The sequence below is a fragment of the Diceros bicornis genome, chromosome 2, assembly GCF_020826845.1.
Source record: "Diceros bicornis minor isolate mBicDic1 chromosome 2, mDicBic1.mat.cur, whole genome shotgun sequence".
In the NCBI taxonomy this organism is placed as follows: domain Eukaryota; kingdom Metazoa; phylum Chordata; class Mammalia; order Perissodactyla; family Rhinocerotidae; genus Diceros; species Diceros bicornis.
Genome location: NC_080741.1, coordinates 46950786 through 47214415, shown reverse-complemented (window position 1 = coordinate 47214415; position 263630 = coordinate 46950786). Strand labels below are relative to the sequence as shown.

Below are 263630 nucleotides of genomic sequence, written 5' to 3'. Positions count from 1 at the left end.
ACCAGTGCTCCCTCCAGAGACTATCACTATCGTGTTACCAAAGGACACAGGCACGTATATTTCTTTTTTTTTTCTTTTAACACAGAAAGTAAAACTACACTGCCCCTTGCTTTCTGCACTTAACAATAATCTTTTCACATCATTTCACACGCAGTTGCCTCGTTCTTTTGGAGGGCTAAAATTTCTCTCTCGGGGTGAGCCATGTATTTTTTAACCAGCCCCTAACCACAGACCTCTAGGCTGCTTCCATGCTTTTGCTGTTACCTATGCCGTAGCAACGGGCGACTTATAAACCATCTCACACCTGTGCAAGCGTATCCGGGGCATAAACACCCAGGAGCTAGGCATATTCTCGAGAACTCCTCCACGCTGCCGAGATGACTTGATCGCCTGGATTTCTTCATAGACACCAAGGAGGTCTGCTTTGCTTTCCCGTGGTTACCATCTTGCTGAGGTCAGTGTCACAACCGCTGATGAGTCATAACAAGACAATGGTCACTGACACGTCATAGCACCTACTCTGTGCCCAGCACCACTGCCTACACTCTACTGTAACTCTGTGTTATAGTGTTTAGTCCTCCCAACAACGCATGAGATAGGTTCTGTTATCCACTCCCTTAGAGAGGTGAAGAAACTGAGGCACAGGGCAGGTAAGGAACCTGCTTAAAGTTCTGAGGAGGCAGTGGATCTGGGATTGGAACCCAGGCAGCCCGACTCCATGCCATGCCACCTCTCATAACAAAATCATCTGAGTGATTGCTGGGCTGCTGCAGACCCCTGAAGCTGCTTCCGGTGTGTGTGTATCAGCGGATGCTTGTCTGCAAAGCCTGAATGGGAACCATGTCTTCTGTTTCCAACACCAGTGTGTGCCTGGAGGGAGGTTGGATTAGACTGTAAGCTCTGTGAGGGCAGGGACCAAGTCGGCCTCTTTCACCCTGGTAACTTGCACAGTGCTCAGTTCATTACTGTTGAATGAATGAATGAACATTGTACTGGATACTAACAATGCTAATAATAGCTGACATTTGTGGAGCACCGACTGAGTTTGCCATAAATTATCTCATTTAATCCTCACAACAGCTCTCTGAGATAAATCCCATATTTCTTCCATTTTACTGATGGAGAAACAGAGGCTCACAGAGTTAAGTAAATTGCTGGAGGGCACACAGCTGGTAAGTAGAGGCGTTGGGATTTTGTCTCTGGATGTCTGCTCTCTGCCTTGAGTGATTTCTGAGTGATGTCTGAGGTCCTGTCTGCACCTAAGTTTACAAATCCACGAATTTGCCACCTAGAAATTGACCTCCACTGGGTGCAGGCTGAAGATAATAGCCTCATGTCCTTTTTTTTTTAATTATTAAACTTTATTTTTTAGAGCAGTTTTTTTTTTTTTTTGGTGAGGAAGACCAGCCCTGAGCTAACATCTATTGCCAATCCTCCTCTTTTTTTTTCCCTTTTTCTCCCCAAGGCCCCAGTAGATAGTTGTATGTCATAGTTGCACTTCCTTCCACTTGCTGTATGTGGGACGCTGCCTCAGCACGGCCTGACAAGCAGCACGTCAGTGCGCGCCCAGGATCCGAACCTGGGCCACCAGTAGCGGAGCACTTGCACTTAACCACTAAGCCACGGGGCCGGCCCCTAGAGCAGTTTTAAATTGAGTGGAAAGTACATTTTTGTGTACTCAAAAGTACAATTTTGAGTTTCACAGCAAAAGTGAGTGGAAAGTATAGAGATTTCCCATATACTTCCTCCCTCCCCAGCCTCCTCCACCATCAATATCTCACACCAGAGTGATACATTTGTTACAATCAATGAACCTACCTTGACACATCATTATCACCCAAAGTCCATGGTTTACATGAGGGTTCACTCTTGGTGTTGTACATTCTATGATTTTTGACAAATGTTTGATGACATGTATCCACTCTTATAGAATCATACAGAATAGTTTCGCTGCCCTAAAAATCCTCTGTGCTCAACCTATTCATCCCTCCCCAAACCCTTGACAACCACTGACCCTTTTACTGTCGCCATAGTTTTGCCTTTTACAGAACGTCATATAGTAGAAATCATACAGTATGTAGCCTTGTCAGATTGGCTTCTTTCACTTAGTCATATGCATTTAAGGTTCCTCCATGTCTTTGCATGGCTTGATAGCTCATTTCTTTTTGGCACCGAATAACATTCCATTGTCTGGATGTACCACAGTTTGTTTATCCATTCACCTACGAAGGACATCTTGGTTGCTTCCAAGTTTTGGCAATTATGAATAAAGCTGCTATAAACATCCATGTGCAAGTTTTTGGGTAAATATAAGTTTTCAACTCATTTTGCTAAATCCCAAGGAGCGAGACTGCTGGATTATATGGTAAGAATATGTTTAGTTTTGTAAGAAACTGCCAAACTATCTTCCAAAGTAGCTGCACCATTTTTTGGTGAGGAAGATCAGCCCTGAGCTAACGTCCATTGCCAATCCTCCTCTTTTTGCTGAGGAAGACTGGCCCTGGGCTAACATCCGTGCCCATCTTCCTCCACTTTATATGGGATGCCGCCACAGCACGGCCTGACAAGCGGTGCAAAGCTGGGCCGCCAACACAGAGTGCGTGAACTTAACCGCTATGCCACCAGGTCAGCCCCAAAAGCAGCTGCGCCATGTTGCACTCCCACCAGCAGTGAAGGAGAGCTCCTGCTGCTCCACATCCTTGCCAGCATTTGGTGGTGTCAGTGTTCTGGATTTTGGCCACTCTAATAGGTGTGTAGTGGTATCTCACTGTTGTTTTAATTTGCATTTACCCGATAACATATGATGTTGAGCATCTTTTCATAAGCTTACTTGCCATCTGTGTATCTTCTTTATTGGGGTATATGTTCAAGTCTGTTGCCCATTTTAAATCAGGTTGTTCCTTTTCCTATTGTTGAGTTTTAAGACTCTTTGTATATTTTGGATAACAATCCTTTATCAGATGTGTCTTTTGCAAATATCTTCCCCCAGTCTGTGGCTTGTCTTCTCATTGTGTTCACATTGTCTTTTGCAGAGCAGAAGTTTTTAATTTTAAAGAAGTCTAGTTTATCAATTATTTCTTTCATGGATCATGCCTGCAGCGTTGTATCTAAAAAGCCATCGCCATACCCAGTGTCATCTAGATTTTCTCCTGTGTTATCTTCTAGGAGTTTTATAGTTTTGCATTTTACATTTAGGTCTATGATTCATTTCAAGTTAATTTTTGTGAAGAGTGTAAGGTCTGCATCTAGATTCATTTTTTTGCATGTGGATGTTCAGTTGTTCCAGCACCACTTGTTGAAAAGACTATCTTTGTGCCCGTACTTTTATTAAAAACTTTTGATAGAAGTAGGACATATAGAGAGGGTACAACATGATGAGTTTTCATGAACTGAACATCTGTGTGTAACCTGGATCCAGATCAAGAAATAACACATGACCCAGCACCCTAGAAGTCCTCTTGTGTTCTCACCCAAGGGTAACCACTATCCTGACTTCCAAAAGCATAGATTAGTTTTGCATATTTCTGTTTTTCATGTATTAATTGGAATCACACAGTGTGATGGTTAATTCTATGTGTCAGCTCAACTGGCCACAGGCTGACTAGAGTAAACATTCTTTCTGGGTGTGTCTGTGAGAGTATTTCTGGATGAAATTAGCATTTCAATCAGTGGACTCAGTAGATTGTCCTTCCCAGTATGGTGTGCAGCAACCAATCTATTGAGGGCCATGTACACAGGGACCCAACCCAGGAAAGCCTTTGCTAACCCAGCCTTGCCACTGGTACTTACATGTGCCCCAGATCAACCATGTCACTGAATCAGACCAAGCCATACAGCTTTCCTCTCTGACAGTAAAACTATAAAGGACTTTGCTATATAAGATTCTTTCTGCTCAACTGATCTTTTCTTTGTTTGAGCAGTTGTTTTGATCCATCACAAATAAAACAAAACAAAAAACAAAGATATCTGAAGCTACCATAATTCAGATGTGCTGAGATGAGCATGGAGGGGCAAAAATATGGTGGTTCTAGAATCTAGAGACGAAATTACCCGCGAGAGGTGAAATTACCTGTGAGAAGATAGAACGGAAGCACAGCCACCCCACTGTGCTCGGCACGTCACAGGTTCCTCAGTGGGTTGTTGACAGCCCCGCACATTAGGGGCTGTCCCCATTTTACAGCAACTGAGGTTCAGAGACGTCATGTTGCTTGTCTAAGGCAGTACAGCTATTTGTGGGGGAGCTGGAAGTCAGACACAGCTCCTCTCAATACCAAAGACCCTGCTATCACCCTCAGCCCCCTAACAACTCCCAGAAAGCGGCCACAGGAGCCGACTCACCCTGGAATTAAACCTGGCGCTGCTTTCAGGACTGGCGTGTAGCAAGAGAAGGCTGCTCACTGGACACCCCACCAAAGGGGCACTGATCACAAAGCCCGATGACACCAAGTGCTGTCGAGGATGTGGAGCAGGGAAGGCGCTCCTCCGCTGCTGGGGCCGTGCACCCGGGACCACTAGGGAAACAGTCATCTTGTGGAGCACGCACGTAGACTCGACCCCATTCCCAGAGAGACCCACGCCCTAGGACACAGCTACTGAGATTTCACAGCAGTATGGTCAGTACTAGCAGAATCCAGGAAACAGTCCCAAAGTCCACCGATGGTAGAGTGGGTGCAAATACCTATATTCCACTCACACATTTTATGAAACACAGCTCGATGCATTATTATGGATGCATCCTAATGTCCCAGAAGACTATGTACAGCAAGAAACTATTTTTATAAAGTCCAGAAACAAGCAAAAGTATAAGGAAATGCAAAGGAATGATAAGAAAATAATAAACTTCAGATGCTGATTACCTCCCTGTGTTACTGGGGAGGGGAACACATGAGCTGCAACAATGTAGGGAATATTCCAGTTCTTAAATGGGATGGTGGTTTTTTTTTTTTTGTGAGGAAGATCAGCCCTGAGCTAATATCCATACCAATCCTCCTCTTTTTTTGCTGAGGAAGACTGGCCCTGGGCTAACATCTGTGCCCATCTTCCTCTACTTTATATGGGACGCCGCCTCAGCATGGCCCGACAAACGGTGCATTGGTGTGCACCTGGGATACAAACCTTCGAACCCTGGGCTGCCAAAGCCGAGCGTGCGCACTTAACCTCTGTGCCACCAGGCCAGCCCTGATGGTGGGTTTTTATAGATATGATTTTTAGTATTATGCTTCACAACTTACATATATGATGTATTTATATGTATCAACTATATCCTTATTAAAATCTTTATTGAGGTATAATTGACATATAACATTATGTTAGTTTCAGGTGTACAATGCAATGATTCGATCTTTGTATATACTGCAAAATTATCACCACAATAAGTCTAGTTAACATTTATCACCATACATAGCTATAAAATTTTTTTCTTGTGGTGAGAACTTTTAAGATTTACTCTCAGCAACTTTCAAATATGCAATACAGTATTATTAACTATAGTCACCATCCTGTACATTACATCCCCAGGACTTACTCATTTTATAACTGGAAGTTTGTACCTTTTCACCCCCTTCACCCATTTTGCCCACTCCCCACCTCTTGCCTCTGGTAACCACAAATCAGTTTACTGTATCTATGAGCTTTTTTTTTTTCTTTTTTTGGATTTCACATATAAGTGATATCATACAGTATTTGTCTTCCTCTCTCTGACTTATTTCACTTAACATACTGCCCTCAAGGTCCATCCATGTTGTCACAAATGGCAAGATTTCCTTCTTTTTTGGCTGAATGGCTGAATAATATTCCACTGTGTGTGTGTGTGTATGTATATATATATACACACACACATACCTATATCACAACTTCTTTATCCATTCGTCCATCAATGGACACTTAGGTTGTTTCTATAGCTTGGCTATTGTAAATAATGCTGCAAGAACATGGGGGTGCATGTATCTTTTTGAGTTAGTGTTTTTGTTTTCTTCACATAGATACCCAGAAGTGGAATTGCTGGATCATATGTTAGTTCTCTTTTTAATTTTTTGAGGAACTTCCATACTGTTTTCCACAGTGGCTGCACCAATTTACGTTCCCACCAACAGTGCACAAGTGTTCCTTTTTTCTCCACATCCTCGCCAACACTTGTTATCTCTTGCTAATTAAATTTTTAAAATAATTTTTAAAGTAAGATATTGAAAGAACCTACACCATCTGTTAAGAGTGGTTATCCTGAAGGCAGGGGGGAGGATTATGGGGAACTTTTATTTTCTGTTTTATACACTTCGAATCATTTAAATCCTTTAGAGTAAATAGGTTACAGTTTGTATTTGGGGCAGGGAGGAAGCCAATAAAATTTAAAGATAGAAAAAAAGAAAGAAAGCTAAAAATTAAACCCCTGACCAAGTGACCCATTTGGAAAAAACCAAGGCTTAACAGAAGCAAAGAATGGTCTGTCTACCCTGGGTCCTGACAGGGCTGTCAGCCCTTCACGCAGGGCCCAGGTTTACACTCTAATCCCTGTCTTCAAGTGAAGGTAACAGAGAAAAGCACCAACAAGATTGAAACAAGAAGCCTTCTATCATACAGCTCCATGCCTCTGTCCCATTACCAGCCACATTGCCCATAATGTGTACAAGGAATTAATATTAAAAAAAAATCCTGTAACCGTGCTGTGAGTGTGGAAGTTTTGTGTGAATTTCAGTGCATTAAACAAACTATTTTCTTAAATATAGATATTTAAAATACACCACAAACTTTGAACTCTATTTTGATGCTATTTGTTTTCAAATATACTGGGAGCCTCGAGAAATCAAAGCAAGGCCGGCCCCGTGGCCTAGTGGTTAAGTTTGGCACGCTCCACTTCAGCAGCCCGGGTGCTGTTCCCGGGTGTGGACTTATACCACTCGTCAGCCATGCTGTGGCAGCAACCCCACATACAAAATAGAGGAAGATTGGCACAGATGTTAGCTCAGTGTGAATCTTCCTCAGCAAAAAAAAAATTAAAAAAAAATTAAAATATATATTATAAAAAAAGAAATCAAAGCACCCAGAACCTCTCTTGATCCTTGAGAGGCCCAGTCTGCCTGGGATCTGGGAAAAAGGGAGCCAAAAAGAATGTGTGTCCTGTTGCCCAGCCCTATCCCTGCAGAGAGAATCTAGGATGCTGGAACAGGCTGACAAGGATTTGGGGCATGAGCACGGGGCCCTGGTGAGGACAGAGAGCATGCACCCAACCCGCCCCGGCTGGCGCTCTGTTCCGTGCACTCCGGGAAGCTTCGTTGCTGCTGCTGCTAAGAATCCTCTGTCTTCTTTGTGAGATGGGAGATCAGCTGTTATAGGTAGACTAGACACCCAATTTTTGTTAAGCGAATGAATTTCCTGATCCATGGGGCTTTAAATTTGCAGAGCTCACTTGAATATAAAGATATCATCTTTATATATATATTTATGTTTTAGGTAAAAGAAAGCATGTTTTCTAATGAAACCAGTGCTCTACCATTTGGTGGTTTCCAATTCTTGTTATGATGAACATTGATATTCATAAATCTTAGCATAATATAATTATTCCCTTGGATAAATTCCTGCACGAGCAATACTCAGTCAAAAGGTATGTGCCTCATCTTTCAGGCCTTTGATACAATTGCCAAATACATCTGATGCCTGGGAATGGGGAGCTTTGGTCAGAGGACAAGAAAATCCTGGCTGCCATAACATTCTTATCCCTTTTATCTTCTCCAGAGCCCTGGTGGGCATTATTATCCCCATTTTACTGATGAGCTCACTGAATCTCAGAGAGGTTAAGTGACAAGCCCAGGGTCACACTGGGTCAAGCTGGGATTCAAACTCAGATTTGTCTGGTTCCAAAGAGGCTAGACTAGAAGGGATTTTTTTCATAAAGAGCCCCTTTATTTAACCATCAATAGGCTGAATCTTCAAATACTTCCCTTCTGGATTATTTATGATTCTTTTGCTTGCAAGTGACAGGGCCCCATCTCAACCTAGGAATCTGTGGATGGACTCCAGAGAACTGGGAGGTGGAGCAGACAGAGATTGTGGATGGAGGTGTGGGAAATGAGGAAAGGGGGACAATCAAGTAGAATTCCCAAGTTTTCTGTTTGAGCAGCTGGGAGGGTTGGCAACAGGTAATGAGTCAGTTATTGAAATAGAGCAGACTTGGAGAGAAACAGGGTTGGAGGGAAAATCAAGAGGAGAGGCAAAGAAGCTGGCTGAATGGCCAGAAGAGAGGTCTGGCTGGACATTAGATTTGGAGTCATTGGTGTTTGAAGCCGTGGGCCTGAGGGAGCTCACCTGGGCAGGGGGTGTAGACAAAGAAGAAGAGAGGGCCCAGGACCAAGTCCTGAAGAGTTCAAAGAGAGGGAAGAGCCATAAAATGAGGTTGAAGTGAGTGACCAGGGAGGTAGGAGGGGAAGACAGGAAAGAGTGTGTCTGTGACATTCAGAGGGGGATGGAAACAAGTCCTTGGGCTTTGCAACATGGAGGTTGTTGGCAGGGCCAGTGTCAGTGGGGAGGGGGCACGACTTCACCCAGGTTCATGGGATTGGGGGCTGGATCTAGTTTATTTCGGTCATAAAGAAGTGAGTAACTCCAGAAGGCCAGAGCACTTGGGGACATTTGTGCTACATTTGTAAAGCACCACCAAAAAGAAAAAAGTGCCCGTGACATTTTCATTAATCAACATGGTTGGAGTGTGAGCTATGAAGGAGGGACCTCACAGCTTGAGGGCAGTCTGAGGAAAACCCTAGAAGCTGCCAAAGAAACTGTGAACTGACGATCTGGGTATGAAGCAATTCCCCATCTGCTACCTGGGAAGAGAAGTGACCCCCCACTTGGAGTCCCACAGACGGGAAGGAGGACTGTCCTGTTTATTTTCATCTGCCTGATTTCACATCTGCTGATGTCTTCACACTCACTCCACCCCTTCTTTAAGCCTCAACCATTTAGGAGATAAAAATATAGCCCTAAGGGCAAAGCTACATGTCATGATCTGTCAATTTGGCACAACCAATCTATGAGGAACTCACAACGGGAAATACTGGGAAGTACGAAATGCTCACAATCCTCTAAGCCTGTAAAAAAAAACAACCCAAAACCATGAAAAAGATTTGCTCCACACCCTCTGGGAGCTGTGGAGGGACCATAAGACATAGCAGGCGCCCAAGGGTGCCCACCGCATCTGAGGGCTGGCTGGAGCCACTACATTTTTTTCTTGTCAAAATAAATGGGCCTTTTGTGTTGAAAATGATTTCATGGTTTGGTTTCCTCTGAGGACATCCAGCCCTCATGGATGTCGGAGAGTCTCCCTGAGACTCCCGCTGCCGTGGGCTGGCTTCCCAGGTGACCTTCACCCCAGGTGAGCGGGGGGCCCTGGGTGAGGAGGGCACCTCCCTCCTCAGCCTCCACCCACTTGGGAACTGACCTAGCTGGATCCCCAGACCCCAGGTTCTCACCCTGCATAGGGGCCTGGCAAGGCTGGGAGAGGACTGGGCTGCGGCCCTCTTGACCCATTGGCAGGCCCTCTGATCTCCTACTGTGGGGATCATGATTGCCTGATGCCCCAGATGCCGCCCTCTGAACCCGGGTGTGCTGAGGCTACACCTCCTGTGGGCTGCTCCCAGCCCATGGCTGAGAGTGGCAGGGATACAAAGGCAGGCCCACTCCTGCGAGATGTGGGGCTCCTCCAACAGGCAACTTTGACCCTAGGACTCCTGTGGACAGCAGTCTAAGACCTTTCTTCCTTCTCCCTTCCCCCTCTCCTTCACAGGGCTCAACCCGCATCTCTGTGCGAGGGTTCTCCCAACCTCCTCCATCTCCCTCCCCATCCTCCGGCTCAGGCATTTTCTCCAATAGATCTCTTGCATGTCTAATCTCATCTTGGTCTTTGCTTCTCAGAGGACCCAAATTAACACACCTGGAGCTTCCAAAAATTGATGAAAGTGCAGCAAGCAGCCCCAGTGTTTGTTGCCTGGAGGGCAAGGTCACTCTTATGCATGGTTTTATGCCAATGCCTGTCCATAATTGGGGTCATCCCTCTGTCCCTTTCTGCAGAGACAAATTCCCTCATGAGAGGCGCACATTGCATCACCCTGCCTTTGTGGTGCCTGCTGCAGAGTGCTGGCACTGAGCCCCAGCCTGTCTTACTCTACGCCCGCCAACCCGAGTAACTGCATGTCCCCAGTATGGGCGCCTCAATGAGCTGGTGATTCCCACGTTCGAGTGCGAGGTGATGTGACTTCACACTGAAAACCACAAAGGGCGTTGGGGCGCGGTTGGCAGCTCCTCCTCTTGTTTGTTGGGGGTTGTGACGTTGTTGACCTTAACCAGAGATTCTGGGTGTCATGAGATTAGAGAACGGGGAAGGGGTGGGGAGGGAGAGTCGGGGAGCAGGGGCATTTTCCCATTCACCGAGAAATTGGTATTTCACTTTCCTAAATGGGTTGTAAAGTCCTGTTGCCACTTACATCTCAGCAAGGACAGTTTATCAGACCCCTTCTCAAGGAGCGGTGTGGGGGCCGGAGTGAGTGGAACATTGGCAGGAAGTGACAGAAATCAGACAGAAAAGAGCAGCTGGGGACCTGTAATGTCCCCCGAAAGTTCACGTCCTTCCTGAACCTCAGAATGTGACCTTATTTGGAAATAGGGGTGTTGCAGATGTAATTAGTTAAGATGAGGTCATACTGGAGTAGGATGGGCCCTAACTCCAATAAGACTGGTGTCCTTCTAAGAAGAGAAGAGACACCGAGACACAGGAGAAGAACGGCCTCTGAGACAGAGGCAGAGGACGAAGTGATGCAGCCGCAAGCAAAGGGATGTCCAAGATTGCTGGCGACCGTCAGAAGCTGGCAAGAAGCAAGAAGCACTCACCCCAAGAGCCTTCGGATGGAGCACAGCCCTGCCGACACCTTGATTGTGGACTTCTGGTCTCCAGAACTGTGAGGGAATCAATTTCTGTTGTTTAAACTATCAGTTTGTGGCACTTTGTCCCGGCAGCCCAAGGACACTAATACCAGACCCCTGCTCAGCTGCAAAAGTGGCCCGTGGCAGTTCTTCAGCTCCCCTTCAACCAGCCCCTTTGTGAATATTCAGAATCTCCAATCCCCCAGAGGCAGATTGGAAAAAAGCATTATGATAACATTTCACTCATCTCTTCAACAAATATTTATTTAGCACCTACTCAGTGCCAGGCCCTGTGCTAAGTGCTGGCTGTGCTGTGGGAGATAAAGTGGATGTGCTCGCTGACCCACGGAGCCTCCAGGCTAGCGGGAGACAGATGCCCACAGAACAGCCACACAAGTGGATGGAGAATGACAAGTTGTATAAAGTGCTGGGAAAGCAAAGAACACAGTCCTGTGAGGGCAATAGGGCAGGAGGGACAAGGCTTGGGGGTGGAGTGGGGTGGCCAGCGAGAACTCTGTGAACAGGTGACATTTAAACCAGGAGTGTATTGGATACAAAAAGGGGAAGAACCAGGGGAAAAGTGGCTGTGCATGGGGACAGGCGATAGCAGGGCCTGCGGGGCAGGCGAGGAAGTGCTCACCCACCGGGAACTGAAAGAGGGTGTGGCGGAGCTCAGCTGGGGAGGGGAGCGCAGGTGGGAGGGAGGTGGCCTCCCAGGGCTTGTAGGGGGTTCTGGATTTATCCTAAATTCAGTGAGACACACTCCTGGCTAACTCTTCACCCTAGGTGGTCATTCTCCCGAATGAATTTAAAATGGGGAGGGGGGCCCAGATGAAAGGCCATGATGAAACATGGTCATCTCCTGAGGAACAGTGGGTCACCCTGGCTGAAGATGCGCCCTTCCGCCTCTCCTTCAAGGGGGCACGTACAGACCTCACACTAAGTCTATACCGAAAAACAGGCCCACATCTGGATTCCAAATTGAGAGGAAAATGAAGGAACACGGAGGCTGGAGGGGCAGCCCTCTACCCTTTACAGTAGGCATCCGCCAACCTGTGAGGTCGGCTCTCTGTGAGCGTGGATGCCCACAGATCCAGAACAGCCTGACTTAGGCGCAGTTCTTAGAGAAGAACATTTTAAGGGTCTCCTCTCTCTCTCAAGGCTGCCCTTGATCTCAATGTGCCAGTCTCTGCCTTATTCCACCATCCAGTGGTCTTCAGTTCTGGCCCAGAGGGGGTCATTCTGATCCACAGCCAGGGTTCAGACCACCAACATAGCCAACAGGTTCTCTTTGGTCTAAACACATGGCTGTCCCCACTCCTCTCCCCTTCCTGGCTCCCTTGGGCTCTGGCCCCAGCATTACGGTAAATAGAAAACTGGTTCTTTTTCATTCCTCTTCAGGGGAACTATCCAAGGAAAGGCCAGGGACTGCTGGGCCCCTTACTGCATCTCACTGTGCTCCTCAGCTTTCCTTCCCACGCACCCACCCTGTCTTAAAATAAACCCATAGTGCTTACTCCAGCAGCTCCTCACTCCCTCTCACGGCTGTGAGAGCCGTGCTTGAAGCTCCCTCCCCAGTGGGCTTCCAGCCTTGGGGGCAGCTCAGCTCTTGACAATCAAGACTTTAAAACACACAGGAACTGTATTTGCAACAGGCGGTTGTGCTCCAACAATGGTCATGACTATCCCTCAACAATGGTTCCGTGGCAGCCCAGGCAAGGGGGCCAGACCTGAAGCCTTAACTGAAAGGCGGAGCAGGAAGCCATCCAATTGTCATGCCTTTGTTCTCCTGGCGGAGAAATTCCCAGGTCATTTAGGGCTGCTTAGCAGTTTTCAGTTTACAAAATATCCCCAGACTCTTTTCAGCAGTTTTCCCTCCCAGGACACCCATCTCGCCCACCAGCTGGCATCACTGGGTGAATTTTGTAACTAAGGAAATAAAAATCCCGGCTGTGTTTAACATCTTCCTCAAGGTCACAGAGCCCACTTAGGGCCAGAATCAGAATTCAAAGTCGTCCTGTACCGCCAAGCTTCAGCCCAAAGTCTGTAACTACTTCTCGACCCTAGAATCACTTTGAGACTTTGGACCAATGTGGAAGGTCAATCTTTTAGCCCATCCTGACCTGCTACTTAGGACTCCTAGGTGAAAGAATCCACGGGGAAGATTTTGCTTAAGGGATGAGGAGCAAACCCACGTATCATCTCTACAGCACGTTTGTACAAATGAGAAAAGCTGCGTGCTCTGGGCAGTCATAGTCCCATGGGCACATGGATGGGCCAGCAGGGCTGGCACAGATATTGGCCCCACTATTCTCCTTGACTGGACTCCTTTGTGCAGTGTACAACTACACAACCATGCCTGTAGCCTTGCTGAAGAGGCAGCCTAGGAATTTCAAACTCTTTCCACCCTCCCACACACTAAAAATGAGCAGGCACCTTTGTGGCTGGTCTATAGGAGCACACCACTACCCAAACCACTACCCAAACCCTTGTCAGGCCATTACCAAGCAGCCCTACTGTGTACTGTGGTAGGTTCTGGAGACTCAAAGGTCACCAAGGTGCCTCTCAGTCCCAAGGAAGTGGGCTACAGGGGAAAACAGACACCAAAATGATTTCAATACAATGGGGCCAATGCCGTCTTAAGAGCTTAACTCAAGGTATTAAGTAGACTTAAATGGCACAACTGTGCACATTTCATCAAATTTTAAGACATCATTGATTTTAAGGTGCCCATTATTTTAAGGACCACCCACAAAAAACAAGAAAAAATGCTGCCATTAAACTATGGCATGATTTTCTTTACTTAGATTTTTAATTTTGTGCTTATTGAATTATATCTTTCCAACCTATTTAGATAAAGTTTATCACATCACTTGGGCACATAACTAAAAAGAAAAATGTAGGGGCTGGCCCAATGGCCTAGTGGTTAAGTTTGGCGTACTCTACTTCAGTGGTTTGGATCCCAGGCGCAAACCTACACCACTGGTCAAGCCATGCTGTGGCGGTGACCCACATACAAAAATAGAGGAAGCCATTGGCATGGATGTTAGCTCAGGGCGAATCTTCCTCAGCAAAAAAAAAAAAAAAAGGGAAATATAAGTAAAATAAATTGGTTAAGATATTGCTAAGACTTGTTTACACTCAGAAGCCGACTTTTCTGAATCACTTGTCACGTAGAGTTGTGACGTCCGTGTCTTCCACACTACCCTCCAGGCCAGCACTGGGAAGGTGGCATGTCACGGCATGGTGCTCCACTATTGTCTCTGGGATTTTCTTCCCAGTTGCTGATGTCCACTGTGCAGGATTTGCAGGGACAATATCACAACTGTCGCCTTTAAGAACGCATCTTGCCTTCAGAGATTTTAAGCTGTGGAGAATCGTGCACCTGAGAATGTGAAATCAGTTATCCAGCTGTGGGGAGTGCAGGGCAGGCTCCGCGGCAACACGCGCTCCCAACAATGAAGTGGCCAGCTATAGAGAACTAACCTCTCTGTGTGTGATAACTACTGCAACAAGATGCTGCAAAACTTGACCCAAACGCCTCCAGAAAGGTGCTTTGTCTTTCTTGAGGTGGGTGGCTCCCTGAGGGAGGGGCCGGGGAGGAGATTGAGCATCCCTGGGCTAAAGACCTCCAAGGGCTCTGCAGCCCGAGAGTCCCACGGTCCCTGCAATGGACAGATGAGGAGATGTAGAGCGGGGACCTTCCCCCCACGTGCCTCCTCACAGTCCCCCCATCCCCATCTCAGCAGGGAGGTTGTCCTCAGGGAAGCAAACAAGCACTTGCCCCACAGAGGCCTCTCCATGGGCCATGCAGGGTGAGACACACTCCGGCTGACCCACTCCAGCAATCACACCCCAAGGGTGGGCGGCCCTGGGACATGCCCCCTTGGAATGGACATGTTCACAGTCCACCCTATCCTGAGATCCTGAGGGTCTCATCTCCTCCAGAGGATACAAAGCATGTTCAGGTGTGGTGGCTCAAGGGTACACAGTAACCCTTCCAGCCCAGGTCCCTCAGCCTGTAGGCTCTGGGCCTCCTGAATGAACCTGCCCTCCTGGCTCTCTCCTCAAGGCAGCACCCTCTACCCTAGTGATGTGCCGGACATCGTAGTCCTTCTCATTTCCTCCCCTGGGACATGTCATCATGGTCTGCCCCTCCTATCTCATTCTGTGGCCCTGGCCTGGCCCAGAGCTCCAGCCGTTCCCGAGGTCTGCTCTGTGGCAGGCCCTGGGCAAGCTCTTCACCAGCTTCCACCGGGCATTGGCCAAAGCCTCCTGGTCCGTCTCCGTGCCACCACTTCACTGGGCACATTGCTGCCAACAAGATCTTTCTCAAAATGTGGCCCTGACAGGCCACTTTATGGCCTACGTCCCTTCAGTGATTGCTCCAGGCATCCAAGGAGTCGGCCAGGGAGGGTGGGAAAGGTGTTCCGGGGAGAGACAAGCCCCCGGGAAGGTCAGGAGGGGAGATGGAGGTCTGTATCCTGAGGACCTGCATGTGCTTCTAGGTGGCTGGAGCGGGGGATGTGTGTGGTGGTCCACAAGAGTCCCTGTCCTCATGATGCTGACATTCTGGAGGGGGAGACAAATGATAAGACAAGATAAATATGCAAAAAACATTGTTATTTCCTAGTGGGGTAGGGAATGCTGGGAATGGGGTGGTATTTTATGTAGGATGGTCAGGAAAGACCTCATGAGAGCAGAGAACAGAAGGAGGTGAGAGACTGAACCTTCTCAGTAGAGGGACAGCAAGTGTGAGGTCTTGAGGCAGGAGCGTGCCTGGTGCGTCTGAGGAACAGCAGAAGCCAGTGTTTCTGGACGGACTGAGCAGGAGGAGTGTGGAGAGAGGTGGGGCTAGATGACAGACCATGTGAGATTGCCTTATTCATTCATTTCCAGGTGCACTTTGCTTAGCACAGCACAGAGCACGAGCACAGGCTCGTGGTAGCTTGTGGGACTGCGGATGCAGATGAGCTCACCCCTGTGGGTGACCTGGTGTTCTTTATCCTCACCTGGAATCCATCCTTGAGCTTCTGCTCAGGCCTGGGAGGAAGGGCACAGGTCCAGGTGCGCAGGGAGCAGCAGCAACTCACATTTCCTGCTCCCTTGGGTCTCAAGGAAAGATCAGCACCTGGACAAGAACAAGGTGGCATCTGGGAAGAGAAGATCCTCTCCCTTACCACCAAGAGCGGGTCATCTGGCAGGCCCATGTTTGTCACTGCCCCAGGCAGGCCCCAGCCTGGACCTCAGCTGGCCTGACCCCTGCTACAGCCCCCAGGACTGTGCCTCAGCTCGCCTTGGGAACACCTGCCCACCTGCGGCCACCGGAAAACGAAAGGCTGCAGGATGAAATTCCGTGGAAATCAAGGTCAGGTCTCTGATCCCTCCTCTCCCTCTCTGGGTGGCCCCTCCCTCCCGCAGGGCCCTGTCTCAGGAGTGGCCTTTTCCTGGGCAGGCTGGGAGGCCAGGAGAGTGGGGAGAAGGGAAGAGGAAGGGAACTATCGTGTGCTAAGCACTTACTGTGTACTGGGGCACAACTCATTGCCTCGCCCATCCTGTGGTTGCCTGTGGAATGGGTGTAATTATGAGGAGATGGAGCCTCTGAGCCTGGGAGACTGGCCCAAGGCCATGCTGCGTGGGTACAATGGCTTTTTTTGTTTGGTGTTATAGACTTTTTTTAACTAAACATTTGAGGAAACACAGATTCAGAAAAGGCATATGTACTAACTGTACAGCTCAATTAATTCTCATATACTCTACAATCAGCACCCAGATCATGGAAAAGAACCCAACAGCACCCACCTCTAGTCATTTGCCAGCTGGCGACCTCAGGCAGGTTCCCCAACTCTCTAAGCCTCAGTTTGCTCATCTGTAAAGTGGGGCCTCTGCTTGTTAACCTCACCAGCCACACTGTGAGGATTAAATGGGATAAAGGATATAATCATAAGAACACTGGCAAAGTTCTAAGCCTTTTTATATACATTAACTCATGGAATCCTCACAACAACGCCAGGTTGGAACTGTTACCCCTGTTTCCACAGGTGAGGGAAGGGAGCTCAGGGAGGGTAAGTCACCCGCCAAGCCCTCAGGGTCAGTAAATGGTAGAGCTGGGACTCCAACCAAGCTGAGCTCCAGTCCTCCATCTCACCGGCTAGGCCATTTGTTGAGCTCAACCTCTGGCACCGAGTTAATGCTCCCTATACAGCAGCCCCCGCGAGTGGTGGTCTGATTATTATTACTGTGCTTTTGTTAACAGTACAAAGGACTCTCACCATAGGTGGGTGCTGTCAGAGGAGGGGAGCCACCTCAGGCGATGGCGTCCCACCGGAGCACATGTGAGGATGGGGGCCTTCCTGTGTAACTGCTCACCTTGGCCCCAGCCTCGGGCTCTTCCTTCATGGCTGTGAATCTGATTAATTCTCAAGACTAAATTGCCCTCCCCACAACTCCCCCAGTCACGTGACTGTGAGGCTTGACTTGTGTCAGGCAAAAATAAATTACCAGGTACTTTCGCCCAAAGGCTGTGGGGTGCATGTGTGTTATGTGTTTCTTTGTGTGGTGTATATATGTGTGTGTTGTGTGTGTTGTGTGTGGTATGGTGTGTATGTGTGTGTGATGTGTTTTTTTGTGTGATGTATATATGTGTGTGTGGTGTGTGTTGTGTGTGTGGTATGGTGTGTACGTGTGTGTTGTGTGTGTGGTATGTGTATTGTAAGTAATACGTACGTGTATGTGCGCGCACGTGTGTGTCGAGGCAGCGTGGGGGTAAGGTGTAAGTCTCTAGGACTAAAACATAGAGAAGCATTTAGGGATGTGTCACATTTCCAGCATGAACGAACAGCCACGACCCTTCAGAAGCAGGAATCTGAAGATTTTCCCAGGTTTCCTGCCGGGCATCTGGGAAACCTGCCTTTCTGTACCTTTCAAAATGTCCCACCCACTCCAGACGGTCTCCACAAACCAGTGTGTGAGTCTCACGGAGGAAGGAGAGTGGGGAGAACTGGGGACCAATAAACAAACCTTTGGAGTAAAAATTGGTCATTTATAAAATGGCACAAAGCAGGTCTGTGATTTCACACATCTCTCTGGGGGCGAGGCCCAGAGTCTAGGGCAGAGGGCAGGGGGGGATCAGCAGGGGAGGTGATAAACGAGTCTGTGATCACAAGCTATTTTAGACCCTCAATTAGGAGCTTTCACAGATTTAGAAGGTAGACAGTTGTCACTCAGGAGATGTCTATAAACCGGGTGTTAGCAGACAACTGAGCTATTTAGAAGATAACTTAGATATTCACTGACAACCAAGAGCTTGGAAATGAAGATTGTTGAGGTGGCAGAGGCAGCTAGCTGCCCACAGAAGATTTGGGTTCCCTTTCCCTTGTGCAGAGTTGTTGCTGATAAGTGGCTGCCCAACCCAGACCACATTTCCCAGTGCCACCCTTGAGGCCAGGCACTGAATTCTGGCCAAGAGAAAGAGGGCAGAAGTGATATATGCCACTTCCAGAACTGGCCCATAAAAACGTCCTCATGAAATTCCGTCTCTCTCTCCCCTTATCTGAGGGCTAGACATCAATGTCCAGGGCAACCTTGAAAGCCAAGGGTGGAAGATGGTGGAGCCTCTCCCAGCCTGGCTTCCTCCATCAGGCTGGAACAGAATGGACTTCCTCCCCTGCTCCCTTCTCCAAAGGATTAGACTTATGCGAATGAGAAAGTTTGCTGTGTGAGACCACTGAGGTTTAGGAGTTTATGTTATAGTTGCATTACCAGTTAGCTGATAATTAAAAATTTTTTATTGCTAAAGATGATTAGTAGACAATCAAGATATCAGCAGACCACTAGGGTATTATAGTGCACGATCGAGGTGTTGCAGGTAATGATGAAGTAACTGATAAGTAAGAGGTCCACTCTGTTCACCAAGAGGGGAACCAACACCTAAGATGTTTGCTGATAACTTGGATTGTTTGCTGACCACTACGATGTTAATAGTTGTCTTACTTCGGCTGCTGAAACAAAGTAGCATAGACTGGGTGGCTTATAAACAACAGAAATTTACTCCTCACAGTTCTGGAGGCTGAAGTCTGAGATCAGGTGGCAGCGCGGTTGAGTTCTGGTGAGGGCCCTCTTCCGGGCTGCAGACTGCTGGCCTCTCATCGTGTCCTCACACGGCAGGGAGGGAGAGAGGCAGCAAGCTCTCTCATGACTCTTGTAAGGGCACTAATCCCATTCCTGGGGGAGGAACCCTCGTGACCTCACCTAATTCAATCACTTCCCAAAGGCCCCACCTCCTAATACCATTACTCTGAGGGGTAGGGTTTCAAAATACGGATTTTGGGGGGATATAAACATTCAGTCCATAATAGTAGTCAATTAAAATAGTAATAGAAAACTAAGATATTGCCTGAAAACTAAGATGTTAACTGATAATTAATAACGGAGACATTCAGTGACACTCGGCCTAGGTTCTCTCTTCTAAGCTACTTCCTTCTTTTTTCTTTTTTTTTTTTTTGTGAGGAAGATAAGCCCTGAGCTAACATCTGATGCCAATCCTCCTCTTTTTGCTGGGGAAGATCCATGCCCATCTTCCTCTACTTTATATGGGACGCCGCCAAAGCGGTGCATTGGTCCGCGCCCAGGATCCGAACCTGTGAACCCTGGGCTGCCACAGCGGAGCGCGAGAACTTAACCACTATGCCACCAGGCCGGCCCCTAAGCTATTTCTCTCAGCCTATCTCTGTGCAGCAGCTGCCCTTGTGTCCTGCCACTGACAGTGAGCCCTCTCTGGAGCCCACCTGACAAAGCCCCTCTGGCCCACCTTGGCCCTGTTTCTAGTGGCAGGGGGAACTTGCCTTTTCCCTGATGAATGACATGCCAGACCCAGTGGATGACATCACCTTTTGGGTGGCCCTTCCTCCCCTATTGACCCCACAGTGTCCATTACACCCTCTCCACACTCCCCCTCACCCAACAGTATCTGAGGAAGGGCATCCCTTCTTGGGACCAGTTCTCCTGCTGGTTCTGAGGGCAGCCCATGAGGGTGCAGCTGCAGCAGGCATGGGGGGTGAGTTCTCCTTTGGATAGGGCTGGGGCGGGCCACCCCTCAGTAATCCCAGACGAGGTTCTTCTATTGTGTGTGGAAAGGATGATCCGGGGAAGACACTGGCCTGGGCTGCTGTGAGGTCAAGCAGCTCTCACTGTGACCGCAGGCCCAGCCTCCCCTTCCATGGGATTTTCCTAACAGTATGTGGGGTTGAGCCAAGTTGACTCCCTGACTTCTAGGTCCTAATCATGGGGCCCAAAGGAGGCTCTGTCTGTCTGCCAGAGGTGAGGGCTCCTTGGCAGTGGTCAGTCCCAGGCAGAGAGAGGGCCCAGACCTCTCTCCAGGCACACACTGGATTGGGGACCTCAGAACACCAGGGATGTGCTCACCTAGTGTACACCCACAGTGAGCCAACCTTCCCAGCCACAGATCAGGAAGTGTGGGCTCAGCAGGTTCTAGGATACTTTGGGGACAACTGAGGAGAAAGCTAGAAATCAGGACTGTCCAAAAGTCCAGGAGGTTCGAGGGCTGGGTTGCATAAAGTCCTTCGGGAAGCAATACGGTGGAGCAGGGTCAGAATCATGGCTCTGCCATCTTCTTGTGTGTGGTCTTGAGCAAGACCCCTTCTGTGGTAAAGCACTTAGAACAGGGCCTGGCACTTAATTAGTCCTCAAGAAATGGTAAATATTATTATTGTTGCTGATATGGGGGAATCACAGACCATGGCTCCTACTCACTGGGTGTCTGGCAAAGGTGCACTCTTCCAGAGACCGAACAGGAACTGGAATTCAAGTTCAGGGCTTGAGGCACGGGGAGGTGAGTCATAACTGTTGGGTTCCAGGACCAAGACTCCAGCAGCCTGGCCACCACCTACCCTCAGGGCCTCATTATCCCTGCGCCCTGTCCCTCATGTGGGCAGGCCTAGAGATGTGAGGGAGGCCCGGAGTGAGGTCAACACTTCTGGACAAATGTTGGCTCCACCCTTGGATCTGAGGCCTCTGCCGACAAGACTGGCCTTTCCCTCGCTGCTCCAGGCTCTCCCCTCCCCACCAGCACAGTCACCAACCACCCACTCAACCTGGGGGGATTCCTTTCTTGCTCATGTTGGTCACGCCAGATTCCAATCTCCAAACTCATCAGCTTGGATGAGAGCCTTCAGCCGCCCACCCTGTGAGCGTCAGACAGGGACCCAGCCCATGAAACAGATGTTTTCTGCTTGCTCTTCTCACAGGAAGAAAGGAGAGAGCGAACTCTTGACGTTTTGTCTACCCCTAAGCCTTTCCTTGACCTAAAGCCTGGGGTGCGGCTCATCCATTATGAAAAAATTTACCTTCTGGGCTAAATTCTGCCTGGTGGTAGCACCGGACTTTTCCTACAAAGTAGGAGGAGGGGCACTCTGGGTGGAATGAGCACAGATTGGGGATCAACAGACTTCATCACTTACTCTTGTGGTCTCAAGCAAGTCACAGCCTGTTTGAGCCACAGTTTTGTCATTTGCAAAAGGGGGATGATAACGCCTTCTGGTTTGGTCTTGTCTATTGCTTTGAATCCAGTGGCACTGCCCAAGCCACAGCCAATTGGCATAAGGTGGGCCAGAGGCAGTTCTGCTTGTCCAGACTCCATCCTGCACTCCACTTCTCTTGTGACTTTGGCTTCTGTTTAGAGCCTTTCCTTACCCACAGACCTGCTGCTTCTCAGGCTTGGACTCTTGCCTTCTTTCCTTGTCCTGGTCGCCTTGGGTGCTCCACTCAGATCCTCTTCACAGGTTGATGTGCCTGTCCCCAGCTGCTCTGCACCCTGGTTGCTGATGGCTCAGCTGTGTCCTTTTCTGGAAAACTTTCCCTGAGCCAAGGGGCATCCCTTCACCCCAAGCTTCCCAGGAAGTTATTAGCCCCCCACCCCCAGAAGTGACTCACAGCCAATGACAGATAGATTCAGGGTACAAAAGCCTAGACCCCCTTCAGGGTCCAAAAGCCAAGTCTGCGGGGCCACATACATGCCATCGCTCCAGTTCAGAATTTCCTGGCAAGAACAAGAACAAGCTATATTTCCTCCCAAGACACCCTACTTCTTCCCTCCCAGGAAGGCAGGTTGGTGCTGTGGAGAAAGCAAGAGCTGTTAACAGACAGGCAGACCTGGGACTGAATCCTGGCTCTAGCGATTAATAGTGGTATGACTTAGGTAATTCACTATAAATTTTCTAGGCTTCAGTTTCCTTACTTATAGGATGTGGGTCATAATCCCCACTTTCTAACTATTGACGTGAGGGTTCAAGAGCAGGCCTTGAATAGTGCCTGGTGCACAGAATGCCCCGATAACCTTGGCTGTCCCTTGCTTTCTCTCCTCTTGGGGCAGCCTGCTGAGCGGGGCAGCTGGTGGCGGCCAGGCCAGCTGGAACCATGCCCTCTTTGGCCTGTGGTCCCTAATGGCCAACTCTGGCCCAGTGGGAAGTGTTGTCGCCCAGTTGCATGCTGCAATATGTCCATGTGCACTAGTGGCCTCATAACCCTTGCTCTGTGGCTCAGTTCAGGAACCAAACCACCTGTAAAGTAAAACTTCTGATTCTCAGTTTTGGGTTTGGAGGCCATCTTCTCTGAGCATTGGCCTGCCAAGGGGCCCCTGGGCTACATAAATGGCCTGCAAGGGTCTCTGGTAGACTTCTCCACTTAGCCCCAAACCTCCTCCAGCTCACACCACTGGGCCATCTGCTCCCAGTAGCCTCAGGCCATCAATTAGTAAACCCCAAGCCAAGGCAGCAGAGGCAACAAGAATGATGGCTGCTCCACGCAGCCAAGAGGCCCCCCTAGAAATCTCCAAACTCCCCTTCCATTAACTGCTGTTGAGGGAAGGATGCAGAGGCCACTGGAGAAACCTACTCTGGGCACCACAGGCAGGCCACCCAAGCCAGACTTGATCTGAGGGCTTAGGCTGGACTCACGCCTACGGTTCCCAGCTCTTGGCTTTTCATCCTTTGCTTCCCATGTCACAATTCCACGTGTCCTGGGGCAAAGGTGGATGGCCATAGCAGGGCTCGAAGAAGGTTTGAGAGCTTCCAGGACCCGTGTCAGGCCTTTCATGGCCTGGGCCACCACTTAGGGAAAAAAGCATCTCCAGCACCAAAGAGAAATCACTGTCACACGGATGAAACTCCCAGAAAGTAACCAGGAGGCATGGAATCAGAAGCTGGGGAGTAGAGAATACTTAGGTTTCAGGGCATGAGGTGAAAATACCATATAATAAGACTGGTTCTGCCAACGGGATCAAAATTCCTCCAAGTTTACTCATTAAATCTTTTTCCTCCACAAGCCTGGGATGGCCAGGATTGATATTTGCACTTGGGATGCATCTTTTTCTAAACTTTCCCTTCTTTTGACCAAATATAATCCCATTCTAGACCATTAGCCTATTCTTACTCAGGCAAGATCAATCATACTAAGCAGTTCTCATTTATTGAGAACTGGTTAGGTGCCATGTGCTTTACACACATTGTCTCGCTTTATCCTCACACCCCAAGGCATTATTATTTTTACTCCTGTTTTACAGTTGAGGAAACAACAGTTCAGAGAGGTTCCATGGCTTGCCTAGCTCACTGAGATTTTAAGCGACATCATCACAGAACCTAGGTCTGGCTGACTCCAGAGCTCACACTCTTGACTGCCACATTGCTTTGTCTACCAAGAACAGGAGAGTTTCATGAAGGGACTGTTACCTTCTGTTCTTCTGTCCTCCGGTTGCAAGATCCTAAGGCTGAGAGATGAGAGGGAGCTTCCCACACCTCCCCATGCAGAGCGACTGTACAGACAGCTTCATGGAGGCTGCTTTTTGCTGCTTTGGACTCCACACAACAAAAGGAGCAGGTTTTCCTAACTGGGGCACGCCCCCATAGGCAGCTGGATTCCTTGACTGGGAGGAAAAAAATTCCAGGGGGACAGGTCCTGAGCTCATCCGGATCTTCACAAAATTGAACGTTTTGATGTTTTTCCCCCAATATTGAAATGTTACGTGGCCAATAAGAATTAGAAAATGCAAAAAAGTAAACGGAAGGAAAAAATAACTTGTAGGACTGTCAACCAATGATCTGTGGGCAAATTTCCTTCTCTCTTTGTAAGGGTTAGAATTAAAAAAAAATATGGTCGGGATCACATTGTATACTGCTTTATTCATGAGAAAATTTCCATATTACATGTGTTCTAAAAGCCATTTTTTCCGTGGCTGCCTCATCTTCCATTGACTGGTTGCACCCTACTTTTCTTAAGCAGTTCCCTGAAGGTGTGTCTTTTGGTTGGGATGAAGCATGCCTATGCTGTTTCCCAGCTCACTTACTGTTTTAGGGTCTTAGAGATCAAGTTCATTTTCCTTGGCAGACAGTTGCCACAGTTCCCTACAGTGGTGGCATTTGCCGTGGGACTTCCCAGGCACCACTTTCCTGGGGCACAAACTCTCTTCACTCATTTCCCTGACAGAAACAACCCTGACATTGCCCGTGAGCCTGGGTCTTCCACTGCTTTGGTAACAACCTTCATCCCCAGCCCTATGGAACCAACACTGCGCTCTTGGCCTCTCAGCCACCACTGGTCCCTGTACATAGGGGTCTACTGTCATTTCCTGGCTTTGCAGATGTGAGCACTTCACAGGAGGGGAGCCCTGGCCAGACTCTGTTCAAGATGCTGGCTTTTGGCCAACATCTCAATTTTCCTGACTGTTGCACTTCAAGCAAGATGGGCAATTAGGCGAAGGGACTGGAAGACACAGCCAGGTGGCATAAGGGGATTTGGAGGCCAGAAGACGTGGGCTTGGATCTTAGCTCTTCCACTTTTCTGCTTTGGAAACTGAGCAAATTATTGACTCACAGAGCCTGGGTTTCTTCATATTTGTTAGAAAATAATTCCTTCCCTCTAGGGTTTTTGTGGGAACTAAATGACATAATGCAAGTGAACTTGTTGAGTCCAGTTTCTGACCTAATCAAGGCAGTTAATAAAGGACTGAGATCATCCCCCACCCCACCTCCCTACCCCCAGGGATCAGAGTTTTCCATCGCATTGTTCCATTATACTGACTATCTCCTAGTACCAACCAGCCCTTGTTTTCAAAAGTTTTATCCTCTGGAAGAACAAGTTCTCCAAAGCCATGCTGGTCAGTCCAGTAGCCTTGAGACTTTATTGGCCCATTGCTCTGGCCAGATTATGTGTAGCTAAAGGGCTCCCTACCTTCATCTTGTTGACGGGTTCTAGACCACTCAGATTACCTTAGGGATAAACGAGACAATCAAGCAAAAACACTCCTCCCTCCTTGTACCAAATACCCTCATCTGTCTCCTTATATTTAATCCACATTTGCCGGTACATGGAATGGGACTGTAGACACTCAGGTCAGCTCTGGGAACGTCAACTCCTACTCGAGAGATCTGGGTTCTGCCTTCCCTTCTGGCCCTAGTCTTCCCAGCTCCACTTCATTATGTTTTAGTCCAGGACCAAACTCATCCTAATGAAGCTGAAGACCAGGAGAGAAAGGACTAGTTAGACATTATGGTTCAAATGCATCAATTAATCCAGTGGTTCTCCAACTTCGCTGCCCATCAGAATCACCTGTGGAGTTTTCAAGATTCCCTGATGCCCAAGCGCACTTCAGATCAATTAAATCAGGATTTCTGGGCATGGAGACCAGGCAGGATATTAAGTTTGAGGCAAGTTTGAGAACCAGTGACTTAACTGCTATTGCTAATGTGCCTGATTCAGTGTTGTGTCCCACGTTTCGTAAGTTCTGCATGCATCTCACTTTATAACATTCCATGTGCAGTTAGGCACACAGCTTCTGATGATGATGGAATACCTCAGTCTGTTCCTGATTAACTCCTACAATTGGAATATGGTGGCTATTCCAAGAGCACACATATGTCCCAAAGTCATACATGACAAACATTTTATTACATTAAAAAAAGCCATCTGTTAACCGCTGAACCGTAGCTACATCTGAGGCTACTTTAACAAATGGCATCAGAGAACAAATATAGATTTTCGACATCACAAAATGGCTCGATTCTCCACTTCCCCCATTAAATACTAATCAGTGGCTTAGGCCAGTTCTGGTAAAGAGCACCTACTTGCTGATGTCACATAAAACCAGGAAAGGTTACCCTAACATCTAAACGACATGGGTCCATTCCTGGCATCTCCCTAGCAGCCAGATGGCTGTGGCTTGAACACAGGAGGCAATGCCAGGGTGGCATCAGCACCCTCCACTGCGGTGAACTCACTCTCCCTAATGATGGCTCTGGGGGCCGCATCAGCATCTGGGGCCCACATGAGCAGACTCCCTGTTGGGCTAGGGTGGGCTCTGAGATGGGTTCCATCTGAGATTGGAATCAGCTTGGTTCCGCTTCACTACGCAGCAAATTTTACACCCTGAGGGAGTGGTTAGGAAGCGCTGCTCATTACTCATGGTAGAAAGCAGTGCTTCGCCCCAGAGCAGAGCAGGCCCAGCAGGCGCATCCAGCTGGGCTGGGGAGGAAGCAGCCTGCTAGGTAGAGCTGAGAAGCAGGGGGGACGCTGGCAAAGGGACTAGCACCGCTTGCCTTTTGGTTCAGAGCAGCTTCTGAAGACTCCAATGTCCATTCTAGACACTGGATATTTGGACATCACCCAAATGGCTTCTCCATCTAGCCTGGAGGTGAGGGGACCATCCACCATGATGCTGAGGCTATTACCCGTTCAACAGTGACAGTCCACGCGGCTCCTGAGCTGCGTGCAGTTCCTCAGTTTACCCTCACGTTCCTGGGGTGTGCCTGAGGCAGCGCAATTTCTGGGATCCAGAAGCTCCCAGGCTGCTCAAGAGGCATCATGTTCATTCTCACTTGCTTCTCTTTTCTCTTTCCTGCTCCCACCTGGCAGTACCTCTGGTGGCTTCACAGGTGGTCAGACGGTTTCCTCCACCCTGCAATGTCGGTGGGGGGTTTGGGGGGAGGAAGAGGCTGCCCCCCTCCCCCTTCACCCATATTTCTCCTCTGCCCACACCCACCCTCACCCCTGCACCAGGCCCCATCACAGAGGCACACCATTGATGCCACTCTGTCAGAGTGCAATGTAAACAGTCAAGACATTGGTCTTTTCCCTTCCCCTGGGCCAGCAGGCTTCCCTTCATGCCAGGCCTGAAGGAGGCTCCTCAGAGGCCCTTCCCGCAGTCACTCTTGCACCAGGAAGTTGATGAGGGCAGTTCTGGGGGAGAGGAAAGCCTTCTTGATGCTTCGTCCCTGCAAGAACCTGACACCCAGCTCGCTTTGGAGAACAAGCTCGTGGACTTTCTCCTGGTCCTGGGCAACTTGTTGGGGCACAGGGATTTTGCCGCAGGCTTTGTTGTTGATCTGAGAAGGAGAAAAGCATAGACAAACAATGAGGAAAGTCCTGTGAGGCGCAGGCCACCGGATACCAGTAGCCAGCTTCTCAAGAGGACAAAGTGCAATTAGATGGATAGGATTAATGTCTGAAACTACAGAGAGAGACCCCAGCACTGAGCGTGCACGTGAGCACCTACACCTGGAGGGAGCCCCGCCTGCTGTGTCCTGAGTGTTGCCCCCATCACAGCTATGGTGGAAATTATGTCAAAAATCCTCAGCATGAGATGGCTTAGGCTGTTTCCACAGAGAGAGGGATTCCCATGTCACTAGGAATCAAGTGTGAGTTCAGATGCGGCTACAGGGGGTGTCATGGAGGATTTTACCAAGGTCTCAAGTGGACTGATTTCTGGGAACGCAGTCATCTCCCTTTTTTTTTTTTTTTTAAATTTTATTTATTTATTTTTCCCCCAAAGCCCCAGTAGATAGTTGTTTGTCATAGCTGCACATCCTTCTAATTGCTGTATGTGGGACGTGGCCTCAGCATGGCCGGAGAAGTGGTGCGTCGGGTGCGCGCCCGGGATCCGAACCCGGGCCACCAGCAGTGGAACGCACACTTAACCGCGAAGCCACGGGGCGGCCCAAGTCATCTCCCTTTCTGATGACTGGCTCCGGAAGGGGGCGCTCAAGTGTGATGACTTGGGAATTGGACCCACATTAGATTAACAATTCTTCTTGCTTAAAACGGACCCGTACAGTTCCGGACGCCAGTGAGTATTCACTGAATATCAGTTCAACAAGGACAAACTTCACATCAAATGTGAACTGATACTGCCACCGAGGAAAGCGACCACGCAGCTTCTGCACAGCCGTGCTTCAAATCCGCGATCCCACTGCCTGTAAGAACGCTGACATTTCTTTCCCTAATGCTCCTGTCTTGTACTTGGAAAATATAGTCACTATATTACGAAAAGTTACTAGGAATAATTTCTCAAGTTTCAACCAAAGCACACTATCAGTGTCCCTAATCACCCACTCCATTTTTTCAGATTTACGTAGAACTTAGTGGCATTTTATTGGTTGTGTTAGCCTAGATCACTGCGTGGGAGCTCAACGAGACGAAACAGCATGTCCTGAAACATTCTGAAATATTGTTGTTTTAAAAAAGTGAGAGGCTTCATGATGCAGGGTTTTAGTGTTCTGACCTGTAGAACTCGGATGTGCTGTTTGAAGGACTGTGGTCTCTCCGCCTTTGCATTTCTTTTTCTTTTTTTGTGAGGAAGATCAGCCCTGTGCTAACATCTGCCAATCCTCCTCTTTCCCTGTGCTAACATCTGCCAATCCTCCTCTTTTTTTTTTTTTTGCTGAGGAAGACTGGCCCTGGGCTAACATCCATGCCCATCTTCCTCCACTTTATATGGGACGCCGCCACAGCATGGCTTGCCAAGCAGTGCGTCGGTGCACGCCCGGGATCTGAACTGGCAAACCCCGGGCCGCCACAGCGGAGCGCACGCACTTAACCGCTTGCGCCACTGGGCCAGACCCTGCCTTCGCATTTCTAAGCCATTAGAAGCAGCCTTCTTTCAAGGCCACAAGCTTATTATTTTTTTTTTAATTGCGGTAACACTGGTTTATAAGATTGTATAAATTTCAGGTGTACATCATTATACTTCTATTTCTGCATAGATTACATCATGCTCACCACCCAAATACTAATTATAATCCATCACTGTACACATGTGCCTAATCATCCCTTTTGCCCTCCTCCCTCTCCCCTACAAGCTTGGTTTGACCGAGACCTCAGAAGAGACCTCCCACCCCCTCACACAAAAGCCACCCCCTGTGAAGTCTTGGGACCCCCAAACACGGAATTCTCAGAACTTGTTAATGAGTCACAGTACCAGCCCTTCCGTCTCTGTTCTTACGCTCTTTTTCTAGGGAAGAGGCCCAGGGTGAAGTCTCTTCTGGCCACCACTCAGGATGTGGGGTGCTGGGGGGAAAGAGCATCTTCTCTTACAAGGGACAGACTTAGGTTTGATTCTCAGGCCTGGACTCACAAACTGTGGGACCTTAGGCCTCGGTTTTCTCTTCTTTAAGGACAGAATCCTCCTTTAAGGATTGGGGAGTGAAGGAAGTGAGACAACCTGTGTAAAGTGACCAGCTCACTAAACCTTACTCCCTCTCCTTTGTCAAGAATCCTGGCCCAAGGCCCCGTGGCCTAGTGGTTAAGTTGGGCACGTCCACTTCGGCGGCCAGGGTTGGGTTCCCTACACTACTCATAGGCAGCCATGCTGTGCTGGCAGGCCACATACAAAACAGAGGAAAACTGGCACAGATGTTAGCTCAGGGTGAATCTTCCTCAGCAAAAAAAAAAAAAGATTCCTGGCCAGGGTGGAAGGAGTGAGCTGTGGGACATCCTCTTCAATACATGGCCTCAGCACAACATCAACCCCAACTCCTAGGCCCAGTGAGCCTCTGGTGCTTCCCTGGAGCCCAGGGGCTGGTCCTAAGCTATCACTGGCCAGGCCTGTCCAAGGGAGCCAAGTCATTTTCGTCTGCGCTGGGGCCTAGGAGTAGGGCACATCCTCCTCTGGATGTGCCATGGTGCCCGGGGGCTTCCCTGCGCTGCCTTGGGGTCCCTCTCATGGTTTCTGGCTCCCTGGGACTCCCCTGAGTTGCCTTATCTGGGGCAGTCCTTTCAGGGTGAGTGAGTCTCGATCATGTTCGGTCCTGGGCATGAGGCACCGATTAAATGGACAATAGAAGTCTAGTTGGGACTCAACATGTGGCTTGGCCTTCAGGGGCCCAAAGGGGAAGAAGTGGCTTCAAATCACCTCAAACAGCGGCTGTTTGACTTGAGAAGAGTCTCCCAGCCCCATGTGACGGCCTTGCAAGCTTCTGCTCCTCCCTCTCTGCCATCTCCACTTCATCACTCAGCCGTGGTCCAGGGCCTCAGCCTTGTTCTCTTGGACTTTTCCAACAGCTGCCTGGCGGGCCCCTGGCCATGAGTGCTGCTCCCTCCGCCACACCCATCACTACTCACTGACAGAAGGGGAGCCCCGCCCTGGCTAACAGTAAAGCCCCGGCTGAGCTCTCACTCTGTGCCAGGTGAGCACAACTGTGCTACACAATTCCCTTGAGTGAGCCTGTTCATCCTCACCACAACCCTGTGAGGCAGATGCACAACCTTCCATGCCCGATTTACAGATGGCGACACTGAGGCACACAAGGTGAAGCCACTTGCTCAAGGCCTCCCCCATCCCAGTGAGTGGTGGAGATGGGATGACCTCCTGGGTCCTCTCTCTCCTCTGCTCACCCCAATCCTCTCAGGGATGGAGTCGGCCTTCTCCCTAGTGCTGCCCTGCCTGTGCCTCTTCGCCAGCCCCTCCATGGCTCACAGACCCAGTGTCCCTGAGGGCTTTCCCCTGCCTTTGCCCCTTTTCTCCACCAGGGAAATGCTGCTCCTCCTTCAAAGCCAGGTTTCACGGCCTCTCCCTCAGATGCCTCTTCCAATCCCCCACTGCCAGAGCGGCGGTGCTGATGCCAGCAGTGGTTACCATCTACCGAGAGAGTTATTAAGCCCTGTGCTGCCACCATCTCCTTACCTGTAAGATGGGGTTAGTCTCATATTGGCCTTGTCTGTGAAACGGGGATAACAGGGCCTGCCTCACAGGGCTGTTGTGTGGGGTAAATGAGTTAGTATCTGGAAAGTTCTTAGGGCAGTGCCTGGCCCTTAGTTGGTGCTCACTGTGTGTTAGCGGGTTTTGTCATTAGTGTGTCCAGAAGCAGGCTAAGCACCTCCTGGCATTATCCCACCTAATTCTTTCAACAACCGGGTAAGGTAGGCAACTGTTTGCCTCCATTTTCTAACTGGGGAAACTGAGGCTTAGAGAAATTAAGTATTTTGCAAAACTGAGACTTACATCCTGGATGGTCCGACTCCCAAGCTCTCACATCTTAACCTTGAGGCTACATAAACTCTCTGTGTGTGTGACAACTTGTGTGCCCCCCAGACTGTCCCTCCTGGGTGCTAAGCTCCATGAAGATAAGGTGGTGCCTCTGGGCTCCGTGTCCTTAGAATTTGGCACAGCCCGGCACACCATGGGCACAGAGAACATGGGCATGGCTGAACCGAATTACACTGTAGCGTGCTGCAGCTTCTATTTCTGGCCATGGCACCGAGATCACACGGAGACAGAACACAGGCCTCTACAGAAGCTCTGCCACATGGCATGGTGCCCTGACCCGAAGGTTCTCAAGTCGGGTGGACTTACAGGGAGTCCCACAGACAGTTCAAATTTGGGGTTTTCATTTCAATGATAATCTAAAATTATTTTACCAATTATCAAAACTAATTCTTTTCTGCAGTGATAATTTAAAATGAAAAGACATTTTCACTGACTAAAATTCACTGTCTCAAGTTGGCATTTCTCAATTGTGCTGAGCAAGAGTACTCAGGGGTACAAAAATACTTATTTTTATAAACATTACTCAAGTTTAAGAAATTGCCTCTCTGTGCCATAAGCCTGTTTTTGGTTTTGAGGATTTTGGAAGCAGCCTACCAGGGCAGCCCCACCCCTCTCCTCCGTGGGGGAGGCAAAGTGGGGGCAGCGGGGAACTAAGAGCCAGGGGAGGTGGTGTGGGGACGAGCAGCTGTGAAGGAGCCAGTCTCCTGGGTGACAGTCTTTCCAAACATCCACCTGCCTGCTGGGCCCAGGGTCTGCACAGACGCAGAAGGGTGGGGGCCTCTGTGAGGCTGGGCTCTCCCTCAGCCTATAGGGGCATTGTTCATGGCACTTTTGTCCACAGTTCACAATAATTTTATTTAGTTTTCTCTTTCCTTTTTATTTTCCCCTCTCTCTCCCACTAGGCTTTAAGCGCCACGAGGGTAGGGACCCTGTCTGTCGTGTTTGGTTTGGTATCCCCAGATCCTAGCTAGCACTGTGCCTGAAGGAGACTAGGTAATGCAATTATTACTGATGAGGAAATGAGTAAATCTGGGCGAGGTGACTAACTCGTTCGAGACTGTTTCCTCAACTGAAAAACACGGGAATGGTAATGCCTACCTTACAGGGTGGTAAGAGTTAAATTTTGGATATAAATTACCTGGCCCCATGTGTGGTTCAGAGACATGCTAAAAGGTCCACCCCAGCCCTCTTTCCCTCTTCAGCCACATCAGCATATTTAAGAGACATTCCTTATAATATGTCTCACATTAACAACTTAAATATGTAAAAATTACACAAAGGATAAACTGTAAGAGTTATTTGCTCTATAAGAGGTTTAAACAATAAACTACTTTTATGTATCTAAAACAACCCAATTTACCAAAAAAAAGACATTTTATGTAGCCTTTCTACAACATATTTTGCGACTGAGGTGTTCTGCTTTGCCAACATCCTCACCCTCCCCGCCCCGCCCCCCACACCCCTAAGAGAACCAAGAGCAGCTGAATGCAACTTAGACTGAAACTCAGTTGGGAAGGAAGACAACTAGAACCTGTAAAGCAAGGCAGGTTTATTTTTCCCACCTTCCAATCCCTTGAGGGCCACGAGAGTTTTATGCTCACAAGTTTTGGTATGTGATGACTTCAAAACTGAAGGGCCAGAAGGTCGGGCTGAGGGCTGGCCGGGCTAGAAAGGCCTGTAGAGAAACCTCCAAACCCAGCCAACGCTTGTGGGCAGCAGGCAGGACAGTGACCTGCCCCACAGGTCCGCCCCTGGCTCTGGGGCTGTGGGGGACACTCACCAGAACCGCCATCTGCACGACGTCGGGCCGCTGGAGGAACTGTGGGTCCACGGCTGGCCAGGCCTGCAGCAGCACGCCGGCGTCCCAGGCATAGTGGGTGCAGAGCTTCCTTGGCACCAGCGCCAGGCCTGCAACGCCAAGGCAGAGTGTCACTGAGCGCACGCACGGCTCGTGGGAGCAGCATAAAAAGCTTTCACCTCAACACAGCCTGGCTTGGAGCTGTCTGAGGAGGCTCCCAGAGCCCACACCACTGCCTACCAGATGCTCCCCACTTACTTCGGCCTGGTTTATAATCCCAGGTTTATAGGTAGCTTCCCCCCACCCCCTCAAACAGTACCCAGAGCTATAAAGATGGATGGACATGCTGTTCTACAGTGTGCATTTGGAAAAACAAGGCTGCTGACTTGGCTTGGTCTCTGCAGTTCTGCTGGTGAAAGAATGACTTTGTGCTCCTGAGAGCAGATCCCAAAGCCAGGAGCTGCATTCGCTTCCTTTCCTGCCCATGATTACTTGTGGTCTGAGAGGGCCTCCCACCCAGTCCTTTTACTCATAATCACTGGAGCCAACATGCTGAGAACAGTAGGGCGCTCCGTCACAACCTTCTCAGAGGGATCTCATCCTTCCCACTAAACTTCCTCTCAGGAGAGGCTCCCGCCAATTACCAAACTGGAAAGAGCTGTCGTTGGCTCAGGGTGGATCAAACATGGGGAAGCAGCGAGGAACGAAACCCTCTCAAATCGTTTCCCAGAATGCTATGCACTGCAGCCCCCAAAGCAGAGGTGGCCATGCCCAGGACGCTCCCTGCTCAGTACCCACAGGGTTGCACAGGGCCAACTGTCAGGGCTTCAGGACATCAACCAGGGGCTTCCTAGGAGGGAAAGTTTTGGTTTCCAAGCCTCTGCCGATCTCATGAGTACAAGAGATGCCCCCAAATGTGCAGGAAATACACACATCAGAAAAACAGATCCTTGGGCACTACTAGCATGGTACTAACTCCACTACCCCCCATCATAGCAGAGGCAGGCCTGGGCAGGGGTGGGCAAGTGAATGTGACCAGTATGCCCATACTGGGGTGATGCCATGGCATCTGCAGAGCCCTCATGCTGGGAATGGCTTTTCTGGAAGTGGTGGAGGTGGGGTGCATACTGCCCCCTTATTATTAACCTTGAGACCAGGAGATGCATTTGAGGGATGGGCCCATGGCTCATGGGATGGCTTGAGCCCGAGTCTGGGACAGAGGAAATGAATCCCACCAATCCCAGTCCCAAGAACACTGGGCTGTGAATGACGTTTTGCTTTATTTTCGTTGATGACGAAAGTAATGCATGCTCCTTGCAAAAAATTTGTAAAGGGTCAAAATATAAAGAAGAAAATCATGTTCACATAGGTAGCATTTTTTTAACTTTTTATTTAGAAAGATACTAATGTAAGGTATTTAATGAATATTTATATGTATAAACTAATCCCACAAAACCAAACCAAACCAAATCACCACCAGGATCAGGCTGTATATACAGTTTTGTATTATTTTTTCCCACATTTTAAAATAATAATTAATTTCATGGAAAAAGACACACAATAGTATATATAATATGGCCTTAGTTTTATTAAATATTTATACGAACAGATAAAAAGGTTGGAAGAAATAACTCAGAACAGCAGCAGTGATTATCCTGGGGAGGCAGAAGTATGGGTGACTTTTTTTTTAAAAAAAAAAAAACATTTTATAGATTTTCTACAAGGAACATTTATCACTTTTGTAATTTGAAAAGATATTTAAAAATAAAGTTTTTTCCACACGGTGAGATCAGTTCAAGATTTTTCTTCTGGTTTCTTTTTAAGGTTTCATTTTCTTCCCCACTTAATTTTAGAATCTATCTGTAATTTATTTTGTGTATAATGTTAAAACACATTATTTAAAAAAAGACATGGTCAATTTCCCAAACCCAATTTGTTGAATAAACCTTCTCTTCCCTCTTGGTTTGTGATTTTTCTTTTCAATATATTATATCAGGGATGGTTTCAAGACTATTCACTACAAAGCTACTCAAAGTGCCTATCTGCGATGAACACGCCAGAAGGTGAATCAACACAATGCTTCCTTCATTGAGAAAGTCTGGCTACCAAAAAATGGCCAGTCTCACTCAAATGTGACACAGCTGACGGATGTGCTAAGCACAGCTCCTTATCTTGTCACAGACTGTATTAGACTGGAACGTTCCCAGACCAGCCGCGGGCCCACGGACCACTCTGAGCAGCACTGGTCCATTTTATTCTGTTGACTTGTCTTGATTCTTGTGCAGTATCACAGATTTATTTGTTGTAGCTCTGTATTTTTTACTATCAGGTACTCTTGTCGTAACTGTGTGCTTCCAGTCAGCCTGAGGGAGGCGAAGGCCCACTAGGGTCTGAGAATCAAATGGTGTAAAAGATGTATTCCTGGGGCCCACTGGCCCCTGTGCCCTGGGTTCCAGCGCTTACTAAGGAACCTACTCCATTTCTAACAGATGTGCCTTTTGGCAGAAGCAGAAGGAGCTTCCTGCTTGTTCCTCAGAAGGGATTCTATTAAGACTCATATCTAAACATAAGACAGAGGTCACAGAGGGAGATAATCGCTCCTTTCTTTGAGCAGGCTGGCCCAGTATGGCCTGTCCTGTGATCAGCCGCAGTGGGACGACTCCCAAAACCTCCATATGGCCGTTGTACAGGATGCCTGGGAGATGAAAGGACCTTGGACACAAATGTTCTGGGCAGAAGCTGTTACAAATTCCATTTTAAAAAATGAGGAAGCCTGGCCTTCCTGGAGCAATCAGGATGCTTATTTATAGGCCTGGGCCCCACCAGCATTTCCATATAGATGGGAGTGGGGCCATCCTGCTCAGCAGGGAGGAACAGAAACTGAGGACCCTCCGCATAGTGTTTTTGCCTCCCCGCTCTTTTTAGGGAAGTAAAAATACCTAACATTTGCATGGCAAATACAGTGGTTTCTTTATGTGACACACGTCAGGTCGAGAGCTGGCCTTCGGGAAGCACATGGTCAGAGTCTGAACACAGGCTGGAAAGTGGCAAGGCCCTGGCACACAAGGCCACCTCGCAGGGTCGGCTGCTGCCCACGGCCCATCCCCTTCCTTCCCCTCCTCTGGGAGGGCTGTTGTCGTTGACCTTCCTGGGAAATAACCAAATCAAGCCTCTTTTCCTACTGAGAGCTGGTGAGGTCGCCACGCTGCCACAGCACCCTGGAATGAGTGCTGGGTGGCCGTGGCGTCTGCAGACAGCAGGCCTCTCCTGGCATCCACTTTCAGGCCTGCCTCTGCCCCCACCCCCTGCCCTCACACACACACACACAGGGAAGACTTGGGGACTCCACAGCGTCTGACCCCACCGTGCCTCGTCCAGCCCTAGCAATTCTAAGGAAATGGACAGGAAGTGACACCACTTCACTTTAGCCTTTTCCCACAGAAAGGGTTCCGTTGACATTATTTTGAAATAACCACACTGACATAGCACACACATTCACGTATAAAATACCACTGGAACATCAGCAGATATCTTATTCTCTTATGATTATCACACACACACACGCATCATGATTGGGATGTTTGTAGTTTTGTTGAAATTCATGAATATAGCAAAAATGTACACAAAACACTATAGCTACAATATTTTACAGCCATTTTTATTTTATGAATAAAAATGGATTCATGGCAGTAGACGATCTGATCCTTCTAGATTATGAGTTAGTTCAGAATGCCTGAGGGAGGTAAAGGGACACCTTGCTGTGACCTTCACAATTAAAGTGCTGATGGAAGATGTGGGGATCACACGAGGTAGAGGCCCGAGGCAGAAATCAAGACAGAACAGTCACCATACAACTATAAAAATGGACAGAGAAACAGAAACGAAGATCTTACCACCACATTTTAAATAACTCGTATTCTGGACAAGAGGCTAATTTCAAAGCAGCACAAAAAACAGCACAAAAAGGGAAATCACCCAAATGCCTACCAGTGGCTGTCAGTGTAATAACTCATGGAACAGTCACGGCGGGGACACCACATAGCTGCTGAAAAAGAACGAGGTGGGTCTATAAGTCCTGATGCAGAACTGCGACTCTCAAGGACGGTGAGAGGAAAACGTGTGTATGGAATGCTAGCGTTTGTATAAAAAAGACACATTTCACACACGTGCATCGAGGTCTTCTGTCAAACTAACATCAAACTGGTGGCGGAGGTTCTTGGGGACAGCACCGGAGCCGAGGGAGGGGTGGGAACTTAGGACACGCCCTTTGTCACAGCTGAATGTTTACAACATGTGCATAGATGTACTTTCCAATGACAAATCTAGGTTAGCTTTGCTTTAGAAGCCCAGAGAGGTACAGTGGGAGGTGGCGCTGCTTTCTGCAGCTGGCTCAGGCACTTCTCCTCAGAAGCTGAGCTTGTGCAAAAGGAGCCCACTCTCAAGGAGCAGTGCTCCTTGGGCACTTAGGCAGGCCCGCCCTGTCCCTCACTGTGGGCTCCTGCGGGCCTTCACGCTGCTCTGCTGAGTGATGTAGGAGATACAGTGCCTCAAACACTAGTGGGATGAGGGTTGCATCTGGTCAGTTGCCTGTGTGTGTCCGTGTGGAGTAAGTGTCTATTAAAACCTTCTTCAACCGGAAATAAATTCCTTCTTCCCTTCCTTCTTCTCTCACAGTCTAATATGCCCAGAACTCAACACTCAGGACTTGTGGGCTTAGAGAGGCAATTTAAAACACACCCCCCCAATTTTGAAATAATTATAGATTCATAGGAGGTTGCAAAGCAATGTACAGGAGGGCCTGTGCCCCCTCCTCCAGCCTTCCCCAATATAACATCTGGCATAATTATAGCATAATACCAAAACCAGGAAATTGACATTGGTACAATCCACAGAGCTTATTCGGATTTCATCATTTTTAAAGGCACTAATGTGAGAGAGAGCGTGTGTGTGTGTGTGTGTGTGTGTGTGTGTGTGTGTGTGCGTGTGTGTGTAGCTTCATGTAACCACTACCAGAGTCAAGACACAGGACTGCTCCATCACCACAAGGCTCCCTCGTTGCTCCTCTGTTTTGGCCACTGCCCCATCTGCTCAGCCTAAGCCTTGGCAACTGCTAATGTGTTTTCCATCTCTATAATTTTGTTATTTGAAGAATGTTACATAAATGGAATCACAGAGTATAAACCTTTTGAAATTGGCTGTTTTCACTCAGCATAATCCCCCTGAGATCCATCCAAGCTATTGCCTGTTAGAGAGGTCATTCTTGATGATGATGAAATTATATCTTACCAGAGTACCACCAAGGAGCTGAGCTCCTTGGTTGGTGATTTTCTGCTCCTTTACTGCCCACCAACAAAGGAAACCTTGTGTCCTTTGTCTGGAAACAGTATCAGTGACTCCAAATACAAAATTTCCCTAAGCAAGCAGCTAACACCCTCACGGATAGGACAATATTCTATTATGGTAAACAAAAGATAACTTTGTAACTTCAGATGTGGTGTCTTGAGCTTCTCAGATCTGAAGTTTTAGGAAGGAAAAAAAGATTTCCTCATCCTGTTCAAGTTTGCAAACTCCCAAGACATTGGTTCTATTTCTTACTGAAGGTCCCCATTGACCCTTTAAGAATTTGGTAGAGGACTGTTAGGTTCCAAACACTTTGGCCTTCTCTGAAATCTTTCCCTTTTATCTAGGGCAATGATGGCCATTTTTCCCACAGGACTCCAAACGTCCCCTAGAAGACTGGTCTCAATTCTGCTGCTTTTCGGGGAGAATCTCTCCTATGAAAATCTGCTTCTCTGGGGAACTCTGGGCAATGTTAATTTCTGAACATTCCACCCTCACTAACATATTCCCATTATAGCCATTCTGAGGTTATATTTTGGAGATGTAGGAATGAAACCAGAAGTTATATGAAAGCTAAGTTTTCTAGAATAAATGAAATATGTATGAAAACTTTCCCAAAACCTTGGAATGAGAATGACTGACAGTGTGGGATGACAATAATGACACCCCCTCACAATATAGTGCTTCTGTTTGCAAAGGACCTTTGACACCTTGTGACACTGGCCCTCATCAGCTGCTGGGAGAGGCAAGAAGGGGTCATGTCCCCATTCTCTCTTGAGGGCACTTGACCAACACCTGTGAGCTAATGATCTGTGTGATATGCTTGGTGTGTGGGACTCCTCACTTGACTGTCCTACACTATGGCCCCAAGTGCTCATTCAGACGGGTGACACACATACACGTGTCGAGAGCCAGGAGACAAAGGCTTCCCATTGCTTCTCTGAATTAAAAAAAAATTAGTTGCTATGGATTTGTAAAGCTTTAAGGAAGACCTTCTCAAGTGAAATGAACACAGACTCTAATGCCCGCTGCTCCGACTGCCCTCAGAAATCAATCACGCTAGGGCCAGCCCTGTGGCTTAGCGGTTAAGTGCGCACGCTCCGCTACTGGCGGCCCAGGTTCGGATCCTGGGCGCGCACCGACGCATCGCTTCTCTGGCCATGCTGAGGCCGCGTCCCACATACAGCAACTAGAAGGATGTGCAACTATGACATACAACTATCTACTGGGGCTTCGGCGAAAAAAAATGGAGGAGAATTGGCAATAGATGTTAGCTCAGAGTTGGTCTTCCTCAGCAAAAAGAGGAGGATTAGCATGGATGTTAGCTCAGGGCTGATCTTCCTCACAAAAAAAAGAAATCAATCATGCTGGATGCTAGGAATGGGCGTGGGATTGACTAGTGGTGTGAGGAATCTTTTCACGGTAAGAGAAATGTTTTGAAACTGGATTATGGTGATGGTTGCACAAGAGTATAAATTTACTTAAATCATCAAATGCATACTTAAAATGGGTGAATTTTATGGTACATAAATTCTACCTTAATAAAGAGACATGATGACTAAAACAAAACAATAAACACCTAGATACATACATAAGTGGATATAACCATTGATCTGCACTACGATGTCAACAATGGTTGTTTATTTCTAGGGGGTAAGGTTTCAGCGGAGCTTCCAGACCAAGAGACGAGGCCACCCACTTCCAAAAAAATGGGCCATGAAAGCCCTATGAACAGAGCACAGCATTGTCTGATATAGCACTGGAAGGTGAGAGGATGGCACAAAAAGACCAGGCAGGGTTCCACTCTGCTGTACACAGGGTCACTAGGAGTCAGAATTGACTCAACGGCACTAAGGACAAAGGGTAAGGGGATTTAAATTTTCTCCCAAATGTGAGAGAATGAAAAAAAAAAAGTAGCCCCTTCTATCCGGGAACTGGTCTGACAGTTACAGCTAGGCTTCAGTCAGAGACTTGCTCACAGCTAGGCTACCCATTATTCTCTTATTGGACATAAATGATTTCACAGAACACCAACATCAGATGAGGTCACACTGAAACCACGGTAAAGTGAGACAAAACAAGACTGAGTTATAATTCTGTCTACGCACAGATCAAGACAAGGTCATTGTTTTGTGACCCACAAAATACTAAACATCTCCCTCTCTCAGCAAATATGAGTGACTGCTACTTTTTTACCAATTACAACTTTATTCTTGCTCCAGTCTGCCCTCCCTAGAAGATTTCTTGAGATACCCAGTCATAGAACTGTCCCCACTTTCTGACAGCACCCGATCTAGAGCAAATCCCCATTTCCTTAGACCCTTCCCCAAATTACCCAACCAAAGCCCCAATCCTATAACAGGTTGTTCCCAACACCCTCTTACTGAGATGTCCCACGGTTCCCCCTGGCAATAAGCCCAACTTGTTAAAACAAGTGTGTTCCTGGTGGTCTCTGGCTGGAGGACGCCGACAGAACCGCAGGTTCACTGAATTTTCGCTGAGACCCTCACTGCCTTGGACCGACACTCCTGACTCAGAAAAAGTGTGCACACCTGAGACCCTGCATCTCTACCTGCCTGACGCGCCACCCACCCTTGGCCGGGGACTAAGCACACGCTGAACTGAGCTCTAGGACTCTGTTGAAGCCTTTCAGTGTTGCGTTTGTTTTCTTAGGAATAGGTCCATCTTTGAGATTTTGGTTTTCTAACCAGAATTGTATTGTTCTTTGGCAAAACTGTTTTCTAGCATCTCACACCTGCTTGTCTGACATCTTGTCTATCTGCTTGTGTAGTATCTTGGATGCTGTTTGTCTCTAAGAGGAAGAGTCTACTGGGAGAGGACTGGCATGGGTCCCCTAAGACCATCCTTGAGCTGGCCCTGGGGGCTGAGCTGCTCAGTAGGTTTCTTCTCAGACCCCTGTCCTGTGGACAAACTTTGCCCCAAGTCACTATTTCAAAAACCTTATGAGGCCTTCTTCTTCAGTCTTGTTCTTGTGTTCCTGAGAACTGCTTTTATTTCAGTTTTGTCTGCCTGGAACCAGGAGATTTTGTCTAGCCCCTGATTACAATGACCGGGCTTTGACAAGCTCCAAGACACGAAGTTACGTAAGCACCAACCTACGGACGCATTACAGTTCTCGTCTTATTAACCTAAAACTGTGCCTCCTCTAGGCCGAGTGCTTCTTTTCTTTACGTTTTCTCACTGTATCACTCACTCCTGTGCATGTCTTTTTAACTGGCACAAATTTCACCAGAGACAATTTGGAATTACAGTGGCCACTTTGGGAAACTTTTGATATGAACAAAATTGTTTATTTGAGAGGTGCCTTAGGACAAAAAAGAGAAATTTCTGACTTTCCCATGGTGTGCTTTAATTGGCATGAAGAAGCTTCTAAACACAATTCAAACTTGAAAATTGCCTCCATGAAAGATTCTTTAGCTAAAACTAACACAAATGTGAGAAACTTAAAAAGCTGTCTTCCTTGCAAATCCACTGAAAATCTGTTCCAGTTTTTCTTATCTTTCCTTACCTCCCTTGCCTTCTCCCTTAGAACCTTGTTCAACCCTCATGAAGTCCTTATAATCACTCCCTCTTCTTCTAAATCACTACCTCATTGTCACTTACATTGCAAACCCTCCTAAGGGGGACCCTGTCACTGCCTGGCATGTAGATTTCAATCCCTCGTCGTGTTCAGATCTCCATGCTGTTCTTAGGGACTTCTCAAATCCCAGAATGGGAAAAGACAAATTCATTAAAGAATTTAGAGTTGTCTTAGACACACCTAGCCCAGGCTCTCCGACCTCTACCAACGAATCCACCTGTTCCAGGGGCCAGGAGATGCAAAATCTTGTTTAGAAAAGGCTAATTGGAAAGCCCTAGAAAGTGACTTAAAACATAATGAAATACATTTTTACTCAATCAGAATACCTTAAAGCAAGATCTTTGGGACCTATACCACAGATTTTTCCTGTTAAAGCAAACTGGACTTTGATTCAATCTTTCAAGCAGCAAAGAATGAATCCATGAGAGACTTCAGAGACAGACCTATCAGTGTCTTTAGACAGTTTTCAGGATTCGCTCCTGATGTGGACATTGTGGACATTTCCAATGCCCTTTCCATTTTTTGGGTGGATATTTAAAGCCAAAAATCGTAGATATGGTACGTAAAAATTTGGCTGGTAAATCACTGCACTGCATGAACTTCAGCATTTGGCTAAACATTTTAAAGAGGCGTTAGATACCAAAAAGGCTAAAATCCAAATTAAGCTCACGGCTTTACAATGACAGCAAGTAAACAGGTCCTCCTTTTCCTTTTCTTTTTTTCTGTGGAAGATCAGCCCTGAGCTAACATCTGCCAATCCTCCTCTTTTTGCTGAGGAAGACTGGCCCTGGGCTAACATCCATGCCCATCTTCCTCCACTTTATATGGGACGCCGCCACAGCATGGCTTGACAAGCGGTGCGTCGGTGCGCGCCTGGGATCCGAACCCCGGGCCGCCGCAGTGGAGCACGGACACTTAAGCACTACGCCACCAGACTGCCCCCTCCTTTTCCTTAAGGGATGAAAAACACTTCCCTTTTGACGGAGGCAACTTGCTGATATTGTAAAAAAGGAGACACTGGAAAATAACTGTCTCATCTTAGCTAGAAAATAAAAGGAAATAATGCTCCCCCCTCTTCCTGAGGAATTATGAAGCAACTCTGAGAGAGGCTGTAGTGCCCAATTTCCAACAACTCCCTTAAAACAGAGAACTACCTTTTAAAATAGAAGGACATAAACCTTTCTGATGGATATGGGCACTACTCTGCCAACTAAAAATCCTACCACAATTTCCAGTCATAAGACTACTTCGGTTGCAGAAATTTCAAACAATCTTTAAATTCCTCTCATCACCCAACCTTACACTGTGACTCTTGGTTCCCTCACCGATTAGCCCACATTTCTTTTCTGTGACACCACATCAGTAAGTTTAGTTAGGAGAGATCTTTTATATAAGTGGAACTGCCAAGTCAAATGCATTTCAGATGGACTACTTCTAGAAATGTCTGAAGACTCGCTCATGCATGACCCCTTAGGAGCCCAATCACATCACTTGTCTATTCCTCTATGTTTGACCCAATCCCAACTTGAGAACAATGTGAGGTCCCCGACTCTCTCTGGGCCGCAGTTCTCCTCATGTGGGGAGAATTCTAGGGGCTGGACCCACTGAAGTAGAAATGGACTTTTCTAAACCCTTACCTAAACTTGCTCAACACCCTTAAAGCCCAAATCTAAGGGAGGATTGAGGTCTATTGTGGAAGATTTTATAAAAAGGAGACTCATCATTCCTTTATTATTTTCTATAATTAACATGTATCACTTCTGAAATAATTGAAAAATCCAAAGCAAAAAATGACTTATTATTAAGACAGCTCTAAATGTTTGAGTTTACAAAGGCAATAAGGCCTCTAGGTTTAAAAGAATCAAGTAGGGCCGGCCAGGTGGCGCAAGTGGTTAAGTGCGTGCGCTCAGCTGCGGTGGCCTGGGGTTCGCCGGTTTGGATCCCGGGTGCGCACCGACGCACTGTTTGGCAAGCCATGCTGTGGCAGCGTCCCATACAAAGTGGAGGAAGATGGGCACGGATGTTAGCCCAGGGCCAGTCTTCCTCAGCAAAAAAAAAGGAGGATTGGCAGATGTTAGACAGGGCTGATCTTCCTCACAGGAAAAAAAAAAAAGAATCAAGTAACCAGATTGATATAGACACTAGCAATGAATAGAATCATTTTTGAAAAGAGGGTCCTTTTCAGTGTGTATCCAGCCTCTTATTGAGTGCCAGTACTGTGGTAGGCCTGGGGGGTACAATGGAGGCGAAAGAGATGTGGGTTAGCTGTCATGAGGCTCAAAAATTCATCAAAGAACCACACATCCAACAAGGGCTTTCTCCTTATTTTGAGCCAGTAAAGACACCCCTTCTCTCCTCTTACTTGGAAGCACAAATGTCATCACTTCCTTCTTGCAGTTCCTTGTCTTTTCACCTTGCTTTAATCTTTGAAAGACTTTAACAGTGAGCTTCTATTCAATGACTTTTTTTTATAGAGTCAGTGGTGAACAGTACTTATTTGATGAATTGATGCTATCCATATAACATCTCATGGCTTTTGGTTGAGATGTTCGGGAAGGGTTGCTGTGAGGTTTGCTACTTCTCAGAGGCCCCCAGATAAAAGCATTATGTAAATGCAGGGTTCTAGGCTGCCTGTCTCTTGCAAGCTCCTCTAACACGACCACAGAAGTCACGGGAGACCACTGGATACTAGGTTTGGAGAACCAGGCCCAGTACAGCCATCATCAAGTCCTCCTGCACAGCATCTTCTCACTTCATTCTATTTCCACACTGGGCCAACTGCTGGGGACACGGGAAAGCGATCACCCTTCTGTACCTGCCAGGATCTAGAACCCACGGCGCTGCAGTGAAACACTCCAACACCGCACTAGCTTTCTTAACAGGACTGAGAATAATTTGGGCAAAATGATTTAATGGCAAATGAATTCTATTCTTTTTCTTCTAACAAAGGAAGAGACTATAAACCTCATACCATTTAAAAAAGTAGTTCCGTAGTAAAACATAGTAAAACAAAAAGTAGAGATGAGAAAAAGGAAAAGAAAGAATTAACAGTTAAAGCCAATAGTTTAATGTAAAGAATGTTTAAATTATTTCTCAAAAGGAAGGACATAGGTATTTCTAGCGATGGCTTTTTAGAATCACCAACGAGCCCTGTAAAATGTTTTCAAGAGGCTGCCCTAAGAGAGGAAGCACAGTGAAGTCCCGTTGTAGGCTGTCATCTGAGAGCCAGGTCTCACAGTTGAGGGCCACAGTCCCCCACTTGCCTGTGCATCAGAACCACCCAGGAGCTGGCTAAAACAAAGATTCTCTGGCCACCTCCCAGAGCCCCAGAATTAAGATCGCCAAGGATGGGGTGGGGCAGAGGCCACATTTAACCCGAGTGAGTCAGACCTGCTCAGTGCCTACTTTAGGATAATGGTTTGGTGGAGAGGACTGAATCACAGTCTAAATGAGTCAATTTTAGATCTGCAATGTTATTCCAGGTGCCCTTTTCTCCATCTGTCAAGTGGGACTAAACATGAGTTTCCACCTTAAAAAGATAATATGGGGTCATGCTATGTGGATACCAGGAGGCTGAACTACGAGAAATGTTCTGTAGTGACATCAATATTCACATTAGTCCGGGCACACTGTTCCAAAGTGGGGAAGTGTCTCCTTTCAACAGAGGTGACCACGTTGAAAAAGTGCCACCATTCAGAGTATCAGACAGAGAGGTCCCGAGTGTAGATGCCAAACCTGGACCCCACGGCTGAGGACATCTATGTCCTGAATAATGTTCAACGAGAGGCTCGAGCACATCCTGGTTAGAGAAACTGGGCAAACAAGGGCTCCCCACCTACCTGCCCAGAGCTCCGAGGTTACGTGAGGGGCCATCGGGGCAGCCATCACAATCAGGGCACACAGAGCGTCTTCAAACTCGGGGCTGTGGAGAACAACTCTCTGAGGAGCTTGCTGAAGCAGAGAGAAGAACAACAGTGTAAGAATACCGAGGCGGGCAAAACAAGCAGAGGTGAGAAAGGGCACCAACATGGCTGTGGCCCAGAGACACAAGCAGGGAGGAAGAGACCCTTGTTACCATCCATGTTGCTCTGGACAAAGAACTTTCCCCATTGACTCCGAGTATTAAAAATAGCTGCAGCAGCAGCAACAAACATCTTACTATGAACTGAGCATTTACTATGCCCTCAGTCTCATGCTAACTCAGTTCTCACAACTACCCTTTGAGGGTGATATTTTTATCCCATTTGGCAGATGAAGCAGCTAAGGATCAGGGAAGGAGGGGAATCTGCCCCTGGGTACACGGTTAACCAATCGACAGAGCCCCGATGAGAATCCAGCTGCTCTTCATTCCGAGTTACACTCTTAACCACGCTGCCAGGTTTCCTGTGTGCTGCAGGACCAAATGTAGAGACTTGCTCAAAGGTTTTGCAATGTGGAACCCCCACAGCAGGGGTCCTCCTGCCCAACTCAGGGATCTCAGGGGTCCCCATTCTCTTAAACAGTGTTGCCAGTTACTGCAAAAACTCAGTTTCTCCCTGAGGTATAGCCAGTTAACCCAGCCACACCCATTCAATTTACGGGGTACCTACTACACGCCAGGCTTTAGGGATAAAACGTCCAGAAGGGCACAGTCTCTGTCCTCAAGGAGCTTATAGACAGTTGGAGAAGAAATGGACAAATGAATCAAGGATGCCACAGGGGCTGGTGGGGAGGGAGGGTGGTCAGCGCAGCTGGGTGTGAGTCAAAGAATGGCCAGGAAGGAAAAATGTTGCTCAAGGATCTCATGGAGGCCGGCAGTTCTCAAGGCACCCCGAGGAAGTTACGATAAAAACTTCACGGGTAAGGGTACAAAGAAAGTTGACCGGAAGGGCTGTGGACGGAACTAGCTGCCAAGGAGCAGAAACTTTATTTTTTAATTTAATTTTTCTATAATATTTGCCTCTTTTTCATGATTAAAAAAATTACACACACTCAGCACAGAAAATTTGGGAAATATAAAACCACTCATAATTGTACCACCCAGAAAAAAACAAGTGTATTTTATCCCAGTCTCCAAAAATGCAAAAATATGTGAATATACACACTCAAACGCAAAACATTTTCATGATTGGAGTTTTTACCATATGGACACTTTTATGTTCTGTTTTTACTTAACGTTATGTCATGAACAGTTTCTGACATTAAGTTTTCTTGGAAGACATGATATTAATGGTGGTGGCACATTTCCTTCTTATTGATATGACATAAATCATTTCACCATTTCCCCATTGGAGGACATTTGGGCTTCCAAGTCTCTGTGATTATAAATCATCTGCCAGTGAACACCCCTGCCAATGGTCAGAGGATATAAACAATCCCAGGGCTACCTACCGACCTCAGCTGGGGTGCTTCCTGGTGAGGTTACACCAAACACGCCCATCACTGGTGCCTGAGGACCTGTCTCACTGCCCTTGCAAGAGCATGGAGAAGAGTTATACTAAAAACTCTCTGCAATTTTAACGAGTAAAAAAATAGCATCTCATTTTTAATTTGCATTTCATGATACTTAGTGAGTGAGGCAGGTTTTTTTCCTCCACAAGTTTATTGGCTATTTCTATCTTATCCTCTGTGAATTATCCTTTTATATCCTTTGACCATTTCTAGGTTAAGTATTTTTATATTAATACCTAATAGCTCTTTATATATTAGAGATTTAAGCCTTTTGTCTGACGAATTTATTATAAATGTTTTCCTTAGTTTGGATCTATCTTTTAATATGGCATGTTTTAGTATACTGAAAATGGTAAGTTTTATGTAAATTTCTTCCATTGTTAAAGTTTGGAGAGGGTTTCATTACAAAAAGCATTTGTTAATAGTTTGAACACACATTTTTGTTTTTTGTGTCCAAACAGATAACCACTTGCCCAAGCTCATTTGTTGACAGATCCTTCCCCTGGCAAGAAGAACAACAGTCACCTGCACCAAGAAGATGAGTCTCTACTGGAAGGCTGGCTTTTGTTTTCAGCGAGAACAAATCTGATCCCTCTAGGTTAAATGAATGTACGATGTTAAAGACGCCAAGGCAGCATCACAGATCATGTGATGATCTGTGAGAGATGAAGAGCAGAGCTAGAAGACAGGGGGGCTCGAGTCTGCTCCTGAATTCATCACTTATCAACCAGACACATCATCTAACCTCCCTGGGCCTCAGTGTCTTCATCTGCAAAATATGGGGGTAGAGCGGGAGGGGGTTCAGGCCAGACAATCTTCAAGAAACTTCCAGCTATACAACTAGGTTGTGACTATTGAAAAAATGCTTCTTTAAGATAACAGAGCCACACCGAGGAGGCGATGCTGTGGTGCTGCTTGCTGTCCCTGACCTGGGATCCTGCAGGCCACCTCACCACGTGGCTGGAAGCCACCCTCCCTCCTCTGCTACCAGCCAATTAGGACAGACAGGCCACTTACCAAGAGGGCACTGCTGAGTCCCATCAGAAGAGAAATTGCAGAATTCAGTGAGAAGTCTTCTGTGAAGTGGGCAGTCACCTATTAGTAAAAGTTGAATTATTCATTTTCTTCAAAATTCCTTTAAGCTTTCCACAAAAAAACCGAATTATCCAAAAAATGTGAAACTGAATGCAATCATAGGAATTTATAAATGTATTCACTATCTCAAATACAGATCTTCCTTGACTCATGATGCGGTTATGTCCTGATAAACCCACTGTAAGTTGAAAATATCATAAGTCAAAAATGCATTTAATATACCTAACCTACAGAACACCATAGCTTAGCCTAGCCTACCTTAAACTTGCTCAGAACACTTACATTAGTCTACAGTTGGGCAAAATCATCTAACACAAAGCCTATTTTATACTAAAGTATTGAATATCTCATGTAATTTATTGAATACTGTGCTGAAAGTGAAAAACAGAATGGCTGTATGGGTACAGATGTATGGGTACAGAACGGCTGTCAGTGTATCAGTGTTTTCCCTCATGATCGTGTGATCACGTGGCTGACTGGGAGCTGCGGCTCACTGCCCTGCCCAGCATCACGGGGGTGTATCATACTGCATATCGCTAGCCCAGGAGAAGATCAAAATTCAAAATTCTAAGTACAGTTTCTACTGAATGTGTATCACTTTTGCACCATTGTAAAGTCGAAAAATCATAAGTCGAATCATCGTAAATCAGGGACTGTCTGTAATAACTACAATGTTTCACCAGCACAAAGATTTTTAAAATCAAGGTCAGTATTGTTTCCACTATTTGAGACTGTCCCTCTTCCCCTATATCTGGGACAGTGTTGGTTCCCAGAGCAGGTGCTCAAGAAAACACTGCAGGAGGCAGGAGCCACTGATGAGCAAACATCAAACAACAGTACCCAGGAGACGGGGTGAAGGCCGTCTCTTCTGGTGGTTCTGTGACTTGAATCCACAAGGGGGATTATTAGCATATGGGATAAGGTTAGCTTTACATTTTCAAAGACGGAGTCCACATGAGAACACTAATATGATTTGTCAGCTTTCTCCTGTGTGTGCGCTTTTCAATTTTGACCGGCGCAAGAATACAGAAAAATAACACATCTTTAAGACGTAAAGAGTTCCCAACTTGTTGCAATAACTCAATTCTATTATGTGACAGAAGAGACGAATTTGCCAAATCCAGAGAGGAAATATGTGGTATGAAAACAATCCTTCAGGCACCGCTCAGTTCACCGACTTCAATTCCGTGAGCTCTATTTCTCCACATCAGAGTACAGAGGACAGAAATAAAGCTGAAGAAGTGTCACCAGATGAGACCATGCTGAACCCAGGGCCACTTCAGGTTGTACCAACCAGAGAGGAAAGACCCTGCTCCTTCAATGTCATCAGTTAGAGTCCAGATAAGTGACCTTGGCTGACTTTACAAGTTTGAATCAGCACATCTTTAAAAAAAAAAAAAATTTCAGCCTAAGGAGCACTTGGGATATCTGGTACCCATCAAAAAATGGCTTCAGATTTTCTAAACGCCTTCCTTCAAAGACATATGACATTTTTTTTCCACAAAGTTCTTCTTCTTCTTTTTTTTTTTGGTGAGGAAGATTAGCCCTGAGCTAACATCTGCCAATCCTCCTCTTTTTTTGCTGAGGAAGACTGGCCCTGGGCTAACATCCATGCCCATCTCCCTCCACTTTATATGGGACGCCGCCACAGCATGGCCTGACATGCAGTGCGTCGGTGTGCGCCCAGGATCCGAACCAGCAAACCCCGGGCCGCCGCAGCGGAGTGCGCGCACTTAACTGCTTGCGCCACCGGGCCGGCCCCCTCACAAAGTTCTTAAAAAGGCAAATGTCACTGTATTATAGTGGACTTCTAGAAAAAAATTTAAAGGGATTTGTTATCAGTGAAGAATCTTTTAAAAGGATTTAGATAATAATATACTATTTTCTAAGAAAGTAACACGAACAAATCATTTATTTGCAAAAATTAACCCACAATAACTCACACGGGTATTGTGTAAGAAAGTAACCGAGCGGGGAAAGTCCCTGCCATGCTGAGCATCAGGAAACCTGGATTCTAGTCTCTGCTCAGTTCCTCACTAGCTGTGTGACTTTCTGCAAGACATTTAACCTTTCTGTGCCTCATCTCTGTACCCATCTGTAAAAAGAGGAGGCTAAAGAAGAGAGTCTCTTCATGCCACTTTCAACGCTAAGATTCTGTTTCTGTTAATATAAAGAATGTAGTGTGTCATCAGTCTGATCCTGAATTTGGTTCTCTGTCCATGTTTCCAAGTATGGAAACATGGAAGGTGGATGGCTTCCTGAGATCTGGGACGGACAAATGGGAGACATTACTAGAGGGAGTCATGTCCTGCGAGCATCTCTTTCCATTAGAACGTTTGTACTGTCGCTCTACCTTGGTGAAATACCCAAAGCAGTCAGATCAATTAATCAAGGCAAGTGGGGCCACCCAAATAAGGAAGGAAGAAGACCCCCAGTGGCCACCCCAAGGCAAGGTGGGACACACAGACCACGGGCGCTCAGTTACAGAATCAACCAGTGGCCCCTGGAAAGTGTCTGACCTGAGAGATGACCGAGTTCTTGTACTCCCAGAGCTTCCTGGCCTCGGCTTTCTCCTCGTTACTCAGCAGCTGAGGCCTGGGAGCCTTCCCAGAAGCCCTGGCCTCAACGAATCGGGTTGCCAAGCACCACAGACGCTGCTGCCATCTCAGCACCCCGGGGAGAGCGTCGGCTGAGTTGAGTGTCGGTGAATGAGAGAGAGACAGAGAGAGAGACGTGAGGATGACTGACTGGGTTATCCCTAAGCAAGAGAAGCACCTGTGAATTGAAGAGACCCTTCATTGTGCCCTGATGGATTTCCCCAAGGACAGGTTGAAGGCTCCTCCTTGGCTTCCAGTGTCTGGGCACTCAGACCAGGACTGAGTCACCATATCCTAGAGCCCCAGATATTCAGAGCACTGGATGGCAGGGCTACGCAAAGTGCTGCCCACCAGCTGCCACTGGCCCATGATAAGCTTAGAAGTTTGGGCCAGGATGTGCATCAGTGCGCTGCCTCCTTGGTCAAGAAAGCTTGCTGTGACGAAAATGTCCATGGAACTAACAGTGTGCTTGGAAACGCAGTTGACTTACACTGGTGCAAGTTCCTCATCTCATGCAGTAGCACGCGTGTAACATGCAGCAGCACGCGTGTAACACGCAGCAGCAGCGGTCTGCAGACCACATTTGGAGCTGCGCTGCTGTAAAGCATGAGGTGCTTTAACACAATCCCTGCCCTCACTAGATGGGTGTGTATTAACGTATTTCTAACACATTCATCAAATCTAGTTGCTAATCTGATCTTCTGCAGAAGGTGAATGGCTTCATCTCGTGACCCCGGGTCACATGGCTAGCCAAATTAGGGCCAGGCCAGGTCTTTTACTCTTTGGTCTCTGGACTAGGCATTCTCAAGCCTGGATGCACAGCTCGGCCTTCTGGAAGGCTTGTTAGAAACACATTCCTGGAGTCCGTCCCTCAGAGAGGGTGGGGAACCAGAAACTGTGCCTGAACGTCCGTGCTTTCTAAGCCCCGCAACTCTAACGCAGCTGGTTCTAGGCCTGGCGTCTGTGACCACAACTCTCTTTAGACATGGTACATCAAAATAAATGGTGATTCCAGGCATCTGATTTCTTCTTCCCATAATACGACTTGGGGCAGACCACATGAAGGAAAAGTGAATGACTGTTGGACAGGTTATTCTAGGATATCCAGGTACCCAAGATGATTTTACCTCACACCATTTTAGATCTAAACAACCTTGGAGAGACGAATATCCCCTTAGGGGGCTCTGGAGGCTGCTGTGGGTGACTGAAGAGGTCACAGGTAATATCAGGACCAGGCCCCAGGAGGGGTTTTCTGGATTGGTAAGGGGTGATGACACTGTTCTAGAAAAAACCTTCCTGGGTAGATCAAGAGAGGAGCACAGTGGGCCTAGGAGTAGCACGGAAGCTGGTCTATCTCCATGGAAATGTTCTCAAGGTGGGGTCCTCGTAGAACCTGCATCAGAACACCACAGACTCGTTAAAGGCCGGCTCCTGGGCCCCATGCTGGGGGCCGTGTCAGCAGGTCAGGGATGAGGACTGGGAATCTGCAAGCACAATGAGGTCCCCAAAGGATTCTGAGGCTCCCTGACATCTGAGAACACCGGTCTAAGAATGGTACAGGAGGTTGGACAAACTACTACTTGCTTTATGGAACCGATTCCTGGAATCCTCTACCAGTGTCTTCAGCAAAGACGTTTCCTTCCCCGAATTCCTCCAGCATCCGAGGCAGATCACAAAGGAGGCAGGCCAGGACGAGGAAGGTGACTTACTCTTCACATCCCACAAGATATCCTTCTCAGGAGGGGCAGCGAAAAGGATGTAGAGCCGGATGGTGTCGATGCCGTACTGCTTGACCACCTCCTCGGGGTCCACCCCGTTGTGTTTGGACTTGCTCATCTTCTCCCATGTGACCTCTAGCTTCTCTTTTGTTTTTGCATGAACAGGAACAGAACCTAGATAGCAAAATAATATACACAGGTATGGTATGTGTGATTCTGAATAGGTTCTATAAAAATATATTCAACAAGAAAATACTGGGTGAGCAAGTTCAAGTGTCCATTTGGAGAATCTCACTAATTCACCTAACATGCCTCTTTCTCTCCTTCTATGTTATATCACAAAAAATGCTTTTGTTTTCAAAGAAATGAGGCCCACGTCCCACCACAAATCTTCCTTTCATGAATATACAGTACAGTTATAATGGTCTGTGCCAGCTTTTTCTCAACCACAAAATAAGACGAAGAAATTTCCTCCTTTTATAAAAGTAAATTACTTATATACAAAAAGAGGAAGGGAAAAAAGGATAAGAAAGGCTCGCACATATTGCTATTTTCTTTATGGATTCAGGGTCTCCTCTGGAAGCTGGCAGCTGACCCATCAGGGTCTCAGAGCAACAAAACACCCAAGAGGTCTCTTCACTTCGAGGCCTGGTCCCCTGTCCATGTCGTAGTCACCAAAAAATGGTCTTGCACCATCAGGGTCCATGGAGTTAACTCACTGGGATCACATGAAATGTGCGTCCCCTTGTGGTGCCGGCTTGCTACACCGCGTTCTTTGGAAGTGTCTCCTCTTCACCCACACACCATTGGTCCAGATGGTGCTGAAGGCGGAGGCCTTAAATGGCCATGTTTGGATGAAGTGACCTTGTTGCCAAGCTCCAGAGACAAGGACCAGGAAGGACATCTGACCAGGTTTAGTCTCTTTCTCAGGAAATGGAACTAGAGACAGAAACTCTGTTTTGATGATGTTGGGCACTGGAACTGTAAGGTCATAGAGAGATGGGGCAAGACTTGGCACTGTGGCTCCCCAAGGTCACTCTGTAAACTGAATTAGGGGAGAGCAGAATCCAAGCCTGGCAGAGGAAGAACAGGGCAGAAGAACAGAGAGAAGCAAGAAGAGGAACTAGAGGCTTGAGAAAGAGGAGAAAGGCGTGGCCTGGTGACTCCCTCCACGCCACGAGGCCTGTGAACATCTCCCAAAGCTGGGTTTGGGTGACATCCCTAATCCTTGTGCTAAATCTGCCTTTGGGTGGATTTCCACTCCTTCCAGCTAAATAATCTCTGACTCCAACAGCAACCAAACTCCCAAGGGACGGCATATATACCTAAAAGCCAAGTCCAGAGTTCATGAGAGGCTCACTCACTAAGTAGATGGAGGCCTGCCTGTGCCGATCCAAGTATTCTTGCCCAGGGTGCGAGTCTGTGTGGGAAGGGAAAGGATGTCTACAACACTGCCTGGCCCCATGACATCAGAGCAAAGGGAGACTGAAGTCCTGGAAGATGTTTTATCCCGGCTGTGGTGGGGCTCAGGGAACTACTGCCCCCTCTACGCTACACACCCTCTCCAGGCTGCAGCTAGCCTCTATAGCACTGTTGTGCAAATTAGGAAAAAGGCATCTTTCTGCACAGAGAAATTGAGAAGTTAGAAGAAGGTGCCCTCTCCTGGTAGATGTGGCCCTGAGGTGTCGAGTTTGGCAAGTGGCTGGATTTAGGGCCCTGCTTACCCCTTGGCTGGGTGTCTTTGTGCAGTGCACAAACTGCACAGCTATATGTGGCAGCCTTGCCCATGACACAGAGAGCACTTCACTACCAGGTGAAATGTACATGCCCCCGGGATTTAGCTCCTTTCCCCTCTGGTCTGTGTTGGAGAAACAATGCCAATTTCCGCTTCTCCAGCTTCTTTTTCTCCCAGGGACCAGAGTGGCTATTCCAAAGTCTGATATATTACTGCATTAATTAGGTAATTCCATTGACTGCTTCCACCTAACCTTCTCTCTAGTGTTTGGCTTGGGAAGCTGCCTACCATTTAAGGGGCTGTTGGGTTTACCTCATCTCACCCATTGTGTACTGGTTTTTCTAAATGTAATGGCCAAAGTGCTGGGGGTTTCTCACAGCTGCCTCCATGGACACGCCTCTCCCCATTTTCTAACATGTTATTTGTATGCCAGGTGCACATGACCCATCCTCATCATGCCCCCTAAAGATCCAGCAGGAGGAACTAGTACCTTTGAGGATGAGTGAAAACAGAGTGGAAGGAAAAGGCCTGGGAAAGCTGGGAGAAGGGGACGTCCAGGGAATCAGGGAGAGGTCTTCCACCAGGGCAGCGCCAGACAGGGCTGCTCCGGGAGTACAGTGGTGGCCCCCGAGGTTCTGAAATGCGCCTCTAGACCACTGGGGAGAAAGGCTGGAAGCACCCCAGTCTTGGAAGAATGTCTCTTAGGTCTGGGGTCTCTGTCCCTGCCATGGGCTGTCAAACATGGGCTAGGACAGGAGGTGATACCTGAGTTAACTCCATGTTACATACAAATGAAAACCCTGCCAGAAGCTGAACAAACACTTAAGCTGGATAGAGATGGGGCTAAGGAGCAGACAGCCAGCCCCAGCCCTGGCCCCAGCCCCAACCTTCAGAGGGTGCCGGCCCAGAACAAGCTGAGGCTTTCAGACCAAGAGGCCAGCGGGTCCCTCTCCTGGATTCTCCACCCAGCCAAGGCCTTGTGGTGTACGCCTGCTTGCTCAAAGGCTCTTGGGCCTGGCCTCGGTTCTCTGCCAGTACCTGGATGGGCCCAGATGGGCCATTCTTACCTGTGAGATCTACTTCCTCTCTCTGTAGATACTGTCCAGATGGTAGGCGGAATGTCTGCCCCTTGATAAGGCCTTGGGCCAGCAGCTTATGAAAAGGCTCTCTAGGAAAAGATAACAGGAAAACACAATTGGTGGGGTTGGGATTCGAAGCATCCAGAAAACAGCAATACAAACCTTACCAGCTGATGGATACAGATAACTGCCCTTCACGAAAACAGGTAGGCTGACCAATGCCATTTGTAAACCCAGCTTGAACAAACGGCTCCTTATAAATAAGCGATAAGAAAATTAAGTCAAATCAGCAGATATTAACCACTTTCCACTGCAGCGGAGTGGAAAAAGCACCAGGCTTCACATGTGGAAGGCCTGGGTTTCAATCTCAGTTCTGCTTCTCAGTGAATTCTATGACCCAAGGCAAGTCACTTACTTGTTCTTAGCACCAGTTTGCTCATCTGTAAAACGGAGGTAATAAAGATCTGCCTTAAAGACAAACAGGATGCTGATATTTTTAGCCAAGGGTTCAACTGAGTCAGTTCCTGTATTGTATAGAAGGTCCAAAGGGCAAGGAGACCCAAGGAGAGAGCTGTGAGATTTAGCCAAGTCAGAGAGCATGCAGCAAATATGAAATCCCTCAACTGCAAATGGGGGATGATAATGGCCATATCGTAAGACTTTTATTGGTAGGAAGATTATACAGCTACATAATCACATCCCTTTATAATGCTGTAATATCCTGATATCTATAAGCTTATAAAGACATTCAAATATACGCGATATTGGTGTGTGTAAAAAAAAAAAAAAAAATCTGCCTTAAAGGGCTATTGGGAAGATTAAATGAAATGACTGTATGGGGGCTGGCCTGGTGGCTCAAGTGGTTAAGTGGGCGCGCTCCGCTGCGGTGGCCCAGGGTTCGCAGGTTCGGATCCCGGGCGCGCACCAGTGCACTGCTTGGCAAGCCATGCTGTGGCGGTGTCCCATATACAGTGGAAGAAGATGGGCACGGATGTTAGCCCAGGGCCAGTCTTCCCCAGCCAAAAAAAAAAAAAAGAAAAAAAAAAAACGAGGATTGGCAGATGTTAGCACAGGGCTGATCTCCTAAAAAAAAGAAAGAAATGACTGCATGAAAATACTTGTAAATTTTCAAGAACCGCACGAATGTCAGCTACATGCTGAGTCCAGCGTATGGAAGGGCTCAAGAGGACACAGAGGTTGAAGTCAGAGCTCTGTTCAAGAAGGTTACTTTTTTCCTTAACCTTATTTATATACAGCGCTTGCTTACATTTCTTTTAAATTTTTTAAGTCATACAAATTATACATGAATATACCCTTTCTGTTCAAATTCAAACATTACCCCGCTCTTTCTAGGCCTCCTCCTCTCTGGGGAGACAGTTATTATTAACAGTTTGGTGAATGGCTGGAAAAGTCTGGAGACTTTTTTCAATGCTTTTTTCATACAACCATGTATATATAGGTATATGGTTTTACAGATTTTTTTTTTTTTTTGGATTTAAACAAATGTGATCATAATATACAAATTACTTTGTGGTATTTCCTTTAACGATATGAACGGATTTTTCCACAACAGTCGACATAGATCTATCTTGTTTTTAAAGTTATTTAGTGTTCTACAGTGTGGAGGGATTATAATTTATTTATAGCGCCTGTTTTTAAAAATGTAGTTTTAATCACACCCTTACTGGCTAAATAGTGAAATATAAACTTTTTCTCTTAAGAGGACAAGTAGAAGTTGACCCTCATACTGAAATTACTTTATTTCAGATTTAAAATGGTTTATTCTGAAGAATCCACCTGCTTCACTTTTGAAGCATGTGAGCAAGAGCTATTCCAGACTCAAAGAATGATTTGTGGAGACACCTGCTGACAATATGTGTACGTATTTCATATTTATAAAGGCAGCAGGCAGGAACGTTTGCATATGGGCGACTGAGTGATGCTCCCCATGAACGTCACCAGCAGCATGACACACCTTTCAATATAAAAACCCTTTGGTGCTTCAAGTTCACTTACACAGGGTGGCTTTTTTTTTTAAATTTTTTTTAATTTTATTTTTTCCCCCCAAAGCCCCAGTAGATAGTTGTATGTCATAGCTGCACATCCTTCTAGTTGCTGTATGTGGGACGCGGCCTCAGCATGGCCAGAGAAGCGGCGCGTCGGTGCGTGCCCGGGATCCGAACCCGGGCCGCCAGCAGCGAAGCGTGCGCCCTTAACTGCTAAGCCACAGGGCCGGCCCAAGGCTGTCTCATTTAGATGACCTCTGATACCGAGTAAGGCCTCCGGACAGGCCCCTGATTTGTATACCATGTGGCTCCTGTCAAAACGGCTGTGTGGACAGAGGTGATTTAAAGGAAACTTCTTAGTGGATTCTGGGGAGTGGAGGGGAACAAAAGAGATGGATTGGGAAAGAGATGACATGATGGTCAGCAGAAAAAAAGGATTCCTGGCCTTTCTACTTTAAAGTCTTGTTATGAGTGTGCATGTGAACATGTGTGCACGTGCGTTTGGTGGTGGTGGTGGGCGTGGGGGGTATTTTCCAAGGTGGAAAAGACCCAATGTTTTAACATTCAAATGAAAATGTAACACATATTTTTGAGACCTCATTCGAATTATTCAGTGTCATTATCCGATGTCACAGGGTACATCCAGCACGCTATTATGTTAATTTGGAAGAAATTCCACATGTGCGTGTGAACAAAAATAAGTGATCACACCATTGTTCATGCTCTAAAATTTATCCTAATAATAAACTCTTTTGAGTCATAAAACTGCCTTCCTCCCACCTCCCCTAAGACATTCTACAGGCAAAGGCACAGGTGGCAGAATGATGTACTTTTGTGCCATAGTTCACATCTCAGCAAGAAAATGACAGTCTTCTACATAGAAAGATATGAAAAATGATTTAAAAATCAAATGTGCTTGGAACTTATGCTGCATTTTAATACAAAAGCACCTTGAAGGATGAGCAACGGTGTCTGTGGTTCCCTGTTTTTCAGGAACACTGGCACAGACCCCATGAGGAGCCTTGTGTCGGCAGGCCACACAGGCCCTATCCAGGGCAGGTAGGAGTTTTGATGCCCAAGGACCCAGGTCTGCATTTTCCTCAGGAAGCTCAGAGAACTGTAGCCCACAGACTGAGCATGCAATTTTCTTTACCATCAGCCGCCATCTACCTTCCCAGTGTCTTCTCACTTAAATGCACTTCCTCCTCACAGAGGTCACAGGGACACTTGGTCGTTCCCAGAATGTGCCGTGCTCCCCGGGACTGGGTGCCCTCTGGCAGGAATGCCCATCTCAGCCTGGGTTCTTGGGGAAACCTGGACTCACCCTTCACCACTGAGCTCAGGCATTCCCTTTGCTGGGTGGCCGTCCCCTGAACACAGTCCCCTTCACGCAGCTCCAGGCCCTCCTTTGTGTCCTGCAGGGTCTGGCACACCCCGCCATGAAGAGCACGACCAGGCTGCGCTGTGATTATGTCACAAATACTGGTCCCTGCCCTACACCCATCCTGGCAAGGACTATTCTCTCATTCTTCCCTCTATCCCCAGCAGTTAGCACTGCCCAGTGGACGGCAGGCTCTTTAAAAATGTTCAAAACATGGATGAATGCATGAACAAATTCGAATGAACAGACAGATGGATGGCGGGATGGAAGGAAGAAGACACTGGGTGTTTCCCGTTCCTGGCTCCTGGAGCCATTCTGCTTTCCATCCAATTTGAGGTGGCACCTGGATTTTACCTCATTACACAAACAAGACAACAACAGTTTTAAAACAAAAGAAGAAAACTGTATGGCTACTTTTTATTGGGCAAGAGACTGGATATATATACATTTAACTGCACAAAGCAAACAGAGCTAGTGTCCACAGGAAGGGAGGCCTCCCTCACCCCCAGTGGTGCATCACTGAGCATCAGTGGGCTCCATGGGGCCGATTTGTGCACACACTCGGGATGCATGTTCTTGAGTATTAGTTCACCTTTTAGACTGGAATCTTCCTCAAATAATTTTACATGCTGCTGCCTGACATGAAAGAAATAGACTGTAATCTTTCCCCGCTGTGCTTGGTGCCAGGAGGATGGATTTGCTGTTACTGTCCTAGGCTCCAGGGTCCCTGCACGTGGGTTTGAGGTTTTTTTTCCTCTCGGCTGTCACTGTGAGTACACAGCTTTGGTTACTCTTAAGAGAAATAAAAAAAAAAAGAAGTCTTTGGGATGGAAGAAAGGAGGGAATAACCTGGATCCCAAAGATAAAGAAAAACAGGATGATCAAAATCAGTAGCATTAAGCCTCCAGAAGGGGCAGGGGAGGAAATGGATCCTGTTCTCTGTTCTTGCAGTGTCAAGTGAAACAACGCTGCCACCTCCGGGCACGGGCAGAATTGCACCCTGCCAGCATGGGGGCTCGAGCTCCGGCCAGTCTGCCTAAGGCTGTACTCCTCAGGTCTCATCTTTTACAACTTTTTTTTTTTTTCCAGAGTAAAATTTTAATGAAGTACAGCACACATATTGAAAAGTATATAAATCCTAGGGGTGAAATTTGATGAATTTTCACACCATAAACACACCTGTGTAACCAGCACTCAGGTCAATGACCAGGACGTGACCAACCTCCTGAAAACCCCTCTGGCCCCCTTCCAGGCACCATCTCCACACCATGGGCACCATCAGCCCAGCGCTAACACCACAGATTAGTTCTGCCTGTTTCAAAACAACTTCTAACCCTTTCAGAATGAGGGGTCTCCAGGGAGTGTCCACATGGGAGGCGATCCCTCTCAGACAGCAGTGCACAAAAAACAGGGCCTGCTAGTGGAGTGAGCGAGTCTTGATTTCTGAAAGTTGGCAACCACACAACTTGATAGCTGAAGCTCACCTGGGCCATCTTCCCCAGGGTTGCGGTACTGCAGCGACCATCTCGGAAGGACCCTCTAGAGGAGGGATGGCGAGACTTGGCACGACGGCCCCGGTGCCCTGGTCCACCACCACTCAGATGCCACCGGTCCATGGCACACTCCTGCTTGACTCAGACTGAGCCTCAGAATACTTCTTAGTACTGCATTCTCAGAAAGCAGAGTTACCATGTGAAATTTATCATTGATTTCTTCAGCAGGTATTTACTAAGTGCCTACTACGTGTCTGGTGCTGAGCCAGGACACTGGGGATATCACAGTGGGAGCCAGTCTATTTGCTGTCACTGAACGAAACCAACGCCTGACCACTCTCTCAGCTGTGAGGGAGGAAAAGAGAGTCTAGTCATATCTGAAGATCAAGTCCAAATTCCTCAGTTTCGCCGTCAAGGACTCCTCTCCTTCCCTTTGCACTTCCTCTGTTCTTTCCACATGTCGCCCATATGTGTTTCCATGTCCTCACTCACACTGTTCCCCGAAGTGCTATCAAAACTTCCCATCTGTCAAAATTCTACTCTTCCTTTCAGGCTTGACTCAAATGCCACCTCCACTGGGAAGGTGGTCACAGGCCCTCCTGGTCAGAATTACCTGCTCTTTCCTTGCTGGTGTATCCAGTGTGGTACCTATAAGTAGATTTGGCAGATACTAAATTTTATTGTATATTCAGGTGAGTTGCTTCCCTGTCTGCTTTCCTCCTGTGAGGAGGAGGAGGAGGAAAATCCTTAAAGACCCCTCCCAGTACCTAGTTCATAGTAGATGCTCAATAAATGTCAGCTGGTTTGAACTAAATGAAGTCTTTCCATGAATGAAGAAATAACCTGCCAGCAGCAGAGCTGGGGACAAGAGAAGAAGGAAGCGGCAGATGAAGGGCAGGCACCAGATGCTACGGCTTCCGGTTGGGGCCGTGACCTTTTCGCAAGGAGAAGTTTACTGAAAGATTTCAAACTCTGTCCACTTCTAGGAAGGTCCCAGGAGTGAGGGAATGAGAGTGGCCTTTCACAGTGGGAAGGGGCGCCTCATTCCCAGTGGGTCCCCCTCCACTCTTCCAGGGCATAGGGATTGCTCCAAAGGGCTTTGGGCATCTGGCTCTCACCCCCTTGGCTGAAGCCAGCCACATCCACCCTCATGTGTAGTTTAGCTCTGAATGATGAGTCACACTTGTTAATTCATTCAACACGCAGTTGAGCAACAATTAGGTACAGAGCCCTCTGCAATTAGTCAGAGAGCTTACAGTAAAATGGGCGGCCCAAACATGCCATAAATAACCATCAACACCACAAGGAGGAGGCACTAAGTGTGATATGGAGGTGCACGGTGCATGGGGATGAGGGTCAAGGGGACGTCAAGGACCCTGCTGGACTTGGAACCCAGTCCTGCTGCAGCAGAGATCACACCACACTGTCAAGTTCATTATTAAGATTCACGACCGGTGTAATATATCTCCCATTTGTTCATTCACTCATTCACTCGACAAGTGGCACTTGGGAACAAACTTGCATAAGCAACTGAGTTATTCATTCATTGTAGGACTGTGTACAGCAAGAGCTTTATAAGAAAGGGAAAGGCTACAACTTTAACCCACCAACGAACCCTTCTGAGCCGGGGACCATCAAAGGTGGGCGTGTTGTGCAGGGCCTCTGTCTTGAGGAAACCTCTACCTAGATGGTTTCATTTTTATGAATACAAATTTGTGCTCTTTTTTTCTGAGTCAGCTTTCCTCTTACTCCTTCAGAACTCCTCTAGAGGTGGATTACGTTTGCTTGCACTGTGGCACAGCTATATGCAAGCAGAATGATGAACAGTGATGGAATCTTCGGTGGTTCCTCGACAGTCTGGACTGCACTAAGTCAGAAATTACAACACTTGATACCTGCTGGTCATTCAAGGCCACCTTTGTCCCACCAAGAAGGAAGGAGGAAAGGGAGGAAGAAAATGAGAGGGAGGGTGGGTGAGGAGGGTTGCTAATTATTAGGATAAACAAGGAATTTCAGAACATAGATTGATTGGCTATGTTAAGCGCCCTTATAAAAATCACTGCATACAAGGAATGTACTAAGCAAGCTGAGGCTACAAGAATCCCAGGACTCATCAGAGCCCTAACTGGTCACTGTGGATGACATTTGCCTACTTATGCAGCCCTAGACAGCCTGCTGCCCACTCTCCTGACCTGCTCAGGTGGCTACTGTGCAGATCTGGAAAGGAGAAAACAGAAAGCTGCGGATCTCTGAAAACAGTCTCTAACTTGGACTTTTCAGACTAGGTTCACCTTCCTCTTCTTCCTTGCCCTGTGCCTAGAACCTCATGTTCACGTAAGTAGCCAGTTTCTAAGTATTAAGCCATAGTACATTCTTAAAATATCATCATTTCCATTTCCTAGCAGCCAGTCAGTAGCACAGAAGGAGCCTTATTATGACAGCAAGACCCAGGTAAAGCTGCTCTTCTCCTCTCTTCCTTTCCCTTTTCCCAGCAGCCGTTTCTGGTGTGATCAGAGAAACAGGAAAAAGCTCCATGGACCGGTGCCTGCTGAGCTCTCACCGGTCGGCAGGAGGCTGCTAACACAGGAACAGCAGCTTCTGACGGCCACCACTCTTTGTTGACTGCAAACCACAGGGAGAATTTCAATTCAGGGAATTTAGCGTCTCTCTGAGTTGTATTCAAGAGCAATGACAAAAACTGACAAGGTTCCCACGTTACAGCGTCTCTCACAAAGGGAGAGAAAAGGCTTCCTTATCTCAGTCCAGTGGAGACACGCTCCACACCACAGCATGTAGCTTCCACCCCAGTGCTGACATTCAGCCAAAGCTGATGCCTACCCCACACCCGTGAATCAAAATGGGGCTCAGCGCACCTCCCTGCTTCAGAATATTTACTGTAAATGACTTTGTTTTTTTGTTATAAAGTTACATAATCATTGTAAAAAATCTGGAAAAAAATCAGAAGTACATTAAAAAAATAATAAAATCATCAGTGAGCTCACCGTCCAGAGAAAACTCGTGTTAACATGCTGGCATGATTTGTTCTAGTCTCTTCTCTTGCTGTCTGTATGTGTCTGGATGTGCATGTACACACACAGATATCCAGACTTTACCTATAATTTTGTTACCTTGCTTTTTTCACTTCTTATTACTTCAGATGCATTTCTCCATGTTATTAACCATTCCTTGCAATTTAATTTTAAAGAGCTGCACAAGAGTCCTCCATATAGATGGATTACACTTTACCCTTTCTTAGCATTTTGGGGCCTTTAGGCTGTATCCAGGTTTTTAGCTAGTTGAAATAACACTTACATGAACACTTTGGTGCATAAGTTTGCATTTCTGACTATTTCCTTAGGATAAATTTCTGAAAGTGCAATTAGCATGCCCAAAAATGTGAATTTATTTTATTTTATTTTTTTGGTGAGGAAGATTAGCTCTGAGCTAACATCTGTTGCCAATCCTCCTCTTCTTGCTGAGGAAGATTGGCCCTGGGCTATCATCCATGCCCATCTTCCCCTACTTTATATGTGGCACGCCTGCCATAGCATGGCTTGATAAACAGTGTGTAGGTCTGCGCCTGGGATCTGAACCTGCAAACCCTGGGCCGCCAAAGTGGAACACGCGAACCTAACCACTAAGCCACGGGGCTGGCCCCTAAAAGTGTGAATATTTTTAAGGCTCTCACTATAAATTGCCAAAATGCTTTTCAGAAAGGGTGTTCCAAACCGCCCTCCCACAGTATGAGAGAGGGGCTCAAATCCCAGCCTCTTTTGCTATATGGAAAAGAGCACGTCACTGATGTTTAATTTGTATTTCTTTGACTATGAGTGAGGGAAAAATTTTATAGTATGTTTCTTGATTATCTGTATATCTTCTTTTGGAAATTTCCTGCTGACATTAATTTTGGCTTAATCCTAACCAGTGTTTCAGACACACGACTTAGGCACCCGCTGTCTTGTGTGGTGGCACACCGAACCTGAGGGCCAGCTTCTTCTTTTTTTTTTTTAAAGATTTTATTTATTTATTTTTTTCCCCTTAAAGCCCCAGTAGATAGTTGTATGTCATAGCTGCACATCCTTCTAGTTGCTGCATGTGGGACGCGGCCTCAGTATGGTTGGAGAAGCGGTGCGTCGGTGCGCGCCCGGGATCCGAACCCAGGGCGCCAGCAGCGGAGCTGCTAAGCCGCTAAGCCACGGGGCCGGCCCGAGGGTCAGCTTCTTATAAATGGTAAAGAGACCTTCTGAAAGCTCAAACAGCAAACCTAAATGTGCAAGTGATGAAAGAAAGGGCAGGACTCTTAGAAAACAGGAAAGATTATTAGATCCACATCAACCTTTGCTGTTTATATTTGAAGAAATTGAACCAGAATCATAAAATGAAAAGTGTGCTCAGAGGTGACTGAATTCCTAACATGTGAGGCCGTTGAGAACTAAAGGGGTTAGATCTCTTGTCCACACTGCTAATCACTGGCCCAATGAGCACGGGATAAAGGTCTTGGGACTCTCAGTCCAGATCTACTACTTGAGACAGTGGCCAAGGGGCCGAGAAAAGAAAACAAAAATGGAATAGCTGTAGTCTCAAATCCCTTCTGAAATGACAATGCTAATCAAAAGGAATAAAGCAATAGACATAAAATTCTGATGCACATTTCAGAAAAAATAGCTAATAAATAAAGAGAAATACACATGTGGCTGAGAGATCTCAATTTTTCCTCCTAAGCCAGCTTACTAAAGTTTGGAGGCATTCAAAAATTCTAATTGGAGAATTCTGAATTATTCATCATAGAAAATGGGTGATTTTCATTGCATTTGTGGCAGACTGGTTTACTAAAACACCTCTGATACAGAGGTAAGGCTCAGAGCGAGTTTTCAGAGGCTGTTGTTGCCCTGATGAGATTTAATGGGAGTAATCCTGACAACTGAGCTGAGAAACAGAGATCAGATGCCTTTCTGCACCATCTTCAAAAAGCTCAGACTTTTGAGCGCTTAAAGTAAATCTCTCTCTTTCTAGGGGGTGGGAGGGCATGGAACAGAACCTTACTGTCTTGTAAAGCATTAAAAAAAATACTGCACAGATATATTTCAATTTATACTTAAAGTTGATGGTGAAGCAAATTCCAGGTGTACCTGAAAGCTTTGCAAACTAGAAATTCACTTGAATAGAAACAAGTCATACCCAAAACTGTATTTTAAAATTATATCAGGATGCTGTAAACCTTTTTTCTCCCCAAATACAGTTTTAAACCACTGGAAAAAAGTCACAAAAGCAGCGAGGCCCTGTCCTATACCTTAAAATAGCCGTTGAATCATTTATTGATTCATTCCTTATTTCTACAAATAATTGTTCAGAAGCTGAGAAGTGTGCCCTCCTGTTAAGGAGCCAGAAATCATTATGGTCTTTGCTTCTAGACCTGCATGAGAAGGAAATATTTCTCATGTTGTATTTGGTCTTTGAACTTAACCACTACCCAATTCTCCCTATCCCAAGGATAACATTTCCATTGAAGGACACAAACTTTTATCTGTTTATATCAAGGGATTGAACTCAATTTTTTTTTTTTAAGATTTTATTTATTTATTTTCCCCCCAAAGCCCCAGTAGATAGTTGTATGTCATAGCTGCACATCCTTCTAGTTGCTGTATGCGGCACGCGGCCTCAGCATGGCCGGAGAAGCGGTGCATCGGTGCAAGCCCGGGATCCGAACCCGGGCCGCCAGCAGCAGAGCGCGCGCACATAACCGCTAAGCCACGGGCCGGCCCATGTACCGTAGGCTTTTAATCCGTGTGTGCACGCATGAGGAAGGAGGTCTGAGCACGGGGTGAAGGGAAGGGAGCTTTCAATGTGCTTCATTTTAGTGAAACTGGATTTTAGTCTGCATTGCAGAGCTTTTAAAAGTAATCACTTTTTATCTATCAAAAATTAAAAAAGACATATTCTTTGACCCAGCACTCCCCAGTGTCAGAACTTGAACCTACAGATACGATCCCAAGTACTTGCCAAGAATATAGATAAAGAGAGTCACTGGACTTTTTTTCGTAACAGCAATTGAAAAAATGGATGACTGCTTAAATAAATTATGGCATAGGACAGAATACTATGCATAAATTAAAAAGAATGGAGATTTGTACACTCTGATGTGGAAAGCTCACCAAGATATATTATTAAATCAAAAAAGTAAAAGACATATATGTAATATATATAAAATTTAAAAATGAGTGCATCAATAGGAACATGGAAAGATGCAAATATTTTCTGGAAGAAATCAAAGAAACTGTCAAGTTGAGGAGAATGGTGGAGGGTGGGTGCAGGGAGGGAGATTTCAAGGTTCACTTTGTGCAGTTAAAAAATTTTAATCTTAGATGTATTATTTTTTTATTATTTATTTATTTTTTTTACTGTTAACATGTATTATCTGGACAAAGAGATAATTAGATATTTTCCCCCTTTTCTTCTCTGCAATTAAAAAATATTCTAAAAGATGTTCTATTAAAAAAACAAAACACAATAACAACTGAAAAAAAATGACAGGAACTATGCTCCTGGCAGTAGGGCAGACAAGAGAGCCTGAATTATTGTCTTGATGAAAAACAAGTGAAAAAGCCAGATAAGATATAAAAAAAAATCTTTGTTTTAAATGTGTCATTGAGCTGGCAGACTCTAAGAAATGAGGTAGAAACAAATGTATTTTTAGACAAATAACTAACAGATGGACCTTCACTAAAGAACATAAGAGATATTCTAAAGTATATATTTCAGATAAAAGGGAAATGATTTTAGATGTTAAGGTCAGAGATGCAAGAAGAAAGAGTGAGAAAAGATATTAGTAAGTATGTAGATTCAATGTAATTCCAATTAAACTCCCAATAGATACCTTTGTGGAATTTGATAACTGAATCTGAAATTTATATGGAAGAACAAAGGTCCAATTATAGCCAAGATACTCCCAAAGAAAAAGAACAAAGTAGGAGGACTTCCCTTACTGGATATTAAGAGTTGTAAAATTAAAATAACAAAGCCAGTAAACAATTAACACAGCAAGAGGCAAACAGATCAATGGATGGAATAAAGATCCTATAAAAAGGCCCTTGCATATATATGAAAACTTGATTTATGATGGAGAAGGCACTCCAGATCAGTGGGGAAATGGATGGACTGTTCCATTAATGTACACGTTGGTACTGAGACACTAAAAGCAATAGTCGTAAAGGAAAAGATCATTAAAATTTACTACATTAAATTAAGAGTTTCTGTTCATCAAAAGATACCATAAAAATAAGACAAGCTAAGAGCTTGGAAAAAATACTTGCAATACATATAGCTGAAAAAGGATTAGCATCCAGAACATTTACAGAATTCCTACAATCAACAAAAGACAATCCAGAAGAAATAAGGGCAAAGGACACAAACAGGGACTTAATAGAAGAGGAAACACAGGGGTTGATGAACATATTAAAAACATGCTAAACTTTGGTAAGTAAGCAGTGTCTTTAAATTCAAATTTAAGTCACAAAGTGATCCAGTATATAATCCCCAGTTTGGCAAAATTTAACAAGTTGGATAATCCTAACTGTTGTAATGATGAAGAGGTAGCGCAGCAGGAACCCTCATCTCTGTTGGTGTGAGTGTAGGTTTATACAGCTGATTTGGAAAACAGTTTGGTGTTCCTTAGTAAAGTTGAACATGTGCATACCCTACGATTCAGCAATTCTGCCCTGAGGTACACACCCTAGAGAAACGCTGACACATGTCTGCCAGGAAACGTGTACAAGAATGCTCATAGCAGTTTTGTTCATAATCGCACAAGAGTCCAATGACCACCAATGGTGGTACAGACACATAAACTGAGGTCTTTATCAGAAAGTCCATTCCATATCATGGAATACCACATAGTGGTGAAATAGGAATGAAACAGAGCTCCACGCAGCAACATGGAGGAATCCCAAAAAATGCTGAGTGAGGAAAGCAAGAGAGAATACATGAAATGTGATTCTACTCACATAAAGTTCAAACACAGGAAAACTAAACAATACATATTGTTTAAGAATATATACAAAGGTGATAAATTTATAAGGAAAAGCAGGAAAATGAATAATTCAAGATTCAGGATAGGGGTTAGCTGGGGGAGGGGTGGTGGTGTAGGAAGAGGGAGGATATGACAGAGAGGGGCACCCTGGGTATTCTAAGGGACTGTAAGAGTCTATTTCTGAAACTGAGGAGGGGGTGCATGGACGTCATTTTACTCTTTAAATTACATAATACATTAAATACATCTTTTATATACATGATGTATTTCATGGGAAAAAAGCACACACACATTTTTCTGAACATAATGGGCAACAGATTATAAGCCAAGAGGAAAAGAATTTATCAATGGATTTACAATGTGATTCCCTAGCTTTTAATCCATTACATACTTTTATCAGAGTGATTTATCAAGGCAGGATTCAGTCAAGCTTAGAAATAGGGCTTACAAGGGCTGGCCCCATGGCTTAGCGGTTAAGTGCGCGCACTCCGCTACTGGCAGCCTGGGTTCGGATCCCGGCGCGCACCGACACACTGCTTCTCTGGCCATGCTGAGGCCGCGTCCCACATACAGCAACTAGAAGGATGTGCAGCTATGACATACAACTATCTACTGGGGCTTTGGGGAAAAAAAAAGGAGGAAGATTGGCAGTAGATGTTAGCTCAGAGCCGGTCTTTCTCGGCAAAAAGAGGAGGATTAGCATGGATGTTAGCTCAGGGCTGATCTTTCTCACACACACACACACAAAAATAAATAAACAACAGAAAAAAAAAAAAGAAATAGAGCTTACACAGAGGGACCAGATGATAAACATGACCTCACACGAGAAGCTATAAAAAGCAGTATAACATTATGAACCAGTCACTCTTCTCTGCCTCACAAGTAGAATCTTAATTACTTAACTCAGTTAAACAGAGAAGAGCGGAAGGCAAGATTCTGCGTGAGCATGCACCACCACAGACTAGAACTGCTTAAGCAAGAGAAACGCACTTCAAGTGGTTAAGGCCAACAACGACCTCTAAAGTGCACTTGAAAAATAGAATTCTTCTGCTACATATATTTACCTTGCTTTGGAAGAACTGACACTTGCTTTAAGTTGCTGTTCATGGAAGTGAATTCTTTTGCAAAGCAGTATAAATGCTCACCTGTGTTTGACCATTTTTTGATCGTGGCAAAAATGACTAAAGAATCTCGCATAGAACAAGTGCATGACGGCATGTTCTTTCCCTCCAATGTACAAATCTACAGGCATCCAGTAATCTGCCAACGCTGTGCTAAAAGGGCTAGGAGAAAGAGAAATGGTCATTTTAAGAAAACCTGCTTTGTCACAATTGCATAAATTAGACAGACTGATTATAATTTGCATATGCCCTGAAATAAATTGTCAGAGAAAAATAGTGATTTTCTTTTTAAAATGTAATAAGAGAAAAGCTTATATAATGAAGGAGAAAAAAGTCAGATCGGTGTTGATTTATGATATTTAAAAAAACTGTTTCAGAAGCCATTACTGACATATTTTAACAAATGCTATTTTCATATAAAATGAAGAGGAAATCACAACAGCAAAAAAAGGTATTTCTGCAAAATGTGTATCTGAATATCTAGATTTATTTTAATTTTCATTATGATTAGACAACTGAGATTTTTGAGTTCTTACCAATAGAGGGCAATGTGGCATTTACAATGGAGATTAACATGCAGACACTAAATGTTCATTTTAAAATAGAAATTCAATTTTATCTTTAAAAGCAGCCTTAAAATACAGATAGTCAGCAAGAGCCTGTATATGGCTTCCTGAATGCAATGAGCATATTTAGCGTGATTGTCATAAAATAGCTCAACGACTCTCTCACCTAATAGATACTTTTTGGTCGACAGAAATCCTAAAAGAAAGGGCTTCTCGGGCCGGTCCTGTGGCTTAGCGGTTAAGTGCGTGCGCTCCGCCACTGGCGGCCCCGGTTCGGATCCCGGGCATGCACCAACGCACCGCTTCTCCGGCCATGCTGAGGCCGCGTCCCACATACAGCAACTAGAAGGATGTGCAACTATGACATACAACTATCTACTGGGGCTTTGGGGGAAAAAAAAAAAAAGAAAGGGCTTCTCATATTTCCTGGTCCTAATGGATGCTGGGGAGGAAAGGAAATGCCACTTCCCTCTATTTTCTGGCTGGGACTCTTGAGGGGGAGTGTCTGTGAGTGTGCAGAGGTGTGTGTGTGTGTGTGTGTATTTGTGTGTGCGCGTGCACGTATTGGTTGTGGGGGGAAACAGTACTGGCTGAGGACAGACTTCTTCAATCTCAAGGTACTACCCTCACTTGAGGTCAGCCAATGAAGTAAACCTTTGCCTTTGGAGGATCTGTACTCCATGGTTTCAAATATTTGTGAATTCTATTCCCCAACCTCAAGGCACCTTTTTCCCCAGCATGGACCTCCCTGGCTCCAGCTCAGGCTGGGAGTAACAGCCCAGGGCTTGGCAGGTAGGCCTGGCCAACCACCATGTGTTCGCATCTTAATGCGGCTTGGTTTTCTCTCCTCCAGGCACCGTGCCAGAATTCTGGTAAAATTTTAAAAAATGTTTTTTCTTTGTGAAAAATGCTTCCCTCGAGAAATCCAACTGCTCATCCAGGTGACAGAGGAAAAGGGAAGTCAAGGATAGTACTTGGCCCAAAAAGAAGTTTGGGATAAATTAAGGAGTGAGATATTGAAAGAAGCTATCGCTCGGATCTGTGATCTACCCCGGGGAACCACGTTAGTGAGAAGTCCAGCCAGTGTGGAAACTGACAGCAGCACTTTCTGAGGGAAATGACGTGCTGCGTGGTATTCCCAAAGTGGGGCTGTGCGGATCTCAAGGTGTCTCTCTCCAGTCAAGGGTCCCATCATTGTAACTTAGAGTCTCTATCATCTGGAAGAAGGCTCTCCTTTGAAGTATTCTGCAAGGTAGAGAGCCTGATTCCCCTTGCAATCAAAGCCAGCGGTTACTAAATGGAACACACCAAAAGCCCCTTCTAGAAGGAAGACCCAGAAGAGGGTCCCCTCTGTGGGTTAGCCGGGCCACCCTAGTGGTTCCCAGCCACAGCAGTCAGCCTACTTCCTTCCTGCCTTTGCTGGCTACTGTTTACTCAGGACCCCACTCATTTCTGGATGGCCTGAACCCAAATTACAGAACTACAACAATGCAGGGCGGGATTCGGGCGGGGGACGGCAGGAGCACCTGACTGACTGGAATGTATTATTTTACAACCAAGGAAGAAAAAGGGGGCACCTCTCTAGGTGGACTACAGGGTTTCTGGATGACAGTTCTCCCACAGAGAACGGCAAGGTCTCTGAAGCACGGGGCTTGTGGCTTCCCCTGGGCTCTACCATAGCTTTCTCCTTTGCTCTCATTCCCTCTCCTTACCCTTTTACCTACTGCTCTCTTTCCCTTATTCATCGATTTACTCTGGTCAAAGAAACACATGCACATAGCTGAAAAATCAAATAGAACTGTTTATAATTTAAAACAGTGGTCTCCAGCCCCATTCCTCCCCCCAGGCCTATCCCTTAGCTACTTTTATAATTCTTTTAGCTGTTTCTTCCGGCAATTATTAAAAAATATGTTTATACTCTTTGTTGATTTGTCAATTTAAAAATTATCTATTGACTGTATGGGATAAGAGGTAATGCTTCTTAGCTATCTCACACTCCCTATCACCTACCCTCCCTGTATAGTTACAGCAGTATTTTCAGTTACGTAAATAATATTACATCTCCACAATCATATAAACGCAGTTCACTGCAGGGCCAAGGAAGGTATTACAATAGCAATTTCTTCCTTTTTCTGTTTTTTATTTTTCTTGTACTTGAGATTTACTTGGCTGTGAAGAATCTAATGTAATAACCTAACACGCTCCCTTTACGAGAGCGAGCCTGTTTCAAGAAGCACTGTTGACCAACAGCTTCCAGCTGATGCATCTTCGGATCTACTAGGTGTTCATGCCAGCCCATGCTCTCCCGGAGGTAGGGGACCAGAGCAGAGGCATTTCCGCCTGACTTGGGACTCTCTAAAGGACAAGCTTTGCTCGGGGCTTCCCGTTGGCCTGGTTGAGCCTTTCTTAGAGCTGCGCCATAATCTGAGGCTCTTCCTACCCAATCCTTTTTCTTTCCCCCTCTCCTTTCACAGGTGTCAGACTGGCATCATGGTCTGAGGGCTCCCCCTGCCTACTCCTGCTCCCTCACCCCTTTATTCTTCGTATGCATATCCCTCAATAAATCTCGTGCACATCTAATTCCTTTGTGGTGTTTGCTTCTTGGAGGACCCAGGCTGACACATGCTCAGTGAATTCAGCAGGGCTTTACCTGTGAGTATTCCGCGGGTCGGTGTATCTGAAGTAGTACCAAGCAGAATCAACAAAGGTATCCATGGTGTCTGTCTCTCTCTTGGCTGCTCCCTTGCACCTAAGAAATAAATGAAGTTCATCAGTTCTTTGCTTTTTAAATTTTAATGCAGTTTTCCAACAGCTTTTGAGAAAGCTATGACAATCAGTATGAATTTAAAATGTCATAAAAACAATGCCACATCAAGAAAATTCAGAGAAAGCTCCCTTTTTGTATTGTACGGTACATGATATTTTAAAGAAATTTACAAAATAAAAATTTCAATCTTCAACAATTAAAAGCCTTATTTATCCACTTCTTTACCCTGGTAGAAAATCTAACAACCTAAAGGGAGAAGACAGGAGTAAGTGTCTCTTTTGCACATTAACTTCTATTTCAGGCATGTCAAGATTGCCTTCAGCCAATGCCTACTTTATGATGTTTATGAGGCAAATCAGTTTATGAAGAGAAGTTGAAAATCAATGTATCAAGCTGCTGTGCTGAAAAACGAACTTGGGGTTTTTTCTCTCTCTGCTCCAGGGTGAGGGGTGCAGAAATCCACTGGGGAGACCTTGAGAAGATAAATCACCCTTGAGGCCCAAAGGCAGTGGTGTGCTGGACCCAACTCATACCATCTTGTGAGAATCAACCGTTAGCACCTCTTCCTACCTCTGTGACAAGTGACGTTAAGTTGGTATCCTGAAATTAGCCCTGGTGGGAGTATTATACCACAGAAATCAACAAACACTACAAATCAGAAACGTCCCTCCAGAGAACTATTTAATATACATTTACCAACACACCACTGCCTCAAGATAGGTTCCTTACAGAAGGGTGACGAGAGCCCTACTGTTCAAAAAATTGAATAACGTGAGATCCTCAGTGTGTGAATGGCTGAAAAGAAAAAAGCAATTCTCATCCCAGGATGGAGATGCCTGGGGAGGACCAAGGTTCCAAAAGGGCCCACCTGCTGAGCCAGTTGAAGCATGTTCCTAGGGTGACGGGCCTGTGGGACGGAAAGAACCGGGTGCCAAAAGCCACAACTTCTAGAAACCCAAGAAAGAGTGCCCTTAGTCAAGCCTAGCTGAAGAGGGGGCTCAGCCCCTCGAAGACCCCTCAAAGCCTGGATGAACAATGGAGGGGTTGTGTCAACTATTGACAGGGACCCTTTGTGGCAGGGAGAATGCAGCAGGAGAACACAGCTCAGACTCCAGGCTCTCCCTTCTGAGGCATGGAAGCGGGACCAAATGCGACCACTTCAGCAGAGTAAGTCTTGGGAGGGCTCCTGGAGAATTTAAGGAGGGGCATGAGGAGCCCCAAGAAGAAGTGATGAATCTTCTGCTAATTTAGCATGCAAGGACTTGAGTCTGTTTTTAACATTTAAATAAAAGAAGAGTTGCATTTATATCTTGCATCTGTGAAGCAGTTCATACTGGCTTTATAAATCTTACCGAAGGAAACAGCCATTTCCCACCTCCCACTTATTAAATGGAAGTGGCTGAGCAGAGAGATAGGAGCCCCAGATCTGGCAGGTCTCTGGGACTCCCAGGGGCCTCCTGCATTTTAGTTAGGGGGCCTCTCACTGGGAACAGGGGTGGGTCCCTGGGGTAGGAGCTTATCGGAGAGAGCCCCGAGGGAATTCTGCATCCTACCACCCAGGGCTGCTATAAGACACTGATCTCAACAGCGCATCTCTACATTAAAGCCAGGTCTTTTTATTTGGAGAGCAATCAACCAGAATACAGATACTATTTTAGGAAATAATTAGAAGATAAAGGTTACTTCTTCTCCTCACTATTAGTGAACCCGTACAAGTTAGGAAGAAAATGCAGGACTCAGTTGATAAAAGGAACAACATCTGGCTAAAACTTGCCATGCCGATTTTCTTTTCAATGGTCGCGGTGGACTTGAAGACAACCAACATGTTTTATTATTGACACTAAAAGCTGGATGATATGAAGAGGTTACTTGGTAAGTGGGAGGGATAAATGATGGTGACGGTGACATTATCATCATCATTAGCTCCAATAGTAATAGTGCTAACACTGGGTGGCAGGCACTGAGCCAAATGCTTCACAGGCATTTTCTCATTTAATCCCCAGTAACCCCGGGGATTACGAGGTAGATTATGTCCCCAATTTGCAGATGAGTAATGAGGGATAAGAGAGGTTAAGAAATCACCCAAGGTCTTGGAGCTCCAGAGTAAGGAACCCACATCTGCTGGACTCTGGCGCCTGCGGTTCTTACCACTGTGTGGTCCGCCTGGGCACGCTGGCTCCGTGGCTCTCAGTCCTGGATGCTCATTAGAATCATCCAGAGAGCCTTGACCAATACCAAGGTGTGGCTCTGCCCTTCAGGAACCTGCAGCCAGGGTAGGAAATCTCATCCCCCACCACGGCCCCAGGCTGCTGCAACTGGCGCTCTGCAGGCCACCAACGTCTCCGGCAGGGAAGTTCTTCGTCACTGCTACTCAACAAACACGGTGTGCTATTTTCTCCCGGAGCCCACATTTCTTGGCCCAGAGCTTCCTATGTTCCTTCCCATAAGCCCCATCTCAAATCTCAAAACCACCTGAGTGAGAACTTGGGAGGATTGTTCCAAGTCCCTGGCAGGATGGCGGTAACACTTCCATTTACTGAATGTTTGCTAGGGGCCACTGTGGAGGGATACATGTGTTAATTCTAGTCTTTTGAACAGCCCTTCACGGGGGTTATTTTTGTTCCTGATAAGGGAATTGAAGCTCAGAGAAGTTAAGTGACTTTCCCAAGGCCGCACAGTTAATTAAGGGGCCAGGCCAGGACTTGAGTTCATTATGGTCTGACTGCCCAGCCTGAGCCTTGCCATTGCACTAAGTGGTTACCTAACTACCAACCTCGTAACTCAGCTCTGTACTGGCAGAGGACTAAATTATTTTTAAAACATTCTCATCGTGATCTATAAGGCAGAGAAAAATGGCTTTTCCATAGAAGGAAGAAGGAAGATACTAGAGTTTGGTATCTGTTATTTGTTTAATCAGCTGGTATGGCATCATAAAAATCACACTTGAGACATGCCAGTGAATTGACAGAAAAACGTAACCCCACTCCAAGATGAGAAGAAAGGAAACAGCGTGTCTTTCAGTATATTAAAGAATGAAGCCCCTGAGCACACTCGCCGTAGTAGCTACTGCTCTGCTACTTATGATAAAGTCTCCAGTGTTGCCACGGTCACGATGTGCGAAAACCATAAGGCGGAGAGGAGAAAATATTTTTCTCATCTCCAAGGAGCTCTTTGGAATATAAAATGGAAGAAAGTGGTCTTCTACAAAGCTGTGATGAAAATGTGTAGCCTTTCCATCAGCTGGATCAGATCTTTCTGGGAGAGACGTGAATTGACACTGCTGCCTCCACCAGCTCAGAGGAGAGGAGAGGGTGCCCATCACAGTGGCTAGGCCACAGATTCAAGCCCCTTCTCTCAAAGGTCCCGAAAGACCTAGGGTATTCTTTTCAGTCTGGTAAGAAGTCCTGGAAAAAGGGAGCAGAGGTAGCCCCATGAGGGAGGAGGGAGTCTGAAACTCCAGCAGGGTGCTGGGGCCACAGACATAGTCATGGCTGGGAGCCGTGGTTCCTTACCTTGGGCAGGAGCAGTTCACCCACTCTGAAGCCATGGCCAGGGGGGAGCCTCCCTTGCCGGTGAAAGACGTGATGCTGGGCAAGGTCACGGGCAAGTCCTCCAGAGGCACAGGCACGGGGCCACAGGCTGGGCAGTGGACCATGGGGATTGGTGTGCCCCAGTACCGCTGCCTGGAGATCAGCCAGTCCTTTAGTTTATCACTTGTCACGTCTCCACCCACTCTCTTCCTCCGGGCTTTCTGAGTCAGGGCTAGAAATGCATCCTGCCGGTTCATACCTGTGAACTGAAGACAGGAAGGAGAAAGATCCCGTTCTTCCCTCCTCAAGAACAAGTTACCACCCCCATGCTGCCCCCCGGACTGCTATTTTTATGTGTGGCCTCTGCAGGGCCACATTATGACTTTTGTGAGGCCTTAGGTGCCTTTGTAGGCCCTTCCTTCTTAAGATAATATTAAAAATTATATTTTATGACTGTGTTGAATAAAGATGAATATAATTTTTGACCCTAAAAGTTCACTTTTTTCTTCTGATTTTAAAAGAAATTAAACCTGTTTGGGGGTCCCTGAAAGTATTGTGGGCCCCAGGCCCCGTGTCCACTGTGTCTAATAGGTAGAGTGGCCCTGGTTCTGTGGCTCTCCTTACCACCTGAGCCCTGCCACACCTACAGAGACAATCAAAGATCAGCATTTAGCTGCCAGTAAAGAGCCGCATGATATGTATTTCTAATGACTACTCCCACGTTGGGGGGAAAATATCTAGAAAAGAAAAATTCAATATTATCCTAAAGCAGAAGGAATTCAGGCCAGCAGGGGAACGAATTGGGCCCTCAGCCTGAAGGACCAGAACCACTCCTTCTTTATTTGAATGCTCCCATTTTATAGACAGCAGGCCAGAACACAATAGTAGAAAAGAGAAAGTCTCTTTTCACCTGATGCTTTTCCGAGAACCAAACAAATGATAAGAATTGAGCCAGCGTGGCTGGATCGTGGGTACCCTGGCATTGGTTCAGTGAAGATGTACTGTACATCTGTGTGCCAGGCCTGTGTTAGGCATTGGGGGCACAAAAATAAATCCGATCTGCCCCCTGCCCTCAAGGAGCTTACAGTCCTGAGGCATAAAGAGTAAGAAAGTACAGCTATGTTTATCAAAAGCAGCTCTTTTCATTAAGGGTCTCAAGCATCTTCTAAAGTACAGAGCTCTCTACCAAGGAACCACTTCCATTCTGGAGGGCATTTTCTATGTCCTGCACTCCCACTATCATATAATTATGGTACCAGTGATACAAGCTCTCCTGAAAGGCTATCTTCTCCATGCATCACTGTCTTTACATTCCAGAAGCTCATGGATGAAACAAGCCTTTCACTATCCTTTCTCCTTCCATCCATTGAAAGAATTCCTTTATCCTAGATATTCAGTTTAGAGCCAGGAGAGGATTCAACAGACCACCTGAGGCTATTTGAAAGAAGCCAGGGAGAATAATTAATGCTCAGTCCTATAACAAGGAGGGGGCATTTCTCTGGGAACTTCAGAAGCCTAATTTTGGCCCTGAGTGTCCCCTTTCTTGCCCTGCAGAGGGTTATCTGGGGCTCCCTCACAGAAACCTTGGCATGGCTCCACATCCAGGGCGCCTGCTCAAACACGGTCTAAAAACAGGTTTAAGGTTCAATATCTGAAAGCATGAGTCATGTCTGGAGATACAATTTATGAAGTGAAGGCACAAACATGAGGTCAGAAAATGCTGTCACTCCTTATAAAGGAAAAAACCTGCCCATATCCTTATTCTTTTTTTTTTTTTGGTGAGGAAGATTGGCTCTGAGCGAACATCTGTTGCCAATCCTCCTCTTTTTGCTGAGAAAGATTAGCCCTGAGCTAACATCTGTGCCCATCTTCCTCCACTTTGTATATGGGATGCCACCACAGCATGGCTTGATGAGCGGTGTGGTGCATAGGTCCGTGCCTGGGATCCGAACCTGCGAACCCCGGGCCACCAAAGTGGAGCGTGAGAACTCAACCATTACGTAACTGGGCCGGCCCCATATACCCTTATTCTTTACGTATATATAATATGCTATAGCCAGGTAGTCCCAAACCTGAAAAACCTGGATCTTCAGGTCTAACTGAATCAGGATCACCCAGGGTGGGGCCCACAAGCACCTCCTAGGTGATGCAGAGACACAGCCAGGTAGGCAATCACTATGTTAAGCCAGTAGTTCCCGGACTGCTGCACACTAGAATCACCTGGGGAGCTCTGAACACTCTTAATGTTTGATCCAGACCCCCGACCCCATTACCATTAATATAAGAATAAGAATATCTGGGGTGGGGCTTAAACATCAGTATTTTAAAAAACTTTCTAGGTCCTTCCAAAGTGCAGCCAGGTTTAAGAAAGAGGGCTCTAAACCCATACTCTCAAATTTTAACGTGCATATGAACCACATGGAAATCTTATTAGACTAGGGCAGGGTCTGAGAGTCTACATTTCTAACAAGTGATGCCAATGCTGCTGGTCCAGGGACACGACTTTGGGTAGCAAGGTTCTAAGCCAGTGATTTTCAGAATGTGGTCCCTGGACCAGCAGCAGTAGCACCTGGAAATTCTTGGGTTCCATCCAGGACTACTGAATCAGAATCTCTGGGTGGGGGCCAGGCAGTCTGTGTTTAACAAGGCCACTAGGTGATTCTGGTGTGTGCTCAAGTTAGAGACTACTGCTCTAAGCCATTTCCCACTTCTCCCTCCCACACCCCACCCTACCTCTTCCATCATACTTTCTGGCCTAGTTCAACATAGAGACTGGGCTCAAATCTTGGTAGACTTACCACCTAGCAAGAGATAACCTTGACCAAATTAAACATGTCTCAGAACCTCTCTGTTCATTTCTATGAATGAGTTAAACTTTAGGTGGAAATAAGTCCGTAATCTGAGGAGAACAGAGACCTCTAGGAAGAACAGCCAATTTCATTCACCTCTCCCAAGGAATCAGTTTCCCTGGAAGAAGTCATTTTTTCAAGCAGAAGATTCCCCGCAAAAAGTTTAGTTACTTCAATGACCATACTATTCTAGGATTGGGTATGACTTAGAGTTGATAAACTTCTAGATCTTGAAAAAGAATATTTTGTTTTCATAGATTAAGAAACGAGGCTGGGTGACTGTTAGGTGTGGGGATGAGTGAAATGGCAGGTCTTAATTTGTACCCGAAGGAAAACTGTCTTGTCAAACTCATGTCAAGGTCATGATTTTAGAAGTAGGTTCGTCAGCCCATGCCACAGGGCACTAACCTCCGCAGAGCCACTCAGTCTCTCTGTGCCATCTGGCAAAGTTTCAATGACTTCAGAGTAGGGCAGGCCCAAGGTTTGGGCTAAGACGGTGTCCTCCGAGCTGGTGCTGGGAATTCCTATTAAGAGGAGAAGAAATACAAAACATCTCTGCAAATACCCAAATCACAAAATAACTGACAGCACTGACACTCAGCTTTAGCTTCTTAAAGGAAACTCTCTATCTTTTTTAATTACAGAAGTCGTAAAATCACATCACGTTCACTGGGAAAATGGAGAACCGTTTTGGAGAAACCCACCACCCTAACACAACCAGTTTACCATATTGGTATTATTTCCTTTAAGTCATTTTCCTTTGCTTAATTTCTTTTTAAAAACAGTTATAATTCTGAAATATACAATGTTGGGTGCTTCTTCACAAGCATCTGGGGAAGCATCTTTGAATTCCCTCAGTGACAGAGGAGAGTAGCGTTCTCCTGAGAAGCGGACTGACCCCTCCAGCATTCCCTAGCACCCTAGAAAAATCCACTCAGTCAGGAAGTCAAAAGCTGGCAACTATGTGTCTTCATACTGTGCTTTCTTACCAGAGGCAATAGTACATTCTGAATAGACATTTATTCTTCAACCCATATATGCCCTTGAGGAGATGGAGCTGAGCATAAGTAAATCACTCATCCAGAGGGCCAAGGCCTGCGGGTTTGGCTTCAGCTATTCATAAAAACAGGTTTCTTGGTTGTTGGCTCTGCAGGGCAGGGTTTCTCAACCTTGGCACTACTGACATTCTGGACTTCCTTGTGGGCGCTGTTCTGTGCATTGTAGGATGCTGAGCAGCATCCCTGGTGTCTACCAGTAGCACTCCTCCAGTTGGGACAAACGAAAATGTCTCTAAAATTGCCCAATGTCCCCTGGTGGCAAATCGCCCCTGGTTGAGAACTCCTGCTGCGGCCATCTTGCAAAATTGCTGACATCCTGTGGACACAATATATCACGTGGCAAACAGAGATAAAACTAAGGGTGATACACAAAATGCTTAAGTCAGATTTCCGAGAACAACCTCTCCGGAACACTGCCCTAAAAGGGTGATTTAATGTTTGGGAGACAGGTTCTAAAGCTCCTTATTCAGATGGAAAGCTCTGTGGTATAATGGAAAGTTCTACAGTGTTCCAGCTGAGATTATTGACAAAAAGCAACTAATGAAGCAAATCAATGTTCAGAGTGGACTTGAAAGATACTGAAGAGTAAGAACAAACAGCAAGCAATTAAATATTACTGAAAAGTGCTCATGGGCAAGAAGGGACAAAAGCCATTTACTACATTCCAAAAGGGTATGGTCTGGACTGAGTAAAATCTGAACAGAGACATTATGACCACATTTATTTGACCACATAAAGAATGCTCTGGGCCATGGTGTTGGTCATGTGGGGCTCAGTAGAGTGTGAACTATTTGCAACATGCAGGTGGGATGGCCAAGATACTGCTTGATGTCTTGTTTCTTCCTGTTTCTGTTCTTCTTGGAGGGCAAGAAGCAATTAGAAAATGTTAATTACATAACTGTGGGAAATCAAGACAACAGGAAAAATTATTTTCTATGCACACCTAAAAAAATCAGATGTTTTTTTCCTTCAGAACTCTCAATATTCTGTCAGTAGTTTGACTCAAAATACAAAAAAAAAAAAAAAAAAAAAAAAAGGCACGTGAACAAGAGCTTCCTTTATTGTTTATCTTGGCTGGTTGTATTAATTAGTAAAATTATAAAATACATAAAAATAATAGAAGAAATTATTTCCTTTAAGCAACACACTTGCTAGGTTTAAATTGTCAGAAGAGAATGACTCGAACGGCTTAATATCTGTTTTCTGTTTTGATGTTTCTTCAAATCACTTTGTCAAAAACAGATCTAAAAATTGTGAGGAAAAACACGATTTTGATAAGAACTGGTCTTTCTTCTGTGTGCTAGGAAGTAGAGAGGGTGGAAATAAGTTTCTCTGCAGGGTTGTGGCACTTTGGAGACTGGCTGGAACCTCCAGTAGGAACGTTGGTGAAGAGTCGTTCAGGTCCACACCAGGGGCAGAGCCAGGATGTGGCTGTCACTAGCTTCTCATCCCTTGGTTCGTTTCCAGACTTCCTCTTAGGTAATGATAGTTTAGAACTCGCAGGAATGAGTAAGGCTGCCAAGGATATCCAATTTACAGTTCTAAATATGCCTTCAATTTTACTGCTGTTTCACAATCCTTTTCTTGAATAGCTCAAGTTCTCCCTCTCCACAAAGCCTTCACTAAAACCCCCAGCCCACATCGATCATTTGTTCTTTGAACCCCCATCCCAGACACTGCCGTTGGTTCTCTGAGTTTTGAAATTGGATTTTCATCTGAGGTGTATTGTTCCCCACACCATATATACGAGTCTCACCAACTAGCTCTACTGGCAAGATCCATGGGCTGGACATTCTGTATTATTCTCAGAAGCAACTAGCAGGGTGTGATATACTTGGTATGTTTTCAAAATGTAGTTCTTAAGTAAGGATGATTAAATGAAGGGGCATGCATTTTTATAAAGAAGCAAAACAGATCACGGAATCAACAGTCACCTCTTCCACTGGACAGCAACAAGCTAGTATTTGGATCTTAAGCCTGCTAAATATATTATTCTGATTACATTTTAATAGCTACATACCTATTTTTGAATCCAGAGAGCCCTGAAAGTCAGCTCTGGCCAAGATGATGACAGGGACCTCCTGCTGGGTGAGCATGTTCACAGCCGTCACGGGTGTCAGGCAATCTGAAAATGAGAGCAAATGACTGTGGACGGCAGTCAGCTGGGACACTGACACCATCTGAATCTCAGAGGAGACAAGTGAGAAAATAAGCATTAGAACTTCTGTGTTTTGTGCTAATTGTTAAAGACTTTGTTCTTTGAATGTATTAATAGCTAATTCACACCAGTGGAAAAATCAAAAGATTCAACAAATATACGAAAATATTCATCTGTGCTCATAATCAAAGAAGTGAAAATGGCATTTTTACTTTCCAGATGGTGGAATAAAGACGTTCCCACCATCCCCTTTTCCTTTTGAAAAATACCTCAAATATACAGAAGAATGAGAAACACAAAAATCTATCTACGGTGAAACCAGGAGATATCTGAAATTTCAAACCGTAACACGTGAAGATGGAAGTGGATAGGAGAGTAGAAAATGACTGAGCAGAAAAGAGATTTCCAGACATACAAAGACAAAACAGCTCCTTCCCACGTATCCCTTCTAAGGAGAGACTGGAGAATGTGTTCCAGCAAAATGAAGAGGTAAATCAAGAAAGAGATGGACACGGGGTCAGGAAACAGATGATCCAATAAAGGAAAGAGGGTGAGGATATTTGCAGAACAATGCCAGAGGGAAGTCCTAGGATGACAGCAGAGGGCTGAAGAGTGACCAGGTCAGATATGAGCAGGACAGAGGGCCCCAGGAAGCATCTTCAGGAAAAAAATGGAATCGACAGATCATCTGGCAGGTTGGAATATACAGAAAACTGTACTGAGAGGAGTTTTAAAGAGCTTCTGGGAGAGAGTGGAAAGATTTAGTCAGAAATTCAAAGAACACAAAGCAAATGAAAAAAATGAGGACATCATGAACCACAGGAAAAATAGAAAGTTATATAAAAAGGAAAATGTAATCAGAGTATACTTGCCTCAGTTGTGAACACTATTTATGTGGTCATAATAAAACACTTAATTTGGAATTATCCAAACAGTGAGTCATCTTAAACAAAGCTTGTTACAACTACTGCAGCAGGGAGACAAGCCATACATCCATGAGTCTTCACTGAATATATGTAGGATTGGAAGCATTAAGACCCAAATAAAGTCCCAAAGGAAGAAGGGATGAGAGGTGGTAAACAATTGGTGAGTTCACTTGAGCTTACTGCAACACAAGCAATTAACAACAGTTATAATTTATGAACTCTTACTATTTACACTTGCCATGTTTTAAGACTTCAAATAATTATCGAAAATATGTTTCACAAACCCCAAAGTTAAAATAAGCCTAGGAATTAGGATTTGTTTTGCAAAGAGGTAAAGATAGGCTCTGTAGGCATCTAAGCCAGCTCTTGCCTTCTTTCACCCTGGGTGTCAGGAGACACAGAGTGAAACGCAACCCAAACAGGTCTCCATGGTTGAGGCTCAGCCAGCATCCACGGTACCACAGCTGAGAGGCACCTGCTGCCCAAGCCACCCAAGCACTGACACTTCTCAAAGTAGAGACCCAAATTTCTGATTCCGAATTGTCCCTTCTCAAAGAAGAGGCATATATTTGCAAATTCTGCACGTTATTAGGGGGCTGGAAGGTGAGGGGTCGTGGAGTAAGAGTCACTAGGTGACGTCCAGAACTGGTGAATCGAGGACAGCAGCATAGGCCTACTATACAGACAAGGGCAGTCTGTACCAGAGGAACAGCTTGTGGCACAGACTACCAGCTAACCCCACATCTGACCCTCCTTCTGGTTCAGCAATAGCATGTTTAGTGGGCAACATGCTATACAGCTAACGGCAACGCTGTTCAGCCTCCCTTGCACTAGGTGTGGCCATGGGGTATGAGCAGAAGCAACTCCTAGGTCATGCTCTCAAAGGGAAGGAGCGTGCCCTTCTTTCCCTTCTTCCTCACTGCAATGCAGTTGAAGTGTAGAATGGCTCAGAACACAAAGATAAGGGCAAGATTCTAGAAGGGCAGAGCAGGAAGACAGAAAAGAGCCTTGACCCTGACTGCCTCACAAAGCAGACTTGTCATACTCAGAGTTTCATGTGGGCAAGAAATAAACTTCTATCTTTTTAAGTCACTGGTTTTCTAGGACTCTGTCACAGCCACCAAAATTATTCTGAGTAACACATACCCAAACAATTAAAAGCAGTTCGGTAAGGAGGCTATTGTGACTCTTGTTGTTAGTAGTCTTTGACTTTTCATATAATATACATGTATCACTTGGATTTTACAAAACACAAATTAATTTTTAAAAGAGATATGGAAATAAATCTTGAAATATTATTATTTTTCACCTGATAAGTTAGCAAAAACTTTTAGAAGGGTAACATCAATGTTTGTGAAGCTGTGTATATCATTGGATACAGCACTATAAACTGACACAGCCCTTTCAGGAATGAATAAAAGCAACATGTAACAAGAACTAGAGAAATGTTCATAACCTTTGACCAAAAAAATCCCACTCTTCGGAATGTCTCCTAAGGAAGCAATTTGACAGGGGCAAAGAGCTAAGTGGACATAAATGTTTATAGCAGCTATCTCCATAATGGCCCCAAACATGAAAAAGGCCAAATGTTCAACATGATAGGGAAGATTTAGGATATTATGGTACATTGAGTTGAGAGAATATTATGTACACATTAAAAAGCAATTGTGAAGCCTGAATAAAAACAAAGAAACATTTCCTGATATCATATTAAGTGAAGACAGAAGCAGTCTGATTTTTAAGATATGTGTGTGTGGGAACATGAATTAAAAAAAATAATATGACCACACTCAAAAGAACGAAGTTGAACTCTTATCTTTGCCATATATAAAAATTAACTAAAAAACAGATTAAAGACCTAAATTTAAGATCTAAAACTATAAAACTCTTAGAAGAAAACATAGGTGTATGTCTTTGTGATCTTTGATTAGGCCATGGTTTCTTATATATAACACCAAAAGCAAAAGCATCAAAAGGAAAAATAGATAAATTGGACTTCATCAAAATTAAAAGCTTTTGTGCTTCAAAGAACACCATCAAGAAAGTGAAAAGACAACTCAGAACTGGGGAACATTTTTGTAAATTATGTATCTGATACGAGAATTATCTCTAGTATAAAAACTATTAAAATTCAATAATAAAAAGACAACTCAAAAAATGGGAAGATGATCTGAACAGATATTTCTCCAAAGAAGATACACAAATGGCTAATAAGCACATGAAAAGATGCTCAGCATCATTAGCCATCAGGCAAATGCAAATCAAAACCACAATGAGATACCACTTCACACCCACTGGCATGACCATAATTGAAAAGACAGACAGTCTAACAAGTGTCAGTGAGAGGTGGAGAAGCTGGAACCCTCATACGCTGCCGGTGGAAATGTGAAATAGTGCAGCTGCTTTAACAACAGTCTGATATTTCCTCAACCAGCTAAAAACAGAGTTACCTATGATCCAGCAACTCCACTCCTATTGCACATACACAAGGAAATGAAAACTTATGTCCACACAAAAACCTCTATGAATGTTCACAGCAGCATTATTCATAATAGCTACAAAGTGGAAACAACCAAAATGTCCATCAACTGATGCATGGATAAATAAAATACGGTCTATCCATACAATGGAATATTATTGTGAAATAAAAAGGAATGAGGTACTGATACAGGCTGTAACATGTATGAACCTTAAAAACATTATGCTAAGTGAAAGAAGCCAGTTAAAAAATATCGTATGATTCCATTTACATGAAATGTCCAGAACAGGCAAATCTATACAGACAGAACTTAGATTTGTGGTTGCCTAGGGCTGGGGGAAATAGGAAGAATAAGGGTGACTGCTAGAGGATATGGGATTTCTTTGGGGGATGATGAAAGTGTTCTAAAATTGACCGTGGTGATAGGTGCTCGACTCTGGATATACCAAAAACCACTGAATTGTACACTTTAAATGGATGAATTTTATGGTATGTGAATTATATCTCAATAAAGTTATTATAAGAAAAACATGAAAAAAAGTAGAGTATGCAATAAAGGGCTGGATTTTTTTCATTGTTCCACATGAAAGTTATATTATAACAGTTTTTCAATTAGGAAAAAAATTGGTCTTTGAATTTAAATATTAGCAGTTTTGTAACGAACGCATGGTAGCAACTTGCAGGCTGTACCCGGTCAAATCTATTTCTTAGAAAGAACAAAACTAAAATCTGAAGTTCTTGACCAGGTCCAGTGTTCTCCCTATGTGCTGGCGATGTGAAGCAGGAATCCAAGGAGGCCATGGAGAAATCTGAAGGGACTGAAGCAGTTCATACAAGGGTTAGATAACAGTTAAACATTTCAGTAATTACAAAGGAAACATTCTGGGCAAAAAGGTGCCCTCTGCTCTCAGGGCCCCCACTGCAAAGCAGGCAGGTCTTCATGCCCTCTGGAAAAAGAGACAAATGGCTTTTGTTCAGTATTTAGCAAAGCAGTACTCCCTGCAACTACTTCTCAGAAATACTCTGTGGAAACAGGCTTCTGTGGTCAAGTAAGTGTGAACAGTGCTGCACGGCTGCCTCTCTCAGTCGCAGTGCACGCCAGCACAGTGAAGGTACTACAAAGTCCAGAAGCAAAGAAACCCGTTTACTTTTATTTTATTCCAGGTTATCTGAGCACAGAGGCTTTTCCCTCCATATAACATCAATTAACATCTTCGGTTAAAGAACAGACTATTATCTGCAGGATTCTGTTTCGCACCCTTTTGCCTCTCCCATGCTGACACTATGGAGACAGGGGCAAAACACTAGTGAGCAATTAATTATTTAATGTTCTGGGGCTTCTGGGGAGATGGGGCTCTTGCTCCCTAATGTGTTGGTAACAGCAGGGTTCCAAGTTACTCTGTAGGAGACCTCATTTACCCTTTTGGCACAAATGCATTGTGTAGACCATTGGTGACTCAAAGCTGAAATGTGTGGTTCCAAAGCCGCAGGGTTTGAATATTTTAATATTAGAAATGTAAGAAAAGACTCCAGGAAAAGACAGAACAGCTTTTAGAACTGTGACGATATCTCCCTATTAATGCTTTTCATGGTTTCTAGTTCCTACCAAGTCAGAGCTTACATAACATGACTTAAGTCAGAGGTGGTCAGCTGAGAGCAGGCGACATCAATGATTATGGAAATCAACTCATTTTCAAGAACTCTAAAGGGAAGCATCTTACTTTCTGCTCTCTTAAAGGAATCTGTGCCAAATTATAGCATGCTGAGCAAAAACAGTACATTTAGTCAGTAACACCAGCAACCCAGTCGGCCAAACCAGAAATCAGGGTGTCGTCCCAGGAGCCTCTGCCCTTGCTGGCTTCCAAGTACTTCTCAGAGCTGTTCCTGTGCCTCCGTTCTGCGGTCTTCACCATTTCTTATCTGAACTGATGGGGTAAGCTGGTCCTCCCGCCTCCACTCTGCCACTGAAGCATCACCCTGTCCATGTGTGCCACCCTCCTCCTCAGAGCCCCTCAGGGCTCCTTCTGTACCCACAAGGCCCTCCACAACCACCCTGCCCAACAGCTTCACCATCTGCTCTGCTGAGAAAGCTAAACTTACGAAGGTGAAGTGATCTTCCTTAGGTCATAGGATGGATCTGGGACCAGAACCTTGGTCATCTTGTGCCAACTCAGGAGCTGATATGCAGAAATCAACTTAGTAACTGCAGGAACTCATGTTTGAGAATTTAAACTTCTGCAAGTGATATATTCAGTCACAACTGTGTGCTGCCGTGACTTTCAGTGGTCACTGCTTTAACACTAGTCACCCTCAAAACCTGACATCTGAGGAAAAACCAAGCCGCCTGCCTGATCTGAGCCAGTTGACAATGGTAAATGGCAACAGTGATATAATGTTCAGGTTTAAAATGTAACCTCCAAGGCTAAACGAGACATAAATCCATATTCATATGGTAATTTTAATTCACCTCCTGGGAAAACTGCATTACACTCAAAGCTCTGTACTGGCCTTACATGACTAATGCCACATGTCAAAATCCAGAGACTTGATGTGCAAATTAATCTAGAGACGTTGAATAAATTGACATCTGCAAAAAGAATATTTCCACTCTGAAAATTAGAATTGGAAAATTTAGAGCCAAGTGTAATGTTCCATTTGGAATTATTTCAGAGATTATTAAAGAGGGGAGAAGAAAATAACGAGCCGCTCAGTGCCAAAATGAAATGATCAGGCAAGTCAGATGTGCCCATACCCAAACGATCGTGAAAACACTGCTCTCTGCATGCTAAAGTAATTTCTTACGTATGAAAATGTTTTGAATTTATATAGTGCCTTTCATGTCAAGAACTCCATCTTTTATAACTTATTAGCTCATTAATCCTCTATTAATATTACCTCATTTTAATTTGTGTCCCCAAATTAACCATAAGAAAAAAATCTGAGGGCTAGATGTGTACATTTTTTAGTTTTTAAGTTTTAGATATTATTCAACCATCATAGCCCTCAAAAAATCTAAAATGCTCATGAGAATAAAAACTATGACTTTTTAAAGTAAACAGTTGAAAGGAATCCAACTTTTCTTTTGAGTAAGTAGAATATAAAACAGAAAGATAGCTACATTGGACTTTATAAGCACACACTGAAATTTAACTCAAGAGTCTTTTCTCTATTTCAATATATAACAACAAAAGAGGTGAAACCAAGTGACATCTGACTTGTGCTAGAGTGAATCACGCATGCATCGGCTCTCTGTCCTGACCCCCTGGAAGGCAGGACTGGGAACGGTCATCTGGGCATCCCTGACTGCTAGCATGTAGCAGGCTCTTAGTAAGTACTCACTGATTTGACCCTGGCTGTGATGCTGTAAGTAAACAATTAGAAGTCTTAAGCAGAGGTAAGTTGGGATGACATTGTCTATCTTTCCAGTCTGATATCAAGAAATCTTTCATTCTGGTTAAGAATAGCAATTTTTCAAAAACTTTACATCATCATCCAAAACCTTTTTGTTAGTCAAATAATTCAAACAGACTCCAGTAATTCAGACTGTGTGCTTTGGGTTGAAGTTTATAGTCTATGAAAAGAGAATAGGGATGAGGTTTTTATAGAAATATTTACATTTCTCTGGAGACCTACTTCTAATTGATACAGTACTTCCTTTCACCTGCCCAGCATCCATATCCCCTTCCTCTGGTAAGAGCCTCTGAGCTTGTTTTGGAGAGCCACCCATTCCTCACTGGTTACAGTCTTGGTGGTCTATCAAGAAAGGTGCCTAGCCTTCCCTTGGCCAAGAAAAAGGCCAGGGGCCCCAGTTATATCAATCAGATACCATTCCCTGCAACAGGAATCTCAAACCAAGTGCCCCCAGCACTGAGGGTGAGGTGAGAGCAGATCCATGTCAGTGGTACTCAAGAGACTGTCTGTTAGTTCCTGCTGCCAAAACCTCTATAGCTGCCTGGTCCAAGTCCTCTTCCAGACTGATTCTGCAGCTGTTCTAGTCAGCAAGCTTCCCACAGCCTTCCAACATGTTTCCCTTTTCCTCTGGGTTAGCCAGAGACGGATTCTGTTGCCTGCAACCACAGAATCCTGACCAACGCACAGGCACTCCCCAAATCCTCACTGACCAGTAATGCTTGCTATGCCAATTCCAGGTCAGCTTGATCCACTCATTAAAGACCAGTATTGAGCAAGACTCTGTTTATCTGCTCAGATTACCATGCAAATTCTTTAAAATAATAAAATGAAATGTTTCCTCTAATTTTCACTGGCTTCCTTCCCGTCACTGTCAGTATAGTTTTATTTGATGACAGAACTATAAATGAAGCAGAAGATTCTTTTCTAGAAAAGAGCTTTAAATCTAGATTATATTTAAAGGGAAAGAGTTGAGCTTTCAGTTAGAAACTCAAGAAGCAGACAAACCAGTAATTCGAAGTGAAACCAGGGGGTAACTTAACATTTTCAAAGCTCTTTTTTATCCTCATGTTCTAAAGTAAGAAAATAAAAAGTCAGGTCAAGGTGAAGAACAAATCACACAAGATGACATATGTGAACTCTGTGAGGCGCTGTCCACACTTAAGGTGTAATCCTCCTGTCTTAGCCTTCACTTGCCGACTCACCTCTGCCAGGGACAAGTGACTTCCGAAAGGCTTCCTTCAGAGAGCTGTGCCCGTGTAAGAGTCTGTGGCTGGGAGAGATGGCAACGTGGGAAGTGCCGTAAATGGCCTCGGGGGTGGTTGTGTAGGCGGTCAGCCTTTCTCCCGTGACATGTCCATCAACCTGGCAGGGGGAAAACAGAGTCATTTCACCTCTCAGTCGTCCCTCTGGCCTGTGTGCTCCCAGTCATATCCCCTTTTCCGTGCCCTCCTCAATCCCAAACAGTGGGGACAGCTTCTGACCACAGCCCCAGGGATGTCCCTGGCAGAGGCAGAGAAGGGCGGGAGAAGAGGATCACAGTCCTCTTTCAGAAGCCCTCCCTAGCGCCCACCACAGGCACTGGCGTGTGGCGTGCCTGGCGGCCGAATCAAGGTGGTCACAGCATGCTCAGAGACACCTTCCCTGTTTGTGTGGCTCTTCTGTTCACAAATCAAAAATAACTGTCAATGGTATAGTGTTTCTGTCCTGAGAAAAGAGCTATACTTTCCTCCAGGATTTAAGGGACAGTAAAAGCTAATGGCATCTACTTTTCTAACCAGAGAAACAGTCATTGAGGCTAATTTGAAGAGGAAAGAAAGGGCAGCCCGAGCTGAGCTCATGACTGAGTATTCCTCGGTCTGGTTAAATGCCTTTCGAGGAAGAGGCATATATTAGGCATCAACTGAGTATCAATTATGTGACAGTCACAAAGGACACAGAGAAGACATGTGCTCCTTTCTTCACACATTCATTCAAACGCGTTCAGAGTGCCAATGATGTGTGAGGCACTCAGGGCCGAGAACTAAAAGTTCACCCTATGGCCTGAGTGACAATTAGTTGTCACCTATGGAGCCAGGCTTGGGGCCAGAGAGGCACAGCCACATGGCCCTGCACCTGCAGGACTGAGAGTGTTGCTTCCCTTGAGACATCTCATTTTCAGGTGGGTCCAGGAATGGAGATAAAAACATGTTCATATTAAAATGTTGGGCAAGGGAGAGAACGTAGAAGACATTCCACATACACCAGCTGAGTGGCTCAGAGAAGCACACTCTTCACCCTGGTTGAGACGCAAAGGCCTTTGACATGGGGACCAGACCCAGTCTAATGCACAGGACCCCAAAAGAGACGGGCCTGAGAGTCTGAACAAAAGTCACAGCTGGACTGAATTTCAGAATCTCACCACCTTCTCAGAAAATTGATAGGAAGAAAGTTCAGTTTTCAAAGTACACCCTCCCTTACGGTGGGCTTCCCATGTCTGCAGTTGGAGTGAGTTGGGTCACTTTTGTGAGGAAATGGCACAGGGAATGGTGAGCTCAGTGACAAGTGGCAGGTGCTCAGCAGACACCAGAGAACGATGCCAGTAGGAAAGAGTTTAGAAAGGTAGGTCAACTTTGTCTCTTAGCTGCTGCTTCCTCCTCCTCAAGGTTGTGACTGCGATTAAGGCGAGGGAAGGATTTGGAGCTAAATGAACAGGGCACAAAAGTCTTGATCAGAGAAGGAGAAATCAGAAGGATAAAAAAAGAACGCTCAGGTAAGAAATAGCAATAGAACAACTTTCTAGTCAGTAGAGATGAAGAGAACAGTCTGAGGAGCACCTTCAGAGCAGGTGGGCCTTCAGTAGTGACCTTTTAGCAGTGTTTCCACAGCAGGTCACCTCTTCTGAACCCTGGGTCAGCACACAGTCCCCGACAGCGTTAAGTCTGTCTCGTTTTGAAATGGTGTCACGGTTAGCCTCGGCTCCCTTAGCTTTTACACCGTTTTGTGACATGAACCCCCTAAGAATACAGCGAGAGCTATGGACTCACTGCTCAGGAAAATGCCCACACAAACACTCTGCCCATCACTTCAGGGAGTTCACGGGCCCCCAGAAGATCTGTGCTGTCCAACATGGTAGCCAGCAGCAATACGTGGCTATGGAGCACTTGAAATGTGGCTACCGGGTGCTGTAAGTGTAAAATATAGCAGATTTCGAAGACTTCATACCAAAACAAGAATGTAAACTATTACCTAAATAAATTCTTCTTATTGATCACATCTTGAAACGATAACATTTTTGATATAATGAGTTAAATAAAATGTTATTAAAAAATTTCACCTGTTTCTTTGCACTTTTAAAAAACGTGGCTACCAGAAAATCTGAAATCATGCATGTGACTCACAACATCTTTCTACTGCACAGCACTGCTGTCGAGTCCCAAGGTGCTGGTCTGTTCAACGAGTTCTAAAAATGCAGAAGGGGATTTGTGAGCATTAATTGCTGGAGATGCTATTGCTTCATCACCTTTAATGTGAAGTCCAGATGGCAGCCCACACAGTCCCCGATCCAGTGGGCCTGCATGCCTTTTATTCCATACCATTCTGGAAGGTCTGCCAACGCGTCCTGCATGGCCTGTAGGAATGAAAGCAGAACGGAGAGGTAGAAGCACAAAGGTTGTTTAAGAGAAAGCAAATGACTTGGGGCTTGCTAAGGTAGGACAAGTTGGGACACTGAAGGAGGCTCAGGGTTTAGTCCTCTTCTCGTTCATTTGCGAATCAGAGGAGTCCAGCAAAGGTTAGACACAGATGCACTACCATCACACTGGTTTGTGTAAACATGTGCTATCAGAAGCGCACATTTATTTTCATCGTTATTTGTCTACTTTTAATCCTACATTCCTATAAAGGGAAGCTTTTCAATAAATTATTCTCTATGGTCCCAAGTACATGCCAGCCCTTATCATTTGATGATTAGACACATTCCTTCAACAGATGGATTTAAAAGTAAATCATATATTTGTAATGTGAAGTTTCCAATTTTAAATTACTAATTGTATTGTGGGTAATACAGGCAACATAATGATGCTCTATTTGTCTAGTATTTTGCAACTCATACAGTGCCTTTACACACATCTCTCCTCATACACTCTGGTAAGGTGGCTCATTTTCAGATCAATGAACTCATGTTGAGAGAGGTTATTGCTCTCCCATGCAAGGCTGCAGGAATGGACAAGCCAGGACCAGAACCCAGACTTGCTAACAGCATTCTCTCCCCTACCATGCAGAGATGCTTACTCTACTGTGTGATAAATAACACAGAGCATTTTCCATACCTGTCATCTAGCTAGCCATCCATTCTCATCTATTCAGGAGAGTCTGGAAGCTTCAAGATCCAGAAATTCCTTCTGAGGCAGAAATTGTGGATAATGGACACCATCAAGCTGACCAGCAATGTGTTCATTCATTTGTTTATTCCACCAGAATGTATTAATCATTCACTCCTCCACAGCAGGACCTCACCTAGGCACTGGGGGTGTGGGCGTACACAAAGCAGGATGTGTCGGAGTCCCCAACATGAAGTGTAAATAATGCACAAATGAAATCTGCTGCTATTAGTTGGGTAATTGATCCAAATTCAATGTCAAATGCAATTAGCGTCAAAGAAGATGCGACAAGGGTCGTGCAGATGAGTCAAGGGAAAAGAAAAACAGTGGGAAAGTAGGGGAGAAGAGGAGCAGAGTGAAAAATAGGGAAAGCTACAGAAGAGTTGGCAGGTAGACCACAGAGAAGAAAGAAAGTCCCAGGAGGTGGGTGAGTGAGGACAAAAAAGCTCCAAAAAGAAAAGCAAGCAAGAAAAAAGAAGGAGAATTTGAGAGCAGAAGTAAGGCAGACAGGTAACAGAAATGGAGCCGGCAAGGGAATGAAAACTGACAAAAGAGAAAATTCTATTGTGTGTGGTGCCCAAGCAGCTAGAGTGCCTCCCCAGAGTAGGGTGTAATGAACAGCTGCTGCAATAGAAAGCACTGGACTACCGTCTGGCCAATAAGAGGGTGAGCCTTCCCGCAGCAGGGCTGTCAATCTTGAGTGATGAACAGAGGAAAGAGGTAAGAGAACTACACTAACATTACAATAGAATCAGACATGTGTGTGCAAACTGGAAGGAGAGCACTGGAAAGCCTTCGTGAGGAGTTCAAGCTGTCCTTTTAACAGAACATCATGCCAAGGCTTAATAAAGGTAGGTCCCCTTCTTTTCTGCTACCAGCGAACCTAGTGACAGGACACTCAGCACAATCCTCAGTGTAGAGACCCAACGACCTGGCTGGTGTTTACAGGTCATTTTCAACAGTGATCCTAGGGTTCTCCCACTTCTGGACTGTTACTCAAGGAAGATGAAAACGCTTTTTTTGTGTGTGAGGAAGACTAGCCCTGAGCTAACATTGATGCCAATCCTTCTCTTTTTTGCTGAGGAAGACTGGCCCTGGGCTAACATCCATGCCCATCTTCTTCTACTTTGTATGGGACGCCACCACAGCATGGCTTGATAAGCGGTGCGTCGGTGCGCGCCCGGGATCCGAAGCTGTGAACCTTGGGCCGCCAAAGCGGAGCGTGTGCACTTAACTGCTGTGCCACGGGGCTGGCCCCTGAAAACACTTTTAATGAGGAAATGTAATCAACTAGAAACTGGGTATTTTAAAGTCTACCTGGTCATTTGAAAAGGAGATCCAGGGCCGGCCCCGTGGCTTAGCGGTTAAGTGCATGCGCTCCGCTACTGGCGGCCCGGGTTTGGATCCCAGGCACGCACCGACGCACCGCTTCTCTGGCCAGGCTGAGGCCGCGTCCCACATACGGCAACTAGAAGGATGTGCAACTATGACATACAACTATCTACTGGGGCTCTGGGGAAAAAAAAAGGAAGAGGATTGGCAATGCAAGTTAGCTCAGAGCTGGTCTTCCTCAGCAAAAAGAGGAGGATTAGCATGGATGTTAGCTCAGGGCTGATCTTCCAAACAAAAAAAAAAAAAAAAAAGAAAAGGAGATCCATGAAAACCAAATAGCTGGTAAAGAAGATTCAGAAAAATTTAATGTAAGTTTTGATAATTCAACATGATTTTTGCTTAAAAGACTTTATGATGTTGATGAAACTATATTCTGCTAGGTGTGCTTGCCCAGTCTCCCAGGGTAGGATCAAGGGAATCAAGAGTTGCAGTTTTAAGTAAGATAAAGAGCAGATCAACATCTGCTAAGGCCGTACATATGTTCCATTTTCTTGTGATTGTGACAAGGCTTTCCACAGGAAATATAAGTACTTTATGGTTACAAATATAGTTGCCCAACAGGACCATTATGTGTCTGTATTTGCCTAAGCGAAAAACGACTTTCGAAAAGGTGATTATTCATTAAGCTTCAACTCAAGTGGCTTGCTGTTAGTTTCTCAAAAATACCAAGCCTGCCTCAATGGCTTTGGCACGTGCTGTGGTCTTGCCCTGGAACACCATTTCCTTACCCTCCCCATGGCAGCTGCTGAGTCTCAGCCTAAACGCCGCTACCTGAGAGAGGCCTGCACTGGCCACCTAGTCTAAAGCAGGGGCCCCTGTCATTCTCCTCCTTGCCCTTCACCACATCTAGAATTGTTCATCTCTTCTTTGATTGGCTTGCTTGCTTGTGATAGTCTGGCTCATCCTCTGGATTGTAAGCTCCCTGAGAGCAAGGGTCATGCTCAGTTTTGTTCACCACTGTATACTCAGCACCTATAGCTGCTGATACACAAATAGCCACTTTGAATACGTGAAAAAATGAATAAATGAGAAATGGGCCTCCTGCCGAGGTAACACAGAGAACAACCCTTTTCCCTCCTCTTCTCCCCTGCTGATAATGAAGAGGAAGCCTGTCTCTAAAATCTGGAGCAGCCAAGGCTCTGGTTTCAGCAGACCTGTCCCCGTGGTCACACTACTGACTGTGGACAGGCGGCCTCATCCTCCGGGGCATAGAGCCAACAGTGGGCCCCTTGACGGTCTTTCAGTGTCACTGCTGTCCCTTTCTTTCCCTCCCTCAAGGATCTCAAGAGGCCTCAATCCCATGACTGTAAGTCTGTAAACTTTCTACTTTAAGAGGAAGTTACAAAAGTCGAAAAAAAAAAAAAAGAAAAAAAGTTGATACCAGATTTATATTTAAAGGTGTTTTGTTTTGTTTTGTTTTTTGGGGAGGAAGATTAGCCCTGAGCTAACATCTGTTGCCAATCTTCCTCTTTTGCTGAGGAAGATTGGCCCTGGGCTAACATCTGTGCCCATATTCTTCTACTTTATATGGGACGCCGCCATAGCACGGCTTGATGAGCAGTGCATTGGTCCACACCTGGGATCTGAACCCGCGAACCCCGGGCCACCGAAGCGGAGCACACAAACTTAACCACTATGCCACTGGGCTGGCCCCTAAATGTGACTTTTGCGGGGTTTAAAAATCACTCAGGGTGGTGGCCGTTAGGCAGTATAAGATCTTACTCATCAAAGAAAAGTTAAATTATATTCCATATGTAGTTTACATGAATTTAGCTGGATACTAATTCTTTGGAAACTAACTAACCACATACATAAAGGGTACAGATGAAACTCAGCCAACTAGAAAATTAACTTGATTGAAAGTGCCTGTTCCCTAACTCATTCAGATAAACAAATTTCTCCACATTTTCCCTTCCTGGCTGACATAAATGGAACAGGACTTTGCTGAGCTATCTATGCATGTAACAGTTTAAGAATGCTGGAAAACAAATATTAGAAACATGAAGTTTCTGTTACAGTCAGCACAAACTTGAAAAGTTGAACAACTAATTTAACATGACCCAGAGGTTAATGGCAGTTCTCGGATTTGAGCTTTCACATACTGTCCTAAAGACGCATAAGAGAGAAAACTGAACCAGTTGGTAAGAATTGCAATGTATACCTCATTTAAAATAAGGCTTTCCCAGCAGTAAGTTCTCTCAAAGAAACCAGCTGCTTGGAAGTTAGAAAATAGTGTGTGGTATCCTAATTCTGAACGAATCATGTACCAAAGTTTCCATGTACCGGTCAATTTCAATTACAAAATGGTCACTGAGCTCCTACATAGAAAACACTGTGTTTGGTTTAATAAAAGGCACCAGGAAATCCAGAGAACACAGGAACATGCTGACTGCCCTATGTGTGCTCCATCAACAAAAATCAGGAAACTCTATGGGCCAAACAGCCCAGGTATTTCAATGGGTAAATTGTAAGAAAAAGAAAGGGATGCAGAGGGAAATCTGTAGATTAAGACAATTAAAGTCATTATCAAATTAAAAAAAGTGAGGGTAAGAATAAACTACAGTGTCTAGGGAGGCATGTTTAGGTGATAAAACTATAGAGAAATGTAAGGAAGTGATTATTCTAAAAATCAGAAGAGTGGCTACTTTGGGGGTGAGGGAGGCAGTTTATTATGGGAAGGGGCATATGGAAGGTGTCTGCGGTGCTGGCAAAATTCAATATCTTAACCTATAAGAGTGGCTGCTTTAAAATAATTCAATAACCTATATATTTGTTTTATATGGTTATCTGCTTTTCATTTTACAAGAAGAATGTAAAAACAAAACAAAAACTTACTACTAAGTTTGGTACTGTATAGGTCACAACTCTTAATCCCACAACGCTCCCAGAGAGTATGGCATAGGGAAAGGTTGGCCTGTGATCTCTCTGACTCAACTGCAAACTCTCTGGTCTTTCTCTATATCCTACCAGGTCCAGAGCCTAGAACTGTGCGTTATACCCGGCAAATGCTCATTAAATTTCCATTTAATTCCCTCTGCTCAAGGAAAAGAATCAGAGAGCAGTACTACAGAACCAGGTGCCCAGCATCTAGGAAGGGAGGCAATACCGTTTGTAGAACAATTCCTGTAGACCAGGCACTTTTATGTATGTTGCCTCATTTAATCTTCACAACATCAGCACAAGTCAGGGAGCAGTAGCTCCACCTTGTAGATGAGGAAACAAGTCTAAGAAATTTTCCCAAAGTCACCTCACAACTACAGGGTGGAACTGTGAAAGCACTTGAAGCAAGGTGTAGCTGCCTCCCTAAGTTCATATTAATTCCTATACCCTACTATGCAGTTACTACTCTTCGACAGTAGTTAAATTCAGCTTTCCCATATCCACAGTTCAGATAGTTTCAGCTTATTATTCTGTAACTTAGAAGAGGCTCTTATTAGAGATCCTCCTGCTTCTATTATCTTACCTATATTTTTAATTTATTCCTGGAAGGAGGACTCTGGTTGTAGAATCATAGGGCTGAGGTTGTCATCAAAATTCCCTCCCTTTGTAGATGAGGACACAGAGGCCACGAGAGGTTTAGATATCTGCCCAACATCACTTAGCTAACTGGAGCCAGGCCAAAAACTCAGGTCTCTTAGTTCATTACTCAGCCCTCATTTAACTACAATGCACCTTCCTGATAACTTTTCTCCCCAATGGCACAGTGAACTTCTATTGTTTAGGCTGTCCAGCACCTGAAGTCTCTTCTTTCTTGGGAGGAACTGCAAGATATGTGAGTGGCAGGGCCCCACCACCAACTATGGAAGCTTTGAAAGGAGGTACTTTCCCCATCTTACTCTCCTCCCCCGAAGAAGCTAAACTGCATCACCAATCATAGGCTCAGTACAGTCTTAGAACACTGTGGCGTGACCCAGAGGCACAGGGTCAACTGGTTTAAATGCCACACTGGAATTGAGAGGCTGGAGATGCTGGTACCAATGGCAGCAATGGCTTAATCAGACCATTCCTGGGGCAAGATTTTAGCTGTGTCCTTGTTCTCCCGATTCCTGCCTAAGCCTGGGTCTCCAGCCGTCCCCTCCAACTGTGAGAAACCTGATCTTCTGATCAATTCCTTTTAGGCTTTAGTTACCCAGAGTAACTTTATGTTGTTTACAACCAAATTTCCTAACCAATATCAATGGATCAAAAAAGTTTCAACATCCTGATGTATATCTATATTAGCTGAAACTGTACTGTCTTGATACCATTGTAGCAAAAGTGTAAAATTTTGAATATATTAATTATATATTAATATAATATGTTAATAAACTATTAATATTCTGATAAAATTATGCATTCTAGAAAGCTTTTCAATTTATGGAGCAACTTAAGGGGTCTTAATGCCAAAAAGCATGTAAATGGTGCATTATAAACTCTAAAAATGACCCATAGCTCTTTCTCTCCAATGATCAATAAGATTCCACTTAAGTTCCAGGCAAACCTACACATGGTCTCATGGGATCTGATGTCTTTCCATCAGATAAAACCCACATTACAGGATTTGAAGGTTAGCTCCATATCCCACTCTACCCTCTCCTGCCACAGAAAATTTGGAGTTGACAGGGTCCAATTCTGACACCACTTCACATCCCCCCTTGCCCTGAATTACTGAGCCCCTAGTATATAAGCCCTCTTGCGCTATTTTTCTTCTAGATTGAATTGTCAAGGCTGGAATACTTCTTGCAGAGGTGCTTTGCTTATTCAGATCTCAGTGACAACAAAAGATTCCAATAGAATGAAATGTGAATGTTCTGATATGTTAATTATGGGGGGGAAAGACTGCTTAAAATCTTACCAATCTATGAACATTTTTAAAAACCAAAAGAAATTTAAAAAATAAACCAAATGAAATCAACATCCCAAGAACAACCCAGGCAAGCCCTCTTTAGTCCGCACTGTAAAATAAACACATTATTCATGGCTGATTTCTAATGACCAGGCTTTAGAGAGCACCTGCCCAACAGCTCCCAACAACCTCTCCTTCATCCCCGGGCTGGCCCTACCAAGTCTCCACCAGAACAGGAACAATGTGGGGAGTATTTACAGCGCCACAGTCGATCAACCCAAAGAGCTGTTTTTATTTGTTTTTTTTGGGTTTTGTTGAGATTATATCCTTCCTCCCTTTTTTGGTGTTGCAATTACAGTGATGATAGACAGTATTCATCTCATTTCATGTCTTTACATTTGGCAAAGAGTTGGCAGTGCTCTTCCCCACCCTGGCCAACCTCAGTTTATAAAAATCTTACAGGTTCACAGAATCCTAAAACCTGGGGCAATAGCAGGTTTTGAGACTCCTAAAGTGCTAACGAAATCCTTTTTCAAATGAAATCTGAGGGAACCCAATACATAAGAGTTGAAAGCTAAATTATTCTAGGAGATGCCCTGCTGTCTCTTCTTAGCCCTCTCCATCAACTCCCAAGACTTGGGCATAATTTGGAAACCAGTAATTTATTCAACTTCCCCCACTTAATAAATGAAAAAATAGCTAACTCAACCAAGTCAACAGCAGACCCCAAATAATGAATTATCCAGATCTTCTGATTGTTCTGGGACAACTATGCTTAGTTTTCAGGTATCCTTATGTAAATTAAACAAAAGACAACTTCTTCCATATGCAAAACCTAGAAATTAATAATATGAATGGGCTTCTCATTTAATTTTTACAAATAATTACTGTATTTAATATTCATTTGGGGGCCGGCACGGTGACGTAGCGGTTAAGTGCCGCGCGCTCAGCTGCGGGCAGCTTGGGTTTGGGTCCCAGGCGCACACTGAGGCACCGCTTGTCAAGCCATACTGTGGCGGCGTCCCATATAAAGTGGAGGAAGATGGGCACAGATGTTAGCCCAGGGCCAGTCTTCCTCGGCAAAAAGAGGAGGATTGGCATGGATGTTAGCTCAGGGCTGATCTCCCTCAGGGGAAAAAAAAAAAAAATTTCATCTGAAGTCAAATTGTAAAGTTTCCCTGTGGTTATTATTTAACATATATAGAACTACTGCGGTTTACAAAGGCACCTTATAATCACTTTGGCTAGGACAGGTCTGGAAAGACAGCCACTGTTGCTCTATAGGGACACCACCTGAATGAAGATGCTTTAAGAAGTTGAAACAGAACTGTAGTTAATGAGTCTGCATATGAGCCAGTGTTTAAGAACTGAACCATTAGGAGATGGGCTGAAGCAAACATCCAATCAAAAAGGCTAGAGTCATACAAAATATAATCAGGAATAAGAAAGAGAAAGATTAAAACTAAAAAGCTGGGGATAAAAAGGATTATATGTCACATGGCTAATCTGACTCTTTCTTCAAAGAAGCAGGAATAATGCCAGGAATAAATCCATACTTCCCAAGAGAGGACAGTACGTGAGCTAAAGCATTAAGAACAGATGCAACAAGACCACAAATAAGAATTCTAGAAGTGGTTTTAGAAACATGATACATTTTAGAAGACCTTGGTAAAAAAAGTTTAGGCAAACTGAGAAACAGAGAGTTTATAAAACAAGTGGATGTATTAGCTACTAACGGGAGAGCTGAGAAACCCTGAGAGCTGGACACAGATTTGAGACAGAATGGAAGAGACAAGATTTAATGAGATTTAATTAAAATGGACACTTTTTAAAAGCTTAACCCTTAACCTACTTCTGAATCAGTATGATTGGATTAGCAATTAGTTTTGAATTATAATTTGTATATATTTTTTCTAAAACTTATTCTTGTTGCCAAGATTTCTTTATTCTTTTTGTGTTTGGAATCATTTCAACGCAATCACTCCAAAGACACAGCATATATTTGAGTTGTAATAAAGGAAAATCAATCCTGAAGGCAGAAGATGTTTAAAAAATCTAGATGTCCCCTCTGGAATATTCTAGAGGAATAAATTCTCTCACCTCCTTGTCTCCCTCTCCTGCTTTGAAGTTATGCATGAAGATTTATACATTAAAAAGCTCATTTGGCATGATGTTTACCTCCCTCTGCTAGCCCTCTCTTCTGAAATGTGATATGTATTTCTAGCAAAATGCATTTGTTGTGGTATCTCAATGCAAAACATTTATTTACAAATAAGGTTGTGCTACCCAAGAGTCTCAATTCTACTGAAGCTGCTGTTAACCCAGACGGGAAATAATCAGGTCTGAGCAAGGCACCCTTCTAACCATATATGACCTGCCAATAAGGTGTGGATTCATGGGACTGCAGGCGCAAAAGGAAAAGAGGCACGAAGCAGCCCACGCATACATCCAGTGTGCATCTCAGAGCCATGTGACAGGGAGGGACAAACCAAGTGCTATTAAATAGCTTCCAAATAGCTGGAATGAAGGGAGTGCTTTCTGGGTACAACCATCAGGGATGGCCCCATGTGCACGCTCTGTGGGAAAGGATGTGGTGAAGGAAACCAGGAAGCTGTGGTAGCAGCCAATTTGGCTGATCTCTTCTTATTCATATATCCACATATTAACTCACTTATTAACACACTTACCAGTCTTTTTTTTTCCTTCTGACCCAGGTAACCCACTTTTTTAGCAGCAGAACAGTTCTAATTCCACTAATCCAAGAGATGGTGACTACAGTTTCTGAAATGCCACCACCACGCTCCTAAGAATGCAGATGACAGAGGACAAACTCTCCCAACGACAGAGTCACCTGTCTGATGAGAAAGCCTTTGATTCCCAGAGGCCACCCTTGTCACCCCACCACCTCTAGGTCGACAGGACAAAAGAGAGGCCATAACTGCCCCCCACAGGAGGGGAAAGAGTAATTAAATAGCTACTCAGCCCAATCCGCAGCACGAGGCCATCTTTGCCTGAAAAGGTGGTTTTGTTCCAGGAAAGCAGAGCCTTGGCAGCAAGACTGAAAGCTTTTATTGGTCTAATCAGGGAAAACAAAATGGGGACAGCAGTCCCAGGGGGACATTCAGCTCAATTACCTTCAAGTTGGAAGCCTGCCTATAAATTAAAAACTTGCAGGAACATAAGACCAAACCTTTCCAAGACACTCAGTTCTAAAGAAGATGTGTAAATAAATGCTGACATAACCCTGCTATCAGGCTGTTTTGTTTTATGATAATCAAAATGGTTAATTATTTTTATGGAAAATTTGGAAAAGACAGAAAAGGATGAAGAAAAATAACAATTACCCACAATCGATTTAAGCATTGGGGATCACTATTAATATTTTGTTCTATCTCCTTCCATTCTACTTATATCTCATCTTCAATGATTCTAAGACGCACATTTCCCCACAAGCTCTGAAACTGAGACATGTCTTACAATCAATGGTGTCTTTGATTGACAGCATTTGTCTTTCTTAGTGGAGCATAAAATTTAAAAACAATCGTGTGTTAGAACTGATAAAATGTAGTATGTGAGTGTATACTTATGTACACGTTTTTACACAGTTAAGATCATGCTGTTAATATACTCTTTTTAAACCCCTAGAGTTTGCATTTTACCAGAGTTCACAATTTATTACAGCTCTAGAAAGGGTTAAATCTCTATTTTGAGGGGCCGGCCCTGTGGCTTAGCGGTTGAGTGCAGGAGCTCCGCTACTGGTGGCCCAGGTTCGGATCCTGGGCATGCACCGATGTGCTGCTGTCTGGCCATGCTGAGGCCTCGTCCCACATACAGCAACTACTAGGATGTGCAACTATGGCATGCAACTATATACTGGGGCTTTGGGAAGAAAAAGAGAAAAAAAAAGGAAGAGGATTGGCAATAGATGTTAGCTCAGAGCTGGTCTTCCTCAGCCAAAAGAGGAGGATTGGCATGGATGTTAGCTCAGGGCTGATCTTCCTCACAAAAAAAAAAAAAAATCTCTATTTTGAACAAATCTGACACTCAGAATTAGCCACACTGGAATAGTAAGCAAAATATATAGAGAAATGCAAAGATACTGTGGAAACTTCTCCTTTTCCATAAGAGGAACCTTTTTTTGAAAAACAAAACAAAACAATATAATATGGATACGTATGCATCTGTTAGTGACTGTTTGCTTCCTTAATAGCAGCGGCAGCCACTGGATCAGTCTCACTGTTCTCCACGAAGTTGGGCTCAGAAGGCCCTGGAGTAAGGACGGTGAGTTGGAGCAGAGAAGAATGACGCAAAACCTGACACTGCTCCAGCTGAGGCCAACAAGCCAATTCCAACTAGAAAACCTCTAATCATTGCACTTTCCATTACCTGGCCATTTGTGCCCCCTCCCTGTACCTATTACATTTCCTAACTGGCTAATGCCCTGCCTTCCTGCAACACATCCTGCCTGCAAGTGGTTCTTGGAAATGCTTGGCTGCTTGAGAGCTAGTGCTCAAGGGCAGGTGGAAAGAATGCAGGTCTGCGACTGAGCAGACTGAAGCTGGGTCCTGGCTTTCCTGGGCTTGGGGGCCTCAGTCATAAAATGAGGAATGGGCTGGGTCAGTTATTTTCAAGGACACTTTAAGCTGGCAATCAGCCCCCTGAGGAGCAGGAGGGGGGCAGGATGTGGGCAGCTTAAAATAAAGCAACACCTTATCCCTTTATTTTAATTTGCTTTTAGACATCATATTGATTTTGTAATTTCAAGCGGCAGTAAAGGCAGCCATGAGGATTTTTTTGTTTGCTTTTATGTTTTTCAGATCAGGGCAGGGATTTAAAAGCACGAGAGACTCTGAGCCAAAGGCAGGGTGGGGGTGGGGGAGACGCGCAATGTTCTCTCAAGTTTCTTCTAGCTTTAAAATTCAAATGACTCTCTAAGCTAAAGGGGTTCATGGCGACACTCACTAGCCCTCACTAGCACACCCAGGGACTCCCCTACAAGGTGCTAATAAATCCCCTTCCTCTCCCACGGGGAGTCCAGGCTCACACCTCGAGAAGCAAGTTGGCCTTCATACTCCAAAAGAACCCGGCCAGGAGTCTGGAAAGGCTACTCAAGGTTCAAGAGCAAGACACAATGTTTAGTTCTGTCTTCACTCTTTCTCAATCAAATTTACAACTTATTTTATTGTCAATATACCATAAGAAGTATATTATTAATTTATTTCTCCCATTTTCCCTTTGCAGTCATTCCTTTTTTCTTGAAAACAAAAACCAAAAACAAAGGAAACCTTCCTGTTTGCAGAGCATGTGTGCCGACCTGGAGACCGTGCGTTTCCTTCAGAAGTTCTCTTTCATCCTCACATGCTGGGGAGAGGGTGTGCAGGCACTACTATCTTCAGTTCCCTGATGGGAGGGACAGCAGGGTGTCGGCAAGATTCTTACTCAGGGGCGAGGGAAATAAGGCCATTACGGAGAATTGACCTAATAGCCACATACAGATGTGACTAGGCATTCATTGGTGGGGGACATTCTGGAAGCAGGCAGGAAGGCACTGCATTTAGGGAAAGGAAATCTAATTGCCTGTATCGTCTAGAAACACCATGGGTCTCCAAATCCAGAGCTGGGACCCTGCCCTGCACCAACTCTGGTGAACTTTTCCAGGCAGAAGTTCCCTCTACGGCCTGCTCAGAGCCAGCCAGCTGCCTCCTCCTGCAGTGTCGCCTTCACCCCCAGCTGACACTGAAGCGCCTGCTCCCTCAGCTGTGGCAGTGGCAGGGACACAAGTCTCCTGATCCCCTCGAGGCAGCCTCTTGCTTGCCTGGGAAGTACTGGGGAACTGTCAGCCTCAAGTCGCCTACTCTCCTTTTGCCGCTGTCCCCCTCCCACCCCTGCCCACTCCCACCCCCAGAGAGGCTTCCTTGTAACAACTCCCACCTGTGCCCCTTGGCACCAGCCAATGATGGATCACCCTGAGGGGGGCTGAGAGGATAGGACAGAAGGTGGAGAACTGAGTTCAACTTGTAGCTTAGGAGAGAAAATATCCTAGAGAGGCAGGGAATATAGAGAACAGAAAGAAGTAAGAGATATTATGTAAGAAGGAGCAGAATTTAACAATTAATTAGCTGTGTGAGACGAGGAGTCAAATCAGATCCCAGAGACGGGAGTGGTCTGCCGTTTCCAAAAGAAGAGACAGCGGGGCATGGGGGAGAGTTCCGGAAGGAAGACGGCTCGCTTGGTCGCTCTGAGGGTGCGTCTGGGCACTGCTCTGAGTCCCAGGGTCCAGAGCCTGCACGGGCTCTGCCACTCCTACCACTCAGGAGCTAATAAAATATTTTTAAAAGGGGGGAGGGACAAGGCCACCCTCAGCCCTGACTGACCACAGAGGGGCATGGTAGGGATGAATGCAGCGATAGCTTTAAAGCCACAGGGCTTTTCAGAGAAAACCCTCGCAGTAGATAAACACAAGCATTGTCGTCATTAAATCTGGCCCTGGCCTGTGTCCTCACAGCTTTTTACCCCAACAGCCTTGCAGAGAAGCTGACAGCTCGTTAAACGTCTCTCACTTGCTCCTCTTGGTTCTCAGAAGCTTTGGCTCCTCAGCCAACATCTAATTTGTGTGCACACCCACCACGTGAAGGCCCAGGCTGCACACACAGGAGGCACTGGGGCCAAGGGTCTTTCTTGGGGGTGGGGGACAGGGTGGGGCCAAGTCGCCAAACCTCGCTGACCAATCCCTCTGCAAAGCTTTCCGAGCAGCACAGGGCTGACTTGGTTGCTGTTCTGGAGAGGCATTTCTTGGCACTACCTGTGAGCAGCCTCTGTTCTGGGGCTGAGAGAGGATCTGGGTAGGGGCAGAAAGCCAGGCAACAGGCCCAATTTCCAGGAGACAGCCACATGCTTTCACAAGCAGCTCAAGGCCTCAGGATGGAAACAAGGGTGCCCAAGGGTCCACATTCCAGACGGCAGGGCCTCTTAAGCACCCAGGGGCACACGTTGGAGACTGGACCCTTGCACCCCTGCTCCTCCACGGCTTTCTGCTCCAGCTTCCTTCTCCACCTCCCCAAAGAGCTCATGTCATAAACCTCCCTTCCCTTCCCTCAGCTCCTCGCCTCTCCAACCCCGTATTTTCACTCTTCGCAGGCTTAAACAAGATCAGTGCCTTCTGGGGAAGGCACCTCTACTTTACCCGCAAGCTCACAGGTGAAATCAGGGGGGTAGAGGCACAAGGGGCAGGGAAATGGGTGGCTTATTACCTTCCATCCCACCCTGATTTCATAAGGGCTCACTGTTGCCCCACGCTTCTTACCAGCAGAAATTCTACTTGGAAACACTTGTGAAGCGTGAAGTTTCCTGCATGTTTGGAAGGCAACAAAGCTCCCTTACAGACATTCTGCGCTTCGCCTCTTTCATCACCTCCTCAGTGACTGCTCCTGGGACCACTGGGCAGACCGGGGGCTCCTCTTCCTCCCCCTCACCTCCCCTGCACTCTCCTGCAGCATGACGGCGATTCCACTGGGCTGTGACCTCTCATGTCTCAACTGTCTTCCGGACTAGCCTCCAAGCTCCTTAAGAGCAGGGCCCTCAGCTTTTCTCATCTGTATTCTTAGCACCTAGCCCAGGGTCTGGCCAGGCACTCAATAACATCTGGGGAAAGAATGAACAAATTCAGACTACCTGAGAAGCAGTGCAAACTGCCGGTTAAGAGCTCAAGCACTCGAATTTGAATCCCAGTGCTGTTCCTTATTACCAGTGCAAGCCTCAGTTTCCTCTTCAGTAAAATGGGGATAACAGGAGTATCTACCCTCAAAGGATTAAGTGAGGGTTACATAAGATGGGATAAGTAAAGGCCTGAGCACTGATCAGATCAGGGGCAAGCAGGCAGGAAATGGAAGGTGAACACAGACTTTGTTCATAGTCCAGCAGTTGCCAGGTAACTCCTGAGAACTTGGAAAATATAACTACCGCTTGGGTGTAGGGGTTGACTGAGCACATCAGGCCATGGTTATATCCATTTTAACGCCAAAGAGGAGCACGTGCATAGGGCCCCAGTGGCTGAGGGCTGCGAGGAGGCAGCTGCAGCAATTGAAACCACAAATCTATTAGAAAAGTTCAAATGGGAAGCTATTTGTCTCTCCTTCCAACTGCCGCCTGCTGTCAGGAACTGAGGCGTTGGTTCCATCAGGCTCTGAATCCCTTTTGCTTTCTGTCTGTAGGTCTCCAGTGCGGCCCCTCCCCTTGCCCTCCCCTCACTGTGCTGCCCACAAGATACCTCCCAGACAGCTCTGCCAAGACTGATTCATGTTCCTCAGATCCTCCTACTGCAGGTTTTGTTTTTCACAGAACAAGGGCCTGAAATCATTTTTAATGTTTCACAAAGCAAACAATCCTAGGATGAGGGGTGAGGGGTGAGGGGAGGAAAATCAAATACGTCACAGAACAGCCTTAATAAAGGACATTTATATTTCAGGGTTCCCTGTAATTTTCACATCAGGCACCATCTTTATAATTTGGAAGTTAAGTGAACGAAAAGAGGGCACCTCCATAGCCACAAGCCCAAGGAGACCACCAGCTGTACATCACGGAGGCAGCCCTCAGAGCTGCAAAACTGGATCCAGATACAAAGCTCTAAAGATAACTGTGGCGGGCACAGCTCACTGGCCATCCCAGTATCCACTCCTCATCCCCTTCCCCCAAACATCTTGACTATAGGAGCTAAAAAGCCCAAACTTGCTTTCCTAGTCTCCCTTGAAGCTGGGGTAGCCATATGGCACAACTGGGGCTAACACAACATCAGTGGAATTCTGCTGGGGGTTTCTGGGAAAGTTCCTGCTTTTCAGATAAAAGAAAGATTCACTTACACTCTCCCTCCTGCTTCTTTCTGTCTTGAATGGAAAGGTGATGCCTGGAGCTGTAGCAGCCATCTTGCAACCATGAGGTGATGGGCAGGAAGGAAAGGTCAAGAGAACCACCAACATGCCAACTCAGAGCTGTATCCCAGTTCAGTCTTAGCAACTGGGACTTCTTATGCAGGAAAAGTAACCTCCCATTTGCTTAAGCCATCATAACTTGGGTTTTCAGTTACTTGCAGCTGAAAGCATTACTAACTGATTCAATCTCTCATCCTTGTTGATATAGCAGGACCTCTACACTAATTCAAGACTATTTCTATCATACCAGATTTTAAAGTAGATGTCCTATCTCATTTGATCTTCTTTGAAGTTTTGGACCCATTTATCCAGGCACCTATTATTTGTACATCTCTACTCAAACGTCTCATGGCCACTGCAAACTCAAAAGGGTCAGGACTACGTCTCCTCCAGGACTCCCTATCCCAATAAGTAGCATAACTATTCCTTTCTTGTTCTAATCAGGCCTTTCTTGATGACACCATCTCCTACCTATCCTCATTCAATATATTATCAAGTTCTACAGATTTCACCGTTCGAATGTTTTTCTAAAGTACCCACTTCTCTCCACTACTCCCACTTAAGTCTAAGTTATGCATGCCTGGACTACTGCACTAGTCTCTTAATTGGTCTCTCTGCATCCACACTTGCTCTTTCCACAGTGAATTTATAAATACACAAATCCAATCATGTCATTCCTTTCCTTAGAATCCTTCAATGGTTTCCCATGGCCCCCAAGATAAAGCCCAAATTCCTTAAGACCTGAAAGGCCTTGCCTGACCTGGCCCCCACCACCTCTCCAGCCCTATCCTGAGTCTCTTCCCTTGGCTCTCTCAGTTTCAGCTATACTGTCTTCTTTCAGCTTCTCAAACTCATCATATACATTTCTGTTTTAGGGCCACCACACATGATGTTCCCTATTTGGGGTGCTCCCCTCCAGCTTTATGGCCTTCTTAACCCTTATTCATCCCTCTGTAGCCCAAACAGTAAATTTTCCATTTCAGATATTGTACTTTTCTGTTCTAGATTTTGGTTTTTTTAAAAAATAGTTTCCATTTCTCTTCTGAAATTCCCCATCTGTTCACTCATTATGAGTATGTTTTCCTTTAAGTCTCAGACCATTTATATAACAGATACCTCTGGCTTTATCTCCTAATTCCAACATCTGGGTCATCTCAGGATCTATTTTTATTGGGCTGCCTTTTTCCTCTTGATTATGGGTTATAATTTCCTGCTTATTTGCAAGTCTAGTAATTTTTTATTATATGCTGGACATTGCAGATGAAATCAACCGTACAGGGAGTCAGGATTATGTTGTCTCCCTATAAAGGTGCTAAGTTTCATTCTGAAAGTTCCTTTTGAAACTTTCAGGGTTTTAAAATAATTAATTAATTAATATATATATTTAAGGAAGGAAGATTTGCCCGGAGCTAACATATGTGCCCATCTTCCTCTATTTCGTATGTGAGTTGCTGTCACAGCATGGCTCATGAGTGGTGTAGGTCCACATCCTGGATTCGAACCCATGGGGCCGCTGAAGCGGAGCACGTGAACTTAACCACTAGGCCATGGGGCCAGCCCCTGCTGTTATTTTTATGAAGGTGAATCTATTTTGATTTTGTCCTCAGTCCTAGGGTGAAATCCATATTTCTAATACATGGCCTTTTTGGGGTTTCGAGCACATACCTTCGGTTGGACCATAACCCCAAGGTCTCCCAGCACTGTGCAGCCCCCTTGGATCTCTGTTCTGCTTTCAGGCCTGTAGCAATCATTTTCTATTAGGCCTTATGGAGTCTTGTTCTGTGCATGTGCACCCCTCAGCCAAGGACCTGTAGTAAACATAGATCTCTTCCCACCTCTACCATTCCCATGCCACTCCCTCTTCTCCTGATTTTCAGGGCAAACCAAGTGCTGACCTCCAAAGACAGCTTTTTCAATAAATCTGCACAGGAGTTCAGCAAGAACCAGGCGAGTCACCATGGTAACTAACCATTTCTGCTGAACAGTTGAAAATTCACAGCTGACAATTTAAAGAATAATGCCCCTCAGTTCGGTTATTACATTTCCAACTTCAGGCAGAGGTCAAAACAAAATAGCTAATTAGGTGGTCTTTCCAACAATGCCTAGTACAGAGTCACCTGACAGGTCCTTGAGGTGACCTGACATGCCTCCCGGTAATACAGTGGACCCCAACTGTCAGCAGACAAGGGCTCCCACTGCCTGGGATATTATAGAAAGCAATGTCCTCAGCTTTGTTCTTCTCACTCAGTCTCTCAATGTTATGGTGTGCTTAAAAGGAGCAAGGCATTGTGTTAAGTTCTAATGAGTAGTTTTCCAAATCCACATGCTATTCTCTGCTACATTCCGAATAAACGATGAGAAAACAGCCTCATTTAAGATATGTCTTTTGAGTGAGAAAATTGGAGGTTATATATCCATATGGCATTGGTATGGTGAGTTGTCTACTGTGGTTCTAATTCAGCAAAGTTTTGTAATGATTGGAAGTTATTTATAACTTTGTGCTTTCTTTGTGTATAAGAAGTGCAGTACTGGGTCTAACCCAAAGTCATTTCAGTCCAGTACCCTATCTCTGACAGAGCGACCCACGGGCTACTATGGAGGGTACAACTATCATTCTTACGGTGACTACCACAGGGGAAGAACTACCATGGAACAGTAGCCCTTCATGACGCCTTTACTTTTTCAAATCCTATTTATGTCCACTCTTATGCTAATGAATACAGAGATGATCAAACTGCCACGTGAAGTGTCCCTGATTTGCTCTAATCATTTCTCTCTGGACTTTCAGGGAGAGATCCCTCAATTCCATATCCTAAAACTTTGCAAGCTCAAAGGATACCTTGCAGAGAGTGGTTCCAGCATATGCAGAATGGGTTATTTTGCTCAGGCTGTTAGTGATTTAATAAGCAAGCTCCTTCTTCCAAGGGTTGCCTTTGCCTTGAATCTTGGAACACGTAAAGAGCCAGAACGCACTTAAAGACTACTTGGTCCCAGCCTCTCCTTTTACTGATGAGGAAACCCAAGCCCAGCGACTCGCACCACTTACATTGTTAATTAGGGACCGATAAGAGTTAAAATCCAGAGCTTTGGTTCCTGGCTTAGTTCATTTCCACTATGGCCTTCCTGCATGAAAACCAGCTACCTCTTCATTCTTTTTAGAGGGCCTTCTCTGGACTCTCTGAAATGTCATTCTGCCTTTTGGAGGTCTTACAAGAACTATGCAGATGAAGATACATTTTTTTTTCTAGCTTTATTACTGATATAATTGCAGATAAAATTGAATGTTTTTTTGCCTCTACAGCAGTACAATGATTGAGCGCATTCCTTACAATGACCTCCAGGTGCCATTCTTGACTTATAACTGAGTCACTCATAACTGAGTTATAATTTGTAACTGAGCCCAAACCCATCACCCTCCAACTGAGTGACCTGAGGCTCATATGCTTCCTGTCTGCACACCCATGGCTCCAAGAGCCCTTCCTAGGGTTCACTCCCAACAGTGAGGCCTTCCAATACTTAGAAGACCTTAGTGCTATCTGCCAACATGTATGGCATTGTTGGGGAGCCTCCGGGCTGATACTCACCTTTGCATAAGCAGTTGTCTTAATAAACCATTGTCTGAGGTACTTCTGTTCCACCTTTGCTCCAGAACGCCAAGAACAGCCATGTTCATCCACCTGCTCATTGGCAAGCACTGTCTGATCCACTGGGTCCCAGTTAACCAAAGCCTGTTATAATTCATGAAACAAAATGATGCAATCTGGTGAGTACACTTGATAGGATCATTTCAGGGTTCCTTATACTGGAGAGTGTCTGCAAATATAATATCTCTGCTCTGAGACTTGAGGGCATCTCCTGGGAGTACTGCTTGGCAAAGAAACCACTAGCAAACTGTAAAACAAGAACATGTAAACTGCCTCTGTGCTTTCATCTTGTTAGAACAGGCTTGGGAAGCAAGCCTTTCAGCGTGTGTCTAACTCAAGTTTGGTATCTTCTTATATGAAAGGATGAACTTGCAGGAACGGAAATTTTAGTCAACAGAGAAAAGAAGAAAAAATAGTACCTAGAATTTAGTAGAACTGGGTTATTTTAGGAGAAACAAATATATTTATTTTAATATAAATAGCTACCATTTATTGAGCAATCACCATGTGCTAGATATTGTGCTGAGTGCCTTACTAAGGTTGGCTCTTATAATCTTCACAACAGCCTTTTGAGGTAAGAATGTTATTATCCCCATATTGCAGAGAAGGAAACTGAGGAACAGAGAGATTAAATAACTTGCCTAGGGTCACAGAGTCAGTAAGCGGCAGAGAGGGGGTAGGAACTCAGGTCTCTAGGAACTGTAAATTTTTTTTTGCAAATTTTTAAAACTTCTGTTTAAATTAAGGTATAACATACATAGAGTAATGTGGATAAATCTCGATGAGTTTTTACCATCACTCATATCAAGATATAGAACATTCCCAGCACACGGGAAAATTCTGTTGTGCCTTCTTCCAATCAACATCTGTCCCACAAGGTAACAATATTCTGAGATCTATCTCCATAGATTTGTTTGGATGATAGAACCTGTAGTCTTAACCATTATGAAGTTTCTCCTTGGAGTTCTCTTTATTTCTATCTTCATTTAAAATGAATACCTCTGCCATCTGCATTCTCTCCTTTATGACGTTTAGGTACCCCTTAGTCCACAGAAGGCAATGAGTACAGATGGATGTGTCTGGGCACTAAAATATCCTGACTTGATACACATTATTTTTTTAAATTTTAATAAGCAATTCTAATAAGATATTGTGCTGAAAATTGTCCATTTGCCCCTCCAAATCCTTTTTTCCACCCTGGTCTGTGCCCCAGGAAGCTGACCTCTGTGCCTGCATTAACTTGGACCCTTGCCCTCTGGCTGGGTTTGACCAGTGAGACACACTTTGGCTTCTTGCCAGCTGGGCTCTGGCTGGCAGTGGCCACACGCCTCTACTGAGGGCCACCACCCCGTTGGGCAGGCCTCTCTACTGCTACAGCTGCTGCTCTCCCAGTTCCAGGAACTGCTCCCCGACACTGCCCCTTCAGCCAGGAGTGGCAAAGGCTTCCTTCTGTGGCCAGCACCAGGTGCTTAACCATCCCTTGCAGGTTTCCCTAAACTCTGCACAATCCCTCTATTACATCTTCTTCAATGACTCCTCTTGGGTGTGCCCTCTATTTCCTGCTGGGACCCTGACTGATCCAGAGACATCTAAAAATTACACAAAAAGTAGGAGTGGAGGAGAGGCTAACCCATCTGTGGGTTGTGATTTTACAACTAAAAAGTAGTACATCCATTGAAAAATGAAAGCCTGTGAAGCCTAGAGTTGGAGTGGGAAAGACATGCAGTGAATGATTTTGCCCCCTCATTCTAGAGGCCCCAAAAGCCTTGAATCCATAAATATATAGAAACCAAATACATAGCACAGAAGTATCTAAGACCTAAAAACTTTAGGTTAATAAACCAAGGGTGATTTACTTATCTATTATCATTGCTTGTATTAGCAGTTGGTGGAGGGGTACCACTTAAAATAAAAGGTAAAAAGGAAGGGCCAAGTACTGTGTAGTAAGGTGGATAGTTCACTCAAGAGGCAGTCCCCCCAAAAAAACCCATGCACAACTAAAACCATATAAAATATAAAAGAAAGGGAGAAGAAAAGCCCTCTATGCCCCCACCTCTGCCTCCTGCCCCCTGCAAACCTCAGAGGATATGGGAGAAGTAAACACAGTACTGCAGGTTGCAAAAATAAATAGGACTTTATTTTCCTATCAACATTTCCCACATGGCCCGGCATCTCACAGGCTCTAGGTTACAAAACGCAATGAGGGAGATGTGCTCCTAAGAAATTTACACATTATAATAAAACTCTGGTGTCGAAAGAAAGACAAAGAAAGCAAAACACAAAAGCAACTTTTTTCCCCAATGAGAGTCTTGGGGGAAGAGGAAAAACACCAAAGGAAATAGCATCTCAAATCAAAGATGCATAGCTGTGAGAACCCATTCACGTTTCTTCCCAGGACCACGATCCACCTCAACCACAGTCGCAGGGTTCAGGCTCAGCCTTTACATAGGCGGCTAACCCACGGGTGGGCAAAAGGCAGGGTCCCTGGTCCAGGGGGCACAGCACGTGCAGCCTCCTGAAGCCCTGGAGTTGCTTCCCAAATCCCTTTTCTTGGGTCTCGTCTCTTATACAACGGTCTCTATTACATAGCTTCCTCTGAAGCCAGAGTCTTCTCTTATCCGGCATTCCCAGATTTTCACATTTTGAACATTTACTTCGATGGATGCCTTGATTTTTTTTTTTTTTTGGGTGAGAAAGATCGGCCCTGAGCTAACATCTGTCAATCCTCCTCTTTTTGCTGAGGAAGACTGGCCTTGGGCTAACATCCATGCCCATCTTCCTCTACTTTATATGGGACGCCGCCACAGCATGGCTTGACAAGCAGTGCATCAGTGCGCGCCCGGGATCTGAACTGGCGAACCCCAGTCCACCGAAGCGGAGCGCATGCACTTAACCATTTGTGCCACTGGGCCGGCCCCTGGATGCCTTGATTTTTAAGCAAGCACAGTCTTGCTACATAGAATATGTTTCTGCACTGCACTGACTATAGCAACTTCCTTGGCTGACATTTATGTTCTCTATCACCTACTGAAGCCAACGCCATGCTCCTTTATAGTTAACTAGCCTTATTTGTAAAATAAACCTATGTTGGTATTCTGAAGTCAACCTTAAATTGATATTGAAATCATTAAAATACTTGCAAACACACTGAACTCTAATAGATTTTGCCCACTGCTTCGCTCACAAAAGTTATCTGGCAACATCACAGAATGAGCCATTTCAAATATGAGATTTCCCCAGTTGATCAAGGGTTAAACACTAGGATTAATATTTTTTGTTTGAGTGATTTGTGGGAAGCTTTTAGGAAGCACTTTAGAAATGCACACCGTAACGCAACCATAAATCTGCCATGTCCACAAGGGTCAGTTTGCACAGTGACGGGGGTGCTCCACCATTTTTGCCTCCCTGCACCCTTGTTGGAGGCGTGGGTGACTATGGGCCCTGTTGGGGATTCTCAGGGCGATGTCATCCTGAATTCATGTTTATCAGCTCTCCTCTCTGTGACACAGCAGCTGTGGTGTCCACTGCCCCAGTGGGCCTCCTCTTCCAAACCTTACTCTTTCTCATCTCCTCCTCCTCTTCCCTTGGATCCTCCTTTCCGTTGCCTTCCTGGGCCTCGCCCTTCACACGGGGTGCCAGTGTGCACGGGGTGCCAGTGTCCGTCCCTTCTAGCTTGCAGCCTCCATTAGCATGCTTTTGTCTCCTCAGTCCTCAGGCCATTGGCTACTCTCCGTGATTTTCCTTGCTTCTTTCTCCCCAAGCTCTGCTTTTATACTACCAAAGACCTTTTCTGAGTACACTGTCAGGCAGCCTCAGGTTCCAGAAGGCTGGTAAAGTACATGTTTTAGGGTATTGATTTTTCTCAAGGTCTATGAGCTTTTTCCTTGACAAAACAATGCTTAATTAAGGAACACCACATAGATCTTATTTAAGGATCTAACTCTCAAAATCAATCTTGCTCCATTCCATCCAGAATGGGCCTGAATTTGGACTGAGTCGGGGAGGGGGAGGGTTCCCAAGGCTACTGTTTATTTGTTACTGCCACCACCTTCCAAAGCCACGAGGGGGCAGAGTGGGAGAGGCTGCCTGTTGGTGCACAGGTTCCTTTCAGTACGTTTCCTGAAGTCGAGGCCACACTGCATACCTTGCTTAGGCGGATAATTAGCACTAACACCAACTGCCACTGAAATCATGGAGACAGCCAAAGACAAACTCATAGACTGGGTAGCTCTCCATAGTTTCCTAGGATGTTCAAGCATAATACAGCATCCTTCTTCTCTCTAACAACTACACCCATGGAATATATATTTTTTAAACCAGAGGGGTGAAATGAACATTTTGATGGACAGTGCTTGTTAAAACAAAGACTTAAACACTCCAGCTACGCTTAGTAATGCTGCTGAAATACTTTCCCTAAATGTTCATTTATACAGCTTATAGCAGAACTGAATTTAAGGGTTAAGGCTATTTTTTATTAAAAAAATAAAAGTTATAAAAATGCTGTGAGAGAAAAAGTACTAATATGTAAGTGATTTTTGGTTAAACACACTTTACAAAGTATGTTATGTGCAGTCTTTGTAAAGTCAATTAACTTTGTAAAATTAATTTCAAAAATTTATATTTTGAAATAAACCCTAGAAATAGAATGCTAACTGACACCAACATGTTTTATGTTTTAAAGCCAATTTGAAAATAGCTACTCAATAAAAGGAGACCTACCTAGAAAAAATACCTTGGATTAATGCTAACTCTGATCTTCAAACAATGTACCAAGTATGCATTTCTGTATTCTATTTATGATTTTTTCTTAAGATCACGATATTTTAATGGCGACTTAAAAAGATTAGTAGACCAAAATATTTAAGTCAACAACTAGCAACAAAAACACTATCTTTTAAAATAAAAATCCATAAAATAATCTAAATGATTCTTCCCTAATACTGGTCCATAGACGGTCTGCCTCAGAATTAGCTGGGAAGCTATAGGATTTTTTTTACTCTATTTTTCCAATCTATATACCATAAGGACTCAATGTAACTCTACAGGCACACTCGGTGGGCATTTATTGGGGCCTGTCCTGTGCCAGGCCCCAGTCCAGGCTCTTCACAAGCACCCACTTGGTTAATCCTTGTAACAACCCTGTGAAGCAGCGAGAAGAGGCTTGTGGTAGGCAGAACAAGCACATCCCAAAGACGTTCATGTCCTGCATCACCTGGAACCTGGATGCCCATGCCACCCAAGACTAGTGAATACGTTACCCACATGGCAAAAAGGTCTTTGAAGATATGATTAAGTGAAGGCTCTTGAGATGGCGAGATTAACCTGGATTATCCAGGTGGGCCCAATGTAATGACAAAGGTGCTTATAAGAGAAAGAGGGAGGCAGAAAAGTCAGAATCAGAGAAGGAGACGTCATGATGGAAGCACAGGTCAGAGAGATTTCAAGATGCTACGCTCGGGCTTTGAAGATGAAGGAGGGTCAAAAGTCAAGGGATACAGGCAGACTACAGAAGCTGGAAAAGACAAGGAAACAAACTGCCATCTAGAGCCTCCAGAAGGAAGACAGCCATGCTGACATCTTGATTTTATCCCAGTGAGACTCATTTCAAGAACTTCTGACCTCCAGAACTGGAAGACAATTTAAGCGACTAAGTTTGTGATAATTTGTTACAGCAGCAGCAATAGTAAACTAATACAGGTTGCTCCCAGGAGAAAAATAGTGAGAGGGGAAACTGGACTATACCCCCCAGGGGCATGCATACTGCGGGGGAAGGAGGAGTGTTGCACTGATTTGGAAACAAACAACTGAGGAGAAGAGAGAGAGACATCTGGAGTCAGCAGGATGGCTGTGCTTGTGCAATGGGACCTCCCCTGGAATCCATTCCATCTTTAGATAAGTTACTCAGCTCCTAAGATGCTGCTTGTGATCAACTTGGGATCCAATCCAACAGCGATGAGATTAAGTTTCCTGCTAGGGTTTAATGTGCTGGAGAATTGAGGAAGCACGAACAAACCCCAAGCGCAGAGACAGAGAAGCAAGTGTCCAGAAAGGAATATTACAGTAAATATTCAATATACTCAGAAATTCAACTTAAATGGACAATAAATATATACAAAAAAAAGAGTGTCCTATAAAGGAGTATCACACAGCAAACATAAGGGCTCCCTCTGAGAGACATTTACACTATTACATTAACATGTCCCATCATTTCACATCCCACGCACATGAAACAATAAACAGTAACCACACAGCTGAGGATAGGTGACACTGGATAATCTAACACAACTGCTTACACTCTTCAAAGAATTGTTTACTCTTTCCTGCGGTTTATCTGCAGGACACCCTGTGCTTTGCTGTGGTTTTTTCACATCTTATAACTTTGATTTGTTTTTATCCTTATTGCTGTCACTTGGGACACATAATGTAGCTCATGGTATCTCTCTCCCTCTGCCTGGACCCATGGGTGATTCCAGTGTGGAAACCCCTTTTGGATATAATTACAGTACTGTCCACCTGGAACAAGGCAGGATCTTCTGGGAACATGTCTGTCAGGCTGCTGGATTAGCACCGGATCCGTTGAGTAGAGTGGGACACTGAGTGGGATGATTTTCCCACCGATTCTCTTCCTACCCTTTTGCCTCTGAATATTGAATAATGTTGTTAAGAAAAATTATCCAAAACTTCGAAATGGGTGAAAAGGATTGCTGGGTGTCACTTTAGTGTAGGCTGGGATTGTCTAACAGGCCAACACCTCCAGGGATTATCTGATTTTCTAGGGATGTGTACCTTTGTTTGACTTCCTAGTTAGTACTGTTTAAATTACTTTATGACCCTGCCAGAGTGCAAGGGGACAGGGTAACTTGTAGAAAACTCATAGCACTGCAAACGATTTTTGTCTGAGAGTAATGCAAATGGCTCCCATCCAATGACAATGCAAATAATTTCTGTCTCATAGAAAAGATAGCCCCCAAAGTTAGGTTTATTGCCTTGTAGGACATTAAGTAGTCTTGAGTCTATTAACAAATTCATTTTAGCATTCCTTTGACTCTATAAATCTCCATTCCTTGAAATCTCATTTGAACCAGTCTTAACATATAACCATTCCCTCATTAATTAATGAATTGAATAAAATTTTTGACACATGTTCATTTTGTATTTCTATGCAAGCTATGTTTTTAACTTTTGAAAATTATGCTTTAACAATACAAAAAGGTCTGTTGCAGTCAGAGCTTTGGACAGCTATTCTTGTCTCTCACATTCCTCACCTAATGGGGCTCTGGGCATAGGAACAGCTATGGTGTTTTAAGAAATTAAAGTGACCCAGGAGAGTCTACAGTGGTTGAACATTAGTATGACTCAGTTCCACAAAGTTCTCACTCTCAGTTTATCCCAAATGTTAATGAGGACTCAATACTTTTTCGAAAAACAAACAAACAAACTTAACATATTTTAAACAAGCAACATTTTAATATTCTTAATTTCAAGATGAGAGCAGGGGAGGGGGTTGCATACTTTGTACAGTGGTTCTCAATGTGTGGTCCATAAACCTCTGGGGTCCCTGAGACCTTTGCAAGTGGTCTGCAGGCCAAAACTATTTTCATTATAATGATAATGTGTGGGTGAAAAAATCTATTCAAAGTGCACGATAGACCAATACATTTTAATATAACAGAGTACAAAAAGTTCATTGATGTTTCCGATTCAACCTTGCGATTATCTTTAAGAAACCACCACTTGTTAAGTTTTGGTAAAGTATCAAAGAAGAATATTCATAATTATCTGAAATGGTTATTAAAATACTCTTCCACTTTCAGCAGGTTCTATTCATTAGTTCTGGTATTTACCACTATAACGTTAAGTAATAAAATTATACTTCAATTTTGGTATATTGTCTTTAGACAGTTCCGCTGACACTCTGCCATGTACTATGAGATATTCAGCATGGTCATACAGCTTTCCTCCCACACCCCAAACCCTTTTCTAGTTTCTGCTATCTTTGTTATCTTTAGCTTTAATAGTACCTTTCTAACTCAAAAAAGAAAAAAAAAGACATAAACCTCTAATTCTTTGTCTGTGACTCCTTGTTATGAAAGATGAAGGCATCACCTCACACTTGCTTCTACTTCTCATCCCCAATTTCACCTCCTGATTTTTGTTAGCTATATTATTTTTATGTTGTCAAGGTTTAAGACATTTTTGTTTTATTCTAAAATTCCAAACTGAGCTTTCTGCATTTGTCTCTATATTGATTCTAAAAAATTTTAAACTTAAAACATAATGATTGGGCCGGCCCCGTGGCTTAGCGGTTAGTGCGCTCCGCTGCTGGCGGCCCGGGTTCTGATCCCGGTCGCGCACCGACACACCGCTTCTCCGGCCATGCTAAGGCCGCGTCCCACATGCAGCAACTAGAAGGATGTGCAGCTATGACATGCAACTATCTACTGGGGCTTTGGGGGAAAAACTAAATAAATAAAATTATAAAAAAACAAAAAACAAAAAACATAATGATCATGTAAGTACTATTCATTGCAAGACCAAGCAGCGTGATGTGACCCACAGAAAAGTAAATGTAATTCTACGTTGTTAAATCCCTCTGGTCAAGGAGAATGTCTCAAGCATAAAGGTACAGTGGATTTTCTTCTTGTTACTTCTGAATTTTCTAGACCAGTGCTATCTAGTACAATGTGCTGTAATGATGGGAATATTCTATATCTGTGCTGTCCAATACTAGCTTACTAGCACATGAATGTGGCCAGTGTGACTGAGGACCTGAATTTTTAATATTATTTAATTTTAATTACTTTAAATTTAAATATCAACAACCACATGTCACTAGCGGCTATCGTACTGGACAGTGCAGGTCTAGGCCACACTATGATACTCTTTCCCTCATCTCCCACCATCTAAGGCTTATCTACTATTATTGAGCTCCTGTCATAACAAGCACTCCATTTCTTGGGAGACCACTATGTGTGAGCACTGTGATAGTTGTTCTTTAAATATTATCTCTCTCTTCCCTGTAAGGATGATGTTACTACCTGACTTAGCAGATGAGAAACCATGATCCCTAGAGATTAACAGCTGGCACACAGCTTGGAGATGTGGAAATTAATAAAAGAAACCTTAACTAAATTGGAGTTGGGAAGGCCTGTAGGGGGAGGTCTCATGCCCTATCACACATCGCCAATTATTCCAAACAGGAAGAGACACATGCTTGTATCTTTGACAGGAAGTAAAACTACTTTGCTACTGAAGGAAGATTTCTCTCCCCACCCAGCAACAGCCCAGCCAATGAGAAACACCGTAGCTCAGCCAATGAGAAGCCATTGCCACTGTGAACTGTTACTTTCCTCCAATGAACTTTCCTTTAGAACAGCCCCTCCCTACTCTCCCTTTTTCTCTATAAAAGCAGCTTCCCTCCTTTGTTTTCCGGATTTGCCTATGGTTCACCATAGCATGCACATCCCAAATTGCAATTCTTTTGGCTATTCCCAAGTAAACTCATTTTGAGGATAAAGTAACAGATGACTTTACTTTTTAAGCTGACAGAGAGGTAGCGGAGCTAGGATTTGAGAAGCCTTCATTCCTCCCATGGCCCCTCTTTGAGCACAATACAAGCACCAGACACTGTGTTATGTGCTAGGAATTCAAGGGTGAAAGGAGCTCAAGCCCTGCCCTGGAGGCATCAAACTAAGCCCGGCCATAGTTACTTTTTGGGTCTGCTGTGATTGATTTCATGAACTTGAGGTAGTGTTCATTTCCACTGCTACTGTGCTAACAGGGTTTGTTTCTTATTAAACAATGACGTGTTCTAAGAAGATGGAGAAGATTTACAAAATTTTTAAAGTGCAGCTAACTTTAACTTACCTCCTTTTGATAGGCCAGTCCAGCTTCGTAGAGTTTAATAAAGAGGTACTGAGTCCATTTGTAGTAATCTGGTGAACACGTAGTTATTTCCTGCCAAAGAGGGAGAAAAATCATGTATAGGTCATTGTAAATATTCCCCTCCTGCAACGTATGCAGCAGCCTTGCACTTCAATCTTAAAAAGCAATCATACTGCAAAAATATTCACCAGCCTACAATATTTTTACCAATTCGTAAAGTGAGGGAAGAAGCAATTTATTCTGGGAAGAGAGATGCTATTGAAATGCCACCCCCACCTTTCCCAGGGCATGTTCAATGATAAGAAACTCAACTTGAAGTCTTCTGCACAACCCTACCCCAGCCATGCAAGTAACAGGTGAAGTACATTCTATGAAATTGGGTATTACCATTTTTGTAAGCACAAACATATTTGCGGGGCCATACAACTAATTCATGAATGTAGTTAGTTTTAAAAGCAATCATAAAATTCAAGAGAAATATTTACTTGCTTCAGCATGATCCTCACTTGAAAAAAAAATCTTGTGTTTCTGCATATAACTGGGGCCTTGTAGCTGCTTTAGACTCATTATATTCCATTTATCCCATTATGTGAATTAGGCTGTTGTCCACTTAGGAAGACCCATTAAAAACATTATCCAATATTAAACTTGATCAGTGAGAAATCACCTGGCTTGTATTTCTAAGCCTAAATTGAAGGTTCCTGAAATTTATTTTCTGTCCTGAAAATACATTTGCTATAGAATCTTTAAAAACAGGTTATTGATTAACCAACCTATAAGGTTTGCAGTTGATGAAGTCAAGCGAGTATGAAAACCTCTACACTGTCCCACTGTTTCTTTTCTAGTGCTCTTCATTAACTTCAAAAAATAGCTAACATAGAAATGGATGTAGGGCAGGGAACATTCCAAATGGTTCCATTTGTAATGGACTATTGATAGAAGGCATACAGTAGTCCCCGCTTATCCGTGGTTTCGCTTTCCACGGTTTCAGTTACCCGTGGTCAACCGCGGTCCGAAAATATTAAATAGAAAATTCCAGAAACAAACAATTCATAACTTTTAAGTTGTGCACCGTTCTAAGTAGCATGATGAAATCTCACGCAGTCCCACTCCCTCCTGCCTGCAACGTGAATCAGCCCTTTGTCCAGGGCATCCACGTTGTACATGCTAGCTGCCATTAGTCACTAGCAGCCCTCTTGGTTATCAGATTGGCTGTCGCAGTATTGCAGTGCTTGTGTTCAAGTCACCCTTACTTTACCTAATAATGGCCCCAAAGCACAAGAGTAGTGACACTGGCAATTTGGATATGTCAAAGAGAAACTGTAAAGTGCTTCCCTTAAGCGAAAAAGTGAAAGTTCTCGACTTAATAAGGAAAGAAAAAAAATCATATGCTGAGGTTGCTAAGATCTATGGTAACTTTTATTATAATATATGGTTATAGTTGTTCTATTTTATTATCAGTTATTATTGTTAATCTCTTACTGTGCCTAATTTGTAAATTAAACTTTATCATAGGTATGTATGTAAAGGAAAAAACATAGTATATATAGGGTTCGGTTATATCTATGGTTTTGGGCATCCACTGGGGGGTCTTGGGACGTATGGCCCACGGATAAGGGGGGACTACTATACTTCTATCAAAAGTGCACACAACTCAGTCTTTCTTCAGATGAATAAATGAGGAGAGAGCTTAAAACCTAGGATGGGAGGGCAAGTGTGGCAGGAACTGAGCAAGGTGTCAGGTAAACTTCTGGTGCCCCCCATGGGCTATTTTTCTTATGTAAGACTCCTAGGTTCTTTTATGTGCTGTTTTGTAAAAATAGCAGAGTAATAACTATTAGAAAACAAATAACTCAACTCTGATCACTGGGCTCCACTCCCCCCTGCAAGGCAGGTAGTGAATAACCAGCCAATCTAACAGCTTTGCCCACACTGTAGCTGTCCCCTGCCAGGCAGGCCCCGTGCAATGCCAGAGCCGTGATTTCAAGCCACGTGCACAACACAGCCTCTACCAGCTCCCGAGGCTCTATGGACAGCAAGTCTGCAGGGGCATCATGCACAAAGCACTTTGCCAACTCAAGAATCAGATTAGCACACTATGGGCAGGCTTGTTCGCCAAAACCTCCAAATTCATCCTCATCCCATCACCCTTTCCTCACCAGCTACTCCCGCTGCAGGCATGACACAGAACCCACTTTCCTCAGTTTTCCAGACAAGCAACTCAAAAACTTCCATTTTCTAACAAAACCCAAGGCAGGAGCTACGTTTGGTCTGTTTTGTTTTGCTCATCATCGTATGTTCAGGTTGAGGCATCCCAAAATGGTTGTTGAATGAAGAATAAACTAAATAGATATAGGAACACCTGCATGTTGAATCAAATTTGTATCTCTCATGTAAGTTTCACAAATTCGATTTAAATTACATTGGTCTACAAGATGAACTGGGATAGGGGATGGGGGTAGAGTTAAGGGGAATGTGGTAAAAATATTCCCAGACTTTATTATTGTGGAGATATATAAATTTTTTTTTGGTGTGGAAGACTGGCCCTGAGCTAACATCTGTTGCCAATCCTCCTCTTTTTGCTGAGGAAGATCACTGAACATACGTGCCACTCTTCCTCCATTTTGTATGTGGGACACCACCACAGCATGGCTTAATGAGTGGCATGTAGGTCTGAGCCCAGGATCCAAACCCCTGAACCCTGGGCCACCAAAGTGGAGCATGCAAACTTAACCACTATGCCACCGGGCCGGCCCCTGGATATGTTTTTTAAAATTCTTATCCATTACAAGTTTAAAAACATATGTTAAGCAAATATGACAAAATAATGACTATTAAATTTAGGGGATGAGAGTTCTCTTTTCTGTATTTTTTTATATATTCAAGTTTTTCATAATAAAATATCAAAACACTTTTAACGAATATACGTATGTATATCTGTATGTGTATCTATATATGTAGGTATGTATTTTCCCAGCCCCTGAATCTGCCTCCACAGATTGAGAGTAAAAACTATACAGCAATGGAACAGCATTATTATCTTCATCTCGGTTTATGGTTTTGAAAATCACTTTTACCTCAAATAGGAAAAGGATGATAGATCCAGTCAAGAAAAAAAAAAAATCATTATTCAACCAAGCATTAGCCTACTTTCAGTCAGACGTGTACCGTCAAGTGCGTTCTCTCTGGAAGGGAGGTGAGGTGAGGAGAGGGGTGGGGGATTCCAGGCCCCCTTCTTTCACCCTGGCTTCAAACTTGGGTCAGACTTGTTTTATTTATATTGGGTTTTTGCACATGTTGTTTGAAGGAAAAGTAATGTCAGCTGCTAAAAGAATACAGCTTGAAAACCACGGCTCCAGGACCACTATTCCATTCCTGACAGTTTTACTTTAACGCACGTTGACTGCCTCCCACTGTCCCTGCATGCTGCAGTGCCTGAGTCACTGCCCAGAGGAGGCTGGGAGCGCCCTCAGGACAGGACCTGCGCTCCTCCCCATTTATTCCCACCTGCCTCACACGGGGCCCAGCCAGGACCCTCAGTACTGTCCATTCCGTGAAGAAATGCCAGAGCAGGCACTTGCAAGGCTCCCCAGGAGTCCAGTCTCACAAGAATCATAAACATGGTCAGGGAGAGACTCTGCTCAGAAATGCATTTCCTGAAAAAGTCATAGAACCCTTCTGGAACCTCTCTTGGTTTGCTGATTGAAAAAAAAAACCCCAAAACCAAAGCAGCTATTTCTAGTCTTCTAATGCCTTATCGCAGTAAAAAGCATCCAAGACGTCTTTCTGAAATTAAACTGCTTAAAAGCTTTAACTTTTGTCAACTGGCTAGAAATTGAGACTCCCTTTCCATGTTTTGGGAACTACTTACTCAAAACCCACCCCTATAGACAAGGGTCTTCGGGGGTTTCAGGACCCACAAAGATGTTAACAGCTCTCTCTTCCTTTTCCTAAAGAAGGGATTCCTAACGGGGAAACTTTTGCTCCCCAGGGACGTCTGGGGACGTCTGGAGACATTTTCATTTGTCACAACTGTGGTGGTGGTGGGGAGGTGCTACTGGCCTCTGGTGGGTAGAGGCCAGGGATGCTGTTAAGAACTCTATAACGCATAAGACAGCCCCTAGAACAAAAATTATCATGTCAATATTGCCAAGGGGAGAAACCCTGCTCTAAGGGTTTCAATCTTTTTAGTTTGAGTGTAACCACAGGCAGATTAAGGAACAGTGAACCAAGGAACTCTCTCATGGGCATTCCATAAAAAGCAATAAACTGTCATTGGGAAAAGCAGAAACACGAGTAAGTTAACCTAGGTTTCCTTCTCCAGCTGGTGTGACCCCATCTCTGTTGAGCACATCTTGTAGGGCACACGGGAATGCTACATGATGCAACCACAGGCCCTTCTATCAACTCTGAGACCAACCTGGTCTCAGGGGTGTAGGCAGACACAATTCTGAAACTCTGTTATGCATGCATAATGCTACTCACTGGGAATGAGTGATTGATTTTACTATCTAAATTTTAAATCCCTTAACATGTCTCCAAGTAGTTGTCTGACTTGGAAAATCTCACATAATAAATTCATGTAATACATTTCCTATTTTGAAGTTAGAGAGGCATACAGTTTTTCTTGACACAACATCAATTTATCCCCTCCCATAAAAGAGCTGTTGAACAAATAAGTGTTTAAAGATCATCCGTTGGAATCTTGCCCACAGCACCCAAATGTCCAGGCCCAGCCTTGCCTGTGATCCAAAGGGGAGTCCCGTGTCTGGGGGGTGGGGATTCCTTTTGCCCATATCTGCCCACAAGCTGTGGGACAGCACCAGCTTTGTAAGACTTCTTGGGGAGACCACCACAGGAGTCAAAGGAAGCCTGGCTACTGTTCTCAAATCCCTTTTCATTCCTGTGCTTTCCTTTGCCCTGCTTTCCAAATAAGCCAACACCTATGTTAATGCACCCTTGTTTTTAAACCAAAAAGCCAGATAATTCAAAGTTATAGCTCCAAAAGCAACTGCAATTCAGCCACACTCCACATAGATCTATATAAAGGTGTCAACTTTTATATCCCCCTGGGCTCCAGAAAGCGGAATCTAGCTGCCAAGAGACCAAATTTACGCATCTGGGATCTCAGCTAGAATCATTCCTCCACACTGCAATTTTACATTCTACAATACCTGGTTTTTAGCATTAAAAATATTTTGCACATTCACTGCAAAACACAGAGCCCAACACAGAAGGTAAGCTCTCTCAGAACACAAGTGAGGCTCAAACATCATCCTTTGAGGCCTGCCACCCACACCTCAGTGACTGCACAAATTAATAACTAAGCCAGCCTTGCCAGGAGTTCCTGCAGCACAGTGATTCGGCAGTGACGAAATCCAAGAAGGCTCAGCCACCGAGGCCTATGTTCCTGTCCCTGATATAAAACAGCATTTGGTCTGTGAGGGATGAATCATGGCAGTCAGTCACCTTCCGTGTACCTGCCTCACTGAGGTCTCCTCAGGCTAACCCTCCTTGCTCCAGGAAAAGAGTGTGAGAGAGAGTGATCTACAGGAAAGACATTCTACTTTGGGGCCATTAACTTTGGTTCAGCTCCTCATATCACCATTAGCTTTCTGGCCATAGCCAAGTGTCTCCATCTAGAAAACAGGGGTAATGAAGCTCATCTGAGAGGGCAGTTGTGAGGACAAATGTGGTACTGCATGTAAAGCACACGCTGGGCACACAGGAGGGATCAACGGTGCTATTCCCTGGGCTTGACTCAGAGTGTGCTATGGCAGGAGTGAGGCTGGCTCATTGTGGCAACACTCAAAGAGGCGGATTGATGCCCTCGTTAGGCTAGTGGGACAAGCAAAGGGGAGAGGAAAGGACTGAGGTAAAAATAACTTACTATCACCATCTCTTACCAAATATTGGCTTTCTGACTAAAAGAGACAGCGTTTATGAGGGAAAGACCAAAACACATGACCCAGATGGAAAAATCCACACAAGGCTGCTCCCAGTCACCTCTGGTGGCAACCCACCGCAGGGAGGGCCAGCTAGGACACCCCTCACTTCTGCTCTGGCAGGATTTCGTGGGGTCTTTGTGTCTTGGTCCCCTTGCATCTCTGACAGTGATTGGTCCCAGATCACAGAATAGCTAACAGCACTCAAAACCATCATGCATTTAATTTGCATTGCAACCTCATGGTATTTAGGTTAGCTATCAGGATTTAACAAACTAAAACAAAAACCTGAGTAACATGTTTATCAAGCCGGTCACCCGGCAGCCCTGTACACTGGAAAATAAGCACAGTAAGAACGGTGAGTAACCACCGTGTATCACAGTTCCCAGTGACAAGGCACTGCCTCTCCCTCCCCTAGTCTCACTGTGAGTGTCCTGCCTTCAAAACAACAAATCTTGGAAACAGAAGACAGAGGTACTCACATACCTCTTTTGTGATGTGCATTTTTGTCATTTGCTCTTCACTGCAACAGATCAAAAACAAACACACGGTAATGACCTTGCCTTTTATTCCCTCCCAGGTTCTCTCATTCTAACGGGGAGGGGTTCTGAAAGCATAGCACAGCTCAAAGGCCAGAGAAACCAGCCTCAGGATTCATACTGTGCAGCTTAGGGAAAAAACACTCAGACTACACCAGATGTTGCTTGCTGGTGATGGTTCTAGGTTCCAGTCCACAGCTCTGTGTACCTGCCGTGCTGGAAGAAGGACGAGGGAGGCTCATGAGAAAATCTGCCGGAATAGGACACTTCCGGCCACCCCCACACTAAGTCCTCTAAACTTAGCGCTGGCTCTCAAACTTGCTTGCACCTTGGAATGGCATTTTAAAAGTTACTGATGCCTGGGTCACACCTGCCCCCAGAAATTTCACGTGCAGCCAGGGTTGAGAACCACTGCAAAGGGGTTCCTCCTAAATATATCTCCCCTCCAAATACCCCACCAGAGACGGGGTCCTGTCCTGCTCTTGTGTCTTCACAGAACTTAACGGATCAGGCTTCAACAGGAGCTAAGCGTACAATTTAGTCCACATGAGATTTCTAACCAGGTCCCCGTACACTGCGCTAAGAGGAATCTCTCAACAAGCCTACCCTGGATTCAAATCCTCCCTGCACGCCTCAGCCCCGCCCCAACACAGATTCTCTTAATCCTTACAGTCAATCCCCACTCTCCCCTTTCTCACAAAACAAACATAATAAGAAAACAATTAAGAAATAACCACTTTAAACCCATCTTCATGACAACAGATACAGAAACTTGATTTGGTAACTACCTGCGCTCAGTGATAAGCTGTTTAAAAGCACCAGACTTACTGACAGCTCATTTCTCTTCCCAGAGGAGAGGTGGTTCTTAAAGAGAAAGCTGCAGAAAACCAACAAGAGTAGCCTGGCCTTCCCCTGGGGCTTCATGGGCAGAGGCGGTGGGGAAGATGGCTAGTTCCTCACTTAGATGCTGCTAAAGGATCCTCAGGCAGGAGAGGGGCACAGAGAGTGAAGGCAGACAGCTCAGCACAGCTCTGGCTTTGAGTCTTACTTAGCATATAATGAAGTATCTTTAGTGCACCCAAACTATTCTTCCCTCCGCACTCTCATCTCCCTTCTCACAGGTGCTCTGTGAAGCAGGCACTGTGAAGGCCGCTGCTTTACACACAAGGAAACTGCACCTCAGGCGGGATGGTGTGGCCCAACCAGAGCTGCCCAGCTCTTGGGTGGCAGAGCGAAACTGGAACCCAGGTCTCTAGACTCAGAGGGGCATCAGGCAGTGAAACAGCACACTGGGAATTACAGCCTGGCTGTGCCCAGACTGTGCCCCGATGGACTCAAACATGTACTCCAAGGAGGTCTGGGTGAATCAAGCAGAATGAATGGGCTGGAGCACTCCTAGATAAAGGAACACCATGTGAATATTCTTTTAGGAACAACAACAGCAGTAATAACAATAATAGCAAATGTTTACCAGGTGCTAACCAAGTACTGGGCCTAGTTTTGGCAGTTTAGAAGCATCCCATTTAGTTCTTATTACGATCCTAGGAGTCAGTTACTATGGTTATCAAATGTAGCTTGATCTTCATGTTTAAAATCGCGATTCACCCCTGGCCCTCCTGCCCTACCTTTTTTTCTTTCCTTAGCACTTATGATCTACTAACATCCTGTATTGTCTACTTATTTATTATGTCTATTGCCTGTCTTTGTCTCTCCTCCTCCCCCGACCCCGCAGTAAACTATAAGGTTCCTCCATGAAAGAAAGAGTTTTGTCTGTTTGCCTCCCACTGATGTACCCCAAGTGCGGGAACAGCACCTGGCACAATGGATGTTTAATAAAGGACTGCTGAATGAATAAATCATCATTTTACAGATCAGAGAATCGAGACTCAAAGTAACTTGTTTAAGGTCACATGGCTGGTAAGAAGCAAAATTAGGATACAAACACAGGTCTGAATGACTCAGCATCTGTACCCCTGCAAATGATTTCTTCCCCTTAATGTCACCTCAACTTTTGTTAAGACTTTCATGCTAGGTTTGTTTGAGGCAGGGAAAGCTATATGAACTAAATACATACCACATATAGTTAAACCTGTATTATAAATGTTTACATAGTTTACATAGTTGTCTTTCTGTTTCAATATTTATACAATTTGCACTAAAACTAGAACAAATTAAATAGTTTAAATATTATATCCTCGACTCATATAAATACTACATATAATATTTAATGACATGGGAACATATTTGATTACTAAATTGAGTATATTTTATGGTTTCAATTATATAATAAAAAGTGAACAGAATACTAGAAAAAATGCCAACATATAAACAAACACTGGGTTGTCTCAGGATGACACTGACCATGGGTGACTTTTTAAAAGTCATGAACAGTTTTCTATACTTCACTGATTTTGTACAGTGAATCCTGGGAATTAGCTTACAGTTTTACAGTTCTTGAAAAACAGTTTAGATTCAAAGGAAGAAGAAAACCAAAACGTTGAGTCTACAGTGGTGAGACCCTTGTGCTGGTGAGAAGCCTTCCAATATACTTGGAATATACACCTTGAGACCCACACAGTGGAGTTTAAAGGAATCAGAGAGAGTGCTCTACAGACAAACAAATGTCCCGGGGTTACCACGGAGGCACATCCACAAGGCCACCTCCAAGGCCCCTGGACAACATTAGTGTGTATCCACATAACCAGTTCTGACGACCCAGACTCTAAAGGGAAGGATCTGGCCCAAATGCAGAACTACAGGGGAGATAACAGGAGCAGAGGGGTCACTGTCCACAATCCCCGCGTTAGAGGCCCAGGCTGGCCTACCCACCTTCCTAGTTGTATTACAAGAGTGAAAAAAGCCAGGTGGACACCTTTGCCTGTGACTAATGAGCAAGGTGGGGGGCAGGGGAAAAGGGTCCCAAAGTCAGGAGATTAGGGCTCAGACCCCACCTAGGGGCCGTGTGATACTGGGCAAGTAACCTGACCATATCTGTGCCTCATTTACCTCATTAGTTGTGGCAAGCAGCCTCTAAGATGGCCCTCAACGATCCTTGCCACCTGGTATTATTCATGCTCTTATGAAATCCCCTTCCTTCGAGTGTGGGTGAGGCCTAGACACTTGCTTCTAACAAAGAGAATACATCAAGTGATGGGATGTCACTTCCAAGATTAGGTTATAAAGAGACTGTGGTTTCTGTCTTGGGCATTCTCTTTCTCTCTCTTTCTCACTCTCTCTTGCTCTGAAGAAAGCCAGTTGCCATGCTGTGAGCTGCCCCATGGAGAGGCTCATGTGGAAGGAACTGAGGGAGGCCTCTGCCAACAGCCAGCAAGAAACCAGTCCTCAGTCCAGCAGCAAAAAGCCACATGAGTGAACTTGGAAGCAGACCCTACCCAAGTCGGGCTTTCATATGAGACCTCAGCCTTGGTCTTGATGGCAGCCTTATAAGGGACCCTGTGCCAGAGGACCCAACTAAGCCATGCCTAGATTTCTGTTCCACAGAAACCGTGAAATAATAAGAGCTTATTGTTTTAAACTACTAAGTTTTGGGACAATTTGTTATATAGCAATAGATTAATATATTCGTAAAATGGGCCAATAATTGGACCAAATCCTGGGATAGATACAAGGATTAAATGAGCAAATGTCGGTAACATACTTGGCAAATGCTGAGCACACAGATGAGAAGAGCATGGTAATGCCAGGGGCCCCGAGAGGATCCAGAAATCCCCAGGCTCCCTTCCCCACAGTGTGGGGGTAGGATCAGTCTGCTGTCCAGGCCACAGGGGAATGAATGACAGGGAGGCCTAATGCTCTATGCTCCCACCTGACTGAGTCTTAAATACCAAGTACATTTAAGACCTAACAGACTTTTTGGCCCTATTATTTAAGTCTCCAAATTTTGCTCACCTTCCCAAAGAGGCTGTCAGCCCCTGAGGGCAGCTGGAGGGCAATAGAAGGAAGAAGCAGAGGGTTGGCAGGCCAAAGACTGGGGTTGATCGTTGGCTCTGCCGTGGACTTGTTGGTGACTGGACAAATGACTCATCTCTCTGGGCATCACTGTCCTCATGTGGAAACTCGGATGCTGTAACTGTTGTGAAGATCAGGGATCTGAAGAGGGTTAGCTTGCCTTTCCAACACTGTCTGGCCCAGTATGGGTGCACAGCAGATGCTCAATAAATCTTCATTAGAGTAACAAATATATCAAAATCAGGTGGTCAAGTATCACTATATTTAAAAAACAAATGAAAGCCTTGAGACAGAGACCTTGTTAATTTTCTTAAATATAACAGGCTTTCTAAAAAAGTACAATGTTTTTGTTCTTGGAACCATAATCTGGCTTACTTATACTAAATGTCAAATAGGGGTTCACATGAGAACTGTCGCCCCAATTCATATCATGCAGAATGCTTTAAGAAACCTATGTGTAGAACCTCCAAATCTCCAAAGGCAAGTAAAGAAGAATCACATATATCTCCATTAGCAACTTCCACAACATCAAAAACAAAGGATGACTTTTCAAAAGGAGACACATGTGAGACCAGTTTTTCAATTCCCTGGTATAATGTTGATTCAGAATTCTATGGTTTTCCCCATTTAATTCACCAATGAGAAAACATTCACTAAGGGTCTACTACCCAGACTAAGAGACTAACTAATCAGCTAGAGTGATAGAGAGAAAATGGAGATGCAGAGAAGAGAAGGAATGGATTTTCCACCCAACTCAAGACTGTTTGTTCATTCACTCATTCACTCACTGAATCATTCCACAGACATTTATTGAGTACCAACTACATATTAGCACTGGATTAGGTGGCATGAAGATGACCTCCCCTCCACTACTGAGAAGATTAAGGCCATATATAGTGGCCTTTTGATGGTCTCTCCTCTTTTAAGCAAAGTTTCTCTGAATTGTCATCCCCATTCCTACCTCATTCATTCCCATTTGTCTCTGAGGGAAAAGAGAGGCAATCCACTACCCATCTTAACTCCCACAGGCTTTCCAGGCCCTAGACCCATCCCTCCCACCTCTCTAGGTTCTGCTTTGTTCCATCTCTTTTGCCTCTTTCCCAATAGCTCTCTGTCATCTACAGACCCAGCCAGGGGTTCCCATCCTAGACCACATGGCCGCCTCGTCCTCTTTCCTAAACTGTTATTCCCACTGCCCAGGCTTCCTCAGCCTCACTGGCTGCTTTCTTTTGGCCTCATCCTCTCATTCCTCTTCCTTCAACCATCTGTTAAATTCCATCTTTGCCAAGCTTCTGCTTCTGGCCGCCTTTATCTTCCCTGTTTTCCTCCTTTTTGCAGAGTTGAGGGAACAGGTGTTAATATCAGGGTAATTAATTAATCATGAACCTAACATTTGTCTAAGAACTCACTTTTATGTAATTATGTTCCTTCATCTCAGCACTAACTTTAGACTGAAAATGAGCATTTAATGAAAATTGAAAATGACAAATGCTAGACATTGTGCTTTTATAGAGCATGCATTTTATTCTTCAAGGTCTTGTTTTTCAAATCTAGGGCTGCAGCTAAATTCTCAAGTTATTTAAAAGGTTCATGTTCTACGTGCTCTTGAAGCCAATTTAGAGAATTAATGGAAGGGAAATCATAGTCTTTGCAGTTTTAAAGACAACTCACACGGTGTTTCTGAACTGAAATCAGCTTGATCAGTGAACTCCTTTTTTTGCTATTTTCATGACCATTATTTTTTGAGCATTGTTGTTTTCATGGAAACCTGAAAGCTGTCTCCTGATACAAACTGCACAAGATTCTGAGAACTATCTATAATCAGAGAAGAAGCAATAATTTGCTTAATTTCTTGGTAATTGTTCTTTGCCAGCTGAGAAGATTTCATCAAGGCAGTCTAACAATACAGACAGCTTTTTTAACTGGACAGTTGGGAAAAGAAAACCCTCCATTAAACTACAGATGAGATTAATGGGTTTGAGTTGTAATTTGTTATCGGTCTATTTGGGCAGATGCCAGTATTTCAACTATCCAAGCCAAACCAGTTCTCTACAATTGTTCCATTTTTCTGGAAGGAAAAGAACATTAATTTTATCTGCAACATATTTGAAAATTTCAGGATCAATGGGACAGAGTCATCTGAAAGATATTTTTGAGATGTGAGTTCCTGAATAATATGAAGGTTATTTGTTAGACATGGGCATGGATCCAAAGGAACAGGAAATACCAATTCATCAATTGAATGGATACAAAACAGTGACAGCAGTGCACAAAATGAGTTGTTCTGTTGCCTGCAAGCTCCATAAGCAATGAGCAGTAGAAACCTGTCACAGCTTGAAAGATTTCATATGTGATACAAACCAAGAAATAAAACTATAAACTTAGAAAAAAGTACAGAAAATTATTTTGAAGATCTTTTAGTCCAGTGGTTTTTAAGGGAAGGGCTGGGGCAAGGAAGTGCCAATTAGAATCTCACGGGAGGTGGAGCGATTTTAAAAACTATACATGACATCTTCTTCCGGAAAGATGGACTAGACATACTTTTCCCTATTCTTTCCACTAAGTACAACTAAAAACCCTGGATATTATATGTATAAAACAAATATAAGACTCTGAAAAATGGAGAAGAGAAGGCAGACTGGTTAGGGACCTCAGCACCTGAGGAATAACACTGTGGTGAGTTCATGGATTTTATTCTTGCCTCATAAGTGCCAGAATTGAAGCCAATGAAGCCAGTAACCCAGAAACGCCAAGGACTACAGATACAAAAAAAAGAAAAGCATGCTCTCTCCAACCAGAGTACCAGGAAAGGGCCAGACAAGCAAGAGGGAAAATTTAGACAACTGCTCTACTCTAGCCAACACCACAGAAAAAATGACAGCCACATCCCCACCAGCAAAGGCTTAGGGGAGAGCCTGGGCTTACAACCTTGGAAGGCTATAACAAGGCACCCCAATCTCTCTGCTAGGGTGGTGTCAGAGGAAGTTGAATGGAAAGTTGGGACTTCTACTCTTACTGGGTGTTAATGAACAATCCCCCTTGGTGGTGTCAGTGGGGATCACAGGGAAAGTCTGGACTTCTGTCCCAACACGCGGTAATGATGGTGCCCTTCCCTCTCCCTGATAGAATAATGTCAGAGGAGTTCAAATGGAGAGTCAGGAAGTTCATCCCTGCTCAGCGGTAACAGGGCCACTCCTCCATGGTGTCAGTGGAGTCCATGTGGGGACAGTAACAAGGTGCCCTTTCCCAGTCAGAGTGATATCAGTGGAAGCCTAGTGGGAGCCTGTACTCCTACCCCTGCCCAGTAGTAACAAGAAGGCCCTCCCTCCCCAGGGTGTCAATGATGTCCACGTGAAGATCCTAGATTTCCATGTCCACCCAGAAGTAAAGAGGTGGTGTCCCCCTTAATCCACTGGAGCAGTATCAGGGGAGACCTGCTACAATATGAGGTTTAAATAAGATCCAGAGTCTTAATAGAATCCCCCAAATGTCTAGGTTTCAATAGAAAATCATTAGCCATACCAAGAACCAGGAGGATCTCAAACTGAATGAGAAAAGACAATCAACACACACTAACACCATGATGACTGGAATGTCAAAATGATCTAACAAGGCTTTAAAAGCAGCCATTATAAAAATGCTTCAGCAAAAAAATATAAAAGCACAAGAAAAACAGAAGGTCTCTACAAAGAAAGAGAAGTTATAAAGAAGAACCAAATGGAAATTTTAGAATTAGAAAAAAAATAACTGAAATAAAAAGCTCAATGGATGGGCTCACTAGCAGAATAGAGGGGACAGAGGACAGAATTCAGTGAACTTGAAGACAGAACAATAGAACTTATCCAATCTCAACAAAAGAGACAAAAGAGACTGGAAAAAAATTAACAGAGCCTCAGGAAAGAGTGAGACTATAACAAAAGATCTAACATTCATGTCATTGGAGTCTCATAAGGAGACAAGAAAGAATGGAAATGAAAAAGTATTTGAAGAAATAATGGCTGAAATTTTCTCAGATTTGGAAAAACAACATAAACCTACATATTCAAGAAGCTGAGTGAACCTCAAACAAGATAAACCCAAAGAAATCCACTCCAAAGCACATCATAATCAAACTTGTGAAAACTAAAGACAAAGTCTTGAAAGCAGCCAGAGAGAAACAATGCATTATCTATAGGGAGAGAACAATTAAAAAGAGAGGCAGTTTCTCATCAGAAACCATAAAGGCCAGAGAGAAGTGGCACAAAATTTTTCAAGTGCTGAAAGAAAAGAACTGTCAACCTAGAATTGTTTATCTGGTGAAATTATCCTCCAATAATGAAAGGGAAATCAAAATATTCTCAGATGAGGAAAACTTAAGATAATTTGTCAGGAGCAAACCTACCCTAAAAGAATGGCTAAAGGATGTTCTCCGCAGAAAGAAAATGATAAAAGAGAGAATCTTGAAATACCAGGAATGAAGAAAGAACAAAGAAAGAAGCAAAAATATGGGTAAATACAACAGACTCTCTTCCTCTTGAGTTTTCCGAATATATGACAAATGGGAAGGAGTAAAGGCATGTAAAGTAAGGTTTCTACACTTCATTCAAACTGGTAAAATGACCACATCAGTAGACTGTGATACATTATGTATGTAATCTAATACCTAAAGTAACAACTAAAAAAGCGATACAATGAGATACACTGAAAAAAGACTATAGATAAACCTAAATGGAACTCTAGGGGCTGGCCCTGTGGCTTAGCGGTTAAGTGCGCGTGCTCCGCTGCTGGCGGCCCGGGTTCGGATCCCGGGTGCGCACTGATGCACCGCTTCTCCGGCCATGCCGAGGCCGCGTCCCACATACAGCAAATAGAAGGGTGTGCAACTATGACATACAACTATCTACTGGGGCTTTGGGGGGAAAATAAATAAAATTAAAAAAAAAAAATCTTTAAATAAATAAATAAATGGAACTCTAAGAAAAGTTCGATTAATTCATAGAAAGGCAGAAAAAGAAAAAAGAGAAACAAAAAACAGAAGAAACCAGAAAATAAATAAATAAAATAGCAGAATTAAATTTTAACAGATCAATAATTACATTAAATATAAATGATATAAATACACAAATTAAAGACAGAGCTTGGCAAAATGAATTAAAAAACACGAATCAACTATATTCTGTTTACAAGAAATCTTCTTCCAAAATAATAATACAGTAAGTTGAAAGTAAAAGGATGAAACAAGATAAACCATGCAAAAACTAATCAAAAGAAAGGAAGAGAGGCTATATTAATGTAAGATAAAGTAGACTTAGAGGAGTGGCTATATTATCTGCATACTTTGTGAATACTTCAAAGTAAAATATACTTCATGTATATTTCAGGTACTTCAAAGTAAAATATTATAAAGAAGAATTCAGAGCAAAGAAAATTACCAGTGACAGAGAGGGACATTACGTAATGGTAAAAGGGAAATCAAGGGGCCAGCATGGTGGCACAAGCGGTTAAGTGCACGTGCTCCGCTGCGGCAGCCCGGGGTTCACCGGTTCGGATCCCGGGCGTGCACTGACGTACTGCTTGGCAAGCCATGCTGTGGCAGCGTCCCACATAAAGTGGAGGAAGCTGGGCACGGATGTTAGCTCAGGGCCAGTCTTCCTCAGCAACAAAAAAGAGGAGGATTGGCAGATGTTAGCACTGGGCTGATCTTCCTCACAAAAAAAAAAAAAAGAGAGAGAAATCAAGAAGACACAGCAATCCTAAATGTACATGCCCTAAACAGAAGAACCGTAAAATATGTGAAGCAAGAACTGAAAAGAAACCAAAACTGAAAGAAACCAAGACAGGTCATATCTCAGGCCATAAAACAAACCTCAAGAATTGAAATCTGTGATATAATAAGAAATATATTTGGTCTTTGTCCCCTCTACTGGCATAAAGCTCCAAAAACCTTTATAATTTTCTGAGCGGAAGGGGTATCTCTTGTCATTCATAAGGACCTCTTTTGAGCACACCTGAGTTTATTTATTTTATTTATTTATTTTTTGTGAGGAAGATCAGCCCTGAGCTAACATCCATGCTAATCCTCCTCTTTTTGCTGAGGAAGACCAGCTCTGAGCTAACATCTATTGCCAATCCTCCTCCTTTTTTTTTTCCTCCCCAAAGCCCCAGTAGATAGTTGTATGTCATAGTTGCACATCCTTCTAGTTGCTGTACGTGGGACGCGGCCTCAGCATGGCCCGAGAAGCGGTGCGTCGGTGCTCGCCCGGGATCCGAACGCGGGCCGCCAGTAGTGGAGCGCACACACTTAACCGCTAAGCCACGGGGCCAGCCCGAGCACACCTGAGTTTATGCTAACCAGCCCTCATGGTCCAGTGGTTAAAATTCAGCACTCTTACTGCCACAGCCCGGGTTCATTTCCTGGTTAGGGAACCACACCATCCATCTGTTAATTGTCATACCGTGGTGGCTGCATGTTCCTGTGATGCTGAAAGCTATGTCAATGGTGTTTCAAATACTAGCAGGGTCACCCAAGGGGGACAGGTATCAGCAGAGCTTCCAGACTAAGACAGACTAGGAAGAAGGAGCTGGTCACCCACTTTCGAAAAAATTGGCCATGAAAACCCTATGAATAGCCACAGAGCACTGTCTGATAGAGTGCCAGAAGGTGACAGGATGGCACAAAAAGACTGGGCAGGGTTCCACTCTGCTGTACATAGGGTGGCTAGGAGTCGGAATGGACTCAACAGCACTAACAACAATGAGTTTATGCTAATGAGGTAACTTAGGGTGGGGCCCCTAGATAGCCTCAGGATGGGGATGGTCACCAGAAAAAGGCTGGAACTTTCAGCCACACCCACCAACTTCTGGTAAGGGGAAAGGTGGGGGAAGAGGGAAATGGAGATTAAGCTCTATAAAAATTCTTGAACAATAAGATTTGATGAGTTTCTGGCATGGTAAATATGCCTAGAGAGTGGTCCACTCCAGTTCCATTGGGACAGAAGCTCCTGTGCTAGGAACCCTTGTGGACCTTGCCCCATGTATTTCTTCATCTCCTTTGATGGCCTTTGTAATTAACCAGTAATCTAGTAAGTAAACTGTTTTCCTGAGTTCTGTGAGTTGCTCTAGCAAATAACCCCCAACGAGGGGTTGTGGGAATCTCCGATTTTTAGCCATCTCCAGATATATACTGTCAGAATTGAGTTAAATTATAGGACACACAGCCAGTGTCACAGAATTGCTTCATGTGTGGAAAACCCATACATCTGGTGTCAGAAGTAAAGCGGTGTTGCAGTAGAGTATTAAGAGTAGAGAAGCCGGCCCGGTGGCTTAGCGGTTAAGTGCGCGTGCTCTGCTGCTGGCGGCCCGGGTTCGGATCCCGGGCGTGCACCGATGCACCGCTTCTCCGGCCACGCTGAGGCTGCGTCCCACATACAGCAACTAGAAGGATGTGCAGCTATGACATACAACTATCTACTGGGGCTTTGGGGGGGGAAAATAAATAAATAAAATCTTTAAAAAAAAAAAAGAGTAGAGAAGACAAGCAGAAGTGTGCTTTTCCTTTAGAAAATCATACTGAAAATTCTCTGATCACAACAAAATTAAACAAGAATTCAGGAACAGAAATTAAACAGGAAAATCTCCAAATATTTGGAAACCAGGCAACATACTTCTAAACAACCCATGAGTCAAAGAGGAAATTTCAAGAGAAATTTAAAAATACATTGAATTGAATGAAAATTAAAATAGAATAGATCAAATTTTAGGGGATACAGCTAAAGCAGTGCTTACATTATAACTAAGGAAAAGTCTCAAATCTATACTCTAAGCTCTCACTTCAAGAAACTAGAAAAATAAGAGCAAAATAAACTCAAAGAAAGAAGGAAGAAAACAATAAAATAAAAGTGTACATCAATGAAACTGAAAACAGAAAAGTACCAATAGAGAAAAATCAATGAAACAAAAATTTAGTTCTTTGAAAAGATCAATAAAATGCACAAAGAAAACTGACAAAGAAAAAGAGAAGAAACAAATTACTAATACCGGGAACAATATAGGGGTATCACTATAGACCCTGCAGATGTCAAAAGGGAAATAACAGAACACTACAAACAACTATACATATATTAATTTGACAACTTAGATGAAATGGACCAATTCCTCAAAAAGCACAGACTACCACAAATCACCCAATATATAACAGATAATTTGAATAGCACTATAATTATTAAGGAAATTGAATTCATAATTTAAAACTCCCTCAACACCCCTCCCCCTCCCCAGGTCCAGATGGTTTCACTGGAGAATTCTACCAAATGGTTAAAGAATTAACAATAATTCTACATAATCTCTTCCAGAAAATAGAAGAGAGAACCATTCCAAACTTATTCGCTGAAGCCAGTATTACCCTGACACCAAAACCAGACAATCACAAGAAAAGAAACCTACAGACCATTATCCCTTGTGAATATGGATGTAAAAATCCTAACAAAACATTAACAAATAGATTTAAGCAATATATAGGAAGAATTATTCACCACGACCAGGTGGGGTTTATTCTAGGGATGAAAGGCTGGTTCAATATTCAAAAATCAATCAATGTAATCCACCATATTAGCAGGCTAAAGAAGAAAAATCGCAACATCTTATCATTTGATGCAGAAAAAGCATCTGACAAAATTCAGCACCCCTTCATGATAAAAACGCTCAGAAAACTAAAAGTAGAGGGAATTACTACAACTTGATAGGAACACCCACAAAATACCTACCATTGACATCATTTATAACGGTGAAAGACTGAATGCTTTCCTCCTAAGATCAAGAACAAGACACAGATGTCTACTCTCACCACTGCTATTTAACATAGTATTGGAAATCTCCTCCAGCGCAATAAAGTAAAAAGAAATGAATGGAATATAGATCAAAAAGGAAGAAATAAAAATGTCCCCACTTGCAGATGACACGATGGTTTACACAGAAAATCTACAAAAAAGCCTCCTAGAACTAATATGTGAGTTCATAAAAGCCACAGAATACAAGATCAACACACAAAAATCAATTCTACTTCAATTAAACTAGCAATGAATACATAAAAACCAAAAGTAAAAATACAATACCATTTACAATCACTCAAAAAAATTTAAATACTTAGGTATAAATCTAACAAAACATGTGCAGGATGTGTAAGCTGAAAATTACAAAATGCTAATAAAAGAAATTTAAGAAGAATTAAATAAATGGGGAGACATTCTGTGTTAACGAATTGGAGACAATTCTGGACTTAGAAAATTATCAAAAATCTACAAAAAACATTAGAATTAACAAGTGTTTAGCAAGATTGCTGGATATGAAATAAATGTAAAACAAATGATATTGCTGTAACAGAAAAAAAGTGGATAAAAAGTTAAAAATAAATAAACAAATGACTATTTTCTTTAGAAAGAAAAAGGAAGTGTAAAAGCCAAAGCAAATGAAAAACACACAATGGAAGAATGAGAGAAGGAGGGCAACAGGCATATGAAGAAGGAAAAGAAGAAAAAGGGGGCCTTGCGGGTGTGCCTTAAACCATAAGGCATACTTAACTGGAGTGTCCAGTTAGCTCAGCAATAGTAAATTAGTGCTGTCCTTTGAAATCTTAGCGTGTCCTTGAACAGTTTTTAAAAGCAGTCCTTTCTGCACTGAGAAAAGTTTTCCAGCTTTTATTTTCATACCCCAAAGCTTTTTCTCCCCCTCCAAATTTTCAAATTGTGGTAAAATGCACATAATATTTACCATCTTAACCATTTTTAAGCATACAGTTCAGTGGTATCAAATACATTCATATTGCTGTGCAACCATTACCACCATCCATCTCCAGAACTCTTTTTTCATCTTACAAAACTGAAACTCTATACCCATTAAACAGTAACTCCCATCCGTGCCCCGCTCCTGAGCCCCTGGCAATGACCGTTCTACTTACCGTCTCTATGATTATGACTACTCTAGGTACCTTACATAAATGGAATCATACGGCGTTTGTCTTTTTGTGACTGGCTAATTTCACTTAGTATAATGTCCTTAAGGTTCCTCCATGTTGTACCATGTGTCAGAATTTCTTTCCTTTTTAAGCTGAATAATATTGCGTTGTATATACATACCACATCTTGCTTATCCATTCACTCGATGAACACTTCGGTTGCTTCCACTTTGGCTACTGTGAATAAAGCTGCTATGAACACATCCTAACGGGTGTGAGGTGGTTTCTCATTGTGGTTTTGATTCGCGTTTCTCTAATAATCAGTGATGTTGAGCATCTTTTCATATGTGTATTGGCCATTCATACATCTTCTTTGAAGAAATGTCTATTAAAGTCCTTTGCTAATTTTTGAATCAGGTTTTTTTTTTCGGTTGTTGAGTTTTAGAAGTTCTCTATTCTAAATATTAATAACTTATAAGATATATGATTTGCAAATATTTTCTCCTGTTCTGTGGGCTACCTTTTCACTGTTGACAGTGTCCTTTGATGCTCTAAATTTTTTAAATTTTCATGAAGTCCAATTAGTCTATTTTTTCTTTTGTTGCCTGTGCCTTTGGTATCACATCTAAGAAATCATTGTCAAATCCAATGTCCTGAAGCATTTGCCCTAGGTTTTCTTCTACGAGTTTTATATTTTTAGCTCTTATGTTTAGGTATGATCCATTTTGAGTTAATTTTTGCATATGATCTTAGGTAAGTCCAACTTCATTCTTTTGCACGAGGATTTCCAATTTTCCCAGCACCATTTGTTGAAAAGATTGCCTTTTCCCTACTGAATGGTCTTGGCACCTCTGTTGAAAATCATTTGACTGTATATGTGAGGGTGTATTTCTGGGATCTCTATGCTACACCATTTGTCTATATGTCTGTCTTTATGCTAGTACCACACTGTTATGATTACTGTAGCTTTGCAGCAAGTTTTGAAATCAGGAAGTGTGAATTCTCAAACTTTGTCCTTTTTCAAGATTGTTTTGGCTATCTGGGGTCCCTTGAAGATTCCACATGAATTTTAGGATGGATTTTTTTCTATTTCTGCAAAAAACACTGCTGGAATTTTGATAGGGATTGCATTAAATCAGAGGATATTTTGGGGAGTATTGATGTCTTAACAATATTAAGTCTTCCAATTCATGAACATGGGACGTGTTTCCATTTATTTACATCGTCTTTAATTTCTTTCAGCACTGTTTTGTAGTTTGCATTGTACAAGTCTTTCATCTCCTTGGTTAATTCCTAAGTATTTTATTCTTTTTGATGCTATTATAAATGGAATTTTTAAAAAATTTCCTTTTCAGATGGTTCATTGTTACTCCATAAAAATGCAACCGATTTTTGTGTGTTGACTTTGTATCCTGCTACTTTGCTGAATTCATTTATTAGTTCTAACAGTGTTTTTGTGTGGAAATTTTAGAGTTTTCTGTATAAAAAATTATGTCATCTGCGAACAGAAATAACTTTACTTTTTCCTTTCCAATTTGGATGCCTTTTATTTCTTTTTCTTGCCTAATAGTTCAGGTTAGGACTTCCAGTACTATGTTGAATAGAAGTGGTGAAAGTGAGTATTTTTGCCTTGTTCCCGATCTTACAGGAAAAGCTTTCAGTCTTTCACCATATTAATTTGCTGTGCGTTTTTTGTATATGGCTGTTGTTATGCTGAGATGGTTTCCTTCTATTCCTAGTTTGTGGAGTTTTTATCATGAAAAAGTGCTGAATTTTGTCAAATGCTTTTTCTTTATCAATTGAGATCATCATGTGATTTTTTTCCTTCATTTGTTAATATAGTCAGTTTTCTTATGTTGAACCACTCTTACATTCCAGGAATAAATTCCACTTGGTCATGATGTGTAATCTTTTTAATACGCTGCTGAATTTGGTTTGCCAGTATTTTGTTGAGGATTTTTGCAACAATATTCATAAAGGATATTGGTCTACAGTTTTCTTTTCTTGAAGTCTCTTTGTCTGGCTTTGGTATCAGGGTAATGCTAGTCACATAGAATGAGTTAGTAAGTGTTTCCTCCTCTTCAATTTTTTTGGAAAAGTTTGAGAATGATTGGTGTTAGTTCTTCTTTAAATGTTTGGTAGAATTCACCAGTGAAGCCACCTGTCCCTGGGCTTTCCTTTGCAGGGAGGTTTTTGATTGCTTAGTCAGTCTCCTTATTAGTTATAGGTCTATTCAAATTTTTTATTTCTTCATGAGTCAGTATAGGTACATTGTATGTTTCTAGAAAGGTCCATCTCATCTAGGTTATCCAATTTGTTGTAGTACAATTGTTCATAGTACTCTCTTGTAAACCTTTTTATTTCTATGGAATCAGTAGTAATGTCCCTACTTTCACTTCTTATTTTAGTGATTTGAGTCTTCTTTCGTTCTTAGTCAATTTAGCTAAAGGTCTGTCAATTTTGCTGATCTTTTTGAAGACCCAACATTTGGTTTTGTTGGTTTTCTCTATTGTTTTTCCATTCTCTACTTCATTTATCTCTGCTCTAATCTTTGTTGTTTCCTTCCTTCTACTAGCTTTGGATTTAGTTTGTTCTCCCTTTTATACTTCCTTAAGTTGTAAAGTTAGGTTATTGATTTCAGATCTTTCTTTTTTTCTCATGTAAGTATTTATAGCTATATATTTCCCCTTTAGCACTGCTTTTGCTATATTGCATAAGTTTTGTATGTTGTATTTTCTCTTTCATTTGTCTCTAAGTATTTTCTAATTTCCCAATGATTTATTTGATTCATTGATAGTTTAATAATGTGTTAATTTTCTCTTCATCCCATTGTGGTCAGAGAAAATATTTTGCATGATATACATCTTTTAAAATGTATTGAGACTTAATTTGTGGCCTAACATTGGGTTCGTCCTAAAGAATGTCCCATGTGCACTTGAGAAGAATGTGTATTTTACTGTTCTTGGGTAGAGTATTCTGTATACATCTGTTAGATCTAGTTGTTTTATTGTTCTGTTCAAGTATTCTGTTTCCTTACTTATCCTCTTTCTGGTTGTTGTATCCATTATTGAGAGTGGAGTATTGAATTCTCCAACTATTATTTTGGCATGGTCGATTTCTCCCTTCAATTCTGTCAATTTTTGCTTCACATATTTTGATGGTATATTATTAGGTACATAAATGATAATAATTGTTATATCTTCCTGCTGTATTAAACTTTTCATTAATATATAATGTCCTTCTTGGTCTCTTGTAAACTTGTTTGATTTAAAGTCTATTTTGTCCACTCTCCTTTGGTCACTATTTGCAAGAAATATCATTTTTCATCCTTTCACTTTCAATCAACTCCATTTGTTTCTTTGGATCTAAAGTGAGTTTCTTATAGACAGCATATAGTTGGTTCATGATTTTTTTTTAATCCATTCTGCCACTCTATCTCTGTACTTTGATTAGAGAGTTTAATCCGTTTACATTTAAAGTAATAGCTGATAGGAGAGATTTACTTTTGTGTTTTGCTATTGGTTTTCTATACACTTTACAGCTTTTTTGTTCTTCTTGCATTACTGTTTTCTTTTGTATTTTGCTGAATTTTTGTAGTGAAGCATTTTACTCCCTCTGGTTTCCTTTTGTGCATATTCTATAACTATTTTCTTTGTGGTTACCGTAAGGATTACATTTAACATCCCAAAGTTATAACCCTCTTATTTGAATTTATACCAGCTGAACTTCAATAACATACAAAAACTCTGCTTCTATACAACTCCATCCCTACCACTTTCAATTATTAATGCCACAAAAGCATATCTTTTTATATTGTGTGTCTAAAATCACAAATAATTGTTTTCTATGCATTAGTCTCTTAAATTACGTAGAAAACAAAGTGAGAAATTACAAACAAAAGTTACAATAATAATAGCTTTTAGGTTAATAATTGTTTTTCTAAAAATGTATTAGTCTCTTAAATCACGTAGTAAACACAAAGTGGAGCTACAAATTGCTTTTACAATAATACTAGCTTTTATAATTGCCCATGTATTTACATTCACTGAGCTCTTTATTTCTTCATACAGATTTGAGTTACCGTCTAGTGTCCTTTCATTCCAACCTGCAAGACTCCTTTTAGCATTTCTTGTAGGGCAGTTCTTTCTCAGCTTTTATCTGGGAATGTCTTAATCTCTCCTTCACTTTTTCTTTTTCTTTTTTTTTTTGGTGAGGAAGATTAGTCCTGAGCTAACATCTGTTGCCAATCTTCCTCTTTTTTTGCTTGAGGAAGATTAGCCCTGAGCTAACATCCATGCCAGTCTTCCTCTATTTTGTATGTGGGTCATCGCCACAACATGGCTTGATGAGGGGTGTAGGTCTGCACTTGAGATCTGAACCCACGAACCCGGGCTGCCAAAGCGGAGCATGCCAGACTTAACCACTACACCACAGGGTCGGCCCCACTCTCCTTCACTTTTGAAGGATAGTTTTGCTAGATATAGGTTTCTTGGTTAACAGTTTTTTTCTTTTAGCACTTTGAATATATCAGCATACTGCCTTCTGACCTCCAAAGTTTCTGATGAGAAATCTGCTCAGAATCTTGTTGAGGATCTCTTGTATGTGACAAGTCAATTCCCTCTAGCTTTTTTCAAGATTTTCTCTTAGTTTTTGGCACGCAACAGTTTGATTATAATGTGTATCATTGTGGGTCTCTTTGAGTTCATCCTACACAGAGTTCGTTGAGCTTCTGGGATGTTTATACTCATGTCTTTCATCAAATGTTGGAAGTTTGCATCCATTATTTTTTCAAATATTCTCTCTGTCCCTTTCTTTCTCTTTTCTCCTACTGAGACTCCCACAATGTGTGTGTTGGTTCACACAATAATGTCCATAGGTCCCCAGGCTCTGTTCACTGTTTTTAATTTTTAATTTAATTTAATTTGTGTGTATGTGTGAGAGAGAGAGAGAGGAAGATTAGCTTTGAGCTAACATCCGATGCCAATCCTCCTCTTTTTGCTGAGGAAGATTGGCCCTGGGCTAACATTCGTGCCCATCCTCCTCTACTTTATATGGGACGCCGCCACAGCATGGCTTTGACAAGTGGTGTATCAGTGCACGCCCAGGATCTGAACCTGCAAACCCCAGGCCACCGAAGTGGAGTACATACACTTAACCGCTATGCCACCGGGCCAGACCCTCTGTTCACTTTTATTCATCTTTTTTCTTTCTGTTCCTCAGACTTGATAATTTCAATTTTCTTACTTTCAAGTTCACTGATTCTTTATTCTGACTGTTCAAATCTGCCTTTGGATCCCTCTAGTGAATTTTTCATTTCAGTTATTGTACTTGTCAACTCTAGAATTTCTTTTTGGTTTCTGAGGTTTTTTACTTGTATATTGATATTTCCATTTTGTTCACACATTATTTTCTTGATGTTCTCTATATCTTCCTTTAGTTCTTTCAGCATCTTTAAGACAGTTGTTTTAAAATCTCTGTCTAGTAAATCTGCCATCTGGTTTTTCTCTGGGACAGTTTCTCTTGGTTTACTTTTTCCCTTTGAATGGGTCATACTTTCCTGTTTCGTTGTATGCCATGTGATATTTTTATTAAAAATTGGACATTTGAATGTAATAACGTAGTTACTCAGGAAATCAGATTCTCCTCCATTCTGAGGATTTGTTGTTTATTTTATTTTTTGTTTTTTTTATTTTGATTTGTTGTTGAAGGCTGTCTGTGTGCCAACAATCAGTCTGAGGTGTAAACTTAAAGTCTTCTCAGGTCTTTTCTGATTCTGCACCTGTGCCTGGGCATACAGTGACTTTCTAATTGCCCCCACGTATGTACTTGCTTTTCAAAGTCCTAGTCTTTAATATTTGGTTCTCAAAAGGAGAAAAAGAGAAAAATGAAGGGGAAGATAGGGCACTAGCCCTTCAAATCCCCTGGAAGTCTCTTTAGCTGAAGTGGAGGGGCCTGCAACAATGCAGGGGGAGAAAGCATATTCAACAAAGGGTACCTAGTTTTGTTTCTGCACCTTTGTGATCAGAAGTAGCAATAAGAACACAGATCCCTGATATTTGGAAGATAAGGACCTTATTGCTCATCCTGGCTCCTGCAAGCTGCTTGCAAGCTGTTCCAGGAACATGTGCACAGCTGCCTGCCAGGGCCTGGAAGGTGAGGGATTGGTAGCTACTGCTGTGCAAAGAGCTGAAATTGACCAAAATTAATTGCAATTTACCATCTAATCCTTCCCCTGCAAGTTGCAAGACTTCAATAGACTCCAGAGTTCCAAAATAGTTACATCAGACAGATTCTGCCAGTGCAATTTGTTGTCCAGGTGGGGAGACAGATCCCTGGTGCTTCCTACTCCATCATCTTCCTAGAATCCACTCCCCCAAAGCTTGTTTTTATAATCAACTTGATCATCAGCAGCTTTCTGGGCCCCATTTCTCCCTTTTTCCAGTGGCTATTGTTAATCCCTCTTTGTGGAAACTCACTCTTCCCCTGGTATCTGTGATACTATGCTATTGCAATTCTCCTCCAACCCTGGGACTCTCGCTTGGCTCCTCCTTGTCTCTTGACCCCCCAAATCAAGGACATCTTGGGCCCTCTGTTCTCTCCACACTCTCCCTCAGTGATTTCATCCAGTTCCTCCATAGCTGATAATCTCCAAATATGGCCACCAACAAGTCCTTCCCTGTCTATAGATGCATGCTGCTCCTTACATTAAGAGGTGGAGTCTAATTCCTCAATCCTTCCACCTTGTATTTCTTTTTTTCTTGCAAATTGGTTTAGCTGGCACTGTCCTTTGGCCATCTGCCAGTTTCCCTTGGACGTTCCAGGATCTTAGTGGAAGAAAAGTTTTATACTTTCCTAGGCTCACCTGAAATTCCCTGCTGCATGTAATTCCTCAAACATAGGATATGTTTTGTCAGTAAGTTTGAAAGGTCATTTGAAAAGTTAATTTAGGGCTATCAGATACTATGAATAACTCTCATCCTGGAATGGCTCATCCTTCAAAGTGAATGGACATCTCAAGTGAATTTCTCTTATAAGAAAGACATGTGAAACCCAAGTGTGAAACTCCAGAAGAAACACCATCCCCAGAACTTTCAGTATAATACAGAAACCATCTCATTAAAAGTGCCGGTTAGCCTCACGTCACCCTTTAGCCCTGGCCTGTTCCCTACTCCTGCTCTAAGCACTACTACTTACAAATACCATCACAGGCTATTTGTCAATGTGTAAACCTAAAACAACAAACCAAATAATTCATTTGATAAACCCCCTCGTTTCTAAAGAATTCCATAAGCCTCAAAACAGATGTCAGTGGAATTTAATTTAGTGAATTAAAAACTAAAAATATCAGCAAAATGCTTTAAATTGTAGCTTTCAGAAAAGGAGAAATGAGGCTGATTGGTCAAACAACACACGTAAGGCAGCACAGAGGCTTTGGGGTAACTTCTGTGTACAGGCCTGTCATCGCTCCAATTTAAATATAAATATCTAGAGCAACTCTTTCTTTCATATGGCATATATGAAATTGGATTCCTATCTCATAGTATTCACAAAAAAATCATTTCTAGGTAAACTGGAGATCCAAATGACAAAGGAGAAACAATAAAAAGTTTTAGAAAATAATGCAGGAGAATTTCTTTATGGAATTATTTATAAAGAAATATTTTATAAATAGGATACAAGGAACACTAACCATAAAAGAAATGATTAATAAATTTTATTACATTGAAATAAACGTCTGTTAATCAAAAGTCATCTTTAAAAGATTAAAAAGGCAAGACACAAACTGGGAAAAGATATTTGCAACACATGTAACTGACAAAGGGATCCTACCTAGAATATATAAAGAATTCTTCAAATCAATAAGATAAGGAAGATAACCCATTAGGAAAAAAGCATTTCCCAAAGAAGGATATCCAAATAGCCATCAAGATACGAAAAGGTGATCAATCCCATTAGTAATCAAGGAAATTAAAATCATAGTGAGATAGCGACCAGATTGGCTAAATTTAAAAAGCCTGATAATACCAACTGTTGTGAGGACGTGGAAGAAAGGAAATGTTAATATACTCCTGAGTGGAAATGTAAATTGGTACAACCACTTTGGAAAATCAGCAATAGCTACAAAGGCTGATCACACATATAGCTAAGGACCCGGCAATTCTACTTCTAGGATAAACTGACAGAAATCAGTGCTCTGGGCCCAAGGATTGACAGAATGTTGACATAGTAGCATTGTAATAATAGCAAAAAAAGGAAAAATAGACCTAGTTCTATAACCACCAAGGAACTGAATTCAGCCAACACCCTGAATGAGGTAGGAAGCGATTCTTCTGTAAAGCATCCAGTAAGGAATACACCTCTGCCAACACCTTGATTTTGGCCTTGTAAGACCCTAAGGAGAGGACCCTGTCAAGCCACCTGAATTTCTGACCTACTGAAACTGAGATAAGAAGTTTGTGTTGTTTTAAGATGCTAAGTTTATGGTAATTTGTTATGGTAGCAATAGGACACTAATGCAGGGGACTTGTCTAGGATAAAAATAAAAACAGCTATAAAAGACATTCTTGGGACAACTGGGAAATTCACATATGGATTGGATATTAGATAATATTATGGAATTACTGTTAATTTTCTTAGTTGTCAAAATGGTATTGTGATTCTGTAGGAGGACGTCTTAAGTCTTCAGACAGGAATGACGAAGTACTCAGGGACAAAGTGCCACCATGTCTGCAAGTTATGAAGCAAATAAGGCAAAATGTCAATGACTGTTGAATCTAGGTGGAAGGCAGATGAATGCTCATTGTACTATTCTTTCAACCTTTCCAAATATTTGAAAAATTTTTATAATAAAATGGAGAAAAAATGTTGAATTACAGAAGCTAGACACAAAAGAACACATACTATGTGATTCCATTTATGTAACTTCAAAAACCATACGTAGGTGGTAAAATTATATTGAAAACAAGGCAGTAATGATCATAAATGCCAGAACAGTGGCTGCCTGTAGTGGGGAGAGATGGAGTTGTGAGTGGAACAGAGCACACAGAGAGCTTCTGGGTGCTGGGAAAGTTTTATTTCTTAACCTAGGTGGTAGATATACATTACAATAATGTATTAAGGTATATATACATGTTTTATGCTCTAGTGTATACATGTCTAATATTTCACAATTAAAGAAGTTATGAAAATAATTCTTGTATTTGCAAACACATTGCCTTTTTAACAATTTGTTTTTATTATTCATTTATGCTTTACCTTATGTCAGAGAGAATTGATGGTTGGCCTGTATTTTGATTCCTACCTAATAAGGTCTGGGATCCTTTCTCCTGAATAGAAAAACAAAATCACAGACCTACTGAATCAGAAATTCTGGGGGTGGAGCCCAGATATCTGCTTTAACAAGCCCCTTTGGTGATTCTGATGCCCACAAAGTTTAAGAAAGAACCACTGGTATAAGTACATATATAAGTAATCCTTGTTATTTTCATGGAGTCACAACTTCATCTTCAAGACCTTTTAGATGTTGCTTCTCAACACACTTAAAGCCCACTGTATCCATACAATTACAGGCATCCACTCTATCAAAGGCTGTACCTGGGCGATGAGCAAGACTGACCTGGAGGCCTGATTCAGCTTTCGAGAGGGAGGTTTTGTACCATTATCTTCTAAGGCATTGAAATAGTGGTCTAATCTCTTTGATAACCATAAGAAACATTCCTTAGAGAGAAGCTGAGGCTCAGAGGGGCAACACATCATGCCCACCATGTGTGAACGGCAAGACTCATCATCAAAACCCAGTCCTCTGAGATGAGCGTCCAAGAACTTATCTCCTAAAAGCACTTAACAAGCATTAAATCAGGAAATTCTATTTCCATTAGCCAGTGTGTACATCCTAGATAGAGATGACCTGAATGGGCTCATGACCACCAGTGAGGACTTCGGATAAAACAAACTGCTTCCTTGAAGTGGCATATTTACTGAGAGGCTGAAGAGTCTTTAGTTAGGGCTGAAGGGTCCAAGAACGCTATCCTGGCTGAGGCAACGAAGAACTTAACTCACATGTTTAAGGCTGGTAAGAACGGAGCTGGCACAGCTGTGTGTGAGGTGAGCCGCATGTGTGCTACGTATTCATGATGAAACGTCATCCCAACCTCAAGATGACTACAGTTTTGAACACAAACCTTATGCACCAGCACCAACCTTCCTGTAAATGGGTAAGCACTAACAGATAAACTGCCAATTCATTTCAGCTCAAACAAAGGTAACGCGTTTTCCCTCCCAACCAAAGGAAAACCTCCAGAAAAAGGTTAATTTTTTGATTCTGAGGAAAAACAAGTAATCCAAAGCCAGAAATCTGCCAGACAAACTGCTTCACCTCTGTAAGGATCTGAAAGAGGACTCGGCGAGTCCAACACTTCGAGTGCCTGTTACGTGTTGTCAAGGCAACCACCAGGCTCTGAGCTCTCACGCGAGAATCTTCCCAATCAGGTTTTCAGGCACTCGATTGCCCCCAAGTTCTTTTCGTTTTAAGTTACTCTTTAAATTCTTTTAAAATAAAAAACATTCAAAATGTATCTTTCAGTTATCCTGGAGCCCTCATGACTTCTTAGAGTTTAATCCTTCCTATCAAACGTCTGGTCCTCTATGTAAATAAAATGCCAAGGTAGGAAGGCCCTTGAAGCAGCAACAATTCTTACTTTGTAATCATACAAATCACGCTGTCTTTGAAAATAAATTCATGCAGGCATGGTCCAAACAGCTTGTGTGTTTTGGATGGAAAGAGGTTACTGTTTCCAAACCCTGATAACGACATGGAGTGGAGAAGAAAAAGCTAACAAAGACCAGGAGAAGTGCAGGCAAACAAACCCACGTTGTAAAGAAGTACTTATAAGACAACCAGAGAAATCTCCAAAATGACTGGTATTCCATGATGTTATGGTATTATCGTTAATTGTTTCAGGTGTGATAATGGAATTATGAATAAGGAAGGAGTGAGCCTTTATCTTTTAGCAATATATACTGAACTCTTTACAGATGAAGTTATATGATGTCTAGGACTTGCTGCAAAATCAGAATAGAGGAGTGTAGATGAAATCAGATTGACCACGTAATAGCAATCTGGGTGATGAGTGTTTGGGGGTTCCCTACACTATTCTCCTTTTTTTAGTATAAGTTGGAAATTTTCCATAATAAAAAATTACCCCCAAAACCAAGAGGCAAGAGAGAAAGAAGACAGGAAGAAAGAGAGGAAAAGAAAAGCAGGTAAGTCAAGGAAAAGGGATGAGAGAGAACAAGGGAATGGAAAGATGATAGTGAAAGGGAAGAAAGATGGAGAGAGTGAGAGAAATAGAAGCACAGAGATCTGTGCATGTGGTGGAGATGCCACAAACAACTCAGCAGCCCCCCTATGTTACACAGACTATGCGCCATTGATGGATAAAACTTGGAAAAGCTCAAAGTCACCAAAAGCCTGTCCTGATAAAAATTCTGATAGAGCCGAGTTGTGACATGCCTCTTCCACTGCTCTAAGATAACCACACTCCACATCCCTCTGAGCCCACACTGCCTTCAAGGAAGATGGGAGGACGTGTTTGAGTTTGTTTCAATGGACGACTGTCTTAGGGGGCAGTAATTCCGGGTTTGCCTGGCCAGGATGGGACTGATGGGCAAAGCAGTCAATCTTATTACTGGGCACCAACAGGTACAGAAGATTGAATACAGAAACAGAAGAAGGAAATCAGACACAGGAATTTAAAATCCAATGAAAATGAGCGCAAATAAAAACTCATAAGATCGCCACAATAAAGAAACTCAGCAAAGAGTCAACTCTTGATTACTCCAGTAAGGGAGAACAAGAAAAGTTAATCCAAACATCATTTGTGCCCAGTCCTGGAATACATTTCTGTTCTGTTTTGTTTTGGTTTTACACTGGAGTATGATTGTTTGGGGATTGCTCAGCAAGCACCATAAACAAATAATAAAGCCCTCCTCTGGCAGATTCCACAGGCATTACTTTGAATCCTATCTGGTTTGGACTTTTTTTTCCTTCTTATACTTGTCTGATTTTGAAGGGAACTCCTAGGGACTGCTCCCCAAACAATTATCCAGATAATTCCTGATAAAAATCAGGCCCTACAGTCTACTTCAATCAAGATTCATAGCCCAGGCCTGGTCCAGAACCAGATCAGCCACCAGAGCGCTGGTGAGAAGGCAGAGATGGAAGTCAGAGACACTTGCCTCAATGAGCCACGTCGAGCAACTTAGAAGCTAACTCTGTCATCTGTCACAAGGAACTCATAGGGCCATCCCCTAGGACCAGTTCATGATCACCAAGGCCATAACCTGAACCCATGGGGTAGAATGCAGTCGACACCTGCTCCTCAGAAAGGCTGCCAATTATTCCCCAAAGTAAATGCTCCACAAAGAAACACATGTATCTCATCACTCAGTTTGGAATTTTACTTCCTCTCTACTCTTCCCTTAGTAGATGTTCAGCTATTCAAATTCAGCTTTCAGGGTCTTACTTTCCTTCTTCTCAAGATGATACGAGCTGTTTTGGGAATAACATCTAAAAAAGTGAGACAGTTTCACGGCGTTATCATTTTGGCTCACCAGAAATGCATTAATTCCAAAATGTATACATTTTTTTTAAATTCAGGGAATTAAGCCTTTATGTAAGAAAGATGACAACACAGCTCAAGAGCTGGACCCTTCCTACAGGGATTCCCACTCAGGGAGAGGCAGGAAGAAGGAGGCCATGACCCAGGTTTTGAAGTTGGCTTTCTCCATCTGTGGGAGGAAGATAACATTTCTGAGCCATTTTATCTTTTAAACATTCTGTTAATTGTCAGCTGGCCATCTGCTGAATTATCCAGTTTTTATGAGACCTTAGGAATGTTACTTGCAAAGGGCACAGATTTGCCTACTCAATTAAATAAACTATTCCTCCAGCTCCTCACTTTGCTGCTGCTCTGTATGACAAAACAGATTGTAAAGGTTTAATCAAAAAGCACTGGTGGCCTCCTGGGCAAGAGGGCATCGAGAACACATGCATCTAAACTTGCTTCCATTACTCCCATTAAAATGACCGAGAGAATATCAAGCTGGGGGTCGAGGGGACTGCACCAGCACTGGAAACAACAGAAGGTGTCACTGACATACCAGAGATGTCAAGGAGTTTTGGCAGAGGGGACCAGGTAGAAGAAAAATACTCTAAGCCAAACCGCATCTCCCCTTCTTAAGAACAGGCTGAGTTCTTGAGAAGCAGGGCTCTAGCACCCCTTACTCGAAAGGGCAAGGTCCGGAGGGGACAGCTGGCTACAGGGCAGATGGAAAGCCCACAAACTGGACGCCTCTGGCTGTGGTGGCTCAGCAGCACTTCAAGCAGTCATGGTCAGGGGTATCTGTGATGTCACAACTCACACTTGGGTAAAGAGCAACCAAAGAGAAAGATGCACCAGGAGTGGTGGGTTCCCCAAACCAGAAAGCAAAAAATGGTCCAGAGAATACGACAGAGCTTCCACTCCATTCCCCTCAGGCTGATGTATCTCTAAATTGATATACTAGTCCACCTCACTCAGGAAACGAGAAAAAATCCACAAGGTGTCTATGAAAGATTCTGAAACAAATAAGGAGAACATAGCATTCCAAACTTGTCAAAAGATTTATTTCAGGAAACAAAAATAGTTTTTCAAGAGTATCTCCTTCTATTCTCAAGAAAATTTCTGAACATATACGGTCTGTGAAAACTAGATAAGTAGCAAAAGAAAAAGAAAAAAAAGTCTAGCCAAGAGGCTTGTGAAAGAAAATGGAAACTGAATGAGATAAGGAAAAATAAGAAGAAATCTAAAAATACAATAGCAAAATTAATATCTGCATTAGAAACTAGACAAACCAGCAGTGACTCAATAGAAACTGAATCACTGACGTGGAAAGCAAACATGAGAAGTTCTTCCACAAGGCAGAGAAGAACAAAGAGACCAAAATCATGAGATAAGCAGTGAAAACACTGGAGGACAGTGAACAGAGCACATGCTGACAGTGTTCTTGAAAGAGGACCTATAAAACTGCCACAGGGAAAGACCCACAACTGTGGACCAAAAGCGGTCACTCAGCACCAGGCAAAATTAAAGTGAGAGGACTGACATTGAGATATACTCTGATGAAAAATTTAAATGGCAAGAACAGAGACAGAATGAATCCACAAGCATCATAATGGGAGTGTAAAGATTACTATACGTACAAAGACAATTTGGGCTGGTCTCAGACTTCTCTACCAAAGGCCAATGGATCAGGTGGTGGTGGTTACATAAATCTCTACATGTGATCTCTACATACTGTTACTACACACACACACACACACACACACACACACAAATGACTGCATGTGAAAACTGGTAAATATCTGAACAAGATTTATACTCTAGTTAATAGTGTTGTACCAGCGGCAATTTCCTGGTGTTGATATTATATTGTAGTTATAGAAAATGTCACCATCGGGGGAAGCTGGGTGAAGGGTACATAGGATCTCTCTGTACTATCTTGGTGACTTCCTGTGAGTCTATAATTATTTTTTTAAAAAAAAAGGGGGTCGACCTGGTGGCGTAGTGGTTAAGTTCGCGCCCTCTGCTTCAGCGGCCCAGGGTCCGCGGGTTTGGATCTTGGGCGTGGACCTACACACTGCTCATCAAGTCATGCTGTGGCGGCATCCCACATAAAAAGTAGAGGAAGACTGGCATAGATGTTAGCTCAGCGACAGTCTTCCTCAACAAAAAAAAAAGAGAGAGAGAGACAAAGATCAAGGATCAAGGTTTACTAGAGAGATTTGAAAGAAAAAAGAATTCCATATCCCAATAAATTGCTGTTCATAGGTGAGAGCAATGGAAAGTCTTCTCAGTTATCAAAATAATATATGATGTCAGAAAAAGCAAGAGTTAACATTTTCACAAATCTAAATTTTAAAAATTGGCAGTCGCTCTAAAAGGTCTACTGATGAGCACTGAAACTAGTAAGGAACATTCAATTTAAACAATTGTTATGAATGTGATTTTAAAACTAGAAGCAAATATCAAACATAATATTGAAGAAATGATACAAGATCAGAAAAATTACAATGTAAGAATAAATTAGGCCTAAAAACTCACAGTGTATATATATATATATATATATATATATATATATATATATATATATAATACCTCTGGAAAATAGGTTTAGAGAGTGGGAAGTGTAACTGCCTGCTAATTTCCTTATCTTACATGGGGAGCAAAAAATATATACTTTTATTTTTTATGTTGATACTAAACATGTTTTTTTTTAAACTCTTAAAGCTATTTTTAGCAGAATAAAAAATAGAATTGATATTTTTTTAAGTCTCTAGAGGAAAAAAAAGAAAACAAAACCCAAAATGCAAGACACCATGAAAGAAAAGGACACCTAAAACTATGTTTTAAAAAGTCTAATTAGAAAATAAATACTAGTTATGAAAACATATACAAACAGCTTATACTTTCCTATTAAAGACAAAAACTCTAGATTGGCCAAAAGAATATTTCCCTCTCATGATTTGCCCATTTTTAAAATTTTTTAATTAACTGTATCTACAAGTGATGTACCAAAAGAATTCAACAAATAAAGGCTAAAAGTTTAAGAAAATGGGCAAAATATATCAAAAAACCCAGAAACACAAGACAGAAGGGATGGCATGGTTAATATCAGACAATAAGAGGAAATCTCAGTTACCAGGTTTTAAACCAATTATAAAGCAATTATAATTAAAAAGTTTAATAATGATATAAATGGATCAAATGAATAGAAATAGAACTTAAGTATAATAGTATAAAAGAACTAGCTTACAACACAGGTAGCCTTTTAAAGCAATGAGGAAAGGACTGTTTAAAAATAAAAAACAGCAATAACTGGTTTTTTAGAAAAAGTAGTAACACCTTATCTTATATAATATATTAAAATAATTCCAGACAAGCTAAATATAAAAATTAAACCATAAAAGACTGAGAAGAAAATATGAATGTATTTATCTATCTCACAGAAGGTCTTTCCAAGTACATATTTGTGTGCTAATAATAATCCCACTATACACAAAATGCAAGGAAAAATATTTGTAACAAAATAAAAATCATTAAGAAAAGGATAAATACCCCCTACCCATATGGACAAAAGACTAAATGATTAGATCATTCACATATACACCCCAAATTCAAACGTTATTAAACATATGAAAAAAACTCACTGTCACTAATGATAAAAGAAATACAGATGAGAGCAACTATGTAATAACTTGGGAGTATGAATTTGTATAGTCTTTATACCTTTAAGTACCATAAGCCAAATTATACCTTTAAGTATCCTTTTGCTTTTTTTTTATTTGTGAGGAAGACCAGCCCTGTGCTAACATCTGCCAATCCTCCTCTTTTGTTGCTGAGGAAGACTGGCCCTGGGCTAACATCCATGCCAATCTTCCTCCACTTTATATGGCAGGCCGCCACAGCATGGCTTGCCAAGCAGTGCGTCGGTGCACGTCCAGGATCCGAACTGGCAAACCCCGGGCCGCCAGCACCGGAGTGCGTGCACTTAACCGCTTGTGCCATCGGGCCAGCCCCTACCTTTAAGTATCCTTTAAGTCTTAAGTACCATAAGCCTTAAACTTGTTCATGGCTTTTTTGAGAATTCATATTAAATAATAAAATATGTGTACCAAGATTTCTGCCCCAAGTGTGGGAGACGAACACAGCAGTCAAACTGGCCAGTGGATTAGCCCACCCCTGCCACTTGAATGACCAGCAAGAAAATGATGTCAATAAAAGCACCTATGTTTTAGAACTTTCTAGGGATTCAAAGAGATAATTACGGGTGCCTGGCCCATGGTAAGTGCTCAGTAACAACCCTATTAGACAGTGGTAGCAACAGCGTGGTATTTATCTAGAACATGGCACTGTAGGTTCAAAATCCTTTATCTGAAATGCCTGCAGTCAAATGTGCTTCAGAATTAAGACATTATTGGATATTAAAAGTTGATAGTGTATTTACCCAACTAGGTCTGGGAAAGCACCTGGTAATCAGTTATACTACTATTCCTATAGTAAAATATATGAATATTCATTCTTAGTGAGATAGGGACATCAGTTCAGGTCAGGTTTTACAGTCAAATGAGCTACAAAAAAACTTTCAGTTTTTAGAGTTTCTGGACTTCAGATTTGCACAAGAGGGATTGGGAACCCGTATCTATAACAGGAAAACATTAGAACCTATCTAAATGTATGATAGTAAGGGATAGGTTACATAAATAATGATATATTTGTAAGACGGAAAACTATAAAGCTATAAAAAGTCATTTTTTCAAAGAATATTTAATAAAATGAGAAAACGTTCATGAATAGCAAGTAAAAAAAAGCAAGATAAAAAATATGCATTATGAATTCAATTTTGGAAAAGTAAATTACATAGACGTTTATAATTCCAAAATAAAAAATTGCAAGGAACCACACCATTAGCCACACTGACTTATGTTCTTTACACTTTCTGTATTTTCTAATCTTCTATGATGATCAGGAAAATAATCCATTAATTTTTTGAACCATTTATGGTTGATGTTCCTGTGCAGGACTAGGCTAGTTATCATCCTAGAGGGTTAACGAGTCCATCTTCACCCTCAAAAAATCTATAATCTCATCTCTGGAGAGCTTTGGGTATTATTGAATTCTCTCTGCATTAGACAGCATTTCATTCTCTATCAACAATTCCTTACTGGCACCTTGCCCCAGGTGCCAGGACTTTTTCACACCTCCACCAAATGAAACACTGGTGACCTTGCAAGTCAGTGGTAAAAATGGCATCAGTGGTGCAATTAGAATTTGATTCAGCTCATGACCTTATCTAAAGGAGCTACCAAAAAAAAAATCAGAGACTGTTTAAATGTGTTTGACTTTTGCTCTTTTTCGCTGTACTCATCAAATCTCAATCATTTAAGAAATAGTTGGAGGAGGAGAAGGAGATCTCATTTGGATTTGTTCCAGGTGCTTCTCATGAGTAAAAGGATGTGAATTTGAACTTCTCATGAGTAAAAGGAATGCCCAGCAATGAAAACCTCAATCATTTTGTGGAGTCAATGGGGATCATGACATTGGAAGGGCCCTTCGTGGAGGGGACAAGCAGGAGTCTATCTTACCTAACAGACCACTCGTCACTGTCTAAGGAGAGGGCCTTCAGCCAGAGCTTTGAAGGGCTCAGTTCATATCTAGCGTGAGTGTTCTTAACATCCACGTGGTCTTCGCTGAACTCTTCAGGTCTGGAATTCTCCACTGGTTTAATATACAGTTTGAAAGCATTTTACACCAAAAGGCTATTTGTGACAGAATCACTATGGTCTGTCAATTTCAAACTTGGAACAAAAGATAAATAAATGGTCAATCGACTTAACACCAAATCACCTAAAAGGACCAGATGGGCTGATATTGAATCACTTTTAGACAGATTCCAATAGTTTTTCTTTTTAAACTATTGCTGAGAACAGGAGAAATCCTTATGCAAAGCTTTTGCCACACATAAATCATAGCCAACCGTGAAGTTAAATAAGAAGTTAACTGTCTTAGCTTAATCCCACAGAAAATTACTTGTTTGCAGGCAAATTATTTGTTGAGTGCTAATCCTTCCCTCCTTTCTGCCTCCCTCCCTTCCCTTCTCCCAACCCAAGAGGAAGAACATGAAGTAAATGTGCACAGTCTCCAGTGCAATCAGGACCCTCGTTAAAACAAAGACCTTCCAGGAAAAAGGGTTGACTTACCCTATCCCAGCTGAAACACAGGCCCAGTCGATCAAGCTGTTTCCTCATGTGTTTAATATTACTGCGAAACAAAGGAAAGAAAGTTTGGTTTTTAGGGGAGGGAAAAGCCATAAACAACCCACACTTTGAGAATGTGAAGGAAAACCATAAAAGTCTAGATTATTCAAAAGGGCTTTAAGTGTCGTTTTGTCCTGGCAAAAAAATTAATCACTAAAAATCAACAAAAATATCAGCATATTAGAAGACACCTGTTCTTTGGACTCATACAGAATCTACCAGAAACCACACTGGCCCTGGGGATTGGCCCTTCCTCTGGCCATTCAGATAGGCAATCCCTTTGATATGTGCACACCTGGCCCATCCATATATCTGTATTTTGCACAAATTTAAGCCAAGAATTTATAAGTTTAAAATTGAAGAGAAAAGCCTTAATGCACAAATTGTGGAAATCCTAAAGAAATCTGATTTAGTGCTTTGTCAATCAAAACTTAAAAACTAAAACTGTCCAACAATTGGGAAAGAGGGAGAGAAGTGAATTAATCAACTTTAATATAACATGAAATTAAGGAAATACATCATTTTTTCTTCTCTTTTCATTAAAGAGAAAGGACTAATTCATTTCTATTGCATCCTCTTTCAGTTGAAGCAGACTGAAAATATGAAAAGCCACGAAAAAATTCTCTAGGTAATCTCTGATTAGCTAACAATAGCTTGTTTTATTCCAGGCCTTGTGCTAAGCATTTTGCAGAAAAGTGCTTGCGATAGTCTGAATGTTTGTGTTCCCCCCCCAAAATTCACATGTTGAAACCTAATCTCCAATGTGATGGTATTAGGAGGTGGGGCCTTTGGGAGGTGATGAGGTCAACAGGGCAGAGCCTTCATGGATGGAATTAGTGCCTTTATAGAAGAGATTCCAGAGGGCTCCCTTGTCCCTTCCACCATGTGAGGACACAGAGAGAAGATGTCCATCTACGAACTGAGAAGCAGGTCCTTACCAGACACCAAATCTGCAGGCGCTTTGATCTTAGACTTCCCAGCCTCCGGAACTGTGAGAAATAAATTTCTGCTGTATGTAAGCCACCTAGACTACAGTATTTTTTTTTATAGCAGCTGAGTAAGACAGTGCTTAATCTTTACCCATTCGTACGAAGTAGGATCTATGACTACCCCCTTTTACTGATAAATAAATTGAGGCACAGAGATGTTAAGTAATTTGCTGAAGGTGACAAGCCAGCAAGAAGGAAAGGCAGGATTTGCACCTAAGTGGCCTGATTCAGGGGCCATCTTCTTAACTGCTATTCTCTGGCGGAGACGGCAAACTTTTTCTGTACAGGGCCAGATGGTAAATGTTTTCAGCTTTGTGAGCCATATGGTCTCTGTCATAACTACTCAACTGTGTATCATGAAAGCAGCCACTCTACCATGAAAGCAGCCATGGACAACATGTAAACAAATGGGTGTGACTGTGTTCCAATAAAACTTTATTTACAAAAATCAAATAGGACCAAATTTGGCCACGGGCCATAATTTGCCAATCTCTGGTCTAGCTTACATCAAATTTATGTCATATTTGATCCATTTTATTTGATCATAATTTCCTCCTTTCTTCATCACTTCCATTATTCTAGAATTAACCATAACTGAAAAAGTAGAAACGAGGGATTAGGAAGAAAAAAGAGAAGTGGATGGCACAGTACCTGTTTTTACAATGTAGCCTTGTGCAAGATACAGCAAAGGGAGGTAAAAGACAAAGGGGACAGGCCCTGGAACTGCCCTTCCACATCTCTGAGGGCTGGGGTAAGGAAACAGCCAGATCTTTGTGAGAGGGGCTGATGGAGAGAGCTGAGAACATTCTGCTGGGTTCTGATATGAGGGCCTCAAGACTTTATTAGGAAGCAGAGTGATGGGCACTGCTGGCCCATATGTAGTCATGTGTCACTTAATAACGGGGATACATTCTGAGAAATATGGTTTATTAGGTGATTTTGTCATGTGAACACCATCGAGCGTACTTACGCAAACCTAGATGGGGTAGCCTACCACACACCTAGGCTATATGGTACTAATCTTATGGGACCGCTGTCATATATGCAGTCCGTCTTTCACTGAAACATCCTTATACGGCGCCTGACTGTACATGGAAGCCTGAGGCACCAGTGGGGTGGGGAGTGTTCCCACCTTGGAGAAAGCCACACCCAGAAAAAATTAGCCACATAATTTTACACTGAATGTTGAAGTTCCTCTTGCTTCGGAGTGGTGAAGGTAAAAATAACAGAATCTTCAGAGAAAATTACAATGTGGAATTTGGATGTAGCTCAAACTATGGTCAAGAAGATGAGAAGCATTGTAGAAATTTAATAAATGCAACCCTCTCCTCCTTTTTCCTTCCAAATGCAAATACTCAAAGGAAGAATAACTTTGCAAATAACAAAGCATCAAAATGAACACATGAATGAATACCCAAAACCATCTTTGTGATTTCTTAGATAAGAATACAGCATGCTACAAGACAAACATCAATATATACAATTCTGTTTATCGCTTGGCAGACTGCAATGTTTTGTTTGCTTTGCTTTCTATTTCTCATGCACAGATTTAAAAAACCTTTTTAAGGTTTCTGTATTTAAGGGTTTGAATACGCCTATAAACACATACCTTTGTGTCCAACTTTCTGGATGCAGATTCCTCTCAATGGCGGCATTTTCAGCAGGCAGTCCAAATGCATCCCAGCCCATGGGGTTGATGACCTAGTGCCCAGAGAAAAACATCAGCCATTCTGCTAAAACCTGTATCAGTATTCTCTTCTGGGCAATAAACAGGCATTCTCTCCTACTAACACGTCTTATCCCTTTCTGGATGATTTCAAACTATGCTTTTGAAAGCCAGCTGGCTAACTACGACATAAGCATAGAAGAGAATTTAGAAGGTTATACACCAAGGCGCCAACAGCAGCTATCTCTGAGTAGGGGTTTTGGACTACTTTTTACTTTCTTCTTTTTCTTGTCTATATTGTCTGTAACAATCCTGAACTGTTTTTCTGAAATTATGAAACGTTTTTTTCAATTTCAAAAATGTGTGTATAAAAATGTATAGGCATTTAAAATGTTCACCTCACATTAGTGTTTTCCAATTAAGGAGCTGTGCTGTCCAATACGGTAGCCACTAGCCACACGTGGTTATATAAATTTAAACTTTAATTAAAATAAAAAATTCAGTTCCTCAGTTGCACTAGCCACCTTTCAAGTGTGCAATAGCCTCTTCAAATCACTTCCTATGAGATATTTCCATTCTCTGAAGAACAGGGAATCCTAAGATCTTAGAGCTCAAAGAGGCTTTTGAGATATGTCCTCCACCCCACCCCCTTAATTTGACGGAATAAGCAACTGTGGCCCCACAAGAGTAAGCAGCCTAGCTGGGTTACACCAGAAGCAATTACCTTAAGCCAGTAAGGCATTCATTTCTGCAAATGAACGACCAGTTACAGCTTAGCTGGCAGCTTCAATAGCAAGTCCTGTCAACTTAACTTATATGCTGTGAAAGGGAACAACAGCTTGAAACACGTGCTGTGGCATCAAGGGACAGCCTCAGAAGGCCAGGCTCTCTATCCACTGTCAGGAAAGACACCTGCTTTGAAAGCTCAGTCCTCTACCCTTCTCTGATACTGATTTCAGCCACAAAGCCAGACAAAGCTCCCCTTCCAGCCAGATTTCTGAAGCCTGCCTGAGGGTGAGGACAGCCCGAGGAGGCTCCAGGATTTTCTAGAAAACAGTCCTTTCCAGCTGACCTTCTTACTTCCTATCAAGCTCCTCGTCTGTCAACTGCCATGAGCTGGGTTTGTTTGTTTGTAATCATGCAGAGAACCTGAGCCTCTATTCACATACATTTCCTTGGGATCATGACCAATACTTAGAGGTATTTGCTGACACCACCTCATCACCTGTGCATATCAAAATGGGACATTTTCCATTAAAGAAATAGTTCTTTATAGGTTTCCTTGTATAAATAACTTTTCCCTCTGATCATGAAAGTAATGCATATTCACTATAAATAATTTGGTACATAAGCAAAAATATTCAGAGGAAAATAAAACTCACCTGTAATTATACCATAGAGCTACACATAACCAGTTAAATTTGGTAAATTTACATCCAATTTTTAAAAATTGGGACCATATTATTTATATATGTGTTTTTTATCTCCTATTTTTTTTCATTGTGCACCTAGAGTTTTCTTCCATCTTTCTGTCTGGGCCAAGGACTCTCTGAGGCGCACACATGAGAATCAACCCTGGCCATCTCTGCATCAGGTCCATAAGCACCTACAATTCAAAGTGTCCAAACTGGACTCATCCTCCCATCCCAGTCCCCAGATCAATTCTCTCCCTAGTCCCTCTTACCAGGTAGCAGTAAGAGAACAGACATGCCCCTCCCAGTGGTTGGAGCCACTTGCCTTACACAGAGGCATCCTTCCATTATTTACTTATTTATATTTTTGAGGAAGATTGGCCCTGCACTAACATCTGTTGCCAATCTTCCTCTTTTTCTTTTTTTCTCCCCAAAGCCCCAGTACTAGTTGTATATCATAGTTGTAGAGTTGTACCTCTTCTATGTGGGACACTGCCTCAGCACAGCTTGATGAGCGGTGAGTAGGTCCATGCCCAGGATCCGAACCAGCAAACCCCGGGCCGCCGAAGCGGGACACGCGAACTTAACCACTATGCCACTGGGCCGGCCCCACATTATTTTTTTATTGGATTTTAGTGGTCTGATGGAATAATTCCATCTCAAGAACAAAGACCATGCACCTAAAATCAAAGCTGCTCTAACTCCTTAGGTTAGTGAGTGGGAAATGCCAGCAAAGGCTCTCTCTTCAGGAGGCTGTGTGGTTTGAAGGGAAAGGTCCTAAACCCAAACCTGCCATTCACTGGCAGTGGGCCCTGAGGCACATTGCCTATGCTGAGTCTCAACCATCAACTGTGACTGAGAGCTGCCAGCCTGAAATGTTGAGAATCATACGCCATGATGTCTGTAGTGCACTCAGCATGGTGCCCGGCACAGTACAGGCACCTAACAACTGGCTGTTGTGGCAGCTGCTGTCATCCGCTTGATCTTCAGCACCTCACAACGTCGCACATCAACAGTTCTCTTATCAAGATTTCAGCCCTGTCTCTTTGGCCACATTTATTATGGTGGCTATCTGACAACAGGCAGGGAGACACCTTGACCTCACACATGTTCTCATCCATGGACATTCCTAGGGATGGGTTACTTATAACAAGCCTCTGCAGCAGGCATTGGAAGTTCTCAACCAAACCGAACAGACCCTGAGGCTCAACGGGCCAGTCAGCTACTTGGCCCTCTTTTCCATAAAAGGGGCCCAACAGTCCTTCTTTCCCACATAAGTAATGGCTCACATCAGGTGCTTCGCTTAAAGCAGCCCAGTTGTTCTTGCCACAGCTGCTTGGACCAGGGGCCGTCCATGAGTGGAAGGAAGCCACTTGTGCTCTGGGCAGGAAGGGCCCTGCCTACGACTGCCCTGGACAAGGACACTGCCCGGTAGATTTTGCCATTTGAGGGGTGGTGGTGGGTCTGACCCATTCAGATCTGCTTTCTGGAAGGGATACAGGCTTGGTGAACAAATAGTACTATAGATCTCTCCAGCTTGCTGTTGCTCCAAGACAGGCTGGTTTGCCATGTCCTATGCTGTCCTTCCAAGTCTTGGGAATCTGAGAAGTCTGGGAAACCCTGGATTTCCAGCCTAAGATGACAGGACTCCCAAGCTATCTAACTTCAGGCCCTGCATCCACACCCCTCCTGAGCTCACTCTGAATAGGCTCTTCTTTTTCCTTTATTGGATGTTTCTTAAATTAAGAACACAATACAAGCCAATTTAACAAGTGAAATGACACAATACATTATATATAAAGGCAAAGCTAATCCTCTCCCCCGGCCCCCATCCCCATTCTCAACTCCTTGATATCACCAATAACACCAGCCTTTGTATCCTTCCATACCTTTCTCCTCACTCAAACACAGATATAGGTTTGGTTTATTATAGGGCTGGTTTACTTTTATGGAAATAGAACCTGTTATACACTATTTTATGACCTGCTTTTTGTTTTCATTTAACATATCACAGACATCTGTACAAACTATGTAAGTATATGTGTGTGTGTGTGTGTTTGTATATGTCTTTTTAAAAAATTCCAACATTCCCTAGGAATACCTATTCTATGCAGCTTTAGGAACCTGATAGGACATAACCCAATCCAGTTGGTATTTTGACCTGAGGTCAATTTTCCTCTTGCTAAATGTGGCAGACCCAAAGTGTTTCATCTTTCGAAACAGCATCCTCCCCTTCTTTTGGGAAACTGCTCCTCCAACTTCATATAGCCCTGCTGCGGACCGCCACTTGTAAAACCCACTCCTCTGGCTAAGAGGGAGACGCATGCCTGAATCCTTCTCCAGGCTGTCATCTGGAGCTGGTGGGGGTTGGGGTTAGGGGATGTGCGACAGAGACAGCACATTCTCTTCTCTCTTTCTCCTTGGTCAGGAGAAACAAGGACATGAGACCAGGGTTCCAGGTGGCCCTGCCTTCTATCTGGTGCAGATGTCTCAGAAAATAAAGCTGGCACAGAGCGAGAGCAGAAATGGAAGGTGGACAGAGACTGGGGATGCTGATGTGCTTCAAAGACCTGGTTCCAATTCCCAATGGGCCTGGTTCCTACAGTATTTCCTTTGATTCTGTGAGTTACACTAGGATCTATAAAAACAAACAAAACCTCCTTTTTTGCTTAAGCTGGTCTGAGCTGGGTTTCAGTCCCTGGTAGCCAAGAATCCTGACTAAAACAAACACCCTTTAGGATATAGCTTTCTCTTCATATTGCTTAATTTACAGATGAAAACATTCTCCTGTATTAACTATTAAGCGTCACAGTTTTTCTTTTTAATTTTCAAAAGCCCCCCAAAAAAAAAAAAATCCTATGTTGTGGATTTGTGCTGGATTACTAGAAAGTTCTGCAATACTTCCATGGACAACATGGAGTGCAGCTTCCAGCTGTGCTTCAATTCTCCTAGGGCTGCTTCATTGGCAGAATAATGTAACTGTTGTGTAACTGTTCCACGAGAAAAGGGAAAACTTAATTACCATTTGGTTTCTTTGTTGAAACTGCCAAAATGGCACAGGTTCAATGTTTCTGCCTCTTAACATTCTGGTAGGTACCGTCCATATTTTTAAATAAAGACTATACAGAGACAGCCATAAAAAACCAGTCTGGATTTACGTAATATACTTATTCATTTCTATTTTTGTTTTCAGATGAAATTAACATGAAAAGATATTCTTAGCTCACGTTACCCAAGCTGTCTATGAAAATAAAGTTAAAAAAACCTTAAAGCTTCTTAATATTTCATATTCTTACCAAAAATTAACAAAGACCAAATATCTGCTCTAGAATACAGACTGTGGGAAGGTCTTTTTGCATCCTGAAGTCAGGACAGTTCTTCCCATCATGGGCTGGATCATTGGAATAAATGCTCCTGTAAGCCAAGTTTTTATGAAACAGGAGAAGGTCTCATCACTTCTCTACACTGGGTTTCCCAGGGACCCAGTGACCAAGTGCAGAACTCACTCTTGTGCTGTAAGATGATTCCCTGCTGTCAGGGAGAACAAAGTGAAGACCTACAACAGGATTACACAATACCAAAGCTTGTCCCTTTCCCTCAGGCAGCAGATTCTATCTGCTGCCAAACTGTCATAGGCCATTCACGTGAAAGATACCATGCCAGGTGCTTCCTTTGCCAGCCTTGTTCATCTTTTGGTCTCATACATTGTCTAGATCAAATACCTCCATTCTAGGTAATGAGTGATTTCTACTTTATCTGTGATTTCTCTATGACCATGACTATCCAAAACATTCACTGGAAGAACTCTAAACTCTCCTTTTTAGTTCTAAAATTCCTATTCCTTTCTTTCTATCACCATAACTTGGTTTAATCCTTCCATAGTTCCATAAGTAATTATACCTACAGCTCACATGTGCCAACTATGCAATTTACCCTTAAACAAAAACCCCCAACATCAGGTACTAGGGCCACCTGATCCCTCTCAATTCCCTAGGAATTAGCCTCTTCTCAGATATGAGTGCTTTCTGCAGAAAGGGAATCAAGAAAAAGTCCTAGTAGCTATAACTTGGAAATTCATAAAATAAACTTCCAGGGTGTGAAAAACAATCATTGCCAGCTGTTCTTCTAACAAATACTCTTAAGTATTTAAAATTGAGTGAGAAGCCAAGGGGACAGCGAAACTACTCGCAAATTCGGAAGAGCAGGATGCCACCACCACCTCTAGACTGAAGGAACAAAGTGGGAGGCAGAGTTAACAAAGCCCAAAGGTTGAAGTCAGTTGCAGAAGTTGAAGCAGGCAGGTCTGCCCAGATGGAACTGGATTCATGAAGAAGACATTAACCAGGGCAGAGAGAGAAATTCCCTGGCTTCTCCTTTTTTCCCACACTCCAGTCTTGCCGGAATTAGTACTGTCCAAAACCCGCCAGAGACCGGCTGACACCAGAGCTTAAGAAATGTGGCCTGCAGGGGTCTGCCCTTCTGCCTTCCAAAGCAAAGCAGGGGACGGAGCTGACAGCAAACTGGCCAAGGACCAGCACAGGAACACTAGCAGTACCGCAAAACCTACCAGGATTTGAGATATCAAATGGGAGTCAGGGCCAGCTACTGATAAGAGGCAAACACAGGGATCAGAGCCCTGGCAAGTCAGACAGAGAGCTAGGGAGCTAGGGCTAGGCCAGCTGCTGGTGTGGACATAGTCACATCACCATGGCTCACCCTAACAGGGCCTCCTGCCTCCCTCCAGGCAGAGCAGTAGGTGTCTCAGGGTTGGCAGGCAGGATGGATGTCAAGCATACTAGGTACAAGAGAGAGCACAGTTACATATGACAATGTACAGATGAGGCTCTGGAGTAATATACCCTGGAAAATGCCAGGGATACTGCCCAGAAGGGCCTGGCAGGAGAGGGGGTGGTCAGAGGGGACTGCAGCCTTAACTATGTTTTATCTGTTTTTTTCAAAGAGATGAATATGGAATTTTATGTACAATTTAAAAATACTTTTTTTAAGAAGGAAAAAAAGACCAAGCAAAGATACAGCTCTTCCTCCAGTATAGGAAGTAAGATCAAGTAGAATTAAGAAGACTTTGAAGGTTAGAAGGGAAGGAAGCTGGGGTAGCTGCTCGTCTGCCTTCCCAGTGGAGAGAGGTAGCACAACCGTCACTAGGAAAGAGCCAACCCATTCCCTAGGAATGACCAGCTTCCTCTCCCTTTCATCATAAAACAAAACTTTATATTTGAAACCAATTCAGCTTCTAAATGAGAGCAACCATGGTTACTGCTTCTCAAAAAACTGCTATTTTCAGAGAGTGCCGTGGTTTCTCTGGAGTAGGTTCAACACTTTATTTCCAAGAAATGAGAAACACAACATTTAATTTTGTTTAGCAAGTGTAATAACCCACCATTATTACCGATTGGGGATCCAAATCAAGCGAATACTTCAGAGTAAAAAACCCAAATGACAGTACGTAGGCCCAAAGCAGAAGACCTCCTCTGGGAATGTGGAGGGACGTGACAGGCAGAGAAATCAGCTAGTTTCCAATGAAGACACTGGACCAGCAATTCATTCTCTCCTTCAAATTATATCTGCGAGGATAAGCCCTGGAAATCCACTCTCTACTTTCAGATGCTACAGAGATTTTAAAATTTGAAAACTAAATGCCATGCTATGCAGTTTCTGGGCACTTCATCAACACTTGTTCACTGAATGGCAAACTGAAAACTGATGAAACGTCTATTAAGCTTCACTTGCTAAGAACTCCCCTCACTTCCTGATATTTGTGGGTAATTATATCATGACCATGCAGCTGCTGGACACATAGCCTTAATTTCCTTCCTCCTCCACAGTGAACAGCAAAAACTCTCTGTGGACAGTGCCTGGTGGCTTCTTGCCTGAGTGAAATTAGTCCAAGCCCAACTCTGTGAGGGAAACTCGGCACCTTGATGCTTTAATTGCCCAGCTTCTGGCTCAGAAGGTGCCAGGGAGACCAGCCGAGGTGGGAGGTGGGTAATTTTATTTTCCCACCCTGTGCGTATAACATATGAAAACACATAAAATCACCCCATGTGGTGCTAAGCTTTAAATATGTCATTAGACATTGTACGAGTTTAAGAAGACACGGATTGGCAGCGCAGCCTTTTCTGATTCCTGAAAGAAAACAATTTATCTCTGGCTTCAAATGGCGCCTGCTTAAACATCCAAACCTCAGGACTACCTTATCATTGCTACTATTAATTGGGTTACACTAGAAAATTGCATTATGGTTTTTAACGAGTTTTCTCATTGATCATCTCACATGAACCTTGCCACAAATCTGGGAGGTGGGTAGGACAGGTATTGCCATCGCTGTTGACTAAAGCCCTCAATTCCTGATCAACTCATCACCCCCAAACCACCTACTTCTCCACTTATAAAGTCCACATCTAATCTCTGTGCATGTCCATGGTCTGGCCAGCTATTTGTGACTTTAACTTTCCCCAAGAGAACTGTAATGGCCATGGCTCTCAGGCACATCTCCACGAACTACAACAAGAGCATGGGGACTCCAATGATCTACTTGCAATCTTGTCTCATTTCTCTCCTTTGCACAATTTATTTGTTGCTTTGGGAGGAAACCAAAGTAAAAGCAACCTTGAACTTTCTAAGTCATTATTCTCACCCATTCTCAAACCAAATTACAATCTGTTGTCTGGCCAGGCTCACAAAATGTAAAGACAGCATTTGACAAGATACAGCATCCATTTATGATAAAAACTCTGAATAAAATGGGTATAGAAGGAAAGTACCTCAACATAATAAAGACCATATATGAGAAACCCACAGCTAATATCATCCTCAATGGTGAAAAACTGAAAGCTATCCCTCTAAGAACAGGAACCAGACAAGGATGCCCACTGTCACCACTCCTATTTAACACAGTACTGGAAGTCCTAGCCAGAGTAATCAGGCAAGAGAAAGAAATAAAAGGGATCCAAATGGAAAGGAAGAAGTGAAACTGTCACTATTTGCAGATGACATGATTTTATATATAGAAAACCCTAAGGAATCCACCAGAAAACTTTTAGAAGTAATAAACTAATATGGTAAAGTTGCAGGATACAAAATCAACATACAAAAATCAGTTGTATTTCTGTACACTAACAACGAAGTAGCAGAAAGAGAAATTAAGAATACCATCCCATTTACAATTGCAACAAAAAGAATAAAATACCTAGGAATAAACTTAACCAAAGAGGTGAAAGATCTGTACACCGAAAACTATAAAACATTTCTGAAAGAAACTGAAGAAGACACAAAGAAATGGAAAGATATTCCGTGCTCTTGGATTGGAAGAATTAACATAGTTAAGACGTCCATACTTCCTAAAGCCATCTATAGATTCAACGCAATCCCTATCAAAGTTCCAACAACATTTTTCACAGAAATAGAACAAAGAATCCTAAAATTTATATGGAACAACAAAAGACCCCAAATAGCTAAAGAAATCCTGAGAAAAAAGAACAAAGCTGGAGGTATCACACTCCCTGATTTCAAAATATACTACAAAGCTATAGTAACCAAAACAGCATGGTACTGGCACAAAAACAGACACACAGATCAATGGAATAGAATCGAAAGCCCAGAAATAAACCCACACATCTATGGACAGCTAATCTTTGACAAAGGAGCCAAGAACATACAATGGGGAAAAGAAAGTCTCTTCAACAAATAGTGTTGGGAAAACTGGATAGCCATATGCAAAAAAATGAAAGTAGACCCTTACCTTACACCATACACAAAAATTAACTCCACATGGATTAAAGACTTGAATGTAAGACCTGAAACTGTGAAACTTCTAGAAGAAAACATAGGCAGTATGCTCTTCAACATCGGTCTTAGCAACATCTTTTCAAACACCACGTCTGTCCGGGCAAGACAAACAATAGAAAAAATAAACAAATGGGACTACATCAAACTAAAAAGCTTCTGTACAGCAAAGGAAACCATCAACAAAACGAAAAGACAACCTAACAATTGGGAGAAGATATTTGCAAACCATACTTCTGATAAGGGCTTAATCTCCAAAATATATAAAGAACTCATGCATCTCACCAACAAAAAAACTACCAACCCAATTAAAAAATGGACAAAAGACCTGAACAGACATTTCTCCAAAGAAGATATACAGATGGCCAACAGACACATGAAAAGATGTTCAAAATCACTAACTATCAGGGAAATGCAAATCAAAACTACAATGAGATATCACCTCACGCCCGTCAGAATGGCTATAATTAACAAGACAGGAAACAACATGTGTTGGAGAGGATGTAGAGAGAAGGGAACTCTCATACACTGCTGGTGGGAGTGCAAACTGGTGCAGCCACTATGGAAAACAGTATGGAGATTCCTCAAAAAATCAAGGATAGAACTACCATATGATCCAGCTATTCGACTGTTGGGTATTTATCCAAAGAACTTGAAAACACCAATTTGTAAAGGTACATGCACCCCTGGGTTCATTGCAGTGTTATTCACAATAGCCAAGACTTGGAAGCAACATAAGTGCCCATCAAGGGACGAATGGATAAAGAAGATGCGGTATATATACACAATGGAATACTACTCAGCCATAAGAAACGATGAAATCCAGGCATTTGTGACAACATGGATGGACATTGACGGTATAATGCAAAGTGAAATAAGTCAGAGGGAGAAGGTCAAATACCGTATGATTTCCTTCATTAAGTAGTAGATAATAACAACAATAAACAAACACATAGGGACAGAGATTGGATTGGTGGTTACCAGAGGGGAAGGGGGGAGGGAGGAGGGTGAAAGGGATAATTTGGTACATGTGTGTGGTGATGGGTTGTTATTAGTATTTTGGTGGTGAACATGATGTAAGCTATGCAGAAATAGAAGTATAATGATGTACACCTGAAATTTTTACAATGTTATAAACCAATGTTACTGCAATAAACAAAAAATTTTAAAAAATAAATAAATAAAAACAAAATGTAAAGACAAACCACAGACTGAGAGAAGATATTTGCATTGCATTTAACCAACAAAGAATCATTCATCTAGACTATAGAGAGAGCTCCTACATAGCAATATGAAAAAGACAGACAACCCAAGAGAAACTTGGTAAATAATGTGATCAAGCCAATTAAAGAAGAGGAAACTTAAACAGACTATAAATATATGAAAATATCTCAGCCTCACTAGGACAGTACTCAGGAAAATGTAAATCAAAAACACAGTTAGATGCCATTTCCTATATATCAAATTAGCAAAGATTAAAAAGTCTAACATTACTAAGTGTTGTCAAGGATGTAGAGCAATATGAAAGGTCATTCATTGCTGGTAGGAATACAAACTGGCACCAACACTTTGGAAAGTGATTTGGCAAGATGTAGAAATGCTGAAGTTGTGCACACTCTACGAGCCGGCAATGCCATTCTCTCACAGGCTAACAAGTCAGGTACAAGGATGTTCACTGGAGCGAAAGCTCAGAAACAACCTACAACTCCATCAATATGAAAATGGATAATTAAATAGCCATAATTATACAGCACTTATAATGGATGAATGGATTCTATAGAGACATAGGATAAATCTTGAAATAAAATACTGAGTGGGAACATATGCAGAATATTAAGATATCTTTTATATAAAATTAAAAACACACAATATACGGGCTAGCCCGGTGGCGCAAGTGGTTAAGTGCATGCGCTCTGCTGCGGCGGCCCGGGGTTCGCTGGTTCGGATCCCAGGTGCGCACCAACGCACTGCTTGTTAAGCCATGCTGTCGCAGTATCTCATATAAAGTGGAGAAAGATGGGCACAGATGTTAGCTCAGGGCCAATCTTCCTCACCAAAAAGAGGAGGATTGGCATCAGATATTAGCTCAGTGCTGATCTTCCCCACCAAAAAAAAAAAAGAAAAAAAAAACCACACACAATATTACATATAAGTGTGTATATATATCCTTAAACAATATATACAGTAAAAGCAAGAAAACATGAAGTCAAAGATATATATTAACTTTGGGATAATGGTTACTTTGAACTGAAGGATTGGAATCTGATTGCAGAGAGGCACAACTGTATCTGTGACATTAAAAAAAAAAGCGCTGAGGCTAATGTGATTAAATGGTGATATCTAGTATATCTGGATGGCAGGTCTGAATATTTGTGATAATGTTCTCTGTACTTCTGTGTTGAAAATGTTTATAATTTTTTGAAGTATCACATATAAACTAATGATGATAGATGAGACTACCAGGCAAAAGTGGATAGAGAAAAAAAGAGAAGGCAGTCCAGAACAGAATCTGAGGTGGGGTGACAAACTCTTCGTAAAACACAACTTCTTAAAACTGACACAGAAAGAAACAGAAGATCTGAATAGCCCTATGTCCAGCATAGAAACAATATTTGTAATTTTAAAACTTCCCACAAAGAAAACTCTAGGCCTACACACCATCACTGGTGAATGCTACCAAACATTTAAGGAAGAAATAATACCAATAATACACAATGATTTCAGAAAACAGGAAGAATGGAACATTTCCTAGCTTGTTTTATGAGGCCAGCATAACTCTGATATCAAAACTAGACAAAAGTATTACAAGAAAAGAAAATTACAGATCAATATCCCTCATGCATATAGGGATATTAGCAAATTGAATACAGCAACATATAAATTAAAAAGAAAATACATCATGACTAAATGAAATTTGTCCCAGGAATGCAAAGTTGGTTTGATATTTTAAAAAATCAATCACCATAATACACCACATGAACAGATCTAAGGACAAAAATCATATATCATCTCTGTAATTGATGGAGAAAAGGCGTTTGACAAAAATCAACACTCATTCATGATAAAAATTCTCAGCCAACTAGGAATAAAGGGGAACTTTCTCAGTCTGATAAAGAGTATGCAAAGACGGAGTAGAGCAGGAAAAACTTGTGGAGTAACTTGGGAGAAAGAAGCCAAGATGCAGGAGAAAAACCTGGAGAGTGGAGTCTCTTGCCAAGAGAGCAGAGTGTTTCAGGGAGAAGAAAATGGCCTACTGTATTACACGTTGCTGAGGGTGAGAAAGATGAGGACAGAGACACATCAAGGGAGGTCACTAGTGGCCTTGAGGAGAGAAGACTTGGTTCATGGGTCACTCCACTTTTTACCTCCTATAATGCTGTTTGTAGTGTGCCTTAGAATTACCTCACATATCTCCATTCAAGAACAAAGCAAACCAATCAACAAATTAACAAGTTATAGAAAAAGGCAAAGCTTGCTGAATTTTTCTTAGGCCCACTGACTGATTTTGAATCTGAGTGTCCAGTATTTCTATTTAATACAGTAAAAAGCCCAGTATTTAGAATAAAGCTGATGCTCAATGACTATGTATTGAATGAATTAATTGATACACACGTCAGACCCTGTTATTCCCGATTAGACATTCCTTCCCTGCTTACAGTGAGGATCATTGAACTTGACCTGAATCCAGTCCCATTGTATCTCTGGGACTAGTCCTGATGTTGGGAAGGAAGAATTTTAAAACAACAGGAAGCTCAACAGGCTTTCACACTGCTGACAATTACTCTGAGATTTCTGTTTCTCTTTTGCCATATCACTTAAAAATGGCAGAATAAGTTTTCACCAAATTTGGTAGTTATTTGGGATGATGTGAGTTAAATACGGGCTATGAAAGTTAACAAGAAATTAATTTCAGGAAAACCTGGAGGATTTTGGAGGATACTCCAAAAAGACAGCTTATCATCTTAAACAGAGCAACTGAAACTGAGGAACTAAGGGAACCCTAGGCGCCTGCTGATCACACAGACCAAGATGCCCTAAGGCGAATAATAAAAGTGATTCAGACACCACTCAAGTCATAGGACAGATAATACAAACTGCAGGCAAAGTTTTGCAGTTAAGTTGCTTCTTAGAAGGCAACTCTATGCAGCATGCCATAGGCAGAAGGGCATAGGGATTTATTTATTAAATTGTGGTGAATGACTTCCCAGAGTAAATCAGATCAGTATAAATACTAATTACGGCTACCTCTTATTAAGGGATTATTATGTGCCAGACACATGTCCTATCTTACTTAACCTGCACAACAATCTTGTGAGGGAAGAATTATTATCTCTACTTTGAAGATGAGGAAAGTGGGATTCAAAGATATTAAGTGACTTGTGCAGGATCACTCAGTGAGAAAGTGGTAAAACGGAGCTCAAACCTAAGTTGTCCAATTCCTGGATCCAGCCTGACCACGGGCTTTAGTTACAGCAGGGGACTCCATTTTGTTTTCTGGGTCTGAGCTGCCTACAAGGGTCCCAGTACCTCTGGGCCTGGGGCTCTGCATTGAGCTTTCTCTGTAACATCTTATCCATCCAAGGGAATGAGAATCCCACCTATACTCCCTCAACCAACTATCTGCTAAAAGGCTTCTCTGCACATTATCATAAATGTACAGTTTTGCCGTAAAAGCTTAATCTTCAGTGATTTGCCTGCACTCGCTAATTGTCCAAAATAAGTTGGCAAAAGTAAAAAAATAAGATAAATCTATTTGAAGAACCACAGATAAAGAATTATACTTCAGGGGCTGACCCGATGGCATAGTGGTTAAGTTCGCACGCTCTGCTTCGGCGGTCCAGGGTTCACAGGTTTGGATCTGGGGCGCAGACCTACGCACTGCTCATCAAGTCATGCTGTGGTGGCATCCCATATACAAAACAGAGGAAGATGGGCACAGATGTTAGCTCAGGGCTAATCTTCCTCAGCAGAAAAGAGGAAGATTGGCAAAGGATGTTATCTCAGGGCTGATCTTCCTCATCAAAAAAAAAAAGTAAAAAGCCAATTCATTCTGCACCGTCTCTTTCTAATAAACATAGCAGAAACGATGGAAAGCAATGTCCGGGAAAAAGAACATCTGGCGTAAACCAGGGAGACAAACACCTTTGGCCATCTTAAAGTAGAACACGAATCTCTGAATTTGATGGTATAAAGTTATTAACTCTTCAAGTGACAAAGAGATGTTATAACTTGACTTCCTTTTTAGGAGTACTTCTTGCTGCCAATGTCAGTTCAGCATAAATTTTCAAAGCACTTGTGACAACAAACGCACTTACCCTTCTAAAAGAAAACCTTTATAAAGACTGGGAGGTGGCACATATCATTTGTGCACGCCCTGACAGGTTAATAATAGCAATAGCCAGTGGGAGTGCCCGTAAATGTTTAACAGTTGGCTCTCTGGAAGAAAAAGTCCTGATTTGTAGGGTTTGCTGATTTCTATGGTGTAAATACTCCTACAATGGTGGATTTCAAGCTACTAAGGTGACTAATAAACATGAAGTTGGGCAGAGATCTGCACAATGGGCTCTCAGGCTCCAGCCCTCTGCTGGCAGTGCTAACATTTACTGGTTTCGTACTATGTGCCAGGTATGTGCTAAGTGCTTTATAGTCATCCTCTTTGAAACCTTGTAACAGGCCAAACGGCCGGTACTATTTTATCCCCATTTTACAGATGAGGGAAAACTAGGTCTTAGAGAGGTTAAGTAAGTAACTAGTCAAAGGTCACATAGCTACTAAATGTTAAGAGCTGGCATTCGAATCCTGGCTCTCTGGTTTGATGGCCCATGCTCTCAGCCCCTCTTCGATCCTGCCACTCTCTGTAGGTGATTAAAGAAGATACTATGATTATTCCTACCTCATCTTACAGATGATGTGTTGCAAAGAGTGAAGGGCAGGCTCTTGGGTAATTGGCAGTGGGGTAAGGGGGACTGACCCACATCAGCCAAGGAAGGGTCTTGCTCCTCTTCTCCCAGGAAATTTTACCTCATCCTTCAAGACCCATGTCAGACACTCCCCCTTCATAGGAGCCTTTCCCGATTCCCCCAGGTTTGTTACTGCCCAATTATTTTTTCTTACAAAAATTTTACTTTTTCCATTATGAAATAAATACATGCTTATTAGAGAATATTGAAAATATCAAATACAAGGAGAAAAATCTCTTGTGGTCCCACCTCCTACTCACAGCCTTTGATCCATATTTGTACTATTGGATTCATCCCCCTATGCAATGATTATTTCTTTAGGTTTCACCCCCATTGTGAGCCCCTCCTTGGGCAGACAGCACGTATTACCCACATTTGTAGCTATCTTTCACTCCACCCCCACCCCACCTCCATCCCTAGCACAACACCCAGCACATGGCTGCCCCAATTAATCGAGATGCTTTATTATGTCTTTCAGTTCATAAAGGGAAACACTGAGCTTTTCATGTTTATCTACAAAGCTATCCTAATCTTAAGTAAAATTGGTTTTCTTTATTTGTCTTGAACACGCTACTACATTCTTGTTGTCCCGAGTGGGGCAGAAGAGGGCTGTTCCAACAGGCATCTTTCCTTACCTGCATCCCTCTCATCTTCTGGAACCGTGCAATGGTGTCGCTGATGGTGTACACACGCACATGGCCCATGTGCAGCTTGCCAGAAGGATACGGGAACATGGAAAGCATGTAAAACTTGGGCTTTGATTTCTAGGAAAGAATGACAAAGAAAGACAATGAGCATTTATTAAGCATTTACTGGGAACCCTGCATTCACATAATATTTTGGCACTTTACTTAAGGTAATAATTTAACATTTTTAAAAGTTTCCTTTTTAAAATACTGTTCTCATACTGCAAGTTGACAAAAATGTCAAAAACCAAAATGCAAAGCCCTGGTTTAAGCTAAAGAATATCCAAAATAATGCCGAACAACCTCCAAGTGCCCATATATATTTTTAATCTTCTTCTTTCTCTTTTAAAAGCTTCTCTTTTAAGACAGCTTCTATCTAGGTCTTAAAGAACTGTATGTTTTTCTAAATGCAGCTCTAACACATATCCATATAATTCAAGGAAACAATAGTGAATCACAGAGATGTGACATCTCTAAAAATGGAGCCCTTTCCTAAATTCCCTGAGGCTGCATTCAGACTTGGATTTAGCAGTAAGAGCTGCATCCTAAGGCACTGGTTTGGGTCCTGGGTTTCTCCACTGTATTGTTAGCTTGCCTTTCAATAGAAAAAGTTGATACGTGAAGGTAATGAGAAAATCTTAGCCAATGAAGCGAGAAGTTGTTGTTTCCCAGAGGTGATCTATAGGCAGCCTCGGGCCAGGGTTATATAACTCTCCAGCTTCCAAACACACAGCTTCATCATGAGAAACACAGGGAAACGGTACATGCATCTGAACAGGATGAACACAGGGCAGGAAGTCCTTATTGGAACTTGGACTTTGGGCACCTTAGTTCTCCCACCAGTAAAACAGTGAATGCTGTCACAAGTTTGGGCACACGAGGGGATAAGGCTCCAAAGGAAAGGTAGTAGCCATTTAATTGATTCCTTATTGGAGATCTGTTGTTCAAGGGCAAGGACTATGTTTTAATCATCTTTCTGCCTACCCCCCAGACCCCGGCCGCCCCCAGCAGGAGTTTACTAACTGTTGCATAAATGTTTGTTGGCCTCTGTGCTCTGAAAGCCTAATAGCTGGCCTCTGTAGAACACATTACTGATGGGCATTTTCCCCAGCAACCTTCACAAATCCTGTCCTGGTGATGGGAGCGTTCCCCGCGCCCAGCCTTAACTCCCCCTACGCGGGGCTCCTCTGAGAAAGGAGGAGCAACAGGGAACTGCTTCCGTTTGGTCACTGAGGATTGGGACTGTCCAATATTATCATTATTTCATTTATTTCTGCCTTTTTTTCTCCTTCTGTCCTTACTCCCTTCCTAGAGTTCTACTAGCATTCTTGAAGGCTTTGCTTCCGCAAAAGGAATGAAAACCAATGGAAAACAGAATATTCACAACCATTCTTTTGCGTATTTGTGGAGGTTGGGGTATATTTTTGCTAAGTACTTGCAAGAGTGATAATGGATACAGCCAACTGTAAAAGAAACCAGAAATCAGATTCTTCCAAATCTCGTTTGACCCCTTGCTTTAAACCTCCTTCAGCAAAGATATTAAACAAACCTTTAACAGAGCCACTAATATGTGGCAAATAGACTAGAGTGGGACTTTTCTCTGTCCTGCCCATCCTCTAGAAATTACCAACAAGTGGGAAGTAGAGTTACGTGAAGGAAGGAAAGGGAAAAGAGAATAAATAAAGAATCTGGATAACGCATAAACTCAAAAATTGTCTTGAAATGCTGCAGGGACAACTGCTTGTTGATTTACATAAATGGATTTACATAAATGCACTGATCATGCACTTTAATTGGAAACTGAGGATCCACAATTCCTAGGAAAACCTCAGCAGCGTGAGAGAAGACCTGAGAGTCAGGAGTCGGTGGGGACTCAGGACTTACTGTCTTTAAGCAGGAGAGACAGATAATCCTCTCAGCCTATAGGCAAGTCCCTCAAAGGAGGTGTAAGCCCGCATTCTGTTACTTGGCAAAGAATTGGAAGCAAGCAAACTGTCCACTCTGTTCAAACCTTACTCCTTGCAATGGATTAGGCCTGTTGTCTTTTCTCTGGGAATTTTAGGGGCATGGGAAAATAGCTGTTACAGAGTTCTTTGGGACGTGAAAAAAACAATAAAATCCTTGATATAAATTATTTCTAATTTTTCATTTTAAAATTTTTACATTAAACCTATTTTTCTTTTATTATAATCACCTTGTTTTTATTATAGTGATTATTTATTTTTTATATTATGTTTATTTAACAATCAATCTTGCCCCAACCATTTCCACATATACCTTCTTCAGGAGCATCTCCTTTTTGTATGTCTGCAACAAAGATTAAATTTATAGCAAAACCAAGTGATTCACTATATATTAGCTAAGTCAAACTCCAAAATTGAGTTTATAGAAGATGTATAGAAAAGTATCGCTAGCAAAAGTCTTAAATATTCATGAATCTTTTTGTTTATTGCAGAAAAAGTATTAGCTCACTGCCTGCCCCTGCCTTTTGCTTTTCTGTGTGAATTAAGTCATTTTCCTCTGTGACAAAGAAATGAGTTCTATCCTCTGGGGGTGGAAAGGAGAGAAGGAATTATGGGAGTTTATGTTATAATTGAGCAGGAATGTGATTGAAAGGGAAATTTTTCTAATTATATAAAAGTATAAGAATTTAATTAAGTCTTTAAAAGAAATTAAGATTGTAAGCGATGGGAAAGGATGGTTTTTATAAGTGGGTCCTATTATTTTTATCAGCTTCTGACGTCAGAAGAAAGATAGCTTCTGCATCTTTATAGACAATGCTCTGAGGCTGCCGCTGGGTCTAGAGCATGGCAGAAGGGAGGGGCCCAGAGCCCTAGCTCTGGTCTCAACCTTGCCACAAGCTGTGAGACCCTAGGCAAGTTCCGCTGCCTTTCTGGGCTCCGTTACAATCTGTAAATCAAAGGTGAGGCAAAAGAAGGTTCTAGGTGAAAGAATGAGCTCAGGAATCAAACATATCTAGGTTTGAATCCTGGCTCTGTCACAGGTTAGTTGTGCATCTCGACAAATTCCCAAACCCCTCTCTGAGCCTCAGTTTTCTTACTCCAAAAAATGAGAATAATAATATTCTCAACCTGCCCTCAGGGTTGTTTCAGGATTAAGTGAGATAATAAATGGAAAGAAGGTGCCTGACACATAGTAAAATGCTCATTAAATGGAAGTTCTTTTTATAATGATGATGGCAAGATAGTCAATTTCTGGTATCTCATTTAGGTGGATTTCAAATGTATCTAACACCACAGTGAGGTTGATCATAAACGCTTCAAAATCAACCAGCATCCAGTCATATTCTCAGTTCTTGACAGACGTACTATATGTTTTTATCCTCTTGTATCTTTTATTTATATAACACTTCAGTTTGTAAAATGAATTCAGCCACATTTTCTTATTTGATTTTAAAAACAATTCTGTGAGATAAACATTGCAAGAGATCTGAGGATCAAAGAGCTAAATGATATGGCCAAGATCACACTGATTTGGGGGCAGAGCCAGTATTAATGTCCAGGCTCCAGACTCCTCATCAAGTGCTCTCTCCACTTTACCATTTCCGATCACCCACAATATCCCTAAAGCTATTTCCCCAATTATTGAAATACAGTTTATTTTGATCCATTTAATGTTTTTAAAAAACCATATGCTTAAGAAGAATGAGATGTCACAAAATCAATAAGCCACAACTTCAAAATGTATGGAAGTCCTAAATTATAAACCAAAAGAAAAATTATAAACCAAAGAAAAAAAGCTAATTTTACGCTCCTCATTCAGAATTAAACAGCTCCCTGGAGTTTGTTTCCAAAATACATTTAGTTACATTAGCCTGGTCAGGCTGACACAACAGCTTTTCACTTCCTAATGAGGTAAAGGTCAAGCTTTCATTGACAATTAACGCATTACAGTCAAGCCTTCCTTTTTGTCATTTCACTCGTTACATATTATATGCCTCTCAATACCAGATTTTCTTTCTAACCAATGCCAAAAACCACCCTCCAGTTTAACACAAATAGCCCCAGCCACCCACCCCCGCCCACATTCTTCATAAGGAAGGACCAACTGCAGAAAGAATGAGTCTGATAGGAGTGAGAATCAGGACATGGGGAAAAGGCAATCCAGTGAGGCACGGTCTTGTGAAGATGTATTTCCTCATCTGCTCGCTTTTGGCCTAATTTCTTTAATTAAGCATAGAGGGTCTGTATTATTTGACTGGTAACTATTACAAACGGATGGTCAGAATTCTAAGAGTAAAACTCTATCTTATAGTGCTTTGTTCTGATCAGATTCAACATTTCATGTAACAAATTACATATTCCATTGGTCATTTTGACCAATATCGAGAGTTAAGGGTTAATGCATCCAAGACTGATCCCCAGCAGGCTGGCCTCCCAGAGAAGGAGCCAGCCTCCAGCAGAGCACGCCATGGAAACTGGCTACAGCCAAGTACCTAACACAATTCAGGGAGAGCGTGCTGAGCTGGTGCATATGGACAAGAAGCCAACAGTCCACAAACTTATACAGCTGCTACTGCAAGGTTGGATCCTAGCCCCAGATCACACTAGGGGAAGAACTGATACCTCCCAAATCATGATGCTAAGGTGGCAGAACAGGGTTGGAGGCCAAGGTCATGCCAGGGGAGGGGCAGGTATTTCTCAAAATAAGCATCTTATATTATAAGTTCCATAGCTGAGGTGCCCAGGCGCCTCTCCTGGAGTCTCACATCTGACCCTGCCAGATCCCTGTGTGCCACCCCACCCTGCAATGGACCACAAAGGAGCCAACACCTGCTATGGCTCCTGTCTTGATGAGTTTCCCCACTAAATGCTGCACCAGAATGCCCAGTGTGGCGCTGTCCGCATGCACCTTGTATGTACATGTACCACACTGAACCTCTTCTAAGCACTAACCTTGTCTCATCTCATTTACCCCTCACAAGCATCCTAGGAAGCAGATAGGCACTATTATCATCACTGTCCATTTTAGATAAGAAAACTGAAGCAGAGAGAGATTCAATCATCTGGATTAAGGTCACATACATCATAACTTATTTGAACTCAGGCAGTCCGACCCCAGAGTCGACCCCTTAGCCTCTCTTCTGTACCCTCTCAGAATCTCTCAAAATACTCACATCCGTTTCTGAAATTTTGGAGGCCTGTTCTTTTATTCGTTGATGCCACCATTTCTCGACATCCTTTCTTGTCTGCAACGTATACTCTTTTGTCCACTTCCCCGTGGCACTGTAAATACCTCTGGTACATCCTAGAATCACTCTCTTTCCCCACTTGATGACATCTGGCCCACCATTTAGCTGCCTTTTCAGAAGACAGGCATAAAAACCCAGCCTCTGCCAAGTAGAAGCCATTCTTCAGAAGGTGGGAAGACCCTGAAAAAGAAGGCAGAAAGCACACTTGTGAGCTGCCAGAACCCTCTCTGGAGCCTGTCCCTCCATTCAGCACAGCCCAGTGTTCCCTGCCCACATACATGCTTTCCTCTTATTCCTGTCATGATTTCTTTCCCTAGAATTTCAGTGGAGTGAAACACAACTTTCTAATGGAAACTAAACAGGTGGTCAGTGCCCTCAAACACCAAAGATACAAAAACCCCATAGGAACAAATGGAGACCACCACCTGGGCCAGCTCCTGCCACAAGCTCACAGGTTGCACGGGGGGCAGTGGAGCCCCCTCCTTCCCCTTTAGGCCAGCCCAGGGCCTGTCCAGCAGGGTTCACTTCCCATCGTCCAGGCTTCAGAAGAGCTCCAGCACATCTTGGCTTGGCCTCTGCCTCAAATATCAGAAGAGATCTGAACACAGGCCTCCCGGGAGGACCAGAGACTCTGAGCTATTATTAGCATTTTTTATACACATTATGAGTGAAATACACTCAGTAGGCTGAGCCAGGAAATAACTATTATTTAGAAGACTGTTTATTCATTTTGTTCTTCATTCATTTACCAAATATTTATTGAGTGCCACTAGGTCCAACACTGTTCTAGGCTGTGGGGATATAGCAGCGATCAGAAACAAAGTCCCTTCTTTCATGGCATTTACATACTAGGAGAGAAAAGCAGATAAGAAACAAACAAATGAACATACAATATGTGTAATAGCAGTGAGTGCTATGGTTTTTTGGAATACAACTCATAGGTTGGGGCCCACCAGGACATCCAGCTAGCTGCAATTTAAAATTCAACTTGAATGTTTCATTGGTTTCCTCCAAAGGTGAATTCCAGAAATGACCTCATGGAAGAAGTTTCATGTTTTATCACTGTTTAAAAGGTTGAGGAGACAGTTCATCAAATATTTAGGATTTATGACTAAATAGCCTAAACTTTCTGTCTTCCTGCATAACAGCTGTCAAGAAATGCTACAGTGAAGGAACAGATGAAAATAGATCTTTCAAAACCAAGAGAGAAATAAAGGAAGAACCTGGCACTCTAAGCTGATGTTAATTCTTTGATTCCCTCAAAATTTTTTCCTATCTACTAGGGTTTGGCCTGTGTCACAAAGGTACTGGGTCACAAATGTTGCTAAGAGGGTTCATTACAGGCTTATACAAGTGGGTCTGACACTCACATAAAATGGCATCACAGTGCTGGCATTTTATAAGTTGGTCTGCCAAAGTCCTTGACATACCAATTCTCACTGTATTTAACACCTCTTGCTTCTTTAAGGGTGGAATCAGAAACAGACTGAAAAAAAACCTCCCTATCCCTTGGGCTTGGCTATTTTAAAGCGTGTAGATGTGACTATAGATATTAGGGTGAACTGTATGAAATTGGTTGAATATCAGCAATTCCATATGACCAACCTAATATACAGACACTCTGTTAATTAAGGCAACTGCACTTATCATTTTTGTGTGTGTGTGAGGAAGACTGGCCCTAAGCTAACACCTGTGCCAATCCTCCTCCACCTTGTATGTGGGACGCCGCCACAGCACGGCTCAACGAGCAGTGCGTAGATCCACGCCCGGGATCCGAACCTGTGAACCCTAGGCCGCTGAAGCGGAGTGCACGATTTTAACCATTACGCCACCGGGCCAGCCCCAGTTCCACTTATTTTTACAGGTTGAGTTTCTACATAATTAGAACTATCCACAGGAGTCATGGATTTTATGGTTCTCTTGCTAAGTCAGCATTTCTATATCTTTGCAAGCCAAAGAATGCCAGTTTAGCAGAGGGCACACAGATAGATGCCTGCCATTTCTCTCCTAGATTACATTCCCTAAGAACACATAATGACTGTCCTCTTGAGTAGAAAAAATGGAAAACAATAAAATTATAAAAACACAAACTGACCTGAACTGTAGTCTCACTAATTTTTGGTTTCAATGCTGGTGAACCATTGTGACAAATGAAATACCAAAGAGTGCAGACAGATCACGAATATGAGCAATATGAAACCAGGTCATTCTTTCACTGAAAATTCAAATCCTGTCTCTATAACTTTCTTATACTATACACCAAATCATAAACAACACATAACAAGAATCCCTGTCTACACAACAGGAATAAGCTTTCTAAAAATGACTACATAATACCTGGCTCACTAATAACCTTTTCTTTACATAAAACAATAGTATACACTAGAGAATCCTGAAACAGATCTGAGTATTTAAAAGAACTTAAAGTTCATAAAGAAAAAAGCCCAAGTAGATTAGAAAGTGATAGATTATTCAATGAATGAGGGAAAAATTCAAATTAGAGCCCCACTTCAAAGCATAAACCAGAGTAAATTCCATATAGATTAAAGAATTTTTTTTAAATACCATAAAACAAGATAAAAATATAGATAAGTATTTAATAATTCTTTCCAAGGTGGAGGATGCTCTGTCCTGAGCATAAAAGCAATGGAAGAATTCATAAAGGAATTCTTTATGAGAATGAGAATTAATCTCTTTATGAGAGAGATTAATAAATCTCTCTAAAAATGTAAAATATCGGTATATCAAAAACACTATGAACAAAATTAGAAAGCAAACAAACTGAGAGAAAATTACCAAAACTGCAACAAAAGGTTATCCTACTGTCAACATAAATAATTCGTAATCAATCTATAAATCAAAATCGTGGTGAGTTTATTATGAGCCAACTTTCGAGGAACATAGCCTGGGGCCTTCCTTCTGTAAGGAAGGAAAGGCACCAAAGAAGTGGGGTGTACAGAGCCGTTATATACCATCAAAGAGCATGTATCACATATGATGGCAATGTCCCTTTTACAATAGCCACAAGATTGCCCTGCCAGAATAGCTATTGATGGACACAGCAGGGAGCAGGTCTGCTGTCTTGATGGGCATGGCTGGTGTCAGGTCTGTTGTCTCGAGCTGGGCGGTCACAGGATGAGTGCAGCAGTCAAATCCTAGCCTAGGGAGAAATTGCTTATCCTTAAGGAAATGCCAGTGTGGGGGAAGTTGCATCTTTATCTTAAGGGCATTTACTCTTCTCTTTGGGACATGGTAAAGCAGATACACAATGCATGTTTAAAGGCGACAGCCCCTTTTGGAAAAACAAACTCAGGCTGAATTAGTTTTACCCCAAATGGCTTCCTCATATGCTCCAATATATCCTATTGCTTGCCATTTATTTATCACTACTCTTTTATAAAGAGCTCTCAAGAGAAGAGAAACATTAAAAACCTAATTTTAAAAATGGGCAATGGGGAAGAGGAAATACAAATGGCTAATAAATATATAAGAAAGATCAACTTTACAACTAATCAAAGAAATGCAAACTAAAACAACAATAAGATAGTCTGCTTATCAGATTAGCAAAAACCTGTTCAATGAAAAGAAATGTGCATTTTTTACACTGCTGGTGGGAATGTAAATTGATTCCATCTCTCTGGAGAGTAATCTGGTAATATTTGTCAAGACTCTGTAAGAAAAGTTCATACCCTTTGTGTTAGGGGGTCCCCAAGACTCAGCATATAGTGTACTCAGGGCTATGATTTATTACAGAACATCCTGATGTTCCCTTTTTTTACTTCCCAGGCCCTGCTCTCACCACTCCACCACCAAAGCCCTGATGGGCACTGCCTTTTCCTGACAACAAGAAGCAGCCATGTTATTAGAGGACTATGACCATAAGATTAATGTGAAAGATTTGGCTCTTGTCTTGTATTTAAGATCAATTTGGCCCTTTTCTCCCTAGCGCTGTATCATCCAGTTCCTTGCCTAGATGTTTGGAATCTCATCTCTTCTTCCACATCCTTCCAAGGCATCAATCCCCACTGCTCCACTCCTCTTGAGAGCCAGCCCTGACCTCAACCTCACTTAGAGCTTAAAGTTAAGACTTTTGAGAATAGTGGGGGTAGTGGCATGTGACCATAGAGGGAGAGGCCTGAGAACTGGACCCAAAATGACAATCATATATAGACAGAGAAACCTAGAAAAAGAGTAGGAAAAGACAGACAAAGAAACAGAACATATAGGAGAAGCAAATGAGGGCATTTGTGTGCGTCTACAAGAAAAGTGTGCGAGAATGTGGGAAAATCAATTTTAAAGAAACCAAGCTTTGTGACAAAAATATACAGATCTTGACTTTTGCAACTACTAATTTCCTGTGTGACCTGAGGCAAATTATTTCCTATCTGGAGCCTCGGCTTCTCCTTAAGATGAGGGGGTAAACCCAGATGATCTCTGAGGCCCTTCGAGCCCTAACATGCTGTGGCAATGACCTGCGGGCCAGAGATGCACCAGACGGACTTGAACTGAGTCCAAACCCCAGCCCAGGGAGCAAAGATCCAGGGACAAACTGGGGTAGGGGAGCGGAGGCGGGGGGAACTTGAGTACAAAACTATATGTACATGAGCGTTTTTCCGGGAAAGGGTCTAGGGCTATCCACGGGGTCGGTGGCTCAAAGAGTCAAGACCCGAATCTCGGAGACTTTTCCAGTTCAGAAATTGCACGGCTCCGGGACCACATAACCCAGCCCGCACCTTCCCTTCCTGCACCCAGCAAGTTGGAACCTCCAGATCCAGGGAGAGAGGAGGTCGGGCCTCGTTTCTCGTCCCGATGAGCCCGGGTCAGGGGTTTACCTGCTCACAGGCTCGGTTCTCACGTTAGGCGAACACGGCCCCGCCAGTCAGCATGGGCGCCGCCATGTTGGCAGAACAACAACTTTATTGATAGCGGCCGCCGCAGACACAGACAGACAGGGGCGGAACCCGGGGAGGCGGAGCGCTGCCAGGTCCCGGACTCCCGGCAGCCCGTGGGGCGGGGGCGTCTGCGTGGCGGCCCTTGACTCAGCCCCGAGTCCTGTCAGTGGGCTCAGTCGTCTACGCCGCTGTTGGCGTCACCAAGACCATGGACACCTGGGGGGTCAAATGCTTACAGTTGCAGCAGATGTGTGCCAGCCATCAGTTTAGTAGCCCCAGAATAAACTGGGTGGCAAGTGGCGTAAAGAGCACTGAAGGAGTGCTGAGGCTAGGGTTCGGATACCAACGTAGCTGGGCTTGGGCGGGTCTCTCAACCTCTTGGTCCTTAATCGACCACATGATAGTTAAGGCATCTTCTTCCACCATATTCCATGATCTTCTAGCCCTGGGAAGGGAGTCACCTGGCCAAGATTGGAGGTCAAGTGTCCTTTCCACACTTGATAACGTGGGTTGGGCGTCAGGAAAGGAGGATGCCTGACCACCCACTTTCCTAGAGAGTTTATGTATCCCACCCTGTAACCTCCCTCACCCTCGCAAGTGTTTCTTGTTATAAATAAATCAATGAATCAATGAATGAATTGCAAAGGACCAGTGGGGTTAACGTATAATTTTCAAAAAGGTAAAACCTGTTTACAGGAGAGTTTGAAGAACACATCTATGTGGGCAACCAGAAATGCTGAAACGAATTTGCTAATTGTGCAAAACTGGTTGATATCCTACAGGACAAAAAAAAGCAATGTTTGAAAGCCATCTTTTTCTAGGGAGCTGAAATCAATTGTACCTTCATCAAACAAAATTCATCCCATTACTATCTATATTCTTCTGCATCTTAACTTCTACTCTTATAGAGCTGACAATAGAAGACAAGCAAAGGTGGGCACCCCTATAGCACCGGATAATCCCCAGGCCAGCACTCCACCGGAGAGACACGCAGTCATCTCTTTTGCCAATTTCCAAGTCTTTAACAAAGTTCTCTGACAATTCAAAGTCCAAATACTTTGTTACTCAAAGTGTGGTCTCCAGACCAGCCATCAGCCTCACCTGGAAACTTGCTAGAAACGTAGAATCTCAGGCCTCAGCCCAGACCTGCTGAATCAGACTCTGCATTTTAACAAGATCCCCTGGGGATTCTTAGGCACATTGAAGTTTGAGACTCACTGTCTTAGAATGTGAGAATTAGAAAGGATCTTGAGAACACTCTAGTCCAGCCTGCTCATTTTACAGATGAATAAACTGAGGCCCAGTGGAGCTGACAGTCTAGCTCAAGGTCATAGCAAGTTAGTAAAGAGTTTGGTATTCAAAACTGAGTCTCTACCCTGCTGGAATAATAGTACCCTTCCCAAGTTGCTGAATGGAAGATCATTAGGAGCTTAGACAACTTCTAGTCCAATCCTCTCCCTTCAAAGATGAGGATACTGAGGCCCAGAGACTGGAGGCAGCTTGCCTAAATTCACACAGCTACTTGATGGCAAAGCCGGGATTCCAGTCCAGATCTCCTGAGCTCTCCACCTCTGAAACCAGATGCTTAATTTAAACTGATACCATGGAAGCATTGACTCGCACATGAACATGCCACACAAAGTAATTTAACCTTCAGGTCTCTCATGCTGCATTCACATATAACGTGAGTGCCCTTTCTCTAATTTACCCAAAATACTAAATTCTAGGTAGCCTTTACCCTTATTTTGGTTCAAATTCGCTCTTTCCTCTTATGAATTAAAGTTAACATTGACATTTCTAGGAGATTATTTCAAATAGAATTTTTCTGAAAGTCATTTGCTTTACTGGAAAGTCACTATTTTTACATCAAAGAAGACAGTAGCATGAGAGTAAATCCTTTTCACTCTTAAAGAGCTTGCTGCAAAGATACATTATTAAAAGAGACAAGTTACCGGGCTGTGTAGAAAGTTATCCTATTTTTGATTTTTTAAAAAGGAAAGGAAATAAAAGAAATACATTTGTTAGTATATGCGTGCAAAGAAATCTGGAAAAATACATCCCAAACTATTTCCTGTAATGATCTCTAAGGATAATGGGGTTCTATGGGTCTTTCTCTTCCTGATAGGTTTCTGTGTTCCTTTTCTATTAGCTTGTGTGGTAGGCTGAATAATGGCCCTTAGAGATATCTAGGTCCTAATCCCTGGAACCTGTGAATGTCTCCTTATATGGCAAAAGAGACTTTGCAGTTGTGATTAAATTAAGAATCTTGAGATGAAAAGATTATCCTGGATTATCCTGATGGGTCCTAAATGCAATCACAAGTGTCCTTGTAGGAGAGAGGCAGAGGGAAATTGGAGAGGAAGAAGAGGCTATGTGACCACTGAAACAAGATGCTGCCCTGCTGGCTTAGAAGATGGAATGCAAGGAGTGCAACTCTGGAAGATGACAAAAACAAGGACATAGATGCTCCCACATGATCCAGCAATTCCATTTCTGGGCATATACCCCAAAAGAATTGGAAGCAAGGTCTTAAGGAGACCCTTCTATACCCATGTTTAGGCAGGCGTTATTCACAGTAGCTGAAAGGTGGAAGCAACCCAAGTGTCCATTAAGGGATGAATGGATAAACAAAATGTAGAATGTACATACAATGGAATATTATTCAGCCTTAAAAAGGAAGGAATTTCTGATACATGCTCCAACAGGGACCTTGAAGACATTACACTCAGTGAAATAACCCAGTCACAAAAGGACAAGTATTATATGATTCGTCTTGTATGAAGTACCTAGAGTAGCCAAATTCATAGAGACAGAAAGTAGAATGGTGTTTGCCAGCTGCTGGATGTAGGGAAATGGAGAGTTATTGTTTATGGGTACAAAATTTCAGTCTGGGAAGATGAAAAAGTCCTGGAGAGGGATGGTGGTGATGGTTGCACAACAATGTGAACGTACTTAAGACCCCTGAACTGTACACTTAAAAATGGTTAAAATGATAAATTTTATGAATATTTTACCACAATAATAAAAGAAAGAAGGGGCTGGCCCAGTGGCGTGGTGGTTAATCTCGCATGATCTGCTTCGGCGGCCCAGGGTTCACAGGTTCGAATCCCAGGTGCAGACTGAGGCACCGTTGATCAAGCCATGCTGTGGTGGCACCCCACATACAAAATAGGGGAAGATTGGCACAGATGTTAGCTCGGGGACAATATTTTTCACAAAAAAAAAAAAAAAAGAAAGCAAACAGACCCTCTTCTAGAACCTCTAGACAAAGTGCATCCCTGTTGACACCTTTTGGCCCAGTGAAACTGATTTTGGATTTCTGACACCAAGAACTATAAGAGAATAAGTGTGTATTGTTTTAAGCCACCTAGTTTGTGGTAATTTGTTACAGCAGCCCTAGGAAACTAATTCATCTTCTATGACTTTGTATGTAGAAAAAGACCAAGAAGGTTTTTTGTTAAATAGATTGCATGCCCATCACCGTTTGTTTCATTTTATGCATTATATGGTGTTGTATGTTATTAAATTTCTAATGTATGGATCTTCAGAAATATTCCTTACATGGCACCTTCTCATCAAAGGAGCCTCACTCTCCTGAGTCACACTCAAATATTATTTGTACCCTTTGGCCAGGACTCCACTTGAAGAGCAGGTCAGGGTCAAACAATGCAAGAGACAAACAGTCCTCACAGAGAAAGAGAGCCTTCCTTCACGCTTGAACAAGTATTGATAATAACCATAAGCGTGGGCATCCTTGTCTTATGCCATTGGTCCCTCACTTGAATGGAGTTGTTTCTAATGTTCTACATTTAAGTATGATGCTTACTGTAAATTTTGGGGTAAATAATCTTTGTGATATCCCACCTCCAAGGTGGCATTCAATAGCCCCAATTTCTGGTATTCACCCCTTTGTGTAAGTCCCCTCCCATGCTGTCCCAGGGTTGGTTACTATGCCCAACAGAATACAGTAGAAGTAATGATATGTGACTTTCTACAGTAGGTTATAGAAGATATTGCAGCTCCCATCTTGGTTTCTCTGTGTGTCTGTGTATCTGTGTGTGTGTGTGTGTGTGTGTGTGTGTGTGTGTGTGTTGCATCACTCAGAAAGAGGGAAGCTGTGCCAAGAGCAAGCCTATGGAGAGGGCTACATGGTAAGAAACAAAAGTCATCTGCCAACAGTCAAGTCAACGGGCTTAGAAACAGTTCCTCCAGTCCAGCCAAGTCCTCCAAGACTGCAGCCCCAGCCAAGAGCTGAACTGAAACCTCATGAGAGACTCTGAGGCGGAAGCCCCGGCTAAGTCACTCTCAGAAGCTGTGTGAGATAGTAGTTGTTTACAGTTTTAAGTTGCTATGTTTCGGAATATTTTTTTCTCAGCAACAGATAATGAATACACTTTTTATCACATTCAGAGGCTTCCTTCCATTATCTGGTCTAGGATCCAGTCCAGGGTACACAGTGCATTAAGGTATCATTCTCCTTGGTCTCTTCCAATCTGAGACAGCTCCTCTATCTTTATCTGCCTTTCACGACCTTGATGCTTCTGAAGAGTACTGGTCAGGTACTTTGTAGAATGTCCCTCCTGATTTAATTCAGGGTTTGTACTTTTTGGCAGGAATACCACAGAAGTGAAGGTTGAGCCCTTCTTGGTGCATTTTTTTAAGGTAATAGGAAATGCATGAACATGTTTGTAAGAGGATGGAGATGATCAAGTCGAAGGAGAAATCAACAATGTAGGAAATGGAAGGAATAACTGTGGGAGAGGAGTCTCTGAAAAGGTGAGAGGGGTCACATTTTACTCTCTGTATTAAAGAGGTCACATTTTACTCTCTGTATTAAAACACTGATGTTTACTACAACACTCATGTATTACTTTTGTGATTAAAAGAATGAAAAATACCATTTTTTTAAAACTCTAGGCTCAATCCTGTTTCAGAAATTACACTGCCCCTTTTTTCCATATCGTGAGAGGCTGCTATGGCATAGACACTTGCAAATTTTACCTTCCTTCCAACATACTTTACTCAAGTTTTCTTTAACGGCATTTGATCTTAAGCCTGAATCATTGCACAACTCCCACCCTGCGTCTGCCCCTCCAGCTTCCTGTTGGCCTTCTCTGGGTGCCTCCTCCAGAGGTTTTCATTCAGCCAGAGCTGCAAACACTGTAAGAACCAGGCCTTATATCAGGAGGTGGGCGTACAGTGATGAAGAAGACAGGCTCCTTGACCTCAGGGAGACTCTCATATTCTAGTTATTTCTCTAGTTCTCTCTGCCTGGGTTCCCCTGCCTTTCCTCCCATCTGTATGCCTTCAATATTATGGGGTCTGATCCTCCAAGTTTCCCTCCCCTTTCCTCCTCTTCCTCCTCCCTCTTCCCCACTCTCTCCTGCTCCTCTTCCTCCTTTTCTCCTCCTCCTCCTCCTCTCCCTTCCTCCCTCCCTCTCTCCCCCTTCTCTCTCTCCTTCAGTGTTTCTCTCTTCCCAACCATCACTTCAGATTGTCTCTTTCTGGTCCCTACCATACCACCTCCTCGCCCTCTTCCCACCTCACCTTGCCTCACCAACTCTGTTGGAACCTGCCAAGGTTTAGGCATTCTGGATCAATTTGAGTACTATTTTAAAAATTGTAATAATGAATTTGCTGAGTTCTTTGCAGACTCCTTTAACATCTTTGAGTTTTATTTGAATCAGTGCAGCTTCTCTTCTCTACCCTCTGTTCATTTTCCTGACCTCTCACACCTTGCTCTGCACTCCGTCTAATATAAAAATTTATGTGTCAGGAATTTCCAGGAACAGGAGTCTCCATTTCTTTGACTATTTCTTCCCCATAGCATAAAAACAAGACAATTCCTCTCTGTTTCCCTCACTACGTAAGGCAAACTCACTAGAAATGACCTAGAAGTGCAAGAGTAATAAATAATTCCAACTTGACATTTATTTCCATGCTTTTGCGACCTTTCCAAAAATAAATCATTGGGATAGCCATGTAAATCCTTACCTGAGACGTCATGTTTCAGACATTGATTCAGATCTTCTGGAAACAGCTTTCAGTGTTCCATTATGGAGATAAAAGCAAACCCCAAGATGCTTGCTACTATGTGGATTGTTTTGCAATAAAAATGCCTCAGCTGTGATAAATCACTTCAGGTGCAGATAGGCTTATCATCTGTGATGTTTCCCAGCAGCACCCATTCCTGCTTCTTTCCTGGTCACTGTCCTGGACTTTCCTTTAGGAAACCACTCCTTGCCCCAATTCTGAGCCATTTAGTCTTGTGGACTTGACCCCTCATCCCCTAGGTCTAAGGTCTGGCTTAATCCAGTATGCTCATTCCATCCCCTGCCCATGGAGATGGTTCAGGCAGGCACTTGACCTAAGCCAGAGCTACCAGAGAGGAGCACAGGACTTCTGAGAACACTAGAACTTGGATTCTCTTTCATTCTGTGTGGGAATAAAAACCTTAGAAGCTGCCTCAGCCACCCAGAACCATGATGGGAGAGCCTGCTAAGACTGGAGGCAGGAAGCTGAGAGAGGAATTGGGTCCTGGTGCCACGAAAGGATCTGCCAGATCAAGCCCTGCCTGAGGCCACATTACGTCTTAAGTTCCCGTACACAGAGCTGGGGAGGCCTCTTAATTGCTCAAGCCAGTTCAACAGGATCTTCCTGGTTTTCACAACAGAAAGTAACCCACTATACCTGCCTGCCCAACTGACAAGGACTCTACCGTTCTGCCTCTCTCCACATAGAACGGGTTTCCATGTTTTGTTACCTATTCTCTCAAGTAGTTTTACAGTCCTACACTCTTGCCCAGCACCTATTACAATCCTCTATTCAGGCTCTCCCTCCTCTCATCTGCACTGTCGTAACAGCCTCTACTATACCTCGTCCTATTCATCTACCTGCGACTGTGGACGGTACGAAGTAGGTCTTTTAAATGCAATCTTTTTAATGGGAAAGTACAGTCAATTCTCACGATTCACAGATTCTGTATTTGTGAATTCACCTACTCACTAAAATTTATGTGTAACCCTAAAATCAATACTCACGGCGCTTTTGTGGTCATTCACACACATACACAGAGGAGGGAACATCTGAGTCCTCCTGACATGCGTGTCCCGAGGCGAGGCTGAGCGAGGCGATGCTCTGTCTCCTTGTTTCAGCTCTCACACTATAAACAGGGCCCTTTTCCCAGTATACCCAGTGCCGTGATTTTTACATTTTTGTGTTATTTGTTGGTGATTTCACTGCTTAAAATGGCTCCCAAGGATAGTGCTGAAATGCTGTCTCGTGTTCCTAAGCGTAATAAAGTTGCAACATGTCTTATGGAGAAAATATGAGTATTAGATGAGCTTCCTTTAGGCGTGAGTTATAGGTCAGTTGGCTGTGAGTTCAATGTTAATAAATCAACAATATATATTAAATAAGGTGTCTTTAAACAGAAACCCACATAAAAGAAGTTGATTGGTTGACAAAAATGTTACAACCAGAGGCTCGCAGGAACCTAACCCTGTATTTTCCCCAGGAGCAATGCTTCAGTATTCGCTAATTCACTGTTCACAGTGACTTTGTAGAACAAAACTACAACCAACAATGAGAAATGACTGTATGTGTAAAGAAAATAGGAGCGACCCAGCCTTTCTGACGTGGTAGTTCAGTTGTCAAGAGCACATGCTCTGGCGGAGGCCACCTGGCCTTGAAGCCCAGCTCTACCACTTTCAAGATGTACAATCTTGGGCAAGTTGTACAACCTCCCTGAGCTCAGTTGCTCTGTCTGTAAAATGAGGATTATCATGCCCACCTTTCAGGTTGCTGGGAAGATTAAATGAAATCATCATGTAAAGTACTTGGCCAAGTTCCAGACTGAGTAGACACTCAATAAATGGTAATTATGGTTTTTGTTATTTTTATTGAATTTAAAGAGTTGGTCTAAGTGGTTGGCAAGTGCCAAGATTGTATGGGAAAAAAACAGATCTCCCTATTACTGACCTCATTCAAGGGAGGAGGAAGTGGTATGAAGTGTGCCTGTGTGATATCCCCACCAGAGTGTAGGCTCCTTGAGGACAGGATCTGAATCCTGTGCACACCCTGAGAGACACCAGGCTGAACGAATAAGCTCAGGAGGGAGGCAGATCCGGGGTAGAATCGCGGCTCGGTCACTCACCGGCTGTGTAAACTTGGACAAATCACCTGTGCTCGCTTTTCTCATCTGTAAGTGGGGTAACAATGATGGTGCCTGCCTTGCAGGTACAGTATCACTAGGAAGTACAACCACCCATGTAAAATACCTCCCATAATGCCTGGCACATGGGCTTTCAGTAAATGTTGGTTTCCTGTCCCCCTAGTGGCCAGCTATCTTCTTTGATGTAGTCCTGGCTCAATAAACATCTGTCACATTAGGTATGCCTTGAATTGATGGGGACTTAGGGCTCATGCAGGTACAAATGCCTGACTTCCCTGAGGACAGCTGGCCAAGCCCCTCCCTGTGCTTCCTATACTTTCCTCTAGGAACCTGCTCCAGGGAGAGCCCCCACTCCTCTTCTGTTACTCTACCATGAATGAAGCTAGATAGGAGATAGGAAAAGGCAATTTAAACCCACATTCTTATCTGGACATCCATTTGTGGGTAAGGTCTGTACATAGCTATCTCCCCATCTGGATTTATCTTTGTATCTGCCCCAGCACCTAGCAATCCTAGCAACTAATATTTGTTGAGCACTTAATAGGTACCAGGCACTGTGCTAAATACTTCATGAATATTAGCCCGTTTAAACTTCATCACAAGCTCTCTCAGCTAGGTACTACAATCACTGTTTGCAGGTGAGGAAACGGAGATTAAGGAACTTGCTCGAGGTCACACAGCTACAAAGGGCTGGAACTGGGATTTGAACCCAGGCAGTGTGGCTCCAGAGCCAATGCTCTTCACCACCAAAGCCAGGCTGCCTCCCTTACTACTTGCTACACGTACTTGCTTGATGAATGTGAGTTAAATGTCTGTTGAAGACAAAGCAACAAGCCTGTCAACTAGCCATTGCCCCACGTAGTCAACCGGTCCCCACCACACACAAAGTAACGATGAAAGGGGCACGTTGGTCCTTGTTCTGAAGGTCTCTGCCCTGGTTTTCCTCAAACTGAGCCTCAGCTTCTCTAGAGCATCACTTCAACCACGTGATACCTAAACAGGCCTTATTTCAAGCGTTTTACCTTGTGAACCTCAAAAAAGTTTTAAGGGGGCCGCCTGGTGGTGTAGTGGTTAAGTTCACGTGCTGCGCTTCGGTGGCCTGGGGTTCGCAGGTTCAGATCCTGGGTGCAGACCTACACAGTGCTCATCAAGCCATGCTGTGTTGGTGTCCCATATGCAAAATGGAGGGGGATTGGCACAGATGTTAGCTTGGCAACAATCTACCTCAAGCAAAAAGAGGAGGATTGGCAACAGATGTTAGCTCAGGGCCAATCTTCCTCACCAGAAAAAAAAAAAAGAGAAAGTTTTAAGTTATTCTCTTTGAAGCACTGACAAGAAATCAGTTTCGCATTAGCTGTAGCCTTTGCTTCTTGGGAAATAAGCTCAGGTATTGAATGCACCATTTTTTCACTTTGGTTCTAACAAAGAGTGTCCTTGACCAAACTTTAGTCAGGCTCCTCTGAATCCTCTCCCCAACTAGGCCTCAACTTTTGGACTTCTGTGTCCATCTTTGCATGGCCCAAATGTAGCAAGAATCCTGCTAAGTCAGTTTAGCCAGACTCCCCAACCCTCAATATCTGATCACCCTTGATATCATATTGGGTTCCTCATCCTCCACCATCCCCCAGCTGGTGCCTGATCCTCCTGACCTGCCTCAGCAAGAACCCTGTTATGTTGGCTTAGAATCCCCTTTACTCCTTATGTTTCTGCTTAGTAATTTCCCATCCCCTGACCCCACCCTGCTGCTTGGCTATAAATTCCCACTTTTCCTTGTTATATTCAGAGCTGAGCCTAATGTCTCTCCTCTACTGCAAAATCCCATTGCAGGAATCCCTATACCTATCACAATAGTCCCCTGAATAAAGTCTGCTTCACCATTCTAACCACAAGAGCCATGGATAATCTTTTCTTGAGCAGTGCTTGCTGACCTGAAAGTTAAGTGTAGCATTGATGGGCCAAAAGACTCATGATGATCTCGCAAAGCCAGTGTCCAAGAGGTCAGTAACAAAGAAAATGGGAGCAGATGCCCTTCTGAAAATTGCCACAAAGCAATCTTGGCCTTGAGTGGCCTAGAGTAAAATCAGTATTTTCCTAGGAGCCTGATATCAAAAAGTACCCATTTTTGGCATCCCTTTCAGGGTACAAAGTTTGCTGAAAATGATCTCTTTTGTTGACTTTTAAAATTTTGTTTTTTTCTCCCAAAATGACTTATAGCTCTTGAGTCATGAAAAAAAGTGTATGAAAAAAAATCACTTGGAGTGATTCACACCACAATTATACTTGGACACAGAGACAGACTTTGGGATTAAGCTTTTAATCTGTTCATTACAGGGGAGACAAAAATCCTTTCCATTGCTACAAATCTCCTTAGGCCTTGTGATTGCTTCTAGAAAAAGATAATCCTATTTGAAGAAATACTGAACGTATAAAATGGTGTTGAATTACATTTGACCTGAAGATATTCAGGATTTGTTATTGTTAGTTAAGAGTGGGCTATAGGTAACATATATTTATTTGCAAATGTGTGAAATGTATCTTGCCCATCTTTTGTGATATCTGCAATTTTAATAAATAAATGTTAATAAGATCTTATAGTTCTTACCTCTCTGCCCTTAATTTGACATTTAGTCATATCACCTTTGTCATCTCTTGTATTCTTGTAAGTTAATTAGCCCTTAAATTTATGTACACGTGTCTTCTCTTCCCAAGTAGACAATAAATTAATTAAGCCAATGATCATGCTCCTCTGATCCTTGATCAGCAGTATAGTTTTATATAGAGAGGACAGAAAATTGTGTGTTACTCCCAAAGATCTAGTTTAGTGTTTTCCAGCCCAAATTATACAGCAGACAAATAGAGAGAGCATAGGCCTCAGTTTCCTACTCTGCCCAATTTGTGAGGTGTAGGGATAGTATATGGAAAGAATTCAGCAAGTGCCAGGCACAGGGAGGGAGCTTGGGTACTGGTGGGCTGATATTAATGGTAACAATGACGTAACCCCCCCTCAATGTCCTGCAGGAGCTGGAAGGACTTGCCAGCATATCCTTCACCTGACGGTGGCTTCCCAGTGGCTGACCACAGGCACACCCCAAGTGGAGAGGATGGCGCCAAACATATCTGTACTTTCTCTACTTATGACCTTTCAGAACAATCAGAATATGTGTCTGAGGAGCACCCTGGAGCCCCTTTTTCTAGTCTCCCCCCTCTTCTCTCCTTCCTCAGTTCCTGTAGTCTTTTTTACCCTTCATTTCCCTCCCAGTGCCCTAAAGAGTTTCTAAATCTATAAGACAAACCAGTCTTTCTCTTTCTAATATTGATTGTCTTTCATAGCAGAACTTCATGTTCTTATGCTGAATGACCTGCTTCCCACCAGGTAGAGGATGAGAAGAATAAAGGGCAAGAAAGGACTGAAAATCCTGGCTGGCCAAACAGTAATAACAATAAACTTGCCATCACCATCACCTCCACCATCACCCTTACCGTCACCACCACCACCACCACCACCACCACCACCATCACCACCACCACCACCATCACCATCACCATCACCGGCCCATGGCAAAAGGAGGGAGGGAGGGAGAAGGAAGAAAGAGGAGCTAAGCTGAGTTCGAGTGCTTAAACAAGGGAGGAGAAGGAAGGGGAAAAAAAAGAAGGAAGAGGAGAAGGAGTAGAAGCAGGAGGAGGAAGACAAGAATGAGAGAGAGGAGGAGAAAGAAGAGGAGGAAGGGAAGGAGGAGAAGAAGACTGAGAAGGAGAAGAAGTAGAAGGAGGAGGAGAAGAATGTGGCAGAGGAAGAGGAAGCAGCCTTGGGACGGAGCAGGCAATAAGATATTGCCCCTGGCTCTCAGCCCAGGGGAGGGAAATGCCGTTATAGAGCCCACAAATTGTTGAAAATAGAAGATGACCACCACAATGCAGTTTATCAGTCAACTGGACTGTTCTGCAGCCATTTAAATTTGGACAACTCTGTCCCTAGAAAGAGGATGCTAACAGCCTTCAGTTATAGAACCCTTGTTACAGGATAGGTACTGTGCCAAGTTGGGTGGCAGCAAGCAAGCTGTTTCACCTGTCTAATCCTCAGGCTCCTCATCTGTAAAGGGATAAGAGTGGTGCCACCTCACAGATTTGTTGTAAGGATTAAACGAGAGAACGCATGTAAAGAAGTTGGCACAGTGCCTGGCACAATGTAATGGCCGCCCTTATTACTGTATGTGGGGCTGCCCCTTCCAGGAGCTGTGGGTAGGGCAGGCAAGGAAGCCTGTGCAGAGGGTAGATCCAGTGAAGGTGTAGGCTACTTCATGCTGATAAATTGCAAAGAGGTATGTATTCAATACCTTTCTTCTGGTTCAGTCCCCACATCATCTACAAGGTATAGAACGGGGACATTTTCAATGTTAGTTAAACCTCTGCTTCTCAAACATGTATGTGTATATGAATCACCCAAGGATCAGAAAGTCTGGCGTGGGCCTGAGATTCTGCATTTCTAACAGGCTCCTGGGAGATGCTGATGCTGCCAGCCCATGGCCTGCACTGCGAGTAGCAAAGAGCTAACTGACAGCTCTGGTGTGACAGAGTTGATTGCAACATGAAAGCAATGCAGAAACAGACAAGATACATGACCGCTGATTTACTTCCCAACACTTACTTATTCTATTCATTTTGGGGGCAAAGGCCCATCTTAATGAGTAGGAAGCTTGAATAATGAAACCTTAATAAGAAGGAAGGAAGGATGGACGGACCAGTGGATGGGGGGAAGGAAGGAAGAAAAGAAAGAAGTGAAATGAAACGAAAGTGGATTACTTCTAAGGCCACATAGTAAAAGACAATAAGTTAACAGAATTTTGCCGAATAGAGTTTGGTCCTATTGAATGTACTTGAATAAATACATTTAAATCATTTAAAATTAGCCAACTGTTCATCAAATGGAGGCTGTCAAAGTGCTTGGAAAAGATTTTTTTTAAAGAGTGCTTAACATCTCTTCACCTGAGTCTTGTTTACATATTAAATTTGCTTAGCAGATCCAAAAGCAAAGACTAATCCTTATCAAAATAACCAAGTTTCTGTCTGAATTGAACTAATATGAACAATTGAACAATTGTTGAATTGTTCACAGTGAATGAACATATGAACAATCCAATTCAATCCATCAAACACTGTCTGAACATCCTGTGTGTGCTGAGCGCCATCTTCGGTCTGGAGACAAAGAGAAGAAAGACACTGAATGCACGTTCTCAGGAGCTGAGGGTCTGATGGTGGCGACAGACAGTTGAATGCGCCCGTAATCTATCATGGTGGTAAGCACAGGGACTGTGGAACACAGAGGAGGGACCCGTCTCTCAGCCTGCAGAGGAGGGAGAGGACGCAATGGGTAGGGATAAATCAGGCATCCTGGAGGAGGTGATTTGAGTGCCGTCCTGCTTGTGTGATTGGAAAACAGCCTTCTGGATGTTCATTCTTCAAGTCCCCAAAACTGGATCTAGGAAGATTGGTAGCCTGTGGTCAGAAGAGCAGTCTCTGGAGTCCTCTGGCCTCCATAGTCATGAATTGCTGGCTGGGAAGTCTTCAGTGTCTTGGCTTCTTTGCCACCCCAAACACACCCCGTACCACGGCCAGCAGGGGGCAGAGGCAGCGGCCCTGAGCAAAAAGTCTCTGGGAATTGCATTGAAATGACATGAATGTATGTATTAGCTTCTCATTAGCATCTTTGCCAGCAGAAAGCGTGTAAATAATTCACTGGTTCTGCTCTAGAATATCTGATAGAGTGGTCCAAACTTCCTCACAGGAGGAAGCCTCAGGAGCTGGGGGAGGGCTGTAAGGGGGCACCAGCTCTCAGATTGGAAAGTCTTCACTCGTGGACCGACAGTGCTGCTCTGATGGAAGAGAACAAGGTGATGCATCGCTTTCCCTTTACACAAGAAGGAGAGCTCTACTCTCCTGTAAATGAGACCCTCTAAAAGAGTGGAGACCGATCAGAGTGACCCATTTTCAAGACAGAATAAAGATTCACTGTCAGGAAGCTCACAATGAGCTCGGATCAGCCTTCTCCAAGGCTCCAGATGTGCCATACAGAAAGAGATCCACAGCAAATTATGAGAAGTTCTGCCTCACAGAGACCTTTGAAGCATTGTTTGACCACGGGTTTCCCCAAACATGATTGACCATGGAACCATTTTTTTAATAGCTGAAGACTTACTAACATTCATCAAAAACTAGTGTTCCACGGAGCTCAGATTGCAATTTGAATCCAAAGGCCTCAAGGTCTGTTGGCAGAATTTCTTCTTGCTCAGGGGAGGTCAGTCTTTGTTTTATTCAGGCCTTCAACTGATTGGATGAGGCCCACCCACACTCTGGAGGGTAATCTAATTCATTCAAAGTCCACTGATTTAAATGTTAATCTCATCCAAAAAACACCTTCACAGAAACATCCAGAATAATGTTTGACCAAATATCTTGGCACTGTGGCCCAGCCAAGTTGACACAAAACATTAACCATCACAATGCCCTATTCGGTGTCATGTCATTCTATGTGGTGTCAGCTAAGGAGCTCGACTGATGCTGGAGGAGCAAACCTTCCTAGCTGGCTCACTCACATGGCTGGCAAGTTAGTGCTGGCTGTGGGCTGGGAGCTCAGATGGAGTGTTGGAGTAGAGCTGGGGGGCCTGGTTTCTCTCTCTATGGGCTTATCCATGAGGCTGCCTGGGCTTCCTCCAGAAAGATGACTGGACTTCAAAAGCAAGTATTCTAGGGGATATTACAGCCCACCCTCTGGCCTCCAGTTATTTACATTTCTTCCACACGCAAAATACACTCACCCCCAAAAGTCTCATCCCTTTACCACATGTGGCTCGAGGATTAGGGCCTCATCATTGAAATAAGGTTCAGGTGGGAATGAGGCGTCTGCGTTCAAAGACAGCCACAGAACATTCTGTTCACTGAGAAGTTGGGTGTATGTGCCCTCCCCTTGAATCTGGGGATGGGGAGGTCTGTTGATTATGTTGACAAATGGCAGATGGGAAGGTGATGCTGTGCCAGTTCCCAGGACTGGGCCTTAGGAGACCGGTGCTTTCCACTCTCTGTCTCTTGGAACACTTGCTCTGGGCCCTGAGCCGCCATGAAGTTCAACAACTCTGAGACCACCATGCTGGAGAGGCCATGTGAGCCTAGCCTTTCTGTCACCCCCAACAAAGCTCCAGACATGTAAGTGAAGCTATCTTGGACCCTCCAGACCAGCCCAGACACCAGCTGAGTAGCGCTGAGGAACCTTAGTGGACACTGTGAGGAGCAGATCTGCACAGATTCCGGACCCTCAAAATCGTATATGAAAATAGTTGTTTTAAGCCACAGCAATGAATAACAGGAACAAACAGTATTTTAACATCTTTTAGTTCAGTAGTTTATAACTCTTGGTTTTATGTTTAATAGCAGAAACCTCTTTTCCAAGAAAATCTCACGTGGCCCCCTAGTATGTGAAGAGCTCCAAGGGGAGCTACTTTGCTTGAAGTAAGGACGGGGACCTGAATTCCCTCAACCTTCTTGTCCCTGCCCCATGGCTAAGGCACCTCTGAAAACATGTAGGGTCCTCAGAACACAATTTAAGACTGCAAATCTAATCCTACTCCTTGTTTTACAAAGACTATACTCCAGGTCCAAGGGCTAAATGGCTTGCTTTACGTAAGTACTTCTCAAAGTGTGGTCCCCCGACCAGCAGCATCAGTACCATCTGAAAACTTGTTAGAAATGCAAATTCTCTAGCCATACCTGAGATCTACCAAATTAAACACTCTGGGGTGGGGCCCAGCACTCTGTGTTTTAACAAGCCCTCCGGGGGATTCTGACTCAAGCTAGTTTGAGAACCACTGCCTTATATTGTAGAGTGAGGTAATTACCAAGCAAATATGTTGACTTGATCAGACCTGGTTTTGAATCCTGCACACTTCTTAGCTTTGTGACTTAAGCAAGTTACTTAATGTCTCAGCCTTGGTTTCGCTATCTGGAAACAGAAGAGAGTAGTAACGACTATTGACTCCCCTTCTATTCTCACTCCCTCCTCTGATGGTCCCAACCCTTCTGGGTGATGGAAAAGGAGAGAGGGGTTTAAAGCCCAGGCTTGATGTGGTGACTCTTAGCCCTGCTGGAAGAGTGAGTGACTGCCATTTCCTGAGCCTGGAGCTCTGGGGCTTCCTTCTAAGCATCCTTGACTAGTTTAAAAAGAGCCGGGGAGGCAATGAGGATATGTAACCACTGAGATTTAATTTGCACTGAATGGCTTCACCAGAATTTCTGAGCGAAGCCTCAGTGTCTCTAGCATGTCAGCTCAAGTGCACCACTGTACAGGAACCCCCGTCTCTTCTTCTAGTCCTCACGCCTCTGTCTGCAGCACCAGCCCAAGGCTTCTGCCCCTCCTGGGTCCTCCCCAGACCGCTCCGCAAGATGAAGCAAGCCAGACCCAGGCTGCTTCCACCTCTAATGACTGTTTTCTTCATTTGCCTGTTTTTCCTTCTTACTCACAATAATGTCAATACCAGAAGGAGGAAGTTGTCAGGGCAACCCAGAGGGGAGGCGGGAAGTCCGTCCTTGACCGAAACCTTAAGTCTGGTTGGTTAAACACCCACTGAGTTCTTGGCTGCCCTCTGTTTCCTAGCAAGAATGTAAAGATTCAACATTTTCTGTTTTTCTCCTTTTTTCTCTCCCTCTAATAATCTCTCTCTCTCTGCAAAGTCTGCCTGACCTGTGTACATTCTCCCGAATTTACTAGCTTTAACTCCTTCTGTTTCTGCTAACCAACCTTGGTATCTTTTTCTCACTGACTCAATAGATCGGCACCCTCCAATACCCTGTGTGATCAGTACTGTCCACACCACCCCACCTCATGTGGCAGGGGGAGGGATTAGACGAGGCCAAGCATCAGGAAGGCCCAGAAGTATGTGGCAGACTCGTGGAAGTCAGGGCTGGTGGTGTTACTGTGTTATTGATCCCTTTCTCCCTGGCCTACATTCTCTCCATTACAAAACTAGAATGTTGGTGCTCAGAGTTGCTCACTTGGGTTATGACACCATTTTCAATGATAAGGAAAAAGTCTAGAGAGAAATTTACCAGAATACAGACAGACATTAAGTCTAAGAGATGAGATAAGGATTTTTATATTTTTCTGTATTTCCTGAAATTTTTTTACAGTGAGAATACATTACTTTTTTTAACTTTTCTTTTTGAAATAATTATAGATTTACAGGAAGTTGCAAAAATAGTACAGAGAGTTCCCAGGTACCCTCTACCCAGGAATATATTACTTTTATAGTAAAAAATGGGAATTAAAAAAAATACTCCTATACAAACAGGAGCCAATTTGAGAGAGTTCCCAATGGCCAAATCTGAGATAATTTGAGCAACAAATAATTATAGTAATGGATTATAACTCATGGGGAAAAAAAAAATCCATGACTCCATACTGATATAAATACTTGAATAAATAAATAGGGAGGAGAAGGGACAGTTCTTTACAGTAGAATGCCAGTTAATAAATGTAGAAGGAATAATAGAAATAGGAAATCAGCAATAGGCAAATAGCACAGTAATAATTGTCCAAAAGCATCAACAATGGATGCTAAAATTAGTAGGCAAAAGAATGAGAAACAGGATATTTGCACAGCTTCAAAGTATCTCCCCACAAGATAATTATTAATTACAAAGGGAAAAATAGAAACCGAGCAGACACGCACCACCTTAAGCAAGTGATCAGAGTCAACATCACTGGTATTAAGACATGTTGACATTATGTATCCCTGATACGATTCACAATGTCACTTCTGGTATTGTCCAAAATGCATTACCTCAATCTAATCATGAGACACCTCAAACAAACCCAAAATGACGGACATTTTACGAAATGCCTGACCAACACTCTTCAGAAGTGGCAAGGTCATAAAAGACAAGGCAAGGCTGAGAAACTGTCCCAAATGAGAGGAGGCTAAGGAGACATGACAACTAAATGCCACATGGGAATCCTGGATTGGAGTCTGAACTATAAAAGGAGATTAGGGGAAAAACTAATGAGTGTATCAATTAGGATTCTTGGTTGTAAGCAACATAAACCAACTCTGGTTAAACAAGATTCATGGGCAAATCAATAGGGTGGGGAGGAGGAGCCCAGATTTGAAGCTAGGCAGACTGGCTCTGGAAGCCCAGCTCCTAACCACTCCATTTTGCTTCCTTTTGACAAATAAGCATTTCCTGAGACTTTCTGTGTTCCAGGCACTGGAGATACAAAATTGAACAAAGAATTGGTCCCTGAACTCAATTATTCACAACGATGTTGGTATCCCCAGTCCTGAGCACAGTGCCAGACTCCTGGCAGGTGCTTAATAAATGGTCATTGAACGAATCAATGAACAAATGTGGTAGCTAGCCTCCAAGATAGCCCCCAGTGATCCCCACTGCCTGATACTACCCCTTAAGTAGTCCCCTCCTATACTAAATAGCATTTCCTGTGGGACCAACACAATATTGTAGAAGTGACGGCGTGTGATTTCTGAGGCTAGGTCATAAAAGACATCGTAGCTTCAACCTCCTTTTCTAGGATCATCTGCTCTGGAGCAGCCAGTGGCCACATCATGGACACTCAAGCAGTCCAGGTTTACGTGGTGAGAAACTAAAACCTCCTGCTAACACCACTTGAGGGAGGTATTTTGGAAGCGGATCCTTGGGTCCCAGTCAAGCCTTCAGATGACTGAAGCTTTGTGCTGGCATCTTGACTTCAACATCACAAGAGACCTTGAGACAAAACAACCTGGCTAGGCTGCTCCTAAATTCCTGACCCACCAAAACTATGTGCTAATATTTATTGTTGTTTTAAGTAGCTAAGTGTCAGGGCAGTTTGTTACCCAGCAACAAATAATGAATACAATCAGTGAATGAAGGAATGTCAAATCTACTCTTTCCCTCCTGTGTCTCGAGCTTACCATCACAGCATCGCCATGACAAAATTTGATTGTTTACATGTCTGCGTCACCTGGAGGCCCTGAGCACTGTGATGGTCCTTTATCTCTGGGTCCCTAGTGCCTGGTGTCATACCGATTTATAGCAGGTACTCAATAAATATTTGTTGACTCCATGAGCGCAAAGAGACAGATGGAGTCCTAAACCTTATCCAGAGTTCTCCAGCAATCCTAAAAGTATTGCTACTGAGGAGGAAGAAAAGGGATAGATTTTTACTTAGAACCCTGAATTCAGTAGGATTTTTTCTGCCTGACTTCCAATCATCAATGTTTCCCAAAAGTGTTTGAAATAGAAGGAGAAGTGTTTAGTAAGGAGACCAATGCCCTCCCACTGCCCACTTGAGTTGAGGAATGGCACCTCCCCGCAAGTCACAAAGGTATATAATGACCCTTCACGAGTCACCTCAGCGCGCTGGCTTATCACTGTTTTGCAAATAACACAATGTATAGAAATCAGTTATATTCAAAATGTGCTTCCTTCCATCTACTTGGAAAATTAATCAGCAACCATCAAAAATTAGGAGAACGATTGAAAATATATAATGTTCAGTGGAAAAAGCAAGGATAAAATCACATGTGCTTCACAGAGACTTTATTGGACACCTCTTCAGATCCGCTTGGCCTCGCCTGTCTCTTAGTCTGGCCAATGCTGGGGTGACCAGTTCTGGGTTGACTCCAGCCAGCTTCTTACAGGTGCAACCTGACGTCCTGTGCCTCATGCTTCTTGGCCTTTCACCCTGGGGCTTCTCTGTTAATGCCACTGCCTGGAACCTGGAGGAAACCCACTCAGCACCTATGCAACGGTGGGGGGAGTTACCCATGGGGAAAGCCTTTGACCAATTGGGGGCTGGCAGCCAGTGGAAAAATGCTTCTCCCTTTCTCCTCCACCCATGGAAGGTCTTCATATGGCTCCTCAGATGGTTTTGGATCCAGCACCCAGCTGCACTCAGCTGTGGCCAATTCCATAACACATTCTTGCCTGCTTTGCCCCCCATTCCTCTTTCCTGCTCCCTAGAATCATATTCCCTAATAAAATACTTGCACAGAAACCTTTGTCTCACACTCTACTTTCTGAGAACTGAGGCCAAGACAAGCATCACAAGGTTAGAATAAAATGTATTTATAGGGACAGAGACTGCAAGGGAAAGCACCAACATACTGGTATTGGTTGTGTTAGGGTGAGGGTAGGGGGGATATGAGTGATTTTTTTTTCTTTTCCCTATTTTAAACTTTTTATTAAATGAAGCTTTACTTTTATAAGAAACATATTTTTAAAATCATATCCATTTTGAAAGTCATTGTCAGAAATGGTACTGAACTGGATAGAAAAAGTGACAGGATGTCATTTGGAGACCTCAGCTCAGAAGTTTATTTTCTTCCTTAAGGGGCAGGGGCAAGGGAGAGACTCTGGGAAGGCCTCCTGCTCTGTGGGGAGATATAGGGAGTGGAGTTAACTGGCAGGAGCGTTGCTGAGGAGAATCTATCCTCTCTACCTGCTGGTTTCTGAATTTGACATGGAATGTTTTTCAGCATTTTGAGCAGCTCTGATTTTGGAATTTTCATCCACTTAAAAAGTTCCTATTAATATTGATGTATTTAAACATTCCAGGAACCTTCAAGGCCCTTTTTTGGGAAAAGCTCTTCAGTTCTTCTAGGGTCTCCTCATCCCACCTCGTCAGTGGCCAAGGTTAGGGCTGGGGACCCCAGGGGAATGGGGTAGGAGACAGGGGTTCTGGTGGGAGACACCCTATGGGTTCCTATGGGTTCCTGTGGGTAGGAACAATCAAGACAGCATCTTTTGGGTAGGGAAAAAAGCCCTGGAGCCTGGAGGAGGACAGAGGTGACAGAAGGAAGGTCAGGAGCAGAGCAGGGCAGGGAAAGCAGGATGTCCCCTTTGGGCAGGTCTGGAGACTTACAGCCCTCCATCTTGAGACTAGTCCAGAAGGGTGACACACTTGAGGCTGTCAGCTCCAGTCAAAGAAAGGTGGCAGAGATCTGGAAATTTCAAGCTCCAAATCCCTTTGCTGCCTGCATTTTCTAGTAATGTTTCCAGAGTCATCCAGATGTGTTGGTTTTGCTTTCCATGCACTGATTTGAAAATTACCCCAGAGAATCCCTGGTACTCCAGGAAACCAGATGACAGTGCTTGGGGTTGCACGTGGGCACTCTCTGCATTTCCCTTCACTTTGGGGTGGGGGTGGGGGTCAATCAGATCTTCTGGACAGTGAAACGTCAGCTTCAGAACAGAATCCCCCAGGGCCCAACTAGTGCCTACAGTACCCCTTCACCCCACACACAGTGATCCTGAGGTTGCCCTGTTTGTATCTGGGCCTTTAAATCTTCAAACGCACTTTCACAGAACCCTGGAGGTGGCTGGGGCAGAGATCCACATTAGCACCCCCATTTTACAGAAGAAGAGGCTGAGGCCAGAAGATGCCAAGGGATTGGAAACACAATAATACGCGACAGAGCTGGAACCTGGGCCAAGCCCACTGGCCCCCACATTTAGTGGTCTTTCCATTATTCCACAGTCCAAGAGTTCTCACACTTTTTGGTCTCAGAACACTTTTCCACTCTTAAAAATTACTGAAGACCCCAAAGAGCTTTTGTAAGCTCCTTGAGGGCAGGGACAGGGATCAGCTCTTTCTCAATTTTGTGTGCCCACTCCTTCCCACCCAATACAAACATAGTAGGTGGTCAATTCTTGTGGCTGGATGAGAGAGAAGATGGAAGGAGAATGGAAGGAAAGATAACTCCAGGTCCAATGTGTGACCTACCCCACCATCTCCCCAGCTCCTCTTCTGGATGCCCCTGCCTGCCATAAGCACTGCCCCTTCCGGAATGTGTGACAGTGACCAACAGTTAGAGCCTGCAGGCCAGGTGGAGCTATAGTCATCATTGTCATCATAGAGCAAGTGATATTCATTGAGCAGTTACTACGTGGCAGACACTGTTCTATCACTTTCCATGGACAGTGTTCATTCCTCAGCAAGAGTAACCCTCTTTCTCAGCTGGTATTATTTTTATAGATGAGGAAACTAAGGCACAGAGAGGTTAAATAACCTGTCAACAGTTATACAATTAGTAAATGGTGGAACCAGGGTCTGCTCTAGACTGGTGGCTTAACCACTACTCAACGCTGCCTCTCAAAGTGGGGGAGAATAATCTGGAAGAGGATGCCATGAGATGGGGGCACCTAAAGGGAGACGACGGGGTCTCAGCGAGGGAAAAACAGCCAGGGAAGCAGCCTCTGGTCCACAACCACCCCTGCAATCACATACAAATAGACCCAAGTTCTGTGGTGTGCAGGCAAATGTTCAACAGTCAGCTCTCTGGAGTGGCGGGGGCTGATTTGTAAGCATTTGCCCATTTCCGTGGTGTAAATGTTCTCCCACCATAGCTGATCTCAAGAGACCAATGGTTTAACGTTAGGTTACAAAATTCCCAAATATTTAACAATTGGCTCTTGTGAACCAGTATGAGCCAGCTCCAACACACTATCGTACAAGCCAGTCCAGCAGCACTATTGGCCCCTAGGTACCCAGCAACACTCAGGACACTAACTGAATGACTGCCATGAGAGGGGCTATTATTAACAGCATTATACAGATGGTGACACTGAGGTCCAGAACAGATAAATAATTTTCTTGGGGCCATGAAGCTGGAAAGAAACCAAGCAGGGACTCAAATTCAAGTCTCTAGACTCACACCATCCAGTATGGCAGCCACAAGCCACATGTGACTCCTGAACACTTGATGTGTGGCTGGTCCAAACTGAGATGTTGCCGTAAGTGTAAAATACACACCGGATTTTGAAGACTTTGTAAGAGAAAAAAAGAATGTAAAATATCTCACTTATATACTTTTGTATTGACGGTATGCTGAAATGATAATTTTGGATATGTTGGGTTAAATAAAATACATTTTTGACAGTAATTTCATTTTTTTCTAATGTAGTTACTAGAAAATTTAAAGTGACATATCCAGCTCACATCATATTTCTATTAGCATGACTCTAGACTCCTGGTCCGGCGCCCCTCCCCAGCCACCTCAGCGCACCAGGCATTTACCATACTCAGGGATACACAAATCCCTACAGGTTCCTGTGTGCAAACCTGCATGTGCACACACACACACACAGTCCCACCCAATAGTCACCACTCACTCCATAGAGTCACTCAGAGAAACAGGCCCCTGGGCCACAAAGGTACACAACCGCCCAGACCCGCCCAAGGAGCACCTGCCTGAGGACCTCACCCCCTCCATCAGCCTCGAGGGAAAATGCTGTTCCGAAGCATCTGCTGGGGGTGCCTCCCCCTGCAGATCAGCATTGCTCTGTCTGTCTGAACGGTAGACAGGCAGCAGGTGGCACCTTTCCCACTGGCCCTTGTCTCCTGGAGAGTTCTTCTGAGAGAAGGACACCGGCTTGGTGCTGAAATACCACTGCGCGTGAATTTGGGCTCCAGGGCTGACCCTCAGTAACAGCAGCAGTGGCTCCGGTGTCCAGGATGAAAGTGGCTTCTATTTGGACCCGGCTTTTCCCAAGCTATCTTCTTCCTGAATTCTCCAGCTTGAATTTTTCCTGACAGTGGTCACCTGTGACAGAGGATGCACCATTGCTGCGAATTTGCACACCTGTGTGCGTGTGTGTGGGGCGAGTATGTGTGTGAGTGAAGAAAGCAGGAAAATCCACGTTTTCTTTCAGGCTCCTCTCTGCCTCAGCCACAGGCACGCTTGTTCGGTGTGCTGCTGGCCACGCTCTGGCCTCCCCACACTGGTTCACTAACTTCTAAGCGTCAGGTTCTTTCCAAGTTCACAGTCATTGAGCATCTCCAAAGAGTTTTGTTTTTCTTCGCTTAAGCAAAAAAACAACAGATCTTCTGGCCCAGGTGACATTAATCTGACAATCACATGGAGGTAATTATCCAAACGCAGACTTCGGATTCTATAAACAGACACTGCCTCAGCCCCCACCGAGGCCCAGCAGCCCCTGGCATCCGTCACAACAACCAGTGAGGGTTTATAGAGACTCATCACACAACACAGGTAGGCTCCGGAGATGCAGCCTTCCTGCTCATAATTGCTTAATTAGATGGAATACTGCCTGCTGGATTCAAATCAGATGAGCTTCCGTAGACACATCTGACTACAGAAGGCTCTGGGCTGATGGGGGCAGGGCAATGACTGAAGATTCTAGAACCTGTATGACAGGATGAGGCCTGTGTTAGGAGAAGGGAGTTAAGTCTCTTGTCTCACACTGCCATCAGTTAGCTTTGAGACCTGGACACACAGCCGTTCCCCTAGGCCTCAGTTCCTTCCTCAGTAAAATAAGATGGTGGTGAGTTGGCCTCCCTGGGGCTCTGCAATATCCTGCAAGTAGCGGGAAAACCCCAGTGCAAACCGGCTTGTCATGTGTTATTTCACATAACAAGAAGCAGAAGAGGGTGCACCTTAGGCAAGGTACAGTCAGCAGCTCAATGTCATCAGAGGACCAGGTTCTTTCTCTGCTGGCTCTCCTGCTTAGTGGCACCTTGTGGTCACAAGGTGGCTGTGGCCATTCCAGGTGTCACATCCCAATCCATACTATTTAGAGGTGAGAGGGCCCATCTCTCTGGCAGTCTCCTTGTTGAGAGGAGGAAGCCTTTCCCAGAGGCTCCACCCAGAGACCTCCCCTCACATCTCATTGGAGGAATTTAGGTACATGCCCACTCCTGAACCAATCATTGGTGAGGGACATGGAATTACCTTGATGAGCTTAGAACCAATCTAGATTTAATCTAGTCACCTTCCTCTGAGTCATTGGAGGGGGAAGATGGCACCTGCAAAATATTGAGGTTCTGTTAACAAGGGAAAAGGTGGGGGATTGAAGTTAAGTGGGCAACCTACAGTGTTTTCTACAGATACCACTCACATTTAAATGGAAAACAGAACAGCTCTGGTCCTGTATGCCCTCCCAAAATCCCCCATTTCTCTCATCCTACTTTTTATCCTTTTTATCTCTCTATTGTAGTTATAATTGCAGGGAACATAAACCAAATTAAGACATTTTTTTTAAAGGAGTTTATTGGCTCATGTAACTGAAAAGTTGAAGGGGAGATTTGACCCAGCTTGATCCAAGGATTTGAATGGTATCATCAAGGACAGCTGGATCTTTCACTCCTCTTCATTGCCAGCTCTGGGCCAGCTCATTTCTCAGGCCAGCTCTTTCTCTCTCTCTACTTGGATTAGCAGATATGGGCTTTGACAACTAAAGGCTTACATGGTCCTCAGCCTCACACCTAGGCTGTGGAAGGAAGGTGTTCCAGTTAATAGGAACCATCTTTGCAGTTAATAGTTATTGCTGTATAAAAAAATCACCCCAAAACTTAGAGGCACAAAACAGCAACTGTTTATTGTGCTTATGGATTCTATGGGTCAAGAATTCAGACAGGGCACAGCAGGGATGGCTGGTGTCTGCTTCACGATGTCTGGGGTCTCAGCTGAGGTCTCAGTCAGCTCAGTCTGCCATAATAAAATACCATAGACTGGGTGACTTAAATAACAGAATTTATTTTCTCACAGTTCTGGAGGCTGGAAGTCTGAGACCAGGGTACAAGCATGGTCAGGTTCTGGTGCAGGCTCTTTTGCTGGCTTGCAGATAACCACCTTCTTGCTATGTGCTCACATGGTCTTTCCTTAGTGAGTGCTTGTGGATAGCTCTCTGGTGTCTCTTCTTGTAAGGGCACTAATCCCATCATGAGGCCACTATCTTCATGACCTCATCTAACCCTAATTTCCCCCCAAAGGCCCCATCTCCAAATACCATCACATTAGGGGTTAGGGCTTCAACATACGAATTTTAGAGGGACACAAACCTTCAGTCCATAACAGCTGGTAACACTCAAATGGCTGGGGGCTGGTATTGTGAAAGCACCTTCTCACTTTTTCACTCCATGTCTGGCACTTGGGACAGGATGACTCAAATGACTAAGGGCTCATTCTCTCCACACCCCCCAACTCTCCAGTTGGTGGCTCAGGGCTCTAAGAGCAAGTGTTTCAGCAAACAAGGCAGAAGCCACATGATCTTTTAGGCTGGAGCCTTGAATGTTAAATGGCATCTCTTGCATATTCTATGGTCAAAGCAGCTACAATCCTGCCCAGATTTAAGGGGAGAGCCACAGTCTACGATTCTAAGGCAGGAGTATTGAAGAATTTGTGGCCATGTGTTAAAACCACCATGAGGGTCTCTCTCGCAGAGTCCTTGCAATCCTACAAGAGGACACTGATTGGCCCTGCTAGGGTCCCAGGACCATCTCTATACCCATCACCATCAGCATATGGATGTAGTGCCCCAAGTGCCCCAAGTCCTGGATATAAGCTTCAACCTGTGCCATTTGATGGATTGTGTGACGTTGGAAAGCAAGGGCTCGGTTGGGGAATGCATGCGAGGCCAGCAGGAACCTTTGAGTTCATGGCTAGAGTCTATTACTCTTAAAATGATGAATTGTACAGCTTCTTTTCCATCATTCCACATTGGTAAAAATCGAGGAAGAAGGATAACTAAAGGCAAGTAACATTAAAATTGTGCCCAAGCAAACCCCACACCCCTGCCTGTTCCAAGACTGTCCTTTGCTTGGAAAGACGAGGCAGAGAATTAGTCACCACACCCCTCAGCCCCCACTCAGATTCCTGTCAATTCCCACCTCCACCTGGTCTCCCTATCTCTGTTCTCTTCTCCCTCCAAACCAGCCCACCCATGGTCAGACTTAACTTCCTGAAGTGTCACTTCTACTTAGGATGTTCCATGGTCCCAACTCCTGATCATGTCATTCAAGGCCAATTAAGGCCTGGCCCCAATTACTTTTCTGACTATATCTCCTGGAGCTGGTCAGCATGAACCCCTATCTGTTTTCAGGCAGCTCCTGAGAACTGCTGAAGCCCTGGTTCTACCTCTGGTCCCCTTCCCTGCCTTTCTGCTCCCCTTCCCTGCCTTTCTGCTCCCCTGTACCTGAGCCAACCTTCAAGGTGCAACTACAACTCACCCCCTCCTGACATCATCTCTGATCACCCCAGACCATGAGGATTTCCTCCTTCCCTGAACACATGCCCTACACATTCTTGTCCATTCCTGGTCTCTGCATTTGTCTTCTCCATCCCCTCCCCACCAGAGCCCACCTGCAAACTTGGCATATCCAGCCCCAGGAAGGATTCTCCCCTGAAGCAGGAGTTTAAGGAACTCCAGAGATTCAGTATTAAGTTACTCTGGGTGCCAGGTCTGCTCTGACCTTGAGTTCCAGTTCTGATCACTGGGTTCCTAACTTGTGGCCCACAACAATATTGACATCCAACACTTCCAAGCACTGTCTAAGTGCTTTACATGTGTTATCTCACTTCAGAGTAAAAACAATACTAGTATTTTTCCCATTTTACAGATGTAACTGAGGCACAGAGAAGTTAAGTAACCTGCCTCCATTTAAAGGAGAGAACATAGACTCCACCTCTTGATGAGGTTGTGGCGAACTTTTGGAAGAGCATGTGGAATCAGAACTATGGTGCAACCATTTTTAGAAAATACAATCTACCATACCATGCTCTCCTTTTTAACGATTACTTTTTATTCTAAATAAAAATTTATTCTAAATTAAATAATTTTAGAATTGTAGAACAGTTACAAAGATAGTACAGAAAATTCCCGTATGCCCTTCACCCAGGTCCCCCTACTGCTAACATCTTACATAACTGTGAGCCATTTATCATGGCACCTTCAGTCACTAGGTCCCTTAGTCTCCCCCCCTCTGTGCGGTGTCTTGGTCTTTCCTTACCTTCCATGACCATGTTCCTTTTGGAGAGGATTGGGTCGGATGCATACTCTCATTTTGATAAATGCACAAATCTCACATCCTGCTTTGATGGTGTATGAAATTTAAGAAGCAAATAAAATTCCATGACCACAAAATAGCTTTCATCTTGTATGCTTTTCTCACCATACATGACCATGTACAGATTGTCAGTTCCTCACGCTAGGGATATGGGCCCCCTGTCTTATGTGGTCAACTATTCAGGGGTTAATCTGAGCCTCTGCTTCTGCATCTGATAACAAAGGAGGTATGGGGGGGCTAGATGGTCTCCAAGCTCTGCCTCAGCTCTAAAAGTTGATTCTATAAAATAAATTTTATTAACTTAAAATAGGTTTTTCGATCCTTAATTATTGGTCAAATTTCTACCTTAATTTTAAGGTAATTAAACAACATTAAATCAGTTTCTTTTAAAGTCTGAAACTTAAATTGTCTCTGTCTCAGGCATTCCTCTCACCCTGTCCCCCTGCCAGACTCAAGGCTCTGGGAGGGCAGGAGGCCTTCAGGCTTCGTCATGCCCCCTCACTCAGCATAGCAGCTGCTTTCGATAGCACTCAGACACTCCCGGCGGACGAATGAAGTCACCTGCAGATGGACTGTCCCATTCACCTCCAGGTTGCCCTGTTTCTGTTACAAGTTGACTGACTTATTTGACTTCCAGGTACATTTTTTTCCTCCCAAATTACACAGTCAAGTTCTCCAGCATGGCGACCTGGGGTACTATTTCCTTTATCCCCTCCCACACTGTGCCCCCTGAATCCACCTCAGAGGATAGCCAAGGAATGTTGTGGAATGACCCACTTGCTCCTTGGGCATCAGCAGGATTGGCCCTGGGTATATCATAGTGAAAGAATTTGTCATTCGTTCCTTCAACAAAAATTTACTGGACACCTAATATATACCACGTACTTGGCCCTGTTTTCTTGGGGGTAGGATGGCCAGTCTCTCGGATGAGATAACATTTGAGCAGTACTCTGCAAACTCCCCACCAATTGATGGGTAAATGTATCAGAAAGATAAAATGAGGTATACATGATGCCAAAGTAATATGTGTCTGGGTTTAAAAATGAACAAGGTATTTTATTCCTGGTGAAAAACTTTATTGGTTTTGCTTAATTTTGCTGGTTGGTCTTGAGTTGTTTTGTTTTGTTTTGTTTGTGACTCAAGTAGCCTCTTCAAAAGGAAAAGGCTGGGTGCAAGCGCAGCGTAGAAAGAGAGAATGAGGTGTTTGGGTTTGGACTCCATGTACGTGAGAGCAGACAATCAGGCCCAGCGTTGGGAAGGAGGTCTTGGAGGCTCAGCACAGGGCCAGCTTGATTAGAGTTGCTCATCCCGCTCTGCCCCCAAACCAAGGATGCTATTTGGAAGTCACTGGACAGCAGGAGACCCCCCATTCTTCTGGAAACCTACCCCCTCTTCTAGTTCTGCACACGCTGCTCAAATGACCCATCAGCCACACCCTGCAACAGCCTACCCTCCCTCGGGTTCCAGGCGTATGGGGACAAACTGCGCTTCTGAATTCTCCACACCAGAGGGACTCCCATTTCACTGGTCTCTCTCTGTTCAAGAAAGAAGCCCTTTTCCTTTCAAATGAGATCCAACAGTTTAAGAAAAAAAATCGATTGAACTTTGTCTCTTCCTTTGGTCTCTTGATAAGACGGATTTGGGTTTTGATTCTGTCAAAACAAGAAATTTGCCTTGTTTTGTAAGATCAGAGATTGGAGGGGTTCTCTTTTCTTTCTCTTTCTCTCCTTTTTTAAGCCCTCGGGGCAGTGACTGTCAAGGGAGCCGCATCTGACTCAGGCCTGCCCAGCTCGGCCGGCTCTCCTTCTCCTGGGTGCACAGCTCAAGTGCAGCCGGCATGTGCTCCCCATCGCCCAGGAGGCCACGCCGGGGCGCTGCGTTTCAGCACCGTATCACATCACACAACTGCAGGAGGCGCCATTCACGTCCTCGTCCCTGACGGGGCGATGCTGAGCCTGACGGATTAGAGGAGGCACCCCTCTTGAGGAGGTGCTGGAACTCCAAAGGCCTGGGTTGTGTAATGGAAGGAGTTAGCAGTCATCCTGCCTCTAAACTGCCATGTGACTTTGAGCAGGTTGCTAAGCCTCTCAGACCTGTGTCTCAGCTGTAACATATGGGCTTGAAGCAGACTGGTCTTTCATTACCTGCTGGTTGTTTTTCTTCAGACTGATGCTGACACAGCAAGAGGCCACTATGCTCAGGGTTCCATATTGACGAAACTTGGTTGGCCCATAATAACATATGTATAAAGTGTTTCTCTCTCCTCACGCACTGAGCAGCATGAAGTTTTTCTTGTTCCTGTTTTTTACGGCAGTAGCCACAAAACTGGAACTCTAATGGGCATTTTATGTCTCCTCTTCCTCTCTTCCAACCTTTTCTAAAAACAAAGAAGGAAGGAAGGAAGATGAAAGAAAGGATGACATTAGTGTTTTTTAAATTTTTTTCACCCCCAGAGCCATTTCTCCCTAATTAAATCTAACATGGACCACTTGAGACAGATGACAGCTGAGCTCCTTGTCCTCCTGTCTGTTTCTTTTCAGCTTTCCCAGATCTGCTCCCTCAGAATCCAGAAATCTCAGCCACCATTTTCTCTGTTCATACTTAGATGTGAGAAAATTAAGTTTCCTTGGGGAGAGGCGGCAAAGAGAGAGGGGAGTGAAGCAGTTTTTATGGAACACCGCCTGTGCTCCAGGCACAGCTGGGAGTTCCGTATATGCTATTTTAGTTAATACAACAAACCTACACAGTGGGTTCCCTGATTTTCACTTCGCAGATGAGGAAACTCAGAGGTCAAGCAACTGGCTGGAAGGCACACAGATATACGTGGCAGAGCTGAGATTTGAACCCAGGCCTCTTGTGACCTAACACAGGGAGATGGTCACCCATTTGGCTCTGTTCCGGGGTACACAGTATGCCTCTCCCATCCCTGCATGTCCGTACCACCCGCAGTCTCGGCCACTCCTCCATTGGATTTTTTTCCGTGGGCCTTTTGCTGCCTTTGCTTTACCCTAAATCCTTCCTTTTCCATCAGCACAGGCCTTCCCTAAAGTGTTGAATGAAAGAACAAGGAACATATGGAAGGAGTACAATTTAAAGGTTAAGAATACAGGGTCTGGTATCAGGTGGTCTGGGTGAATCCCAACTCCACTGCTCAGAATAATGGCCCCAAAGATGTCCACATCCTAATCTCCTAAACCCTGGAATGTGTGAATATGTTGCGTTATATGGCAAAGGGGAAGTAATCAGCTGACTTTAAAATAAAGGGATGATTCTTAATTATCCAGGTGGGCCCAATGTAATCACAAGGGTCCTTCAATGTGGAGGAGGGAGACAGGAGAGTCAATGTCAGTGCTGTGTGGTAAGCAAGACTCGACTGGCATTGCTGGCTTTGAAGATGGAAAGGGGCCATGAGCCATGGAATGTAGGCACCCTCAAGAGGCTGGAAAAGGCAAGGAAGTGGATTCTCCCCTAGAGCCTCCAGAAAACAACGTAGCCCTGCCAATACCTCGATTTGAGCCCAATGAGACCCATTTCAGGCTTCTGACCTACAGAGCTATAAGAAAATAAATGTGTGTTGTTTTAAGCCACTAAATTTGTGGTAATTTGTTACAAGAGCAATAGGGAACCAATACACCTATCTCATAGGGTTGTCATGAGGATTATAGGAGACGCTGCCAGGCATGCAGGAATGCAGTGAAGTTGGCTTTCTTTGTTGGTTGGTGTGCACAGGTGGGAGCTGTTGAGAGTGGTGGTGAGCTGGGCCCCCGTTTCTTCTGACCATCCCTGTCCACCCACCCACCCCTAAGTAGAGAGCCCTGTACCTTCATGCCTTAATTACTTTGGAATGCTTCTTTGTAATCATACACTTGATGATTCCCTTCATCATGCTGAATTCTAAATTGCACTTGAAGTAGTTTGTACAATGTTAGTCCCCTGATTAGCTTCTTTCCAAGTTCCAAAATGAGGGTAATCAGAATGGAGGAAAGATCTTCCCATGTGCCCTGGGAGAGAGGAGAGGGCAAGGATCTCTCCACCGCAATTTTCTAATAAGGCTTTAAGAGCTTTTAAAGAGCCGGCTCATATCACCCTGCAGGCCAGTGGTCTCTCCCTCCCATTCCTTCCACAAACACAAGTTCTTAGACTCGCCCTTCCAGGATCTGACCTCAACTGCCTGTAGCACCTCCTTCACCCTGTTCTCTTCTCTGAGATTATACTTTGTTCCCGAGATTAGGGAAGTGATCACAACCCAGCTGTCAGTCTATTCAGCCAGCCCCTAAGATCTAGATCAGCCTGACTCAAACTCCCCCATTGTATGGCCAGTGAAGCCCGAAGCCCCCTCCAAGATCTCTGAGGATTTCCAACTGGGTTCTGGCTTTCCTGTGGTCGCATCTGCCCAGAGGAAGATTTATAAGAAAGCTAACGAAATTTCAACTCACTTGTGGGAGGCCCTAGCAAGGTATTCACATGGTCATGTGTTTTAGTAAAATTTGCAAAAGTTTGATATTTATATATTCTTTTTCTTTAAGGGAACCTCGCTAAACTGTATGAGCTTCCATTTCCATGAAATTTGGATCTGCCCCTGCATCCAGCCTCCTGTCTCTATGACACAGGGCATTCACCAGCACACAAGGCTCAGCCTTTTGTTTCCAACCCAAAGGCGTCAAGGTATTAACGAGGGTGGTGGACTTCTCTAAAGTGTGTGTGTTTGTGTGCGTGTGTGTTGGGCGAGGGATGGTAGTTGGGCTGTGAAGAAAGGGTTTACAACTTACGACTGGCCACTAGGCGTCATCATTCTTAGAAATTTTCTTTGGCCGCCAGCATGGGCCGTCTGTTTCTGTGACCTTCACCCCAAGGGACCCTCGCAGTAACTCTGGCTTCTGTCTCTCTCATTTCTCTTTATTTTTTCCTCCCAGGAGCACAACAAATTCCTTTTACACTCTCATTTCTAACCATTACTTTCAGGTTCCTACTTTGTGACCTCCTGCTCTGCCCTCAGGAAGTTGATCATGGTATTTTCGCAGGCTGGCTTTCCTAAGAAGCGGTAGGGTACCTGCTTGAGAGTGTACTTTTTACATCACTACATGGTTATCACAGAAAGTATTGGGCTTTTCTTTCTAGGATGGGGTGAGCAGACCTAAGGGCCTCGGGATAGCACAGTGATGGGGGTGGAGGAGGAACTTGCAAGCAGAAGTGACTGGGAAAAGGGGGGTTGGCTGAGACCTTTGGCTAAAAAAAAAAAAAAAGGGTGTGTTGAGATGCTGGCCCTAGGTCCACTTTTTTCAACTCTTTGGAAAGCCCCAGGACTTACCACCAGCTGAATAACACTAAAGAGAAGGGACTGTTCCCTCCTTTGTGCCCAACTGGACTCTAACAGCCGCTCAGGGTGGCTCCCATAATACTTTATTGCATGTTTTTGTTTGTGCATCTGTCTCTGCCTCCACAATCCTAAGTCCTTGATGCACGGGCAATATTTTATTTGTTTCTGTTCCTCCCCACTTAACATAGGGTCTGACAAAATAAATATTTCTTGAAATTTTCTTACTTACGAAATAGTGATAACATTAGCCAGTGTCCCATAGAGTAATTATATAGATTGAATGAGATAATCATTTAAAGTTCTTAGCATATGGTCTGGCAGAGAGTAAACACTCAGGAAGTGTCCCTTGTTAATATTATTGAATAAATGAATGAATGAGATGCTTTGGTTTAATTTGACAGCACAAGCCTTTACATAGGTTTGGAATTTCTTTTGAGTCTTTTTTCTTGCTATATAGAACTGAAAGAAGTGGCATGATAAAAGGAAAGGAAAAAAAAATAAGGTGGCAATCACAGCTGTTTCATTACATACATCTATGTATAGATATAGATTTTTTTCCTTTTAAGTTTCTGAGAGACTGACAGTAATTGAACGCAGCGCGACCTATCGGCTGGAGGAACGCATGCATTGTCAGTGAACGCTGCATTCTTTTCTTTAGAAGACTTACTCTAAAGTTATGTGCTAAGTGTGTTACATTCTCTCTTATTTGATCTTCACAAGAACCCTATAAAGAGGATCCTACTTTGTGGTAATGTGCAGAGAGAACAGAGATGTGGGTGCTGAGACTCAGATTGTATTTATAATTAGGGGAAAAGAGAAATAAGAGCGGCTTCCAAAGAGAAGATCAGCTGGAGAGGTAAGAGATGTGGTTTCAAGGAAAGCAAGCAAGAAGTGGGAGTGTTGAGTGGTGTTAAAAGTGTCAAGGAGAACCAAAAGGAGAGGGCTAAGAAAGGTGGAGGGTCTGACAGTTGGGGGGCCCGGGGTGCCTTGGAGGAAAGCAATGTTGTTGGAGTCTCAAAGGCAGCTGTCAGAGGGCAGGATGTGAAGGGATCGGGTTGGGGGGAGAAATGGAGGCCTGGAGTGCAGACTTCCCTCTGGAGAAGTTTGTCTGTGACCTGTGTTTGGAGTAGTATGGGGCTGGTCTAGTGGAAGGAGAGAGGGAACTAGGGTGGAGAGGGCAGGAGCAGTGACAGAAAGGGCTGAGGAGTGGGGAGGAAGAGGGAGGCGTTGGACCCTAGGAAGCAGGGATGATACCAAACCTCTTAATCTTGAGTTCATGTGCTGGATGCACAGTAAGCCAATCACTGAGACACTGGTGCTTGGAGGTAGAGAAAGATTTATTTGAATTGGCCAAAACAAGAAGGCAGGAGGATAGGTTCTCTCAAATCCATTTTAATGAAAGAAGAAAGCAGGGGTTTTTATAGAGATAAGGGGCTTGGGAGGAGGAGTTCTGGAGAAACAGAGGGGAAGTCCGTGTTTCTTTCACTCCAGATAAGCCCTTGGGCAACCAGACTTCTAGGCATCAGCAGCAGCTGGGGTCTGGTTATCTGGTGGTTATAACTTCCTTACAGGCATACTTTTTCTTCTGCAGAAAAGCTCGTAAATCGTTATGACCCTTGAGTCACCCCTCAGGTTAAACAAGAAAAAAACAACTTAACAAGCTTATAATGATGCATGGATTAACTTCTTTTCATCTATGTCTGTGTTGGGAACAAGGTTGAAGGGTAATCATATTCTTATTGAATATATACAGTAACTGTCAGGTACCCGGCTTCAGGGACAGTGAGAGAGATGAACAGGTCAGGATCCCACTCAACATTCTCAAGGCCCTGTGGGCTGTCACCATGGCAGGAAGGGATTATGGAGAGATGATGAGGCAGCCTAGTCTAGGGCGAGAGGAAAAGGAATCCAAGAAGGAGGAATGAGAGTTACAGGGCAGAAGCCTAGTCAGGTAGCCCTCTCAGAGCGAGATTTTCTCAAGGGCAGGTGATCTGGGCATGTTTACAGGCAGAGGGGAAGGACTCAATGAAGAGGGAGAGAATGAAGGTAGGAGGTGGGTGATGACAGCAAAGTCTTGGAGGAGGTGGAGGAGGAGAAAGAATCTAAAAGGTTGGAAAGGACAAGGGCTGCTCCCACTTCCTCTCACATAGGAAATGAAATCCATATAAACCCAGAGCTCCATGTGACCCTGCCACAGGACAGGTCAACAGTTGAAAATAACTGAAAAGCATCTTGCTAAATTCCTTCAAATCTTCTTTCTCTCTCTCTCTTTCTCAGATCCTCCAACCTCGTCTTTCAACTAAGACCCTGTGAGATCTGGTCTCATTCTCTCTCTCTCTCTCCTTCCCTCCCTCCCTCCATCTCCCTTTCCCAACCTTCTCCTCCTCCTCCCTCCCTCTTTCTCAGACTCTATTATACAAACTAACTTGACCACTCTGACTTTCTATTCATCCAAATCTAATTTTTAGTCTTTCCTGTTTACCCATCTCCTGGATTCTACAAAACAAAATATGCTGACCCAACAACCCTAAATACGCCCTCCTTAGAAGGAGTGGGAGTGCAAACCCTTATAATTTAAAATTCTTTCTTAAAAATCCCTATCAGAGGGGAAAGGAAAAAAATGGGCAAAAAGACAGAAACACCGTGAGGCAGCCATAGAGAGAAGGCAGAGGAGACAGAGAGCTAGAGATGGGGCATCCTCGTGAAGTCTCCAGGCCCCACTGCAGGTCTGCGCTCCTGTCTCCTCCCTTTCTGAGTAGATGTGGTGAATTCAGAGCTTTGTGGCCCAGCCTTTGACCCACAGAGCAGCTAGAAAATGATAGGAAACTGTGGACCAACCTTGCCTGGGTGTTGGGAGGGAGAGGGGATTGTAGGATGCTTTCAGATACAGAATGCCTCCAAAATGCCAACACACAGTGAGTGCATGTTGTCAGAAAAGCCACCCACACAGCTCAGGAAAATAGAAAGGTTTCCAGATTTGATTTTTGATAAGCATTGATCTTTGACTTTATAATCAGTTGCAAATTCTACTCAAATCAAAAGGGCCGGCTGGTCTCCTATGGAAACCTAGATTTGGGTTGGGGAAAAAGAGGAATAAAAAAAGTATTCATTTAAAAAAAAAATATTTTACAGTAAGAAGGCAATGTGTTTAGTCATAGTTTACAATGAATTCCTTTTGGTTTCAAAGCATTCTAATTATTTAGAATTTATGAGGACTTTAAGACCCACCTACACCATCCCAATTATCAAGATGTGTCTGCCCTAAAAAGAGTTACATAGTAGTAGTCTGAGTTTACATGCTGCTATATAATTCGCCTGGAAAAGGATTTATATTTCCATTATATCAAAATTATATAGGCCATTTTGGAAAATGCTGCATCATATATGTTAATCCTAGAGCTAGAAATGACTTCAGGGGTTGTATGTCTATCCCTCTGCTTTCTGAAAGATCTCTGACATCTGAAGCCAATGATTGTTTAAGTTTGTTTTGGAAAGCCATCAAGAGTCTGGATTTCACAGTCTCCAGTTTTTGGTACCTAATCACTATTCCTACCAGGATGTTCTTTCCAGAGAACTTGATTTTCTCCAGCTGCAGCTTAAGCACGGGTCTATAGAAAGCACTAATGAACAACTGATGTGGTTTTAAAGTACACATTCCCCAGGGTTAAGGCGTCTCTGGGTGAGCTGGTTATTCTCTCTTTGCCTCTCCCCTCATCCCTTCTCCACCCTGCCCTGTGTACCAGGAGGTTGGTCCTGAGGACTCACTGGCAGGGGTTCCCTCGCCTTCCGGATGCTGGTTGGGTTGGCCAATGGGAGGCTCTGGCAGAGATCTGCATGAGGGCCTCATGACCACAGCTCTTGTGGGGCGGCGTCTCCTCCACTGCGCCAGCTCTCTCAGGGGTCCGAGAATACCTTTCCCTCCTTCTCCCCTCTTCAGGTCCAGGGGTGACAACAGCCCCTCACTGTGGCTGGTCTCTGGGTTTCCTTAAGCTGCCCGGACTCTGTAATAGTTCCATCATTGAAGTCTCTTGGACCATAAGGGCTAGATTCTGTTCTGGCCAGGACTCCGACTGCTGAACTGGGTGACAAAATGTCTTAAGCCTTTTTGCAGCGCAGGAGCACCCCATCAGGTATCACGTTTATCCCATCTCCTCTCTGAATTGGCTCAAAGGGTCTGGGTTTCCCCACTTGTTCTGAGGCCAGTGGGACCTCTGTGTGTCATGGACAAATCATGCCGTACCCACCATGATAAGGTGCTGGAGTGGGAGCTTTGAGTCATAATAAGTAGAACCTACTCTGCAGTCTAGTGTCAGAGGGGAGCTGACAGAGTAGATGACGCTGACTTCATGCTCATTCTATTGATGGTGAAGGACATTTGCAGTGTGGGGTGGGGGCTGCAGAGACAGCCTCTGACCACAGCCCCTGTGCCCTGCCTTCGGTGCCCTCACTCCTTCCACACCGGCCCTTGTGCTGATCCCCTCTCACCTCAGCCCAGCTCCCCCTCTCCTGCCCTGCATAGCCCTCCTTCTGAGGCTCTCTCAAAACGTAAAACAAGAAGTGAGATAAAATGCTTCACAAGCAGCAAATGACATGGGCCTATGAAACAATACCTGTGACATGTGACAAGCCCTTTCTCTCTCTGGGCCTCAGATTCCCCATCTATAAAGAAAAGTCCTGCCCACCTCCCAGGGTTATCAAAGACTCTAATAATATGCACAAGAGCACTTTGAAAATTGTTTCCGTATAAAATCGACTTGGGCATCTCCCGGTCTTCTCTTTCTCCTGACACCCCATATCCAAGACATGAGGAAATCCGTCAGCTTGTCCTTCAACACGTACCTAGAATCCAGCACTAGACCACCAACAGCCTCCAGGCTGGTTTCCTGTGTCCACTTTTGCCCCTGCCCCCAAGGCTGTTCTCTACTCAGCAGCCAGAGCATTCTTGAAAACTTAAGTCAAAAACACGTCAAGATCCTCTGCAACCTCCTCAGCTCGCCTGGGCAAAACCCAAAGCCATTTAAAGTTGTGTACCAGGCTCTCGTGATCGGCCCCCTCCCCTGACCTCAGCTCCGACTCTCTCCCTGGTCCACGCCCCTGGGAGCCCACGCCCCGGCCCTCTGCCTTCCAGCGTGCCTGGCTTGCCAGCAGGCTCCGACCTTGGGCCTTGGCTCTTGCTGGTCCCTCTGCCTGGAGCCCCACGATTGGCTCCCTCCACTCCTTCAGCTCTCTCTCAAAGGCCACCTTTGCAGCAAGGCCTTCCCTCACCACCACTGCACCTCCGCTCCTGGTGCTCCTGATCCCCTTACCCGGCTTTACTTTTCTCCATAGCACTTTCCTCCCTATTATGTGCTGTCTGCTTATTTCTGGCTCTCTGTACCAGAATATCAGTTCACTGCTGTATCCCCATCACAGTGCCTGGCACCTAGTAGATACTCAGCAAACATTTGTCGAGTGAATGAATGAATGAATGGGATCAGATTTTATCCCACTACTTTGACATAGGTCTCTTTGTCCAGAGGCAAGGCCTGGCATATGTTTGGATCTCTACAAGGTAGCATATCATGTGAAACAAACCTGTGTGGCAGGAGTGTGAGTACCCGGCTCACGAGCTCATAATGACAGTGGGGGATGGTGAAGGCCCACAGGAAACTTCAGTTGTTAAATGGGCATATAAAAATTTAGACTTGGAAATCATAGTCTTAAAAACAAGAAGAAGCCAGGACTGAAATACGCTTAATACTAATATTATTCGACAAACATTATTCTAAAATTGTAACGTCTTTATAATTTCCTACCTCCTGTAACAATATGAGAGCTTTGATGCAACAGTTCCTTACCCAAAAAAATGGTGATGTTGAAATGGCAAGTGGGAGAGGGAGTGGGGTGGAGGAGAACAGGAGGGGTGACCTTCTGGAGGGGCCCACTGGCTGCACAGCTCAGACAGGTGTGCCTGGAGTCGAGAGTAGGAGGGAGCCACCGGCTGGTGATGAGTTTTGTGCAGGAGGGAGAAATGTGAGCTGGGCCTTGGAGACGGGAGTGATGCTCGCCCAGGAGGAAGGATGTCATGAGAAAAGTGAGAGGTGGGACGAGGGCGGGGTGTAGACGACCTCCGACGTCTGTTAGAACAGCCAGGTGAGAGGCTACTTGAGACAGATGAGAAAGAGTTTCACTGCTGGGTCAGGAGTTCTGCCTTCAGCCTCGGGGTCCCGAGCCTCACATCCTCTTCATCCGGGGCATGTAGATAGAGTGCTGGGTGTGGGGCAGATGCTGGTTTGGTTGCTGCATTTACAAAGCGGGCAAAGCCCCCGCTCCTGGAGCTCTCCTTGGAGCTTTCGGTGGGGTCTGAGTGGAGACTGGACTGCCAGGCTCCTGGGCTCTGGGATCCATAAAGACAGAACCCACCCACCACCTCTCTGGTCGGCTCCTCCCCTGGCCCAGTAACCCTTTGCCTGAACAAAATGACTCCAAATGAGCCCAAAGGATTTTAAATTTTTGGTTTGTTTCCAGGCCAAAGGGAGCTCCAAGTGTCACAAACGAACATAGTCACACAACAAGGCTGAGCAAATGATTTGTGATCAGATGGCTCTGGGTTTGAATCCAGACTGGCTCTCAGTAGCTGTGTGGCCCTGGCTTCTCCAAGCCTCATTTCCTCCTCGTCTGTGCAACAAGAGAAATCCTAGAAGCTGCCTAATGCTTGTGGATTCGGGGAGGCAGTGTACTGAAAACTCTCGGAGGAAACGCCTGGGGGCCGTGGTCATGACTATTACTAGCAGGAAAGTATGGCCAGTAGATGCTTCTCAGACTAACTGAGACGGACACCCCTAACTCCACGGACACTTCTCAGACAAGAGAGGGGCACAGCCAGTCACGAACCGGAAAGGCGCGGGCTCAAAGAATGTCTCTCTTTCAGGAGACATGAGTTAATGAAGGTAACCTACTTTTTTGCAGGGAAAAGACCTCACATCTCTTACCTTGGCCTGCTGCTTTCAGCTGGTCCACGCATTTCCACATCTCCCATTTCCTCTCATCCACACAGTAGGATAGATGAAGGAGGGGGAACACAGGAGTGGCAGCCCAGCCTGTCCCAGGTGTCACATGGCTGCCAGTTCTGAAGACAAGTGGCCCTGGCCAAGGCTGGCAGTGTGGCATTGGCTGCCCACGCATCCCTGTCACTCAAAGCTCAGCCTTCTCAGAGCCCAACCTGTATGAGACCAGGCCATGGCCAGGAATGTTGTCCTCCCCTTGTCCTCCTGAGGCTGGAGTTGGGCCCTGATTCCTGCCTGAGCTTTTCCTGCCCTCATAAACATCTTCCTGCTGAGGGGGCAGATGGAAGGCGCAGAGGCTCTCTCTCGCTGGTCCCCTCCTGCTCTCTGGGCACCATGGCAACAAATGCACCTCCCCGAACTGTGGCTCTTCCGCTTCTTGATTCTGAGCACCACTCCGCCCTGGCCCTGGCCGGGTTGACCCCACAAGGATCCAGAACTATTTAGAGCAAGCCCCCCTTACAGGTGCTGAAAGCTGAGCTGAGGGCCAGCTTTCAGGGTCACCTCAACAGCAGATCCCTGCTCTCATTGTCGCCTGCGGGATGCCCCCTGGAGGTCTTTCCCTGAATTCCCTGGCCATGCCACGCTTTAAGGAAATGGTGTTTGTTTCCTTACTACATTTTGAGATTCTTGAGGACAGGACTCTGTATTTGTTAAATTTCCAGCTACAGCATCTTACACGTAGTAGGTGCTCAGAAAAGTTTTGTGCAGAATGCCTTGGTGCCAAGCCTATACAGGCTGTGACAGGAAGGACCAGGGACTTACTCAAGGTGAAGAGCTCACCAGTAGGGGAGCAAGCACTGGAAATCAGAATGTGGTATGGCGGCAGCTAAGAGCATGTTTGTGGCCAGGATGCCAGGGTTTGAATCCTCACTCCACTGCGTATTAACTAATGACCCTGGGCAGGTTGTTTTTATTTAATTAATTAATTAATTAATTAATTTATTTCCCCCAAAGCCCAGTAGATAGTTGTATGTCATAGTTGCACGTCCTTCTAGTTGCTGTATGTGGGACGCGGCCTCAGCATGGCCGGAGAAGCGGTGCGTCGGTGTGCGCCCAGGATCCAAACCCCGGCCTCCAGCAGCGGAGCGCGCGCACATAACCGCTAAGCCACGGGGCCAGCCCTGGGCGGGTTGTTTTAATACCTCTGTGCCTTAATTTCCCGTCTGTAATACGGAAGAGATAAAATTGTCTTTCCTTCTAGTACTTGAGAGGATTAAAGGAGATAATACTAGTAAAGCATGGAAAATTGGTCCCAGTACATAGCTGGGACCAACTATGTGCTGGAGCACATAGTGCTCCAACTGTGTTCACTGGCAGTATTTAATAACTTGGGTATGCTAAAGTAAAAAAAAGTTGAAAAACAGAATATTTTGTGTGAGCTATTACTATATGTATGTGCCAAAAACAGATGGAAGTAGATATTCAAAAATGCCAATAAGAGTTATTGGTGGCTGGTGGGATTATGGATCACTTTTGGTTTCTGGTACATATTTTTCTATAATTTCCAACTTTTCTATAGTGAACTTACTTAAAAATGACTTTTGAAATTAGATATTCCAAAAACTTGTTAAAAAACTACCCGCGACCTCTAAGCACTGCCTCCCCCTCCTGAATGTGACTGGATTCTAAGGAGACAGCCCTGCTGATTCCGGTTGCCTGGGAAGGAAAGGGAACCTGCCGAGACGTTTCAGCTGGAGTAGTGAAGGCTGCATTTCTGCGGTAGTTTGCTTGTACACCCAACTAGAAAATGAGACATCTCGTGTTTTGAGTGAATCTCTTCCATTAATCATGGGGATATTCCAGGTCTATCCGGCAGAGTGATTGGTATAATTACATCCTCTGTCTGCAAGGATAATGCCAGCAGTGAAGAGCAGGGTGTGGAAAGCGAGCCTGCATCTTCCTGGAGCTTTTGGAAATGTGATTGCCTCCCTGAGCCATGGAAGCCAAAAGTGAGAAGGAGTGGGTGGTCCGGAGACTTCAGGTGGAGACAGAAGTGTTGTGACAGCTACCGAGAGGATTTCCCCAGGACTCTCCAATATGTGGATAAATGTGTTGTTGGCTGGAATACTAGAAAAGGATTTCTACTGTCCAGGAATTTCCTTAAGGACAGATTACCCAAGTCTGACAACTGATTTTTCCAACCAGGCTCTGTGCTTGTTTTTTTTTTTTGCAAGGGAAAGGAATTTGTACCCATCAAAGGGTTATGACTAGTTCAGAACTGCAGCCATACACTTCACTCCAAAATGTGCAAATTATAGAGCCTGAAGAAGTGGATGTGAAGATGACCAATAAAACATGTCCGTTCCCAGGCACAGGGTCTCCTGTCCTGGCTCTTCCCTACCCTCTTTAGCAGCTGTGGGCTCCCTGTGGGTCTTTAGGCAATGCCAAGAAGATAGAAACTGACCTAGCTCTGGGAACCCTAGAAAATGGCATCCTCCTCCCTCGTGGTACCACATTGTTGAGGGAACATGTCTCAAGCACAGCTCAAAGAGGCAAACCTCTACAGTGGTTCATACAAGTTATGCACCTGCCTATAAATAATCACATAAAAAAACAAACCTTTCGCCATTCAGCCCTCTTTCATCACCATAACAACCCTCAGCCCCTAATGAAAAGGGCAGCTATCAAGACAGACAGAATGAGCACTTGATGTTTTTCATGGGAGGTTTTCTCAACTCTCCAATCTGCCTGTGGTTTTGGCATTTGGAGACGTACAACATGCATCAGTGAGCCCTGTGACCGTCCCCGTGGATCCTGCTGCCGACGAGGACCCTTAAATCCCTGCTTGTCCTCCCCTAACCCAGCACACAACCTCAAAATAGAACAAGCATCAAAGCGACGTTAGTCATGTGAAGCAAAGAGGAGAAAGATGGAGCCTGGGAACTAAATCTACCCTATTGCGTCCTAATTCTGAAAGGAAGAGAAAAAGCCTTAAAAAGGACTCTGAGCAGAGGGTGCCCCTAGTCCTGGGACAAGGAAAAACAGGATGTTCAGAGAAGGGATCAGCCACCCTAAGGGCTAACCAAGGAGCAGTGGCTACCGCCTCTGGGAGGTCACAGTGAAGCCTCTGGCGGTGATCCTGGGCTGCTGCTGGTGAGCAGGCCTGGCGGTCGGGAGAGGGAGTGGAGCAAGCAGGGGTGACAGCCTGGAGCACCCGCAGCCCTGCCCCTCCCTCAGTGCCTCTCCCAACCACAGACGTCAGGGCTGCTGCTTTGCTTTTGCCTTTTGGTTCTTGCAGGACTTCAATTTTGGCCAAATCAAATTCAGAACCATACCAGGAAGGGGATTTTGGAAAACTGAGTTCCCAGAGTAAACAGGTTGACAATAGAACAACCCGGCACAGGTTGCCAACCAAACTGGAGTGAAGCACGTGTAGGATGTCAGCTCTGCAAAAGAAACGCAGGCTGTTGGAGGACAGAAAGATGCCTAACCTGGAGACGAGAGAGAGAACGGCAGGCCAAGGCAGGTTTGAAATCCCCCTCCCCTACAGCTGCATCTCTGTTACAGCTCGCTCTGATTTCCATATGAGATTCTGCTCCTCTTTCAAGTCTATCTGATATTTAGCAGCATGAGGAATGTGTATACACATTCAGGAAATAGTACAGTACAGGAAACAGAGCAGAAAAGGATTTAATACAGGGAATTGAGCCTTACAAAAGTTGTTGGAAGGGCTGGAGAAGAGGAGTCGGGGGCCACCACTGGACCATAGGCTGCAAGGTCCAGCCGCACAGCTGAGATCCAGAGCCGGGACACTGCTGTGACGGCCTCTGGCCACAAAGCTGCTATGGCAGTGAGCGAGGAGTTGGCCCCTGCAACTGCTCGTGCTCACCCGAGCTGCCTTCCAGCAGCTTCTACCTTGCGTCCACCTTCCTGTGTCAGTCAGTCAGGCTGCCTCACAGAGTACCGCAAACCGAGTGGCCTAAAAACAGAAGTTTATTTTCTCGTATTTCTGGAGGCTCGAAGTCTGAAATCAAGGTGTCGGCGGGGCCATGCGCCCTCTGAAGCTCTGGGTAGACTCCTTCCTTCCCTCTTCCTAGCTTCTGGGGGTGGCCGTCAGTCCTTGGTGTTCCTTAGCTTGCGGCTGCTTCGCTCCGATCTCTGCCTCTGTCGTCACATGGAGTTCTCCCTGTGTGTCTCTGTCTTCACGTGCCATTTTCCTCTTCTTATAAGGACACCAATCATATTGAATTGGGCCCACCCTAATGACCTCATCTTGATTACATCTGCAAAGACCCTTTTGCCAAATAAGGTCATGTTCACAGGTGCTGGAGGCAAGGACTTCAACATATCTTTTGGGGGGGACATAATTTAACCCATAATGCTTCCTAACCTTGCATGCACTCATCTCATTGGAAGAACCTCATTCACATTCAGATCCCCAGCCAGGGAGTCTAGGAAATGCAGTGTTAGCTATCAAACCTGTCAACTAGGGGGATGGCAAATAGAGGGGGAGGGCCCGCTCCTATGTCCAGCAGAGGGGACACTGTGCAAGCACCACTGTGTTCTGGCTGAACAGATGGGGCAGTCCCGATACGTAGAATGAGAAAGAGGGCAGCAGAGTGGTTAACAGCACTGGATCTGGTGTTTGAACCTGCCCCTGCCCCTGGGGGCTGTGGGGCCTTGGGCAGGTTAGTTACTTCTCCTCTGTAACCCTTGGCTTCCCGACCTGTAAATGGGGCTAATAATAGTGGCCATTTCTCAGAGTTTACGTGAGGATTACATAAGATAATGACCTCTAAGTTACTAGGGCTAGGCACACAGTAAGCAGTCTACAGATGGTAACTAGTATTAAATTATCAAACGTATTAGGTTTATTCTGTGTCCTATCATGGCAGGAAATTGGATGAAGCACAGAAGCATGGGAAATCTGTGTATAAGGGTCCCCTGGCATGTTTAGAACTTTATGTAAAAATCAGAAACTCCACGAATTTAAGCCAAGGCATAAATTTCCTGATGTAAAGATTTTCTTACTCAGAGCAATGATCCATCAGAATATCAAGCAGCTACGGGATTTGTCTCTAGAATAGATTTCTCCAAGTTCTGTTTGTGAGTACCTAACTTTAGTTGACATAAGGGAAGAAAAAGCAGGTATCAGCTTATGTGTGGGTGTTCTCCTACACAAGTATTGTTACTTGTCTATGTTCTTGAAAAAGGGGAGTAAAAGTCGTGTTAACCATGTTTAGGGTTCAGATCACAAATGCTTTTTTAGTTTTAAAATGCACAATGGATTAAAGTAACTTTGTGATGGCCAGCATGACTTGGATGGAGACATATTCTGAATTTTACTGTTATTAAGTCTGTCTCTCTTAGTGCCATAAAGCAGTTGAGACAGAAATCAGACTTTCATTCCTCAGACGGGGTTATAGGGAAAATTTAGCATTAAAAATTAAGCATTGTACAATTCAATAATAAAAAGGCAATGCAATACAAAAATGGGCAAAAGATTTGAACAGACATCTCACCCATGAAGATATGCAAATGACCAATAGGCACATGAAAATCTTTTCATTCAGCATCATTAGTCATCAGGGATGTGCAAAGTAAAACCACAACAGTACACCACAACACAGCTATTAGAATGGCTAAAACAAACAAACAAAACAACAACAACAACAAAAAATGACAATACCAAGTGCTGACAAGGATGTGGAGCAACTGGAACTCTCATGCATTGCTAGTGGGAATGCAAAATGGTGCAACCTCTCTGGGAAACAGTATGGCAGTATCTTTTAAAATTAAACATAAACTTACTCTATGTCCCAGCCATTCCACACCTAGATATTTACCTAAAAGAAATGGAAACATGTCCACACAAAGATGTGTGCATGAATGTTCATAGCAGCTTTATTCATAATCATCCAAACCTGGAAGCAACCCAAATGTCCGTCAACTGTGAATGGATAAACAAATTGTAGAATACACACGCAATGGAATACTACTCAGCAATGAAAAAGAACAAAATAGGAATACGTGGAATAGCACAGATGAATCTCAAAAACAGTATGCTGAAGTGAAAGAAGTCAAACACAAAAGATGATATATTATATGAGAGCATTTATGTGAAATCCTAGAAAAGGCAAAACGATAATGACAGAGAGCAGACCAGTGGTTGCTTGAGGCTGATGGGGGGAATGGAAAAACTGCACAGGGCACAAGAGATTTATTAGGGTGGGGAGATGGTTCATGTCTGGATTGTGATGGTGGTTACACAATTGTATACAATTACTCAAACTCATCAAACTGTACACTTTAAATGGGTGGACTTTACTATACGTAAATAATATACTAATGCAAAAATAAGCATTGAGTTCTGATGTGACAGCCTTGGGGAGAGGGAGCAGTTGGAGATGTGGCTGCTTCTGATGGACAGGAAGGGGTGATGGGGTGGGAAGGGCTGCCAGGCATGGCTCGTCTGTGTGGTGTCTGAACCCAGGGATTTATCCTTTAAGATCAAACCCATCAGTTATAACTGGGAACCTAGCACAGCCAAGCCCTGTTCCAAGAGGGGTTAATATCATATCTATAGTTTTTTTTCGTTATCCAAATTTAGTGCTTTTTATTGTCATATTGATTTTTATTGTAGCTGCAAAAGGAAGTGAGGATAGGTATTATCATATATCAAATAGCATATCAGGAGTGGTGAGGACAGTGTTAAAGGAGAAAATATATGTGAAGCAGAGTTCATAGAAGATATTTACAAAGCCAACTCTTTTTATTTGCCCTTGTTGCCGTGGTCAGCGTGAAGTGCGAGTCCCAGACCTGCGGGAGAGAAGCACACAGAGAGCAGGGAACAGGGTTAGAGCAGGGGTTCTCCAGCCTTTCAGCCCCCCTGACTTCTTTTTATAGTGAATATTTTATGATGCCCTTTTTGCTACCCTGAATGGAATAATCTACCCATACATGTGATTTTAAAAACAATGAATACAATGCCCTAACTGCAATAAAAAGAAGAAACAAAAGGAAAAGAATTTACAATAAAATAGCATTCATTTCAACATGTAAATGCTTGAGCACGTGCTAGAAAACATCATTGACACAGACATGAATGTGGCTGCTCTGAAACGCGGACTGAGACAGGTGAGTGGAACGGCGACCCAAATACCGCCAGGGCATTGCTATTGGCGTCATGATTTTCCGAAATGACGAACAGCTCTTGGAAAAGTTCCAAACAAAATTGTATCAGTTAGGGTTCCAGAAGGTAAAAGGCAGCAAAATCAAATAAGAGTTCAATAAAGATACTATTTTCAAAAGTGAAGGCATGGTGTAGGGGGACTAGAGTGATGGTTTCTTAGCCTGGGGCTAGGAAGAGAGAGTGTGTGTGTGCGTGTGTGTGTGAGTGTGTGTGTGTCTGGGGGTGCGTGGCGGTGGGTTACTGAATCCTATTCCTAGAAGCTACACCTATCCTGGGGAGAGCCTAGACAGGGAGAGAGCATCTTGCCACCTTGGGGCCAGGAGTGAGAAAATTGGAGAATGGATGACTGTTTTCCATCTTTTTCTCTTTGTCCACTATAGGTTTCTAGCAGAGTTGTTTTCTCTTTAAAATGTTCAACGTGAAGACAGCTTAAATGATTTAACACATGCAGGTAGGTGGGGAAGAACTAAAATAGACTATGATAAATTGTTCAAGCTAGCCTAGGACCCTCTCTGAAGCCCCTGCTGCCTACAGCTTCTTTGCTTTGAATCTAATTTCCTGTTCCTTGTGTCCAGGGCAGCATGGTGGCCCTCCAGCCCCAGAGCTCATTCAGATCCCCTCCAGCTCTCTCTCTCTCTCTCTAGTTCTCTTGCTCTCCTCCTCCAAGTTGAATTGCTGCATTTCAAAGTTAATCCAGGACAAAATGAGCTGCATGCGACTCAGGATGCGGAGAGACGAACATCCTGGAACAGCTGAGGGGAGCAGGAGAGGTCTCTGGGCTTCCCTCCACGGCCCAGGCATGGGGGCTCTAAGTCAGCAAGGGCTGGGCCTCGGTGTCCAAGGGGGCCTGAGATCAGCAATGTGTGGGTTTCTTGCTCCTCCCTTGGAGCCCATGTGTCTACTACAGGCTTTTACAGAAAGAGAGCAATTCATTCCAATAGCTTCTATGTGCCAAACACTGCCCCAGGTGCTAGGGACTCCAAGACAAATGGAGAAAGTCTCTATCTTCCAGGAACTCAGTCTGGTTGGAGGAGATGGACAAGTCACTGGTGACTGCAACATGGAAAGCTCAGAACAAAGGTTTAGAGAAGCTGTTCTGGGAAAAAGCAGAGGGGAAAACCTCTCCCTGCATGCTGTTTTCTCAAACAGAAAATTACTTTCTATCTACTTCCCATTAGAGAATTTTTTTAAAATATCAGCCTGATGGGGCACGAGATTATTGGCTTTCCAAGATGTCCTCATGCCTCAGGCCAGCCTGGACTCAGCTTTCTTCAGAGGCATGCACCTCTCTCTACACCCACCCCAGCTCCCACCCTTTGCAGCTTTCAGAGGTGCAATCCTCTGAACCGGGCATCTAGTTCAGTACTGACTGTGATTCTGGGGGTGGGGCTTTTGCAGATCAGGCCATTGCAAACTGGGGATCATGTCTGTAGTTCAGCTGAGGGAAAATCAGGAGGCAAGTCCAAGCAGGTCCACGAGAAGCAAAGGAAGAGAGAGGAATGGAGTGGGAGGTGGGAAGGCAAGGCCAGGAGGAGCTCGGAGCTTCATCCTGGTGGTTTATTACAGGGTCCCTGTGGTCACAGTCGGGGACATGTCCTGAGGGCCTATTGGGATCACCTAGGGGTGGACATCTGCAAGGGCAGCATGCACCCAAGCTTTGTGAGTGCCTCCTGTGTGCCAGGCACTGTGCCAAGTGCATTCTCTGTGCCACACCACCTACTCCCTCACCAGGTCATAGAGCCCAGCCCAGATCCCCAGGACAGAGTGGCTATGAGTGAAATCTGAGATTGCTTTTCATTTTACAACTTGATAAGAACAGCATATGTGACAGAGGATTACTCTTCTTAATGCAAATAAAGAACCCTACAAACAAGAAACTAATGATAAAATTGTACTAAAAAGAAACACATCAGGCTAATGAGCATACGTAAGGACTCTCAGCTTCCTTAAATAATCAGGTATGAAAACTAGAATTAGATAACATTATGTTTTCATCTGCCAAAAAAATTTTTTAAGAAAATTCTGGTTTGGTGAAGTTTTGGCAAAATGGGCAGGCTCATATATGGCTTCTGGATGTATAAATTAATCAACAATGGCACCTTGACAATGTGTATCAAAAATCTTGTGCATACTACTGGTCTAGTAATTCCACATGAGAAGAAGATTGGTAAGGATTTGTGTGCAAGGATATGTGTCATATATTTAAGGAACAAAAACAAGAAATTACCCAAATGCCCAACAATAGGAAAACTGATCAAATAAAGAATGGAGGATGGATCATACTCTCACATACACACACACACACACACACACACACACACACACACGCTTCACCACACAGAGAGATCACGAGCTTAATTTTGTTCTTAAAAAGAATATTTACAGGGGCCGGCGCAGTGGCATAGTGGTTAAGTTCATGCACTCCACTTCGGTGGCCCAGGGTTCATGGGTTCAGATCCTGGGCGTGGACCTACACACCGCTCATCAAGCCATGCCGTGGCAGCATCCCATATATAAAGTAGAGGAAGATTGGCACAGATGTTAGCTCAGGGACCATCCTCTTCAAGCAAAAAGAGGAAGATTGGCAACAGATGTTAGCTCAGGGCCAATCTTCCTCACCAAAAAAAAAATAATCTGGAAAAAAAATATGTATTTTCTCTCTTTTTCTCTCTTTATATACATAGAGAGAACAAAAGATTGGCAAGAAATTCACCAAAATGTATGTATCTTGGGATGGTGGAATTATAGGCTATCTTCATTTCTTTTTCTTTTTAAAATTTTCTACAATAAATTTGAATTGGTTTTATTATCAGAAAAAAATTATTAAAAAAATCTGTGAAGTATTCTCTCCAAAAATGAATCTAATCAAGACTTGAGCCCTAACTCCCTCTTTGCATGAAAGAGAAATAAGTGAAATGGCACCAAGAAGAAACAACTGACAAAATCCAGAAGCTGGAATGTTCTACAAAGAAACCGATCCTATTCTCCAAAAGTCAGTATGATAGGGGATGGAAAGGTTGGGGAACCATCCAGATAAACTCAACCTAAAGAGGTGCAGCCACCAAATGCCATGCCCAAACTTTGATTGGGTCCTGACTCAGAACCAATCTAAAAGCCATTGTAGGGACAATTGGGGAAAGCGAAATACGGATTTGCATCTTGATTTTCCCTTGGGCAAACTATAGATGTGCTGCCCAGTTGGCAACTATCTGATCTGCAGAAGCCCTGCCCCCAGAATCACAGTGCATATAAGACACACCCAGAGAAGCCATCACAGTATGTTCCCAAACCTAAGAGGAATGCTGCACAACTTCCAAATAGACATTTTTCTTCTCCCTTTTACATAAAGTACCTATCAGAAAACTATCTAAAGTCAGTTTAGATAACTAAATTTTCAGTAGGTACCCACTTGTTAAATATTAATTCTTGGCTTACTGCACAGTAATTTCCCCCTTGACTTCCACTGAGTGGGACAACATCAGATGCTGAAGGTGGGCTGGAGGAGGACAAGGGAGACTGCCCAGCACTGTCCTCCATCTCCTCACGGGCACCTGACATCACCCAGGTCAATCCTGAGCCCAGGGCAGGTGGGAGGTTTGTCTGCTTCTAATTAACAAAAGGTAAGAAACTCTTGGTTGAGGGCCCAGAATTTCTCAACCGGCGGCCAATTTTACCTCACTAGATTCTGTTATTTGGTTCAAAAGCTTCTGTTTGTGGGTGGAGGGACAAAAATATCTAACTGCTAATAATTGTCCCTAAGGTTTTTACAGCAGCCTACAATTTACAGAATTATTTTACAGTCATATCACACTTAAAGACTCCAGCTCTCCCAAGTGGGCAGCTGTTCCTTTCAGTCTTGGAGACTCTGTCCTGGCTGATGAGGATTCTTGCTAGTCTCCATTTTCTTTTTGGTGCAGGCCTGGGGTGAGCGGGACACCCACAAGTCTGTGTGGTAGGTGAAGTTGGGAATTGTTATCCCCCTTTTATAGACTTCATAAAATATAAGTATAAAATGTATAATATAAAATATGTTGTTGTTAGTGCCCTCGAGTCGATTCCAACTACTGGTGACCCTGGGTACAGCAGCGCAGAAGCCTGCTGCGTCTTTTTGCACCATCCTCTCACCTTCCGGCGCTGTATCTAACAATGCTCCACTGCTATGCACAGTGTTTTCATGGCCGATTTTTTCAGAAGTGGGTAGCCAGGTCTTTCCTCCTAGTCTGTCTTAGTCTGGAAGCTCTGCTGAAACCTGTCCACCATGGGTGACCCTGCTGTCATTTGAAATACTGATGGCATAGCTTTCAGCATCACAGCAATGCACAACCGCCACAGTGTGACAACCAAGAAATGGGTGGTGTGGTTCCCTGACCAGGACTGAACCTGTGCAGGAGTGGTGAGAGCAGTGAGTCTTAACCACTAGGCCACCAGGGCTGTCTATAAAATATGTATTTATATATAATAATATGTATTTACATATATATAAATATAGATATAAAATATAGGAGATTGATGCTCAGAGAGGTGCCAACTGCTGACTGCTACAGAACGCCACCGAGACAGCCTGTGGAGCCAGTAAAGCTCGGGTTACTGCTACCTGCAGCAAGGGAGGCCATGCCGCAGGACACGGAGATCAAGGGTGCCATATTTGTAACATCTAGGGGGTCTGGTTTAAGGTGGGTCTTCAGTTGTGGGGAGCTGATTGGGATTGGACTGAGTTCTTGATATAATAGTTGAGGATTGGGGCACACAGCGAAAGGAAGGTTTTCAACAAAGCTTAAGAGTAAACAGTCGTTTGATAAACCCAGCTGAGCAATCTATTGCTCTGAGAAAGGGGCTGTTTACCCTGACAAAGGCCAGTTGAGTGATAAATAAAAGTTCAGGTAAATAGGTTTTCAAGAAGTTTATGAAACAGATAATAAAGTCATTTGTAACTTTATCTTCCTGAGTGGGAATTTCCTGCAGAGAGTAAAGGGTTAATTTTACTGTACAAAGCCTTAGACCTCAATCCTAGTAAGCTGCGGGGCTGCAGGTGGCTTCATGCTCTGAGCTTCATGCTCTCACCACAACGCCTGTCTTCAGTGCTGTGGTTCTGAGTTCACCCTGCTCAGACTTGGCTCAAAGACCCCTCTGACAGAGTTCTTGTAGCCTCTGCACCAATGCCAACTCATGCCTATGGTGGCTCCATGACAGGTGTAGGGGTGAGGGAGCAGAGCAGAATTGCAGGGGTGGGGCTCATGGCCCTGGAGTGGGCAAGTTCCAGGGGTACTGTACTGGGTTAAATAGTGTCCCCCTAAAATTCAGGTCCTCTCAGATCTTATTTGGGAACAGGTCTTTGTAGATATAATTAGTTAAGATGAGGTCATACTGAATTACAGTGGGCCCTAAATCCAATGACTAATGTCCTTCTAAAAGGTTCATGTGAGGACACATAGGGAAGAAGGCCATGTGACTACGGGGGCAGATTGCAGTGATGCAGCTATAAACCAAAGAAAGCCAAGGAGCTAGGAAGAGGGAAGGAATGATTCCTCCCTGGAGCCGTCAGAGCGAGCGTGGGACACCTTGATTTTGGACTTCCAGCCTCCAGAACTGCGAGAGAATAAATTTCTGTTGTTTTAAGCTCCCCTCCCCCCAAGCACACATCCTTGACATACTGCCCCTGATTGGGAACCCTGGTGCCCTAGGGTGGGATTGTAGCCTCCCTAGGGCTCCCAAGGGGATGGGGAAATCTAATGAGGGCAGAGGGACGGTGTCCACACCAGAGCTTTTTCCGGCAGTCTAACCACTTTGCCAACATTTAAGAAGGGATCCTTTGAAAATAATGACTCTGGGGCCGGCCCCGTGGCTTGCGGTTGAGTGCACACGCTCCGCTGCTGGCGGCCCGGGTTCGGATTCCGGGCGCGCACCAATGCGCCGCTTCTACGGCCATGCTGAGGCCGCGTCCCACGTACAGCAACTGGAAGGATGTGCAGCTATGGCATACAACTATCTACTGGGGCTTTGGGGGAAAAAATAAATAAATAAAATTAAAAAAAAAAAAATGACTCTGGGGCCAGCCCTGTGGCTTAGCGGTTAAGCGCACGTGCTCCACTACTGGTGGCCCTGGTTTGGATCCTGGGTGGGCACCGACGCACTGCTTCTCTGGCCACACTGAGGCCGTGTCCCACAGACAGCAACTAGAAGGATGCCCAACTATGACATACAACTATCTACTGGGGCTTTGGGGGGAAAAAAAAGGAGGAGGATTGGCAATAGATGTTAGCTCAGAGCCGGTCTTCCTCAGCAAAAAGAGGAGGATTAGCATGGATGTTAGCTCAGGGCTGATCTTCCTCACACACACACAAAAAAACCTTAAAAATAATGACTCCAACCAATCGATTCTGGAAAAGCTTCAAAATGCAACATCACTCCTTACTAAACCTCCCAATTTTCCCCTCCAGAGGGGACAGCCTAATGTCCCGTCCGTGCTACCCAGGAAAGGAACAGAATGTGTGGGAGGGCAGGCTCATTGTCCTCCCTCCTGGGGGGTGGGCGGGCTCGGCCACAGTGGTAGGCTTTCCGTGAGGACAGGAGCGCTTAGAAATCTGGGCCACTTCAGAAACCTCCCGGCAGGACCCAGCAGCTGTTTCAGAGGCCCACACTGAGCTCCGAGTTAATCCACTGGCCTGAAAATAGCTTGTTCCTTTTTCCCATGAGAACAAGGTTTAATAATAATTAATTTGGGAAATGATGATTGGGTATTCCTGTGAGAACACTGTACTGACTCCTGTTGGAAATCAGGAGATGAAGGACCTGAGGTCCTGCCCTCCAGGGAGGTGTCAGTGAAAATATTAACTGGGGTTTGAATGCTTGAGTTTCCAAAGTGAGTCCTTACATGTCCTCTCACCCACCTGCCCCATCTTGCTGATGAGAAACCTGAGGCTCAAGGAGGCCAAGTGATTTGCCCTGGCCTGGGGCCCTCGGGGATTCTCACCCATGATGGGGAGCTGGAACCGGTGTTCAGTTCCCAGTCCCATGTTCTTCCTCTGGGGACATGATATGTACACACACTCCCAGGGAGAAAGAGAGGAGTGATCGGTGGTGGAAGGCAGTGGGAACCCAGGGCTGGAGTTCTCCATTGATCCCTGGGTGGGAGAGGGAGGAGCCATAGCAGCAAGATGGAAATCTGAGGGCCCCCAGCACCTGGGGTGCGACATGGGGGGTGGGAGAGCACAGAGCCTCAAATGTAGTCTTTTGACACTATCTGCAAAGACGTGATAGTGAAGGATTGAATGGATGAACCACTCTTCATGCCTTTAGAGCTGTGGTTCTCAATCTGTTACCACAAGTCTATCATGGGGTGGGGAGTGGGGTGGAGGGACTTAAAAATCTTGAGGCTGGGTCCCAGCCCCAGAGATTCTGACTTCATTGGTCGGGTGTAGCCTGGGCCTGGGGTTGTCAGAACTCCCAGAGGATTCCAAGGGGGCAAACCACTGCTTTAGAGACCTCCCAGTTTTCATAATCCTATGTTGGTATTTCTCCTTCTTCTCTCCTTTAAAAAATTATACAAAGAATCTCAGGAGTCGTAGGCAGGACTTGGTGAACATCAGACCATGCGGAGGCCTATGTGGGTCTGGCTGAAGAGAGCAGGCCTAAGGGACACCGTATATGTGTGTTTTGTGTGTGTTTAAATTTAGGAATAATTTACATATAGTAAAATTGACCTTGTGAAGTTTACAGTTTTATGACAGTTTCAACAAATGCATCAACCACAATCAATCAAAATATAGAACAGCTCTGTCACTGCAAAGTAGTCTCAGGGGACACTTTTGAATGCAGTTCCAGTGGCATGATTAGGGGTAGAGGATCCAAAACCGAATCCCCTGGTTCTCTGCTCCTCTCAAAGTGGTGTGTCTGAGTCCCTCCTCCTATTTCCAGCCCAGGCAGCCTTCCTGAGAGTTGGAAGCGCTTATTCCCCCAGCAACCCAGCTCTCCTCATTAGAGCCTCAGTTGAAAAAGCCAGGTCGCTGATGTTGCTTTTCTTGCTTCTCCTGAGACCAATTTTCCAGACCTGTGCAGCACCCACCGTCAATACCTCCCACGATCGCTGAAGCCACTTCTGGTGGGAGAAAAAATTCACCTGTTACCCAGAGCAATCACAGCGCTCTCCTCATGCAGCCGTTCCCAGCTCCTGAGAAATCACTTAATTGGTTTGGAGGTCACAGGATCCTCTTCCAATTAGGGTCCCATCACGCCAGCTTCCATCTGCACCGGGGGCAATCCAGACTGGGCTTTGACGACAAACAGTCGTCCACTCTTAGAAGCAGCTCTGGTCCTTTAGCAACTGTGAGGCTCTTTTCAAAAAGCAGACTGCCCTGTAGGCTGGAGCTCCTCTTTACCTCCAGGTCAGTTATTTGGGAATCAGGATGGAATGAACAAACAAGAATTTTTGACTCAGCCTCCTTCCCAGTTGCAGAGCAGCCAACGTAAGGATAGAATGGGATTGCCAGGGCAGGGAGGCGCCTTCAAGATCTTGTCTTACAGATCTTGGAGAGCTGCCCACCAAGGGGCCTGTCGGTATGTGGACTCCATCATTGCGTCCCCTGTGGTGCTCACACTGCATGAACTCTGACTTCAGTTTCCAGGCAAGGAGGGGACCCAGTGACAAGCTAAGTGGCAGGAACACGATCAACAGGGAGCAGTGTGTGTGGAAGTATATTTAACAAAATGCTCCCATGTAGGAAGGACTTGCAAGAAAATGGAGAGGACCAGGGTGGGACTTAGGCCACATGGTGAAGTCGATGAAACCCCAGCTCAAATGATTCCTCCTCCACAAATCACCTCTCTAAGTGTCTGAATAATGTCCAGGACCCTGACAATCAGCGGTCCCTGGGAACTACTTCAGTTCAGGCAAAGCCTCCCAGACAGACCAGAGCTAGGGGCCTTCAAAGGGAGCTGAGTGGCTGAACCTATATTGGAGAGGATTCGTCTGGACCCCTAGTTGACCCCCAAGACACTTGCTTTTTTGTTTTGTATTGTGGTTATGTTTTTTTTTTTTTTAAAGACTCTGTGTTTTTAGAGCAGCTTTAGCTTTACAGAAAAATTGAGAGTAAGGTACAGAGATTTCCCATATACCTGCTGTCTCCACATATGTGTAGCCTTCCCCATTATCAACATCTCCTGCCAGAGTGGTACATTTGTTACAACTGATGAACCTACACTGACACATCGTAATCACCCAAAGTCAATAGTTTACCTTAGGGCTCACTCTTGGTGTTGTACGTTCTACAGGTTTAGACAAATGTATAACGACATGTATCCACCATTGGTATCATACAGAATAGTTCCACTGCCTTAAAAATACTCTGTGTTCTGCCTTTTCATCCCTCTCTTCCCTAGCCCCTGGCAATTGCTGATCTTTTTACTGTCTCCATCGTTTTGCCTTTTCCAGAATGTTATATAGTTGGAATCATACAGCATGTAGCCTTTTCAGATTGGCTTTTTTTCACTTACTAATATGCGCTTAAGTTTCCTCCGTGTCTTTTCGTGGCTTGATAGCTCATTTCTTTTTAGGGCTGAATAATATTCCCTTATCTGGATGTACCACAGCTTATTTACCCATTTACCTACTGAAGGACATCTTGGTTGCTTCTAAGTTTTAGCAATTATGAATAAAGCTGCTATAAACATTCATATGTAGGTTTTTGTGTGAACCCAACAAGCTTGTTTTTCATTGGAGTGGGGAGAGGGAGCCATTATAACCCCCCTCACCTGCCCTGCCCCAGGCCCACCCCGAGACCATGGCAGAGCTCCTAGGCATTACAGCCCCCTGGACCACACTCTTTGCAGACGAAACCTGCACGTGCCCTAATTAGGCCTGGGCCCAATTACTTCCTGATTTAGAGAATCCTTGAGTCAAAGGCAAATAACACTAGCTGAAATGACTGTGCTGTGTCCACGTCTACCAGGAAGAGAAGCAGCACCCTGGTGACAACCAAGTTCCCCCTCCCTCCCTCCCGGGTTTCTCGGGTCTCTGCTCAGGATCCACATCCACCATAAATCCTCCCTCGCCCAAACCCTGCATGCCCTGCAACAGCTTGAAGACACCTTGTCCACGAAGCTGCCCCTGAGTGGCCCACTAGGAAGCAATGCCTCCCCGCCTCTCCCCCTTTTTAGACTAGTTTTAGATTTACAGAGAAGTTCAGAGACAGTAGCAGGAGTTCCCATATACTCCACACCCAGCGTCCCCTATTGTTAACATCTTATGTTACCATGGTACACTTGCCAAAATGAAGAACCCGACATTGCTACATTACTATGAACTAAACTTCACACTTTATTCAGATTTCATTAGTTTTCCCCAATGTCATTTTTCTGTCCCAGGAGCCCCTCCAGAATGCCACATTACATTTCATTGTCATTTTTTCTTAGGTCCTCTGGTCTGTGATGGTTCTTCAGTCTTTCCTTGGTTTTGGTGATCTTGACAGTTTGGAGGAGTGCTGATCAGGCATTTTGTAGCAAGTCCCTCAGTTTGGGTTTGTCTGGTGCTTTCTCTCATGCAGATGGGGTAATGGATTTGGGGGAGGACAGGCACAGAGGTGAAGTGCTCTATGTCCTCATCATTACACCTTGCTCTTTACTGCTTATTGTCACCTTCTCCTATCTCTCTTCCTGCCCCTAGTCTTGTCCTCCACAGAGTGGATCACAAGAAGCACCTACCTTCTCATGTGTCTGCATGACGGTAAGACGCCTGAGTGGATGCAATGTGCCAGGCATTGTCCCAGCCCTGAGGTCCATGAGATACCACTGGAGAATAATAATAACAATATCAAATACCTTCTCCTGGCTGTTTAGGTCTTGGGGTAGCAAAGAGAACCAAGAAGCAGGAGTGGTCTCTCATCATTGGAAGGGATCTTGGGTCTCTCTCTGGCTCCCTCTGGTTCTGTCAGATACTGGTGCATCTGCTGGTGGGGAGCTCTCTGTCTAGATGGTGTGTGTGGTCCTCATGAGGTATGTTCTTCCTTAACTTGGCCCCCTTTGTTGCTGAGGATGCCCTCAGAGAGGGACAGCGGGACTTCATCTCTACAGGGGAGTAACAGCTCCCCTTCCCTCTCCCCGTATAAACATGAGGTTCATTTAGGAGCAGCTTTGAGTTTGTTTGAGTGAAGTGAGGGGCTGGAGGAGGCAGATGTGGGTCAGGAGGCAGTGGGGTGGGACTGGATAAAGCTCTTTAGTCCCCTGGACAAGAAAAGACATTCGTCATCTGTCATGCCCCCTCCCTGTGGGTAATTCCAAATAAAGATCATAAAGCACGAAATTTATATGTATGTTGAAATTATAATAACTCCTTAATTATCTGGTTGCCATGGTTCTGCATAGGTTTGTTGAATTTTCCTCCTTCCTTCTGCTTTGTCTCCCCACCATGAGGCCCAGCTTGTGGGGAGGTCCCCTTCGTTTCTTGCTGCCTTCCCAGCACCTCTCCTCCCAGTCTCCTGAAGGTCAGGAAGACTCATTCTCTTCTGGCTCTTCTGTCCAGCTCACAGAGCCCCTTTGATCATGTTGAGACCAGTTGTTTTTCAAACTCCAATCTTGTAAAGATCTTGGAAGCTTTCCCTTCTAAGAGAGTAGAAGAACAGCGCTCAACTCCCCATCGCCCACATACTGGGATTTCTTAGTTGCAAATGGCTCAAACCCTTCAGAAAAGGCGTGACCAAGAACTTATATAGATGGCACGGACCATCAAAGAGACTGCTGGGCCTTCTGAACCAGCCAGAGGCCCCGGCCAGCCCGTGGCAACACTTCACTCTCGATGAGTGAGCCCAGCTCACACTTTGTCATTCACACCCTTGCCCAAGTGTGCTGGAGTCACTTCCAGAGGCTCATGAGAGCGTACTGTGCCTCTTTTCCCAACTGTGTTCAGCGGCATCATGTTGATAGCTTGAAATGGGCCATGATGGGAGGGATTACACTACAGCGATCAGCAAACACAACAACCCAGGGCTTCTACTCTCCCCAGAGCTGGTGGTTAACCATACACCAACCCACCACCCCTGCCTTGAGGCCAGGTTTCCCACAAGGACGAATCAGCAGCACAACCCCCTCTCTGGGAAACCAGATCAATGGGGGCTCCCATCCCTTCAAATACTCCACAGAAACCCTATTCTTTCCACAGATTCACTAACTCCATAGTCGAACTGCAGGTGTCCTCCTTCCTAGGTGTATGCCCTTGGGCAAGTCCCTGGGCCTCTCTGACTCTCCCTTCACTCATCCATGAAACAAGGACAATACTCTCTATCCCATAAGCAGGTGCAACCTAACTGGGCTTTAGAATGGGCCTATGCCATTGTAATAAGTGACCTGTGGACAGTGTTGAGTCTATGCCTCTCTCCTGTGGAGGGAAAAGGTCTTCCTCTTCCCCACCGCCAGCTCTCCAGCTGGGTTCTGCTCTGTGGACACTGGATCTAACTCTGGAAAACCAAAGGAGGGTCAGTGGGAGTGGTCTGCCCTGGGAGAAGGCAAAAAGTGGGTGCATTGTCTGTAGAGAATTAAAAAAGAACACTAAGACTGACTGAAAGTTGGTCTGCTTTTTAAAAATTACCATGCATCAATGACTCTAAGAAACGTCAGTGATAAAATACTCTTCCTGCTGCGGTGGGGGAAACTGCTCACATTGCCCCTCCCCCTTGGCAGGCCTCTGCTGACAGCTGCCCATTCTGGGTGTTCAACAGTGAAGGGAGGGACTTGGTTACAGTGGGCTTTGGACACTGACAATCATGGCTTCTCAGGTTTCTCATTGTCCCCCCCACAAACACCCTGCTCTCTGGTGTTCTGGAAAGAATCACAGCATGTCCATGCACTGGGATCTGTGGTAGATTTCCAAAATGGCTACCATATTTTGCAGCTTGTCCCATCAAGTCATGGAGGCTATTTCTCCTTAAATCTGAGCTGGCCTGTGACTTGCTTCGGCCAATAGAATGTAGCAAGAGTGACAATGTGTGAGTTCCAAGCCTAGGCCTCAAGAGGCCTTGCATGCTTCTGCTGTCACTCTTGAAACTCTCCCACCACCACATGCAGAAGCCCAGGCTGGCCTGCTGGGTGATGAGAGATCATGTGCTCTGTCACCCCCATCACCCCAGCCAACACCAGAGGCCATCCCAGGCCAGGCACTCACCAGCTGACCTGCCAGGTGACTGCAGACACATGAGTAAGTCAGGCAAGGATCAGTCATACCTGGCCCAGATCCATAGAACCACCCAGCTGACCAATGGAATCAGAAACCATAGTAAACGTTGGCATTTGAAGCTACTAAATTTTGGGTTGGGGTGGGTTTATGCAGCAAAAGCTAACAGTCTTTGCTCTTGCTGGTCACTTCTGTCCCTTTCTTCATGTATGTATGATGAAATTCTACCCCTCCCTCAAGGCCTAGACCAAAAGCCACTTCCTTCATACAACCTTCTCAAATTTCCCAGGTTGAAATTCATCTCTTCTTCCCACAGCTCTTGGTTCCTCAATTTCTGTGTTTAGTGCAATTTGCTTTGTCTTGGATGTATCTGTACACAAGCCCTCAGTGAGGAGGGGTATCGAGTCTTGATCATCATTGTAACCTCTCAAGTACGTAAGATGAGTAACCCTGACATTCCCAAACTTTAATAAGCAGAAAAAAATCACCTGGAGAGCTGGCCAGTCTTGCCATTCCCAGCCCACTGCCAGAGATTCTGATTCGTTAGGTCTGGAGTGGAGACCAGAAATCTGTTTGCTTAACAAACTCCCCAGGGGATTCAGATGCAGGTGGTGTGTAGACCACACTCAGATCAACACTGCAGCTTGGTAATGTCTATGAAATAAACACAGGAGGACTTTGAGACCCTGGGGCAGGGGGGTCAAGTAACTTGTCCAAGATCACACAGCTGGAGAGTGGTGAAGCCAGGATTCAGACCCGGTTCCAGACACATGTGCACATACTCTGTGCATATTCTCTGGGAAGGAGAACGCACCGTGTGAGCCATTTGTATAGCTCCAAACTCTAAGGTTATCGCAGTAGCCATTATGGGCTTTCTTCCTGTAAAGGAGATAAATGATTTCAGGAAGATGTGTGCACACACATACACACCTTTAAACAGCTGTTTCCCGGAGAGTTTGTCCCAGCTGACGGCCCTCCTCCTACTCAGTCATATTTCTCCACTGCACTGGGAAGGTGTGGGACTAATCGCCAGATGTTGCCGGCATCACCTCTGATGAAGAATCGGCCTTCTGAGAAATACAGGGAGCTCAAGGTCTGAATCCGCCTTCCCTCTCCCCAAGTCTCCAGTGAGGTAGCTTCCACGAGGGCCCGGAAGGGGGCCAGGTGTGGAAATAAAGGAAGACTATCCAAATGAGAACAAGTCAAGGCTCTTTATTCACAGCTGCTATAGCAAGGGAGTCACCATCCTTCACATTTGGCAGAGACTCCAAGGCAGGCAGAGCAGTGGCAAAACTTAGTGGAAAAAGAGAAGACTTCAGGGATGTCCTGATTGGAGGCTGTGGGCATGGTGGGGGGAGAGGGGATACTGGAGGTGGGCTAACTAGAAGCAGAGCATCCTGTGTTACTGGTTAGGGGAGCATATTTGGCTTTCTCTGGTTGGTCCTAAGTTGGAAAGGGAACACACATTAGGGAAGCTGGCAGTTATTGATAACATCCCAGCCATTTGGGGCTGATTGTTACAGGCATTGTGGGTTGGCTTCCTGAACTGGTGGCTGCAGATTGTGGGTCAGAGTTCTATTTTTATATATGGTCTGGCCATATCGATTTGTATATTTAGTCTCTCACAGGGAATTTAATTCCCAACACATTTCTCTTCAGCCATTCAGCCTTGTCCTTACTTCCCACAGAACAATCCAATGTTGCAGTTTCCGCGGTGTGAGAGATATGCCTTCCCCTAACCCCTCAAGCTCTCAACATCCAGAGGACACAGTTGAGTGGAGCTCAAGCAAAAATGCCACCCCTTTGGGGACTCCGGAATGGAGCTCTGCTCCCATTTATGTCCCAATTCATCATCAGAAATGTCTGTGGAGGAAAATCCACCCTCTGAGTCACCAAAAACCTTGTCACCCTCACCCCACCCCATTTCCTCCAATACTGTTCAGAAAGAATCAATGACCTTTAAGTTTTCACTCTGGGGCCTCTGAGGAGGGAAATTTTGCACAAAGGACCTCTTGACATCACTAATTGTAGAATAAATAGATTTCCAAGGGGCATTCTACCCTTCCGTTTCTTTTCATGGACAATCTTCCATGTTGTTCATGCAAGGAACCCGGGAGACATCCTTAAACCTCCCTGCTCACCTCCCACGCTCAGTTCAGTCTTTCCCCAAGTCCCGTCAATTCTACTTCCCAAATCTTTCTCAATTCTGTCCAATTCCCCACTCTCTCATTCCCACCACCCCCACTGTAATCTGAGCCTGCAGCATCTCTCACTCGACTTTGCAAAATCTCCCTATGAGTCTCCTGGGGTAATTTAAACGAGGCAGCCAAAGCTAGCAAATGCTATTTAAAAAAGAATTACAAAGGAGTATATTTTCCTTATAAAGAAAGAAGAGGGGAGAGTTAATGTTCTCCTCCAGGCTTAAGAAAGAAACTTTGTGGGGCCGGCCCGGTGGCACAAGCAGTTAAGTGCACGCACTCCGCTGCGGCGGCCCGGGGTTTGCCGGTTCGGATCCTGGGCAGGCACCGATGCACCGCTTGGCAAGCCATGCTGTGGCGGTCTCCCCTATAAAGTGGAGGAAGATGGGCATGGATGTTAGCCCAGGGCCAGTCTTCCTCAACAGCAAAAGAGGAGGATTGGCAGATGTTAGCATAGGGCTGATCTCCTCACAAAAAAAAAAAAAAGAGAAAGAAAGAAATCTTGCAAGGACTTATCACTTTTAGAATAAAGATGCCATTTTAAATCTTACTACCAGGGCAATCAATTAGAACTGGAGACATTTTAGAGGTTAAAGGTCATAGTTATAGGACAGAGCAACCATGTCCAGAATCCAGGTGTCTTAGAGAGGACCTTGTCAGAAATAGCATTTGCAAAGACCGTTTTAAGATGTAGAATAGTTTCTGCTTTGCTATAGCTGCAGGGAAGGAGGCAACATTTTTCTTTCTTATCATGATGAGAATTCTTTCACATGCATTTAGAATGACCTGCAGTTTCAAGATCAAGAACTAGAATATGATTAGTAAGCATCAGAAGAGTTTGCCTATGTAACTCAAAACTTGTGGAAAAATAAGTGGCAGAAAGAGAAGGCTGACAAATGGAACAGGGTGCAGGCGTGAAGTGTTGCCTCTGTGCCCTGCTTCCCTCCTCCCCCTCCAGCTCGCTCCCCAATCAGTGGCCAGAGGGATCTTGTGAACATGACTGTGTCCCTCCTCTACTCAAACCCATCCCTTCCCTGTGGGGCCCATTGCTTGTTGAGTAAGGACTCTGCCCTGCTGGGGATGACAAGGTTCTGTACATGCTGCCCCCCATCTTCCCCCCATTCCCCTGTCCCCGCCTCTCCAGCTGACTTTCCTGTCCTTGTCCCCCTCACTAACTGGGCGTCAGCCCCACTGGTCTTCCTTCAGATCCCAGAAGCTCCAAGTTCCTTCTTGCCTTGAGATTCCCCACACACTGTCCCCCTGCCTGGAACACTGTCCCTCCATGCCTGGCCCGCTCCTGTTCACCTGCCATGTCTCAGCTTAAATGCTTTTATCTTAAAGAAGCCAGCTCTGACCACCCCCTGCAAATATCTTTCTATTATAGCCTTTCATAGCACCCTAAACTTTTATAACATTATCACAATTTAAATATGTGTTAACATATAATATATATTTCTTTTTGCTTCTTTGTTTTATATCCGTCTCCCTTCCAGACTATAAAGTCCATGAAGGCAGGAGCACTATCTGATTCTTTCCAACACTGTATCCTCATCCATAGCACTTAATAAAAATAGTAACAGTTGACATTTACTAAATGCTTTTAATGTACCTGTCCCCATTCTGAATGCTTTAAGGTAACCAACAACATTTAACAGTGTTTATTGAGCAACGATTATGTGCTGGGCGTGGTCCTAGGTGCTGGGGATACATCAGTGAACAAAACGGACAGAAGCCACTGCCTTGTGGAGCTGACATTCTGGGGGGAAGACAGACAAGAAACAAGATAAATAAGTAAATTATACGGCATAGTATAAGGTGATAAACGCTAAGGAGAAAGATAGCACAAGGAAGAGGGCAGAGCAAGCTTATGAGACGCGTGTTTTGCGGGTCGCATAGATGAGGAAACTTAGGTAGAGGGAAGTTAAGGAGCCTGTCCAAAATCTGATCCTTTGACTATTAAGTGGCAGATTCAAGATGTAAACCCAGGGGCCAGCCCGGTGGTGCAAGCGGTTAAGTGCATGCGCTCCGCTGCGGTGGCCCGGGGTTCGCCAGTTTGGATCCCGGGCACGCACCGATGCACTGCTTGTTAAGCCATGCTGTGGCGGCATCCCACATAAAGTGGAGGAAGATGGGCATGGATGTTAGCCCAGGGCCAGTCTTCCTCAGCAAAAAAGAGGAGGATTGGCATCGGATGCTAGCTCAGGGCTGGTCTTCCTCACAAAAAAAAAAAAAAACAGATGTAAACCCAGATTCTGACACCACATGCCTAACCATTATACCCTCCTGCCTCCCCAGATAGGAACTCAATAAGATTGGATGGAGGAAGGAACAAAAGAATGAATCCAGGGGCTACCTGTGCTATTCAGAGATCTGAGCATGCACAGCTGGAGGGGCCTACACTGTGGTGTAGACAACTGGTTTTCAGACTATGCTTCATGGAGACCTAAGGTCCATAGATACCCATCAGGGGCAAGTGCAGGAAAGTGGGAGAGGCAGCCAACAACAGCAGGCTCCCAGCCCCTCTCCTGTCTCCAGCTGGATCAGCTCTCCTTTTATCTGTCACATATCGGCCTTCCAGGTGGCCTGTCTTTTGAAAAAAGGATAAAAATTTTTTAAAACACCTGTTCTAGACAAAAGCATAGTAAAGGCAGCTGGCATAGTCAACATCCATGTTAGAGCTGGCTAGGGCTTCAGACACAGCTGCTCCAACCCCTTCATTTTACTGAGGTGGAAAGTGAGGTTGAGGACAGTGATACGACTTGCCTAGAGTCATATAGCCGGTGACAGAGTGAGCACTAGGACACCTGTCTCCAGTCCAAGCCCCCTTCCTCTGCACCACCGCTGTCAACAGATGATTGGGCAACAGCGAGGAGGGAGGAGAGTGGGGCTGGCAGCGGCCCTCCTGAGGCTGCTGTGGAGTTGGCTTGGCCAGTGTGGCACTGCTTAACCATCACCAATCCCATTTCCTTTTCTTCCTGGGCATATGGCTAGGCTACATTTCCCAGTTTTCCTTACATTTCCATTTTCCAGATTCGCCTGAGATTAGGTGTGGCCTTGTGGTTGAGTTCTGCCAATAGAAAGTGAGCAGAAGTGACAAGCATCACTTTTAGGCCTGGCCCATAAAACCCTCACATGGGGTCCCCCATGCTCTTTCTCCATCTACTGGCTTGACTTAGAGGAGCCACACATCAAAAGTGACAGAATTACAGGACAAACAGCCTGGGTCCCTAAATCACCACTTGGAGGAGAGCCACCTGTCAATCAGGAACATTTGTTTTAGACTTTGGGTGAGCGAAAAATAAATTCCTATAATGTTGGCATCATTATAATTGTTAGGATTGTTTGTTCCAACAGCTAGCATGACCTTACCTAACCAGCCAGGGTCTTCAATCAGCAGCTCTCAGAATCTCTTTTCTGCCTTTTGAGATGAGGATTACATTACTCGCCTTCTGGGCTTGTTAGCGGATCATGTGGAACTCCCAGCATGGGCCCCAGCTCCACACATGACGATGGAGATAAGTCATAAGAAGGCAGTGCTGCTGGAGCTGTCAGACCTTCAGAACCACATTCTAGGGTGACTGAGAGAGGAAGAGAGAGACATGGGTGCCTCTGATAATAAAGGTCTCTCGAAAATGATGGGTTGTGACTGCATCAGAGCCTAGCGGAAAAATTGAAAGAAATAGCAAAATACAGTGGTTCAATGCCAGGCTTTGGAGGTGGACAGAACTAAGTTTGAGTTCCTGCTTTACCACTTACAAAGCTGTGTGACTTTGACAAGTCTTTTAACTTCTTAATTTTATTTATTTATTTTTTTTCCCCCAAAGCTCTAGTAGATAGTTGTATGTCATAGCTGCACATCCTTGTAGTTGCTGTATGTGGGACGCGGCCTCAGCATGGCCGGAGAAGCGGTGCGTCGGTGCGCGCCTGGGATCCGAACCCCGGCTGCCAGCAGCGGAGCACGTGCACTTAACCGCTAAGCCACAGCGCCGGCCCTCTTTTAACTTCTTTGAGCTTCAATTTCCTCTTGAAGACATCAACTAACTAATCCATGGGGTGGGAATCCAAGTGTATTAATAAGGACTCTCGGTTGCAGGCAACAGAATCTGTTCTAGCTAAGGAATTTATTAAGGAGAATAGAAAACTTACAGAATCATGTGAGGGCTGAGAAAATCAGCTCTGGGCTGAGCTTCCGTAAAAAACTGCCAAAACCACACTGCTGAACTGGGCCACCAAAAGAGCTGCTCCTCTGCCTAATTGGGAAACTGCAGGATCAGGAAATGGCTAACTGAAGAACCACCACCTCTAGCCCAGCCTGAGCCAGGAAAATGGATACTCTGTACCCTGCTTCTCTGCTCAAGTAACTCATTTGCAAATCAAAGTCTCACATGAGATCGTCTGGTGCATCCCCCACATCACATCTGGAAACTAGCTGTTAGCAGGTCTGGAAAATGCCTAGCATTCCAGTCTTGGCAGTATAGGAAAAAGGTTGGACAGGGTGTTGAGTGAGCCAATACCTCTATGGAAAACACTGAGTGCAGGCTCTGGCACATAGAAGGCACTTGGTGTGTTTTAACTAGAGTTGGCATAGCTTAATTGTTAAGGGCCTAACCTCTGTAGCCGTGCTGCCTGGGTTCAAATATCTGCTCCACCACTACTAGTGTGTCACTCTAGCAACCTCCTTCCCTTCGCTATGTTTCAGCTTACACATCACACAGTTAGGCTTGTTTCAGTTTACTCATCATAAAATAGGCTAATTATAATAGGTCATCTACCTTATAGGTTTGCTGTGACTGTTAGGTGAGTTAATAAGTGAAGCACTTGGAGAAGTGCCTGGGTCATGGAACCTCAATTAACATTAGCTGCTACCAGCCCACTGTTTGTCCAGGTCCTCATGGCTCCAAAGAGTAATCGCATTTGTTAGAGGCCTCTGTGACACCACGTGGGCATCCAAACTCTGCAGACTTTACAGGTCAACTTTGCCTCTCCTTTGAACATCTCATTCCTTTCCCCAGATGCTACTGAGTCAAAGATCCTGATGATGATGTATAGCAATAGCTAGGCCCTCTATTAAGTGCTTTATTTGAAGTATTGCATTAGTTCTCACAACATCCCTTTGGAGATTGGTATTATCATTCCCAGTTTACAAGTTAGGAGACTGAGATTCAGGGCTGTTAAGTGAATTGCCAAGGGTCATATGGTTGGTTAGTGTCAGGTTTACTACTGGAAGCCAGCTCTCTGCTCATGGTTGTAATACAATAACCTACATTCTCTTTTACACTTTCCCTGGTTCAAGTAGAGCAGAGCTGTGCTCTCCTTGTGGTTCATTCTGATTTACCCTAATTCCTGGAGTATAGCAGTAAATAAGAAAGGGTCCTTGTGTTAGAGGAGCCTGCAGTCCCCTAGTATATAGACAGTTAAAACATGATCCATGCAATGGGAAGTGTGTACAAGGTACAGAAAGAACACAAAAGAGCTCTAGATTAACTAGGGCTTCAGACAAGGGCCTCAGGGAGGAGGTGAGGCTGAGTAGGGTTACAAATGCTAAAGTTGGGGCAGAAAACAGAGCAGGAGGGGAAGACACACAGCACAGAGAGAGCAGTGTGTGCAAAGGCACTGAAATGTAAAAGCAGCATGGGGTGTCCCGGGAATGACAACGAGGTCTATGTTTTGGAAGTACATGGTATGATGTGAGGAACAGCAGAAAATGGGATTTTCAAGGATTATGAGGAGCCTTGAAAAGCCACATTAAGTCAGTGGGGAGTCAGGGAAGAGTAAAGGGTTGTAATTAGTTGAAGGATAAGATGTGACACATTTTAGAACAATTCCTGTTTCATGGGCGGGGCTGGCTAAAATGCAGGTCCCAGTGCAAAGAAAAATGTGGGGCCCCTTATTTAAACAGCAGGAGAAATATGCTGCTAAAAGTATTAACATATTAAATTTTTTCTTTAAAAATATTTTATTATTTATAAAACATAAATTTTGTTTTTCTACTCTCTATTTATTTCTTTCTGTTCTAATGGTTACTGTTGTCCTTTTATTTGCTTTGGATGTAGTTTGCTCTTCTTTTTCTAGTTTCCTAAGATGGAAGGTTAAGCTGTTAATTTGTGATTCCTTGTTCGTGTTTTTAAAAATATGGGCATTTACAGCTTTAAATTTCCCTCTAAGCACTACTTTAGCTGTATCCCATAGTTTTGACACGTCATGTTTTTGTTTCATTTATCTCAAAGTATTTTCCAATTTCCCTTGCAATTTCTTCTTTTTCCCATTGGTTATTTAGGAAACCAATGTGTAAATTTAATTTTGGCGTATTTGTGAATTTCCCAAATTTTCTTCTGTACTTCATTCCTAATTTGATTTCATTGTGGCTAGAGAACATATTTTGTATGATTTCATCCTTTTCGATTTACTGAGACTTTGTTGTACAGATTAGCATGTGGTCTGTCCTGGGGAATGCTCCATGTGTGCTTGAGAACAATGTATACTCTGAATGGAGTGTTCTACAGATGTCTGTTAGATCTAGTTGCTCACGGTGTTGTTCAAGTTTTCTTTATCCTTGTTGATCTTCTGTCCGGTAATTCTATTCATTATTGAAAGTGGGGTATTGAAGTTTTCAAGCATTGTTATTGAATGTTCTATTTCTCTCTTCAGTTCTGTTAGTTTTTGCTTCAAGTATTTTAGGGCTCTGTTGTTAGGTGCATATGTATTTATAATTGTTATATCTTCCTGCTGGATTGACCCTTTTATCATTATAAAATGTCCATATTTAACTCTAGTAACATTTTTGTTTTGACGTCTGTTTTGTCTGGTATTTGTGTAGCCACTCCAGCTCTCTTATGGTTGTCTTTTGCATGGTATATCTCTTTTCATTTTTTTACTTTCAACCTACTTATATCTTTGAATCTAAAGTGCCTTCTCAAAGAATAGACATCAAAAATGGTAGAGTGGGAACACAACAGGCTTTGGAGTTAGTACTCAGCCCTAAAGGCTTAAATCCTGCCCCTGGAAGCTGTGTAACTTTTGTTATGCTTCTTAACTTGTGTGAGACCCAGTCTTGTTATCTGCAAAATGGAGGTAATAATGCCTACTATTGTGAACAGAGAGGTGGTATACATGAAGCTCATGGCAACACTTCTGGTACATAAAAGAGGATTGATACAAATTTAAGGGGAATGACACTGAGCAATTCCAAGCTGCAGACCTAGGTGATATTGAAGGATCCTTCAAACTTTTTGAAGGAGGCCTTTAAAGACATCCTAAAACAACTCATCTCTTCTTCCATCTAGAAATTTAGAGATTGGTTTTTAAAAGTTCTGTAGCATAATCTCAATTTTAATGGGTATCTCCTTGGCTGTCCTTTAAACACAAAGCCAGCTGCTGTCTTTGCTCTATCCCCATTCTCCTACTCCCATTAATACTCCTCTCCAGTTTGACATTAGACTTGATGAAAAGATGAGAGTTTCCTTTGCGGACAGGAGAATTGTGCTGTTCCAACAAGTGCTGGCAGAATCCTCCTTGGATGTGTTGACAGCATTTTTATCACCTAGATGTCCGCTAAGAGACTTGAGCATGTCTAGCTTTTAATTGCCTTGCCCACCCACACAGAAGCTGTTTGCAGCATTAATCTGGGGTGTTTAGTACTTTCTGATTGCAACTCTACTGATGTAAACAGCACCACAGCTCTTCATCGAGATGAGGGGAGACTTTAAATTTCTTGTTCTTCTCTGGTAGGAATTCCTCAAGAATCTATCACCAAAAAGCCCATCCACTTCATAATTACAAGGGATATACAAAGATCACAAAGATGGGGTCAAATTACAAAGATGAGATCAGAAATAAAAGAAGAGAGGAGTGAAAAAACATAAGAGAAAGACCTGATAGGGAAAAATGGTTATTTAATGAGATCAATGCCAACATCATCATAAATAAGAGGAGTGTTGAAGGGGGCGGGTATGCATATTGTGCATCTCCTATGCATCAACCACTGTGTCACGGTGAACTGGAATCAAGAAGACTCTAATCCAAGCTGGTACCACCCATGCAGGTGCCTGAGAGAGAGGCCATTTGCAGCCACTTTGGCAACTATTGTAGGGGCAGAAAAAGTCAAATTCTCCTTGTCAAAATTAGGCCAGGGTTACGATAGTCATGCTCATGGCAGGAAGAGATTTTCCTTATATTGAGACTGGACTTACCTCTGGGGGAAACAATGTCAATGCTTGCCTTTGTGAGGTTGCTTGCATCTTAGATAACTTAGTGGGGAAATTAGCTGCAGCTATCATTAATGGAGGGATTGGAACAGAATCAGAGTATCCATCACCATGCTTAGCAAAGGGGCCAGCGAACATCAGTTAGCTTCCAGCCAAACCTGAGGTACCCATGTTTTCAAGACACAACAGGAGATGGAGAGAGGCAAAGCCTTTCCCCTTTGGCATGTAGCAGTGGCAGCACCAAGGGAGATGAGCCATGTCTGGAGGTAATCGCCCCCAGCCTAGGCCACCCCAAATAAAGTCCCAACCCCACACTTGTGAAACAAGCATGTAGTCCTTGCCCCCATTTCCCCACCTTCCATAGAGATTGCTGCATTCTAATCTCCTTCTATATCCACATTCTGGAACTGAGTGAGAGGAGTGAATTGCTTTAAGGGAATAGTGGGGATCTGAGGCTTGAAAGAAAGACTTGCTGGGGTGAAGAGAAGAGTGATTTAGAGGAAATAAAGAGAAGAAGAGACAGATTCCACATGGGGAAACTTCCTCTTTTTCATTAGTTTTTTTAGGAGCTTGTGCACTCAGAATTAAGTTGATCATATTCAATATGTCATCCATAGCCGTGGATCAATGCAAGGCCTCTCTTTTGTTTTATTTATTTTTTTATCTCCAGCTTTTTAATCAATTTCAAACATACCCTGCTGCCTTAGCAGACAGGATAGAAGTATGATGTGGCGTACTGCCAGATCTCTCTCCACCTTTGTTTCTGTCTCTCTCTGCATCCCCTCTGATCCATTTCTCCTTGTGTATGGAACTGAGCTGTTGGCTTATCTTCCAATCGAACGTCTAGAGACAGACTCTAACTCTCTCTCTCTCCAGTGCCACAAGTCCCTAAACAGTGTTGGACTGGCCCAGTTTGGGTCTGAGCCCAACTCAGACCAATCACTCTGGTCAGGGAGTTTGAGTCATATTTCAATATAGCTCTCCCAATCAAAACACACGGTTAGAGTGGGGATAGGGCATTTTATAGAAAGGAGAGGGTGCTTCTCTGGGCAGACAAAACAATGGATGTCTACTTACGGCAGTCACTGAAGTTCCTGGATTCTTCACCACACCTTAGGAAGGACTTTTTGATGGTATGCTAATTAGATGTTGTGAACCCAGCAGCTATTTCATATAATCCTGCAGTAGTTTTTCACCTCCTCCCCAAAAGCCTCTCATAACTCCCAGTCCTATTCTCCTGTAGTCCTTTGAGCTGCAAGGAGGTGGGGATGCTGATTATGATGATACTAATTACGACAACTAGTTAGTAAGAACTCACCATGTGTTATCAACTCTACTAAGTAGCTTCCATGCATTAACATTCATTTCATTTTCACAATAATCTCAGAACTTCAGCACTATTAATATCCCATTTTACAAATAAGGAAACCAATGCGTAGAGATTAAATTGCTTAAGGCCATGAGGTTAGTACATGACAGAGCCAGAATCTGAACCCAGATGTTCCTGCTTCCAAAACCCGTGTATTTCCATCTTAAGCTCTGGTGAGCAAGGTATGAGCTAGAGCATGAATGCAGAGAGCAGGAACTCACTTCTTTTTATCTCCTGGAGCAACAAGCACAAAGCTTTGCAAATCATAGGAATTTAAACATTTCCCAACTGAGTTGAATTATGTCTCTCAGGGACATCTGTCTAGGTTATTCCCTGGGACAGTGAAACATCAGTTTCAAGAGCTGCATTTACCTGAAGATTATTGAAGAAGGGAGCTGGGTGGATTGTTCAGAGTTTGTTGCAAAATATCTAATAGGCAGGTTAGGCTTCACACGTACTTAAAGCAAAAGCATGCAATTGTGGTACATACTGATTTATGTTCTTTCTGCCATATTGTACTGCAATATCCATAATTTTCAGATCTAAAGAGATTTATATCTGAGTTATTGAGCATTTTCACAAACTAATGACAGCAAGTCTATCCACATTGAAATTGCCTGTTTTGAGAGGTTAATGAGTTTGTTCAGCCACTTGTCTTCCACTGATTTGGCAGATGTATTACTATTATTTTGGAGTCTCTAGATGATCCCAGCTAAAAGTCGAATTAGACACCAAAGGCAGTCTTGGTGGGAACTCTGGTTCTAAGGTTTAGTTATTATTTTTTATATTATTACCAAGGTTCTGGGACAAAATGGAGAAGTGGACATAAATCTAGGAATAAGAAATTTGGGGAGCAGGCGAGTAGTGGACTTGACCTCTACCATGGCGAGTGCAGGGCAAGGG

The 263630-nt window shown here is 44.1% G+C and overlaps 1 protein-coding gene across 2 annotated transcripts; it reads right to left on the bottom strand.

The window, feature by feature from the left end:
• Positions 1-25841: 25841 nt before the first annotated feature.
• Positions 25842-190294, bottom strand: LARS2 (leucyl-tRNA synthetase 2, mitochondrial). 2 transcript variants are annotated; one of them, XM_058556627.1, is made up of 21 exons: positions 190224-190294; positions 185317-185571; positions 180129-180257; positions 164262-164353; positions 161607-161667; positions 122409-122498; positions 112482-112625; positions 92898-93005; positions 90601-90760; positions 82445-82549; positions 79775-79890; positions 76500-76783; positions 72871-72969; positions 69679-69816; positions 55616-55716; positions 52805-52987; positions 51018-51187; positions 48421-48498; positions 45813-45924; positions 33015-33142; positions 25842-27296 (listed from the first exon to the last, which is right to left on the bottom strand). In XM_058556627.1, exons 2-21 carry the CDS (start codon positions 185548-185550, stop codon positions 27117-27119), a joined length of 2712 nt encoding a protein of 903 aa, XP_058412610.1. In that variant the 5' UTR covers positions 185551-185571; positions 190224-190294; the 3' UTR covers positions 25842-27116. The 2 variants fall into 2 exon arrangements, with proteins under 2 accessions (XP_058412610.1, XP_058412619.1); XM_058556636.1 differs by lacking the exon at positions 190224-190294 and adding an exon at positions 190125-190177.
• Positions 190295-263630: the final 73336 nt, after the last annotated feature.

Bases quoted from the DNA above. Each gene is read 5' to 3' on its own strand.
- LARS2 (XM_058556627.1), bottom strand. From the start codon at position 185,550: ATGGCTTCTACTTGGCAGAGGCTGGGTTTTTATGCCTGTCTTCTGAAA. The intron at 90,761-92,897 runs GTGATGAAGCAA...TCCCCCTGCCAG, and splicing joins ATCTGGACTTCACATTAAAG to GTTGATGGACATGTCACGGG. The intron at 27,297-33,014 runs GTGAGTGTCCCC...TCTCCTTCTCAG, and splicing joins TCGTGCAGATGGCGGTTCTG to ATCAACAACAAAGCCTGCGG.